The 282,240-nt window shown below is 49.4% G+C and overlaps 6 protein-coding genes and 1 long non-coding RNA gene across 16 annotated transcripts; 4 read left to right on the top strand and 3 right to left on the bottom strand.

Annotated features, from left to right (window-relative positions):
* Nucleotides 1-11,416: 11,416 nt before the first annotated feature.
* Nucleotides 11,417-57,291, top strand: PLA2G4E (phospholipase A2 group IVE). The gene is made up of 20 exons (XM_059058034.2): nucleotides 11,417-11,512; nucleotides 18,354-18,426; nucleotides 23,973-24,109; nucleotides 27,686-27,817; nucleotides 28,724-28,764; nucleotides 30,794-30,836; nucleotides 31,341-31,401; nucleotides 32,347-32,507; nucleotides 32,598-32,684; nucleotides 33,098-33,135; nucleotides 34,992-35,127; nucleotides 36,457-36,593; nucleotides 38,939-39,161; nucleotides 43,541-43,655; nucleotides 44,210-44,347; nucleotides 45,788-45,895; nucleotides 46,442-46,645; nucleotides 47,882-48,048; nucleotides 56,100-56,283; nucleotides 56,705-57,291. The coding sequence occupies exons 1-20, from the start codon at nucleotides 11,417-11,419 to the stop codon at nucleotides 56,941-56,943; spliced, it is 2,520 nt and encodes an 839-aa protein (XP_058914017.1). The 3' UTR covers nucleotides 56,944-57,291.
* Nucleotides 57,292-66,402: 9,111 nt separating this feature from the next.
* On the top strand, nucleotides 66,403-161,613 carry EHD4 (EH domain containing 4). The gene is made up of 6 exons (XM_059058055.2): nucleotides 66,403-66,778; nucleotides 99,685-99,861; nucleotides 110,561-110,658; nucleotides 140,514-140,926; nucleotides 149,898-150,062; nucleotides 157,533-161,613. Exons 1-6 carry the CDS (start codon nucleotides 66,543-66,545, stop codon nucleotides 158,067-158,069), a joined length of 1,626 nt encoding a protein of 541 aa, XP_058914038.1. The 5' UTR covers nucleotides 66,403-66,542; the 3' UTR covers nucleotides 158,070-161,613.
* Nucleotides 161,614-164,536: 2,923 nt separating this feature from the next.
* LOC131752853 (spectrin beta chain, non-erythrocytic 5) lies at nucleotides 164,537-208,706 on the top strand. The gene is given in 74 exon segments (XM_067030610.1): nucleotides 164,537-164,801; nucleotides 165,203-165,378; nucleotides 165,638-165,805; nucleotides 168,115-168,231; nucleotides 169,506-169,654; nucleotides 170,194-170,422; nucleotides 171,258-171,889; nucleotides 173,271-173,409; nucleotides 173,523-173,755; nucleotides 174,013-174,166; nucleotides 174,255-174,345; nucleotides 174,348-174,454; nucleotides 174,533-174,742; nucleotides 177,160-177,360; nucleotides 178,052-178,169; nucleotides 178,172-178,203; nucleotides 180,612-180,742; nucleotides 180,993-181,249; nucleotides 181,515-181,791; nucleotides 182,809-183,049; nucleotides 183,201-183,368; nucleotides 183,546-183,625; nucleotides 184,387-184,561; nucleotides 185,045-185,209; nucleotides 185,651-185,865; nucleotides 186,643-186,823; nucleotides 187,042-187,266; nucleotides 187,699-187,815; nucleotides 189,105-189,123; nucleotides 189,126-189,261; nucleotides 189,672-189,806; nucleotides 189,934-190,180; nucleotides 190,182-190,207; nucleotides 190,909-191,023; nucleotides 191,119-191,229; nucleotides 191,418-191,597; nucleotides 192,885-192,909; nucleotides 192,912-193,027; nucleotides 193,029-193,085; nucleotides 193,266-193,415; nucleotides 193,633-193,765; nucleotides 194,205-194,344; nucleotides 194,883-195,032; nucleotides 195,184-195,247; nucleotides 195,250-195,341; nucleotides 195,536-195,631; nucleotides 197,088-197,207; nucleotides 197,268-197,402; nucleotides 198,175-198,291; nucleotides 198,489-198,546; nucleotides 198,549-198,603; nucleotides 198,839-199,001; nucleotides 199,237-199,424; nucleotides 199,709-199,788; nucleotides 200,396-200,567; nucleotides 201,691-201,785; nucleotides 201,918-201,956; nucleotides 201,959-202,062; nucleotides 202,905-203,042; nucleotides 203,122-203,152; nucleotides 203,155-203,338; nucleotides 203,502-203,650; nucleotides 203,852-204,105; nucleotides 204,582-204,781; nucleotides 204,899-205,052; nucleotides 205,281-205,475; nucleotides 206,317-206,477; nucleotides 206,666-206,872; nucleotides 207,043-207,232; nucleotides 207,466-207,504; nucleotides 207,507-207,647; nucleotides 207,810-207,914; nucleotides 208,282-208,484; nucleotides 208,647-208,706. Coding segments are annotated over 73 exon segments (10,827 nt in total). The 3' UTR covers nucleotides 208,390-208,484; nucleotides 208,647-208,706.
* A 1,627-nt stretch (nucleotides 208,707-210,333) lies between these two features.
* On the bottom strand, nucleotides 210,334-223,499 carry PLA2G4B (phospholipase A2 group IVB). 2 transcript variants are annotated; one of them, XM_059058005.2, is made up of 21 exons: nucleotides 223,423-223,499; nucleotides 222,073-222,122; nucleotides 220,791-220,863; nucleotides 220,358-220,494; nucleotides 220,126-220,257; nucleotides 219,748-219,788; nucleotides 219,523-219,565; nucleotides 219,202-219,256; nucleotides 218,747-218,877; nucleotides 218,406-218,489; nucleotides 218,044-218,081; nucleotides 217,092-217,227; nucleotides 216,376-216,512; nucleotides 215,902-216,124; nucleotides 215,640-215,757; nucleotides 215,185-215,322; nucleotides 214,900-215,004; nucleotides 214,577-214,756; nucleotides 214,058-214,224; nucleotides 213,072-213,258; nucleotides 210,334-212,951 (listed from the first exon to the last, which is right to left on the bottom strand). In XM_059058005.2, exons 1-21 carry the CDS (start codon nucleotides 223,427-223,429, stop codon nucleotides 212,740-212,742), a joined length of 2,394 nt encoding a protein of 797 aa, XP_058913988.1. In that variant the 5' UTR covers nucleotides 223,430-223,499; the 3' UTR covers nucleotides 210,334-212,739. The 2 variants fall into 2 exon arrangements, with proteins under 2 accessions (XP_058913988.1, XP_058913987.1); XM_059058004.2 differs by having other exon boundaries at nucleotides 223,384-223,463.
* LOC136793816 (uncharacterized) lies at nucleotides 213,043-220,255 on the top strand. Its single transcript, XR_010839663.1, has 3 exons — nucleotides 213,043-213,582; nucleotides 214,324-217,623; nucleotides 218,061-220,255. It is a non-coding gene; the product is annotated as an uncharacterized lncRNA (long non-coding RNA).
* On the bottom strand, nucleotides 223,161-230,003 carry JMJD7 (jumonji domain containing 7). 8 transcript variants are annotated; one of them, XM_067029057.1, is made up of 9 exons: nucleotides 229,820-229,906; nucleotides 229,589-229,672; nucleotides 225,793-225,946; nucleotides 225,464-225,717; nucleotides 225,067-225,123; nucleotides 224,471-224,566; nucleotides 224,167-224,243; nucleotides 223,782-223,941; nucleotides 223,161-223,678 (listed from the first exon to the last, which is right to left on the bottom strand). In XM_067029057.1, the coding sequence occupies exons 1-9, from the start codon at nucleotides 229,881-229,883 to the stop codon at nucleotides 223,590-223,592; spliced, it is 1,035 nt and encodes a 344-aa protein (XP_066885158.1). In that variant the 5' UTR covers nucleotides 229,884-229,906; the 3' UTR covers nucleotides 223,161-223,589. The 8 variants fall into 8 exon arrangements, with proteins under 8 accessions (XP_066885158.1, XP_066885161.1, XP_066885157.1 ...); XM_067029060.1 differs by lacking the exon at nucleotides 229,589-229,672 and adding an exon at nucleotides 226,546-226,615 and having other exon boundaries at nucleotides 225,464-225,946; nucleotides 229,820-229,913; XM_067029056.1 differs by having other exon boundaries at nucleotides 225,464-225,946.
* A 140-nt stretch (nucleotides 230,004-230,143) lies between these two features.
* On the bottom strand, nucleotides 230,144-281,285 carry MAPKBP1 (mitogen-activated protein kinase binding protein 1). Of its 2 annotated transcripts, XM_067029055.1 has the most exons (32): nucleotides 281,156-281,285; nucleotides 280,385-280,607; nucleotides 257,766-257,857; nucleotides 246,721-246,783; nucleotides 246,439-246,496; nucleotides 245,522-245,692; nucleotides 245,001-245,138; nucleotides 244,564-244,746; nucleotides 244,307-244,324; nucleotides 243,822-243,982; nucleotides 242,842-243,031; nucleotides 242,152-242,298; nucleotides 241,763-241,938; nucleotides 240,895-240,986; nucleotides 240,504-240,629; nucleotides 240,055-240,125; nucleotides 239,762-239,883; nucleotides 239,412-239,487; nucleotides 239,190-239,301; nucleotides 238,954-239,017; nucleotides 238,559-238,693; nucleotides 238,217-238,353; nucleotides 237,957-238,012; nucleotides 236,661-236,897; nucleotides 236,022-236,188; nucleotides 235,645-235,790; nucleotides 235,326-235,523; nucleotides 235,080-235,164; nucleotides 234,502-234,785; nucleotides 233,696-234,292; nucleotides 233,171-233,256; nucleotides 230,144-232,551 (listed from the first exon to the last, which is right to left on the bottom strand). In XM_067029055.1, the coding sequence occupies exons 2-32, from the start codon at nucleotides 280,499-280,501 to the stop codon at nucleotides 232,324-232,326; spliced, it is 4,533 nt and encodes a 1,510-aa protein (XP_066885156.1). In that variant the 5' UTR covers nucleotides 280,502-280,607; nucleotides 281,156-281,285; the 3' UTR covers nucleotides 230,144-232,323. The 2 variants fall into 2 exon arrangements, with proteins under 2 accessions (XP_066885156.1, XP_058914082.1); XM_059058099.2 differs by lacking the exon at nucleotides 244,307-244,324 and having other exon boundaries at nucleotides 281,156-281,256.
* Between the last annotated feature and the right edge of the window lie 955 nt (nucleotides 281,286-282,240).

Raw genomic sequence — 282,240 nt, 5'->3', positions numbered from 1 at the left:
AAATAGAGCTGCAATGAACATTTTGGTACATGACTCTTTTTGAATTATGGTTTTCTCAGGGTATATGCCCAGTAGTGGGATTGCTAGGTCGTATGGTAGTTCTATTTTTAGTTTTTTAAGGAACCCCCATACTTTTCTCCATAGTGGCTGTATCAATTTACATTCCCACCAGCAGTGCAAGAGGGTTCCCTTTTCTCCACACCCTCTCCAGCATTTATTGTTTCTGGAGTTTTTGATGATGGCCATTCTGACTGGTGTGAGATGATATCTCATTGTAGTTTTGATTTGCATTTCTCTAATGATTAATGATGTTGAGCATTCTTTCATGTGTTTGTTGGCAATCTGTATATCTTCTTTGGAGAAATGTCTATTTAGTTCTTCTGCCCATTTTTGGATTGGGTTGTTTGTTTTTTTGTTATTGAGCTGCATGAGTTGCTTATAAATTTTGGAGATTAATCCTTTGTCAGTTGCTTCATTTGCAACTGTTTTCTCCCATTCTGAGGGTTGTCTTTTGGTCTTGTTTATGGTATCCTTTGCTGTGCAAAAGCTTTTAAGTTTCATTAGGTCCCATTTGTTTATTTTTGTTTTTATTTCCATTTCTCTAGGAGATGGGTCAAAAAGGATCTTGCTGTGATTTATGTCATAGAGTGTTCTGCCTGTGTTTTCCTCTAAGAGTTAGATAGTGTCTGGCCTTACATTTAGGTCTTTAACCCATTTTGAGTTTATTTTTGTGTGTGGTGTTAGGGAGTGTTCTAATTTCATACTTTTACATGTAGCTGTCCAGTTTTCCCAGCACCACTTATTGAAGAGGCTGTCTTTTCTCCACTGTATATCCTTCCCTCCTTTATCAAAGATAAGGTGAGCATATGTGTGTGGGTTTATCTCTGGGCTTTCTATCCTGTTCCATTGATCTATATTTCTGTTTTTGTGCCAGTACCATACTGTCTTGATTACTGTAGCCTTGTAGTATAGTTTGAAGTCAGAGAGCCTGATTCCTCCAGCTCCGTTTTTCGTTCTCAATATTGCTTTGGCTATTCGGGGTCTTTTGTGTTTCCATGCAAATGTTGAAATTTTTTGTTCTAGTTCTTTAAAAAATGCCAGTGGTAATTTGATAGGGATTGCATTGAATCTGTAGATTGCTTTGGGTAGTAGAGTCATTTTCACAACGTTGATTCTTCCAATCCAAGAACATGGTATATTTCTCCACCTATTTGTATCATCTTTAATCTCTTTCATCAGTGTCTTATAGTTTTCTGCATACAAGTCTTTTGTCTCCTTAGGTAGGTTTATTCCTAGATATTTTATTCTTTTTGTTGCAGTGGTAAATGGGAGTGATTTCTTAATTTCACTCTCAGATTTTTCATCATTAGTGTATAAGAATGCCAGAGATTTCTGTGCATTAATTTTGTATCCTGCAACTTTACCAAATTCATTGATTAGCTCTAGTAGTTTTCTGGTAGCATCCTTAGGATTCTCTATGTATAGTATCATGTCATCTGCAAACAGTGACAGCTTTACTTCTTCTTTTCCTATTTGGATTCCTTTTATTTCTTTATTTTCTCTGATTGCTGTGGCTAGAACTTCCAAAACTATGTTGAATAAGAGTGGTGAGAGTGGGCAACCTTGTCTTGTTCCTGATCTTAGTGGAAATGGTTTCAGTTTTTCACCATTGAGAATGATGCTGGCTGTGGGTTTGTCATATATGGCCTTTATTATGTTGAGGAAAGTTCCCTGTATGCCTACTTTCTGCAGGGTTTTTATCATAAATGGGTGTTGAATTTTGTCAAAAGCTTTTTCTGCATCTATTGAGATGATCATATGGTTTTTCTCCTTGTTTGTTGATATGGTGTATCACGTTGATTGATTTGCGTATATTGAAGAATCCTTGCATTCCTGGAATAAACCCCACTTGATCATGGTGTATGATCCTTTTAATGTGCTGTTGGATTCTGTTTGCTAATATTTTGTTGAGGATTTTTGCATCTAGGTTCATCAGTAATATTGGCCTGTAGTTTTCTTTCTTTGTGACGTCTTTGTCTGGTTTTGGTATCAGGGTGATGGTGGCCTCATAGAATGAGTTTGGGAGTGTTCCTCCCTCTGCTCTCTTTTGGAAGAGTTTGAGAAGGATAGGTGTGAGCTCTTCTCTAAATGTTTGATAGAATTCGCCTGTGAAGCCATCTGGTCCTGGGCTTTTGTTTGTTGGAAGATTTTCAATCACAGTTTCAATTTCAGTGCTTGTGATTGGTCTGTTCATATTTTCTATTTCTTCCTGGTTCAGTCTCGGCAGCTTGTGCATTTCTAAGAATTTGTCCATTTCTTCCAGGTTGTCCATTTTATTGCCATACAGTTGCTTGTAGTAATCTCTAATAAACTTTTGTATTTCTGCAGTGTCAGTTGTTACTTCTCCTTTTTCATTTCTAATTCTATTGATTTGCGTCTTCTCCCTTTTATTCTTGATGAGTCTGGCTAATGGTTTATCAATTTTATTTATCTTCTCAAAGAACCAGCTTTTACTTTTATTGATCTTTGCTATTGTTTCCTTCATTTCTTTTTCATTTATTTCTGATCTGATCTTTATGATTTCTTTCCTTCTGCTAAATTTGGGGTTTTTTTGTTCTTCTTTCTCTAATTGCTTTAAGTGCAAAGTTAGGTTGTTTATTCGAGATGTTTCCTGTTTCTTAAGGTATGATTGTATTGCTATAAACTTCCCTCTTAGAACTGCTTTTGCTGTATCCCATAGGTTTGGGTCGTCGTGTCTCCATTGTCATTTGTTTCTAAGTAGTTTTTGATTTCCTCTTTGATTTCTTCAGTGATCACTTCGTTATTAAGTAGTGTATTGTTTAGCCTCCATGTGTTTGTATTTTTTACAGATCTTTTCCTGTAATTGATATCTAGTCTCATAGCGTTGTGGTCGGAAAAGATACTTGATACGATTTCAGTTTTCTTAAATTTGCCGAGGCTAGATTTGTGACCCAAGATATGATCTATCCTGGAGAATGTTCCATGAGCACTTGAGAAAAATGCGTATTCTGTTGTTTTTGGATGGAATGTCCTATAAATATCAATTAAGTCCATCTTGTGTAATGTATCATTTAAAGCTTGTGTTTCCTTATTTATTTTTGTTTGGGATGATCTGTCCATTGGTGAAAGTGGGGTGTTAAAGTCCCCTACTATGATTGTGTTACTGTCGATTTCCCCCTTTAAGTCTGTTAGTATTTGCCTTATGTATTGAGGTGCTCCTATGTTGGGTGCATAAATATTTACAATTGTTATATCTTCTTCATGGATCGATCCCTTGATCATTATGTAGTGTCCTTCTTTGTCTTTTGTAATAGTTTTTATTTTAAAGTCTATTTTGTCTGATATGAGAATTGCTACTCCAGCTTTCTTCTGATTTCCATTTGCATGGAATATCTTTTTCCATCCCCTTACTTTCAGTCTGTATGTGTCCCTAGGTCTGAAGTGGGTCTCTTGTAGACAGCATATATATGGGTCTTGTTTTTGTATCCATTCAGCCAGTCTGTGTCTTTTGGTGGGAGCATTTAATCCATTTACATTTAAGGTAATTATCGATATGTATGTTCCTATTACCGTTTACTTAATTGTTTTGGGTTGTTCTTGTAGGTCTTTTCCTTCTCTTGTGTTTCTTGCCTAGAGAAGTTCCTTTAGCATTTGTTGTAGAGCTGGTTTGGTGGTGCTGAACTCTCTCAGCTTTTGCTTGTCTGTAAAGGTTTTAATTTCTCCATCAAATCTGAATGAGATCCTTGCTGGGTAGAGTAATCTTGGTTGTAGGTTTTTTTCCTTCATCACTTTAAATATGTCCTGCCACTCCCTTCTGGCTTGTAGAGTTTCTGCTGAGACATCAGCTGTTAACCTTATGGGGATTCCCTTGTGTGTTATTTGTTGTTTTTCCCTTGCTGCTTTTAATATGTTTTCTTTGTATTTAATTTTTGACAGTTTGATTATTATGTGTCTTGGTGTGTTTATCCTTGGGTTTATCCTGTATGGGACTCTCTGTGCTTCCTGGACTTGATTGACTATTTCCTTTCCTATATTAGGGAAGTTTTCAACTATAATCTCTTCAAATATTTTCTCAGTCCCTTTCTTTTTCTCTTCTTCTTCTGGGACCCCTATAATTCGAATGTTGGTGTGCTTAATGTTGTCCCAGAGGTCTCTGAGACTGTCCTCAGTTCTTTTCATTCTTTTTTCTTTCTTCTGCTCTGCAGTAGTTATTTCCACTATTTTATCTTCCAGGTCACTTATCCGTCCTTCTGCCTCAGTTATTCTGCTATTGATCCCATCTAGAGTATTTTTCATTTCATTTATTGTGTTGCTTATCGTTGCTTGCTTCCTCTTTATTTCTTCTAGGTCCTTGTTAACTGTTTCTTGCAATTTGTCTATTCTATTTCCAAGATTTTTAATCATCTTTACTATCATTATTCTGAATTCTTTTTCAGGTAGACTGCCTATTTCCTCTTCATTTGTTAGGACTGGTGTGTTTTTATTTTGCTCCTTCATCTGCTGTGTGTTTTTCTGTCTTCTCATTTTGCTTATCTTACTGTGTTTGGGGTCTCCTTTTTGCAGGCTGCAGGTTCGTAGTTCCCGTTGTTTTTGGTGGCTGTCCCCAGTGGCTAAGGTTGGTTCACTGGGTTGAGTAGGTTTCCTGGTTGGGGGGACTAGTGCCTCTGTTCTGGTGGATGAGGCTGGATCTTGTCTTTCTGTTGGGCAGGTCCACATCTGGTGGTGTGTTTGGGGATGTTGGTAGCCTTATTATGATTTTAGGCAGCCTCTCTGCTAATGGATGGGGCTGTAGACCTGTCTTGCTCTTTGTTGGGGATAGGGTGTCCAGCACTGTTCGTTGCTGGTCCTTGAGTGAAGCTGGGTCTTGGTGTTGAGATGGAGGTCTCTGGGAGATTTTCGCCGTTTGATATTGCGTGGAGCTGGGAGGTCTTTTGTGGACCAGTGTCGTGAGGTTGGTGCTCCCACCTCAGAGACACAGCTCTGATGCCTGGCTGGAGCGCCAAGAGCCTTTAATCCACATGGCTCAAAGTAAAAGAGAGAAAAAATAGAAAGGAAATAAAAGGAAAGAAGGAAGGAAGGAGGGACAGAGGGAAGGAAGGAAAGAAGAAAGGAAGGGAGGAAGGGAGAAAGGAAGGGAGGATGGAAGGAAGAAAGGAAGGAAGAAATGAAGGAAGGAAGAAAGCAAGGAAGGAAGGAGGAGAGGAAGAAAGGGAGGAAGGAAGGGAGGAAAGAAGGGAGGAAGGAAGGAAGAAAGGGAAGGAGGGAAGAAAGGAAGAAAGAAAGGGAGAAGACAAAATAAAGTAGGATAAAGTATAGTTATTAAAATAAAAATAATTATTAAGAAGAAAAATTTCTATTAAAAAAAAAAACAGAAAAATGGGTCCGTCTAACCCTAGGACAAATGGTGAAAGCAAAGCTATACAGACAAAATCTCACACAGCAGCACACACATACATACTCACAAAAAGAAAAAAGGGGAAAATAATAGTATATCTTGCTCCCAAAGTCCACCTCCTCAACTTGGGATATTTTGCTGTCTATGCAGGTTTTCCACAGATGCAGGGCGCTTCAAGTTGACTGTGGAGCTTTAATCCGCTGGTTCTGAGGCTGCTGGGAGAGACCTCCCCCTCTCCTCTTTGTTCGCACAGCTCCTGGGGTTCAGCTTTGGACTTGGCCCTGCCTCTGCGTGTAGGTCATCCGAGGGCATCTGCCCTTCGCTCAGATAGGACGGGGTTAAAGGAGCAGCTGATTCGGGGGCTCTGGCACAGGCCGGGGGGAGGGAGGGGCACGGATGCAGGGCGAGCCCACGGCGGCAGAGGCCGACGTGACGCTGCACCGGCCCAAGGCGCGCCGCGCGTTCTCCCAGGGAAGCTGTCCCTGGATCCCGGGACCCCGGCAGTGGCAGGCTGCAGGGGCGGTGTGGAGAGTGACCTGTGCTTGCACACAGGCCTCTTGGTGGCGGCAGCAGCAACCCTAGCGTCCCACACCCGTCTCTACTGTCCGTGCCGACCGCCGCGGCTCGCGCCCGTTTCTGGAGCTCCTTTACGCGGTGCTCTTAATCCCCTCTCCTCGCTTCCGAGGAAGCAAAGAGGCAAGAAAGTCTCTTGTCTCTTCAGCAGCTCCAGACTTCAACCGGACTCCCTCCCTAGCCGTGGTGCACTAACCCCTTCAGGCTGTTTTCACTCTGCCAACTCCAGACCTTTCCCTGGGATCCGACTGAAGCCCAAGCCTCAGCTCCCAGGCCCCGCCCGCCCCCGCCGGTGAGCAGACAAGCCTATCGGGCCGGTGAGTGCTGGTCGGCACCGATCCTCTGCGGAATCTCTCCGCTTTGCCCTCTGCACCCTGTCGCCGAGCTGTCCTCCGCGGCTCCGGAGCTGCCCGCTCCGCCACCCACAGTCTCCGCCCATGAAGGGGCTTCTAGTGTGTGGGAACCTTTCCTCCTTCACGGCTCCCTCCCACTGGTGCAGGTCCCGTCCCTATTCTTTGTCTCTGTTTATTCTGTTTTCTTTTGCCCTACCCAGGTACGTGGGGAGTTTCTTGCCTTTTGGGAGGTCTGAGGTCTTCTGCCAGTGTTCGGTGGGTGTTCTATAGGAGTTGTTCTACATGTAGATGTATTTCTGATGTCTCTGTGAGGAGGAAGGAGATCTCCGCGTCTTACTCTTCCGCCATCTTCGATGCTGTTTTATTTTACATTATACACTGAGCCACTCATGACCATGTCACCTCGTAAACAATCTGTTCTTTTTCTATTGATTTGTGGTGCCAATTTTCTCATATGTTAAGTTCCCTTAAATATCAGGGTCTATCTCTTCCCCCTCTACTTTGTTCCATTGGTCCTATTCTTCCATCAACACCCTGCTGCTTGTGTTAGTGTGACTTTGTAGTTTATTTTAGTATCAGGCAGGGTAAAACTCTTCTCTTTACTGTTATTTTTAAAGAGTGGTTTGTTACCCACAGATATTTATTAAGAGGAAGGAATTTGGGATACATTTTAGAGGTAGAATGGTGCTTATGGCATCTTTTGCTTTACCCCAGTTTTACATTTCTATGTTTTGTTTGTTTGTTTGTTTTGTTTTGTCCTTGGTTGTTTTGGGTCTTCGTTGCTGTGTGGGCTTTCTCTGATTGCAGCGAGCGAGGGCTACTCTTCATTGCAGTGCACGGGCTTCTCGTTGCAGTGGCTTCTCGTTGCGGAGCACAAGATCTAAGTGTGTGGGCTTCAGTAGCTGCAGCGGGCTCAGTAGTTGCAGTGCATGGGCTTTAGTAGTTGTGACTTGAGGGCTCTAAAGTGCAGGCTCAGTAGTTGTGGTGCACAGGCCTAGTTGCTCCATGGCACGTGGGATCTTCCCAGACCAGGGATTGAAGTGTGTCCCCTACATTGGCATGTGGACTCTTAACCACTGCACCACCAGGAAAGTTCCTTTCTATGTATTTAAATCTGACAACAGGGACTTCCTTGGTTGCGCAGTGGTTAAGAATCTGCCTGCCAATGCACGGGACACGTGTTCGATCCTTGGTCCAGGAAGATCCCCCATGCTGAGGAGCAGCTAGGCCCATGTGTCATAACTGCTGAGCCCATGAGCCACAGCTACTGAGGCCTATGTGCCTAGAGCCCATGCTCCACAACAAGAGAGGCTGCCATGGTGAGAGATCTGCGCACCACAGCAAGGAGTGACTCCTGCTTGCCACAACTAGAGAAAGCCTGTGTGCAGCAACAAAGAACCAACGTAGCCAAAAATAAATATTTTTTTTTTTAATTAATAAAAAATCTGGCAACATTTCCCTATTGGTTTCTAGGTTTTATACTTTGTTTAGGAAAATCCTCCTCATCCTCATCATTCTCTAATATTTTATTTTAAACCTTCTATAGTGTTATTTTAACGTTTAGATATTTAATCTGTCTGGAATTTATTTTTGTGTGGTTATGAAGTTCATTTTAACTTTATAACTAACTTTATATTATTCCAAATGGTAAGCTATAATACTTTTTCCAGTAATGAATAGTCCATCCATTCATCAATGATTTGAAATACTTCCTTCATTGTATAATGAAATTTCATGTGTACATAGGGCTGTTTCTGGGCTCTGCTTGGAAGGTATTGGAATCCAGAATTTGTTGGCAAGAATGGAAAAGCATTAGATGTGTTGAGCAGGAGAATGACAGGTTGAGGGCGTGGTTATGAAGCTCACTGGCCAGCCAGGTGTGTGGGGCAAGAATTCCGTGAGAGGCAAGAGGCTGAGAATCAGATGCTGCTGATGGGGTGGGACGGAAGGGGCAGGCACCCGAGGCACCTTGAAAGAGGAAAGGTGAAGAATTCATCCTTGCTGGTTGTCCTGGGAGTGATGTCAGCTGAGCCACTGGGAGGAATGTACTTTCCAATGCTGGGTTACCTGAGGCCAAGAGGCTGCTGGCGAAGGCAGCTCCTGGTCACCCTGATCAATGCGAGCCAGTTAACAAGACCCCCGGACACAGCCAGAGGTGGAGGCTCAGAAGAGCAGGTTGGGGGGCTCTGGGGAGATCTCAGGCTTTCTGCTCATTAGGGAGGAAAGGGCAGTGGGTAGAAAGAAACCAAGTCCCCTCCACTTTGTGTGGAGATGGCTTCAGAATTTCCACATGAAGGAGCTCTGGGGGCAGGGGCATTGATTTGGAGCATCAGTTGTGTACCAAGAACACAGTTGTAGCTTTAACTGTGTGTTCATTCAGAGACACACTGGATTAGAGGAGGGGGTTAAGCTCCCCTCACCCCATAGTTGGACGTTGCCTTATGCCTGGCACTCTTCACCTTCCCAGCCCACTCCCATTGCTCCCACCAAGGCCTCTGTCCCCTCCTGCCCTACTTAGAGTCCACACTGGACAATTTACCACTTAACTCAGCCCTCTCTGCTCCCCTCACTAGATCACAAATTCTTTGTTGTTTCCTTCCTGACTGCACCTTGTCAGCTCAGAGCCAGACAGTAAATGTTGGCAGCTGAGTCCACTCTGTTTGCTGTTGCACCAGCTCCCACCTGGGTCAGAGGCTGTGTAGAGGGTGTAGAGGAAGAAACTTCCACCCCACCTCCTGTTAGCTTCCTATTCAATTTGATTTCATTCAACTAAAGTGAGGCCCTGCTCTTGAGGAGTTTAGGCACAGTGAGGAAATACAAGGATTGGAGACCCAGATTTTTCATAGGCTGCCGAGGATGGATGGAGCAGGGTAGGGTGGGTATTTGTGGCTAGGCTCCTTCAGTGAGAGGAGGATCAAGTTCTAGTCTTTGAGGAATGCTTTGGAGTTTGGGGCTTGCCCTGGGCCCATTTGATGGTGAAGTGTGGGGGAGTGGAGGGAATGGGTACCAGGCGGACACCTCCATTGGGGGGAGGGTCCCCCTTCCCTCACCATAGCCCTCACCACATCACATTCAGGACATTGTAGTGATGTGGGCTGGGTTGTCTACAACATCAGTCAGCATTGCCTTCTGAAATTTCAGCTCTGATCATGTCACTGTCCTGCTCAAAAACCATTGATGGTTGCCCATTGCCTAGAGAAAAAGTCCAAATTTAAAGCACACCTTTTATTTTTCTTTAATTTTTAAAAATATTTATTTATTTATCTGGCTGGTCCAGGTTTTAGTTGCAGCACACGGAATCTTCCTTGCCATGTGCAGGTTATTTAGTTATGGCATGCGAGATCTAGTTCCTGGACCAGGGATCGAACCCGGGCCCCCTGCACTGGGAGCACAGCGTCTTAACCACTGGACCACCAGAGAAGTCCCTAAAGCATGCCTTTTAAAGGTCACAACTATGGGGCCCTAGTATATCTTTCCAGATTTGTTCCTTCACAGAACCTCCCTTCTCTCTGCCCAACTTCCACCACCCTCTGTGCCCCACTCTCCACCCCCCCGTACCTCCTCCCACACAACTCGCTACTCTGATACCGGCCCACTTACATACCTGAGCATAGCCTGCTTTCTGGCCTCTTTATTCCTGCTCCTACCGTTCCTTCCTCCCATGATGCCCTTCTCACCTATCGTTAGCTACTGCAATCCTGTCTATCCTCCAAGACCCAATTCAGATGCTGCCTCTTCCATGAAGCCTTCTCATGCCCACTCTTTCCCTTCCCGGCTGACACTCATTTCCCCGTTTCCGTGCTCCGTAGCCAGTTATTAGGTCTGCAAACCACAGATTTTTACAAATGTAAAGGGTTTATATTGCTCCTTCTAGGACACCCCCATTACCACGGGAGACTCAGACCTCTGAGCTTCTGAGGGGTTGGAAGCATTTGGCTCCCCAGCTGGACTGTCAGCAGCTTCAAGCCTGGAATTTCCTCTCTTAGCATGTATGCAGTAGGTGCTCACTAAGCACTGTGAACTAAATTGAATTTGGTAGAGTCCCCCGAGGGGTGTGGATGCTGTTTGTGTCCCTGGCAGTGCGCTATGGCAGCGGCAGGGAAGGGTGCAAGCTGGGAGGGGTCCAAGCTAAGGCCCCATCCCTCCTCTGGAGAGCCTGGCAAGCAGATAGGAGCAGGGTGGGGATGTCCTCCACCTGGCATACAGAGAGGCCCCACAGATACCACTGACCAGGTTCCATCCCTGCATTCAAGCCCAATCAGCCCTGCATTCGGATCTCACCCTTAGTTTCATAAAATCACTTTAATCCATGGGCCAGAAAAGCCGGTTGTGGGCCCCTGGGCAATAGCTCAGGCAGGAAATTCCCAAAGCTCCCAGCTGCACAGTTGAGCAAGCAAAGCTGCCTCACCAGACCCCTGGAGTGAGCCAGCCACCAGGACAGAGATAGGGATCAGCTGCATGGGGCGAGAGCATCTCTGAGCCCAGGCAGGGGCTGGGCTCACCCTTTCTCCACCTGCCTGGGAGGGCAGGGAGCACTAGCCCTTGACTCTCTCCTCACCGGGGATTCAGGCGATTACTTTCCTTCTTTATCCTCTAACTTTGAGTCCTGGTCATGGTCCCTGCCTCTCCTGAGGTCCCTGCCTACAGCTCCTGGGGCACTGAGCCATGGGGCTAAGTAGAGTTAGGAGGGAGGGCATATCCCCCAGAGGGGCACCTCTGAGCCATGACATTAACAAGCTGTAGAGACAGCTTTTCCAAATCATGGCTGGGCTAATCCTGAAGTCATGAGGGTCCAGCAGCCTCTTCCTGCCATTCTCTGGGGCAATGGACAGCCTGGTCATTCTTCTGGGGGCAGCAGACCACTGACCCTGCTGGTCCCTGCATTTCCAGGATCTGAAGACCTGAAGGTCCCTTGATACTAAGAGGCCTGTGCCCAGGAACCCCATCTGTCTACCCGCCTAATTAAACCCCTCCCCGGGCAATCCGAGACACTGCCAAGAGTCTTCCAGAGGGTGGAGCTCTGAGTCAGAGTATAAGTTCCCCATCTCACTGCCCAACGGCAGAGCCTCACAATATGCTGCAGAAGCAGATGCTTGTCTCAGTCTCCCACAACCCGTCACACCCAAGCCAAGAGGAAGATGGCAGACCCTCCACCACCTGCACCTTGGAGGTGAGGGGGCAGGGCTGGGTGGGTCCAGAGCTGAGAGCAGGAGATGGGTTCAGGTAGGGCTGGGGGCACTGCAGACTCCAGAGACATGGAGCACCTCGGCTAGGGCAGCCCCTGCCTGGCACCAGGGGACACAGTCTGGCCCAGTTGGGGCTGGGCTCCTGGGTGGATGGCCCAGCTGCGGGTACCCACAGGCTTGACGAGACTCTATGGACTGGCTCAGGGACGTCCTGGGCCCAGCAGCACCCAGGACAGTGCTCAGCACTGCTGGGGGTGGATCACATTTGGCCTATCCTAACAGTGAGCAGGCATTTACCATGTGGACGTCTTGAACTGCCTGTTGTGAGAGTGTGTGGTGTGGTGTGGTGTCCGGTGAGGATCGGTGCCATTGCCAACCTGTCTCCACTGGCCATGAGGCACCCCTCCTGAGTCTGTGGTCCACAATCCTGGATCCATGAAGCCCCTCACGGCCTTGCAGAGACACCCCAGGTTCATGGGTCAGGTTTCCAGGGCTCTAGACCAGCTCTGCCTTGGCTTTCCCATCGTCTCTGTCTTCCAGTTTGCTGTAGGCATGCCATGGCAAGGGCTGTCAGCAGCAACATCTTCCTCCTTACCTTCCCCCAGCCCGCACTAGATCATGGAATGAGGTGAGTGATGCCCTGAAAGTGTCTTGTCCCTTTGGGGTGGGAGGTAGAGGCCCTGCTCAGTCTCCAAGGAGCCCAGGAGGGAAGCCACATGGTGCCTGGTGTCCCGCTGCCTGGGCCAGGATAGACGTCGCCTTCTGGGCTGTGTTTCTCCACAGCCCTCAGGGGGCTGAGATAGCCTCTGGTGCACACATGCTCCTGCCTCTCCTGTCTCGTTGAGTCTCCAGGAGCTTGGGCAAGGAGAAATCTGCACAGAGAGACAGAGCCTACCTTGAAGCGGGAATGAAGAAATTGAGAGCTGTGCCCATCCCTCTCAGGTCCTGGAGGGTCCATGACTCAGAGCTGGGATTTCTTGCCCAGACCTCTCACCTAGCCTTGGTGATAAAAAGGAAAACAGCCATAGTGGCTCCTCCCAGGTGACCCCTGGTCTGGGGTGCTGCTCAGAATAGCAGGGAAATGCTCTGGGATCCCACAGAGTTCCCATCCCAATGCTCTCCTTTTAGGGAGGGCCCTTGCCTCCTAGAAGCTATCACCAGGCTATCACCAGTGCTCTGACACAGGTGTTGCAGGGAACTGATGGATACACCCACCTCTCTAGGGAGGAGGAGGTGGCATCGCCAGCCAGGCCTGCCCTGAGAAGCCCGGCGGAGGGGAGTTCCCACAGGTTCCTCGGGAGTTGTCCTCCCTCGTCAGCACCCAGACCTCATGTGCTGGTGTGGTTAGGGTATGTCTGGCCCTGACCACTTCTGAAACAGTGTTGTTAGACCCTCCTCCCAACCCTCATCCGCACCTAGGAGCCAGGCCCTGGGAGCCCATCTGCAACTAAATATTCTTCTAATTGGTGATGATAGCTAGTTTCTTGGGGTGTGAGGACAGCCCCAAAATGGGAGCTGAGGGTTTTACTCCTGCCTCTGCTATTAACTAGTCTAGTGCATGACCTGGAGCAAGCTTTTAACTGAGTTGGTTAATTCACGGTGAGAGCCAGCCTCCAGGTGGACAGAAAGGGCTCTGCCCTGCAATCAGGTGGATCTGCAGCTGAGTCCTGGCCCCGCCCCTTCTGGGCTGTGTGACCCCATGTGAGATGCAAGCTCTCTAACCTCGGTCTTCTCTGCAAAGCAGGATAATAGTACCTTCCTCAGAGTTTGGTTGGGATGGGGGACCGTAGTTGAGAACAAATGCAGCAACCCCAGGTAGAGCAGAGCCCAGCACACTAGAGGAGGGTAATGAATGTATTCCCAGCTTCCCCACCGAAGTCCTATCTCTTAAAGTGAGGGTTTGGGAAGGGGTAATATTGGATTGCACAATAGCCAGTGCTGACAGTCAAGCTCTTTTCCATATGAGCTGGCAAGATGCCCGTGTCCTGAGGAGTTTTCGGGGGAAATGGAGTCCTGGCAAGTCCAGCCCCAGGGACTGAGGCGAGGGAGGAGGCTGGAGCCAGGTGTGTCTGCAGCCTGAGCAGTGACTTCCCAGCAAACTGCCATCCAGCCACTCTCCGTGCACAGCTGTTCTGGTTATTAAAGTGTCTAAATACACTTCTCCACTGGTTGCCAAATAATCCCTGCCTTCAGTTCTAGCCCTCTGAGTACTGCCTGGTCCTTATCCCAGGACCCTCCAATACCCCCATGAACTGGAGGATTACTACCCATCCCAACTCCAGGGCCGCAGCCTGGCCATGCCTGTTGTTAAACTTTCACCCTGATACCCAGACAGGGCATCCTATTGGAGGGATGAGCTTGTCCAAGTCCCTGAAGTTCTTACCTGGATCCCGTAAGCTACCCCATACACTTGGGTTCCGTAAGCTCACTGGTTTCGGGTTCCCATAGTCACAGACGCTGTACTTTGATCTATTACATCTTTCTACTGTATTACGTCTTTCTACTCATTACCCCTGGGGCCATGAAGTTTTGCTTATGTCTAGCACCACTCCAATTGAGCTGATTATATCAGGAGCAAAATATGTACACTCGTGTTAATCCCTGAAGGTCATTTTTCACAGACCTCATTTCTGGAATCATCTGGGCCCAAGACCTGAGTCCCATGTTCCCACTGCCTTCCTCTCCGCACGGCTCCTCTGGGCTCTCTCTCAAACCCTCCAGGCTCTGGCTCCCTGCTGGCAGATGTAAGAGTGCTTTGCAGTTGGGTGTCTTCTGCAAATTCCTGGGCTAAAGGTGTAATCTGAGACTCCAGGTTGACCACAAAGGAGCCATCTGTGGCTGCTAGAAAGAGAGAACTTCTCCAAGTACGTTTACAGTTCTGATGTGCTCTGGCTGTTTAAAAAAGAGAGAGAGGAAGGGCTTCCCTGGTGGCGCAGTGGTTGAGAATCCGCCTGCAGATGCAGGGGACACGGGTTCGTGCCCCGGTCCGGGAAGATCCCACATGCCGTGGAGCGGCTGGGCCCGTGATCCATGGCCGCTGAGCCTGCGCGTCCGGAGCCTGTGCTCCGCAATGGGAGAGGCCACAACAGTGAGAGGCCCACGTACCACAAAAAAAAAAAAAAAAAGAGAGAGAGAGAGAGAGAGAGAGGTGATGAAATGTGTCAGAAGAGCACTGTAAATAGAAGGACTGCCAGAGTGTGGGGATTATTTGGGGGCTTTGGGGGAATGAAGGGTGAAAAGACGACTCTGCCAGGAAAATAGATTTTCAGAGGACAAGACCAAGCCCAAGGAGATCAGGGCAAGCAGCACCTGTCTTCGTGTTTGCCGACAGTCGCTTTCAAGTAAGGTGACAGTATAATTGTGCTTACGAACATGGGCTTAAGAATTAGAACTGGATTCAAACTCAGTTTCCTGTGATTCTAGCTGAGTGCCCGAAGTCAAAGGACTTAGGCTCAGATTCTCTATCTGTAAAGCAAAGCTAATAGTAAGATAAAACATAGAGATTATATACACAACACTTAGCATTTGGAAGACACTCAGCAGATGGTAGCTGTGTTGTTAATGGGGCTGAGGTAGAGTAGAAAGAAATGGTCAGCCTCATCGGAAGGTATCGTGTTAGATGACAGCAGAGAGCTTTTCCTGGAAGGCAGGGAGAACTCAAGTGAGGTCCTGCGGGAAGCTGTGGATGCTCATTCTCTGCGAGCGAAGACACAAGGGAGCTGGGCAGGACCAAGGGCAGTCCCTCCTGGAGGCGGGAGAAGACCTATGATGGCCAAGAGGTTCGTGACCCTGGGTTCAGAGACATAAGGAGTGACCCCTGCCTGGGCTGAGGCCTCAGGCGGCTCCCCACTTGTAGCCCTCTAGCTGCCTTCTGAGAAAGTGGGCCAGGGGGAACAGGTTGCACCAGAAGTGCTCTGCTGGACGAAAGCTGACTCCTGCCTCCTCACCAGATCAAACCAGGACACATGCTCTGCCCAGGTGGGGAGTGAGAATGATGAGCCCACGTGCCCAGAGGCTGGCCAAAGGCTGAGCCGTATTTCCAGAACCAGAAGAGAAGTAGTGTTGTGACCTTTGGCCCAGTTACAAAGCTCAAAAGGCAATCCCATTAGAGCAAGTTATTGACCATGAATATATTCAACATTTCAGAGTTAATCTCACAGAAGGAATCCTCAGGCCTGTATGTGTCTGCCAGTGTGTGGCTTTTGTTCCGATTTTGAGGCAGCTGTTGGGGAGAGAGGAGGAAGAAACCCTAAAACTGACGTATCTATCTATCTATCTCAGGGACTAAGCAACTGTCTTCCCAGCCATCGTCCTATTGTTCCTGGTCAGAATTAAGCCCCAGAAGAGGCTGGAAGGACAGCCATCAAAGTAACAGTTCTCGGGGCTTCCCTGGTGGCGCAGTGGTTGAGAATCCGCCTGCCGATGCAGGGGACACGGGTTCGTGCCCGGGTCTGGGAAGATCCCACATGCCGCGGAGCAGCTGGGCCCGTGAGCCATGGCCACCAAGCCTGCGCATCCGGAGCCTGTGCTCCGCAATGGGAGAGGCCACAACAGTGAGAGGCCCGCCTAGCACCAAAAAAAAAAAAAAAAAAAAAAAAGAAAAAAGTAACAGTTCTCATGACACGGAAAAAAAAAATTTTAACTATGTGTGATGATGGATAACGAAACTTCTTGTGGTAATCACATGGCAATACTAAATATATATATCAAATCATTATGTTGTATACCTCAACCTTATACAATGTTACATGTCAATTATTTCTTAACTTTTAAAAAGATGGCAATACCTCTATTATAAAGGTTTTATGAGGATTAGAAACTATAAGAGAAGTGTCTAGCAAATACTAATGTTACCAAATGCAGGTCCGTGTACCCGATACACAGTGAGGCCAAACAATACCGAAATGTCGGAGTTTGGAGCAGAGGAAGGTTTATTGCAGGGCCATGCAAGGAGACTGGTGGCTCATGCCTTAAAAATTCCCAAACTCCCTGAAAGCTTTCAGCAAAGCCCTTTTATAGGAAAGGTGAAGGAGGGGCATGGTTAGTTGTTGCAGACTTCTTGGTGTCCGATCCTTTGTTCTTGAGGTCAGGTCACAGTCAGGTCACGATGTTCCTGTAAATCTCCACCAAAACAAATGTTATTCTCTCATCTGACAAGGAAGGGCAAGGTCCCAAGGCTCAACTTTTGCCCTCCAAGGTCCAGGCTCTGGTAAGAGGAGGGGGGTCCCTATGTGGGCTGGTTCCCTGCCTGGGAGCGTTGGACCAGCCTCCAGTCTAGGTCCTCCCGCCAGTGCCCAGGCCCGGCTGAGGAGGCAGGTCTCAGCTGGAGGCGCCCTCAGGGCCAGATCCCCAGACCCTGCCCAGCTCTCATCACTGAGGAAGCCAGGCACCCAGGAACCAGCTGGCCCTCGGGCTCCTCAGGCCACCCAAACAGGGGTGGGTCCCGCGGACCGTGACCCATGGAGACCCCGCCGCCATTAGGTCGCGGAGGCGGGGACTGGAGAGAGGTTCGCTGCTGCTTCGAGGCCTGGGCCCAGCCAGTAGGCGGCCACGGCGAGGGCTCTGGAGCTCTGCGGGTCCCAGTCCTCAGCCTGTCCCCCAGGCACCCAGCTCACCCGCTGGCCTGAGGCTGGAGGGCCCTGGGGAGAAGGCCGCTGTCCGCCTCCACTGCACTCTCTGCCCCAGGGCCCCCATGAGGCTGACTGAGCGGGACCTCTAACCCCTGAGCTCAGGGTCTCGTGCTAAGGGTCAGTGCCTGTCCCGCCCCACCCCGCCCCTACTGCAGTAGGTGTTCAGTAGATGCTATTACAAATAGTATTATCTCTGATAACAGCCAAGGCAGATGAACTATCTGTGGACAGTCTTGAGTTGAAAATAAAAATAATTATAAATAGTGACCTTCTCGGAGTGGTGGCATTATGGGGACTTTTTTCCTTCATACTCTCATGTTTTTCCCTAAATCCCAACGTTATATTTTTTTAAAATTTTTATTTATTTATTTATTTGTCTGCGTTGGGTCTTTGTTGCTGCGTGCGGGCTTTTTCTAGTTGCGGCGAGTGGGGGCTGCTCTTCGTTGCAGTGAGCTGGCTTCTCATTGCGGTGGCTTCTCTTGCTGCGGAGCACGGGCTCTAGGTGCCCGGGCTTCAGTAGTTGCAGCACACGGGCTTCAGCAGCTGTGGCTAACAGGCTCTAGAGCACAGGCTCAGTAGTTGTGGCGCACGGGCTTAGTTGCTCCGCGGCATATGGGATCTTCCCAGACCAGGGCTCAAACCCGTGTCCTCTGCATTGGCAGGCGGATTTTAACCACTGCTCCACCAGGCAAGTCCCCCAATATTATTTTAAATAGAGAAGAATTGCATCTTCTTGGAAAGGTAGAAAGTGATTCTAGTAACATGGAGTGGATGATGTGGAGAGGAAAGGGTTCCAGTTCAGAGGCCTCTATAAATGTCGTTGGGTGGGTTGGAGGAGTCCGATGGTGTCTGCCATGGGCATGGGCTGGGAGTGGACAGTAAAAAGACTCATCTAAGCCTGAGTAAAATGCTCAGGAAAAGGGCTTCCAATTCCAAGATCCAAACAAGCAAGACAGGGACGGAACAGGCATGAAGCTGTCCCTCTTCCCAGGTGTGCTGGCTCAGAGTGGGGTGAGGACAAAGCCCCTCACGTCCACAGCCTCAGGCCCCCTGGGGACCAGAAGCATCCTTCAGAGCCCAGAAACACGGATGGACAGTGGGGAGGTGACTTGAGTCTGGGCAGTGGTGCTCTCTCCGTCAAGGCCACCTGTCACGATCGCCCGAAGAGTGAGTCCACTGTCCTCTCAATCCACAGGAGGAGCTGTCTCCATGCCACCTGCTGACAGTGAGGGTCATCCGGATGAAAAACGTCCGACAGGCTGACGTGGGTAAGTATCCCCCTCCCTCTTCACTCCTTCTCTGCGTCTGGGGCCAGGATGGAGACAGGCCCCGGGGGAGAAATGGTCAGGTGTAGCTGTGTGTGCACGTGCGTGCGTGCATGCATGCATGCGTGTGTGTGTGTGTGCTCTGTGTTCAAGATGTATTTCAGACTTTGGGGTTTGTATCATTTTCCCAGGCCCCTCCCTCTAGCTGCTCCCTTGGCACGACCGGCCCCTGCAGTCGGCCTCCTCCAATGGCTCACTTGGCTCTCTCCTCCCCACTCTCCCCTCCCTGGGATCCGTTCCAGGAGTAGCTTCTCCCACACCGGGCACTCCTTGCCTCTGCATGAGTTTAGGGGCTGTTAGGGGTGGCGGGGAAGGAAGGGCCCTTGAGTACCATGGAGCCGACTGCCAGCCAGCCCCAGTGCCCTTCTCAGGACCTGGATCTCAAACGGGTTCTACCGTGCATGCCAGGTGCCCCACAGCGCCGAGTTCCTCAGTTCAGGCCTTGGATATGGTTTGACGCACCAGGGCTCTTTGTGCAGTGTCTTCTTGCAGCTTTAATGTCCCTTTCATCCCTGCCCCTCATGCTGCATTCCCAGATCACGGGGGCCCACGGAAGTCTTTGGCTTCAGGAAGAAATGAAGACATCTGGGTGGGCAGAACAAAAGCCCCTCCCTATGCTGCCCTCATCTCCCCCCACCCCATCCAGTGAGGAAGCTTGGCCCTCAAGGAGGAGAAAGCTCTGTGTCAAGGCCCATGGCTGAGGGGGTCCCCACTCACTGGTGACCACACAGGAATCGCCCAAGGGCTCCAGTTTCCCCAAAGCTCTGTTATACTGCCCTCACCCCAGGATTCAGTTAGCCTGGGAGAGCTGTGACACACAGGGAGGTGTCTATGCCCAAAGCAATTATAGAGTAGTAATAGAGGATGGCATTCTCATCTTGTCACCACAGAATTTTGAACTGGAGGAGGACACTGAAAGCTGGGAGTAGCTGAGGAAAGCTGCTTTGAGGGGACGAGGTGTGGGCATCCAGAGGCCTGGGGAGCCCAGTCTGAGGGAGAGGAGCTGCGTCCCCCCGAGTCCCTGCTGGGGGCCACCTGGGGCCAGACATCCAAACACTATTCATCCTCCGCACAACCTGAGGGCTTGGCTGTGGGGCCCATTTCGCACATTGCGGATTAACTGCCAAAAGCAGAATCAGTGTTTGATGCCAGGTCTGGACCGCTGGGGGGTGAGGGGAGACAAGCCAGGAGGAGGAGGTCATTCAGAGGGTGGACAGGAATCTAATTAATGGGCACCTGAGCTTTTGAGGAAGGGATTGCATGACTTCCCGAGGGCTTCTGTGCAGATTGTGCAAGAGCACAGGTGGGAGAGGCTGACAGACCTTCTGGGAAGCTGTCGCTGCAACACTGCAATGTAAGGATGAGTGTGGGCGTGGAGGAAGGAGGGCCCTGGAGCCCCAGAGAGAACAAAGGGATCAGGCAGCATTCAGACTGGGCCCCTAGGAGGGTGAGTGTCCAGAGCCCATGCCAGGGGAGCAATTGCAGCCAGCATCAGTTTGGGCCTGGCTCTGTCACAAGGCCAGCCAGAGGTCACGGACTTCTTGGGCTTCTCAGGACCGCTCAGGCCACCAGTGAGTGACCTGAGGAGCCTGGAAGTGTCCTCTGGACCCAGAGCCTGGCTTCCTCTTCTGCCTTTCCTGCCGTGCCAGCGTGGGTCATCAGACACCTCACCCCATTTCCCTCAGGGACGGCCACAGCTCTCACATGCCCGCAGCTGCCTCGGCTGCCTCGGCTCCTCTGGAGGCGTGTCTGTCCCAGCCCTGTGCGTCATGAGGGCCTCACACTCTCACCGCGTGCCTACACCTGTGCGCTTGGACCCCGCCCCCCCGCCCCGTCCAGGGCCCTTCCTTTTGTCTTCTCCCTGCTACACCCGTCACCTACAAGCCCTAGAGGTGGGGTTGGGATGGGAGCAGGAACCAGAGAAACAGGCTGAGGTCTGCTCCACCACCCTCTTCTCCCCCTTCCCCACACATGCTGCCCTTTGGGGACACCCTGGACCCTTTGGAAACCCCTTTTTATGTTTTCCTCATTTCCCTAAAGAACAGGGTCTGGGAGCAGCCATGGTGTCTGGGGGTGTCAGCAGCCCAGGTCACGTGTCTGGATCCACAGTTGTCACAGGCTGGGCTCTGTTGCTGCCTCACCTGGGTTGAGTCTATCCTAACCTCTTGCAGGTCCTGGGTTACCCTCGCCCCACATTGTGCCTTCCAGCTTAGATCAAAAACAAGCTCCTCTCTGGTTCAGTCCTGTAATGGGTGCCTGAGTTTCTAAGATTTCCGGGAGACTGAAAGGGATGAGATTCAGGGGTGACTGCCCCATCAAGGATCACACCACCCAGCCCTGGGCAGGGCTGGGAGAAAATCGGCCCAGAAATCTCCCCACTGTCAAGAGTTTTTATTCCTCTTGGGAAAATAAACTCAAACCAGCACTCCCAGGGGGTGTGAGGCAGGTGTCTCTAAGGTATTAGGAGGATAATGTTATTGACATCTGTAGAGATCATTGAGTCATCTTGGCCACCCACATTCTGGGAAAAGAGACATGTCATTTCTGATGACCAAGCCCTCTGTTACTTCATGAAGAACAAGGATTAGAACCTATTTGTGCTTAGGAAATTCCCTGAAGTCCCTGAAATTCTCAGAATTGGGTCATCCTTGCTTAACCACTCTTCATTGCCAGCTCAATGGTCACTGCCTTACAGTCAGCTAATGATGCCACGCCCCAGATTGTCATCTCATCATCCCTCCCTCCCCAGGATTATCTCCTCTTGGGCTGCACTCTCCTTCCCAACCTTGTGGGGGAGGAGGTGGAACGGCTCCCTGCGAAAGGACTGGGAAATAAATTAATGCTTGACATGTGGGTGTCTGATCAATCCTGGCTCTTCCAGGAGTCTTTTTATCTTAATTAGAAATTTAAGCCTTAGGCCAAAACTCCTGAAATTTTATTTAGTGGATTTAATGGGACAATTTTAGGCATGGACCGATGATAGGAAAGGGATGTTAGAGGGAAAGGGGCCTTTGCAGAGTCCTTCAAATCATGCTAAGCAAGTGGGTGTAGGGCTGGTGGGTCCCTGCCTGCAGGCTCCTTGTGCACAGAAGGCAGACCAGCAGGAGGTGCCCCAGAGCCCAGGAAAAGCCAAGGGAGGGGTCCAGGAGGACTAAGCAGCTCCCCAGGGAGTCTCCTTCTGAGCAGAGCCATTAAACATGCCAACTTGCCTATCTATATCTGTGGTGACTCAGCCCAGAATTTCTTGGGTACTGATACAGCCCAATAGCAGGAAGTTGGGCTTTTCTATCATTCATTTATTCAACAAATATCTAGCGGTGCCAATATGGGTCTCCTGAGCTTCCCAGGGTGCAGTGGGAGGTGGAGACAGATGCACCGACCTGCCATTGCAGTGAACTGTAGCAAGTGCTCCATTGGGAGGAGAGCAGAGGGCCCTGGGCTACAAGGGGCAGCTGGCCCAGACTTGGAGGTTCAGATGAGGCTTCCAGAGGAGGTCTCTTCTGCAACCTGAAGGGGCTAACCAAGGAAGGGTGGCATGAAAGAAGAACAGAAGGGTGTTCATTGCAAGATGGCATGGCCTTTGAGACCTACAAGGGACTGGGTTTGGCTGGAGTCTGGAGTGTGAGTGGTGGCACATGTGTGTGAGTGTTTACGTGTGTGCATGTGTGCATGCACCTCTGTGTGTGTGTGTGTGTGTGTGTGTGTGTGTGTGTTTGGGGGCAGGGCAGGGGCTGGGGTGATAGGGAAGATGGAAAGATGAAGCTGAGGCTGGGAAAGTGGGAGGGGCAGCCATGCTGAATGGGTGGGACTCCTTCCTGAAGGCATATGGGAGCCACTAAAGGATCTTAAACTGCAGAGTGACATGGTCAGATGGGAAAAGAGCCCTCTGGTTTCTCTAAAGAGAAAAGATTAGAGTGGGGCAGGACAGAAGACAGGGCACCCATTGGGGCAGTCACAGCAGAGATGAAGGTGGCTTGTACCAAGGCAGTGGCCATGCAAGTAGGGAGAAGTGGACAGGCTGGAGAGCTCCAAGGAGTTAAGTCGACTCAAGTGAGAGTCAAGGGAGATATTTGATGTCTAGTCGGGACACCTGAGTTGACGGTGAGGAAGAACAGGTTGGGTGTGGAAGGAAAGACAGGGATGATGTCATCATTTTCTTTTGATTCTTTTGGGTTTGGGTCATTCTTTGTGTTTGGATTAATGATGATTATGACATCTAAAGGACAGTGTCATCTCACCTCTCTTCAATGGGAAGAAGGCCATGAATTCCAATTCATTGAATGGTGAGCCCTCACAGATTAACCAGACAGTGGGGATGAAATCAGAAACTAGGGATGCTTGTGATGCAAACCATGGTTATTAAGTCTGATAAAGTTCTCAGTATAGAGACAATATAGGACTAAGTCAGTCTGGGGAGGGGGTCACCTCTGGTTCCACTCTCACAGGACATTATTAATTATAATTAGGAGGTAGTTTGGATGAGTCTTATCAGTACAGAACTCTCATCCCTGCCCAGCTTTACTATCCAGAAGACTCTCTGACACTGGAAACTGCATTGACTGTTCCCGTTCTCTGTGAATTGGGTGGGTACCGTGGGAATGACCGAAGCAGAGTGCCAGAAGAGTGACAAGGGCAATCGTGGCACCTCTTCCTCCCTCCTCCCAGGTAGAATGGAGGGAAGGAGCTGGGCTGCCATTTTTCACCTTATGCCGTCTGCTGCTCCAAACAGAAGACCCAGGAGGTCTTCTTTCACTTTAGGAGGGCCTGTTGAGGTCACATCCTTTGTCCTCCTCCAGAGCACTTACAGCATCATCACAGTTGGGTTGTTCTTTCAAATGAAAAATAAAGTATGTGGTCTTAGATGTGAGGGATTCTTGGGTCACACACCCCATGTGGGGAGACCAGCAGAGATATGAAAAGCCTGTTGGGGTGTATCTGAGACGTGAGTCATGTGTGGATGGTAGTCCCTGCCCCTAGATCCTGCTGAATAGCTTGTTCCACTCAAGCCCTTCCCCACTGGGGCCCTCTAGGCTGACTCCCGGCCGATGGTGTCCCTTCTAATCCTTGCTACTCCTCAGCCCCGAGGAAGAGCTGGGCCCTACTGTGGTTTCCCTGGTGCCCTGGGCTAAGGCAAGAGATAAACTGGACACTTGGGGGCTAGTCCTCCAGATCTTCCCCTGGCAAAGGGAAAATTGTGCAGCTGTACCTTGTCCCAAACCAACAGGCGTTTGCTCAGAGAGCCAGGGTGCTGCTGAGAAGAGCCAGAAGCCATACGTGTCCATGAGAACAGTCAGTGGGACCTGGGTCCCCTCTGAAACCTCTAGCCTGCAGTCCGTGACCTTCTCAGGGTTCTGGGACAAAGGTCTCTGGAGAGTCAGAGCCATGAGTCAGGAGGGGACCAGAAGCTGGCTTCTGCCTCCACACTCTCTCCTCTCTGGACCTGGGTTGGCTCCTCACCCTCCCCTCCCACCCTTGTCTTCCTCGGACAGTAAGCCAGACAGACTGCTTTGTGAGCCTCTGGCTGCCCACCACCTCTAATAAGAGGCTGAGGACTAGGACCATCTCCAACTGCCGAAACCCAGAGTGGAATGAAACCTTCAAGTTCCAGATCCAGACCCAAGTGAAGGTGAGACGTGGGGGACAGCACCTGCCTGCCCTGCTTGCTATTCCCCTCCTTGCCTGCTTGTCCTTCTCTTTGATCACGTGCCCTTCTTATGACTATTTGTCTTTCTTTCTTTTTTAAATTAATTTTTATTGGAGTATAGTTGCTTTATAATGTTGTGTTAGTTTCTTGCTGTACAGCAAAGTGAATCAGTTATACATATACATATATCCCCTCTTTTTTAGATTTCCTTCCCATCTAGGTCACCACAGAGCACTGAGTAGAGTTCCCCATGCTATACAGTAGGTTCTCATTAATTATCTGTTTTATCTATAGTAGTGTATATATGTCAGTCCCAATCTCCCCTTTCATCCCACACACCTTCCCCCCTTAGTAACCATGTTTGTTCTCTACGTCTGTGACTCTATTTCTTCTTTGCAAATAAGTTCATCTCTGTTTTTCTAGATTCCACCTATAAGTGATATTATATGATATTTGTTTTTCTGACTTCACTCTGTTTGACAGTCTCTAGGTCCATCCACGTCTCTGCATATGACACTATTTCATTCCTTTTAATGGCTGAGTCATATTCCATTGTATATATGTACCACATCTTCTTTAGCCATTCCTCTGTCGATGGACATTTAGGTTGTTTCCATGTCCTGGCTATGTAAATAGTGCTGCAATGAACATTGGGGTGAATGCATCCTTTCGAATTATGGTTTTCTCTGGACATATACCTAGGAATGGGATTGCTAGGTCATATAGTAGCTCTATTTTTAGTTTTTTAAAGAACCTCCATACTGTTCTCCATAGTAGCTATAGCAATTTACATTCCCACCAACAGTGTAGGAGGGTTCCCCTTTCTCCACACCTTCTCCAGCATTTATTGTTTGTAGACTTTTTGATGATGGCTATTTTGACTGGTGTGAAATGATTCCTTATTGCAGTTTTGATTTGCATTTCTCTAATAATTAGCGATGTTGAGCACTTCTTCGTGTGCTTTTTGGCCATCTCTATGTCTTCTTTGGAGAAATGTCTATTTAGATCTTCTGCCCATTTTTTGATTGGGTTGTTTAGTTTTTTAGTTTTCTTTGGTTGTTTTCTATTTTTAATTGAGCTTCATGAGCAGTTGGTATATTTTGGAGATTAATCCCTTGTCAGTTGCTTCATTTGCAAATATATTCTCCCATTCTGAAGGTTGTCTTTTCGTTTTGTTTATGGTTTCCTTTGCTGTGCAAAAGGTTTGAAGTTTAATTAGGTCCCATTTGTTTATTTTTGGTTTTATTTTCATTACTCTAGGTGGTGGATTGAAAAAGATCTTGCTATGATTTATGTCAGAGAATGTTCTGCCTACATTTTCCTGCAAGAGTTTTATAGTATCCAGCTTTAGGTCTTTAATCCATTTTGAGTTTATTTTTGTGTACGGTGTTAGGGATTGTTCTAATTTCATTCTTTTACATGTAGCTGTCCAGTTGTCCCAGCCCTAGTTATTGAAGAGACTGTCTTTTCTCCATTGTATATTCTTGCCTCTTTTGTCATAAATTAGGTGGCCATAAGTGCATGGGTTTATCTCTGGTCTTTCTATCCTGTTCCATTGATCTATATTTCTGTTTTTGTGCCAGTACCATACTGTTTTGATTAATGTGACTTTGTAGTATAATGACTATTTGTATTTTTTTTAATAAATAAATTTATTTATTTATTATTTTGGCTGCATTTGGTCCTCGTTGCTGTGTGCAGGCTTTCTCTAGTTGCAGCAAGTGAGGGCTACTCTTCATTATGGTGTGTAGGCTTCTCATTGAGGTGGTTTCTCTTGTTGTGGAGCATGGGCTCTAGGCACGCAGACTTCAGTAGTTGTGGCACGTGGCCTCAGTAGTCATGGCTTGCGGGCTCTGGAGCACAGGCTCAGTAGTTGTGGCACAGGGGCTTAACTGCTGCATGGCATGTGGGATCTTCTCAGACCAGGGATCAAACCTGTGTCCCTTGCATAGGCAGGCATATTCTTAACCACTGTATCACCAGGGATGTCCCTATTTGTCTTTCTTCCTACCGACTTCTTGTCCTCCTATTGACCTATCTGCCTCCCCACTCACCCACTCCTTCCTTCTGCCTGTCTCACGCTTGTCCCTCTAGGCATACTTATCCTTCTACCCTCTTTCCTGTCTCTCTTGTCCTTCTACCTAATTGTCACTGGAACTGGATGTCTCCTGCCCCCAAATAGAGTGTGTTTTCAGTATCTTCCAGAACATACTCCAAGCAGGAGACTATAGAGAAGAGCCATTCTACTTATTAGGTCCGAGAACAGTCTAATTCCAGCCAGAGGGTTTTCTCTATCTTAAACCCTTTTTAGATGGCTTTATTATTTCTATTTCCTTGGGTGTGTGTTCTTCATTTGTTGAGTTGCTGTTTCATGATATTTGTCTTCTTCAGATATATGGTGACTCTAAGTTGAGCTCACATCTCCTGAGGGAGAATCCTCTCTTGAACATCCTGTGTTGTAACAGCTTCAGCAGGGTGCCCTTAAGACAACCTTGGCCTCATCATGGAGGCATCAAACCCAGTCTTGAGGCATTTGAGGCTTGACAGCCTCAAGCTTACTGCTTTCATATTTTAGGGATGCTTCTCCATTCCAAGTTAATGACATATCCTTTTTGTTTTCAAGAAGGGCTTTATATTTATTGTTTTAAAGGTATCTTTTCTATCATATATATGGTTTTTGGTGAGAAAGAGGAATTCAGTTTGGGCTCAGCCTACCATCTTGAAACCAGAATTCATGTTTCTTTTGTCTGAAGATCTGTGGGGCTGCTGGGTTGGTTCAGGGACACACCTGGTTTCTAGTCATTACAAAGTCAACAGATCTCATTCAGTTGGGAACCCCCAGAACCACCTCATGTCCACTAGATAGGGACCAAAGAGGCAAACCCAGCCCCAACCTACATCTCCCAGGATCCTTGGAAAAAGTGGCCTCAGAGGCCAATCCATGTCACCTAAAATCATTGACCTTAGAGTTCAGCCAGATGACAGGGTAGCTGCTCCGTCCTTGACATACTGCTTTGGGACCATTCATGAGACCTCTTTAGGGGCTGATGAGCCAAAGGATAGAGTTCCAATAAATCATCCCAACCCAATCAAACCCTCTATAATCTTTGCCACATCACTCCCCTGGAGTGTGAAGATGTTAGCTTCCCTTAGCTCAGTTTTCTAGAGCCAAAGGAATGGTCTTCAGCTCCTGGGTCCCAATGCTGGATACATTCTATATCTTGACAGACGTCTTCTCTGCTGTGCCCTTCCATCTCTCCCCCAGGTGAAATGAAATCCCTCACACTTCACAAGCCTCTGCCAAGCTTGCAAAAGAGCAAAATTTCCCAGTAGGAGAATCAGAGAAGAAGGGCAGGAAGGCTTCAGAGAGTTGCAAAGAAGGGAATAGACACTTTCCTCTCTTAATTCATGTCCCTACAGATATCCCTCACATCTGAGCTGTGCTGGTCCCCATCCCTCAGACCTACCTCCTCACTAGGACTGAGGTCAGGGCCCTCATCCTGGGAATAGGTTGATGCAACTTTGGTAACCAGACTTGCACCCTCCGTTCTCCCCTAGAACGTGCTAGAGCTGAGCGTCTGTGATGAAGACACGGTGACACCAGATGACCATTTCTTGACAGTTCTCTATGACCTCACCAAGCTCTGCTTCCGAGAGAAAACCCATGTGAAGTTCCCACTCAACACAGAGGTGGGTGCAGGTGCCCCAGCCCTCAGCCTCCTGCTTCACGAGGGGTAGCTGGTAATTCCTATGCTGCTGTTCTACGGGATCCTCTCTCTGGATCAGAGAGAGGTCAGGAGAAGATAGCACTGCTGTTCAAATCCCAGCGCTTTGGCTTACTATCAATAGCTCTGTGACCCTGCAGAAATTACTTAATTCCTCTGAGTTCTGTTTCCTCGTCTATACAATAGTGATAATAATACCTACCACACAGGATCACTGTGAGGCTTAAATGAGAATACATAATTAAGGCATCTAGCACTGTTCACAGTACAAAATGGAGACAGAATACATTCAACAAGTATTTGAATGACCTATGGGCCAGGCATTGTTCCATGCACTGGGGACAGCTCAGGGACAAGCATCCCTGCCCTCACCTGGCTTATACTCTGTGGGGAAATTAAGGTCCAGTGAGGGAGGTCATGACTTCCTGAAGTTACACAGCAAGAGATGCAAAGCAGTAGCTGAAGGAAGGGGCTCCTAGCCTTCAGAGTTGAGGTTGCTGGGGGCAATATCTCCCTTGCCCCAGGCCCTGAGCCCCTTGGAGAAGAAGGAGAGCAATGGAAGCTGGAGGGAGAAGATGAAAGGAAAATGTTCTGGGGCAGAGAGATTTACCTGCTGGGTCTAGGAGTCAGCTCCACACCCTGCCCCTGCCCTGGGTGGTCAGTGATGTTCCTGATGTCAAAGACTTGGAGACAGAGGGAGGCAGAGGGGACAAAAAGAGCCAGGAGCAGCTGCCCCCACTCCAAGACAGCAGGACAGCTGTGTGCGAAGGACAGGGGCAGGTCCACAGGGTCTCCTGGGATGGCACAGGATCCTGGTCTGCAGAGAGGTGTAGACACAGCTCACAACTGCAGTCTCTTCCTCCCCCTGCAGGGCATGGAGGAGCTGGAGGTGGAGTTCCTGCTGGAGGAGAGGTGAGTAGGACCCAACCCCCCAGGATTCCACCAAGGTCCTGACCCCAAAGCAGCTTCTGGGCACAGGCATTGTACAGCTGGGTCCTCCTTTCTGCAGTTCCCCACCCCCACTTCTACTCCCACCGCTGACGATCCTCACTGTGCATCAGAATCACTTGGGAACTTCTAAATCCCATAGGTTCCTGGGCCCCACCCCTTCTCATCCAGGTCTACTGATGTCAGTATTGCTTTAAAGATCTAGTACTCTGGCCAAATCACCTGCCTCAGCTCCCCAGCATTTCTGAGAGTGGCCTCTGGGAAGACTTCCTTCCACCCCATGCTGAGAAAGAGGTCAGGACCAAGGTGTCTCCTCCTGGACCCAGGACTGTTAGAACAAACTCCCCCAAACCCTGGCCTGAAGCAGAGGCCATGCCCCTCTGCAGCCAACTCTGGAACCAAGTCAAGGGGAGGTTCAGGACAGAGATGTGGGGTTATTTCTCATCATGTCCAATTAAGAAAAAGATCCAGGGTCCTGGAGGTATGACTATGCCATGGACTCAAGTGGAATTGGGTCACAGAGCTGGAGTGTGGGAAGAAGAGGACACAGAGAGAGAAAGGAAAGGAAAGGGCGGTGAGGGAGGGGAGTAGGGCCCCTGCCAGGAGGGGACAAGCCTGCCCTGGGATAGCAGTGTGCCTTGTGATTGGGCCACCAGCTTCTTAACCCTGGCAGAACTGAGTCCCCTGGACTTATGATCAGCCCAGGGACAGGGGGACAATGAGAGGCAGGAACTAGAACAAGAGGGCTTGTCAAATTCCATCCAGAGAATCCTCTGCATAGGGGGTCTTGGAACTATTTGAGGTGCCTCATTAAAATCAACTTAAATTAAAATTTAAATTAAATTTGACAAATTAAAATCAACTTTATTTGTTTCACATTAAAGAAAATATTGACTCTCTCCTTCAGTTCTTGGTTTGACAGGACTTTTAGGGGGAAAAATATTCCTTGGGTGAATTAGAAAGTGGCTTACAAAATGAAATACATCAGCATTGGTAATCAGAGTTGATCTGCAAACAGAGTCATCTTGGGCTTAATTTTGACAAGGGAGGCTGTGGACTCCCCTAGGCGAATTGTAACCTTGGAGGCTTTCTCAGCTTTGTAACACAAGGACATTTCACACTCACCAGGCCACTCTCTAGCTGGGTCAAAACTATTTGTTAAATGCACAAATTAAATAAAGCACAGAAGGGAGGATGAGTCCGTTTTGCTACCAGAACTGTTTACATCTGCTCGAGATGGTGGGCTCTGACCTTTTCTTGCAACCTGTTTATCCTCATAACTCCATGCAATTGCATCTGGTTGGACATAAAGAACAGCTATCCTTTAAGGAAGAAAAAGAAAAGAAACTCTTCTACTCTCTCTAACCTATAAATCTTTTTTTTTCCCCTGGACATTCTATTTAAAATGTATGCCAGTTTTCTCCTTGACAATCTGCAGATCTAAGGTTTCTTAAGCCAATATTTTTCACAAGGATTAAGAAGGCTCTGCTATCTCCTTATTGACCCTGCATAGGCTGTTTGTCACCTTTGTGAGAAATCAGTCAAGAATGATATGACTTATATGTATAACTGATTCACTTTGTTGTAAAGGAGAAACTAACACACTATTGTAAAACAGTTATACTCAAATAAAGATGTTAAAAAAAAACACACTAAAAAAAAAAAGAATGATATGACTTAGAGAATAGACTTGTGGTTGACAAGGGGAAGAGGGGGTAGGGGAGGGTTGGATTGGGAATTTGGAATTAGCAGGTGCAAACTATTGTATATAGGATGGATAAACAACAAGGTCCTACTGTCTAGCACAGGGAACTATATTCAATATCCTGTGATAAACCATAATGGAAAAGAATATGAAAAAGAATGTATATAACTGAGTCACTTTGCTGCACAGTAGAAATTAACACAATGTTGTAAATCAACTATACTTCAATAAAATAAATTTTTAGAAAGAACGATATGACTGACCAGGAGTTCTCATTTTGTTTTTCAGCCCCTCTCCACCTGAGAGTCTCATCACCAATGGCGTGCTGGTGGTAATTGTCCTTCCAGGCTCCTGTGGCTCCAGAGGCCACGTGTGGCTGCTGCTCTTGGGAACAGAACTGTGTGAGGGAAAACCAGGCCCAACTTGGGCCCTTGTCCCAGAGCCCGCTAGGAGTCAGACTAACTGAAGCCAGACAAAGGAGTTGCAGGCAGTGGTGGGGGCAGCAGCTAGGCTCCTGCTCCTGGGGAGGAAACACCTGGACCAGCATCCCATCTCCCAAAACGACGACCTCAGGAACCTCCCTAATAAAATCACCCACTCTCAGAATCAGTCTCATCCCATTTTCCCCAAACTCCAATCTCTCTATAAGCACAAGTTCAGAATTAAAAAGATTTTCATAATTAGGCTGTTGGTACTGCCATTTCAATTAGATGCATCTAAAGCCTCAGGATTCAAGGAAATCTCTCCCCCGAAAATCAGTCTTTGGGAGTTTGTGGCCTGGTAGAGCATCCCCGGCAGCTTGTGCTCAAAATGACCTCCCCTTCCTTTGTTTCAGTCTCGACAAGTGTCCTGCCTGGAGGCTCATGCAGAATCCAGGAGACAGACGAATGGGAAAAGTGAGCCCTTTGACTAGCTCTGCCTGCTGTGGGGTGGGGAGGGCAGTGCCAACCCTGTCAACACCAGAGTTGGCTGCTCCATGGCTGCCCTGGGCTCCATGGGGAACCAAAAGCTTGGTTGAGACTCCTTGGGATCACTTCACCCTCAGGGGTCATTAACCACCGTCCTCCCCCTGCTCTAAAAAGGGCCTGCTCTTCAGGTCCCCACAAGACCCTCAGAGCTTCCCGGGCTTGACGAACGCCCTGGACCATGGGTCAGTGACACAGCACTGCTCATCTGTCCATACCAGTCTTCACCTGCCAGATGGGGGATTCCCTGGGTCTAGAGCAGTGGCCAGCACCCATGGCAGGAGGGCCCTGACAACACCCAAGTCCCCTCTAGCTGCACCCCTTCCTCTAGTCAGACTGCAATTCATGGAGTCCTAGCATTTTATAGCTGGCAGGGACATATGCGACTCTCCTTCTCACCACTCCACCCCTTCCCCCCCATTCAAGGCTTCCAGCCCTGTCTGTAGAGAGGAGAGCGGCACAGCCCCACTGGCATGGGGGAGGGAGGGGGAAGGAAGAGGCTTTGCCCCCAAACTGGCAGCAAGGAGAGGGCCTGCTTTGAGTGCATTGGGAAGGTAGCTTCAGGGCACCTTGTGGAGGAGCAGAACCTAGGAGGACTAGTCCAGAAAACTCAGCCTCTCAGACCTCACACACACACACACACACACACACACACACACACACACACACACACACACACACACGCCTTGTAAAAATGCAGATTCCTGGGCCCCGCCTGGCCCTTCAGAATGAGACTCTCTGGGGCATTTTAACCAGTGCCCTCGGTAATTCTAAACCGCTGTCCTGGGTACCTCCCCTAGGCCTTTTACTGGGCCGAGTTGGGGTGTGAAGTGGGAGGCTTTCCAGGGGTCTCAGCCCTCTCATCCTCTCTTCCAGTGAAGGACCTCCTGGTGACAGTGACGGAGTCCTTCGAGCACACCCAGCACATCTCACACTGCCTGGATCCCTGCCACCCAAACCCTGCCTGCTTCCACTACCCCAAGTACTTCCAGCCCCAGATCCACGTGGAGGTGCCCAAAAGCCAGTGGAGCTCTTCGGTAGACGGCTGCGGCAGTAGGGGGTTAGAGGCTGGTCCAGACGGGCACTGGGAGGAGCCCCTCCCCTCACAAAACCGCCCATCCTTCCAGCTTTCCTGCTGCGGTGCGTGCAAGAACGACCCTGTGTCCCAGCCCCTGGATTGCCTGTGTGACGGCCAGGCGGTGACCCTGCCTGTGGTGAGGTCCTGGGTCTGGGAAGGGGTCCCTGAGCAGCGTAGCCTGGAGTGCCTGTGGAAGGGAGATGGGGAGAGCCTGGGGGGCCCGGGCGGGGGAGCATGGCTCGTGGCGGGTCTCTCAGGCAGGGTATAGGATTCCTGGGGGGTAGGAGACTGCTGAGCTGCAGTGTGGAGCCAAAGACAGGGTGTGGAAGCTGAGCCAGGTTGGGGGCGAGGGACGTCCAGACGAGACCCTGTGTGCGCATGCGCCGGCGGGGAGCTGCATGCGCATGTGCTAAGTCAAGCGCCCCGGGGTGGGCGAACCGGGCGGGGTGGGTGCGGTGCGCACCGTGTGGTGAGTCTCCACTTATTTGGTTGGGACCACTTGGCTCTGAACTGTCATCCCTGAAAAACTTTTCATCTTTCAATTCCCAGAACAAGAATTCTGAATTACACATGAAGTCTACACCCTGGTAAAGTGCCCTCTTTCGGTCTGTCCCTCTGACTTATTTATCTTTAGGGACTTAAAGTGGTATCTTGTGGTGTTGATTTGCATTTCCCTGATGGCCAGGGATGTTGAGCATCTTTTCACAGGCTTATGGGCCACTTGTATATCTTCTTCGGAGAAATATCTATTCAAATCCTTTACCTATTTTTAAAGTGGGTGATTTGTCTTTTATTGTTAACTTGTAAAAGTTCTTTGTATATTCTAGATACAAGCCCCTTGTCAGATATATGATTTCTAAATATTTTTCCTGTTCTGGAGACTGTCTTTCACATTCTTAATGGTGTTCTTCGAAGCACAGAAGTTTTCAATTTTGGTGAACTTCAGTGTATGTATATTTTTTTCTTTTGTCACTTGTGCTTCTGGTGACATATTTAAGAAACCATTGCCTAATCCAAGGTCATAAAGATTTACTCCCATGTTTCCTTTTAAGAGTTTTATAGTTTTAACTCTCAATTTGGGTCTATGATCAATTTTGAGTTAATTTGTATATACAGTGTGAAATAGGGGTCCAACTTCATTCTTTTGCATGTGGATATCCAGTTGTCACAGCATCATTTGGTGAAGACTGTTCTTTCCCCCTTTGAATTGTCTTGGCACCCTTGTTGACAATCAAGTGACTGTAGTTTCCATTTACAATTTGATAGCTCTTTGTCCTTGGTCAAGTTATTAATCTCAGTTTTTCTCATCTGTAAATGAGAGCAATACCAAGAGTACTGTCTATCATTGGGTTGCTTTGAGGATCCAGTGAGATAACACATGTGAAGAAATCAGTGATTTGCAAAGTGGGAAACTCAGAAAATATCAACAGATGTTATTATTATTGCTGTTCTAGTATTCATTCCTTGTTGAGGCCAAGGGAAGATTTCCTCACAGCTGTGTCTGCAGGCCTATACCAGACATGAGGGAAACATAATGGGAGAGCTCCCAGGCTCTGCCTTCAAGGAGATGTGACCTTTATAGTTACTCGGGTCACTAGGACTCAGGCTGGAGATTGTCAAGGTCCATTCTCCTGGAGTCACTGGGGAGCAGGGCCTTGGAGGATGCAAGGGAGGTTGGTGGTCAGAGGCAGGAGGCTCAGAACCCAGACTACTCCTGGGCTCTGAGAGCCCATGGACCCTTCCAGGAAGTAGCAGGAGGTGAGGTTGGACAGATCAGGTGGGGGCTTGGATGCCAGGCCAGAAGCCTGGACTTGCTCACATCAGGGATGTGATACAAAGAGGGCAAGCGTTGGGCATGCTCTTCCTGCCACACCTACCTTGCAGACCTGTGGGGGTGACAGGGTGAGATCAGGGATGTGAAGGGTTTTTGTCACACAGGGTGATTTTTACTCTGGGAGCAGGAGAAGCTCACCAAGGAATATGAGCTCCATGAGAACAGGACCTTGTTTGTCCAGCTCAGAAGAGCCCTACTGTAGAGCCTTATTCAGAGGGACTGGCCAAAAGGATCTCAGGGCCTCTTGTCACCCATGTCTGGCCTTGGGCTCTAGAAGGTGCCTGGGGGAAGCCTTTCAAGATTTTCCAGATCTCGTTGAAGAGGCAGAGGGTTCAGTGAGTCCCTAATTGTGTTAAGTGCCTGCCTACAGTGCACCAGCTAAGGCTTTGGGGCTTTACATTTGTTATCTCATTAAGTGCTGAAGACAGTGTCAGGAGTTAAGCACGATTAGCCCCATTTTACAGATGAGAAAGCAGGGGCCCAAGGTCACAAAGGTGATTCCTGGCAGAACCAGGCTTCGAGCCTAGGTCCAACTGACCCTAAAGCCATGTCTTCTCCATGGAGGTGGAGTCTACAGACCCACTCAGCCAAGGTCCCCTGTCCCCACAGCTCTGAGGCACTGGACGTGCGTCTGGGCTTCAGCCTGTGCCAGGCAGAGCTGGAGTTCCTGCAGAAGCGGAGGGTGGTGGTGGCTGAGGCGCTGAAGCAGGTGTTGCAGCTGGAGGAGGACCTGCAGACAGACGAGGTGGGTGAACAGAGGTCTGCTCAGAGCCAGGCTTGTCCTTCGAACACTGTGCCTGCCAGCTGCCCCCTGCAGTCCCTCCCTTGCCCCAGGGCAGCCTCAGCACTGCCTTTCCTGGTGGCCCTTACTGCTGAGGTTCTAGGTGCCCAGGTGAGGACTGTGCTGGATGTGATTCAGTAGTGTGTTCGCAAGGGGCAGGAAGGGCAGAGTAGAGAGAAAGGAAAGAGCCCCAGCTTCTGCTTCCCGTGCACTAACAGATCCTGAGATGATGAATGATGTCTTACCTACACGGGACAATGTGGCATCCTTTCCCCAGCCAGGAAAACACTGGAAGCTCCACCACCACCCACATTCTACACACCTCCACCCAAAAGGCCCTGGGCCTTTCATTCTTCAGTTCTCCCTTCCCATAAATGTATGAGCACGCGCACACACACACAAACACACACACACGCACGCGTGCACACACACACACACAGACACACACCCCCAGAATGAACAGCAGTGAGGGGCTGGAGAGAAGCAGCTTCCTCACGCAGGGCCAGCTTCTGTGCACAGGGTAGATGATGGTACCTTTGCCAGAGCCCTCTGTCACCTCCCTGGTAGGGGCTGAGACTCATACTCCCCTGAGCAGCAGGTCAGCCGTCGGAGAGCCTGCACTTCAGAGGCCAACCACAGGTGTAGACAGAGACCTCGTTCCTGAGGAGGGCTGTGATGGGGCTTCGGCCGACAGTAGGTCTTACAGTCCCCATTCAGATGAAAACTGAGCGAGTCTTGGCAAAGACTCCACGCCTCGCTCTCCCATCTATAGGGAAACACACTGAGGACATCTTAAACCTAAGTAAACCCAGAGGTGACAACTGTGCTCCTTCCCACATCAAAAGTCCATTTACTCCTGCTTTTACACATATGGTCTGTAGGGACCACATATCATGTGCCAGGCCTGAGCCTGACATCAAATCCCTCTACAGCAGGTGCTGATTTGCAGCCATTAGGGAATCACACACTAGCTGGGTTCTTGAGCGAGCCACCCAGCCCTCTGGCCCCAGTTCATCATCTGTTAACTGAGAGCTAGATTAATAGTGCCAAGAACTCTTCCAGCCACGGCTTTCTAATTTACCAAGCCTGACACTGACCATTGGGTTTGGAACTGAGGTCCAGTTCTAGACCTACCAGGTGGCTTGACACTCTGTGAAAGGCAGATTTCAGGTCACTCAGTCCCCACTCTCTGTAGCCAGCTCTTCCTCTGCCACTGTTCTTTCTAAGCTCCTGTCACTCCAAGTCTTCCCCTACCCAGCACTGCGCCAACAGTCTGCCTCCATGTGCCCCCAGGTCCCACTGATAGCCGTTATGGCCACTGGGGGTGGAACAAGATCCATGACTGCCATGTATGGCCACCTGCTGGGGCTACAGAAGCTGAACATCCTGAACTGTGCCAGCTACATCACTGGCCTGTCAGGGGCCACCTGGTAAGGAGCCGGGGGCCACTGTCTGGTGAAGCCCAGAGCAAGCAGCCAACAGGCTGGCCGGTGGGCGGTGGTGGGGTCTCTGGTAAAGCTCATCCGCCCCAAGTTAGAGTGACTCATGACACCTGGGCAGCTCTACCCCCTCACAGCTGTGTGACCTTGGGAATGCAGCTGAACTTCTCTGAGTCTCATTTTCTGTATCTGTAAAGTGGGGGTAGTAATAGCCCTGACCTCCTGGGGTTGTTGTGAGATGCTCTCCCAGGACTGGGTACACCAGGGACACGTGTTGGTCATGACTCCATTACTATGGCAGGGTCCCAGAAGCGTGGCAGCCAGTTATGAGTGAGCCACTGGTGCCACTGGTGAATCTCCCTAGCAGCTGACCTCTCTCAGACTGTGCCAGGTGTCCTGGGGTGGGTGGAGCTGGCCCGCTGCTCTGGCTGCCACGTCCCAGCCCATCCCCAACCCTGCACGCTCCCTGTGCCCTGCAGGCATCCTGGGGCTCCCCGTCCTCACTCTTGCTGGTGAGCAGGGCGAGTGACCCTCAGCTCCCCCGACAGGTGAGGCCAGTGCGAGGCCCGCTTCTCCACAGGAGCCACGGCACCTGGGATTCACGATGCCGGTGGTGGCCCCACGAAGATGTTGTAATTTCTTTTAGTTCTTTAAAAGAAACCTTCTAGGTTGAAGAAAGTGTTTTAATATATAGTATTATATCACTATATTTGTCTTTATACAACAGTCATAGAAGATAATTTTTAATATTTTTATGGTGGAAGGGGCCCACCGAAGTCATAATGCAGCCCTGGTCTAGGGTGACCCAGGCCTTGTGACCACCCACATCCTCTCAGCCAGGGCTGCATCTTATTCTGTGTGTAACTAGTGGGCCTCAGAGCCCTCAACGTCCCAAGCTGTGTCCCTCATCCTGGAGGGGCTCTGGGTAACTTTCATTTGAGGGGGTGGATGTGAGGAAAACCAAGGGTTCCTGGTGCACCAGAGGCTCCGAGGCTTCAGCCCAGGTGGGACAGAAGGATAGCTGACGATTACGGGCATTGCCTCTACACCGAGCACTGGGGTGACAGCTTCCAATGGACTATCTAATTTCTTCTTCACAAGAAGACTATGAGGAAGATGTTGTCATTATGCTCATTTTACAGCTGGAGAAAGAAAGGAATTTGCCCAGGGTCACTCAGCTAATGAGTGGTAGAGCTGTGATTTCATCCCAGGCTATCTGAGTCCAGGGCCCACATTCTTTTTTGGGGGGTCGGGGAGGAGCCCACATTCTTAATCTCACCGATAAACCACTGCCCATGGGAAGTAGGTTAAGGAGATAAACCTGCTTTCACCAGGGTAGAGGGGCACCTGCATCCTCCTGGCTTACCTCTGGGCCAGGCAGGAAACTGGGAGGAACTCAGACCCAGCTGGGGCGGGGATAGGGTGTCTCCTGGCCTGGGAAAGCACTGGGAAGGAGTTTTGTAAAATCAAAATCAATCATTTGTAATGTTTTTTAAAGCTTTTTAAAGGTATGAAAGTAACAGCGTGAGCCTTATGGAGAGCAGGGTACTTTTTGTTGAAGAAATCTGAAGAAAGAGGCTGCTGCTCAGACAGCTGTGCAGCTGTACAGGTCCACTGTGGGGAGGGTGATTCCTGGGTGCTGTCCTGACCTAGAGTGAGAAAAGCTGGGTCCAGGCCAAGCAGAGGCAGACAGAGGCAAAGACCCAGGGCTAGGGGGAATCTCTATCTTTGTTTTACTCCTCCCCACTGCCCACATAGAAGTTAAGAAGAAGAAGAGGAAGTAAGTCTTTAGCTGGCATCACAATTACGGGAATTAATGTGGCAGAGTGGGAAGAGTCCAGGATTTGGAATCAGCAAAGCCTGGGGTCAAATGCTGGCCCCAGCACTTACTTCGTGCTGGGTACTGTCCTGATCATTTTACATTGATTCACGGCATCTTCACAATAATGCTGTGAGGTAGGTACAGTTATCATCCTTCTCCCCAATGCACAGATGGGAAAACTGAGGTGAGGAGCAGTTAGATACCTTGCCCAGATCACATGGCTGGTGAGTGGCAGAGTCTGGTTTTGAACCCAGGAAGATCTGGGTCCAGAATCTTCACTGTTAAGCAATGTACTCCACCTGACACACGGCAGGCAGTCAAGAAATGGCAGCAGTTGTGACTTTGAGTAAGAATGTTCTCCTCTCCCCGACCAGGCCTCACCCCATTTTCTCCAGGCTCCTCTCCTGGCGGGTGAGGGTTTCCCATGACCTGCCCACCTCCTTTCCTGCCAGCGTCCAGGGTCGATCAGACCAGGGCTGGCTCAGCTCTCGCAGCCATGCCTGTCTCTCTCCAGGACCATGGCTACCTTGTACCGTGACCCTGACTGGTCCTCCAAAAACCTGGAGCTTGCCATCCTCGAGGCACGGAGGCACGTAGTCAAGGACAAGATGCCCGCTCTGTTCCCAGATCAGCTCCTCAAATTCCAGAAGGAGCTGCAGCAGCGCAAGCAGGAAGGCTACAAAGTCAGCTTCACAGACTTCTGGGGCCTGCTGGTCGAGGCCTGTCTGGGAGATGAGGTAGGTGCTCAGCTTCCCCTGGGGCCCAACCCGCCCAGGGCTGATGCCCAGCCCTCCGCCTTCACTGGGGCATCGGGAGGTACATCACAGCAGGAGGGAGTTAGGTTAGACCTGCAGGTGCACCCTTGGGCCATAAGAAGCATGAGGCATCAGAACACATGATGCAGGCAGATGGTGGGATTGTCTTCCCGAGTCCCTTTAGAGTATGACTGAGACCCTCACATCTGGGGTGGCTTAGGTACAAGCTTTTGGAGAGGCAGCGGGCCCTCTGAGAACCTGTGAGAGAAAATGGGGAGGGAGCCATCAGACTGTGATGTAAGCCTGACCCCAAGTGGAGGAGAGAGGGAAGGAAAGGCCGGGTGGAAGCATTCTAGCCCACTGTGAGATCTGAAAGGTCAGCACAGTGACCCTTGGAGAGTCCCCCAGCCAAGTTGGCCATCAGAGGAGTCTGGCACCGCCCCCTCCCCTCCACCACAGTGGGACTGCCTTAGGGTCCCTGCCATGCTCAGTCATGGGCTGGGACCAGCCCAGCGGGAAGTGTGGCCTTAGAACAAACTCAGCCATGGATTTCAGAGCATGGTAGCTGGGCCGTCAACGAATTACACTCCTGTAGTTGGAGGTCTGCTGGGCCCTTTCTCATGGCCACCACATGGAGGATGAGCCCAGTGAGGTTCCTTCCAGCTCTGATATCCAGTGATCTGAGCAGTGTGTGCCCAAGAGAAGCAGCCTGTGTTGGGGCCCAGCTGCTATGAGAGCCATGTGGGCTGTGGTAGGGCTGTGGGACCCCCATGGGATGCTGCCATCCTGGACCTCAGGGTGAGCTCAGCTAACACCTGGACCCTTCCGACTGCCCAGGCCCCAGGGAGGAACGAACTTTGGCTGTTGTTTGACCCCAGAGCAGGGCTTCCCATCTAATTTCTATGCAGGCCTATGGCTATCTGCCCCACTGCCAAAGGTGTCTGAAGAGTTCTGAATTCAAATCAGAACTTACCAGAAGGAAGAGGGACAGCAAATTATTTTCTAGTAGATCCCCTCTTGCAGAAAACACAATTTGAGCAACCAAGGATGGACCAAACCTCATCTTCAACATTCATTCATTCCCTCATTCATTCTTTCAACAAAATTAAGTAACTCCTGCATGCCAGGAACTGTGCTAGACAGTGGGGATTCAAACGTGGGCACTCACGGCTTTGATGGATCCCTGCCCCTTCTGATAACCCACTGTCTACTCTGTCCACATGATGGAGCAGGGCAGGCAGAGGCTGAGGGTGCTGACTTTCGGATTCAGGCAGGACAGGGTTTGAATTCTGGCTCTGCTCTGTGCTATTCCTTAAATGGGAATTTCATCAACTGTTAATATTTCTAACAGTAGTTAGTGCTCCATGTGGTGAGGAGGAAAGCTCCAAGGCTTTTAACATTAGAGTCTGAGCATTGCCCAGGGTTTGGTGTGGGAAGGAGCCTAGGTTCCTGGGAAAGCAAGTCTAGGATTGATGGAAGGAGGCCTCTGCTCTTCCACTCTGGCCAAGGCAGGAGCTCCTTTGCCTCAGGCCCCCTTGACAATGAGTGTGGACTGGGCTCTTCCCTGAGTCTGCAACTTCCTCTCCTTCCATGACGGTCACTTCTGTGGTGCCCATATCTCTGGGCCCAGTTCTGACAGGCATCCTGTTGGCCTTTCAAGGGAGGCCTAAGAGTTGTTTGAACCACACGTGTGTTTACCATCCCACAGTCCCAGGTTCTGTGGCCTTTACACACTCGGGCAACCATGGATGTCACCCACCAGGCAGCTGCTTGGCCTGGGGTCAGAGCCTGGTCCTCTAAAACTTCCACTGGCCTTGTCTACACTGGCTGATTCACATTGGGAGGTGGCCTGTGGTCCAGGCTGATCTGCACTACTCCCACTTTGATTACACCAGTTAGTGCTCTGGGGACTTAGAGGGAATTTGACTGCCATCTGGTGCCAAGTTTCCAGATCTTTTGTTTAAAAAGAAGCATCTTTTTTTCCCTCCCAAATGAATTTATGAGAGAGCCCAACATGCAAAGCAGATTTTTTTTTTTTTTTTTGATGAGAACAGGTTGCATTTATTCATTTCATTGATGAAAAATATTTCATTGTATGAATATTCTACAATTTATTTATCAATTTTACTATTGATGAATTTTTGGGTTGCTTCCATTTTTTGCCACTTTTGACAATGTTCATGAACTTCTTAATTATTTGCCTAGAAGATGGACTGCTTGGTTCCACCAAAAAAATTTTTTTTAACACAAAGCAAAGGTCCTTGTACATAGTAGGACCTGAGAAATGCTTAAGCAAATTAATTTCTATAATTTAACAGTTGATTTAAAGTCTTTTTTTTTTTTTTAACATCTTTATTGGAGTATAATTGTTTTACAATAGTGTGTTAGTTTTCCCTCTACAACAAACTAAATCAGTTATACATACACACATGCTCCCACATCTCCTCCCTCTTGCATCACCCTCTCTCCCACCCTCCCTATCCCACCCCCCCAGGCGGTCACAAAGCACAGAGGTGATCTCCCTGTGCTATGTAGCAGCTTCCCACCAGCTATCTAATTTACATTTGATAGTGTATATATGTCCCTGCCACTCCCCCACTTCGTCACAGCCCACCCCTCCCCCTCCCCATATCCTCAAGTCCATGCTCGAGTAAGTCTGTGTTTTATTCCCGTCCTACCACTAACCTCTTCATGACATTTTTTTTCCCCTTAGAGTCCATATATATGTGTTAGCATACGGTATTTGTTTTTCTCCTTCTGACTTACTTCACTCTGTATGACAGACTCCAGGTCCATCCACCTCATTATAAATAACTCAGTTTCATTTCTTTTTATGGCTGAGTAATATTCCATTGTATATATGTGCCACATCTTCTTTATCCATTCATCTGTTGATGGACACTTAGGTTGCTTCCATGTCCTGGCTATTGTAAATAGAGCTGCAATGAACATTTTGGTACATGAGTCTTTCTGAATTATAGTTTTCTCAGGGTATATTCCCAGTAGTGGGATTGCTGGGTCATATGGTAGTTCTATTTGTAGTTTTTTAAGGAACCTCCATACTGTTCTCCATAGCGGCTGTATCAATTTACATTCCCACCAGCAGTGCAAGAGGGTTCCCTTTTCTCCACACCCTCTCCAGCATTTATTGTTTCTCGAGTTTTTGATGATGGCCAATCTGACCGGTGTGAGATGATATCTCATTGTAGTTTTGATTTGCATTTCTCTAATGATTAATGAGGTTGAGCATTCTTTCATGTGTTTGTTAGCAATCTGTATATCTTCTTTGGAGAAATGTCTATTTAGTTCTTCTGCCCATTTTTGGATTGGGTTGTTTGTTTTTTTGTTATTGAGCTGCTTGAGTTGCTTATAAATTTTGGAAATTAATCCTTTGTCAGTTGCTTCATTTGCAAATATTTTCTCCCATTCTGAGGGTTGTCTTTTGGTCTTGTTTATGGTATCCTTTGCTGTGCAAAAGCTTTTAAGTTTCATTAGGTCCCATTTGTTTATTTGTGTTTTTATTTCCATTTCTCTAGGAGATGGGTCAAAAAGGATCTTGCTGTGATTTATGTCGTATAGTGTTCTGCCTATGTTTTCCTCTAAGAGTTTGATAGTGTCTGGCCTTACATTTAGGTCTTTAACCCATTTTGAGTTTATTTTTGTGTGTGGTGTTAGGGATTGTTCTAATTTCATACTTTTACATGTAGCTGTCCAGTTTTCCCAGCACCACTTATTGAAGAGGCTGTCTTTTCTCCACTGTATATCCTTCCCTCCTTTATCAAAGATAAGGTGACCATATGTGTGTGGGTTTATCTCTGGGCTCTCTATCCTGTTCCATTGATCTATATTTCTGTTTTTGTGCCAGTACCATATTGTCTTGATTACTGTAGCCTTGTAGTAGAGTCTGAAGTCAGGGAGCCTAATTCCTCCAGCTCCATTTCTCGTTCTCAAGATTGCTTATGCAAAGCAGATTTTTTTAAAATGGAGCTGCTCTGGTTTGAGTAGGGTGGAAGATGATGAGGATGAAGAGGGGGCAGTGGTGGCCTCCTCCACCCCTGCCTTTTCATTCTCTGGTCCCTGAGACTCGAGGAGAACCCCAGGACTCTGAAGGACAGCCCTAAACTGCAGCTCCAGTCCCACCCTGTCCATGTGTCTGGGGTGATGAACGGCCCAAGGATGAGTGAACATTTTCTGGGTACATTTTAAGAGCAGCTTTGAATGGTGTCAGGTGAGACCTCCAGGGCAACCTGGTGGGCTCAGGAGCCTGGTGGGCTGCCAGAGTTCCAGACTGTCCTCTTATTTTGCACTGCCTCCTGGTTGCTTGTCTGCTGCTTCTCCTTAACCATTATTTTTCCACACAGAGAAATGAATGCAAACTGTCAGATCAGAGTGCTGCTTTGTGCCAGGGCCAGAACCCCCTGCCCATCTACCTCACCATCAATGTCAAGAATGATGTAAGCAACCAGGATTTCAGAGGTAACACTGGTGGCTAGCAATTTACCCGGGGCGGGGTGGGTCCCTTCTCAGCAGGCAAAGGCACTCAGTACCCCAGCGCACACATCCCGGCACCATACCTTTGCCAGCCTCCACACCAAGAGTGTGCTGACAGCCGAAGAAATCCACTTGGCTACCCCCTTCTGCCCAGATGCGTGTAGCCAGTGGGCAGCAGGGGTCCTGTGGCTCCCCTGAGCAGAGACTTGATGGGACAGAGGAAATAAAGGTCGTGAAGGGAAAGAGTCCTAGACATTTCTTAAGCTGCCAGGATGGAGGGACTCTAGAGACCTGCCCTGCTTTGGGGTCTGGTTTTGGTCCGGGTTTATGAGGCGCAAACGAGCCTGTGCAGCTTGCAAAACTGAGTCTTGCCAGGCCAGCAGAAGCCGGTCACGGGCGCCCCCCTGTGCCCTGCGGGGGAACTGCGACCTCCCCATCCCTTGCTCCTCATGGCCGGGGAGACAGTGCGAGCAGGGAGAAGGATCGGCGGGGCCGTCCCGGCCTGAGACTGATACCCTGCCCTGCTGCTTCGTGTGCAGAGTGGTTCGAGTTCTCCCCCTACGAGGTGGGCCTGCCGAAGTATGGAGCTTTCATTCCCACCGAGCTCTTCGGCTCCGAGTTCTTCATGGGGCGGCTGATGAGGAGGATCCCAGAGTCGCGGATGTGCTACATGCTAGGTGACTCCTGGCTGGGGGAGGCCCCTGGGGACCCAGCCCCATGCGGAACAGACTCCGCGTTTGATTAGAGGAATGACGAGGAGACACGGTCTGTTCCCCCAGGATCATGTGCCAGGTCCTGGTGCTGGTTTGGGTTATCCCTTGGGCATGTGACCCTCCTGGCATTTGTCAGCATACCCTCATTGCAGGAGAGGCTCCTGAGCCTACCAGCCTCCCAGACTGCCCTGATCTCCCTGTAACCCTGTGGGCCCAGAAGGACCTGACAGGGGCTCCTGGGTCACTGGGGAACAAAGGGGACTCTCCCAATGTCCTGGTCTCCCGTCGTCTCCCTGGTGTCCGTTCAGAACCAGACTGGGAGTTTCAGGCTGGGATGGAAGCTTCTGGAACTTCTACCCCCTTCCCCCTGGTTCCAGGAAGCAACATGCCTGTTTCTGGGGGTTGAACCAGCCCCTGGGATCCAAGGGGCCAGAGGGGACCTCAGGGTGAAGACAGAGTCTCTGGGGAAGCCTGGCCCAGCTCCCAACACTATGTTCCCTGGTCCTCCAGAAGCCAGGCCCACTGAGCGCAGGGGCCTGACTGTGATGTCCACTTGTAGAGTTCTCCCCTTCAGAGCCCAAAGTACATCTGTCAAAAGGCAACCGCAAAAAACGGACCCATCTTTACAGCCTCAACAACAGATATGCCCTTATTTAAACTAGTTGTCTGCCTCCCCCTCCCTTCCATCTATCTCAAATCCAACCCATCCCAGAAAGTCCCACTTAAGCCCCATTTCTTCTGGGAAGTCAGCCCCGAAGCCCACAGCCCCCAGCAGCCTCTCCTTCCTCTGAATACCTATGCTGTTGAGCATGTGGCTCAGAGATCTGTAGGTGAGACACTCGGACTTGAACTCTGGTTCCTCATTTATTAACTGTGCAGAGTAGGCCAAATTACCTAACCTTCCTGAGCTTCAGTGTTCTCATCTATAAATTGGGCTTAAGAGTAAAACCAGCCTTATGGAGGATTCAGATGGGTCAATGTATGTGAAAGATTTCACATGAGTATTTTTATTACTGTGTTGCATTTTTAAAATCATAATAAGAGATGGTGTTACATGTATCGAGTGCTCACCATGTGCCAGGCACTGTCCTAAACTAGTGTGTTAACTGATGCAAGGGGTGATTTCTGGACTTGAACTTGAAGCCTGCACTTGTCAGCATTAAGTCTCTCCTGGGACTGTGCCTTATATGCCTTCATACACCCTCCCAGTTCCAAGAGGAGGGTGGAGAATAGCTGAGTCACTTATGTTGAGCTGCCCCGTGGGGAGAGGGAAATGAAAGCCTGTCCCACTCCCTGAGCAGCTTGACTTGGAGGGGGCATCAAGTCCAAGGCAGAATCAATCAGTATTTGGGTGGGCCTGGAGGCTCTTGGGCAGAGCAGCTCACTGCTGGTCCTGCTCCCTAGGTTTGTGGAGCAGCATCTTCTCCCTGAACCTGCTTGATGCCTGGAATTTGTCCCACAACTCGGAAGAGTTTTTCCACAGGTGGACAAGGGAGAGAGTGCATGATATTGGTGGGTGACCTGCCGGCTTCCCCTCCTGGTTGGGCGACGGGGGGTGTGGGGAAGGTGGATCAGCAACTGAGGACCAGTCTACCTGCCACGTATTGCAACATCATCCCTATGGCCCATGGAAATAGGAAGGCAGCTAGGGGGTCTTCCCTGCCTGGAAAGGAGGGTGATTGTAGTTGGACACATCTTTGCCAGCTCTGGCCTGGCCCGGGGGAGTGGATGCACCGTGTGGTAGGCTTGGAAGAGCTGCACGGTGCCCAGGAGAGCTGCAGAGGGTGGGGATCTATGAATGCAGTTAAAGGTCACCCTTCTGGACTCTGTTTTCTCTGGAACCCCTCCTTGCCTGTCACCCTACTCCTTCTCCTCTACCCTGCCCCTGTTCTATGTCTCTCCCCTGGGTCCTCCTGGCTCTGAGAACTAGACAAGGAAGGTGTGCACTGCACTTACAGGCTGACCCCTGGGTGCAGGGAAACCATGCGGTGCTTCACCTGGGCAATCTGGGGACTCCAGCTCTGTGACCTGTCCTCCATCCCCCCCACTCCCCTGCAGAAGACGATCCACACCTACCTGAAATCCCCAAATGTGATGCCAACATCCTGGACACCACGGTGGTGATGCCAGGGTCATGGCTGTCCAATACTTTCCGCAACATCCTCACCTACCGGGCCTTTGTGTCTGAGTTCCACAACTTCCTGCTGGGGCTGCAGCTGCACACCGACTACCACCAGAATGGCCAGTTCTCCACGTGGAAAGGTAACCTTACCTACTGCCCCTTGGGGCCTACCTCTGTTGAGAGGAAGGGGAGGTGGATGTGGAGGGAGAAAGGATGAGAAAACTCCTCTGCCCATTTTCATTGGGCCCAAGTGGCAGACTCTCCCCATAGTGCATTCTATATCTGGTGAAGCCTTGAACAGCGGGTGGAGTTGTGTTGTATTTAATTAATTGAATCTGTTCAATGACTCTACAGCATCTGTATAACAATCCCAGCAGGTAGAAGTTGGCCCCATTTTACAGTTGGGGAAATGTGGGCCCTGACTTTCTACAGTTGTATTCTGGGGGCACCTTTTTTTTTCTTCTTCATTTAAAAAAAAATGTATTTATTTTATTTTATTTATTTTTGGTTACGTTGGGTCTTCGTTGCTGTGCACGGGTTTTCTCTAGTTGTAGCAAGTGGGGGCTACTCTTTGTTGTGGTGCGCGGCCCTCTCATTGCGGTGGCTTCTCTTGCGGCAGAGCACGGGCTCTAGGCATGCGGGCTTCAGCAGTTATGGCGTGTAGGCTCAGTAGTTGTGGCGCACAGCCTTAGTTGCTCTGTGGCATGTCGGATCTTCCCGGACCAGGGCTTGAACCTGTGTCTCCTGCATTGGCAGGCGGATTCTTAACCACTGCGCCACCAGGGAAGCCCCTGGGGACACCTTTTAATGTAAGTGCTGCCCCCGGAGTTAGGCAGGGATGGCCCAGCCCAGGCTCCTCCAAATGGTGAGTGGCAGAGCTGGCTCTTAAACTGTGGTCTTGCAGCTTCAACTCAGGACTTCGTCCCCACCCTGCTGAGGCTCTAAATTTGCCTTTCCACCATCTTTGGTATTTTACTTGGCCACAGCCTGCAATGGCTGCTTGAGCCTGGGCTAATAATCTTTGTCCTCACTATCTGGGGCAGAAAAGGCAGCTGGCTCTGGGCCCACGGTTTGCACTAATTTATAGGATAGTCTTAAGCCCCTGCTACACCACAAATTCTGTGGCTGAGCCTTAGTGGGCTTTCTGTACATGTTCCATAAAAGACTTGCTAACCCCCCCAGATAATGCTGTTCTTCTTCAGCCTACCCAGGGGGACACTGGGACTTACCGGGCACCCTGGCCAAGGGGAGGGCTGGAGGCCAGGCTGAAGTGGATGAGCTCCGGGCAGGGCATCCCATCCCCACCAGGTGCCTCTGACCATCTGCTGAGATCAGGGCGCCAAGGAGTAAGGATAACCACAAGCCTTGACTTTCAGACACGGTGCTAGATGGCTTCCCAAACCAGCTGACAGGGTCCGCGAACCACTTGTGCCTGCTGGACACTGCATTCGTCATCAACTCCAGCTACCCACCCATCCTCAGGCCGGAGAGAAAAGCTGACCTCATCATCCATCTCAGTTACTGTGCTGGGTCCCAGACAAAGGCAAGTTTGGCAAAGAAAGGCTCCCGCCCCACTCCCCACAGGCTCCTTGACTTAGCATTGGAGAAGCTCAAGCCACTATCCCTGATGGAGGTGTGGACCACCAAACCTCAGGGGCGTAGCCCGCTGGCCCTCATGCAATGGGTTTACTAGATTCACTGAGCTAATTCCAATTTTATTCTTACATTTGAGCATTTCCCATATTTGGCAATTCTTTAGCTGCAAAGAAAAAAAGAGTTTAAAAAATAACCTTAGGGCTTCCCTGGTGGCACAGTGGTGAAGAATCTGCCTGCCAATTCAGGGGACACGGGTTCGAGCCCTTGTCCAGGAAGAACCCACCTGCCGCGGAGCAACTAAGCCAATGCACTACAACTACCAAGCCCGTGCTCTAGAGCCCGAGAGCCACAACTGCTGAGCCCACGAGCCACAACTACTGAAGCCTGAGTGCCTAGAGCCCGTGCTTTGCAACAAGAGAAGCCACAGCAGTGAGAAGCCCGCACACAACGAAGACCATAAATAAATAAATTTATTTTTAAAAAAATAATAATAACCTTAATAGAGCCCCGTCAATTGTAAAGTTTTGTACCACTTCAGGAGCTTGTAATGTCCTATGTTCAAAGTGATCACATGGTCTCCCCACTACCAGGAAGTATGACCCTCCATGTAATTACACCAGAGAGGACCAGAGATTTTTATTTATTTTTATTTATTTCCTTTTGAAAAGTTCTGTATTTTCAAAGGAAAAAACTGGTTTTTGGTCTACTTTATTTATTTTATTTAATTTATTTATTTATTTATTTTTTGCGGTATGTGGGACTGTCACTGCTGTGGCCTCTCCCCTTGTGGAGCACAGGCTCCAGACGCAAAGGCTCAGCGGCCATGGCTCACGGGCCCAGCCGCTCCGCGGCATGTGGGATCTTCCCAGACCGGGGCACGAACCCATGTCCCCTGCATCGGCAGGCAGACTCTCAACCACTGCGCCACCAGGGAAGCCCTATTACTATTTTTTATACAGCAGGTTCTTATTAGTCAACAATTTTTTTTTTTTTTTTTTTGGTGGTACGCAGGCCTCTCACTGTTGTGGCCTCTCCCATTATGGAGCACAGGCTCCGGATGCGCAGGCTCAGCGGCCATGGCTTAGGGGCCCAGCCGCTCTGCGACATGTGGGATCTTCCTGGACTGGGGCACGAACCCGTGTCCCCTGCATCAGCAGGCAGATTCTCAACCACTGCGCCACCAGGGAAGCCCTAGTCATCAATTTTATACACATCACTGTATACATGTCAATCCCAATTGCCCAATTCAGCACACTACCATCCCCATGCCCCTGGGGTTTTCCCCCATTGGTGTCCATATGTTTGCTCTCCACATCTGTGTCTCAACTTCTTCCCTGCAAGCCAGTTCATCTGTAGCATTATTCTAGGTTCCACATACATGTATTAATATACGATATTTGTTTTTCTCTTTCTGACTTACTTCACTCTGTATGACAGTCTCTGGGTCCATCCACGTCTCGACAAATGACTCAGTTTCATTCCTTTTTATGGATGAGTAATATTCCATTGTATATATGTACCACATCTTCTTTATCCATTCGTCTGTCTATGGGCATTTAGGTTGCTTCCATAAATTGGCTATTGTGAATAGTGCATCAATGAACATTGGGGTGCATGTATCTTTTTGAATTATGGTTTTCTCTGGGTATATGCCCAGTAGTGGGATTGCTAGATCATATGGTCATTCTATTTTTAGTTTTTTAAAGACCCTCCATACTGTTCTCCATAGTGGCTCTATCAATCTGCATTCCCACCAACAATGCAAGAGGGTTCCCTTCTCTCCACACCCTCTCAAGCATTTGTTGTTTGTAGATTTTCTGATGATGCCCATTCTAACTGGTGTGAGGTGATACCTCACTGTAGTTTTGATTTGCATTTCTCAAGTTATTAGTGATGTTGAGCAGCTTTTCACGTGCTTCTTGGCCATCTGTTTGTCTTCTTTGGAGAAATGTCTATTTAGGTCTTCTGCCCATTTTTGAATTGGGTTGTTTGTTTCTTTAATATTGAGCTGCATGAGCTGTTAATATATTTTAGAGATTAATCCTTCGTCCTTTGATTTGTTTGCAAATATTTTCTCCCATTCTGAGGGTTGTCTTTTCGTCTATTGATGGTTTCCTTTGCTGTGCAAAAGCTTTGAAGTTTCATTAGGTCCCATTTGTTTATTCTTGCTTTTATTTCTAGTACTCTAGGAGGTGGATCAAAAAAGATCTTGCTGTGATTTATGTCAAAGAGTGTTCTTCCTACGTTTTCCTCTAAGAGTTTTATAGTGTCCAGTCTTACATTTAGGTCTCGAATCCATTTTGAGTTTATTTTTGTGTATGGTGTTAGAGTGTTCTAATTTCATTTTTTACATGTAGCTGTCCAGTTTTCCCAGCACCACTTATTGAAGATACTGTCTTCTCGCCATTGTATGTCTTTGCCTCCTTTTTCATAGATTAGTTGACAACAGGTGCATGGGTTTACCTCTGGGCTTTCTATCTTGTTCCATTGATCTATGTTTCTGTTTTTGTGCCAGTACCACATTGTCTTGATTACTGTAGCTTTGTAGTATAGTCTGAAGTCAGGGAGTCTGATTCCTCCAACTCCGTTTTTTTCCTTCAAGACTGCTTTGGCTATTCGGGGTCTTTTGTGTCTCTATACAAATTTTAAGATGATTTGTTCTAGTTCCATAAAAAATACCACTGGTAATTTGATAGGGATTGCATTGAATCTGTAGATTGCTTTGGGTAGTATAGTCATTTTCACAATATTGATTCTTCCGATCCAAGAACATGGTATATCTCTCCATCTGTTGGTATCATCTTTAATTTCTTTCATCAGTGTCTTATAGTTTTCTGCATACAGGTCTTTTGTCTCCCTAGGTAGGTTTATTCCTAGGTATTTTATTCTTTTTGTTGCAATGGTAAATGGGAGTGTTTCCTTAATTTCTCTTTCAGGTTTTTCATCATTAGTGTATAGGAATGCAAGAGATTTCTGTGCATTAATTTTGTATCCTGCAACTTTACCAGATTCATTGATTAGCTCTATTAGTTTTCTGGTGGCATTTTTAGGATTCTCTATGTATAGTATCATGTCATCTGAAAACAGTGACAGTTTTATTTCTTCTTTTCCAATTTGTATTCCTTTTATTTCTTTTTCTTGTCTGATTGCCATGGCTAGGACTTCCAAGACTGTGTTGAATAATAGTGGTGAGAGTGGACATCCTTGTCTTGTTCCTGACTTTAGAGGAAATGCTTTCAGTTTTTCACCATTGACAATGATGGTTGCTGTGGGTTTGTCGTATATAGCCTTTATTATGTTGAGGTAGGTTCCCTCTATGCCCAATTTCTGGGGAGTTTTTAATCATAAATGGGTGTTGAATTTTGTCAAAAGCTTTTTCTGCATCTATTGAGAGGATCATATGGTTTTTATTCTTCAGTTTGTGTAATATGGTGTATCACATTGATTGATTTGCGTATATTGAAGAATCCTTGCGTCCCTGGGATAAATCCCACTTGATCATGGTGTATGATCCTTTTAATGTGTTGTTGGATTCTGTTTGCTGGTATTTTGTTGAAGATTTTTGCATCTATATTCATCAGTGATATTGGTCTGTAATTTTCTTTTTTTGAAGTCTCTTTGTCTGGTTTTGGTATCAGGGTGATGGTGGCCTCATAGAATGAGTTTGCGAGTGTTCCTTCCTCTGCAATTATTTGGAAGAGTTTGAGAAGGATGGGTGTTAGCTCTTCTCTAAATGTTTGATAGAATTCACCTGTGAAGGCATCTGGTCCTGGACTTTTGTTTTTTGGAAAATTTTTTTTTCTTTTTTCTTTTTTTTTTTTTTTTTTGCTGTACACACGCCTCTCTCTGCTGTGGCCTCTCCCATTGAGGAGCATTGGCTCTGGACGTGCAGGCTTAGCGGCCATGGCTCACGAGCCCAGCCACTCTGTGGCATGTGGGATCTTCCCAGACCGGGGCACGAACCCGTGTCCCCTGCATTGGCAGGTGGACTCTCAACCACTTGCGCCACCAGGGAAACCCTGTTGGTAGATTTTTAATCACAGTTTCAATTTCATTTCTTGTGATTGGTCTGTTCATATTTTCTGTATCTTCCTGGTTCAGTCTTGGAAGGTTATACCTTTCTAATAATTTGTCCATTTCTTCCAGGTTGTCCATTTTATTGGCATAGAGTTGCTTGTAGTAGTCTCTTAGGATGCTTTGTATTTCTGTGGTGTCTGTTGTAACTTTTCCTTTTTCATTTCTAATTTTATTGATTTGAGTCCTCTCCCTATTTTTCTTGATGAGTCTGGCTAATGGTTTATCAATTTTGTTTATCTTCTCAAAGAACCAGCTTTTAGTTTTATTGATCTTTGCTATTGTCTTCTTTGTTTCTATTTCATTTATTTCTGCTCTGATCTTTATGATTTCTTTCCTTCTGCTAACTTTGGGTTTTGTTTGTTCTACTTTCTCTAGTTCCTTTAGGTGTAAGGTTAGATTTTTTATTTGAGATTTTTCTTGTTTCTTGAGGTAGGCTTGTATAGCTATAAACTTCCCTCTTAGAACTGCTTTTGCTGCATCACATAGGTTTTGGATCGTCGAGTTTTCATTGTCATTTGTCTCTAGGTATTTTTTTATTTTCTCTTTGATTTCTTCAGTTATGTCTTGGTTATTTAGTAACGTATTGTTTAGCCTCCATGTGTTTGTGTTTTTAATGTTTTTTTTCCCCTGTAATTCATTTCTAATCTCATAGCATTGTGGTCAGAAAAGATGCTTGGTATGACTTCATATTTCTCAGATTTACTGAGGTTTGAGTTGTGACCCAAGATGTGATCTATCCTGGAGAATGTTCTGTGCGCACTTGAGAAGAAAGTGTAAACTGCTGTTTTGGGATGGAATGTCCTAAAAATATCAATTAAATCTATCTGGTCTATTGTGTCATTTAAAGCTTGTGTTTCCTTATTTATTTTCATTATGGATGATCTGTCCATTGGTGTAAGTGAGGTGTTAAAGTCCCCCACTATTATTGTGTTACTGTCGATTTCCTCTTTTATAGATGTTAGCAGTTGCCTTATGTACTGAGGTGCTCCTATGTTGGGTGCATATATATTTATAATTGTTATATTTTCTTCTTGGATTGATCTGTTGATCATTATGTAGTGTCCTTCCTTGTCTCTTGTAACATTCTTTATTTTAAAGTCTATTTTATCTGATATGAGTCTAGCTACTCCAGCTTTCTTTTGATTTCCATTTGCATGGCATATCTTTTTCCATCCCCTCACTTTCAGTCTGTATGTGTCCCTAGGTCTGAAGTGGGTCTCTTGTAGACAGCATATATATGGGTGTTGTTTTTGTATCCATTCAGCAAGCCTGTGTCTTTTGGTTGGGGTGTTTAATCCATTCATGTTTAAGGTAATTATTGATATGTATGTTCCTATGACCATTTTCTTAATTGTTTTGTGTTTGTTTTTGTAGGTCCTTTTCTTCTCTTGTGTTTCCCACTTAGAGAAGTTCCTTTAGCATTTGTTATAGAGCTGGTTTGGTGGTGCTGAAATCTCTTAGCTTTTGCTTGTCTGTAAAGCTTTTGATTTCTCCATCAAATCTGAATGAGATCCTTGCTGAGTAGAGTAGTCTTGGTTGTAGGTTCTTCCCTTTCATCACTTTAAATATATCATGCCACTCCCTTCTGGCTTGTAGAGTTTCTGCTGAGACATCAGCTGTTAACCTTATGGGAGTTCCCTTGTATGTTATTTGTTGTTTTTCCCTTGCTGCTTTCAATAATTTTTCTTTGTCTTTAATTTTTGCCAATTTGGTTACTATATGTCTTGGCATGTTTCTCCTTGGGTTTATCCTGTATGGGACTCGCTGCGCTTCCTGGACTTAGGTGGCTATTTCCTTTCCCATGTTAGGGAAGTTTTCGACTATAATCTCTTCAAATATTTTCCCTGGTCCTTTCTCTCTCTTCTCCTTCTGGGACCCCTATAATGCGAATGTTGTTGCATTTAATGTTGTCCCAGAGGTCTCTTAGGCTGTCTTCATTTCTTTTCATTTTTTGTTTTTTATTCTGTTCCACAGCAGTGAATTCCACCATTCTTTCTTCCAGGTCGCTTTTCCGTTCTTCTATCTCAGTTATTCTGCTATTGGTTCCTTCTAGTGTAGTTTTCATTTCAGTTATTGTGTTGTTCATCTCTGTTTGTTTGTTCTTTAATTCTTCCAGGTCTTTGTTAAACATTTCTTGCATCTTCTTGATCTTTGCCTCCATTCTTTTTCCGAGGTCCTGGATCATCTTCACCATCATTATTCTGAATTCTTTTTCTGGAAGGTTGCCTATCTCCACTTCATTTAGTTGTTTTTCTGGGTTTTTATCTTGTTCCTTCATCTGGTACATAGCCCTCTGCCTTTTCATCTTGTGTATCTTTCTGTGAATGTGGTTTTTGTTCCACAGGCTGCAGGATTGTAGTTCTTCTTGCTTCTTCTGTCTGCCCTCTGGTGGATGAGGCTATCTAAGGGACTTGTGTAAGTTTCCTGATGGGAGGGACTGGTGGTGCGTAGAGCTGAGTGTTGCTTTGGTGGGCACAGCTCAGTAACCCTTTAATCTGCTTGACTGTTGATGGGTGTGGCTGGGTTCTCTCCCTGTTGGTTGTTTGGCCTGAGGTAACCCAACACTGGAGCCTACATGGGCTCTTTGGTGGGGCTAATTACAGACTCTGGGAGGGCTCATGCCAAGGATTACTTCCCAGAACTTCTGCTGCCAGTGTCCTTGTCCCCACGGTGAGACACAGCCACCCCCCCACCCTGCCTCTGCAGGAGACCCTCCAACACTAGCAGGTAGGTCTGGTTCAGTCTCCCCTGGGGTCACTGCTCCTTCCCCTGGGTCCTGATGCACACACTACTTTGTGTGTGTCCTCCAAGAGTGGAGTCTCTGATTCCCCCAGTCCTGTCGAAGTCCTGCAATCAATTCCCACTAGGCTTCAAAGTCTGATTCTCTAGGAATTCCTCCTCCCATTGCCAGATCCCCAGGTTGGGAAACCTGATGTGGGGCTCAGAACCTTCACTCCAGTGGGTGGACTTCTGTGGTATAAGTGTTCGCCAGTCTGTGAGTCACCCACCTAGCAGTTAAGGGATTTGATTTTACTGTGATTGCACCCTTCCTACAGTCTCACTGTGGCTTCTCCTTTATCTTTGGATGTGGGGTATCTTTTTTGGTGAGTTCCAGTGTCTTCCTGTCGATGACTGTCCAGCAGCTAGTTGTGATTCTGGTGTTCTCTCAAGAGGGAGTGAGAGCACATCCTTCTACTCCTCCATCTTGGTTCCTCTCCCTGGTCTACTTTAATACAGTCCTATCCTGAGGCCAGGGAAAGGGGAGTATAGACAGATGACAAGGATGACACCAATGCTAATGACCTAAGTTTGTAAACAAGGGACAACATACTTTCCTACACATGATCTTACTTGATCCTTAGACCAGCTCTTTGAGGTAGATGGCACAACTGCTATTATTCCTATGTTATAGGTGAGGAAGGTGAGGCACAGAGAGGGTAAATGGCTTGCTTAAGATCGCACAGCTAGTGAGCTTAGAACGGGGAAGAACTAAGGGGATTCTGATACTCCAAGTCTGCTGCTTTTTCTGTTACATCCTGTTTATAAAGAAGCCCTTTCAGAGTCCTTTCTGGCCCTGTCACGTTCCAAAGCCCATGCGTGTCCCACAGGAGCCTGGCCAGCCATGGCTGTCACCCTCTTAGGGAGCCAGCCACATCTCCAGGTCTGTGGGTGAAGCATCATTGGAAGGGCTTCTGTCCAGTTTACTTGGGGAAGGAGCTTGCAGTTGGACACACACTAACCTACTGCCTCAGGCTCTTCATCCTGATCCAGGTTTGTCCTAAAAATAGCACAAATAGGCAAAGCAGTTGGAGATCTGAGTTGTTAGCTGGGGAAATCAGAAAGCTGGACCTAAGAATTCTGTATTTCTTGCCTACCCTCACCCCTCCTGATACTCAAACATGTCCTCCTGTGATGTTCCAGCCCATGAAACAAACCTGCAAGTACTGCACCGAGCAGAACATCCCCTTCCCCAAATATGAGGTGCAGGAGGAGGATGATAACCTCAAGGAGTGCTACCTGCTGGAGAACTCCCAGGAACCCAATGCCCCCATTGTGATTTTCTTCCCACTCATCAACGACACCTTCCAAAAGTACAAGGCCCCAGGTAAGCTGCCGTGAGCTCGGGTCCCACCCCAACTGGCCTTGGACAGAGAGCTCCTGTTCTTAGACGTGTGCAGTCTTCCGACAGCACTAACGGGGAAGCCTGGCATAGCTCCTGTCTGAGCCTGACTTGGCTTCGGCGAGAAAAAACAGCCCCCCTTGCCCCCGTGCACTGGCGACGTCAAGCTCTACTCTTTCAGTCCTTCACAGCCTGGCGCTGTGCCGTGCCACGGAGGTCCTGAGATGGGCAAGCTATGTCCCCGCCCTGGGGGGCTAGGGGGTGTGCGTGCACATCTGCGTGTGTGTGTGCACATGGGCACGTTTTCTTGTGGGTGTGCAGGGGTGGGCCTCGGGGAGAGGGACAGAAACAAACCATTACAACCTCACATGATAAGGGGCTACAGCAAGTCCTTCTCCTCCTCCAGGTGTGGAGCGAAGCCCCGAGGAGCTGGAGCAGGGCCAGGTTGACATCTATGGTCCCAAATCTCCCTACACCACCAAGGAGCTGACATACACGGAGGCTGCCTTCGACAAGCTGGTGAAGCTCTCCGAATATAACATCCTGAATAACAAGGACAAGCTCCTTCAGGCCTTGCGAGTGGCAGTAGAGAAGAAGAAACGCCTGAAGAGCCAGTGTCCCCCTAAAGTCCCAGGACACCCCTAAAGGGTCCCCCCTAAAGTCCCAGGACAATCCTGTGTCTGCTTCTAGCATCACAGGTGCAGAACCCAGGGCTGACCGGCCCTCAGAGCCAGCTCCACTCTCTAGCAAGGGCTGCAGGCAGGCTGGCTTGGGCTTTCTATCAAAAAATTAAAATTAAAAGAAAAAGTTGAGAGAGAAAGAGAAAGAAACAAAGGAAAATAACAAGGGGATGTACTGGGGCTTTATACCCACTGGAATTTTTTTAAACATCTTTATTGGAGTATAATTGCTTTACGCTGTTGTGTTAGTTGCTGCTCTATAACAAACTGAATCAGCTATACATATACATATATCCCCATATCCCCTCCCTCTTGCGTCTGCCTCCCACCCTCCCTATCCCACCCCTCTAGGTGGTCACAAAGCACCGAGCTGATCTCCCTGTGCTATGCGGCTGCTTCCCACTAGCTATCTGTTTTACATGGTAGTGTATTTATGTCCATGCCACTCTCTCACTTCATCCCAGCTTACCCTTCCCCCTCCCCGTGTCCTCAAGTCCATTCTCTATGTCTGCGTCTTTATTCCTGTCCTGCCCCTAGGTTCTTCCTAACCATTTTTTTTTTAGATTCCATATATATGTGTTAGCATACAGTGTTTTTCTCTTTCTGACTTACTTCAAATGCTTTTTAAAATTTAATGCAGTTGTATTCTTGTGATTTTTATAAGCAATTGTATTTTGTGATTTTTTTTTTTATGAATCAGCTTATTAATAGGAAGCATAATGCTTGAAGATCTAGATGGAGCACTAGAGACATCCTGGTCTCTTCAACAACAAACACAAACAGGTGATGGGGTTTCAGCAGCCACTCTGCAACCAAAGGCCCAGGACAAGTGATCCGTTTGATCCCCACTGGGCAGCCTCGACTGAGCATCCAGCTCTGGCAAAATGCCAGACAAAGCCCAAGTCTGCAGCTCCGGTTCACCAAACAAGGATCTCGGATGCAGCTCTGGGATGTCTGGGCAGGTACATGAGGCATCAGGTGAGTGATGCTGCCTGGTGTCGCCACTCCATGGGGCCACCGCTCGCTGACCAACCTGCTCCTGAGGCACTTCTCCATCCTCTTACCACCTCCTCTCTGGTTTCCAGATGGTATTACTTATTTCTAAGCGGCATTTCTCTTATTTATTATGTAAACACTGTGCCCAGAACATCCCAACTCTTGAAGAGTCACCCTGAGATAACAAAACTGGAAAGGATCAGCCCAGAAAGGACTAGGTTAACCCTGAGGAAAATGCTCATCTTTGGAGATGGTTTCCAGATGAACCTCTGGGAAAGCCCTGGGACACAGAACCTCAAAGCATCCACATTTCCCATCAGGCTGGGAACTTAACTAAAGAAATGTGTAGGACTTCCCTGGTGGCGCAGTGGTTAAGAATCCACCTGCCAGTGCAGGGGACACAGGTTCGAACCCTGGTCCGGGAAGATCCCACATGCTGCGGAGCAATTAAGCCCGTGCGCCAGAACTGCTGAGCCTGCGTGCCGCAGCTACTGAAGCCCACGCGCCTAGAGCCCGTGCTCCACAACAAGAGAAGCCACCACAATGAGAAGCCCACGATCCGTAACAAGAGTAGCCCCCAGCTCTCCACAACTAGACAAAGCCCTTGCACAGCAGCGAAGACCCAATGCAGCCAAAAATAAATAAATAAATATATATATTTTTTAAAAATAGCGAAATGTGTAACCTGAGCCATTGAGATGCCTGTGCTGATGGAAGGCGTGACCAGAAAGGCATGTGGTCTACATGAAGCCCAGCAAACCTGGAAGACATGGCCCTCTCTCTGGGCCACCATGCTCCCTAAGCAGTCCTTTGGATGTTAGGAGATGTGCGGTGACAGGTGTCAAAAGTTTACCAAAATTGTCCTCTGATTTACATCCTTGCTACCCAAAGTGTGGTGGGGAACTGGTTAGAAATGCAGAATCTAAGGCCCCACCCCAGCCATACTGAATTCAGAATCTGCATTTTAAGGAGATTTTCACCTCCTCTCCACTGCCTTCAGGTGACGCTTATGCATATTAAAGTCTGAGAGGAGAGGGTTTATGCCATGCTCACTCATAAGCTGGAAAGCATGAATCCATCACTTCCCCTGAGCCACTGATAAACTGGGCTCCTGGACCTGCAAAGCTGGTCCCCACCCAGAGAATGCTGACTTGGGACCCCACCCTGCTCCAACACCAGAGCAGCCAGCTGCCTCCACTTTGCCATCTTTTCTTTCCATCTGCAAGAAACAGGTTCTCCTTAAAATGATCAGAGTGAGCCACTGGGTAAGACCTGGGTGTTTATTGTAAGGTGAAGGCAGCCCTGCCTTGGATTCATCAAAGTATATAAAACAAGGTTTATAAAATCATTGTATTATTTGAGCACAGAATAAACTGGCCATGTGGGTAAATGCTGCCGACTCATCAGCTTTCATCATCTGGTGCTGCAAAACCTGCGTAACTCCTGCCCTCATCCCTGCCTGGGCTTCCCACATGCACTACCAGAGGTGTGAGAAGGCTGTTTTCATCCCAGCCCTCCTCTCCTCCTGCAGGGGTTCCCCCTTTCTTGTGTGGTGGGGTGCCCCTGTTTTTGTGAAGCTGTGTCAGCGACTAGTGGAGCACCAGCCCTTGCTGACTTATGCTGTTTGAAGCTCAGTTGGTTTTCACGAAGCACTGATTGACAGAGAGGAAAGAAGGGCGGCCAGCATCAGCCTAGCACCTACCTGATATACAGCAGTCTGTGAACAGCCTCTGCTTTCCAGGAACTTAGATTTGGGCTGGGGGGTAAAACATGAAAAGATTTGTATACAGACTCGAGAAGTTACATAGTGACTTAGCTTCTAAAACAATGCTGGCAATGTCACAGAGCAGGGGATGAGCAAGGGCCACACAAGGGATAAAGACAAAGTGTCATCAGCTCCAAGAGGTGCAAGAGCATAGGGTCCTGGGGAGGACAGGGAGGCTCCCTCCTCGGGTTCCCTGCTCTCCACCTATAACATGATATAGTAGAAAAATTAAATAAAACTCCTTTCTCCCCCAATGTCCCTCCCTCCCTGTCTCCCCTTTCCTTCCTGAGAGCAGGCAGCACACCACACTGCCATGCAGCCCAGTGACCCTGCCCCACAGTGGATGTTTTCTGCCCTTATGTCTCCATGAAAACACTTCTCCCCGAGGTCACCAATGCCCTCCTAGTTGCCAATACACTGAGCCAAATGGCACCAGCCCTTTACAGGCCTTATCTTACTCAATTGTTCACCGCATTTGGCCCTGCAGACCACTCCCTCCTTCCTGAAACCCTCCCTTCCCATGACTTCCTTGCCAACAGCAAGCAGTTCAGTTCCGCTTGCCAATATTTATTGCCTTCCCACTACGTGCCAGTCACTGCTGTAGGCACTGGGACAACAACAAAAAAAGGTTGAACAATTGACCCCACACTTCAAGGAGCTTCCTTCTGGTCCCACGCAGGAGACCTCCATGGAAACAGAGGCTTGCAATACGAAGAGGAAGTTCCATATTAGCTGTGTACACAGGGGCACACATTAGGGGCTGCCAACCCAGCCCTAGAGGGAAGGGGTCACATGTGCTTGGACATTTTCAAGCCTCTTCCCTGGCCTCATTTCCCCTCTCTCCTTTAACTGCTAGTATCCCTTGAGGCTCCTTCCTTAGCTCTCCCCGCTTCTCACTCTATACTCTCCTTAAACAATCTCATCTACACCCAGGTCTTCTACTACTGCTTCTATTTTGAAAACTCACAACCCTTTAGTTCTAGCCAAGGTAATGTCCTAAGTTCTTGATTCATGTATTCAAATTCTATATCAGTTAACATTGCTTTTGCTACATAACCAAAAAGGATCTAAAGAGGCTTAAACAAGACAGAAGAAGTTTATTTTTCTATTTCTTATCGGAGACCCAGGCTCCTTTCAGCTCTTGCTTCTGGCACCCTCAAGTTTTCCTTCTGGTCCAATATGGCTGTTGAAGCTCCACCCATCATGCCCACATTCCAGGCAGCAGGAAGGATAAAGGGGTCTCAGCATAGTTCATGTAGCATAATGTTTTCAAGGTTCATTCAGATTGTGACATAAGACAGAATTTCCTTCCTTTTTAAGGCTGAATAATATTTCATTGTATGTAGATACACATACTTTGTGTATCCATTCATCCATCAATCGACACTTAGGTTGCTTCCACCTCTTGACTATTGTGAGTGGAGCTGCTATGAACATGAGTATGCAAATATGTCTTAGAGACCCTACCTTCAATTCTTTTGGCTATATACCCAGAAATGGGATTGCTGGATAATATGGTACTTCTGTCTTTAATTGAGGAACTGCCATACTGTTTGCCATAGCAATTACATGGATTCACTTCTGTAATCTGCTTTTTTCCACTTAAAAATATATTCTGAGCATTTTCTCAGGTCATTAATACTCTTCTTATATAACAATTTTCAGAGACTGCATAGGAATCCATCATCGGCTTAGCTAGTCCTTCATGGGGGGGGACAACTAGTCACAGCTTTTCACTATTATAAATGATATGCTGATAGACATTCCTTTGATAAATCTTTACATTCATTATTCATCTTTACATACATTATTCATTATTCATTATTACATTCATTATTCCCTCAGGATAAAATTCCTGAGAAGTGTGAGCATTTCTAACAACTAGTAAAGTATAATTGACTTACAATAAACTGCACACATTTGAAGTACACAATTTGTTGAGTTTCAACAGATATATCCAACTGTCAACCATAACCACAATCAAGGTAATGAGTAAATCCTTCAGGCCAACCAAAGTCTTCTTCTTCTCATGCCCTTTGTAATCCTTCCCTCTGCTCCTCCGCTGCTGGGTCACGTGGTAGATGTATGTTTCACTTTTTAAGACACTGCCAAACTGTTTTCCAAAGTGGTTGTAACATTTTACCTTCTACTGGCAAATGAATGAGAGTTCCCATTGTTCCACATCCTCACCAACAACTGGTATGATCAGACTTAATTTCAGACATTCTAATAGGTATATAACAGTATCTTGGTGTGTTTTTTTCTTCCCCCTGTGCCGCCTGGCTTGCGGAATCTTAGTTCCCTGACCAGGGGTTGAACCCGGGCCACGGCAGTGAAAGCGCCGAGTCCTAACAACTGGACTGCCAGGGAACTCCCTGTCTTCTTGATATTGAGATTTAAGAGGTCTTTATATATTCTGGATACAAGTCCTTTATCAGATATGTAATTTTCAAATGTATTCTCCTAGTCTGTGATTTGTCTTTTCATTCTCTTTACAGTATCTTTCAAAGGCCAGGAGTTCTTAATTTTGATCAAGTCCAATTTATCAATTTTTTTCTCTTATGGATCATGCTTTTAGTATCATCTAAGAAACCTTTCCCTACATAAGGTCACAAAGGTTTTCTGCTATGTTTTTGTCTAGAAGTTTTATAACTTTAAGTCTTACATTTATGTTTATAATCATTTTGAGATAATTTCTACATATAGTGCAAGGTAGAGATCAAAGTTCATTTTTTCACATATGAATGTCCAACTGTTCTAGCACTATTGGTTGAAAAGACTTTCCTTTATCCATTGAATTGCCTTTGCACTTTGTCAAAAATCAATTGACCAAGTATGTGTGGGTCTATTTCTAGACTTTTATTTTGTTCTTTTGATATATTAGTCTATCTCTATACCAATACCATGCTGTCTTGATTTCTGTAGCTTTACAATGAGTTTTGAAATTAGGTAGTATGTTTTCCAACTTTGTTATTTTTCAAAGTTGTTCTGGCTATTTTAGGTCCTCTGCATTTACATGTGAATTTAGAATCAACATGTCAAGTAACAAAAAAGCCTTCTGGGATTGCACTAAATCTATATATCAGTTTGGAGAAAATTGACATCTTAACAATATTGAGTCTTGTGAGCCACAAGCATGGCATATATCTCCATTTATTTAGAACTTCTTTATTTCTCCCAGAAATGCTTTGTAGTTCTCAGTGTATAGACCTTGTACATTTTTAAAATTAGGTTTATCCCTAAGTATTTAATATTTTCAATGCTAGCAAATGATATTGATTTTTTTTTACTTCATTGTCCAGTTACTCATTTCTAGTATATAAAAATACAGCAGGTTCTTGTCTTATACCCAGCAACGTTGCTAGGCTCACTTAGTTCTGCTAGCTTTTTTTGTAGATTCCATAGAATTTTCTACATAAATGATCATATTTTCTGCAAATAGAGTTTTACTTCTTCCTATCCAATCTAGATACCTTTTCTTTTACTTGCCTTATTGTAGTGACTAGAACCTCTAGTAGGATATTAACTAGAAGTGGTAAAATCAGACATCTTTACCCTGTTCCTGATTGTAGAGGGAAAGCTTTCAGTCATTTCACCTTAAGTATGATGTTGAGAAGCAGAAGTCTTGAATGTGCATTTTCAAGATTTTTGATAAGTATGGACTCCAGAGAAGTTCCAATTTACACCATCTCCAGCAATGTATGAAAAGGTACCTTTTCCTACACACTTGTCAACATTAGGCATCATCTTAGAAAAATAAAAGTCTGCCATTCTTAATGTTATCTGTTCATTTAAAATTTGTTTCTTTGATTATTAATGGAGATCAGCATCATTTAATGTTTACTAGCCAGTTGTATTAGTTTTTTTAGTTATCTATGTCCTTTGCTCATTTTTCTAATGCAGTGTTCAGTTTATTCATTTCTTTCTTAATAACTTCATAGTAGCTTTTTAAAGTTCTAATGTCCTTAATTAAATATGTATATCACATATGTCTGTAATATTTTACCCAATTTGTCTTTTGCCCTTTACTTTTGTTTATGGATTTGTTTGGGTTTTTTTGTTTTTGTTTTTTTTAAATTTATTTTTAAACATCTTTATTGGAGTATAACTGTTTTACAATAGTGTGTTAGTTTTTCCTTTACTGGTTTTTTATATATACTATTTTTAATAGAATTTTTTAGAGCAGTCTTAAATTCACAGCAAAATTGAGTATAAAGTACAGAGAGTTCCCATGTATCCCTTATTCTTGCAACACAGCCTTCCCACTATCAACATCCCACACTATCAACATCCTACACCAGTGTTACATATGTCACAATCAATGAACCTAACCTACACTGACACATGATTATCACCCCAATTCCACAGTTTACGTTAGGGTTCCCTCTTGGTGTTATATATTCTATGGATTTGGACAAATGTATAATGATATGTATCCACAATTACATTATCGCACAGAATAGTTTCACTGCCCTACAAACCTTCTGTGCTCTTCCTACTCATCCTTCCCTCCTCTCTAACCCCTGGCAACCACTGATCTTTTTATAGTCTCCATAGTTTTGCCTTTTCCAGAATGTCATACAGTTGCAATAATATGTAGGCTTTTTAGACTGGCTTCTTTCACTTAGTAATATAGTTTTAAGTTTCCTCCATGTCTTTTCCTGGCTTGATAACTCATTTCTTTTTAGCTGAATAATATTTCATTGTCTAAACGTACCACAGTTTACTTACCCATTCACCTCGTTAAGCACATCTTAGTTGCTTCCAAGTTTTGGCAATTATCAATAAAGCTGCTATAAACACTTGTGTGTAGCTCTCCTGTGGACATAAGTTTTCAACTCATTTGGGTAAATACCAAGGAGAGCAAATTCTGGGTCACATTGGCAAGAGTATGTTTATATGGGTTTGTTTGTATGTATTAAAAAAAATTGAAGCCTTTACTTTTTTGTTGACAAATCTATCAATTTTTTTTCATAATTTCTACCTTTGATTTTAATTAGAAAAGCTTTTCCCTACTAAATGTTACAAATCTTCGGTAGCTTCTGAAGTAGTAGTTCTTCTTTTAGTAGGTCTATGGTTTCATTTTATTTTTACATTTCAATCTTTTTTTTTTTTTTTTTTTTGCAGTACGCGGGCCTCTCACTGTTGTGGCCTCTCCCGTTAAGGAGCCACAGGCTCCGGACGCGCAGGCTCAGCGGCCATGGCTCACGGGCCCAGCTGCTCCACGGCATGTCGGATCTTCCCGGACTGGGGCACGAACCCGTGTCCCCTGCATCGGCAGGCGGACTCTCAACCGCTGCGCCACCAGGGAAGCCCTCAATCTTTATTTTGACATGAGACAGATATCTAACTACATTTTCCCTTGGTTTTCTTTTCACTTCCTTAGTCACACATAGCTCCCTCTAAATACTTTATCCACACAACTCCAAAGGAATTCCCAATTTACAAACAAGAAAACTGAGGCAGAGAGACAAATCATTGCATTCAAGATCACATAGCCATTAATTTATATAGTCAGAATTCAAACCCAGGTCTTTTGATGCCAAATCCTGTTCTCTCCACCACAGCCTTGGTACTCAAATTATGATCCATGAACAAGCAGATCCATCTCCTGGGGGCTTGTTAGAAATGCAGTCTTGGGTCCCTCCCATACCCACTGAATCAGACTGCATTGCTATCAAACGTGAGAAGTCTGTTGTGATCCTATTACCTCACATTTAGGATACATCAGAATCACCTGGGGGTAGTTGAGCTCCATCCCTCTTCAATATTTTGATTCAGTAGGTCTTGGGTGATGACCAGAAATCTGCATTTTTAACAAGTATCCCAGGTTATTCTTATGCAGGTGCCCACTCCACCACACTTGAGAAATGCTCTGAAACAACTGAGACATTTTAAAACTGTAACCTAGGACACCAAAAGTGATGGCTGATTATTTCTCTCAAACTCAATTTAGATGTATCCTTTTCACCTGAAAAAGAGACAGCTAGGCGGTAACAGTCTTTTTGTTACTATGTGGCAATGAGGTTGTAATAATGAGGATAACTAAATCTTCAAATTTACAGAAAATCAGATAAAGAAAACTAAGGGCAAAAGGTCTTCAATCGACCCAGAATTTAGTGGAGGCAGTGTGGAGAAACATATACCCAAGCAGATTGAAGTTTACTTCCCCTACTTCAAATATTGTCAATTGTGTCCGTGAGTCAGGGTCTCCTCAACAATAAAATGAGTGTAATAACCTGCCGGTAGGTAGAAAGAACCTGCCTGTCAACTTTCTGAACATTTGTCCCCAGCATCGACGTCCATAGGGCTGGAATGAGTAAACGTTCCCAGAGACTAAGCAGCCTCCAGAGGCTCTTTTACTACCAACTCAGATTTGCCCGGAAGCCGACGCCACCTGGCCAGAGGTGCTGCCGGGTAGACCAAACGGGGCTCCTCTGTTGGCAGGTCTGCGCTGGTGGTTTCGAGAAACACCCTCTTCCTCTCCCAGTCCTCCAGAAGGGCTCCGTCATCAATAATTCATTAAGAACCTCCTGTCCATTGGTTGGCGCCTCCACCCGCGCTGGTAGCAGCCCAATGAGGAAGGACTTGAGAGAGCTCTTCTGAATAGTGAACGAGCTCCCGTGACGTCGCGACTGGGGATTGGCTGAGACGGCGCGAGGCGGGGCCAGCTCGGGCGGTGGCTAGGGCGGCCTGGGCAGCTCAGTGAGAGCTGGGGAGGGTCGAGCCCGGAGTGGGGACGGGTAGCTGGACCTGCACTGAGAGAGCGAGCGCAGGGTGCGGAAGGGCGGACCGGCGGCAGGATGTTTAGCTGGTTGGGGCGGCAGGCGGGCGGGCGCGAACGAGCGGGCGGCGCGGACGCCGTGCAGACGGTGACGGGCGGCCTGCGCTCGCTCTACCTGCGCAAGGTGCTGCCGCTGGAGGAGGCGTACCGCTTCCACGAGTTCCACTCGCCCGCGCTGGAGGACGCCGACTTTGAGAACAAGCCCATGATCCTGCTGGTGGGCCAGTACAGCACGGGCAAGACCACGTTCATCAGGTAACCCTCCCCGCCCGCTCCTCACCCCTGCCTGCGCACCTGTCCCCACCACCTAGGTGGAGGCGGTCCTCCCCACGTGTGTGCGTGTTGTCACCCGCCTCCCGCCTCCCTCGGGCTTCCTGCAGCGCCCACTTCCCCCTGGAGGAACCCCGTCTCCGTTGCTTCCTCCTCCAGTATCGGAGTGACCTCAGGTTCCCCGTCCGAGCGCGGTGCCCGGGTGTCTGAAGCCCCACACGGGACGCGGCCGACAAAGTAGGGGCTGGCTCTCCCTACGCGGCCAGGAGGGTCCTCGAAACCGCCTCCCGCCCCTGTCTGCGTACTCCGAGCCCTCCTTTCTTGCTTTTGGAAAGGCACTCCTCTGGCTGGCATTATCTTGTCACCCTAGCCTGGGAACCCGGGGAAGGGAGGGAAAGCGAGGTTATAATAAGCACCTTCTTTATGAGCTAGTGAGGGCTACGGCTGGAAATGGAGACAGTGGTGTGGGGTATCAGAATGTGTTATTGAGTCAAAGTTGGAAAGTTAAGCCCCTAGCACAGTGCCCCGCGAATAACTATTTGTTGGATGAAAGAAAGAAAGAATGAATGAATGAATGAATGAATGAATGAATGACAACAGTAGAGGGTATTGCCCACTCCCCCTTCCCTTGCGGTCCTTGCACGCCGCCTCCACCACAGTGTTCGGGGTGACAGCGTAGAGAGGCCGCCTTCATTCAGCTCTTGCACAGCCTCCTTTTACCGTGCGTTAGGAAGTTAGCTGTGTGTAGCCGCCGCACCAGCGGATGCCCAGTGGAACTAAGGGGGAGTGTCATATTACTATTCGTTAGTTTCCATTTCTTAGGTGGGTCAGTCCCTCCTCCCTCACCTTTGACATCTGAAAATATTGTCATGCTCGCTGTGTCTCCAAAAGCAAACAGTTACTGTGCATGCCTTGGCATTCAAATCGTATAGCTCCTTCCTAGTGATTTTTGATGGGAAATCATTTACATTGTAACAGATAGCTTTTTGAAGAGGCTATTTTACTTTTAAAGCAGCTGGCGTATTAAGACTCACTTTCTTTGGTTAGGAGACTTGTTTTCCTGGGTTAAACTGTGTCAGTTGAAACAAAGTAATCATTTAAGGGTTTGATCCAGGGTTTTGGAAATTGTAACAGTCTCTTCATCACTGATGTTCAACAGGTGTTCAGAAAACTGCATCGGTATTTGGATACATGCCATTTCTATTAAGTAGTGACCTCTTTTTCTCCCTTCCAGTGACCTAAATAGTTCCCACAAATAGAGTAGTTGTCACTACAGAAAATATAGGCCTGCAGATACACTATGAATGAATTCAGCAAAACAAATATACTGTATTGAAATATAGTTTTAGGCAGTAAATTGAATGTGAAGGAAGATGGAAGAAAATAATTTTAAATTGCTCTATTTGGTGCTTATTAGTAAGCTGAAAACAGTATTAAATGTCACCTAAGACACTGAAAATGAACCATAGAAATATTACAGTAACTGATACCTTGAAAGATGAGGCACAATACATTTAAGGTCTCAGTAATACTAACCAGTTTTTAAGTATATGGGACAATGAAGTATTATGACCAAGTGGTACAAGAGTGGTAGGTGAACTTTTTTTTTTAATATAAAAATAAAGGATAAGAAGGTAAGCATTTTTATAATAGTCTCAGACATTAGCGGTGGCATGTTCACAGCACCCTGGGTAGTTCCTCCCTTCTGTCCTTGCCATGAGAGCTTTATTGTGTGATTAGGAAGCCACGGTTGATACTATGGCAACCTGGATGTGATGTGGCCCTCTCTCTGCTTCCGCAGCCTGGATAGTAAGCAAGCCAAAGGCAGGAGAACAAACCCACAGGAACATGAATCGATCTTTTTTTCAGTTAACTGTTTTTCTGTTTCATCATTTGGGGGGAGCTTTGTGGAATAGCTAAGCATAGTTTAAAGATGGATTTTGAGGTCTGGCAACTCCATCCAAATGAACTACTTCTCAGGAGGCACTAGAGCTCCATGTGCAACACCAGGGTGAAGAAGGAGTCACCTTATCAGGAAGTCACTTGCTCTTGAGAACTTCCATAATGACAAAGTGACTTTGTCGATAGGCAGCAGGCACAAAAGTGGACCTGTGAGGTCGACAGGGTAGAAGAAAATCCGGGTAGGCAGGAAAGTCGGTGAGCACCAGAGACCTGAGTTTGGTTTCAGAGTGGAGCTAGAAGGAAAAGATGTAGCTTCTGGGAGGAAAGCCCCAAACAAAAGGGCAGCTGCCCTCTAGAGTCCTGCACTGGAACTGGGGGCCAGAGGTGTTAGCCCATGGTGCTGACATTCCTGGAACATGCCTGCATCCATGGCTGTCTTTTCTCAGTGCCTGGGTGGTTTGCTTCTAGCCAGTGAGCACTGGAAGCTCATACTTGGCTATGGGGTGCACCTATCTGCATAGTCAGAGATTCTTATCTACCTGGCTTCCTGCATATCCCAAGAGGTCACTGGTAACACAGAACCTGCACTGATATGGAGGGAGATTTCTCTCCTTGTAAAGCCACTCAGCAAGAGCTGTGGTGTACATTCCACATCTTTGATGAAACCTTACTCTTTCTTCCTTTTGTCCCATAACTGGGAAGAACTAAGAGCCCCACTGAAACATGATGAGCCAGGACATTCACCAAGAGTGAAGAAATTAAGTGTGTGCCATGTTCTAATGAAGAAGTCTCCTAAATGGGGTGGATGGAGAACCTGAGTGTCAAGAAGTTGTGCTCACTCCTGCATGGAAGATCACCATGAAGGACTCAAGTGTGAAGAGGAGGACAGATAGAAGGAGAGTCGTGGTGGACTCTCCTCACATGGGTGACAAAGCTGGCCCAGAACTTCAGGAGATATTTGTCAAGGTCTTTTGGAGGTAGAAACAAACAGCCTATTGTCTCGTTGACAGTTTTATTTCTCAGAAGACAGAGGATGCAATGGGAGGAACTGTTGGTGCTCTGCCTCTGACCAGCAAGAAAGAACTGACCAGAGAAGGAGAAGAGATGGGCACGGGGGAAGTGGCCATGTCATGGTAGACTCTTTAACAGCCAAGGAAGGCTGGATATTGGGTTCAGCCAGGCTTATGTCCAAAACCTGAGGAAAACAGATTTCAGAGACTCCCCCAGAAAGTCCCTGGGCCCAGGTGCTATGAAGGAAGACATTTTCACTGAGAGGATGTGAGGGTCGCCAAAAATCCATTCAAACCACACAACTGCAACTTCTGATTTTTAAGAGCTCCACTTTCTCTCTTCCTCCCACACCCTGTCCTGTTCTCTCAAAAAATTTATTCTAATGAGGAAAAAAAAAAAGGGAGTCACTCAAGAAGCTTATAGGCTTTAAAAGGGTAGAGACCAAGGAAATTAGTCAAGAAAAAGAAACAGAAGGCATGTAGATTGGAAAGGAAGAAGTAAAACCATCTCTATTCACAGAGGACATGATCCTGTATATAGAAAAATCCTAAGGATTTAGGAAAAGCCTTAAAAAAACTCTTAAAACTAACAAGTTCAGCAAGATGTCAGGATATAAGATTAATATACAAAATCAGTTATACTTCTATACACTAGCAATGAACAATCTGAAAATGAAATTAAGAAAATTCCATTTATAATAGCACCTTAAAAAATAAAATACTTAGGAATAAATTTAACAAAAGTAATGTAGGGCTTCCCTGGTGGCACAGTGGTTGAGAGTCCGCCTGCCGATGCAGGGGACAAGGGTTCGTGCCCCCGTCCGGGAAGATCCCATATGCCGCGGAGCGGCTGGGCCCGTGAACCATGGCCGCTGAGCCTGCGTGTCCAGAGCCTGTGCTCCACAACAGGAGAGACCCCAACAGTGAGAGGCCCGTGTACCGCAAAAAAAAAAAAAAGTAATGTAAAACTTATGCACTGAAAACTATAAAACTTTGTTGAAAGAAATTAAAGTCTTAAAAAATAAAAGGAAAGACATTCCATGTTCATGGATTGGAAAACTTAATATTTTTAGAATGACAGTAGTACTCAAAGAGACCTGCAGATTCATGGCAATCCCAGTTGCCTTCTTTACAGAAATTGACAAGCTGGTCCTAAAATTCACATGGAAATGTAAGGGATCCAGAATAGCCAAAACAATCTTGAAAAAACAAATTACATTTCTCATACTTCTGATTTCAAAACTTACCACAAAGCTACAGCAAACAAGACAGTGTGATACTAGCTAGAGATAAACATATAGATCAACTGAATAGAATTGAGAGTCCAGAAATAAACCCGTACATCTATGATAAATTTGTTTTTTCAAGGGTTCTAAGACAATTCAATGGGGGAAAATATTCTTTTTAATAAATGGTGGTGGGACAACTGGATATCCACACTGCAAAAAAGAATAGGAAGTGACTTCTAATGGGTACAGCGTTTCTTTTTGGGTGATAAAAATGTTCGGAAATTAGATAGTGGTATTAGTTGCACAACTTTGTGAGTATACTAAAAACCACAGAATTGTGCCTTTTAAAAGTATGAATTTTATGGTATATGAATTATATCGATAAAAAATATAAAACAATTCAGTCTTTCACTATTAAGCATCCTGTGATTAATTTACTTTCTATAAATTCTGCAGTTAGTGCTAGTCAAGTAATTTCTGCATTTGTGAACAATAATTTAAAATAAAAATGGATGCCAGAAAGAAAACAAATGAAAAAAAAAGTGGAAGTAAGCTGAAAGAACACAAGGACAGAAAACTGAGGAGTAGACCCGAGAAAAAAGGAGTACAAATAGCCATCACACAGTCCCTACGTTTTTTTCCCTTGTATGGTCTAGTCAGTGTATAAACGTGCATTCTTCATAACACTCAAGTTAGTAAAATCAAGGTATGATATTTTCCTATAAAATGCTTGAAAAAGTAATTATGTTTTAAAACTTTAAATATTAAATATAGCATTAATAGGGGAAAAGGGAGCAGGGGTTCCACACACAAGGGTGAAAACAAGGTTTATGGACAGTACAAAGCACTAAGAAGCTGGAGTGAGTGGGCTGAGAGGGCAAAAATGCCTCAGACAATTTTAAAAAGCCTTTTTAGGTATGATGAGATCAAGAAAAGAATCAGGAAGTGATAGGCTCACAGCTTGGAACTCTTGCTGTAACATTAACAGAAAGCAGAACTACTCAGCTATTATTTTGCTTCCTCCTTTTCTCTCAGAAAATGCTCCAGGGATGGTAAAGGTAGCCCAGCCATGTTTGAGAGGGACTCAAACCCAGACCGTGAGGAGCTCTCCAGGGCCTGGCACAGGCAAGACCGAGTAAATACCCAGGTGGATAGATAGATGGGAGGCCCTTATAGGACAAACTTGCAGTTGTGCTCAAAGAACTGTGTTTGGTGATTTGTAAGAAATTATGAAGAATATGCAAAGTACCAGAAAATTGGAAGCAGACAAATGTCCCAGTTTTCAAAAATGGGGGGAAATAGATTTTGTTTAAGGACAAAGCTCTGCTCCATTCCTTTGATAGGCTCTAGACTCAGTTATTAAAGAGAAGTGAAGGCACTCACTAGGAGGCAGTCTGGTTGGTGGTCCAATGGTTAAGACTTCACCATCCAATGCAGGGGGTGCGGGTTCGATCCCTGGTCAGGGAGCTAAGATCCCACATGCCTTGGGGCCAAAAAAACCCAAAACATAAAACAGAAGCAATATTGTAACAAATTCAATAAAGACTTCAAAACTAAATGGTCCACATCAAAAATAATCTTAAAAAAAAAGTTCCTTTAGGGAAACACTGTGGGTCCAGTTGAGTGTTTCTCACCCCCATTCAAGTGCTGGACCCCTGAAAATATAGTCTTGTGTGTCAAGTACCATGCCTTTTACAGATCTCACCAAAATACTGAAATATTTAATTTTCACCAAAGAATAGACTTTATTTACAATATACAATATAAGATCATACCTACACAGCCTAGTGTTTCTTTACTCAAATTATATCGATTTCAGGAATGGGCCCAGCTATCACAGACTATGGAGAAGAATCAAGCCATGAGGGCTCTGGGTGACAAGAGCTGTGACACTAAAGCACAGTGTGGTATGGGAGCATAGGAGGGACCCTTCCTGCAGGTTTGGACATTGGAAAAGACCTCCCTGAGGTCCCTAAAAGCTGAACCCTATGGAATGAGCCAGAATTCGCTGCCCCAAGGAGACGGGGAAGGGAAAGTGAGAAAGTGTCGATGATGAGGCCCAGGTTTGGGTAACCGGGTGGGTGTTTGAGCTATCCGCTGAGATGGGGACACAAGAGGAGGAAGAGTAGGGGCATACTTACGAGTTTAGATTTAAGCCTGTGCGTAAGTGGACACCCAGGTGTAGAGTCTGTGAGGGGTCAGACGTATGGGTCTGGAATGAGAGGAAGAGGAGCTTGTGGAGACACTGGGGAAAATGTCACCAGTTAGGTGGAGAAATGCCAGGGGAGGATGATGGTTCAGAGCCATCTTAGGGCTCTTTTGGTTGCAAGTGACAGCATTTCAACTAAAAAAATCTTAAGGAAAAAGGTATACCTTAGCCCATAGAATGTACATCACCAAGAGTGAAACCTAATGTAAATTGTGGACTCTCGGTGATAATGCTGTGTCAGGGTGGGCTGATCAGTTGTAATAAGCGCACCACTCTATTGGGGGATGTTGATAATGGGGGAGGTGATGCATATGTCAAGGCAGGGGGTGTATGGGAAACCTCTGTATTTTCCACTCAATTTTGCTATGAATGTAAAACTGCTCTAAAAAATAAAATCTTTTTTTTTTTTTTTTTTTTTTAAAAAGGGTATACCTTTTCTCACAAAACTGTTTGAATCAGGGTGTGCTGGCTTCAGGCCTGGCCTAGGACCCCACGTGGTGCCATCAGGACTCACTCGCTCAGCTCTGCTGCCTTCCTCACGCTGGCTTCCTTCTCAGGCAGCTGCTCGTGGGGTGGGCAGACCCTCTCTAATTCCAGACTCACATTCTGCCAGCTCAGCAACCCCAGCAGGAAAAAAGAGAACCCCTTTCCCCATAGTTTCACGGAAAAATCTCAGGTTTGAGTTTCATTGGCTCACCTTTGGCCGTCTGCCCATCCTTGCACCAGTCTCTCGAGCCAGGGGAATGAAGTACCCGTGCCAGGAGTGGGGTGGTCAGCCCCCAAACCTCATGGACTAAGGGTGGGGAGAGGCATCTCCTCAGGGCACGGCTATCAAATAGGGGAAATGGACGCTAGACAGGTGAAACAGCAGACGACCCCCCACAAAAGCCAGGGAAAGAGGGCGGGGTGGTTAGCATCAGCTGCCTCGGGGAAACGGAACCAGTGGATTAGACACCAGGAGCCAGGGTGACCTTGGTAAGAGTCAGTAAGTGATGGTGATGGAAGCCAGGTGGCAGAGGGTTGAGGAATGAGTGGGAGGTGAAGCGTCAAATATAGAAAACTCTCAGCAGCTGGGCACTAAAGGCGAGGACTCGTGCCCTGGTCACAGGCATTCTGGAAGTTTGGTTGATGAGCATGACCTCAGCAGAGTTAGAAGTTGATGGAAGGGGCCCGTGGAGGGGGAGCAGCTGGCATTTCAGAAGCCCAAGAGGAGGCAGGACTTGGAGCAAGGATTCTGAGGGGTGGCGGGGTGGTACCGGCCAGGTTGAGTGTGGCATTGGCGGCATCAGTCAGCTCGGCGAGATGCCATAGGTTGGCCTCTAATCCACTCATTACATCGTCTACCTGACAAAGGGCAGCGGTACCCGAGGATTAGGAGAAGTGACATCTAGAAGCTTACTTCTAAAAGGCATTCAATATACTTTTCAAAACCTTGGAAAATTGTGAACTAGAAAGCTGTGGTTCCTGGATCTGGCTGTGGGTCAGGATCACCAGGACACCTTCTGAAACAGATTCCAGGGCTTCATCCCAGACCTTATGAATTGGAATCTCTGTGGATGAGACTGAGAAATCTGTTTTTGTTTTTATAAACTACGTCTCAAGGTGATTCTTAGGCAGCCTCCCCCAGGAAACATTTGAGAGCTGTTGCTACATGAAGATTCAGTTGATGGAATCATGACACTAGAACCATCAAGCCTGAAGAGAGAGGCTCACTGTGGTGGACCTTCCATGGCATATGGTCCAAGCTCCATCTGTTCACATTTTTAGCAGATGACGTAGAAGAAGACATAGAAGTCATGATTACAAAACTGGGGATTATGCAATAAATGCAATTTAATAAACAGCCTTTTTCACTTAATACGATATGATGAATTTTTTCACGTGTCATTAAGTAATCTTCAAAAATAACTGATGTTTGCATCATATTCTATCGTAAAGCTTGGAACATTGTTTTTAATATTTTTCCCATTTTTAATTGAAATATAGTTGATTTACAATGTGTTATTTTTTTTTTATTTTGATATGTTTTTATTTCAATCCCAATATTCAAGTTGGAAAATCCAGTTAGTTTTTTTTTTCTTTTAATATTTATTTATTTATGGCTGTGTTGGGTCTTTTTTTTTCAATTCAAACAGAAAGTCACAAAAATTATAATCATCCTCATCAGTTCATTCAGCCCCATGTAATTAATTTTTTTATCTTGATCTTTTGTTAGCGCTTTTATGAATTCATCAGTTTTCCATTAGAGTTCTGAAATGCTTATTCATTCAGTTCAGCAGTATAGTCAGTTACCAGAAACCTGTACTTGTCAGTCTTTTCCATGAATTCCTTGAAGATGAAACCTTTTTACAGGAACATATTTGCAAAAGCATCAGAGTACACCCAGAAATGTCTGTAAATAACAAAAGACTTAAAAATGACCACAGTTTAAGATTTGATGAAAGTTCATAATAATGTAATTGACAAGGAAATTTAGTTATTTCTGAGATATACCTTTTAAAGTAATAAGTAGAATTATGATGTAACATTATACCAGAACATATAAGATTTTTAGAAATTTCATGTAATGTCTGAAACAGTTATATTAACATATTTCCATACAAATAACCCAAAGAAAGTTTAGTATTAGTTGTTTTTTTGGTTTGTTTGGTTTTTTATACTGCAGGTTCATATTAGTCATCAATTTTATACACATCAGTGTATACATGTCAATCCCAATCGCCCAATTCAGCACACCACCATCCCCACCCCACCGCGGTTTTCCCCCCTTGGTGTCCATATATTTGTTCTCTGCATCTGTGTCTCAACTTCTACCCTGCAAACTGGTTCATCTGTAGCATTTTTCTAGATTCCACATACATGCGTTAATATACTATATTTGTTTTTTTTGTTCTGACTTACTTCACTCTGTATGACAGTCTCTAGATCCATCCATGTCTCAACAAATGACTCAATTTCATTCCTTTTTATGGCTGAGTAATATTCCATTGTATATGTGTACCACATCTTCTTTATCCATTCGTCTGTCGATGGGCATTTAGGTTGCTTCCATGACCTGGCTATTGTAAATAGTGGTGCAGTGAACACTGGGGTGCATGTGTCTTTTTGAATTATGGTTTTCTCTGGGTATATGCCCAGTAGTGGGATTGCTGGGTCATATGGTAATTCTATTTTAAGTTTTTTAAGGAACCTCCATACTGTTCTCCATAGTGGCTGTATCAATTTACATTCCCACCAACAGTGCAAGAGGGTTCCCTTTTCTCCACACCCTCTCCAGCATTTGTTGTTTGTAGATTTTCTGATGATGCCCATTCTAACTGGTGTGAGGTGATACCTCATTGTAGTTTTGATTTGCATTTCTCTAATAATTAGTGATGTTGAGCAGCTTTTCATGTGCTTCTTGGCCATCTGTATGTCTTCTTTGGAGAAATGTCTATTTAGGTCTTCTGCCCATTTTTGAATTGGGTTGTTTCTTTAATATTGAGCTACATGAGCTGTTTATATATTTTGGAGTTTAATCCTTTGTCTTTTGATTCGTTTGCAAATATTTTCTCCCATTCTGAGAGTTGTCTTTTCGTCTTCTTGATGGTTTCCTTTGCTGTGCAAAAGCTTTGAAATTTCATTAGGTCCCATTTGTTTATTCTTGTTTTTATTTCTAGTACTCTAGGAGGTGGATCAAAAAAGATCTTGCTGTGATTTATGTCAAAGAGTGTTCTTCCTATGTTTTCCTCTTAGAGTTTTATAGTGTCTGGTCTTACATTTAGGTCTCGAATCCATTTTGAGTTTATTTTTGTGTATGGTGTTATGGAGCATTCTAATTTCATTCTTTTAAATGTAGCTGTCCAGTTTTCCCAGCACCATTTATGGAAGAGACTGTCTTTTCTCCATTGTATATCTTTACCTCCTTTGTCATAGATTAGTTGATCATAGGTGCGTGGGTTTATCTCTGGGCTTTCTATCTTGTTCCATTGATCTATGTTTCTGTTTTTGTGCCAGTACCATATTGTCTTGATTACTGTAGCTTTGTAGTATAGTCTGAAGTCAGGGAGTCTGATTCCTCCAGCTCCATTTTTTTCCTTCAAGACTGCTTCGTCTATTCGGGATCTTTTGTTTCTCTATACAAATTTTAAGATGATTTGTTCTAGTTCCGTAAAAAATACCATTGGTAATTTGATCGGGATTGCATTGAATCTGTAGATTGCTTTGAGTAGTATAGTAATTTTCACAATATTGATTCTTCGAATCCAAGAACATGGCATATCTCTCCATCTGTTGGTATCATCTTTAATTTCTTTCATCAGTGTCTTACAGTTTTCTGCATACAGGTCTTTTGTCTCCCTAGGTAGGTTTATTCCTAGGTATTTTATTCTTTTTGTTGCAATGGTAAATGGGAGTGTTTCCTTAATTTCTCTTTCAGGTTTTTCATCATTAGTGTATAGGAATGCAAGAGATTTCTGTGCATTAATTTTGTATCCTGCAACTTTACCAAATTCATTGATTAGCTCTATTAGTTTTCTGGTGGCATTTTTAGGATTCTCTATGTATAGTATCATGTCATCTGAAAACAGTGACAGTTTTACTTCTTCTTTTCCAATTTGTATTCCTTTTATTTCTTTTTCTTGTCTGATTGCCTTGGCTAGGACTTCCAATGCCATCTTGAATAATAGTGGTGAGAGTGGACATCCTTGTCTCGTTCCTGACTTTAGAGGAAATGCTTTCAGTTTTTCACCATTGACAATGATGGTTGCTGTGGGTTTGTCGTATATAGCCTTTATTATGTTGAAGTAGGTTCCCTCTGTGCCCACTTTCTGGAGAGTTTTTATCATAAATGGGTGTTGAATTTTGTCAAAAGCTTTTTCTGCATCTATTGAGAGGATCATATGGTTTTTATTCTTCAGTTTGTGTAATATGGTGTATCACATTGATTGATTTGCGTATATTGAAGAATCCTTGCGTCCCTGGGATAAATCTCACTTGATCATGGTGTATGATCCTTTTAATGTGTTGTTGGATTCTATTTGCTGGTATTTTGTTGAAGATTTTTGCATCTATATTCATCAGTGATATTGGTCTGTAATTTTCTTTTTTTGAAGTCTCTTTGTCTGGTTTTGGTATCAAGGTGATGGTGGCCTCATAGAATGAGTTTGGGAGTGTTCCTTCCTCTGCAATTATTTGGAAGAGTTTGAGAAGGATGGGTGTTAGCTCTTCTCTAAATGTTTGATAGAATTCACCTGTGAAGCCATCTGGTCCTGGACTTTCGTTTGTTGGAAGATTTTTAATCACAGTTTCAATTTCATTACTTGTGAATGGTCTGTTCATATTTTCTGTTTCTTCCTGGTTCAGTGTTGGAAGGTCATACCTTTCTAAGAGTTTGTCCATTTCTTCCAGGTTGTCCATTTTATTGGCATAGAGTTGCTTGTAGTAGTCTCTTAGGATGCTTTGTATTTCTGTGGTGTCTGTTGTAACTTCTTCTTTTTCATTTCTAATTTTATTGATTTGAGTCCTCTCCCTCTTTTTCTTGATGAGTCTGGCTAATGGTTTATCAATTTTGTTTATCTTCTCAAAGAGCCAGCTTTTAGTTTTGTTGATTTTTGCTATTGTCTTCTTTGTTTCTATTTCATTTATTTCTGCTCTGATCTTTATGATTTCTTTCCTTCTAACTTTGGGTTTCATTTGTTCTTCTTTCTCTGGTTCCTTTAGGTGTAAGTTTAGATTGTTTACTTGAGATTTTTCTTGTTTCTTGAGGTAGGCTTGTATTGCTATAAACTTCCCTCTTAGAACTGCTTTTGCTGCATCCCATAGGTTTTGGATCTTCGTGTTTTCATTGTCATTTGTCTCTAAGTATTTTTTGATTTCCTTTTGATTTCTTCAGTGATGTCTTGGTTATTTAGTAACATATTTTTAGCCTTCATTTGTCTGTGTTTTTTACGTTTTTTTCCTTGTAATTCATTTCTAATCTCATAGCGTTGTGGTCAGAAAAGATGCTCGATATGATTTCAATTTTCTTAAATTTACTGAGGCTTGATTTGTGACCCAAGATGTGACCTATCTTGGAGAATGTTCTGTGCGCCCTTGAGAAGAAAGTGTAATCTGTTTTGGGATGGAATGTCCTAAAAATATCAATTAAATCTATCTGGTCTATTGTGTCATTTAATTCTGTTTCCTTATTTATTTTCATTATGGATGATCTGTCCATTGGTGTAAGTGAGGTGTTAAAGTCCCCCACTATTATTGTGTTACTGTCGATTTCCTCTTTTATAGATGTTAGCAGTTGCCTTATGTACTGAGGTGCTCCTATGTTGGGTGCATATACATTTATAATTGTTATATTTTCTTCTTGGATTGATCTGTTGATCATTATGTAGTGTCCTTCCTTGTCTCTTGTAACATTCTTTATTTTAAAGTCTATTTTATCTGATATGAGTCTAGCTACTCCAGCTTTCTTTTGATTTCCATTTGCATGGCATATCTTTTTCCATCCCCTCACTTTCAGTCTGTATGTGTCCCTAGGTCTGAAGTGGGTCTCTTGTAGACAGCATATATATGGGTGTTGTTTTTGTATCCATTCAGCAAGCCTGTGTCTTTTGGTTGGGGTGTTTAATCCATTCACGTTTAAGGTAATTATTGATATGTATGTTCCTATGACCATTTTCTTAATTGTTTTGTGTTTGTTTTTGTAGGTCCTTTTCTTCTCTTGTGTTTCCCACTTAGAGAAGTTCCTTTAGCATTTGTGATAGAGCTAGTTTGGTGGTGCTGAATTCTTTTAGCTTTTGCTTGTCTCTAAAGCTTTTGATTTCTCCATCGAATCTGAATGAGATTCTTGCTGGGTAGAGTAGTGTTGGTTGTAGGTTCTTCCCTTTCATCACTTTAAATATATCATGCCACTCCCTTCTGGCTTATAGAGTTTCTGCTGAGACATCAGCTGTTAACCTTATGGGAGTTCCCTTCTATGTTATTTGTTGTTTTTCCCTTGCTGCTTTCAATAATTTTTCTTTGTCTTTAATTTTTGCCAATTTGATTACTATATGTCTTGGCATGTTTCTCCTTGGGTTTATCCTGTATGGGACTCGCTGCGCTTCCTGGACTTAGGTGGCTATTTCCTTTCCCATGTTAGGGAAGTTTTTGACTATAATCTCTTCAAATATATTCTCTGGTCCTTTGTCTCTCTTCTCCTTCTGGGACCCCTATAATGCGAATGTTGTTGCATTTACTGTTGTCCCAGAGGTCTCTTAGGCTGTCTTCATTTCTTTTCATTCTTTGTTTTTTATTCTGTTCCACAGCAGTGAATTCCACCATTCTATCTTCCAGGTCACTTATCCATTCTTCTGCCTCAGTTATTCTGCTATTGATTCCTTCTAGTGTAGTTTTCATTTCAGTTACAATGTGTTAATTTCTGCTGTACAGCAAAGTGATTCAGTTATACATATATATATTATTTTTTATATTCTTTTCCATTATGGTTTATCATAGGATACTGAATATAGTTCTCTGTGCTTTACAGTAGGACCTTGTTGTTTATCCATTCCATATATAATACCTTACATATGCTAACTGCAACCTCCCACTCCATCCCTCCCCTAACTCCCTCCCCCTTGGCAACCATAAGTCTGTTCTCTATGTCTGTGAGTCTCTTTCTGTTTCGAAGATAGGTTCATTTGTGTCATATTTTAGATTCCACGTATAAATGATATCATATGGTATCTGCTTTTCTCTGACTTCACTTAGTATGATAATCTTTAGCTGCATCCATGTTGCTGCAAGTAACATTATTTCATTTTGGCTGAGTAGTATTCTGTTGTATACATGTACCACATCTTCTTTATCCATTCATCTGTCGATGGACATTTAGGTTGTTTCATGTCTCAGCTATTGTGAATAGTGGTGCTGTGAACATGGGAGTGCGTGTATCTTTTTGGATTAAAGTCTTGTCTGGGAATATGCCCAGGAGAGGGATTGCTGGATCATATGGTAATTCTATTCTTAGTTTTCGGAGGAACCACCATACTGTTTTCCACAGTGGCTGTACCAACTTACATTCCCACCAACAGTGTAGAAGTGTTCCCTTTTCTCAGCATTCTGTCCAGCATTTGTTATTTGTAGAGTTTTTAAAGATGGCCATTCTGACTGGTGTGAGGTGGTACCTCATGTAGTTTTGATTTGCATTTCTCTAATAATCAGTGATGTTGAGAATCTTTTCATGTGCCTACTGGCCATTTGTATTTCTTCTTTGGAGAAATGTCTATTTAGTGTTCTGTCCATTTTTCAATTGAGTTGTTTGTTTTTTGTTGTTGATTTGTATGAGATGTTTGTATATTTTGGAAATTAAGCCTTTGTCAGTTGCATCATTTGGAAATATTTTCTCCCATTCCGTAGGTTGTCTTTTTGTTTTTTTATGGTTACCTTTGTTGTGCAAAAGCTTATAAATTTGATTAGGTCCCATTTGTATATTTTTGTTTTTATTTCTATGGCCTTGGGAGACTGACCTAAGAAAACACTGGTACAATATATATCAGAGAATTTTTGCCTGTGCTCTTCTAGGAGTTTTATGGTGTCATGTCTTATGTTTAAGTCTTTAAGTCATTTTGAGTTTATTTTTGTGTTTGGTGAGAGGGTATGTTCTAACTTTGATTTACATGCGGCTGTCCAACTTTACCAACAGCACTTGCTGAAGAGACTGTCTTTTTCCCATTATATATTCTTGCCTCCTTTGTCAAAGATTAATTGACTGTAGGTGTTTGGGTTTATTTCTGGGCTCTTTATTCTGTTCCATTGACCCCTAACTCTGTTTTTGTTCTAGTACCACACTGTTTTGATTACTGTAGCTTTCTAGTATTGTCTGAAGTCTAGAAGGGTTATGACTCCTGCTTTGTTCTTTTTCTTCAAGATTGCTTTTGGCAATTCAAGATTGCTTTGGCAATTCTGGGTCTTTTATGGTTCCATATAAATTTTAGGATTTGTTCTAGTTCTGTGAAAAATGTCATGGGTAATTTGATAGGGATCATATTAAATCTGCACAGGTAGTATGTCCATTTTAACAATATTTGTTCTTCCAATCCAAGAGCATTGTATATCTTTCCACTTCTTTGAATCATCTTCAGTTTCCTTTTTTAATGTTTTATAGTTCTCAGCAGATGTCTTTCACCTCCTTGGTCTGGTTTATTCCTAAGTATTTTATTTTGGGGGGAATGATTTTGAAAGGTTTTTTTTTTTTTTTTAACATCTTTTTTGGAGTACAGTTGCTCCACAATGGTGTGTCAGTTTCCACTCTACAACAAAGTGAATCAGCCATACACGTACACATGCTCCCACATCTCCTCCCTCCCACGCCTCGCTCTCTCCCACCCTCCCCATCCCACCCCTCTAGGTGGTCACAAAGCACCGAGCCAATCCCTCCATGCCACATGGCTGCCTCCCACCAGCTATCCACGCCACACCTGGTAGTCTATACATGTCCATGCCATCCCCCAACCCCGTCAAAGCCCACCCTTCCCCTTCCCACATCCTCAAGTCCATTCTCTAGTAGGTCTGCGTCTCCATTCCCGTCTTACCCCTAGTTTCTTCATGACCTTTTTTTTTCTTAGATTCCATATATTTGTGTTAGCATACAGTATTTTTTTTCTCTTTCTAACTTACCTTGCTCTGTATGACAGACTCCAGGTCCATCCACCTCACTACAAATAACTCAGTTTCATTTCTTTTTATGGCTGAGTAATATTCCATTGTGTATATGTGCCACATCTTCTTTATCCATTCATCCGATGATGGACACTTAGGTTGCTTCCATGTCCTGGCTATTGTAAATAGAGCTGCAATGATCATTTTGGTACATAACTCTTTTTGAATTATGGTTTTCTCAGGGTATATGCCCAGTAGTGGGATTGCGGGGTCGTATGGTAGTTCTATTTGTAGTTTCTTAAGGAACCTCCATACTGTTCTCCATAGTGGCTGTATCAATTTACATTCCCACCAGCAGTGCAAGAGTGTTCCCTTTTCTCCACACCCTCTCCAGCATTTATTGTGATTTATGGTGATGGCCATTCTGACCTGTGTGAGATGATATCTCATTGTAGTTTTGATTTGCATTTCTCTAATGATTAATGCTGTTGAGCATTCTTTCATGTGTTTGTTGGCAATCTGTATATCTTCTTTGGAGAAATGTCTATTTAGGTCTTCTGCCCATTTTTGGATTGGGTTGTTTGGTTTTTTGATATTGAGCTGCATGAGCTGCTTGTAAATTTTGGAGTTTAATCCTTTGTCAGTTGCTTCATTTGCAACTATTTTCTCCCATTCTGAGGGTTGTCTTTTGGTCTTGATTATGGTATCCTTTGCTGTGCAAAAACTTTTAAGTTTCATTAGGTCCCATTTGTTTATTTTTGTTTTTATTTCCATTTCTCTAGGAGGTGGGTCAAAAAGGATCTTGCTGTGATGTATGTCATAGAGTGTTCTGCCTATGTTTTCCTCTAAGAGTTTGATAGTGTCTGGCCTTACATTTAGGTCTTTAACCCATTTTGAGTTTATTTTTGTGTATGGTGTTAGGGAGTATTCTAATTTCATACTTTTACATGTAGCTGTCCAGTTTTCCCAGCACCACTTACTGAAGAGGCTGTCTTTTCTCCACTGTATATTCTTGCCTCCTTTATCAAAGATAAGGTGACCATATGTGTGTGGGTTTATCTCTGGGCTTTCTATCCTGTTCCATTGACCTATATTTCTGTTTTGGTGCCAGTACCATGAAAGTTATTTTATTTTACATTCCCTTTCTGATATTTCATTGCTATTGTAAAGAAATACAAATACAGTTGTAAAGAAATACAACTGATTTCTATAGGAACATTGTTTTTAATTTTATGCTGTTATGCCTAATATTGCAATGAATATTCTTGGCTATAAATCTTAGTATATTTAGCTTTTTTCTTAGATTAGCTGTCTGAGCATGAATTACTGCATCAAAAGTTATGAATATTTTTCAAGTTTCTATATACTCTTTTTTAATATAAATTTATTTATTTATTTTTGGCTGTGTTGGGTCTTGGTTGAGGCACACAGGCTTTCTCTAGTTGTTGCAAGCAGAGGCTACTTTTCGTTGCAGTGCAAGGGCTTCTTATCGTGGTGGCTTCTCTTGTTGTGGAGCATGGGCTCTAGGCACTCAGGCTTCAGTAGTCGTGCGCAAGCTCAGTAGTTGTGGCTCGTGGGCTCTAGAGTGCAGGCTCAGTTGTTGTGGCACATGGGCTTAGGTGCTCTGTGGCATGTGGGATCTTCCCAGACCAGGGCTTGAACCTGTGACCCCTGCATTGGCAGGTGGATTCTTAACCACTGCGCAACCCGGGAAGTCCCTATAGTCCCTATATATACTCTTGACAAATGTATGTGTGTGTGTGTGTGTGTGTGTGTGTGTGTATATATATATAATATATATGCTGTATATATATTATATATATATACACACACACAAAGGAGTGTATGTGTGTGTATATATATTCCTATTCAGAAAAGTTATTTCAAATTAGACTCCCATTAAGGAGTCTAATATAAGGATTATTATTTCATTAAACCATTGATTAAACTAAGTATTACTATTAAAAACAAATAAATATGATAGGAAAAAGTTTCTTTTTTTTTTTTAACTAGTGAAGCTGAACTCATAAAATATATAGCCAACATCTGTATTTCTTTGTGAATTGTATATGAACTTGGACCAATTTTTATTTGGAGTATTAGTCTTTATCTTGCAGATATTTAAATATTTTACTCAATAATGGTTGTCAGTCCTTTGTCATAGTTATTATAAGTTTTTTTTTCCAGTTTGAGGTTTGCCTTTTTAATTTTTATGATAATTTTTGATGTGCAGAAATATGTAACATTTGTGGTCAAATCTAGCATAGTTTTCCTCCATAAAAGATGTCTTTTATCTCTCTTATGCCTAGAAAATCCTTGTTTATCCTAAGATTTAGAAAATATTCACCTGTATTTTCTTTTTTTAAATAGATTTTTAAAAATATTTAACTCTTTAATCCACTTCGAAGTAAAATCTGTTTTGAAAGTATTCTTTTTTTGGTTTTTAATTTTTTAACCCTATTTATGGAATAATCCTATACATTATTTTCTATTTTGGTTTATCCCAGGAGATTGGTTATAGTTCCCTGTGTTATACAGTAGGACATTGTTGTTTATCCATTCTAAATGTAATAGTTTGCATCTACCAATCCCAAACTCCCAGTCCATCTCTATCCCTCCCCCACACCGCCCCCTTGGCAACCACAAGTCTGATCTCTATGTCTGTAGGTCTATTTCTGTTTTGTAGATAAGTTCATTTGTGCCATATTTTAGATTCCACATATAAGTGATATCATATGGTATTTGTCTTTCTCTTTTTGACATACTTCACTTAGTATAATAATGTCTAGTTGCATCCATGTTGCTGAAAATGGCATTATTTCATTCTTTTTATGGCTGAGTGGTATTCCATTATATATATGTACCATATCTTCTTTATCCATTCATCTGTCAGTGGACATTTAGGTTGTTTCCATGTTTTGGCTATTGTGAATAGTGGTGCTATTAACATAGGGGTGCATGTATCTTTTTGAATTATAATTTTGTCCAGGAATATGCCCAGGAGTAGGATTGCTGGATCATATGGTAATTCTACTTTTAGTTTTTTGAGTAGCCGCCATACTGTTTTCCATAGTGGCTGTACCAACTTACGCTCCTACCAATAGTATAGGAGGGTTCCCTTTTCTCCATACCCTCTCCAGCGTTTTTTATTTGTAGACCTTTTTTTTTGCGGTACGTGGGCCTCTCACTGTTGTGGCCTCTCCCGTTGCGGAGCACAGGCTCTGGACATGCAGGCTCAGCGGCCATGGCTCACGGGCCCAGCCGCTCCACGGCATGTGGGATCTTCCTGGACCAGAGCTTGAACCCATGTCCCATGTATTGGCAGGCAGATCCTTAACCACTGTGCCACCAGGGAGGTCCCTGGTCTTGGACTTTTGTTTATAGGGAGTTTTTTTTTTAATTACAGATTCGATTTTACTTTTAGTGATCAGTCTATTCAAATCATCTATTTCTTCTTGATTCACTTTTGATGGGCTGTATATTTCTAGAAAGTTGTCCATTTCTTCTAGGTTGTCAAATTTGTTGGTATATAATTGTGCATGGTATTCTCTTATGGTGTTTTGTATTTCTCCAGTATCAGCTGAGATTTCTCCTTTTTCATTTCTTATTTTGTTTATTTGAGTTCTCTCTCTTTTCTTGGTGAGCCTGGCCAGAGGTTTATCAATTTTGTTTACCCTTTCAAAGAACCAGCTCTTGGTTTATTGGCTTTTTCTATTGTTTTTTAAATATCAATTTTTTTATTTCTTCCCTGATTTTTATTATTTCCTTCCTTCTGCTGACTTTAGGTTTTGTTTGTTCTTCTTCTTCTAATTCTTTTAGGTGATAGTTTAGGTTGTTTATTTGAGATTTTTCTTTTTTTTTGAGGAAGGCCTGTATCACTATGAACTTCCCTCTAAGAACTGCTTTTGCAGTATCCCATAGATTTTGTATGGCTGTGTTTTCATTGTCATTTGTCTCAAGGTATTTTTAAAATTTCCTTTTTGATTTCTTCATTGACCCATTGTTTTTTTTAGTAACATGTTGTTCTGTCTCCATGTAGTCATTTTTTTCTCATTTCTTTTCCCATGGTTGATTCCTAGTTTCATGTCATTGTGGTCAGAGAAGATGCTTGAAATAATTTCTGTACTCTTAAATTCGTTGAGGTTAGTTTTGTGCCTTAGTATGTGGTCAGTCCTAGAGAATGTTCCATGTGCACTTGAAAAGAATGTGTATTCTGTTTTGGGGGGACGTAATGTGCTGAAAATATCAGTTAAGTCTAACTGTTCTACTGTATCATTTAGGATCTCTGTTGCCTTATTGATTTTCTTCTAGACGATCTGTCCATTGATGTGAGTGAGGTGTTAAAGTTTCCTACTATTACTGTATTCCCATCAATTTATGTCTGTTAATATTTGTTTTATGTATTTGGGTGCTCCTATATTATGTGCATATATGTTGACGAGTATAAAATCCTCTTCTTGTGTTGATCTTTTTATCATTACTTAGTGCCCTTTTTTATCTTTCTTTATAGTCTTTGTTTTCTGATATAAGTATTGCAGTTCCTGTTTTCTTGTCATTTCTGTTTGCATGAAATATCTTTTTCCATCCCCTCACTTTCAATCTATGTGTGCCCTTTGCCCTGGGGTGGGTCTCTGACAGGCAGCATATTGTAGGCTTTTTTTTTTTTAATCCAGTCTGCCATTTTATGTCTTTTGATTGGAACATTCAGTCCATTGACATTTAAGGTAATTATTGATACATACATACTTATTGCCATTTTAAACCTTGTTTTCCAGTTGATTGCTTCTTCTTTGTTCCTTTCTTTTTGTTTTTCTTTTTGTGGTTTGATTATTTCCTTTTATTTTATGGTTGTGTTCTTTTCTTTTTGGTTTTTGTGAATCTATTGTGTGTTTTTGATTTGTAGTTGCCCTGTTTTTCAAGTATGTTAACCCCTTCCTATATCTGCTTGCTTTAGACTGATAGTCATATGGGCTCAAACACATTCTTAAAAAAAAAAAAAAATCTGCATTTTCTTACTCTCCTTCCCCACATTTTATGATTTTGATGTCCTCTTAAATCTTCATGTTTATCCTTTTGATGTTCCTTGTGTTTATCATTGCTTTCACAAATAGGTTTTTTTTTTCTTTTGATCTGTATACTGCCTGATTTAAGTGATTTACTTTCAGTTGTGATTTCCTCCTTCCTATATCTTCCTGCTCCTTTTCTATTTAGAGAAGACCTTTCAATATTTCTTTTCGGATAGCTTTAGTATTGCTGTATTCTTTTAGTTTTTGCCTGTCTGAGAAATTCTTTATTTCTCCTCCTATTTTAAATGATAATCTTGCTGGGTAGAGTATTCTAGGTCACATATTTTTCCCTTTCAAGACTTTGAATATATTTTGCCACTCCCTTCTGGCCTGCAGTGTTTCTGTAGAGAAATCAGCTGATAGCCATATGGGTGTTCCCTTGTAATTAACTCTTTGTTTTTCTCTTGCTGCCTTTAAAATCCTCTCTTTATCTTTAATTTTTGCCATTTTTATTATAATATGTCTTAGTGTAGGTCTGTTTGGGTTCATCTTGTTTGGGACCCTCTGTGCTTCCTGTATCTGGATATCTGCTTCCTTCTTTAGATTTGGGAAGTTTTCGGCCATAATTTCTTCAAATACATTTTCAATCCCCTTTTCTCTTTCTTCTCCTTCTGGAATCCCTATTATGCATAGACTGACCCACTTTATATTAGCCCATATGTCTCTTGTATTGCTTTCATTTTTTTAAATTTGGCTTTTTGTCTGCTGTTTTGATTGGGTAGTTTCCATTATTCTCTCTTCCAGATCACTTATCCTTTCTTCTGCATTATTCATTCAGCTATTCAGTGCCTTTAGCTCAGCTTTCATCTCAGCAAATTAATTTTCTAATTTTTCTTGGCTCCTCCTTTTAGTTTCTAGTTCCTTTTTGCAGTAATCTGCATTTTTGTCGATAGCCTTTCTTAATTCCTTCAGTATTTTCATTGCTTCCTTTTTGAACTCAGTGTCTATTAGACTGAAGAGGTCTGTTTCATTGTTTGCTCCTTCAGGGGAATTCTCTTGGTCTTTTCACTGGGAGTGGTTCCTCTGCTTCTTCATTTTGCTTTTATTTCTCTTACTCTGTGAGTTTAGGAGAAAGAATTATCTACTGTAGTCTTGGAGGACTATCTATATGAGGGAGCATCCCTGAATAGCTTGTGGGGGTTTAATATATTTTTGCACGAGGGCTGTTTTTGGTTTGGATGCTTGCTGTCTCTTTCCTCAGCATGTGCTGGCCATTTCCCCTTGATAGCAGGTGTGCAGGTGTGGGGCCTGCCCACGGAAGTATGCTGCTTTTGATTCCTGTAAACTTCCTCTCCCTTTGTTCTCCTTTCCTTCCTTTCCCTTTCTTCCACCCTCCTTCCAGAGCAGCGTGGAAGGTGGAGAGGAGCAGCTCCAGATGATGACATAGGTTAGACAGCACTGTGCCTTCAGCATATCCCAGCCTGATGTAGTTTAAATTCCACTCATAGCTGGAAAAATAGATATATGAAAGGCTTTACCCAGCAAATTCCAAATACTTGGTCCAACAGGCCATTCCAGTTTTTCTTGGTCCACTCCCTTAGTACATACAGCAGTTACAAGGATGATGTCATCTGAACAAACAGTCCTGGTGATAATATGTCAATGATTTAACTAAGGGAAAACAAAAATGAAAAGTTAGATTTCATATACTTAAGGAAGACATAGAGTTTTAAAATGGAAGTGGAGCTTTGCCTGACTTAGTTTTTCAATAACTCAAAGAAGATTAAATATTTAAAGTAATCTTATAATAACTTTCAATGGAATATAATATGTAAAAATACTAGATCAGTATGCTGCACACCTGAAACTAATATGTTTTAAATCAACTATAATTCAATAAAAATAAATAAATAAGCTAAAAACTTTTAAAGTAGATGTTTGCTCAGAGATATTTATCTCAGCATTATTTATTTATTTAAAGTATAGTTGATGTACAATGTTGTGTTAGTTTCTAGTGTACATCAAAGTTATTCAGATATATATATATATATATATATATATATATATATATATAAATTCTTTTCCAGATTCTTTTCCATTATGGGTTAATACAAGATATCGACTATAGTTCCCTGTGCTGTACTGTAGGCCCTTGTTTATCTATTTTATATATAGTAGTGTGTATCTGTTAATCCCAGGCTCCCAATTTACCCTCCCCTCTGCCCTTTCCCCTTTGGTAACCATAAGTTTGTTTTCTATCAGCATTATTGTTAACAGCAAGAAACAGGAAGCTATTTCAATGCCCAACAGTAAGGAAATGGCAAGCTAAATTGATACATACTCACCTCAGAATAGTATGCAGCCATTAAAAGTTGTGTTTTCTAATTTTTAATGGTGTGAGGAAAAACTAATGGTGAAAAGTCTAGATGCAAAATTGTTTAAATGCTTTGATCCCAATTTTATAAAGAAAAAATTATGCCTGCAGAAAATGACTGGATGGAAGTATATCAAAGTGTTCAAATTAGTCATTGTCCTGTATTAATGTGGTCCTGTGCAAGCTGCTTAACTTGTCATAAGCACAGTTTTCTCTTCTATAAGCTAGGGATAAAAATACCTGCTCCAGCAATAGGGAGGGTGAAAGGATAAAGCCTATGTGTGAACTGCCTTATAAACTGTTGTTTGTAAGATTATTTTCATTATTAGTAGTATTTCATCATAATCTGTTGTTTGGTAGTATCTACAAGCAGTGGTGGTAGTGGTGGTGGTACTCATTGCTAGGAAATAATTATATATTCTGGACCATTTTTATAAGACTTTTGTGATAATAAATGTTTGATTCTTCTGGCACTTCCATTTCTTGGTATTAAACATGAGGATAAACAAAAGAAACTGCTTTAAAAACATCATTTCCAGATTTAGGACAAATCAGAGTTGAAAGACTAACACTTTCTTTTCAGTTCCTTTCCTAGTGAAATGGTGGGTCAGGTATTATCAATCAAAAATAAATTATGGGGCTTCCCTGGTGGCGCAGTGGTTGAGAGTCCGCCTGCCGATGCAGGGGACATGGGTTCGTGCCCCAGTCCGGGAAGATCCCACATGCCGCGGAGCGGCTGGGCCCGTGAGCCATGGCCGCTGAGCCTGCGCGTCCGGATGAGAGGCCACAACAGTGACAGGCCCGTGTACCGCAAAAAAAAAAAAAAAAAAAAAAACATTATGTAAAACCTTCCAACACATTATAAATTGAAATGTATTTAAATTCATAGCCCTGGGTTTAAAAATCAGGAAATAAAACTGTTTCTCTTGCTGAACTCAAAAGTTGTACTTCAGATATTTTTTTCACATCTCTATGGTTTAAAACCTTAGTAATGCTCAAAGGAACAAAATGACCGTTGGAGTTAAATGCTCTTTTAAAAAATGTCCCAGACCATAGCAATGAATTAAACCTCTAAACTCTCTGCACAGATGCCAGTGTATGCACAAATATTTTAAAATCTCATTTAGCATTACACAAGCCATTTTTCTTTCTCATTTCTGGCTTGAGAATTTAAAAAATAATGCTCATAAAACACCCCAGATAGATGTGCCATATTGCTTTTTAGAGTGCTTACTTAATGATTGAATACCAACTAAAAAGTCTTAGATTTGTATATTTGTTATGATTCACAAAACCCATTCCTGTAAACACGCCTGTTGGAGGTTGATAGCCTCTTAAGCTCTGATTTAGGGCAGGTAGTGCTCTCACAGGACTAATAGAAATCCTAGGTTCTAATAAATGATTTAATCTATTTGAACCTTTGTTTTCCCATCTGTAAAATGGGGGGTAAAAATAGTACCTACCCCATAAGGAACTTAGGATGAAATAAGTTTACTCATATAAAGACTTTAGTACACAACAAGTTCTCAAATGTTAGGTGTATTACTAAAATAATTAATGCCTTTTCCACTATTCCAAGCACAAGTGTGACAGACAAAACCCAGACAGAATGCATGGGTGAATACCAAGGGGAGACAAGGTTTGCAGCTGGAATTTTGGATGTCTATCATTGAGTAATACGCCTCTTCTAGTTTGTTTGTTTGCTTGTTTTTTTAGTTATTCTTAAGCTTATCTTTGAGAGGATGGTGCTTGGGTATGTTGAGGGACTTTTCATTGTCTTGAAGATTTTTATTCTTCCCCTGTCACAAATGACAATTTTTTTTAGCATCTTTATTGGAGTATAATTGCTTTACAATGGTGTGTTAGTTTCTGCTGTATAACAAAGTGAATCAGCTATACATATACATATATCCCCATATCTCCTCCCTCTTGTGTCTCCCTCCCATCCTCCCTATCCCACCCCTCTAGGTGGTCACAAAGCACCAAGCTGATCTCCCTGTGCTATGCGGCTGCTTCCCACTAGCTATCTCTTTTACATTTGGTAGTGTATATATGTCCATGCCACTCTCTCACTTCATCCCAGATTACCCTTCCCCCTCCCCATGTCCTCAAGTCCATTCTCTACATCTACGTCTTTATTCCTGTCCTGCCCCTAGGTTCTTCAGAACCTTTTTTTTTTTAGATTCCATATATATGTGTTAGCATATGGTATTTGTTTTTCTCTTTCTGACTTCCTTCACTCTGTATGACAGATTCTAGGTCCATCCACCTCACTACAAATAACTCAATTTCATTTCTTTTTATGGCTGAGTAATATTCCATTGTATGTATGTGCCACATCTTTTTTATCCATTCATCTGTCGATGGACACTCAGGTTGCTTCCATGTCCTGGCTATTGTAAATAGAGCTGCAATGAACACTGTGGTATATGTCTCTTTCTGAATTATGGTTTTCTCAGGGTATATGCCCAGTAGTGGGATTGCTGTGTCATATGGTAGTTCTATTTTTAGTTTTTTAAGGAACCTCCATACAGTTCTCCAAAGTGGCTGTATCATTTTACATTCCCACCAAGAGTGCAAGACGGTTCCCTTTTCTCCACACCCTCTCCAGCATTTATTGTCTGTAGATTTTTTGATGATGGCCATTCTGACTGGTGTGAGGTGATACCTCATTGTGGTGTTTTTTTTTTTTAAACATCTTTATTGGAGTATAATTGCTTTACAATGGTGTGTTAGTTTCTGCTTTACAACAAAGTGAATCAGTTATACATATACATATGTTCCCATATCTCTTCCCTCTTGCATCTCCCTCCCTCCCACCCTCTCTATCCCACCCCTCTAGGTGGTCACAAAGTACCTAGCTGATCTCCCTGTGCTATGCGGCTGCTTCCCACTAGCTATCCACCCTACCTTTGGTAGTGTATATATGTCCATGCCACTCTCTCACTTCATCACAGCTTACCCTTCCCCCTCCCCATATCCTCAAGTCCATGCTCTAGTAGGTCTGTGTTTTATTCCCATCCTACCCCTAGTCTCTTCATGACATTTTTTTTTCTTAGATTCCATATACATGTGTTAGCATACGGTATTTGTTTTTCTCCTTCTGACTTACTTCACTCTGTATGACAGACTCCAGGTCCATCCACCTCACTACAAATAACTCAGTTTCATTTCTTTTTATGGCTGAGTAATATTCCATTGTATATATGTGCCACATCTTCTTTATCCGTTCATCTGATGATGGACACTTAGGTTGATTCCATGTCCTGGCTATTGTAAATAGAGCTGCAGTGAACATTTTGGTACATGACTCTTTTTGAATTATGGTTTTCTCAGGGTATATGCCCAGTAGTGGGATTGCGGGGTCGTATGGTAGTTCTATTTGTAGTTTCTTAAGGAACCTCCATACTGTTCTCCATAGTGGCTGTATCAATTTACATTCCCACCAGCAGTGCAAGAGTGTTCCCTTTTCTCCACACCCTCTCCAGCATTTATTGTGATTTATGGTGATGGCCATTCTGACCTGTGTGAGATGATATCTCATTGTAGTTTTGATTTGCATTTCTCTAATGATTAATGCTGTTGAGCATTCTTTCATGTGTTTGTTGGCAATCTGTATATCTTCTTTGGAGAAATGTCTATTTAGGTCTTCTGCCCATTTTTGGATTGGGTTGTTTGGTTTTTTGATATTGAGCTGCATGAGCTGCTTGTAAATTTTGGAGTTTAATCCTTTGTCAGTTGCTTCATTTGCAACTATTTTCTCCCATTCTGAGGGTTGTCTTTTGGTCTTGATTATGGTATCCTTTGCTGTGCAAAAACTTTTAAGTTTCATTAGGTCCCATTTGTTTATTTTTGTTTTTATTTCCATTTCTCTAGGAGGTGGGTCAAAAAGGATCTTGCTGTGATGTATGTCATAGAGTGTTCTGCCTATGTTTTCCTCTAAGAGTTTGATAGTGTCTGGCCTTACATTTAGGTCTTTAACCCATTTTGAGTTTATTTTTGTGTATGGTGTTAGGGAGTATTCTAATTTCATACTTTTACATGTAGCTGTCCAGTTTTCCCAGCACCACTTACTGAAGAGGCTGTCTTTTCTCCACTGTATATTCTTGCCTCCTTTATCAAAGATAAGGTGACCATATGTGTGTGGGTTTATCTCTGGGCTTTCTATCCTGTTCCATTGACCTATATTTCTGTTTTTGTGCCAGTACCATACTGTCTTGATTACTGTAGCTTTGTAGTATAGTCTGAAGTCAGGGAACCTGATTCCTCCAGCTCCATCTTTCGTTCTCAAGATTGCTTTGGCTATACGGGGTCTTTTGTGTTTCCATACAAATTGTGAAATTTTTTGTTCTAGTTCTGTAAAAAATGCCAGTTGTAGTTTGATAGGGATTGCTTTGAATCTGTAGATTGCTTTGGGTAATAGAGTCATTTTCACAATGTTGAGTCTTCCAATCCAAGAACATGGTATATCTCTCCATCTATTTGTGTCATCTTTAATTTCTTTCATCAGTGTCTTATAATTTTCTGCATACAGGTCTTTAGTCTCCTTAGGTAGGTTTATTCCTAGATATTTTATTCTTTTTGTTGCAATGGTAAATGGGAGTGTTTTCTTAATTTCACTCTCAGATTTTTCATCATTAGTGTATAAGAATGCCAGAGATTTCTGTGCATTAATTTTGTATCCTGCTGCTTTACCAAATTCATTGATTAGCTCTAGTAGTTTTCTGGTAGCATCTCATTGTGGTTTTGATTTGCATTTCTCTAATGATTAGTGATGTTGAGCATCCTTTCATGTGTTTATGGCCAATCTGTGTATGTTCTTTGGAGAAATGTCTAGGTCTTCTGCCTATTTTTGGATTGGGTTGTTTGTGTTTTTTTATATTGAGCTGCATGAGCTGCTTGTATATTTTGGAGATTAATCCTTTGTCAGTTGCTTCGTTTGCAAATGTTTTATCCCATTCTGAAGGTTGTCTTTTCATCTTTTTTATGGTTTCCTTTGCTGTGCAAAAGCTTTTAAGCTTCATTAGGTCCCATCGCAAATGACAATTTTTTCTATGAAGTCAAAAAGAAATTTTCTAACCTAAGCAATGGGGGAAGAAAGACGCTGTCTACATATAGTCTTGCATGAAAGCAGCTCCTTGACCTGGGCTGAGCACAGCAGCCATGGTGCCAGGAGCCACTTGGATGCAACCAAACTGTGGCCCTCAGCAGACAGGTACAAAGCAATGTCAGGTCCCACCACCCCCTCTATCCAGCTGCTTAGAGTCCCAATGTCTGTCCCTTTTTTCATTGATGACTTGGCTGGAGGCTCTTGGGAGCAGTCGCTACTGGAGTTAGCAGCCCTCTCTGAGAACACAGGAAGAGGAGAGTGAGGTGGAGCCAGGGACAAAACCCAGCCCAACGCACAGGATGCTCATGCAGTGGGCTCGCCGACTCTGAACTGCAGGGGAGTCTTTTCTGCAGTCTTCCTATGGCCTCTTGTTCCTTTGAATTCTTGTTATTGCAGATAACACCACAAGGTCTCTGGGACTTGTAGCTTTGGGAAACCCTCTGAGGTGTCCAAAAAAAAAAAATAGTATCACAGTTGATCAGTCTCATGCATGTGGCTGAGTGGGTAACTCGTTTCGGTGCATCACACCTCAGGATCCACTCAGACTCTTCCTTTCAAGGTTGCTGGGTTTGAACCTCATCTCTTCATTCTCACTTTGTTCACATCAGATACTTTGTGTCCTGGCTGTTCTTAGTTCCCTCACCGCATGTGACACATGCCTGCCTGCCCAAGGGTGTGACTGAAGTATATCTGGGTTTCACAATCCCCCAACATAGCAATGTATTTGTTTTTCGTTTTGGGGGTTCTTTTTGGCTGCTCCATGCAGCTTGTGGGATCTTAGTTCCCCAAACAGGGGCTGAACCTGGGCGCTGGCAGTGAAAGCGCTGAGTCCTAACCACTGGTCCGCCAGGCAAGTTCCTTAATCCCCCAATGTAAAGACACTTCTGGGCAATCAGCTGAGAATGTCATGTATTAACTCATGTATCTGACAGGTCCTACTTGGGGTCCCAGAAGCTGGGTGCTGTGTGGGACCCCAAGGCTATGGGGCTGAGCCTGGTATAAAAGCAAAAGCCTCAGGCCAGGAGGGAGGAGCTCCAGGCTCCCAGTCTTGCATGGCCACTCATGAGTTTGACCAGCAACAAGCCCCTTTTTTGGCTATCTTGGCAAGCCAGCCATTTCTGTTAACATTGACTCTATGAGAAAGTGCCTGTCAGGTTTCAAACCAACACTTGGACCTAACCTTTTTGTGAGTCATGCGCTGCAGGAAGCCTGGTGACATTGGCTCCTGACATCGGCACCTCTCTCCAGTCGTCCCCCTTCCTCCGTGTCTCCCACAGGCCTCCTGGCACTGCCTCATCCAGGCAACGGGGTGTGGAAATCTAACTGCACATGGGATGGGTGTGATCTGGACTTGACTTCTAGCTTTGCTGTTGAATGGTTTCAGACTTAAGATCTTAGAGTGGCTGTAAAACTTAAATTCCTAAATTCATATGTGTATGTGAAATCCACACATTCTGCACACGCTCTCTAAGTGCTGGAGTTTCACAAAATGTGCGATGCTCTCACTGTAGCTTTTATCAGTATTTCTAAGATTTGTGTGGAATTTCATAAGAGATTATAAACATGAACCTTTCTGCTCCTAAGAATATTTACTAGTCTACTAGGTGACTGAAAAAGTTTTGAGATTTTTAAAAAATTAAGTTTGAATATGTTTTGAAAAATAGCATCTTCTCTCCCCAGCTTTTCTCCAGGGAGAATGGGGAGAGCTGGCCCCTTGTTGTTAGGGCAGCCCAGGGACCATACAGGAGGATGGTTTGGAGAGCTTTTTTCCCTCACTTTGGAGCAAACAATTGGGCCATAGTGCCTTATGGAGGCACCCTGAAACTCCCCTTGTGCTCCTCATCTCTGAACAAACTACCAACTGAAGCCCAGGTTTAAACATATCTGGAGACAGCACAAGACCTGTCTGACTGCCTGAATTCCGTCTCCACTGAAACACTTACTGTGTGATCTTGGGCACGTTGATTAGCCTCATTGGTGCCTCAGTTTTCCCACCTGTAAAATGGGGGTAATGTTAGTATACACCAGGTAGATAGTGTATACTACACCAGAGTATTGTACTACACCAGGTAAATAGTGAGAACAGTTGACCCTTGAACAACACATGTTAGGAGTGCCAATCCTCTGAGGAGTCAAAAATCCACATATAGCATATGCTTAGCCCTCCATACCCACGTTTCCTCTGTATCCTCAGTACTTTCACATCCACAGATTCAACCAACTGTGGACCATGTAGTACTGTAGTATTTACTACCAAAAAAACTCCGCATATAAGTGGACCTGTGCAGTTCAAACCCGTGTTGTTCAAGGGTCGACTGTACTTGGTGAATGGTGGGTGCTATTATCTGATTTTTTTCACATTTACTCTAAATTTAAGGGACATATTTAAATGCTGTATCTATTCTGGTGCTCCACAAGTTCATAGAAATGTAGAAACTTTAGATGTTTAAAAAAAAAATCCAGGGGCTTCCCTGGTAGCGCAGTGGTTGAGAGTCTGCCTGCCGATGCAGGGGGACGAGGGTTCGTGCCCCGGTCCGGGAAGATCCCATATGCCGCGGAGCGGCTGGGCCCGTGAGCCATGGCCACTGAGCCTGCGCGTCCGGAGCCTGTGCTCTGCAACGGGAGAGGCCCGCGTACCGCAAAAAAAAAAATCCAACGTTTGGAGTACAGCCTGCTAAGAGTGCTAAACAATTTCAGTTTTATTTATGGAGGAAAAAAATGAGTCTAAAGGGTGGCTTAACTTCTTATTCTTAGAAAAATGGCAAAATGGTGTTGGATGGTTGGTAGTTCGTTCTTTCTCTCTAACCCTGGAAATAAAATCGTAGGTTCTGGGCTTCAATTTGATCAGTCAAGACATTTTAGAAACCAAAGAAATGGTTTAGGACCAAACAGACTGTAAGCTGCAGGAATGGGGAGTTGGAGAAAGTTGTTTATGTTTCTGCTCTGAGCCTCCTCCCAGGGCAAAGGATCATCTCCCTGGCAGGGCTGGGACAAGGCTCTGTCACCTCAAACAGGCATTCTCCTCCACCGACCCCTCCCCCACTTGCCGTTCACTGTCCCTGCCAAGTGTTCTCTGAAGGTGTTGCGTTTCCACCTGTTGCTTGGTGATTAGTGAAAAGTATTCCAAAATACTTCCTCCTTATGTTCCCCTTGGTTGCAAAGGAAGGAGGGAGTTGTCTTTGCATCCCCCATCCCATTCCATCCATATAGGCGTACATATACCTAAGTGTGTCCCTACATCCTGGAAAGGAAATCTTGGTGGGGAGGAAGGGAGTGGCTCTGAGTGGCTTCAGCTGAATGATGTGCTGGTGGAGGTAGGGGGGAGCTATGTTAGGACACAGCCATTTCCCACAGAGAGCAGACTTTCCCCATAGCTCTACCTCTGGCTCCCTTGCCCCACGCCAGCCATGCCATGAGCCAGTCCTATGCCCTGTACCACATCAGCTGGTCTCCTCAGCCCCGTGGATGAACGTCCTCAGTGACATCTGCTAGGGCCACTGTATACAGGTTAAACTGCGTGAGGGCACCTGGGCAACGGGGCACATGGGGGTGAAACCCAGCGAGAGTCCTGCTCACTAAGCTGTGAGCCCTGGCACAGGGCTGGGTCTGCCTAGAGGAAGGGGCATCTTTTTCCAATTTGCACAGAAAGCTAGGGATGGCCCTGGTGATATCTAATCTGAGCCCTCCCCTTAGCAGTCTCCGTTGCTGCTCAATTCTTTGGCAATCATCTTCCATGGCCACGACTTCCAGGATCCCAAGGGAGCTGTAAAATGCTCAAGGGAGGATTTGGGGGCCACACTGACTGCCAGTGATCAGAAAGGAGGTGGTTCATCATTTCATTCACTACACTGGGTGCCCTCTGTGGGCAGACATGGTGCTGGGTCCTGGGAATATACATCTGGCCATAGACATGGGCCTGCCTTCAAGGCCCACAAACAGAGAAGTGCAGTCCCCACGGTGAACACCACGATGGCCACAGGCGCAGGGTGCCTGGGGCCCACAGAGCAGGTGTCCCCAACATGCTAGAGGGACGGGAACGCTTCCCTAAAGGAGGAGGGCCTGAGCAGGGTCTTCCAGGATGCATAGGAGCTGGCTGAGTACTCTTCTCTGGGGTAGTATCTATTGTGCCAATGGAACCGTGACCGGGGAATGCCTGTGCTGAGCTAAGGTCCACTTTGAGAAGGCCCAGCAGGTCCGCAAGATGTCTGCCTCTCTCCCTAGGCTCCTTACACTGGGGGGAAAAAATAGGTCTGTAGATTCTAAGCTTTGAAAATTTGTTATTAGCAAAAGAGTACAATGCCAATCATTCTCTTTTTCTTGGGGGTTATATTCTAGGTTTGCAAACGATTATGTTTCAAATTGGTAGCCCCAGGAAGCTTTCTGACCTCTTGCTTTGTGACCACATGCTAAGTTTCTTTTCTTTTCCCCTCTCCCAGATACTTACTGGAGCAAGATTTCCCAGGCATGAGGATTGGTCCAGAGCCCACCACCGACTCCTTCATCGCCGTGATGTATGGGGAGACTGAGGGCAGCACCCCAGGGAACGCTTTAGTCGTGGACCCCAAAAAGCCATTTCGAAAGCTTAGTCGCTTTGGAAATGCTTTCCTCAATCGGTAAGGACCAGCAAACTGCCATCTTTGGTCAGGTTGTTTAAACCTGTTCTTGGAATTCTTGCCCATTACATGTAAAGGTCCAAAACCAGAAGAACAGAGCATGTGTGTTCTGAAAGAGAGAAGTTATGAGAAAATTTGCTATCATATTCAAATACTAGAAAAATTCTCTTAGGAAGTAATCATTTATGCTTACTCTGGGTGACTTCAGAGGGCAAAGCTAAGGCCCACGTTTGGACATTATAAGGCCACACAGTATAAGGAACAAATTTCTAATAATTTGAGCCTCACAGAAATAGATCAAATTGCCATGTGAGGTAGTGAGCTCCCTGTGGCTGGCAATGTTACATGGTAGCTGGATGACCGCATCTCAGGCATCGTGTGCTGGGGCCTCCTGCACAGAGAGCTGAGCCCAGAGGACCACTGAAGTTCTTCTGACACCCAGACTTAGTCTTGGTTTTTCCAGGACTGCTCACCCCACCTCCCTGGCTGTTCCTTTTGCTTCTCAATCCCATGCTTTGAGCTGCTTCCTCGTTCATTAGCGTAAGGCAGGGGAGATAGAGTCAGAATACACAAAACGTTAATTTTGTTGCTTAGTCATTATTTCACAGATGTGAAGTTGTAGGATAGCTGAGGTTCGGTCTTGATTGGAGATGTGTTTTATTTGTACTACCTTTCACCAGAGTTCCCAATGACACAGTGGGGTACAGGACAGAGGACAAGCTAGCAGGTTGTCCTGGATGCAGCTCTGCACTTTCAGGCACCACCTGCTCTTACCTTATCTTCCCTCTTCTTCTTTGACACCCCTAGCCTATTTTTTTTTAATTAACTAATTAATTTATTTGTTTATTTTTGGCTGCGTTGGGTCTTCGTTGCTGCGTGCGGGCTTTCTCTAGTCGTGGTGAGCGGGGGCTACTCTTTGTGGCGGTGTGTGTGCTTCTCATTGTGGTGGCTTCTCGTTGCGGAGCACAGGCTCTAGGCGTGTGGACTTCAGTAGTTGTGGCATGCAGCCTCAGTAGTTGTGGCTCGTGGGCCCTAGAGCACAGGCTCAGTAGTTGTGGCACATAGGCTTAGTTGCTCCACGGCATGTGGGATCTTCCCAGACCAGGGCTCGAACCTGTGTCCCCTGCGTGGGCTGGCGGATTCTTAACCACTGCACCACCAGGGAAGCCCCTAGCCTATTTTTTAAAACGCTTTTCTCTTTCTTCTTTCTTGTGTTCCCCTCACCCCTCCCTTCCCCTCTTGTAGGAGTCTACCGCTTTAGACTGGTTGGTTGCGGGGAGTAGGCTATGGGAGTGCAGAGCCAGGGAGGGGTCCTCCAAACCCCTTTAGGGAGGCATGGAACTAGAGCTGACGGATAAGAGACTTGAACTGCACTTCTACTTTTTAGATTAAAAAAAAGAAAAAAAAAAGGAACTGATCCTCCCCACTGACTGCTGTCCTCCCAGAGGCTGAGGTGCCTGATCGCACAACTCCAGGGTGCGCCATTCACAAGGACTGTGGGATGAATGACGTGCCCAGGTGCTGTGCAGTGGCTCTTGCCAAGAGTGGCCCAGGCGACCTCCACAGGAGCCTCTCTAGGGATCTGTACTCTCCTCTAAGAGCTTATTTACGTTCCCAGAGCAAATCAAAGAAGGCATCCAAGGGGCACCAAAGGAACTTGGCCACAGGATAAATAGAAATGTACAGATGATGTAGATGGAGTCGCAGAGCAATTCCATCTTGTTGCTGATGGTGATTGGCAGAATACTGTCCAGATGACTTTTTCCACCTGCAGAGTCTCTCCTCTAGCAGAAGTGTCCTCCTCAACTCCGGGCCAGCCTTGGTTGGCACCAGCGTGCCTCCTTGTAGGAGAAGTAAGGGTTGAGCCCAGGAGGGAGAACACCAGAGGGTCTCTCAGGACAAGTGGACCGCAGCTGAGGGGAAGTGGAACAAGAAGCTCCCCCCAGCAGGGCCTCCCAGGAGCCGTGGTCCTGAGGCAGGCAGCAGCCAGGCTTCCTGTCCCAAGACTGGCCCTGGAAGGTTCCGGAGGCCCTGGAAAGTGCAGGGCACAGGATCCTTCTCCATGAAAGGCTGCCTGGAGTCCCTCGATTTCATTACCACTGTCCTTAGTCTTATTTTCTTTTTGCCTGACAAAGGCTTAAAAAAGAAATAGGCCGCCACCATTTTTGAATTCCCATGTTATAAAGTCTGTGTTCACAAAGGAAAAACTAGAGAGAGTGGCTATTGGCTTCTTTTATTTTGGCAGATGATTTACTTCCCTAACAAATTTATTTTTTCTCAAATCCCAAGCATACAGCAGATGAGAGTGGAAAAGAAGCATTCAGGAAAGACTTTGTTTTGGGGGGTTTTTTTGATGTGGACCATTTTTAAAGTCTTTATTGAATTTGTTACAATACTGCTTCTGTTTTATGTTTTGGTTTTTTGGTCACAAGGCTTGTAGGATCTTAACTCCCAGGCCAGGGATTGAACCCGCATCCCCTGCATTGGAAGGCAAAGTCTTAACCACTGGACTGCCAGGGAAGTCCCTCAGGAAAGATTTTGAATGGCAAGGTTCTTTATCTCAGAATTTAAAACTTGCTGAAAATAACCCATGCTTTATATAATCGTGTTAATTGAATTCAGAATACATAGAACAGTAATAGCAAATATTTATATGGCATTTACAGTGTGTCTAAACTTTACCTGTAAATTAGCTCTAAATTCTCACAAAAACCCTGTGACATAGGTGCTACTATTATCCCCAATGTAGAGAGGAGGAATTGATGCAGAGAGAGGTTCATTTAACTTCCACAGGGCCCCTCGGCTGATAAATGGTAGTGCTGGGATGGGAACCCAGGCCATCTGGCTAGAGTCCTGCTAGTGACTGCTGTACTGAGCTGCCCAATGGGAGGACGTTTGGACTGAGAGTCACTGCCTACTGCCCTCTATCTAACATTTAAGGCTGTCCTCAATCTAGCCCGCCAACAATGATGATGAAGATGATAATGATTATGTCATAAATTATAGATTAATAATTTCACATACACCCTCTTTTCAGGGCTAATAAGACAGATGATACTAGGGCCATTTTACAGATGAGAAAACTGAGAGCAACGAAGTAAAATGACTTGCCCAAGAAGATGCAGAGACAGGACTAGAATTCAGCCTCCCTCTTCTCTTTTACCTATTGCCCTGCACCTCACGAAGCACCAGCAAAGAAGAGTTCCTATCCTTCTAGCCACCTGGTGGCCACGTATACCTGAAGCTCACATGTCAGTGATGTACCACCTGGAAATTGATAGCATACTTAAGAGTAAACAGCCTGCTGAAGTTGTATCTACACGGCAGTGCTGCTGTTTCACCCAGCACTGACACAAGGAAGAGGGTCAGTTAGCGTGGGATGCTCAAATGTGTGTATGTAATTATAGCATCCCTGTGGGAACCGCAGCAGACTTAGCTCTAAAGGCAGGCGAACTTCTTTCTACATAGCATACTTTCTGGGAATTAGGTCAAGATACAATACTTAGTAGGGAGGAGAACTGGTTGTCCCCTGTGGAGAACTTCCACCCCCCACCCTACTGAGCAACCACCTGTCCCCCTCTACCCGTACGGGATAGGTCTCATTATTCTGGCCCTCCCGTTACAGGGTGTGGGCTTGGGCATCTGCCCCCACCCCTGGGGAGTCTTTAAAAGAGTTTAGTACTTCACAAGATGGTACCAGCCTCGAAGCATTAAACAAACCAGTGGAGCTTAAGCCTCAATCTCTAAGGCTGGTTTCTAAGAAGGTAACGGGAGGTTTACAGTGCACTTCTGAGGAAGGAAGACAAATTCCCAAAAAGACACCTTTGAATGATAGAAATTCCATACCTGAACCATAGAAAAAGAAAAGGGGTTGAGTCTGGAACAAAGAGTTCTATGGAAAATACCTTAATGCGACATTCTGAGACTCCACCGTGCTGCTCTACTTTCTAGAGGAATTCCACAGGCAAGCCTGTCTTGCAGTTGCTCCATGGGAATGTGGTTATTGAGGTTCCAAATTCTGTTGTCAGGAGGCAGTTCCACCTCCCAAAGGGGAGGGACAACCCAGCAGCACACTGAGGGCACAAGCCCTGGGGGACACCAGCATGTCTTGGTCAGTTCAAGAAATGTCAGGAGTTGACCTCTGACACTTCCCCCTGCAGCCTGCATTTGGATCGCAAGTTAAATTTTTCCCTCAATCTACTTTTCTGAAAATGGTAATCTTTTTTTTTTTTAAGCCAGATAGCTATAGACATCATTTTCAGTTTAGGATCTACAATTTAGGATTAAATTGTAGACTTCCACAGAAGAAATTATTAATCTCATTTACTTCTCTGTTTCTCTTTGAAATATAACTTTAATTGCTGGCCCAAGGGCTTGAAATTTTGAAACTTCCTTTTGAGCTGAAGGGAATCTAAACAGTACTTCCAATGCTCCTGTCATTTTAGCCAGGCCTGATGGTGGTGATGGTGTGATAAAAACAAACCAATAAAACAACACAAAAAAACTCCACTGTCTTAAATTTGCATAATGATTTAGCAATAATAGAATATATATATATGTATTTTTTGATTTATACTCTATTCGTTACCTTTGTGTTTGTAACTGAATGAGGCTTCATTCAATAGACTTTTTTAGACTGTGAATATTACAAACACTTAGTGCCATTGGGATTTTTTTTTTTAACGTCTTTATTGGAGTATAACTGTTTTACAATAGTGTGTTAGTTTTTCCTTTACAACAAAGTGAATCAGTTATACATATACATATGTTCCCATATCTCTTCCCTCTTGTGTCACCCTCTCTCCCACCCTCCCTATCCCACCCCTCTAGGTGGTCACAAAGCACCGAGCTGATCTCCCTGTGCCATGCGGCTGCTTCCCACTATCTATTTTATGTTTGGTAGTGTATATATGTCCATGCCACTCTCTCACTTCTTCACAGCTTACCCTTTCCCCTCCCCATGTCCTCAAGTCCATGCTCTAGTAGGTCTGTGGTTTTTTTAAAGAACTGATTTAATGCAAGTAAACAGCATCAGTCCACACACATGCTGGCTCCACCAGACAATTTAGCCGCAGAAATTAAGGAAAATAGGCTCTTGCCAAGAATCACTCTTGATTCACTAGCAAAACTAATTTTTTTTTTTAAACATGAGAGATTAACTGGTTAGGGGTGGAGGGTGTTTTGTTTTGGGTTTTGTGGTGTGCTTATCCGTAATAAACTCCCTGAAGCCCTTCCCATTAATCTTTAATCTCAGGATTTGTGGTGGCTCCTGGATATTCAAGCCATTGTTCTTTGTTGGCAGCTGCCTGTACAGCCCTGGTCCTGTCATCCCAGAAAACCAGCTTTTTCCCCTGTGGTGGTTGGGAGAGGGAGGTTTGATTTAGAAAAGTCTATGTTTAGGTCAAACTGCATGGAATTGCCAACATTCAACCATCTTTTTACTTGTAAAAGTGGTAGTTCCGTAAGACTCAGTCTAAGGGGTAACCATGGGCTTTTCATAGTCTGGATGTGAAATTAAATTCCTCTTGGGCAGTAGAAGTTTAGGTCAGGTCTTTGTGGTAGGACCATGTAATAATAATTGGTTATTACAGGTTAGCTGTCAAAGTCTTTTTGCATATTGGGTGCTATTCACTCTGCCAATTTAGGAAGTCGTGTAATCTCTCTGATCTTACTCTTATCAGTAAAGTGAACTGGGGCAAAAACAGCTTCATACTCTCTTCCATTGTAAGCTTAGGTTTATTTGAACCTAAAGACAACCTGGGAGTCCTCAGGCTGGTAGAATTGCTCAGAGACCTGACCAAGGCCAAGAGGTGAGTGAGAAGCAAGTGGCCAGAACCAGATCATCTGCTTCCTGGTCACTGCTCCGCCCTCCACCAATGGATTGAGAGCAGGTCACACAAAAGGGCCTCTTTGGTGGGGAATTCCAGGGCTATGGCATGTCACTCCTTTACTTTAGGATGTTGCCTTCTGTTGATAAAGATGAACAGTGGTGATTGAAATGCATGAAATGGCAGTAGCAGCCTAACAGTTAAGAGCCGGACCGGGGTCAGAACTGCCAGGTTCGCGTCCCAGCTCCATCACCTACCAGCTGTGTGACTTGGCAAGTTATGGTATGTGACCCTTCTGTGCCCTTGTTGGGGAGGAAGAGATTTTCCTCTACCCTTCTAGGTTCTTCTGGCTGGTCCAAGAGTTAAGTTGACATGAGACAGATTACCAGGAGAAAATCAAACAAAAATTTAATTACGTGTATACATGGGAGAGATCCAGGAAAACCCAGTAACTAACTCCCCCAGATGGCTGAAGCCCTCACCTTAAATACCATCTTCAGTTAAAGACAAAAGAGATGTTGGGGGTAGTGGTTTGGAACCTGTAAGGGGAAGAATGCAATTGACATGGAGCTGGAAAATAATGCTCGGTAAACAAATGTTCGCTGGGCAATGAAGAGACAATGGGACACAGAGAGGAGTTTTAACAAACAGACTTTGCCAGGTTCCCCCCATATACGCAACTAGTTCATACTGTGTTTATCTCTGGTGACAGCTCCCTTCCTGGAATAGGTCCTCTGTCTACATTCCTTAGGCAGTGAAAGGGGAGGTCAAAGATTCTTCCTGAGTCTTTCTGGGCCTTAAAAATAATCAGCCTAAATTAATCCTAATGCCAATGAGACCCATTTTCGGGGTGGCCAGATTTGCTCCCCTCCACCCCAGTCTCATCTTTTGTAGAATGGAGGCACACAGCCCCACTGCTGAAGGTTGTGGCCGTGATTGAGTGCATTAATGGAAAGTGCTTAGGACAGTGCCTGGCACACAGTAAGTGGTCAGTGGATGCTTGTGCCATTTGATTATTGCTGCAACTACTGGGTATCACTGCACTGGAAATCACATCACTATTAAGCTACTGCCTGGCTTTTTAAAAATGTTGATCATTGAATTGGAATGTTAGTGTTTGGAGGTGATTTTAGGAACTGAACTCCCCTTACATCCTTGTCTTACTGTGCCGCAGGACTTCTAGCCACCGGCCTGAGACCTTATAGCCCAGACCATTCCTTTACTCACCCCCTCTCTGCTACCCCTAAGCCTTCCTTGGTTGTGGGGTGATGGGGAATTTGGGTTCCCCATCACCCACAGAGGAGGGTTCGATCCCCTCCTCCTCTCCTTTTATCAAAAATAAAATACATCGGGCTTCCCTGGTGGCGCAGTGGTTGAGAGTCCGCCTGCCGATGCAGGGGACGCAGGTTCGTGCCCCGGTCCGGGAAGATCCCACATGCCGCGGAGCGGCTGGGCCCGTGAGCCATGGCCGCTGAGCCTGCATGTCCGGAGCCTGTGCTCCGCAATGGGAGAGGCCACAGCAGTGAGAGGCCCGCGTACCGCAAAAAAAAAAAAAAAAAAACAAAAACATCAAGCCAGCCCTGGGTGAGGGACATGTTTCATGTTTCATAAAGCTTCCGTGAGGCTCCTGAGCTTATAACTGGCACGTGTGTGTATTTCACATGAAATGTAGAAGGCAAGGCATGGGTACACTTTGTGCTTGTTAGTCCCTCTGAAAGAAGTAGGAAATCCATCTTGGGACAGCAAATCTGTGCTTGGAAACACTGCAGCAGACATATCAGTGGGAAAGGCCTGACCCAAGGCTGACTGTGTTATATCCGATAAATAACCCACTTTTCACCTTCCTTGCATGGAACATCAAAGGAAGACAAGATTGCTCTAACAGCATCGCATTAGGGTTTTTTCTGATTATAGTACAACCATTCAAGAAAACGCGTGTGTGGTTCTAACCCCTAGAGTATGGGCCATGCCCCCACACAGGGGTCTGAAAGCTGACTGTGCCCTGTGCTCCTTTGCCCACCTCCCCACCTCCCCCACACACATGCTGGGCAGGCTGTACAAAGTCCAGCTCTGCACACACAACACCTGTCACCCTCTCTCGGGGTGCCCCTGGAGAGCCCCCTCCTCCTCCTGCCCCTCCTCCTCCCCCTCTCCTCCTCCCCTCCTCCTACTCCCTCTCCTCCTCCCCCTCTCCCCTCCCCTCCCCTCCCCTCCCCTCCCCCACTCCTCTCCCTCCCCGTCCTCCTTCCCCTCCCTCTTCTTTTCTCCCCCTTCCCCCTTCCCCTCCCCCCTTTCGTCTGCAGTCATCCCTCCTGGCCCTGGGCCTGCTCCCTGTATTTTCTGTGGTGATGTCACCACATCAGACCATCTTATTTTGTGGCTTACACATTTTGTCTCTGCTGTCACGTCAGGAGGCATGGGAGTTGTTGAAACCTTGTCTCTGTACGGAGGGAGTGGATGGTTTCTAACTTTTGAATCCCTCTGTTAACTTCATATTAGAATCCAGGGGTTTTGTGTTTTGGAAAAATTGGTATCAAGTGTGAGCTTGTGGTTCTGGAAAAAGGTCTGCCTCTCACAGGAATACTTTATGTGAAAAGTTCCACATATGTGCAGTTTTCTCAGCATTGCCAGATGGCTTGAGCCGTCTGATAAAAAGGATGGAACTGTGATAAGAGACCGAATTACCACAAGAAATGCAGTCCACCACAGATGTGCTCAGAACTCTGTTCCTACCCCAGTTCTAGAGACTTGAATATGGCATTTTTTTCTCTGTGAACTTACAGAGAATGTGTAGTGGTCCCGGTGCACTTTATTCTCACAGATCTGCTGTCTGAGTGTTGGGCAATAGGGTTTATAAAGGTGGAGGGGCAGGAGAAAATCAGAAATGAGGGGCTTCTCATAAATTAACTTGACCCCGTTTTTTTTTTTTTTAAGAAGATGTTGGGTGTAGGAGTTTTATTAATTAATTTATTTAGTTTTTCTGTGTTGGGTCTTCATTTCTGTGCGAGGGCTTTCTCCAACTGTGGCAAGCGGAGGCCACTCTTCATCGCGGTGCGTGGGCCTCTCACTATCGCGGCCTCTCTTGTTGCGGAGCACAGGCTCCAGACGCGCAGGCTCAGTAGTTGCGGCTCACGGGCCCAGTTGCTCCGCGGCATGTGGGATCCTCCCAGACCAGGGCTCGAACCCGTGTCTCCTGCATTAGCAGGCAGATTCTCAACCACTGCGCCACCAGGGAAGCCGGACCTCTTATTTTTAATGTTATGAGGTTTTTAACTTTACGGGTTGAGTTCTACTGACCTGACATCAGAAATATCAGGCTGCAGTCCCCAGCCAGACACGCATTAGCGGCATGGCCTCGCATGTCGTAACTGCTCTGTGCTTCAACTTTTCCAGCTGCAAAATGATCATAGTTATTATTCCTACATCTTCCTGGGCTGACTTGAAAATGTGGGAAACAATGTCTGAGAAACTTGTCCCAAGCACCTTCAGTGAAAGTTCATTTGCAATGTCAGTAATTGCATGTTTCTCTCAGGGCTGCCCACTCCTTCCCGGGGTCTGTGCTGTCCATGTGTGCGCTGTGAGGGCCGGGCAGGCCTCCCTCTCCTGCATTCCCAGCATATTTACTTTCTGAGTAATCCCACCTTTTCCACTGAATGGAAGAACTGAGCTTTCCCCAAGGATTTTCAAGCCTTCTGCCCACACACATACCAAAGTTAGTCATTTACAATATAGGAGAAGGAGAGACACTCTAGTTTCTGCCTTAAAACATACACACTGCCTAACAGAGATCCCCGCAGGTTGCCTGGGGTGGAAGTAACAAAGCATTTCCCTCCGGTCCTCTCGAGTTACACTGTGTTAAAGCTAAAAGAACCTCTCCAGCCCCTGGTCCAAGTGTCTCCATTGACACATGAGAAAACTGAGGCCCAGAATGTGGAAGCCCTTGCCCAGGGTCCCAGGCAAGTTATTAGCAAAGGATGAGCTGAACCTGAACCTGAACCCAGGTCTGCTGACGCACAGGCTGCAATTTTCCTGCCACTTCACTCTGCTTCCAAGGCCAACACCAGGGCAGCCGGCTGGAACCACAGCAGAGGGATGGGGACGAGAAGGAGGAGGTGGTATCGGGAAGGTGATGGACAAGGAAGGAGTCTGGGAGGTGCTTGGCCAGGGCCCTGCCCACCCCTGCCCCTTCGTCCACTCTTAGGGCACCGAAGCACCTGGAGGATTTGGGGTGTTGCCCACAGGTGCTTGCCCAACCCTGAACCTAGAGCCATAGCATGTCCCTGGGACATCGGACAGTGAAAACAGGCCCTAGTACCTCCACTGTCACATTAGGGAGTGAGCAGCGGCTAGACAGAGCTTGGGATACTCCAGCCCAGTGGGGCAGTGACCCTGAAGGAAGCAAGGGATTCCCGGGGAGGAAAAGCCTGGGACCTTTGTCTAAGGAGCAGGATAGAGGAGGGGTGGGTGGGGCTGGTGGCCTTTGGAGTCACACCGACCTGGGTTTAAAGCTTAGCTCTGAGTGACCCTGAGCAAGTTACATAACCTCCCGGAGGTAAATGGTAATGTCTTCCTCATGAGATTAATATGAGGAACAAATGAGATGATGTTTGTAAAATACCTGTGTTCAATAAACGTTAGCTAAAATAAAATTAACAGTAAGGGATCTGGTGGTAGGGAGCAGCCGGTGCCAGGCCACCCTCCGATAGCTGCCCTGTGGACCAGCATCTAGTCTCCAGTGGAGGTGCCATCAGTCTCCTCCAAGCCCCCACTTTTCAGCAGATGCCAGTTGCCAGGAGAGACCAAGGAGCTCTGAGGTTAGAGCACTCTGCAACGTGCAGGTTCTGATCCCACCTTTGATCCCTTTCTTCCAGATTCATGTGCTCCCAGCTGCCCAATCAGGTCCTGAAGAGCATCAGCATCATCGACAGCCCCGGCATCCTGTCTGGGGAGAAGCAGCGCATCAGCCGAGGTCAGTGCCCACCCTGCCCTTCTGTGCCCACCACTCCTCACCCGGGGCTGGCTGAGTCTTTCTCTGATGTTGGCAGAGGATTTCTGCCCCTGTTGTATTCTATCCATCCTCCTGGGCACCCCCAGCATCCCTGGGCAGCCCCAGGGTCCAGAGCTGAAGAGGTCCCAGGAAATAACCAGGAAGTCATATGGTCAAAGGTTCTGCTCTTTCAACTGAGAAACTTTCTGGAGCCTTAGCCATAACCTCTTAATTCCTTTAAACACTGTCATGTGATACTAGTACCCACCTCACATAAATCTTCAGACTTTAAGAGGGGACCACTTGCTGACCACTCACTTGGACACATGACAAAAAATAAAGAAGGCCAGCTAGTGACAGCAAAGGAGAGAGCCCTCCCAGCTGGTCTTCCTCCCTCCCCCATTGCCGTGTATTCCACCCCAGTCACCTCTGCAGCAGCCTTCTATTGAGTGAGCCTTTATTGCTATCTGCTTGGTGCCCAACGCTGTACTGCGCACTGGGGATGCAGAAAGAACAGGTGCAGTTTCTGCCCTGGAGGAGCTTGTGTTCTAACGAGGAAGACAGACATTAGTTTCATTATCACAGAAATAAATAGAGAACGAGAGCTGGGATACTCACTCTGCGATGGGGACTGTCTGTCAGAGTGTAAGGAGGATATCTGGCCTTGGCATGTTGGGAAAGGCTCTCCAGAGGAAGAGACATTGGAGCTGGAATCTGCAGGATGAATAGGAATTACCTAAGGGAAGCTCTGGGGTGGGAAAGGAGAGACAATAAGGCGTTCAGAGGAGATTTGTGGAGAATAGAAAACGCTTGTGAAAAACAGTGACGTCAGGGCTTCCTCAGCCTTCACAACACGAGGCTGAGGCAGTACTGTTTCCAGACCTGTGCACTGTGGTTAAATAGATGGGCCTGCGGTCTCCCCCACCTTCCCGGTAAGGGAGCTGTCGGGAGTAGACCAGAGGACTGTTTACTTACAGAGAGGAAATTCCTGACAGGGAGGGCACCAGGATGGATTCCTGTGGTCCCAGAGGCAGGTCAAGTTCCCTCGCCCTGGCCCTTGAAACAGAGGACAGTTCCTGGAGGCTTTGCTGGGAGGGAGAGGCTGGAGTGGATGCATTGCTGCTGTCACTTCTCACTGGTAACTCTTTACAGCCCCTGAACAGGAGTAGTGGGGTTATGGCCAGCCAGTGAACTGCCCCACTCCTGAAGCCAAAGAACGTTACACAGGCCCTGGGACCCACCTGGGAGCTAGAAAGCAAAGGTCCCGTGACAGGGTTAAAGAAAGGGCTCCCCATGTCTATAAGCCCTCTTTTCTCCTGCTGTTTGAGAAATGCTGATTTTGCAGCCTCCGACTGCCTTGACCCATTTGTTCAGGGACTCAGTGGGCCATTAGGCCTCCCTGAGGCCTCCAAGAACATTGCACTTGTAGAAAAAGCCACGAATAACAGTTGTTCATGATTTTCTCCAGCTCCTTAGTGACTTTTTCTTCTGCATATACAAACATACCTTTTTTAACAGAAATGTGATTGCCATGCACATTTGCTACAACTTGATTTTTTGCCATAACAGCTATCGCGGATCATTCTATGCCAGTATATTTAAATTACTTTTTCCTTTTTACAGCTGCTTAGGTTCTATCAGAGGGACATAGCGTCTTTTATTTAACTGATTTGTGGATGTTGTGTGGTTAATAATTTTTCCCTCTTGCAGATAGCACTCCGGAGAGACATCTTTTTTGTATCTTTACACCTCGGTGCCAATAGATTTTTTTAAAAACCAACTTAGGACCATTAATTTGGCCCCATTAAACATTGCTCTGAAAATACCATGTTTTGTTTTAAAAGGAAAATAAAGCAAACACATGTCCCACAGCTTTTTCAAGCTGCCTGTGTTTCCACTGCTTCTGAGTGTCTGACGGAAGTATGCCAGAGATATATGTGGTCCTGGAAATTTTCTTTTTGCCTCTAAATTTTAGGACCTCTGGATTTGAGCTTCAGCCTTATCCATTCCTTTTCATTGGCAGGACTTTGACCAATGCTAATCATCCATGTTCTTCAGGGTTTCTCCTGGGCTTAGTGATTCTAAGTGTCTTTCAACCTATAGCTCCTTCAGAGTAGTTAGCGTGGTGTAATGCTCTCAGGATGCTTTGAAGACAGTTTTTTTTTAACACTTTATAATAACTGACTCATATCCTGACTTACTGTGGCATGTCCTTCTTCATATCCTATGCCCAGAAATAGCACATATGGTTCCAACCAGTCAGCTGGTCCCTGCCGCCCTGACAGACAGCAGCTGATGGGGAAGGACCCAGAGCGGCAAACGATGGCAGCCCCGGGCACTGTGGCCAGGGTCCCCAGGCTTCCCAGGCTTAGGTGCCATACCGTGTTCGGGTACCTTGGCTAGTTGGAGTCACTTAGCTGACAGTTTCAACCCCAAAGAATGTGTACTGTTTCAAAGCTGCTTCAGCTTAAACTATTGCAAACAGCACTTCATTCTCACACACGCTCCTGTCTGCTTCCATCCCTCCATCTCCTAAATCACAGCGCCACCTTTGCCAGTCATCTTTGTCAACACTGGATGAGGCACGGGGACAAACTGTGACCCCACAGAACATTTGAAACATCCGCCATTGACCTTATTGGTGGGGCTTTGCCTCCCTGACGGATGTTTCGTCTGTGAAAGAGGAATGGGGCAGCTGCTGCCCCCTCCTCCTTGTCCCTTAGTGCAGTTGATGGATTAACCCTCAGCAGGCAGAGTCTCATCAAGCAGGTCCCTCTTAACACATGTAGCGTCTCCTTGAAGTGTGTATTCACAATAGCAGTATGAGAACAGCCATCAGGTATTGAGCCCTTGCTGTGTGTCTACGATGTGCTCTTCATTTAGGACTTGCTAAGTTAAACCCGCACACAGTCCTGCACAGACAGGAGCCCAGCCCTGACTAGGGAACCCCTCGCCCTCTCTCCTCTGGGAAAGCGGAGCCTAACAGTGATTGTAAGAATTATTTCCCCAGCTGCTGGGCAGATGGGCAACCAGGCTTGACATCCTGGGAGTGGACAGAGTAAAAGCTGTTAACAAGGTGCTGCTTTTGGAGAACAAGCTGAGGGGATGTGTGCTTCAGGCAGTGGCTGCAGGCTGACGCTGCTGTGTGGACCTAGTCCACCCTCTAGCCTGCAGGGCTGTGCAGCCCTGGCTAAGCACATGCTGGGCAGACAGTGCAGCTGCAGGAGGAGTTGATGAGCATGGGGTGACTGCAGAGCACCCCCCAAGAAGACCTGCTGACCGCATCACACGCAGAGTTCTCCCCATCCGCATGGGATGAGGCAGACGGCAGGTGGGGCAGTGGAGCGTCATGCTACTTTGCCGGTGGTCGAACAGGGAAGGAGGGACCTAAGCTGGGGAGCTGGCCTCATCATCACTGGCAGCCCTTGGGCACCCCCAGGGAACTGCCCAGGTACCCCAAACTCTGGGAACCAGATGGCCTAGTGAGGGTGTATCTCCAGGAAGGAGTGCTGAACCCAGGTTCAGTCACATGCCTCCCTTTACCTGTGGCTCCCTTCTTCCTTGTTCATTCTTCTCTCTCGTGACATCATAAGCCTGCTTCATTTTTACTCTTTGCTGAGTAGAGGGGGCAAGTGTGATTACACGGAGAACATTGCTCTTCTCTTGGCCGAAGTCATAGGTGACCAGAAGAAACAGTTGACATTTCTACATGATGATTTGTATTTTGGGGTGTTCAGTTTGAGGCAAAACATGGCAAACCCACTCTTATGTTAGAAGTGACCTTTACCAAGTAGAATGTGTCTTAGCACAGCCTTCTCATCAGCAGGTCCTTAACATGGACCCTAGAAGTCAGGTCCCTGCTCTGTGCTCCAGAGTGAAACAAGAATGCATAGTCAGCACTGGAGGGGAGTAAATGTTGTCTAAATCTCCTCTTTGGGAGTTCTATAAATAAAACCCGCTAGAGTAATTGATTTTGAAGCAACTTTTAGTATACTACTCCATATGGAAACCCATTACCCTTCTGATGTTTCTTGGTTTAATTATAGTTAACAGAAAATTTTTAGGAACAGAAGGGTGAGCTTAGATACTAGCTTGTAGTTTTCTTGCCTGACATAGAGAATTCCCATCAAGCAGGAATTAAAATATTCTGATATATTTTTAATAATAACTTTATTCTACTTAAGTAAGAGCTACCTAAAATTCCTACAAACTTTTCTTGATTCTTTTCTTGTAGCCAATAAAGAAATGTTTGAGTTCTTAAGGTTTTCTAAGTTATTTTCTTGAAGTGGGTGGGTGAAATCTGACCAGGTTCAGTCTTGAGAACATCCTTTGCCCTGATGATGGCATCCAGATTTTTGACTCTGTGTGATAAGAGCACATTTATCTGCACATCCTTATTTTCATTCCCAATCTCTTATTATTCCGGCTCCTGAACTGTTTGCTTCCTAAAATACTGTTTATGTCGTGCTGAACCTAAACATCATCTAGGATTTATTTCTGGACTTGGCATGGACCCAAGTGTGTTCCCAACTGCTTGGTACAAACCTCTGGGTTCTGGCTGCAATTATAACGTCCCTGTCTGACAAGGAGAAGACTGAAAAATCCTAATGTGGCAGCTGGTGTACTTGTCCATCTACTTAGCACATAAGCATTTGGAAGGTGCTATTTTAGCAGCCAGTAATTATTCCTGTGGTTTCCTGAGAGCATGAGGTTTTGTGTAGCCTTCAACAGACTTGACTTTGATAACAAAAATAGTACAATTTTTCCCTTTTAAAAATTTAAATAACTCTAGAAGAAAAAACTCTTGATCTGAATTTTCCAACAGATCTACCAGCAGGTCAGACCTAAGACCTAGGACCGGCAACTTGTCAAATGAAAGTCTAAGGGCGTGTTCTTCTGATGTTTAAACCCTTCTCTCTATAAGCCTTTCTCATTATAAATCAGTGAATAGAACTGAGAAGACAGTGAAAAATAGAAGGGCAGAAAATGTCCTGCTAGTAAAAGCAATCAATGATGATCATGAAAGAGAAGAGATCTAACTGTGCTTCAGATAACGTAACGGGCCGTAACATTAGCTTCAAATCATTGATTAGGGCTTCCCTGGTGGCGCAGTGGTTGAGAGTCCGCCTGCTGATGCGGGGCACACGGGTTTGTGCCCGGGTCCGGGAAGATCCCACATGCCGCGGAGCGGCTGGGCCCGTGAGCCATGGCCGCTGAGCCTGCGCGTCCAGAGCCTGTGCTCTGTGGCGGGAGAGGCTACAGTGGTGAGAGGCCCACGTACCGCAAAAAAAAAAAAAAAAAAAAAAAAAAAAATCATTGATTAATGTCTTAACATTTACATATAGACATCCTTATGTCCTCCTGATTTTGGCAGCATTCAGGAAAGCACTCAAGAATAAAAAAGACATCTGAATACTGACAGGTACAAGTGAGCAAGTCATTTCAAGGATATGCCAGCACAGTGGAGGTGCCCAAACGTAACATCACAAAAGAATTGACAGAACAGGAAACAGGGAATGGAAATCCAACTGGTAGTCATTAAAAATGCTAAAAAAAAATAGCGATGATGAAAACTGTAATCAGGGAAGTCCAAACACACCTACTTGACACATTTTTTGAGCTTGAAAGACAAAAGACCGGATTTTGAAGGCTGTGCAAGACAGGAGAGAGAACATTTAGAAATGTCAAGATAAGAATGACTTCCCCTCTTGTACTTTGGGAACAGGGAGGACTAGAGCTGAAAACACACACAAACACAGAGGAATGAGTCTTTTTCCCTAGAAGAGCGAGAAGGTTTGGAGCGAGATGTTAGCCATGTTCAACAGCAGCAGAGGCTCTTCTGAGAAGCACGTGGAGAGCTGAGAGCTGGAGGCTGAAGAGGCCAGCGGCTCCCAGGGCCAGGCGGTTACGGCAGGTGCTTCCTGTCCTTCAGGTGGAGCACACAGCCCAAGGCTGGACTTCACAGAGAGTTTCTTTTTTTTAACATCTTTATTGGAGTATAACTGTTTTACAATGGTGTGCTAGTTTCTGCTTTACAACAAAGTGAATCAGTTATACATATACATATGTTCCCATATCTCTTCCCTCTTGCGTCTCCCTCCCTATCCCACCCCCCCCATCCCACCTCTCTAGGTGGTCACAAAGCACAGAGCTGATCTCCCTGTGCTATGCGGCTGCTTCCTACTAGCTACCTGTTTTACATTTGGTAGTGTATATATGTCCCTGCCACTCTCTCACTTCATCACAGCTTACCCTTCCCCCTCCCCATATCCTCAAATCCATGCTCTAGTAGGTCTGTGTTTTATTCCCGTCCTACCCCTAGTCTCTTCATGACTTTTTTTTTCTTAGATTCCATATATATGTGTTAGCATACAGTATTTGTTTTTCTCCTTCTGACCTACTTCACTCTGTATGACAGACTCCAGGTCTATCCACCTCATTACAGATAACTCAGTTTCATTTCTTTTTATGGCTGAGTAATATTCCATTGTATGTATGTGCCACATCTTCTTTATCCGTTCATTTGTTGATGGACACTTAGGTTGCTTCCATGTCCTGGCTATCGTAAATAGAGCTGCAATGAACATTGTGGTACATGACTCTTTTTGAATTACGGTTTTCTCAGGGTATATGCCCAGTTGTGGGATTGCGGGGTCGTATGGTAGTTCTATTTGTAGTTTCTTAAGGAACCTCCATACTGTTCTCCATAGTGGCTGTATCAATTTACATTCCCACCAGCAGTGCAAGAGGGTTCCCTTTTCTCACAGAGAGTTTCTGAAGGGGGCCTGCCATGCCTGCTCAGTACCCCAGGAGAAGAAGTTCAGGCCTTACTTGGGTACTATTATAAATAAGAGTAGAAATAATCATTAAATAAAGGGGGAGTCGAGGCAGCACTATCCCCTCCTTCATTCTGTTCACCACCACCCAATACAGACACGGCTCAGGTCCATCCCAGCATCTCAGACTGCGGTCACCTGAGCTCACTGGACATGTGACCCTCATTACAGGTGCTACTCCTGTCCCTGCCTTCCCATCCTGTGGTTGGTACAGGGTGGATTTTTTTTTTCCAGTTTTATTGAGATAGAATTGACATATGGCACTGTATAAGCTTAAGGGGTACCACATAAGGATTTGACCTACATACATCATGAAATGGTTACACAATAGGTTTAATGAACATCCATCATCTTACACAGATACAACATTAAAGAATTAGAAAAAATTCTTTTCCTTGTGATGAGAACTCAACTTTCATTTATAACATACAGCAGTGTTAATTATCTCTATCATGTTGTACTTTATATCACTAGTAGTTATTTATCTTATAACTGGAATTTTTTACCTTTTGACTACCTTCATCTAATTCTCCCTCCACCCACCCTGGTACAGGGTTTCTTAATTTTTTGTTTTGTTTCTGGGGTTTTGGGTTTACGACTGTTCAGGCTCTCTTAGCTCCTCTCCCTGTCCACTTCAGTTCCTCCCAGCTTTAAGGCATCCCCAGGCTTCATCAGCATGCCCTTCTACCTTTGCCCTTGGATCCAGAAGTTGAGCAGACGGGACCCAAGGTGGAGCCTTGAGGTACTCCAATAGAGACTGCCCTCCACGTTGACAGCAGTTCATTAAAGAACGAGTTCAGTCGAGATGCAATGAGCTCCTGTGTGCCAGGTACTAAGCTAGGAACTGGGAGCATAAAGATGAACAAGGTACCACCCCTGTCTTGGAGTTGCTACAGCCTAGTGTGGTCATCCAGCCAGTCACTGATGCACCAAATTGTTCTGAAAGAAAGCTGTCACCTACAAAGAGAATTATTATTCATTCAACAAACACTAAGCAAAAAAGATGGACATGGTCACTGCCCTTATGGAATTCACATTCTGATGGGAGAGTCAGACAAGAAAAGCAGGTAAACAAATGAATAAAATCATTGTAAATAGTGAGGAGTGCCAGGAAGGAAATAGATAAGGCATTGAGCTCAATGAGAAGGGGTGAGGTGGGAGGACCACAGTCTTGGAAGGTGGCGGAGGCCTGTGGCTGAAAGTTCAGAAGGCGGTGGCCTTGCAGAGGTGGGCAAGTCAAGGTTTTGCAGGTTTGGGCTGACCATGTTGTCTATTCAGATATTTTCCACCTGATATATAAAGAATATGTAAAAGAATAGACTTTCAAGTATCAGATATTCACCCATGGATTTCAATTCCTACATATTCATGGTTTTTTCTGAGGCCTTTTTTGGAACCTACACTATTCAGTCTATAAACCCAGAGTCAAACATGTTGCTTTCCTAGGTCCAGTCAAGGGACTGAAGTCCCTGTGGGCTGTCCTATGTCATATAGCGGGAAACACATGGGCAGGAGAATTGGACTTCCTGGGTTCCAGTTTAGCTCAGCCATCTACCAGCCATGCAGCCTTGGGAAAGTTGTGAATCTCTATGGGAAATGAGGGTAATAATAGTACCTACCACATAATGCTGTTGTAGCTGAGTTACTACCTAGAAAGCAGAAAATAATACCCAGACTAGCACATAGTAAGTGCTCAATAAATGTTAGCTGTTATTATTACTCTCACCATCTCAATGTGGTGGTGGTGGTATAGGCCAGAGTTTTCAAAGGCTGAATTTAATACTGGTTAGTACTGGTTTCTTGCCTCTTAAAGTCTTCTGTCTCAGAGTAGGGGAAATTTTTGTCAAGTTATTTGAAATGTGGAATTTGTTGTTCAGGGACTGAATATGCTGTGTTTGGCTAAGCGTTTTTACCTTTTTCCCCCATACCTCGGTCATTTTATTGATAATTAGCTTTTAAATTTTGAAATCACATCTCTCTCTGGAAGTGGAAAAGGGACAACACTAATTGATCATCCAGTTTAAAAAATATTTGGTGGAAAAAGAATTTTAAAATAATGGACAGATATTGTGTGTGTCATCTTTTTGACACTCCTTTATCTTAGAAGTGATGGTATAAAAAGCAATGGGTAATAGTAGGGGCGTGCTAGAGACTATTCATTTAACACACATTTATATTGATTGCCTGCTGGGTGCCAAGCACTGTTCTGGATTCAGAAGGAATGAGGCACAGCCCCTGGCCCTGGTGCACACACTTGACTGGGGTTGATGGACCTGCAAACAATCCACTCTGACCCTGTGCATTACAGGAGTTCTGAACAAGAAGTGGGGTATGGGAAGTAGGCTGTCAGCAAAGCTGCTAAGGGAAGGGACTCTTCTTCCCCTTTTTAAAAAAATCTGCATTTTCTCTCTCTCTCTGAACAATTCAGTGGTTTCGTTTTTGTTTCTGTTTTTTGTATATTTACAGAGTTGTGCAACCATCACCACAATGAATTGTAGAAAATTTTCATCACCCCCAAAAGAAAAGTTTTCCTCATTAGCAATCGCTACCCGTTCTCCTCCCCCCAGACCCTGGCAACCACTAATCTACCTTCTGTCTCTGGATTTACCTACTCTGGACATTTCATATAAATGGAATCATACAGCATGTGGCCCTTGTGTCTGGCTCCTTTCACTTAGCATAATGTTTTCAAGGTTCATCTGAGTCAAACAGTGCTTCATTCCTTTTTATGGTTGAATAAAAATTCCATTGTACAGCTGTACCACGTTTTATTCATTCATAAGTTGGTGAACATTCGGGTTTGCACTTTTTTGGCTATTTTGAAAAATGCTGCTATGATCATTCATGTATGAGTTTTTGTGAAAATGTGCATTCTTGGGACTTCCCTGGCAGTCCAGTGGTTAAGACTCTGCATTTCTACTGCAGGGGGCATGGGTGGGTTTGATCCCTGGTCGGGGAACTAAGATACCACATGGTGCAGGACACAGGCAAAAAAAAAAAGAGAGAGTGAAAAACGTATGTTCTTGATTCTCTTGGGTATAAATCTAGGAGCAGAATTGCTGAATCATATGGTAACTCAGTATTTAATGTTTTGAGAAACTGCCAGACTGTTTTCCAAAGTGACTGCATCATTTTATATTTTCATACACCAGTAGTGTATGAGGGTTCCAGTTTCTCCACATTCTCATCAACACTGTCATTTTGATTAGAGCCATCCTCATAGGTATGAAGGGATATTTCACTGTGGTTTCAATTTACATTTCTCTAATGGTTAATGATGTTGAGCATCTTTTCATGTGCGTTGTGGCCACTTCTATATTTTCTTTGAAGAAATGTATATATAGAGGCTTTGCCCATTTTTAATTGGATTATTTGTCTTTTAAATGTTGAGTTTTAACATTCTTTATTTTTTTAATTAATTTATTCATTTTCATTTTTGGCTACATTGGGTCTTCGTTGCTGTGTGCGGGCTTTCTCTAGTTGTGGCGAGCAGGGGCTACTCTTTGTTGCAGTGTGCGGGCTTCTCATTGCGGCGGCTTCTCTTGTTGCGGAACACGGGCTCTAGGCATGTGGGCTTCAGTAGTTGTGGCTCGTGGGCTCTAGAGCGCAGGCTCTCTTGTAGCACACGGGCTTATTTGCTCCGTGGCATGTGAGATCTTCCCGGACCAGGGCTCGAACCCATGTCCCCTGTGTTGGCAGGCGGATTCTTAACCGCTGAGCCACCCGGGAAGCCCGAGTTTTAACATTCTTTATATGTCCCATGTACTAGTCAAATATATGACTTGCAAATATTTTGTCTCATTTTCTGGGTTGTCTTTTCACTTTCTTTATGGTCTAGCCTGAAGCATTAAAAGTTCTTAATTTTAATGAAGTCTAATTTATCTGTTTAAATTTTTGCCACTTGTGCTTTCGTCCTAACCCAAGCTCATGAAAATTTACTCCTGTATTTTTCTAAGAGGTTTATAGTTTTAGCACTTACATTTAGGTCATTGATCCATTTTAAGTTGATTTCTGTATATGGTGTAACTTTAGGGCCCACCTTCATTCTTTCACATGTGTGTATCTAGTTGTCCCGGCACCATTTGTTGAAAAGACAGTACTTTCCCCACTGAAATGTCTTGGCACCCTTATTGAAAATCAGTTGGCTATAAATGTGGAGGTTTATTTCTGGACTTTCAATTCTATTTCATTGATCTGTATGTCTGACCTATGATGCAGCTGTTCTTGATCAGAGATTCCAGGTAAATGCATGAGTTCATCAACCCGCAAGGTCAGGGCCTTACAGGATGAGGTGAGGATAAAGTGAGTTGATGTGACATCTTGTCACGGTACCTGTCTGGTGCACAGTCAAGGGAAAGATAACCTGGCTGCTCTAACTATTGCTATCCTCCTCGAAACAATGGAAAGAGGTTGCAAGAATGGGAAGATGTGGGAGCTCAGAGCCCTTTGGAGGAATGTGAGTCATGCCTGTGGCTGGAGTGTGTGTATGTGGTGGGTGGACGCACATGTCAGGAGACTGGTTTTATCCTGGAGGCTGCGTGGAATACTGAGGGGTATGAGGTAGAGGATGACATGGTAGAGAATTCTGTAGGAATTCTGTAGAGTAGAACTTATGTCCACAGGCTCGGATCATGAAGCCATTTTTATATTTAGAGCTTGAGCTCAGTGACTTGTCTCTGAGCTTTGTTTGAATTTGGCAACAACAGAAAAGGGTGCATCCCCAGTGCCTGGGGCTTGACTGCTGATGAATTTGTTGGCAGACCCTGTTTTCTGGCCAGAGCTAAGGCCAGTCTGAGGTTGGGTTGTGAGGTCCTGGACATCACTCGCTTCTTGGGCCTCCAACAGGAAATCCTGGTTTCTTTTTGTTTCGGGGAAGTTTGCTGACAAACACATTCAGTCTCCTTTTCCGCCAGTGCCACAGGAAATTCCACACCATGCGTGTGGCTTTTTCTGCCCCCACTGTGAGTGCGTCATGACCATGACTCAGAATAGCATTTGCCAAGCCCTGGAAGATACCTTTAGTTTTTGTTAATATCTTAAGTGCATACTCGATCGTGAGAAATGACTGCTTCTACCCAAACTTTAAAACTACCTAGACTTTTAAATGAAAAACGATTTTTCTTTTAATTGGAGAAAGGGTACTTCTCATAGAGAGCAGCTCGTGATCACAAAACATTTCAGAGACATTGGGATACAGAGATTAATCAGAGAAAAGTTTTGCTCCTTACTCTTTTGAGTGCTAATAATATAGCTGACACTTGCACGGTGCATTGTTAAGTGTTTTCCATATATTATTAACTCATTTGCTCCTTACAAAAGCTGTATGAGTGGGCTTCCCTAGTGGCGCAGTGGTTGAGAGTCCACCTGCCGATGCAGGGGACACAGGTTCGTGCCCCAATCCGGGAAGATCCCACATGCCGCGGAGCGGCTGGGCCCGTGAGCCGTGGCCGCTGAGCCCGCGCGTCCGGAGCCTGTGCTCCGCAACGGGAGAGGCCGCAACAGTGAGAGGCCCGCATACCGCAAAAAAAAAAAAAATCAGTATGAGGTAGGAACTGTGCTCCCATTCTATAGGAGAGAAGACTGAGACACAAAGAAGTTAAGTCCACAGTCCTATAGCTAGCCTGGTAGCCAGTCTCCAAAGATGCCTCTTGCTCCCACCACTGCCAACCATGAACCATGCCTTCCAGTATTCATTATTCATGCCCTTGAATCTGAGGTGGCCTCTGGCTCACTTTCTTTTCTTTCTTTTTTTTTTTTTTTTTTTTTGCGGTACGCGGGCCTCTCACTGCTGTCGCCTCTCCCGCCACGGAGCACAGGCTCCGGACGCACAGGCCCAGCGGCCATGGCTCACGGGCCCAGCCACTCCGCGGCATGTGGGATCTTCCCAGACCAGGGCACGAACCCGTGTCTCCATCGGCAGGCGGATTCTCAACCACTGCGCCACCAGGGAAGCCCTGGCTCACTTTTTGATCAGTAGAATTCAGCAGAAGTGATGCTGTATGACTTCCCACGTCTAAGTCGTAAGAAGCTCTGAAGGTTCCACCTGGAGCTCTTGGCATGTTTATTCTCGGGAAGCCCACCACTGTTTTAAAAGTCCAGCTGCGCTGAGACCACCATACTGTGAGGGAAGCCCAAGCTAGTCACATGGGGCAGCCGAGAGGCTCAGGCAGCCTCCAACTGGCCCAGCTGAGATAGGAGCAAAGCCGTGGAGGACCAGCTCAATTGAGCCTTAAGATGATTCCAGCCCCAAATGCCACCTGACTTTCACCTCATGTCAGACCCCAATTGAGACCCACCCAGCTGAGCCCAGTCAACCCTCAGACGGGATGTTAACCACAAGAGGCAATGACATAAACCCCTGCCCTTTTGTCTGTCTGTCTGTCTGTCTTTCTCTCTCTCTCTCTCTCTCTCTCTCTCTCTCTCTCTCTCTCTCTCTCTCTCTCTCTCTCTCTCTCTCGCACACATACACACACAGAGAGAAAACAGCACTGGGGAAAGGTACCACGTGGGGCACATTTCCACATAACTGACACTTCTCCCCTACACACACCAAACCTCCTGGGTTTTTTTCCTTTAGTAGTTTTTGGTAGTAGTCTTTGGGAAAGATAGCACACGCTGCCCTGCATTCTCATTCCAAGGGTAGTGGGGGACTTCCCTGGTGGCACAGTGGTTAAACATCCTCCTGTTGGGCTCCCCTGGTGGTGCAGTGGTTGAGAGTCCTCCTGCCAATGCAGGGGACACGGGTTCGTGCCCCAGTCCAGGAAGATCCCACATGCTGCAGAGCGGCTAGGCCCGTGAGCCATGGCTGCTGAGCCTGCCCGTCCGGAGCCTGTGCTCCGCAACGGGAGAGGCCACAACAGTGAGAGGCCCACGTACCCCCCAAAAAAAAAAAAAAAAAAGAATCCGCCTGCCGATGCAGGGGACAGAGGTTCGAGCCCTGGTTCGGGAAGATCCAACATGCCGCGGAGCAACTAAGCCCGTGCGCCACAACTACTGAGCCTGCGCTCTAGAGTCCGCGAGCCACAACTACTGAGCCCGTGTGCCACAGCTACTAAAGCCCATGCACCTAGAGCTTGTGCTCTGCAAGAAGAGAAGCCACCACAATGAGAAGCACACGCACCGCAATGAAAGAGTAACCCCTGCTCGCTGAAACTAGATAAAGCCCGTGTGCAGCAACAAAGACCCAACACAGCCAAATAAATAAATAAAATTCTTTTTTTAAAAAAAAAGGGTAGTGGAAGAGGAAGAAGCTTACTTACGTTGAATGTCCACCCTGCACCATGCTCTGCTAGGTCCTCTTGGTCCATTGCTCATGTACATACCATGTGTCAGTTATCAGGCGCTTTAGTGTTAACAGCACCAAGATAGACCCTGTTGCTGCTTTCTGAAACGTACGGGGGTGGAGGGAGGGTTGAGGTAGATGGATGAGCTAAAATGCAGAACAAATGAACTTGACACGAAAACTTGAAGGAAACAATTGCAGAGTCCCACTGCAAGCGTAGTCCTTCTTTTTGGGGGGGGCAGGGATCCTAGTTCCCCGACCAGGGATCGACCCCGTGCACCCTCTGCAGTGAAAGCACTGCGTAGTCTTAACCACTGGACCGCCAGGGACGTCCTGGGTGGTCCTACTTTAGATGGGTAGTGAGAGGAGGGCTCTCCGAGGAGGTGGCATCTAAGCTCAGACCTGCAGAATGGAGGGAATAGCCTGGCAGAGAGTTGGGGGAACAGCATTGCAGGCAAAGGCCAGAGGGAGCGGGCAGGTCAGGAAAGGCTGGAGGCTGGGGAGTGGCCGGGAGGTGGTGAGCAGTGAGGTCAGGAGGGGCTGCTGGTGGGAGTTGTTGGCCTTAAGGAAGCACGTAGATTTTATTCTGAGAGGAACAGAAGGATTATCTTTTTTACCCTTCTCTTGATTGCCCAGAATTATCTCTGTGGACAGCCAGGTGTTCTCCTTCTGGGCAGTCACAGATGCAGCCCGGCTCTGCCACTCAGTTTCTGTGTGTCCGTTTGGTTGGTGGATGGTTGGCTTTCTCTTCCCTTGACGCCAGGTTGTCGCTGTCATTTCTTCTTCTGTCGTACCTGTTCTCAGGTACCCTCTCCCCTCTGTTCCCCTTCTACCCTGTGAATGATGCACTGAAGCCCTAGTGCAGTGATTCTCAGGCTCCCGGGAACATGTTAATATGCTATTTCCTGGCCTCAAGCACAATTTGGGGGGATCTGGAGTGAGACGCAGAAAACCGCGTGTCCAGGGGTCCTGGTGCAGGAGGTCCCCACTTTGAGGAATCTGGGGTAGTGCTGAGCCAGCCCCCTCCTACTCTTATGCTCTCTGCCACCTCCAAACCAGGTGAAAGAAGATCACAAACTTGGAAAACCTACCCAAATGGACTTGAGCTGTGTCCCATGTCCCTTTCACCAGTGTGAAAGGATAGGGCGGAGGATATAAGTGGTTGGGGGTGGTCTTTGGGTGGGGTGAGAGGCAGCGCAGTGCCGGGCCGGGGTCTGTGACTAACCAACATCCTCCCAGGTGAGGGCTTTGACGGGGAGCAGGGGTAACTTTACCCCACAGTGGTCACCAGGTAATCAGGTGACTCTAGCCTTGTGAGCATCTGACAGGGACTGCTGGCCTGACACTGCGGTCCTCTGCCTGTGCCTTCACTCCATATAGGAGCACCCCCAAACCATTCTAGACTTCTTTGGAAGTTAGGGGTTTTAGAACCTCTAGAGAAAAGTAAAGAGATTTTTTTTTTAAAGATCCTCGTTTATATTTTCAAATGTTTAATAACTTCACTGCTATAATGGGGACATTCTTGTTATATAACCTCCATACCTAATGTTATGTATGGCAAAAGCTCTCTGCCCCACCATCACTGTGCACCCATGGGGGCACCCCCAGACCGGAGGGTGGGAGTGATCGATTGTAAATGCAGAGTTCTAGGCGGGAGAAGAGCAGTATCATCTGAGAAACATGGGCCTAGGACATTTTTCCATTTTCCTGGCTCTTCCACTGACCAGCTGGGTGACCTGGGTGAGTTATTCCACCTTTGTGACCCTTAGTTTCCTCCTCTGTAAAATGGGAGGAAAAATGCTTTTCCCTCACAGAGTTAGATCTGAATAATCGTGTCAATATCTAAGTGGTCCATAGGCATTAGGTCTGAAACATGCTCAGAGTGAGAGGACCCAGAGTGGACAGAGGGCAGGTTCAGGTGCCCGTGCTGGTGGGGAGGCATCTCCAGCTAGTAGAAACATGCTGAAAATAGTAGCAGCGCTTCCAGGGCATCTTTGTTTTCCATCATTGTGGGCCCTGGAGGAGGCTGACCTGAGCTCAAATCTCAACACCCCTACCTTACTGTGGGACCCTCTGAGTCTCAGTTTACACTTTTATGAAGTGAGGAAACTCCCCACCCCAGTTCTTGGAAGATAAAGTGACATAACATGTACCAGCCATTCGGCATACAGTTGTATTGAAGAACTGTTGGTGATGGTAGTCTTGTTCACTTCCTGGAACTGGGGTGGTCCCCGAAAGACCCACCAGGGTCGCAGGGTCAGCTTGGCCAAGTGCCCCAGAATTACCCTGGAGAGTAGATCTCACCCCCCACCACTTATATCCTCCGCCCTATCCTTTCACACTGGTGAAAGGGACGTGGGACACAGCTCAAGTCCATTTTGGTAGGTTTTCCAAGTTTGTGATCATCTCTTCCTTCACTTGATTTGGAGGTGGCAGAGAGCACAGTAGACTTGACAGTAGATCTGTAGAAAGGGTGCTGAGAGAATGCAGCCACGGAATGCCGTTGGGAAACCTGCTTCAGAGAATGACCCAGAGGAGGTATCCTCTCGTGGCGAGGGCCCTGGCTCTTGTCACGTTTCCAGTTCTTTTTGCCATAATCCTCTTTCTGGTATCTGGGGGTATTTCTCACATGTGCCGTGACACTTTCCTCTAGAAACCTCCAGTTCACCTGGATTCTTTTCATCTCTTTCTCAAAACCATCCCCTGTTCGAATCCAAATCATGATGCAAAGCACAAGTCAGACCATTTATTCAGCGTTTCGCCTGTCTCAAGTACTCTTCGGAAGTACCCCCATTTTGTGTGGATGTGTGTACATGTTGAGATGAAAAATTCAAGTGACAGAAAGTTAAATGGTGAAGAACATTTGTCCCATCCACATTTCCAGTTCCTCTCCTAGAGTGAAACCCAGCAGCAGCCTCTTGGGCTTCCTCTGAGTAAGAAGGTCCTCTGCTCACTGCTCTGCACCAAGATTTTTCCACTTAGTAAATCTTGGAGCACAGCCAGGTCGGGACTTTAGAGCTGCCTCCTCCATATTCCACCATATAGCTGTGCCAGAATTAATAGCTGGTGTCCTTTGGATGGATGACATTCAGGCAGCTTCTAATCTTTTACTGTTACAGACAGTGCCACAGAATACAGTTTTGCACATACAGTGCAAGTATATACAGTTTGCACAGTCGTGTAATTGTCAGATACACTCCTAGCAGTGGCATTGCTGGATCAAAAGGAACTGTGGTCTTTTTTACTGTGTTAACTGATGCCAGAATGCCCTCTCTAGAAGATCTGCCTGTTTACATTCCCACCAACAATACAGAAGTGCCTCTTTCCACACATCCTCCCCAATTTAGGGCATTACCGATTTTGTTTTCATCTTCGCTTTATCTTTGCATTGTCTGATAGGTGAATGGCATCTCATTATAATTCTAATTTCACTTCTCACTGTTCTTGTGGTTGAGCATCTTTTCATATTTACAAATCTTCTCAAAGCAGTTCCTTTCCGGAGATATTTGACCATTTTGAAATACTGTTGGTAACTACATGGACTTTTGTTTAATTAAATAAGTGAGTCTTTTTTTTTAAATAAAGACCCCAGTGTGGGCTTACATGGTCCCCCCTGACTTGATCTGTCTTTCTATCTGTGACATAAACTCAGAAATAACTATCTCTGAGTAATGGTTTGGCTTTCGGAGTGGGTTAGCTTATAACTTAGTTGCTGGAGACGGTCTTCATGACTGGCTGTTGTCCAAATGCTCACAGAACACTCACTCAACGCTGGGAATGTTTAAAAGGAGGAACAGGGCAGGGCAGGGGGTCGGGGTCAGAGGTCGCTTGCAAGTCATTTGTTGATCCAAAGTTGTCACCCTCTGGGTTTAACATTTCTCTGCAGAAAATTATGACTTGAAGAAACATTGTCTCTTTGCCCTTCTGAACCACAAAATGACAAGATGCATTGTCAAAGTTGAAGCCTTGTTTGTAAATATTTGGCCTCATTGCACTTGGGTGGAGTCTATATACCATTGGCATTTTGCCTCAAGAAAATCCAATACAAGCACAAACTGCCTTTGCCTGATTTATAGACATATTGTATGAGACCTTCTTACCTGAGGTACACAAAGCCCACTTGAAAATGAGGAAGAGGCAATTTCCATGTGCGTGACACTTGATTTCCTGGATTCTATTAATTATAGTATTAGAAGGTTGAATCTGATGACTTCTTCAGCATCCCTGAAAGTCTCAAATTCTGTGACTTTTCCTCTGGTCATTTCTTTCAGCATAGAGGAGTTTGGAATGAAATGACAAGGAAATTAATCTTGCAGGGCAACTAACTGCCGCTATGGAAACATGCAAGGACCTTCAGATCAGCCCAACATGCCATAGCACATGAGTTCAGTGGAACGAATATAATAAAATGAAATGTGTTCCTTGCTAATCTTATCCCCTAGAGTTAGTCACTGAATATTCCTGTAACCATCCAGATGGTTTTACATTCTTATGCTGGTAATGGAACTTGATGGTATCTACTGTACAGGCACTAAATGGATTTTCCTGAGAATTTGACATTTTGTTTCAGAAAAGCTTGATATTCAGAACCACCATATATATCTTTAAGATTTGAAGGAATCCATATTGATCATCTGACCCATCTGATAGATGTAGAAACTGAGGCCATGTAAAGTGAAGTGGCTGAACCAGGCTCCAGGACATGTAGGTTTTTCCTAGTAGATTTTCACCAACTTCTGTCTCCAGCAAGGAGCCTCAAATGCCGTGTACTGTTGCTGTCTTTTTCTAGGGCTCAGACCTGCTTCTTAACCTAATTTTTAACCTGAAATGGAAAATGAAATATGAAACCCAATTTTCCCTTTGGATTGGTCACATGACCAGAAGCAGCCACGTTCACTGTGCTGAATGTTCAGGTAGAGCCTTTCTCAGTTCCCCATCTGTCCATGGTATGCTGTGATTTCGTGATGTGCGGGCTCTTCGGGGTCACGTGGCACCGTCTGCCCCATCGTTATCTTCACAACATCCCCCAGAGGAAGGAGAGACAGGCTGTGGGGCTAGCTTGTTTATTTTAGGAGGAAACAGGCACAGAAAAGTTAATTCACAAGGTCTTGGATTAAATTCCAAAGGGAGAGGAGTGGGAAGAGGAGCTAGAGGATAAACAACACCAAGCCCATCCCAGGACAGGCGCGGTCCTTGGTTTAATTTAAAATGTGGTGTGGGGCTCCCCTGGTGGCGCAATGGTTGAGAGTCCGCCTGCCGATGCAGGGGACGAGGGTTCGTGCCCCGGTCCGGAAAGATCCCACGTGCTGCGGAGCGGCTGGGCTCGTGAGCCGTGGCCGCTGAGCCTGCGCGTCCGGAGCCTGTGCTCCGCAACAGGAGAGGCCACAGCAGTGAAAGGCCCGCGCACTGCAAAAAAAAAAAAAAAGTGGTGTGTTCAGTGGCCAGACCACCTTCAGGCCAGGCACAGAGAGGCAGGGAACTCTATAACTGCGGGGATATTCTTGTAGCCAGTTACATTCTCCAAGCGGTGACCATCACCATGTGAAAACTACGAGGGGAACACACATGGAACCTCCACAAAAAGAGGTGACTGCTGTGCAGATGTGGAGGCTGCGGTGTCCATCCTCTCTGAGAGTCTTGTTGGATCTGGGAAGGGGCTTAGTATCAGCTCACTCCCACACCACCCACCCCAACTGTGTGGCTGGTCAGCTGCGAGAAGGAGAAAGCCGGCTGCAGAAGAGAGGGGAGGTGGGGAGGGAGGCAGGAGCAGTGTCTATACTCACTGCACACCTGCATGTTCCCGCTGCTCTTTGGGCACAGCTGAAGGGGGGCTGCCTCTGTCCCCAGCGGGGTGTGTAGCAAAGACACCACTTCACCCGCAGGGTTTCTTGAGATGGAAGTAAGCTGGAAAGCACTAGAAATCCAGACCCTAGTTGTAAACACCAATACAGAAGGAAGGGAATTCCACCTCAAGAATATTGCTGGGCTTCCCTGGTGGCGCAGTGGTTGAGAATCCACCTGCCGATGCAGGAGACACGGGTTCGTGCCCCGGTCCGGGAGGATCCCGCATGCCACGGAGCGGCTGGGCCCGTGAGCCATGGCTGCTGAGCCTGCGCGTCCGGAGCCTGTGCTCCGCAATGCGAGAGGCCACAACAGTGAGAGGCCCGTGTACCGCAAAAAAAAAAAAAAAAAAAAAAAAAAAAAAAAAAGAATATTGCTAGCCCAGTGCTATATGGGCCATGATTTTTTCCATGTTTATTTTTTTTATTACAAAAATAATATATGTTCATCGTAAAACACTTAAAAACTACTTTTTTAAAGACCAAAAAAGAGAAAATAAAAATCACCTCTAATCCCACCATCGTGGTGTACACACAGTGAGTGCAGTACAGTGGATAAAGTTGTAGGCTCTGGGATCAGCGTCCCTGGGTTTGAATCCTGGCTCCCCTGGGAAATAGCTGTGTGGCCTTGGGTTAAGTTTATCTTTTTTTTAAGGAATAACTCAAATTTATTGAGCACCTACTATGTTCAGTGGTAGATCCTGGGTGTAAGGTGGTAAACGGAATGAGGGGTGGTGTTTGCCCTCAGAATTTCTGTCGTATAATCACCAAATAAATATATCATTATAGAGAATAAGTGTTATGAAAGAAACATCACTGATGCTGGAAGAATATGTCACAGGGAAGCTGACTTAGTGTACACTGTTCTGCGTTAGGCTTTTGGGTTCTAGACATGATGACAGTCTCATCTAGAGGATGGGCTGTGGCAGAGAACAGACCCTCTCAGGAGGTGGGGAGGTGCAGCTCCACTCGGATCGGAAGGGCTCCTGGGGGGAAGTGCCCCGGAGGGATGGGTAACTGGAGACGGGAAAGAGGGAAGGCATCCCAGGCAGAAGGGAAAGTCAGAGGCAGGGAACTGCAGAATGCTTTGGATGAGCGGCAAAGAGCCCAGTGTGGTTTCTGGGGTGGGGAGGGTAGTTTAGTATGAGAACTGTGAGAAAAGGCTGGGGAGGTAAGCTGGGGCTAGTCGCCAAGACTCTGAAGACATTTATTCTAGAAGCAATCAAAGACTCACAGTTGGGGAGATTATCTGAACTCTGAGAAGGGGCGGGGATCAGTTGAGCGCTGGTTGGCAGAGGACGGAACCCGGGGACAGGAAGGGCAGTTAAGGGCACTGCCAGCACTCTCAATGCCTGTCTGGACAGTCAGTGCTGGACAACTGACTAGGTGCTGGAGGGACACAAAGATGGACATGACACCTCAGGGAACTCTGGGAGAGGGGCCGGCCCGTGTTACACAAACCAACACCACAGGTGCTGGGGAACGGATATGAATGCCCTGCATGCAACGGAGCTGTTAGCTCTGGGAGGGGCAGGCCAGGGCCCCAACAAAGAGGAGGAGAGGTCTGAGCAGAGTCCTGGTCTGTGGCCGGCTGGGCGAGTGGCCTTGCCCACCCCAAGAAGGGGACTAGGGGCAAGGGCAGGGAGAACCTGGCCTTGGTCTGACTGTCCTCCATTATCTTGCATCCTTTTATTGACACACATTTTATTTAAAACTCACGTAATAGGAAACTTGGCTTTGGAAAGAAACTGAAGCATTTTGTTGTTGTTGTTCTATTAAAAATAGCCTGCCAAATTCGCTTCCTCAGGGTCCCCTCCCTGTGTTTACCTGAGTCAGGCGGCCACTGCTGAAACCTCGGATGCCATTTCCTGGTGGGTCTTTTCAGCAGGGATGGTGACCACGGTCTCCACAGGGCTGTGACGGAAGCTCCTGATTGGGTGGAAAAGGCCCCTTCCTTCCTGCCTCCCCCCCTTGTTCCCAGAACGTGGAGCCAGGAATGCCAAGCTGGGATCTTCCACAGGACAAAGTCTCTTTCCCAGCTCACAGAGCTATATAGATTTGGGGTCCTTTTGCAAAGATAGAAAGTGTATTTTTAAACAACTGGACTGATTACATCTCTGTTTTGTTCCAGACTGTTAAAAGTTCCATTGGAAAGTCTTATAGAATTGAAATGTCTATAATTGAATGATGAATTTTTAACATATATCGAGCATCATGGGGACAGTTCTATTATTGTGTCGACTCCTGTGCCCTCCATGGACACTCTTACCTGCACACATACGTACACAATACCCACGTGCAAGCTCACCTGCACGTGTGCACACACACACACACACACACACACACACGCCCAGATCTGTGTGCACCCTGGGCCTTGTTGCATTCTGCCCAGCAGGAACTGATTCTCATAAACTCAGAACATTCTCTTCCCTGATCTGTCAGCATGAAAGGCTCTTTAATCACCTTGGCCATGAGGCAGGGCAATGTGAAATTACACGACTCTCAAAGTTTCAGTGGACAAGCCAAATTTTACATTAACCTCTGTGGTTAGGACCATTTTGACTGTTGCTAAATCCAGCTCCATACATGGCCAGATTTGTGACATAGTTCCCTGATGAACAGATATCAACTTCCTGATCTACTCAGCAATTTGTGGAGATGTATATCTCCAAACAAGTTTAGCAGCCTTGGATTTTTTCCTTCTCCCTTTCTTTCTCCTTTCCTTTCTTCTTTCCAGCCTTCTGTCCATCCTTTCTTCCTTTCTTCTCTTTTCCTTTCTTTCTTATTTATTTGTTTTTACTTTTTAAGTCAGTTTTATTGAAGTATAGTACATTATAATGCACTCACTTTAATTGTACAGCTTGTTGATTTTTGACAGATTTGCAAATTTACTCATGTACTCATGTTTCTCGTGTAACCACCACCATCTTCAATAGAAACTTTCTGTCACCCTGAGAAGTTCCTTCTTCATTTGTGCCACTTTGCAGTCAGTCCCAGCCCCATCCTCAGCCACAGGCAACTCCTGATCTGCTCTCTGTCACTGTAGCTTAGCTTTGCCTGTCCTACAATTTAATATAAATGGAATCGTACAGTATGTGCTCTTTAGGGCCTGGCTTCTCCCACTTGGCATGTTTCTGAGATTCATCCGTGTGGCTGCATGTGTCAGTAGCTCATTCCGTTTATCACTGAATAGTAATCCACTGCATAGAGGCACCACAGTTTATCCATTCACCTGCCAAAGGACATTTGGATTATTTCCAGTTTGGGGCTATTCTGGGTAAAGCTAGCAGCCTCATTTTTATGGCAGTATGTCCCTCAGCAACAGTTCCAAACACGTCCTCGGCACTTGATAATTATTAATTAATCCATTAAAAAAAATTTTTGTATTTGAAATGCCTTGTTAAATTCCAAGATGTTTAGTGTCTTTTCCATTTCCAGAGAGACATGTTCAAAAAGATTGTTTCGAGCAGGGAAATTTAGGGGAATTCCTTTGTGGTCCAGTGGTTAGGACTCTGCGCTTTCACTTCTGAGGGCCTGGATTCGATCCCTGGTCAGGGAACTAAGATCCTGTAAGCCGCGAGGTGCGGCCCCCAAAAAAGGGGGGGATTTTGAACATTTTCCCACAGAAAACATTGAGTCAGTGTAGGAAGCAGGGTAGGAAGCCCCCCCCCTTCCCAGGCATTCCCAGCCCAGTTGGGAGGCAACTGTGAACTAACGGAGTTCAGTTCTCTGGGGGGCTAGGGGCACACTGCGGGAGCCCAGGAGGACTGGAGGTCACAGTTGGGTCTCTAAGGCTGAGTCAGAGCTGCAGTGTTTCCGCTCAGAAGTAGGCACCAGGTGGACAGTGCTGTCCAGACCAAAAGACAGTCAGCTCAAAATGTAAGGACACTATGTAGGCCAGAAAAACAGCAGCCAAGGGCACGTTCAGTCTGAGGGCCACTGGTTTGCAATGTTGTTTTAAGTGGTAGCTTCATCACAGACCTACTTAGCATAGTGTAGCTGACTGTAGCGATGACAGGACTCTGACGGCCCTCTGTAACAGAATCTCTGGGGTACTTCATTGCTCTCTGCCCGTTGAGTACGAATGTTTGCCCTGAGCTGTCCCAGCCAGCACAGGTGTGCACAGGCCTTTCCTAGGCCAGAGGGGAATCCTGTGGTTGGAATCATCGCTCTGTTTCAGGAATAACCCAGGGTCTTTAAGACCAACTGGTAGAACTCCGTCTGTTTCACAAGCAAGGAAAGAAAGGCCACTGCTAGCTCTGTTCGTAAGATATGAATGGTTTGTGCTTGGTAGGTATATTCTATTAGCTATTTTCTGAGCACTGATTCTCTCATTTGGCTCAAGCATCATTGCATTGTCACCTTTACCCTAATTAATTTTGTTTTCTCTATGACTGCAGACTATACCTCACCCCAGCCAGGCATCCTTCAACAAATATTTATTGTGTCCCCGCCATGCATTGGGGACTAGATAACGAGGATTTTTTAAATAACCAGTAGATAACATCTTGGAGAGCTTTCCAGGTGCCAAGATGATTCTAAATGCTTCACATACATTAACTCCACAGCCCCATGAAGTATATGGATACTATTATTAGCCCCATTTTATAGATGAGGAAATGAGGCACAGAGAGGTTAAGTAACATGCCCAAGGTCACAGAATTAGTAAGTGATGGAGATAGATCAGATCCCAGGCAGCCTGAGTCCAAAGCCCACACTGATAATCACTCTCTTTTGTCACCATGAGGAAGATGTGGTCCCTACGGTTAAAGAATTTATGATCTAATGAGAGAGTCCTGTATATCCATTGGATTATAATCCCCTGTGTAAAGTTGTTTAGTAGGAGCATAAACAAAGGGCTCTGGGAGCTCAGAAGAGGGAGTAACTGAGTCCACCTTTGTGAGGGAGGGGGGCAGAATTAATAATGAAAGTTTATATTTATTGAAAGTTTACTAAGTCTCAGCACTGTGCTGAGCATGTTAAAAGCATTTTCTTATGCAGTCATTCAACAACCTGGTTTTACAGATGAGAAAATTGGAGCTTATAGAAGTTAAGTAACATGTCACTTAAGTTTTCCCCAGGTGTTTTGAAGAATGATGAGGTTTGGGGCTAGATTTCTAGGTCCTAAGCCAGGGGAGAAGGGCTTGCCAGGGCCAGGCCCAGCATGAGCAAAGATGGAGGAGCTTTCATGAATTTTAAAATCCATCTTCAAATAAGCAGATTTAAATCCTGTGTTTCCTCTGTTCTGTGCTGTACCATCTAACCATGTATTGGTAACTTTTTAGAATAAAAAGAAACTACTTTAAATGTGTCTTGTTTTACTGACCAGCAATAACACAGACACATCTTTACCATCCCATGCATTGGTCTTCATTCTAAGGCAGTGATCCTCAAACTTTACTGGGCATTACAATTGTCTGAGGAGCTTATAAAATGCCGGTCACCCTTCTCTACTTTGAAATGAAAGTGTCAGATGACAAGAAAGCAAACTCTTAAGTTTACTGAAGAACTGCATGCATAAATATTTCTACTATTATATTTTGAAGTTACTACATAGTTCATTCCCCTTGTGCCTAAAATATAATCTTTTTTATTCAGAATGATGACCAGTCCTCAGTCGAAACCTTAAATCATTGCAGGCTTCAGTTTCATTCACCATCCTATGCTTACTAAAGCCAGAATAATGTATAAATATGTTGTAGAGGCTTTGTAAACAGCTCTCATTTAGCCAAAAATAAAATTAAATCTGAATACTCTAAAAAGGAGTAATAAAGTAAAATAAAATGCAAGTCACCAAGCCCAGCCCCAGGGATTCTGATTCCACGGTTCTAGAGAGAGGCTAGGAGTCTAAATTTTAACAAATCCCATACTTGATTCTGATGCAAGACCAGGCTTTGAGAATCAGTGGTCTCTAGGTCCTTCTGAATAATTTTCCTTCAGCAGGCAAACTAAATAACATATCATTAAACTAGATCCTTCCTTTAAAATCAGCTGATACAGGTTTCCCTGGGGCCGCAGTGGATAAGAATCCTCCTGCCAATGCAGGAGACACAGGTTCATTCCCTGGTTCAGGAAGATCCCACATGCCACGGAGCAGCTAAGCCCATGTGCCACAGCTACTGAGCCTGTGCTCTAGAGCCCGTGAGCCACAACTGTTGAAGCCCGCGCACCTAGAGGCCATGCTCCACAACAAGAGAAGCCACCACAGTGAGAAGCCCACGTACCACAACCATGAGTAGCCCCCACTCGCCGCAACTAGAGAAACACCGCGCACAGCATCGAAGACCCAACACAGCCAAAAATAAATAAATAGATAAATAATTTTAAAATTTAAAAATCAGCTGGAACTTTTTGGTAGACAGATATTTGGTGCCTTTCTTATATCATGAAGGTATAAGAATTGAGAAGACCTATTCAGCCTTAAAATGGAAGGAAATTCTGATACATGCTGTAACATGGATGAACCTTGAGGACATTATGTTAAGTGAAATCAACCAGTCACAAAAAGACAAGTACTGTATGATTCCACTTATGTGACGTATTTAGGACAGTCAAATTCATAAAGGCATAAAATAGAATAGAGGTTGCCAGGGGCTGGGGGAGGAGGGGATGGACACATTGTTTGGTGGGTACAGTTTCAGTTTGGGAAGACGAAAAGCATTCTGGAGATGGATGATGGTGATGGTTCCACAACAGTATGAATGCACTTAATACCACTAAACTGTACACTTAAAAATGATAAAATAATAACAACAACTGTATGTGGGGAAAAAATTGAGCAGACCGACCTCTCCTGGCTTTGATAATTCTTTGCTTTCTTCTGAGACACTTGATGATTTTTTTCACCTTTGATTGTGTTGCCTAATGTGTAACAAGCAATCTTTTACACCTGCTTAATGACAAACAAAACAGTTCTACTTCCCTATACTACTTAATCTCATTACACTTTCAACATTACTTTAAAAGAGAAGAGTATGGACGTGCAGCCATTCCTCCTGAGATGAGTACTGGCTTCACTTATAGTAAACTTACATCTGGCAGTTCTGTTTCCAGTAACTTTTTATTTCCCTGAAGCATTAGAATGAAGTCTTTTTTAAAGTAACTATTAGGAACCCAAATTTAAGTTAAAGTTTAAGCACATGAGGTACTATTGAGGCCAACTGCTGAACCTCGGTGGCCCTTGGAGGAGGAGAGACGTGTCTGCATGGCTGGATTTGCACGGTGCATGCACATGGGGGAGGTGACAGCTATTGGAGTGGCAAGTTTCTTTTGGCACTGATTGTAAGAGCATGTAGAGTTTGGAAATATTCAAATGTGGGGATAGATTATTTACCAGCCATGGTCCTTGGTAGCAAACCAAAGAAGCTGATTCTGGCTAACTTAAGCAGAAAAGGGATTTTTCAGAAAATCAGGCTGTTCACAGAACTGATGGGAAAGTTGGAGAGCTGGGCTCAAAAACTAGGTTAGGAAGCTACCATCACTCTCTAAACTCAGCTACCTCTGCCAGAAATAAATCCTCATGTTCCCTGTGTCTTTGCATCATTCCCTCAAGATTCAACACCATCCTCTGGTAGGAGATGACTGTCTGATTCTAGATCACCTACCTGTACCCCAGCCTGCTAACGAGTGGGGCAAGAGTCTGTCTGCCATGCCTTCAGCGTCTGTGGCCCCTGAGGGACCCTCCCGCAACCCCCACGGGACAGGAAGGGTGTTCAGCAAAATACAACTCGTGTCCTCTCCAGTGTGCCCTCTGGACACAGCCTTTTCTTTCATCTGTTTGGGAACCTTCATTTACCAAGGGAGAGAGGCTTTGGGTCAGAGAGATAAGTCGATCATCCCTATTGGAAAAGTAAATCCATAAGCAGGGCCCTCGGTGGGTGGTTCCAAAATGCCCTCCTGGTCCCCAGGGAACAGCACCATCTTTCATCTGCTGAGGATCTGCTACCCGGAATCTGGGCTCTTTGGCACACAAGTCAGCTTCGAATGACAGAACTTGTGTTACCTTAGAAGGAGGTTTGTTCTGGCCTCAGAGGGACAGAACTCGAGTGGAATCTTGACTCTGAATATTCACATACTACTCTGTGACCCGTTCAATAGGTCTTTGATTTTCCTCTGATCTAAACTGGCTGCTGACAGCCATGAAAATAAACTCTGGCCCACGTTCTGGGAACTACCTTTGTCCTCCTTGTCCCTGGTGGAGTCAGGGAGTGATGCAGAAGGAAAGAGAAGTGAAAAGCCTGAGCTGGCAGCATATGCACATGTGTGATGACCTAAAGTCCCGCATCTGGGGGCTGTGGTTTCCTCTGGAGAGGAGGTTGAGGCTAGGGCTTGGGGAGCGGTGCACAGAGGGCTTCAGCATTTCTGAATGTTTTCTTTATTTAAATGTGTCTGAATCCAGTTTGTTTGTCCACCTACTCCCCTTACACCCGTTCTTCGATTCATGGAAACTTTAGTCCACGGACCCCCCTTATTTCTGCCTAATAGCTCATTCTCCTTTAGACACTTTCTCATCCACCTTAGACGCCTCACTCCCTCCATCCCCAGAATCAACCAGAATCCCAAAACTGGTGTAACTTATTTTTTTCTGTGCTGTAGTATATATCCATAGGCTGTTGAGTGGTGCTTTGTTTTTTACATTGTAAGTGAATGTTATCAAACTATACATGTCCTTTTGAAACTGATTTTTTACTCACCAATTTGTGAGAGATTTGCTGTGTTGACAAGTGAAGATCTAGTTCATTCTCACTGCTATGTGGTATTTTGTTATATAAATAAACTAGACTTCAATTTTTTTAAGGATGTGAAGCAAACAAGACCAAGTGTCAAAATTTCTTAAAGGTACAAGGTGGGCATATCAGCATTCATCACATTATTCTCTAGACTTTTCTATGTGTTTGGAAGTTTTCAAAATCTAAAAAAGAGGCAAGAGCACTAAAGTAGGGTCAGGAAGAATCCCATCTGTGTTCTGACTGGGCTGCACTGAGGCTCTGATTCCAGAGCTAATCAGACTGAGAATAAAAATAAACCTGTAGAACTGGCCCCTCTTGTTTGCTTCTCATGGGACTTGCCTCCCTGGAGAAATGCCTGAAAATCTTGACCACAGGCGCAGAGGAGTGTTGATTTAGCTGCACGATTTGTGTATTGGTACGTGGCCAAAGTGAACTAAACAGAATTGTCATGGGCCTAGTCATTTTTAGAAAGAAACTGGCGAGAGACCATTTCTCGGAATGGCTGTGAGACACAATTTTTAAAATATTTACAACATATTTAGGATATAAATAGTCCAAATGATAAATATAGGTCACAGTTTTGGCCAGGCCAAACTTTGATCTCCTTAACATTCTTAAAAACTTAAAGAGAAGGCGATTTCTCTTTTGTGGTACTTCCTGGACACCCCATGGGACTCCAAGTGGCTTCTAGTTTTTCTTCCTTCTCCAGCTCTGGAACTTTCAGAAAGGTGAGGCTTTGACAGAAATTACGAGCTTTTGACCCATGGCCTGCCTTTTTACAGAGCCATTGATCAATTTTGCCATTGAGCCAAAAGACTGTACTAGGTGAAAAAAGAGACTCCTGGGGGACTAAATGAAATTACATATATGGAAGTAAGCATTGCCCACTCAAAGTGACCACGAGCCCCTCTATATCCCCTATTTCGTCCCATGGAAGGGCTCCCAGGGTCCCCAGCATTTAACTCGATGCATCCAGCCCAGGGGGCCCCATTTGAAATGATTTTCAGATCGAGAGGCCTCCCCCGCCTCCAGCTTGGAGACAGGGCTCTCTCCTCGGCAGCTGCTGGAGACCCAGGTGGTTCCGAGCCCTCCCGGCAAGCGTGTCCCCTGCAGCAGCCGCCTGCACTAATGTGCCCTTCCCTCCCCACAGGGTATGACTTCTGCCAGGTCCTGCAGTGGTTTGCTGAGCGGGTGGACAGGATCATCCTGCTCTTCGATGCACACAAACTGGACATCTCAGACGAGTTCTCGGAGGCCATCAAGGCCTTCCGGGGCCAGGACGACAAGATCCGCGTGGTGCTGAACAAGGCTGACCAAGTGGACACGCAGCAGCTGATGCGTGTCTATGGGGCCCTCATGTGGTCCCTGGGCAAGGTCATCAACACTCCCGAGGTGCTGCGCGTCTACATCGGCTCCTTCTGGGCACAGCCCCTGCAAAACACTGACAACCGCCGGCTCTTCGAGGCCGAGGCCCAGGACCTGTTCAGAGACATCCAGAGCCTTCCTCAGAAGGCGGCCGTGCGCAAACTCAATGACCTCATCAAGCGAGCGAGGCTGGCCAAGGTAAGCCGGAGACACCACCACCAGCACCACCCCCCCGCGGCAGCCTCTGCAGGGGACCCTCCCCGCACTCTCCTCTCTAAGGGAAAGTTTGAGGGAGGCTCCACTCCAGGAGCCTCGGGGGACAGGACGTGGAATGGGTTAGGAAGAGAGCCCCACAATCAGTATCCTGTCTCCTAGCTCTGTGATCTTGGGCAAATGACTCAACCTTTCCAACCCTGTTTTCTAATCTGTAAAATGGATCTAATAAGAGCACATCCCAGGGTGCTTGGGAGTGTTTAGTGAGACCTGGTTTGCAGAGTGCTCAGTGTGGTACCTGGCACACAGGGAGGAATCCATGCCCTCACCACCTGGATGCTGCTGTTATGTTAGGATGGTGGGAACGTAACCGCTGAACCAGAGAGAGGTGGCATCGATGGGACCAGTGGGGTGCCAAGATGCCACCACCTGTCACCCTGTGCCTGAGGCATAGAGCCCCGTGTCACACGTAAACTCAGAGGGGCCCCAGGAGGAAGGTTGGCTCAGCCCAGTCCACCAAGTATGCCGGTTTGGGGGCGGGGGGCGCACCACATCCCCATTCCAGGCTGTGACTTCCGCTCCCTCACCTCGTGGCTGAGCCTTTCAGCAGCCCCCGGAGTCTGTGCCCAACGGGGGTGGGCAGTAATCTGCTGACCACCCTCAACTAGTCAATTTTGTCATGTCTCTGAAGAGAGAGGAGGATGTGACTCCTCTAAGGAAAAGTAAAGAAAAAAATGGTTCTTTGAAAACTATTTGTACATTTCATAAAATCATATTCCTCTAACGCTACAAGTGCCTCCAGAGTTTACCTAGTCCTGGTGATGACCAGAAGCACCCAGGAGCTTTAAGCAAAAATTCCCCAGTCCCTGCCCCAGAGCCTCTGATTCATTTGCGTGTGTGTGTGTGTGTGTGTGTCTGTCTGTGTGTGTGTGTGTGTGTGTGTGTGTGTGTGTATGTGTAAAGCTCCCCACGTGATTCTGATGATCGGCCAAGTTTGGGAACCAGAGGTCTATTCCTGACTCCTTAATTTTACAAGCACAAGGTAGGTTAAGTGATTTCTCCGGGGTTACCTAATCCATTAGTGACAAAGTTAGGACTAAAAGACAGCCCTCCTGGCTCTCAGTCTAGCCTTCTGCTTTGGCCTGTCCCTTCTGCTAGAACTGGTCCCCGGGCCTGCCTTTCCAAATCCACTGCTACCCTGGTCAGGAAGTGAGGTGGGCTCACCTCTCCTTCATCTGCTGGTGGCAGAGAACCCACGTCTCCTCCCACTTCCTCTTGCCGCACCAAGAGTGGCTCCTGCTGTGGCCTGGGGGCCCACAGGCCAGCCTTCTGGAGTCCACCGTCACTTTGCCTCATTCAGTCAGTAGCCGCTCAGCATCCCTGGGCCAGGGCTGGGCAGCCTGGTCTGGGGGAGGAGGGGGCGCAGGACCCCCCCTTACGGAATGGGGAGCTGCGTGTGACTGGGGTGTGGACACTGTGCTCTGAGGAGGGGGCCTCGCCGGGGCAGAATGGGGAGCGGGGAGGGCTCCACGGAGGGTGACTTCCGGGCGGGTGACCAGCCGTCCAACCCCTCCTTCATGGGTCGTCACCGCCGCCCTTACGCCAGCATGCTCACAGGGCAGCATCCCTCCTATGTTGAAAGAGACGCCTCCCTGGCTGCCCAGGCCCAGCCATAGTCCCTGGATCTGCTCTTTTCCTCTCTACTCAGCTCCCCACCCAGTGCGTGCTCACGCCCTCCTCCCAGGTGGCCCAGCTAACCTGCAGCCACTTGTGCTCTGTGAGTCACTGCTGTTTTAACTTTTCTTCTCAGTACCATCTGCTTCCTTCCCACTTTTGTTCCAGTTCTGCAAGGCTTGTAAATCCACTGATTTGCAGCTCTCCTGAAATGATTTCCCTCCCCTGCTCATCCGGGGCCTGATGCTTGGTGGCAGGAAGTCCGTTTCTGCCCATTTAGTGACCGCCCCCACCCCCCACTCCAGCGTGTGGCCTTTCTCTCCTCCAGCTGATACAGCTGAACTTTACCTTCAGTGTACGTAGTACCCAACGTGATTTGATAACCAAGGCTGGTAAATGACATCATAGCCTTTGCAGATTTCAAGATCTTTTAAATGCCCATGGACGTTTTTAATTTACCAGTCGTTGCTAAGAGCCTAGTGACTGAAGACACAGCTGTCGTTAGTCATATAAATAAATAAAGAGCAGAGAGCTCACTGCGGGTGCTAAGCACGTGGGACTTCGCTGCCATCCTTGAGTGTTGGGCCCTGTGAAGGGGCCAGCGTGGCCTGGGTTTAGAGAGGCACAGAATGCTGCTGTGTACTGACGCCGGGAATAATGAAAGCCCTTGTGTAGAGGCAGGGGGCAGGGGCAGGGGGCGGTCAACTTGCTGAGCTTACTTCTAGGAAAAAAGCTTGTCTTTTTTTCCCTAAGAATAGTATCTGGCTTGTTCCTTTTCATAAAGGAAAATGTTTGAAGTACGGATGTTTCCAGCCTGAGCTTCTCAGTGTCAGTGTGTTCCTGGGGCAGCACCACACTGCAAAGGGGGGCAGGAAACAGTCTTGGGCAGAGAAGAAGCCGAACTCAGCACAGTGGCCTTGGCCACTAATCCACTTTATACACCATCTGCAGTTTTATGTTCCGTTTGTGAACTTGTTGCTGAAATGGACGAGGAGTCACCTGAGTTTTTCTCTTTGCAGTGTTTCTATTTCATAAAAATCCTCTTTGGTTTTGATATATTAATCTTCATCTCTCTTGATCCAGTTTTCCTTTGGTAAGCCAGCCCTTCCTGAGGGTCTGATCCTGTCAATAAGTGCACAAAGTTGGGCATTCTCTTCATTTCTCACAAAAGGGAACTGAAGCTCAAAAAGGTGACATAACTTACCCAAGGCTCCCCAGCCTGAAGTTACAAAATATAGATTCAAACTCCAGTGGGCCTGACTCCCTGGTCTGGAAGGCATTCACCTGAAATCCAGAGTGGACAACATCTGGTTGCTCCTTATTACGCCCTTGCATTCTGCATTAATCTGTCATTCTGTTTATTCTATAAAATTATTCATCCTCATAAACCCTACAAAGTTTAGAGGTTTGTCGAGCTGTCATTTTGAAAGCATGCAAAGGATAAGTTTTCAGATGTCACCTGAGAGGTGACAGATCTGAGTTGGGGTATGGAGTGTGTCTATTTATAGACCACCATAATTAGGTAGAATTTGTGACCCATCCAGAAATAAAGCCAGAAATGCATTGTTAATGTCCTGCCGGGTTCTGCAGTAGTCAAACTTGAGGTATCATAAAGATGACTTTTTTAAAAATTAATTTATTTAGTTTTGGCTGCGTTGGGTCTTCGTTGCTGTGTGTGGGCTTTCTCTAGTTGCAGCTAGTGGGGGCTACTCATGGTTGCGGTGCACAGGCTTTTTATTACAGTGGCTTCTCTTGTTGCAGAGCATGGGCTCTAGGCACGCAGGCTTCAGTAGTTGTGGCACGAGGGCTCAGTAGTTGTGGCTCGTGGGCTCTAGAGCTCAGTCTCAGTAGTTGTGGCGCACAGGCTTAATTGCTCCACGGCATGTGGGATCTTCGTGGACCAGGGCTCGAACCCGTGTCCCCTGCATTGGCAGGCAGACTCCCAACCACTGTGCCACCAAGGAAGCCCAAGATGGCACTCTTACTAAAGATCTCTTGAAACTTAATGATTTCCCTGCTTTTTCTATTTATATTTTTTTCCCAACTCAATATTTCAAGGAACAGGAAACCTTTAGAGTAGGTTTTTTGGTTAGCCTCAAAGATTATATCTTATGATATCAGTAGACATCCTTCTTTGAAGGATGTCACAATCTAAGATGCCAGTGAAGTTTCATTTCATGATTTTTTAGAGTAAACTATTTGGGGAAAGCCCAAAATAAGTTTACAAAATAAGAATTTAGTTTTATTCAACTATAATTAAAATAGCCAAGTTAAAGAAATAAAGTTCAAACTCCAAATCATAGTAGTTTATGGGATAAATGCACAAAGGTAAATAGCAAGGCAAGTTTACTGTAGGACCCCACCCTTTATAAGCACGCTGCCCGAGGATAGGAAAGGTTCCCACCCACTTGGAAACCTTCATTCAGTAAAAAATGAGTCAACATTTGAGGAAGGAACAACTAAATATGAGAAAGAAAAAGAGAGGTCAGTGATTTGGGGGATTTATTATAGTTCTGTGCAATTTAGTTTCATCTTCAAAGTGTGTTCTCCTCTTAGTCATGTGTAGCATGCAGGGGCAGCTTTCTGGTCTGTCTGCCCCGCCTATTCCTTCTGGGGAGAAGTTAGACATTTTGAAATTCACCACATGGACCCAGGCTAAGTTATGTAAAAATCATTCCACAATGGCTGATGACTATCCCTTTGATGCTTAGTCCTCCAGGGGGCATTTAAAAATAGCTCAGTTGGCAGCCCCAAGCTACTGGGGGTGTGTCAGTACTTGTGTCCACCCAGGGGAGTCTGTCTCTTTGAAGACCAACATCAGATGACTGGGTAGGGCCCCTCACATGCCCTTTAAGGCTCTTCAGAATCATATGTGCTGTTGGTGCCAGCTTTGATTTCAACAGAATAACAAACCTCCAAGTGGGAGCCAGTCAGCTGCATCTTGAAGCCTCACACTCTTACCACCCCATGGGTTCATCTTTTGGGTCTTTAGCTTAGGAACGGAAACTTTTATATCATAATAAACCCAATTTTAAAATGTGCTGACCCTCAGAGACTTCTCTGGTGGCACAGTGGTTAAGAATCCACCTGCCAATGCAGGGGACACAGGTTCAATCCCTGGTCCGGGAAGATGCCACATGCCACGGAACAACTAAGCCCGTGCGCCACAACTACTGAGCCTGCGTGCCACAACTAATGAAGCCTGCGCGCCTAGAACCTGTGCTCCGCAGCAAGAGATGCCCCCCCTCACCACAACTAGAGAAAGCCTGTGCGCAGCAACGAACACCCAATGCAGCCATAGATAAATATGTGTGTGTGTGTGTGTGTGTGTGTGTGTGTGTGTGTGTGTGTGTGTATACATATAAAATGTGCTGATCCCCAGAGGTTAAACGTTCTATGCAGGTTTCCAGCTGGGCCTGCAAAGATGCAGATCTCCATCAGGTCATATTAAACCTGGGCAACTCTAAGGTTGCCCAGTGCAGAACAATGTATCCCAGCCTGACTTCCCCCACACAGCTCCCCAGTATCCAAATTCCATGGGCGTTTCCATTCCTATTGTCCATGAGCACCTCAAGCTTCCAGCACTTGCTGCTGGGGGTTGCCCTCCAAGCCCACAGTGGAAATACCCAGTATTACTCTGTGTACATGCTTCTCAGCCTTGGATATACAAACACTTGTCATGGACACAGTTAATGAGATTGTGGCAGAGTGTAGATGTGAACTATATATCCCTGTTCGTTTAAAGGGGAGTACATCTTTTTGTGCTCATTGAGTTACTGGCCCAGAAAAAAATTGACATTTTGAGCCATTTGACTTACCCTTGGTCATCACCATTTGATGAGTTGGGGCTTTTCTAGTTTTATATAAGGGAAAGAGTGAATTGAACAAGACAATGTTCAAACATTCCCCAGGGTTCAGTGTCATTCACTTGTGAATGAAGAACTTGGAACCCAAATTCATCATGTTCTATTTAAATATATAGAGTTTATTCATTATTCAGTAAGGACTAAATAGCCACAAGCTTCCTCTGGTGTTACTACCCCTCCAGCTATAGGTCTTTGTCCATTAGTCAATAACAACATTTCTAGTCCCCTTTCTAGAGGACAAAGTGCATTCAAATACATGCTCTCTCTCGATTCTCATAACCACAGCCCTGTGAGGTGATGGCTGTAATTCCCAGGTTGTGGGTGAGCAAGCCAAGGCCGGGGAGGAGACAGCTTGCCCAGGGCTGCTCAGAGACCCTGTGGGCAACGGTGGCAGCGCCTGACCCGGCCTTCAAACACGCAGTCCCATCCTGCCCACCTCCTCTTTCTCCCCATCTTCTCCTTCCTATTCCTCTTCCTCTCAATTAATTTTCTCATATTATAAAGAACAAAAGATCAGACTGTTTCTACCTCCTTTCCTGGACCATCCCCGGATCTGGCCCCAGGTTCTGCGTTTGTTTGGAGACACATCTTTGACACATAAGGGCAGACACGAGCTTTTCAAGTTGACTGGGGATTTCAGCCACCCAGGCCGCCCCTTGTTTACCAAGAGTCCTTAGAAAATCACAAGGCACCGTCCCGCTAGAAGATTGCAGTCTTTACCCACATTCTGTGTGGTGTTCGCCGTGTGTGTGCCATAACGTATCCATTTTTTATGTATGGGGAGGGAAGAGTACATGACCTTTCCAAAGCTTCCCTGTGAGTTAGGAAGGATCAGAAGTCAAACCTCAAAGTTGTTCCATAGGACATAGTTCACTTTGAATTCCAGATTTCAGCAGCTTCAGTACAATTTTTAATTCATACCCACAAAAAGCAGTTAATTCTATAAGATAGGGAATGAGGCAGTAAGATAGTTAAATGCTACTGCCAGCTTGGCATCTCCTAACTAGTTGCGTGACCTTGAGTAAGTCATATGAATTTCCTGGAACCAGGAATTCAATCAGATATAGGGAGCCCCTTCCAGATTTAATACTCTGTGATTCTAAGGATTATAATTTACCTTGTAACTTGATAAGCTTCTTAAAGGCAGGGCCCATGCATAGAATCTGACCCTGGATTATTAGGATGCCCAGGGAAGGGTAGGAAGGGGAGGCCATGCAGAGGCAGAGTACAACAGGGGACTTCCACGAAACAGGCCAGTAGTTGAAGCCGAGAGCAGCCTGCGGCATGAGCAGGTCACCTGAGGGTCAAGACTCAGGTAGAGGCAGGCAGGTGGGAGGAGGAGGCCTGGCACAGGAACTGCCCCAGTTAGGTCAGGGCCCTGGAGGCCTGGCATCCCAGGTTGGCCCATTATCCAGCAGCCTCAGTCATCAGCGCTAAGCACCATGAGGGCAGAGGGATGAGGGAGCAGGTGCCAGGGGATGGGTGGAGGGCTGTGGCAGGGGCACATCACCTGCAGCCCAGCCCAGGGAAAGCAGGCCCCTGGGGACCAGGCAGTGTTCAAGAGCAGGGTGCCATTCCCAGGGGAACTAGGGGCTGGGTGGGGAGTCAGCCTTACCTGCGCAGGGGCCTGGTAGTTCCACCACGCTGATAGGTGGGGAGAGGGCTTGGGGAGCTCTGCAGGGGCCTGACAGCTGCCCCAGGCCTGGGCTCTGGAAAGGGGTCTTGGAAAGATGCCCTCGTGGATGGGAAGCTGAGCAGGTAGTGGGACTTCCTGCTTCAGCTGGGGTGGGCAGGCCAGAGCAGGGCAGGCCAGGGCATGGAAGAGAGAGGGGTCCACAGGCCCAGTCCAGAGGATCCAGGAGGGCCGAGGCCAAGGAAATGATGCAAGGACAGCTGGTGACAGCTGGTTCTCCCCGATGGAATATGGCGGCCCCACCAAGGCCTTCGGACCTACACAGGGCCGTCCCCAGCCCCATCCAAACCAAGCCAGGCATTCACTAATCAAGGCAAGGACATTACCAGTCTTACGAGTTTTACCACTTATTCATCATATCCTCAGGAATGCAGTTAAAGCCCATCGTTCTAAATAAAAGGATTCCCAAACCTTGGATTTCTCTGGTTATCTTAAAGAATCGTGTAAATATTTTAAGCTGTTTTAATTTGAAAAGTAAATAAGTTTACTATTCACTTTGTTATAAAGCAGAAACTAACACACCATTGTAAAGCAATTATACTCCAATAAAGATGTTTAAAAATAAATAAATCAATAAGTTTACTAGTGACAGGAAGGTTTAGAAGCATCTCTCCCAATCTATACTTGTAGCAATAGTCGGGCAGCTCAGTGTGTGCTTATGTTAAAATGACCTTTATGTAGATGGAGAAGTTAGCGTTGTCTGGTCCGAGCCTGTCAGCATTTGCATTATTCAGTTATTTTAGAGTTCAAATCTTAGCAAAATGTTTTTGGCTGTGCCCAGGGTATGTCCATACACAGAGGCCCTCAGCTGAGCCATGGGGTGTTTCTGCTTACCCCCTTTATTCAATTTCCATTCTTCCACAAGATTATAGTAGATATCTGCTTTCTTTAATAGGATTTTCCATAGCTACACAGTCATTTTCTTTTTGTAATCACTGCCCTGTTTTTCATCTTTTCTTATTTTAGTTATTTTCTTGACTTCTAAATTACTCTGTAGAATTCTAGATATACAAAGAGAACTTTTTTTTTAAACATCTTTATTGGAGTATAATTGCTTTACAATGTTTTGTTAGTTTCTGCTATACAAAGAGAACTTTTGTAATGAGTGTTTCTTAACATCCTAAAGTTGGAAATCAGTAGAAGGGTGGAAATGTTAGGGAAGGAAGTGACGCAAGCCAAGTAGAGCTCTCCCAGCAGGATTCACCACCCTTCAGGTAACAGTGCCAGGCCTGCTACCCCTGGGTGACCAAGGTTTCTGGGGCTCCCCCCTCATGTACCAGGAGTCCCTCTCTCAGACGGAGCTTCTGCTGTCTGGCCCGGCCCTAGGCAGCTGGTCTTGGGCAGAAATGACTTCAGTGATCTCGGGGCCTAAACTGTCCACGGGGAGGTTATGGATGTTCTCATCTCACTGTTCACCGGGCACAGATTTCCATGCAGATCAGCCATTTCCATCAGCCTCCAGCTTCATTTGCTGGTGCTTCCGTGCACTGGCCCTGGTGAAACTTTCTCTTAGGTCTTCTGAGGTTCATCACCAGAACCAAGGTCTTTCCCACTCAGGTGTCCCCATACCTTTCCCCCAGGTCCTTGCCCTCCTCCTGTCCTGAGCACCATGACTTTGCGGGGATGCCTGTTAAGTGCTATGATGCATGTAAGATGCCATCTTGTTTGTCTTTCTCCGGTGCACTTCTAAATGGCCCGTCCTCACTGACATATACCCCTTCAGGTACATGCCTACATCATCAGCCACCTGAAGAAGGAGATGCCAAGTGTATTTGGAAAAGAAAACAAGAAGAGAGAGCTTATCAGCAGGTTGCCAGAAATCTACACTCAGCTGCAGCGAGAATACCAGATTTCTGCAGGGGACTTCCCCGAGGTCAAGGCAATGCAGGTACAGAGGCCCATCACAATGTCACCAGTGGGGATGGAGGGGCACTGCCACCTTGTCCGGCTAGTTGCTGGGTACACATTTGGGTTTCATGGTTTAGAATGGAGGGGGAACACGGTAAATTCGTTGTCCTAGTAATACATGATAATAGGCTCCTGTGAATAAAGCAGAAATTGCTTGCTTCCTGAAACATTTAAACAAAAAGGGAGACATTTCAAGAAGTAAATTAAGCTCATCTGAAAAAAATCCTAGGAACAGCTCCTTTAGGCTGTGTTCAAGGTTGTTTTGACACAGAAGTGACACCTGTGTTTTAGAATCCCAGAACCTTAAGGGAATTAGAGCTGAGAGTGACCTTGGAGGTCACTTCCAGGGGCCTCCTGAAGCCGGCCCTTCCCCGCGCTGCCCTGCGCTGTGGGATTACGCGCTCAGGCAGCGTCGCTGCTGCGGGCTCAGTCAGAGGCCGTGGTGAGCTGTGGCCACGGTGGGAGTTCATCAGACACCAGGCTGTGCTCACTGAAGAGTTTGCTTAAAGGTCAGCTTCAGGCAGCCTTTGGCCTAATTTCAGAGTCTCCCTGACATGTGTCTGGGCAGCCCCAGGTGACCCCGAGTGGGTGCTGCCACCCTGGCCTGACCCGTGTGTCCACCTCCTCGCCGTGGTGTTAGGTGACCTTGATTTTGACACTGACCATGCCCTCCCGAGCGAGGCCACCTCACCTGGCTCCTCAGAGAGCCTGACCGACCATCTCCTTGTCCGGTGCGAGGACCTGTCTGCCCTGGAGGCCACAGCCCTCTCTGGAAAGCAGGCAACACAACTCAGATGCCTGCAGCCACCAGCCAGAAGTAACTCAAATAAGTCAGGCAGGCGGGCCACGCCAAAGGAAACTGGGGTGCCCCCTCCGAGCACCTCTTGTTTTCTCACATTTGGTAGAGATGTGGGTCCTGAGAAACATGTCTCTACCGGGAGGAAAACAATTCTGCAAGTGCAGTGAGTGAGGACTTGCGGGGCGCACGGTGGGGGCAGATTGGCGAGCATGTGCCCTTCCCCCCTCGGTGGGGACGCCCCATCCTGCCCAGTGGTTGCTGCCCCGTGGGAATGCAGGCCTGGATATTTCAAGAGAAGCTGGAGATCTGGATTTGTATGTAAAGTCCCCTGGTTTTCAAATTTTGGCTCAGAATTTCAAAGAATCTACATGGGCCAAAGAGAGTGTACAGCATACTGGCTGCACCCTGGAGACTCTGGGCCTGTGAGCTGCCAGCCTGCCTGGGGTGGGAATGGGGGTGGGTTTGAGGGGGGGGGGGTCAGGGAGGAGGAAGCACAAGCGCAGAGGCACGATCAGGCCGCTGGAGGGGAAGCATCAATCCTAAGGGGTTTGTTAATGTAAACTCTCTGTATTTAAAGTACACACTGAAATAGGAGTGGGTTACACTTACTGCTGTGATGCCTGGGATCAGGGTGAATGCATCTGGTATATAGGATCTAGTCAAATATGATTTAGTTGGCTTAAAAAAATACATAGAAACACTTTTTTTTTTTAGAAGTAAAGTTGATATTCCTGTACTCAGAGGATGAATTGGATTTTTTTCTGGTCACAAAATGGCTAATTTGAGGGCTCCTGGGGCCTCTTCCTGAGCAGGTTCTGCTTTCACACCCTTGAGTTATGCCCTGCACCCTGTGACCAAACTGAAGGACAACTGTTTCCTGGCATCCTTCAGATACTTTGGAAGGGAAATTGGTTTCCTGACTGAAATGAAAGCTGTGAGTAAATACACAGTGCTCACGATGGCCTGACGGGACGTCTGTGGCTCATTGGCCTCCCGAGGCTCCCTTGATGCCCGACCCACAAGGTGCGGCTCCCGAGACCCGAATTCTCCCTGACAGGCCTCCCCTGCCCGTCGTCTCCAGGGAGCTCCTGAACAGAGGGAGCAAACTCTGTGACCAGAGCTACTCCTGACCATGCTAGCCTGGGCCTGGCCAGTCAGAGGGCATCCAGGCCTCTCAGAGCTGGTCACAGGGGCAGTCCCTCACCTCAGGTCTCGGGAGCAGCCTTGGCCCATGTAGCCAGGCAATACAGGAAGGGCCTGACCCTTCACTGGGAACCCTGTGGTTAGGTGCCGCACCAGGCACCTCGGCCCCTTCATTGGACTCCTGGGTGCCCTGGGACTGGGAGCCGGAGGCCTACCTGACGGGCGCCTACCATCAACACAGTCCTGCCGTCATCTGTGTTCATTCAAGCATTCACCTAAGAATAGTAATTAAATCTATATCGCCAGGCACTGTTCTAGGCCCCTGGAATAAATCATTGAACAAACAGCAAAAATAAAAATCCTTGCCCCTACAGAGGTCCATTCTGGGTTACAGTCTTTGCTGCTATGACTGTAACTGGCAGTGATGTTTTGACAGCAAAGCCCCTTGTTGGGACATGTGCTCCTTGTTACAACATAAGTGTCTGTGTGCTTTGGTGTAATTAATTTACTCAGTGTCTTATTTAGTGGCTCCCATAGAAGGCTGTAATTCCATGAAGCCAGTGACCCATGTCCTGTTCTCGGCCATATCCCCAGCCCCTGGGGTGTAGCAGGCACTCAGTGAATACGTGTTGAGTAGGTTAATTAATAAGTTAGTGTATGTTTATATCGTAGCAGGCTCTAGGGTAATGAGTTTCTCAGACCCTGACCTAGGCTTGACTCCCACGGGGCTTATAGACCAGTGGTTTATGGAGCAAACCCCTGGAAGCTGGCTGAGGATTCTTCCCTGGGAAGCCGGCCAGGCCCTGATCATATCACCCCAGTCCTTTCAGGGAATCCTCAGGGAGCAAGGCAGGCCTGGAGCCCAGAGGGTGTGCTTACTACTTCAAGCTAGTTTGCTGTCACCCAGGAAGCTCTGGGGGTTCCTGGTGTGGGTCAAGGCCTCCATCATCCCTGAGTCTGTTGAGCATCTGACATCTTCCCCAACACAGGCATTCAGCCTTACTGTGTCTGGGACAGCGGCAGGGGCAGAAGCTTGGAGATGACTTGATTATGATCTTTGCACATCCCAGGATCTCACGGAGAGCTCACCAGGGCTGGCTTTAAGTCTCTGTTCTCCAAGCTGGTCAGGGTGACTCTTCACCGTAGCAAAGAGCCAACTGTATTTTGCAGGCTTTTGCCTGGTGCTGGGGGAGGCCCATGACCTGGTGTTGCATCTGCCTGTGTCAGCCCTACACCCATTGGGAAGGGAATCTGCTTTGCTGTGCTGACGTGTCCATGCTGCAGAATGAGGGAACACTAGCAAGGCCACCTTGATTGCTGACGCAGTTGTTCTCCTTGGAGAACTGGGGCACAGACCTACTAGAGAACGGACTTGAGGATATGGGGAGACAGAAGGTTAAGCTGTGATAAAGTGAGAGAGTGGCATGGACATATATACACTACCAAACGTAAAATAGATAGCTAGTGGGAAGCAGCCGCATAGCACAGGGAGATCAGCTTGGTGTTTTGTGGCCACCTAGAGGGGTGGGATAGGGAGGTGGGGAGGGAGACGCAAGAGGGAAGAGATATAGGAACATATGTATATGTATAACTGACTCACTTTGCTATAAAGCAGAAACTAACACACCATTGTAAAACAATTATATTCCAATAAAGATGTTAAAAAAAAATAAAATAATAAAATAAATTCTTAAAATTAAAAAAAAAAAACCATTTCAACAGCAGAGGGCGGCAGAGCCATCCCCATCTGCTCAGACCCTCCCAGTGGATTCAAAAACAGCTTCTGGTACAGGCTGGGAGTGGGTAGGCAAGGGAGAGCCCAGAAGAGGCTAGGCTGGGATTGACCTTTGTCTCTTGGCAGGGAATTCCAGGATCCGGGGCTTGGTGGCTTTGATGCATACAGTTGTTGATTGGTAGCTCTTTAAATTCTCCAGTGTGTTCATCCCAATAAAAAGTTTTGGAGCCACCCTGGTGGAGGGCAGGGATGGTGTGGTTTAACTAGGACCCCACCCCCCTGGCCAGGGCTGGGCAGGCGGGTACCACACGGGTGAGAGCGTAGGGCTTACTTCCTATGTGCCCTCTGGGGAGGGAACGGCTGCTGTCGCTGCTTCCTGTCCACCCCTGCAAATATGTGGCCTTTTCCCCTGGCCAGTTTTCCAGAGGTTTGCAGTCTGAATCCATATCCCCTGCAGGCAGGTGGAAAGTTTGGGTGGGCACCGCCCTCATTTATCCACTTGGCCGGACACAGAGTCTCTGTGTGTGCCCAGAGCTCAGGCTCATTCATGAGGTAATAGGGTAGGTGTTCATACACCCAGGGGAATCCAGACTTGCTTACTCCAGCAGCACTGGGATTTTTGTGTAGGCTGCCTGCTCTCCTCCTCCTGGGCTTTCTCTTCTCAGTTCCCTTGGCTGACCAAGGTGCCGGCAGCAGGATCCCAAAGTGTTAGCAGCATTGTTTGGTGCTGATGTTGGGATGACGTGCAGGTGACTGTGGTCTGTTAGTGAGGATGAAGGACATGAAAACTGGAACGTACCTTAGCAACCAGGCCTCTGCTACCCCACCACTGTAAGCTGAGCTCAGGCTGAGTGCTAGGTGGCAGCCCAGGCCAGCCTGCTTTGACAGCCACAGAGTTGGCTACTGAGAAGAGTGTTGAGGGCACCTCTCCAAGATATGTCAGGCTGTTTTGCTTTCCTCTCTGTCCTCTCCACCATCTAAAGCTCAGGGCTCCACTTCAGAATAACAGCCTAGAATGTCTGCCCTGCCAGCACACCCTAGAGACCACAATTTTGATTCTCCATTGGAAACGACCTAAATTTCCAATTACATGGACAGGGTAAATGAGGAAAGGCCCAGCTATACAGTTCAATATCATGTAGCTATTGAGAATAAGTTTATCTATTTTATATATATTAATGTGTATCTGTTAACCCCATTCTCCTAATTTATCCCTCTCCCTTCTTCCCCTTTGGTAATCATAAGTTTGTTTTTTGTATCTTGAGTCTGTTTCTGTTTTGCAAATAAGCTCATTTGTATTATTTTTTAGGTTCCACATATAAGTGATATCATACGGTATTTGTCTTTCTCTGTCTGACTTACTTCATTTAGTATAATAATCTCGAGGTCCATCCATGTTGCTGCGAATAGCAATATTTCATTCCTTTCTATGGCTGAGTAACAGGTTTTTACTGTATAGCACAGGGAGCTATATCATATCTTGTAATAAACTATAATGGAAAAGAAACTGGAAAAGTATATGGGGCTTCCCTGGTGGTGCAGTGGTTGGGCGTCCGCCTGCTGATGCAGGGGACATGGTTTCGTGCCCCGGTCCGGGAGGATCCCACATGCCGCAGAGTGGCTGGGCCCATGAGCCATGGCCGCTGAGCCTGCGTGTCCGGAGCCTGTGCTCCGCAACGGGAGAGGCCGAGGCAGTGAGAGGCCTGCATACTGCAAAAAATAATAATAATAAAATAAAATTTAAAAGTATATGTATATATACACCATTGTAAAGCAATTATACTCCAATAAAGATGTTAAAAAACAGTATATATATATATAAAACCAAATCACTTTATATTTATATAAAACTGAATCAATGTGCTGTATACCTGAAACTAACACAATATTGTAAATCAACCATACTTCAATTTAAAAATTAAATCAAATTTTAAAAAAATTTTAAAGGTTGTATAAAAATCGATATCATGGAAAGCTGTGATACATTATTTCTTTAAAATGGAGGTTGTTAAATAGTGTGGTCTTATTTCAGTTAAAGAGTGTGTGTGTGTGCACATGTGTGTGTGTGTTTGTAAAAATGGCTATAAGCATATGCCCAAAAATGTTAGCAAAAGTCATTGCTGGGTGATATTGTAAGTGATTTAAGATTCTTATTTTTGTTTACTAGTTTTTTCCCCCATTTTTTACAATGAAAGTGTAATATTTATGGTAGCACAAAGTTTTGTTGTTTCTTAACTCCCTGTCCCATTACTTCTGTCCAGAACAGTCAGGTCTGAGGGGAATATGAAAGCTCTTTCCCTTGAGAGCCTCCCTGTCTCATCTCCAGAAAACTGCACACCTGGCTGGCCCCTCTCTGGCCCTCCAGGATTGTCCAAACAGAAATACTTCATGTAGAGTCCATATAAAAACTGCCATACCTGGAATTCTCTGCGTTTGTTTGGCAAAACTGCTATTGAAGACATTTTCACTAGATCTTTGAGGCCCCTTATAAAATTGCCTAAGTGACTTCCACAGTTCAGGGCCAGAGAAGGTTTGTCTTTCTTGTGATGAACAGGTGGTTTCTCCCCTCCAACAACGAGGTGTGACCCCCACCCCCCGGCTCCCCAGCCAGGGCAGCTGGGAAGTGTAGCTTTTCTCAGCCTTCATTATCTGATGTGATGATTCCCCTCCTCTTCCTTTCAATTACTTGGCTTTTTCCCTTTGTTCATGACTTTCTTCTATTTCATGTTATCATTGTTTCACTGTAAACTAAGTCGAGCCCTTTTTGAAATATAAGCTCCCTGAAGGCAGAGACTGTGGCTTTTCATATTTATATCCCAGAACAGGGCCTGGCACATAACAAATGTTCAGTAAATGTTGGATGGATGGATGGATGGATGGAAGGAAGGGTAACCAAGGCAGGAAGGACTATTTCTACAGAGCCATCCACAGAACCTCTGCGGCATCTGCAGTTGGCTCCCATCCTGGCCAGACAATTGCCGCGTCCCCTAGGGCCGTCTGCAAACCCTGTGCTCTATCTGCTCCTCCCAGCTCTCCTGGGAGATGCAGCCGAGACCTGCCCTGACCATGCTAGTACTACTCAGCTCTATTGGTTGCATTTATACTTGCCCTTCCCATCCTTACTCCTCTCTCTCTTTCCACTTTCAACTTGTACCTATTTGTACCCTAAACTATATTTTTTTAACTGATCAACATCGTCTTTAAAGAATCATTTTACCTAAATAAGTTCTACTGACAGCTCTGTCGCAGCTTCATGTTACAGCACAAAGAGGCTAGTCGAGCGGCAGGAGGCACGGGCTATTGTCTTGACTCCGCCAGGACACCCCTTGTGCTCTCTGTAAAATGGGATTATTAATACCTGGCCTTCCTGACTCCCAGCATTGTTGTGAAAATCAACTGAAGTATGTAAGGTATGTAAAATACTTTAAAAGATAAAATAGTAGATCTCTAGAGTGCTTTTGTAAAAAAAAAAGACAGGGTGTAGGAGTTTTGTCTCAAAGCCCTAGGGGATCACCGTCCCTCAGCCACTGCCAGCCCAGATTAGCTACCATAGGAAAATGTTACATCCCATGCATCTTGTCTCTTGTTCCAAAAGCCACTCCTATGTCTGGTGGGTTTGGATGTGGGGACCCCACCAAAGAGAGAGAGCTCTGGACAGCCCAGAGCATGGGCTGCCTGCTTTAAGGGAGCATTCATCCCCTCCAGCCATCCCTCTCCTCATTTGCTTCCTGCAGGGAGGCCGTTAACCAAATCTGTGGTTCCTCCTTTTCCAGGAACAGCTTGAGAACTATGACTTCACCAAATTCCACTCGCTGAAGCCCAAGCTGATCGAGGCCGTGGACAACATGCTGAGCAACAAGATCTCATCCCTGATGAGCCTCATCAGCCAGGAGGAGACGAGCATGCCCACGCAGCTGGTGCAGGGCGGTGCCTTCGACGGCACTGCCGAGGGCCCCTTCAACCAGGGCTACGGGGAGGGCGCCAAGGAGGGCGCCGATGAGGAGGAGTGGGTTGTGGCCAAAGACAAGCCTGTCTACGATGAGCTCTTCTACACCCTGTCGCCCATCAACGGCAAGATATCAGGCGTCAACGCCAAGAAGGAGATGGTGACCTCCAAGCTGCCCAACAGCGTCCTGGGCAAGATCTGGAAGCTGGCCGACTGTGACTGCGACGGCATGCTGGACGAGGAGGAGTTCGCACTGGCCAAGCACCTCATCAAGATCAAGCTCGATGGCTACGAGCTGCCCAACAGCCTGCCCCCGCACCTCGTGCCGCCCTCCCACAGGAAATCCTTGCCGAAGGCCGACTGAGGGGCAGGCCGCACACAGGGAGGGCGGTGTGGGGCTAGAATCAGGGGGCCTGGGCCGGAGGCCCACGCTGCCGCTGACTCACTGAGCAACCCTGGGCGAGACACTGCCCTCTCTGTGCCTCGGTTTCCCCATCTGGGGAAAGGGGAGGGCAGACACTGGACACTAGATGAGATCTTTTCACCTTAGAATTCCCAGAGTTTCTATTAAAATGTTGGGGGGACGGGGTGGATACGGGGATGGAAGCATTGAGAAGAAAAGGAAATCGTCCAAGGAGTCCTCCAAAGCCTGGAGAAGGCCAGATGTGGAATCCCAGGAGCCACGGGGTGTCAGCTGCGGGCTCTGCTGGGCTTCACTGGACTGTCCATCATTTTGAACCTGGCTGTCCCTCAGAGGGCACCGAGAAGCAGCAAAGACGAGCTCATTTATTTTGTCTCTTGCTCTATTTAGAGTGAAAAAAAAAAAAAAACAGCTGAGAAGGTTTCTGTTCTCTCCAAACTGTCTACCAAAGAGAAGACTGCTGCCCCAGCTTTGAGAAGAGGACCCACCATTTCTGCATGTCCCCATCCCTTCTGTAGGCCCACGGAGCCCACGGCTAGGCCGCAGGGAGCATCCACCCCAGCACCTGCTGGCTGGCCCTCCCAGGGCTCCCCCAACCTTGGGGCCTTCCCAGCAAAGTTGTATTTGGTTAGAAATTTGGAACTCACAACCTTTATTAACCCCTGGCAAGCATTCTAGTATTCATTTCAAGTCACGTTGAAATCTGAAGATTAGCTTTACTTGTCTGGGAATAGGTTGTAGCAAAGTTTATCATACTTAAACTAGAGTAAGAAAAGAGGTAGTTCTCCCCAGTCGTCAGTTAACGTGGTTACACATCCCCAAGGCTCCTTGGTCAATGGCAGGATTTAAATCCAGAAAAAACATGGCTTGGTGCAGGCACTGTCCTGGCCCTGTGGCCACAGAGGGGATGGGGGGCCAGCCCAAGCTGGCTGTCAAATAGAAGAAGTCAGTCTACTAGCGTTAGAGATTATTTTTATAAAAAATAGGCATTTTTATTATGACTAGTTTTTTAAATATAGTTTCTATATAAAGGATAAAGGCCTTTATACAGAAACAAGATGCAATCTTTCATATAAAGCCTTTTCTTCAAAAGACCGTGTGGTTCATACCTTGAACGCCTCACGAGGTAGGATATGGGCCCTTACCTGTACATCAGCTCCTGAGGTTCCCTCCTTGGGTGCCCTGTGTGAACCTCTCTGGACGACTTGCCCAAATGCCTGTGTCCAGTGGAGGTCATCCTCCCAACTATGTGGGCTCCAGCTGGCGGATGCAGGTGCCTTTCACCATTATTTATGCAATAAGAGAGACATGATATTTCATCACTATTGTGATGGCTACATAACCTGGGACCCTGCCGACACCAAAAATGAATGAAATCCAAACAGTCACACCTAAGTCTTCCAAAAAACTCGTTTTTGTTTTTTTTTTTCTGGTGTCACTTGTGACATCAGGGGCAGAACAGCAGACTTAAGAAAATGTTTACTTTAGAGAAGCATTTATCCAGATGCCAACCCTCACACTCCCTAGCTTACTTTCTACATAATTTAGTTTTAAGAGAAGTAAATACATAACATGGTTTTAGTCTTAATGAGTACTTTTAAATTAACTAGACACATAGAAAAGAGATATTTGTAATTCCAGTACTGTAATCTGAGCAGATAGTTCTGTGAACGCAGGAGGACCACACAAGCATGTAAACACAGTGGATCCAGCAGAGGGCAAGATTGAGAGAGGAGGAGAGAGAGTTCATTTGTCCAAAGGTATAGAGATGCCAAGGTTAGATGATTTCCATTCACAATCATCTTGCTTCTTTAACTCAGCTCAGTTGTCATATATAAAAATAAATATATACACGTATGTCACAAGAGTATGTATTTTGGCCACTTGTTAATGTGTATATATGTACATATGGGCAAGTTTTGTCTATATATGGATGTAGAGGAATACTGTTTCAGAGGAGGTTTCTGGTTCTATGTGGATGGAAGCACCTCACGGGTGATCCTCACCCCACCCCCATGACCTCTGGTGGGAGAACATCTGGCAGCTGAATGCTGGGAAAAAAGGAAGAAAAAGGAAGTCACATGTCCATTTTTCTCAATATCTTCTCTTAAAACCTGAAGTCACCCATCACAAATAGTTGATTGGAAAGAACACTAGAAGACGTTAGGGATGGCGGCCAAGCGAGGACCCATATCGTCCCAGGACCCGCACAGAGTTCCTTGAGTCCGTGTCCAGAACGCCCGTTATCCCCTGACCCCGTGCAGCAGGGCCAGGAACACGGAGCCCTTGGGATCTGGGCACCTTGACCGACCGTATTGTCCTCCCTGCACCACCCCACTGTCCAAGTACCCCCTCTGCAGAGTGCTCACTGACGGGGTGGGAGGCGTGGAAGTAGGTAAACTCCAGAACTCTGAAACTATCTTCATGCTCTCCGTGATTTCACAGAAGAAAACCTAAGAATCTTGAGTCTATTTTCTGTACAGCACACGGTATTACACAACACAAACCTCTGCAGTCTTGAGTTTAGGGGGAAAAAATGAAAACTTCTGCCTACTCCTCCCGAAGTCGACTTCCAAACTGTGAGCCTGCTGGTGAGGCCCTCCTGAACCCGTCTGTATAGAAGCGTTGCACTGAGACCTGCCGAGACCCCCCCAGCTCTGCGGCCACACGCTGATGTCCAACCCGCTTGGCGTCCTACATAGATTCTTCCCTCGTCACACACACTTGGATCACCCGGGTTGCGGCTGCTCATCTGTGGGGAGGGCCAAGCATTCAGTTGGCTTTCACTTCTCCAGGGCTGGAGTGGCTTCTCCAGAATGCTGGTCATCATGCAGCAGTAATGCCTGGATTGGGGGCTGTGACTCCTCCCACAGAGCTGTGGGCCTTAAGGAGTTGGATTCTTATTCCATCTCATGGGACTGGTGTCCAGGTGGGTCAGAGAGCATGTGAGGAGAAGCCAAATGCCTCGTGCTCTCCCTCAACCGCTGCCCGCCTTACAAGCCCGCAGGAGAGGCTTCAGCAGAGCCCTGGCCCCACTGCCCCAACCATGGTCCTTTGCTATGTCTTCTGGGTCTCGGCGGGCCGCCCCTGCACCATACTGGGAATGTCTTGTACTGGAGCCTGCCGCCTAGGATGGGGTTTAACCACCAGAGTCATGGCCTGACAGCCACCACCAGAACCTTTCCGCTTTATGGCTACACTCCTTCTTGATGTCCAGGACAATACCCCGGACATTTTGCCTTGGAGATAAGGAAAGCATTTAAGGAGGCACTGTTTATTTCCTCCATGGAATGTGGCAAATAACTTTCTTAGGACAGATAAACACTGAGTTTTTCCAGGTAAACATGGCAGAATCTAAGAGTATACCAGGCGACGTGTCAATTAGCCAATGCAATTAATACACAGTGCTTCTGTTTTTTTGTAATCTTGTTTAGAAATGTCAAAAAAAGACCCAGTCTGCTGATCAATAAACTTCTGAAAAAACTCACTACTTTTTTCCCATTGGCTCTGGTTTTTCAGTTGACTGTGCGCCAGCTGTCTCAGGAATAAAGCAGGGATCCCTTGGAACCATTCTGAAATGAGGCAGAGGAGTTAAGGGGAGGGTGTGCCCCTTTGCACACCATCCCTGTGACCCCTGACTCTTCCTGCATCTTCCCTGGGTGGTAGACTCGGGCTTCTTCAGCAGGAAAGGAGCTCCATCTACTGTGGGCAGAGACCAGGTCTGGGAGCAGGCCCTAAGGGAGGCTCACATCCTAACTGAGAGTGACTGGAAACCAAGACTGGAGGGGACCATGGAGGAGATCCTTCCGAGGCCGAGGGCAGGGCATCACTGAGCACTCACAGGAGATGGCCTCTGTCTGGTAGTGAGGCAGGCCCGAGCACCTGAGGGTGCAGTAGTGCTAAGGTGCAGCCCCTGGCTGGCTGGCACTGCTCCTGCCTCTTGGTGTGCCTCACAGGTCTGGACCACCCATAGTAAACATCTGGAGTTTTCACACTTGCACCCATCTACCCTTTTGGTGATGCAGACCTGGAAATTCCTTTGCAGACCACTCTCCACTTCTCCACCCTCAATCTGAGGCATTAGGTTTGGGGAGATAGACCCCACCGCTTCTTTCCAGGGTGGGTCCTGATTGTCTTGAGCCAATTAGAGTATTTCATCTGCCTGGTCACAGAAATTGTTCAGGAATGGACATGTGTCTATGAGAGCCAGGCCCCTCAGACTTCTGTTCCAACTCTTGGGAGAGATGTTCTCTCTTTTCTGAACCATGCGGTGCAAAGAAGTGAGCCTATTGATGCAACAATATAAATAGCATTGAGAGAAGTGCCCAGAGGTGCTGGAAGCAGAGGAGTGAGGTTAGGCTGACAGCAACCACTCTGTGGAGTGTGAAGATGAAGAAGGCATTGAGAGAGACTAAGGGAATCCACACCTGTGGTGGTATCATTTGAGCTGCTGGATCAAACTTTACCTGAAGTCCTCCTCCTGCCAGACTCTTCAGTTATGTGGACCAGTACATTCCCTTTATATCATTTAAACCCATTTGACTTGAAATTTCAGTTACTTGCAACACAAATATTCCAGAACTGTAATGACCAGCAGGGATTCTTATTTCAACAGGGGCTGCTATCAGTCACAGCACAAGAGGAGCTGATCCTGCAAGCATGTGCAGTGTCTTTACTGCAGTTGAACTAGGGAGAAAGAAGAGCAGTTCCGTAGCCCTGCTCAACAACCTCAAATACAACCACCTCTGTTGAGATCTGTGTACAAAGTGTCATGCAGCTCCATCCTGTCCTCTGGCGGTCACATCACATGGGATGCTCTGGGCCAAGGCTCTTAACAGGAGGTGAAACAAGCTTACAGAGGTGGGAGAAGGGCGGACTTCCTAGAAGGAGCAGGATTTTAACTGGGGCTGATATGATTGGAGAATGGGGACGGTGGGGGGTAGAGAGGCACTCTCATTCTAAGCTGAGAGAACCACTGATGTTCAGATTTGGGCAGGAAACCTCTGGTCCTGACCAGGCAATGGGGAGTCTTGCTCTGGGAAGGCACATTGGGCCGGGCTTCGGCTGACGTGCAGGCAGGGTGACAAGCTGGGGACAGTGACGAGGACCTGCAGGGTCAGTGGGAGTAATCAGGTGGGGGGTGCACTGTGGAGCGCTCGCTGAGGGGCACAGCAGCAACAGCCATTGGTACCTGACTGGACCTGAGGCTGGGGCGAGGAAGCAGCTCAGGTTCATCCTGAGTGCCAGGAAGCAGTCAGTGGCAGGAGGGACCTCACAGGGAGAGGACAGCAGAGGTGGAGGCTCCTCTCGAATACAGGGGAGACACCCCCACTCAAGAGCAGCATGCTCCTCACTCCCAGCCACAGGCCGGGGTTCAGGTGTGATGGGTCCTGCCCAGCTCTCAAGGGCAGGCTGTGGCCACTGCTCCTCTCACCGGCCTGGGCTGTCAGGGACGCCTCCCTGAAGTGTTGCCGGGGCTGCTGGGTGGATGAACTGAGACACACAGCCCAGCCCAGCCTGGTGTCTGTAACCAGACTGTTCTGTGAAGCCACCTGAATTAGAACTCGCTCTCCTTCTGGCATGCAGTCCAAGGTTGCAGGGAGGGAGGGGAGGGGGAGGGAGAGGGAGGGAGGGGAGGGGAAGGGAGGGGGGAGGGAGAGGGATGGGAGGGGAGGGGAAGGGAGGGGGAGGGAGAAGGATGGGAGGGGAGGGGGAGGGAGAGGGATGGGAGAGGGATGGGAGGGGAGGGGGAGGGAGAGGGATGGGAGAGGGATGGGAGGGGAGGGGGAGGGAGAGGGATGGGAGGAGAGGGAGGGAGAGGGAGGGAGGGGAGGGAGAGGGAGGGAAGGGTCTCTCCCACAGCCTCCGCCTGACCGAGGGAGCACAGGTGCTAGTGTCTCACTGGGGCCCCAAAGAGTGAACACCGTGTCTCCAACTCTGGAGTAGGCTCTGTCGTTCCCAGGGACTTTGCGGGTTACCCCTTCCCAGGGGGATCCCCCTTCAGAAAGTGGCCCCAGGCCTGAGGGAGTACCGCCCTGCAGCCCTGGGCTGGGTTGGGTGCATTTCCATCAGGGCCTGGAAAGCCCAGCCTTGGTCGGAGTCTGTGGTGTGTCTGTGATGCATCCCCCAGGAGAGGAATTGAGGGCCATGGCCCAGCGGGCTCGCTCCCATCCCCACCCCTGTGGGTGCTCACGGAGAGGCTCTGCAGGGGTGCAGAAGGGCAGCCCCAGCCTGCTGGAAGTTGGTGCAGAAGCTCTGACCTGAGGCTCTGCCCTGTGGCACCTTGTACCTGGACCGCAGCGCCCCCATGGTGCTCCCATCTGGAGCCGACTGGAGACCATTCCATGGGCCTCTGCATCTTGGGAGCCAGGACCCCCACCTGATGCTGAAGGCATTTGCAACGGGGGACGATGAAGGAGGAGACCCTGGAGCAATTGATCTGGAGCATTCTTGAGCCGGCCCCTCCTGGTCTGGGCCACGCCCTGCGGCAGGTGGGAGAACAATGCCGGCTGTGTGCTGTCACCCCTGCCCTGCTGGCCCAAGAGGAGGGCCATGGCGCGGCCCCAGCTCCAGCCTCGGCCTCTCCAGATGTCCCTCCCTCCCCGCCCAGCCCCTCCTATCTGCCATCTCCGACCATCCAGCCAGGTCTCCTCCCAGGGCCTGCACATCACCAAGGTAAGTAGTTTCCCGTTTTCCTTCCACCAGCCCTTTTCGTCCCAAGGAGCAGCAGCCAAACGCTGTGGCCCAGGATAACCCTCTGGCAGCAGGAGTTCTAGAAGAAGAATTTAGAAAATGGGATGGGACAAAAGTGGCCCTGGGCCATTCAAGCTCAGGACACTAGCCAGAAGGACCAGACCTTACCTGGCTAGGTTCCAAGCTGCAACCACCCACCAAATGTGGGACTGTCTGGCACGGAGGGGCCTCCACTCCCAGGGAATCATCAGTATCCACAGTCCTCCCCCAACCTCCATGCCCCCCAACATCCCCAGCTTAGGGAAATGTCCAGTGACCCCTCATCCCCAGAGAGCTCCAGGCCTGATGGCTGGTCAGCCCCACAAGCCCCAGCATTTCCTTAGGGCTACAGCTACACGAAGCAAGAGGCCAGGGGCAGAGCCCTGGACCGCTCTCCCAGTCCAGTTCCACCATGGACTCTGCGTAGGAGATGGGCCACATTTGCAAGCTGCAGGCACAGCACATGCAGATGCAGAAGACTTTCACCAAGTGGATCAACGATATCTTCCAGCACGGCCAGGTGAGTATAGCTGGATGTGCCCCACAGCCCATCTCTGCTGTCCCCCCAGCTCCCTGGCCAGTGGACCCTGGGGGACCGACTATGAGGTCATCTGGCTGAGGCCACTTCTTTCGACCCTGAAGCACAGCTGAGGCCAATGCTCCTTCCTCAAGGCAGGTGCTCTGGGCTGCATAGCCCAGGTCCAGGAATGGGGCAGACAGGTGAGGTTAGGCTGACCCTGTACCTGCTCCATCTCCTCCCATGCCAGCTCCATGCCCAGGTGGGCATCAAGATCCAGAGCCTATACACAGAGCTGGCTGATGGCACCCACCTGCTGCGGCTGCTGGAGCTCATGTCGGGGGAGGTCCTGCCACCCCCCAGCCGTGGCCACATGCACATACACTTCCTAGAGAACAGCAGCCGAGCTCTGGCCTTCCTCAGGGCCAAAGTGGACACTGGGGAGAGGGCTTCTGGGCGTGGTGCTGGGGTGGGCAGCAGGGACAGGCTGGATGACTAGATCATCTTTCCTGGGCTGGCCACAGGGCAGAGCAGAGGATCTGGAGCCGGGATCCAGGAGGAGCAGCTGTGATACAGAGGTCCAGGAAGCAAAGCCCTTCCTTGCACAGTTCTCCCAGTTTAGAGAACACCCACTGGCTGAAGTGGAACAGCCATCGTCCCCAGTGGGTGGAAATGGAATATGCCATTGACTGTAATGAGAGGTTGTGGAGTCTAAGCTGAAAGATTCAGTGCACTCTTAACCCTCTCTTTTCATAAATAAGGAAATTATTTACCAGGCAGACCCACAGTCAACTGGCCAGCAGATCCTGGATAGGGGGCCCTAGGGGTAAGGGAAGGTCAGACACAGGGGAAGAGCCTCGGACACTGAGCCAGGCAGTGGAGGGAGGAGATGCAGGGCTACCTTGGAGAAGCTGGACCAGACAGCAGGGAGGGACCTAAGCAAACAGAGAGAAAGGGACAGGCCAAAGATATAGTCTCTAAAAGGAGACAGGAGCTCCAGGGACACAGAGGGATCCTCACGGCCAGTGTCAGGGAGCTGTGCAGGGGTCATTTATATTGAGAAGCAGGAATTGGGAGGCCCCAGGGCTCCTGGCCTCAGGTACTAAAGCACGAGGCGGCTGCCCCTGGAGGCTAAGAAGTCACAGGTGGGACTGGCTGGGCTGAGCCTAAGTCGTGGCATGGAGGTCACAGCCAGCCCCCCTGAGAGCCTGGCCTGCTGAAGGGAAGCCAGGAAGGTGAGAAGCCAAAGCAACAGACAGGAGCACTGCGGTCCCTGGGTGCACAGAAGAGAAGAAAGCTGCCGGCCTCACAATGCCAGGCCCTACTTGATCCCTGGGACAATGGCCTGTGAGCCAGCCACCTCCTCTTGGGAACCTGGGGAGGGTGCAAGCCCCACAGCCCTTGTCAGAGGCTATGCAGCTCCCCTCAAGCTTAGAGACACAGCATGTCACTGATACGTAATCTATGAAGGTGACAGCCTTGTCTCCACCATATATATGAGGCAGCTATGGTCAAACTTTGGCCCCCAGCACACAGTTAATAAGTAGCAGAATGTGGGGTGCACTCATTTCTGGAGGCCTTGCCCTGTGCTGGGTACTGCATGTCACAAAGCCCAGACCTGAGCATAGGGGCCCTACAGTTTCAGGGGAGACAGTTTATTTGAACCCAGATCAGCAATATGCTGGTAAATGTTTAACAATCAGCTATCTGGGCTGGGAGTTGAGGGGAAGGGGGCAGATAAAATCCCTGGTTTGTAGCATTTGCTGATTTCCGAGGCCTTCATACCCCTACCATGACTTCACTAAACACAAAATCGGGAAGATTTTTTAAAAGGTGGCCAGGGTAGGCCTCATTGAGAGAGTAGCATTTGAGTAAAGACTTAAAGGAAGAGAAAGAAATAGCCATGGGACCCTCTGGGGGAATAATATTTTCAGACAGCAGGGATAGCCAGTACAAAAGCCCCAAGGCCTGAGCTTAGAATCTCAGGGAACTGCAAGAATCCCATGGGTCTTAGAGCCATGGGGTCCGGAAGAAGAGGATGGAGCCAGAGGGTGAAGGGGCCCAAGCCACATGCGACTTTCATGTCTATTCTGTTCCTTTCACTCCTTGATTCAACCCTTCCTGTCCAAGTGGCAAAATCTAGGTCAGCAGGTTCTCAACTTTAGTGCACATAAGAACCACGGAGGTGTTTGTCCAAATACAAATTCCTGGGCCCTGGTCCAAAAGAGTCTGATGGCGTGGAGCTTGGGAATCTGAATGTTTATAACAGGAGATGGAACACTGATGAAGAAGGCTGAGATTCAAATGTGAGCCAGGGACCCAAGCACTCACTGGAGATCCCCAGATGCCCTGGGAGGTGGAGGCAGACAGTCGATGCTGTCTATTGAGCTCATACATTGACTTTTACAACTCTTCATTTCAACTTCCATAGCTGAACCACTGATCCTGGCCCGGGTTTACCTGTAGCCCATGCATGGGGAGTCCTCCTGCTCCTGTGGTTCAGCCCAGTTCACCACGTTGGGACTTTACCTAAGGGGGCTTGGGACCAAAGCCCCAACCACTTAGAAAGGCTTTACTTGCCTGGCCTTGTGCCTGCCTGCTTCTCCCCTGGGGATCTCCTAGGGCAGGACAGACTCCAGAACCCCCCCATCCAGCAGCCAGCCCCCTGGACATTTGGTTACTATGAGTCTTCTCTGGTATATGGGCTTTGCAGCTGAGCCCAGTCAACTTTGCCCACAGGTGCCAGTACCCCTCATTGAGCCAGAGAACATCGTGGATGGAGACCAGATGCTCATCCTGGGACTCATCTGGGTCATCATTCTGTGTTTCCAGATTTCCCACATCTCCCTGGACAGGGTATGTCTCAGCCCCCAGTGCCCAGCCCTGGCCTCACCTCAGGGCCCTGGGGACAGAGCAGTTGCACCCAACTGTTAGGATCCCCACAACGGATCCTTGGCATCCACACAACTACTATTCACTCTTCAACCACGGGCAAAGAAGTCAGAATGTCAGAGAGACTGTAATACGCTGAAGTGAGAACTCGATTCACAGGCTTCAAGCCTGATCTGGGATGAGTCATTCACTAGTGAGGGGGTCAAGGTACCTGCCCACCACCCATCTTTCACCCCCAATTTGTTACAGGGCATTGAAATCCTGTAACTTTCAGTACCCCTAAATGTATTGTTGGGGGAAATTAAACATATAGAGGGAGCCCCAGCCCGGGAGGTTTCCAAATCCCCAGGATCCTGAAAACCAAAGAGAAGGCCCCCCCATCTTCCTCCATTCTACCTCTCGTTTTCCCACAACTGAATCAGAAAGAGTAAACACATAAAGTCCTTATATTTATCAATTTTCATAGTGTCATGGTTCCTAAAACCCCATCTAAAACTTGATTCTAGTAGGTTAGGAAAGCAAACCTGGAGAATGAAATTCTAATGAAAAAAAGCCAGAGATTTGGCTCAAATCCAGGAGGATCGTTTATACACTCATGAGGGGACTGTGAACCCCAGGAGAGCAGGGGCCTTGCCTGGCTACATCCCCAGAGCCTAGCATGTATGTGGCGAATGGATGGATGAATTTCTAACTGACCTCAAGCCCTTCCAGGAAGCCACACTCCCCTCCCCCGCCCCCAAGGCCAGTTCCAGGTGCCCCTGCCACCCTTTCCCTTGGGAGCAGCAAGTCCACATCATCCCCTGACCGGACACCAACCAGCCAACTGCTCTCTTGTCCGCCGCCAGCTCAGGCTCTGCTCCCTGCAAAACTCAGACATGTCTGGCACCAGGCTGACCTCACACCCGCACATGCTCACCCCAGAACCTCTCCTGGTTCATGTCTGCTAGCCTAGCCCAGCCACTCAGGATATCTGGACCTGGCCCGGCTGTGGCAGAGCCCAACTCCAGGCCCTGAAGCCCTTTCCCCCTCCCCTCCCCTGCGCTGCTGCTCACTTGTCCTTCCTACCCAAGCTCCGGGGCCCAAAGGGCAGGGAAGGAAATGCAGCCTGCTGTGCTTTAACATTTTGAGTTGATAAACAGGAATTGGTAGAGGGGAGAAAAGGAGAGGAAGAGTCAAGGGAAAAGGAGATGGGGACTCTGGGGTGTGAGGGGCGAGGGAGGGAGTGGATGGAAGGGGAGGGCAGGACAGGGACCAGGAATGGAAGTCAGGGAAAGAAGTGGTGCCAGCGGAAGACGGCCGGTTACACCAACGCCAATGCCAACATCACTGACTTCTCCGGCAGCTGGAGTGATGGGCTCGGCTTCAGTGCCCTCATCCACGCCCAGAAGTGTACATGAGGGAGGGGCCCCAGTGCCTCGGACCCTGGCCTGGCCTGAGGTAGCCCTTGGCTTCCTTCTGGGAGGCCTCTACCCGCTGAGCCAACTGCTCCAGGACTTGGGTCCTCAACCCACCCTTTCTCCCATGTCCCTCTGGCCCCTGTGCTGGGCACAGAGATAAAGACAGCTAACAGCTGAGGCCCCAGTCTGTGATACCCCTACCCCCTTCCATGGAATTGGCCAGGTTTGCCTTTGACCCTGCCTTCCTCCACTCTCTGTGCCCCTGATTCTCTTTGCTGTCCTCTCCCTGGCAAGCACCTGACCTTTTGGAGCTTCCTCCCCTACCCAGGAGCCTGACCCCTGAGCAAAATTAATCCTCCCCTCTCCCAGCCCTATTCCTTCAGCTGGGGTCTCAGATAATCATCAGGGGAAAACTAATGCACTGCAAGGTGTGAATGACCAATAGGAGCTGGTTTGCCTTTTTAACAAGTCCACTTAAAGCCAAGCAGTCACTGACTCTGGTAAAGAGCCCTGCCTGCTCTTTGCCCAGGCCAGACCTGCTTCACTACGGCTCCCTGCGTCCCGACCGCCCACTGCACCACCTCCACTGTGCTTTCCATGTGGCTGAGCAGGAGCTGGGCATCGCTCAGCTGCTGGACCCCGAGGACGTGGTGGCCCTACAGCCCGATGAGCGCTCCATCATGACTCACATCTCCTTCTACTACCACCACTTCTCCCACCTGCACCAGGGGCAGACTGTCAAGAGGAGACTCGCGAAGGTTGGTAACAAAGGGAAGGTAGCATCAAGGAGAGGTGGGGTGAACATGGGCTCCGGAGTCAGACACACCCGAGTTTGAAGGCTGTCTGTGCCCCTTCCTCGCTGTGTGGCCTTGGCTGTGTCACCTAACTTTACTGCACTCCATCTGTAAAATGGAGATGATGATTCCTGGGCAATAGATAATTAATTCTGGGTAATAGAAGGCTGCTATGAGTGTGCAAGGGAGCATAATCACAGTGCCTGGCACACAGGAAAGCCAGGTGGGTGATGCCCCTTCCCCTCCCCCTCCCCCTCTGCTCTAAGGTTGTTAAGCTCCTAATGGGATTAAGAGGCTCAGAGAGCTGGACTCTGCAAGGACAAGCGCAGCGCAGCTCTGCTGGGCTGAGTCCATGTTTCTGGGGGCTCTCTTACCCTCTGGGCATGATGGCAGAGGCTGAGGCTTGGGAGGCCTGTTCTCAGGGTTGGTGTCTCAGCTGGGCATTGGGGAGATGATCCAGGCCAAGGGCTCTGAGCTGCTTTAGGGGTGTGGTGGCCTCAGGGAAGGGAAAGAAGGCTCAGAAAAAGAACAGCCCCCCCCAGAGTTGAGGCCAAATGGAGTAAAATAAGGTAGAGGAAGGCAGGACGGGGTCCCACACTCCCAGGTCTGAGTGTAGAATGGTGGCAGACCCGCTTCTCTGGGGGCTGGGAGGAACCCCACTTTAGTGTGTCCTTAGCTGAGGGCCCACCTGGGCAAGCCTGGCTGGCACTCAGCACCCAAAAGGGGAGGGCCTCCAGAGCCTGGATTCCAGGGCCTGCCCCCAGGTGCCACCCTGACCCTTTCTCATGCCCTCTGCCAGATCCTGCTTCAGCTCCAGGAGACAGAGGCACTGCAGACCCAGCGTGAGCAGCTGGTGGCCGACCTCCTGTGGTGGATTGCAGAGAAGCCGGTGCAGCTGGAGGCCCAGGATTTCCCAGACACCCAGCCAGGCATGCGCCAGCTGCTGGTGGCCTTTGCCTCCTTCCGCACCCAGGAGAGGCCACCGAGGCAGCAGCAGCGACAGGCCACGGAGGCCCTGCTCTTCCGGCTGCAGACGGCACTCCGAGCCCAGAATCGCAGGCACTTCCTGCCACACGAGGGCCCGGGCCCTGCAGAGCTGTCCCAGAGCTGGGCAGACCTGGAGCAGGCAGAGGCCTCGTGGAGCCAGGCTCTACAGCAGAGGTTCCTGCAACTAGAGAGGTTGGAAACCCTGGTCCGGCGCTTCCAGCGTAAGGCAGCCCTCCAGGAGAGCTTTCTGACAGACACAGAGCAGGTGCTGGACCTGGCCGCAGCCCTGCCGGCCAGCCCGGCCACAGTGGAAGCAGCCACCCAGAGGCTGCGCATGCTGGAGGCCGGCATCCTGGCCCAGGAGGGGCGCTTCCAGACCCTGGCCGAGATTGCGGACATCCTCCAGCGGGCACACTACCACAGCTGGGCAGAGGTGGCCTGCAGGTGAGCCCCAGGCACGTGAACGGTCTTCAAAATAGGCTAGGGCCTTCCTACCGTGCCCCTGTCTTTACACAGCCCATTCCTGGACACAGAGGCAGGGATGATTTATGGGTTTGGGGCTCCCTTTAAAAAGATCTAACTCCTGGGAATTCCCTGGCAATCCAGTCGTTAGGAGTCAGAACTTTCACTGCCAGGGCCTAGGTTCGATCCCTGGTCAGGGAACTGAGATCCCATCAGCCGCAAGGTGCAGCCTAAATAAATAAATAAATAAAAATAAAAATATCTAGCTCCCACTGATGTCTGAAATTCCACCATCCGTAATTGATCCCTTTTGGTAAAGCACTGTTCTTTCTAGATAGCCTCTTATTAATTCATTCACTAAACATTTATTGAGTATCTACTGTGTCCCAAGTACTATTCTAGGTGTTAGAGATTTAGCAGTGAAGAGGACAAACAAAAATCCCTCCCTTCATAGAGCTTACATACTCCTAAGGAAAACAGAAAAAATATATAGTACGTGAGATAGTGATTTTAAAAAATAATAAAGCAGAATAGGGGAATATGAGGTGCCAAGGTGGGGTGAGGGAATTATACTGGGTGGTCAGAGGAGGTTTACTTTTGAGCAAAGACCAGAAAGAAGTGAGAAGCCATACAGATATGAGGACAGACTCTACTAGTGCAGTGTCCCAAGGTGGGCACACGCCTGGCATATTTGAAAAACAGCACAGAAGCCAGTGTTGGCCAAGTGAACAAGTTGTAGTTGAGATCAGGGAGGTATGGAGGCAAGAGGTGGTGGCAGAGATCCTGCTGGGCCCTGCAGGACACAGTAAAGACTTGGTTTGTACTCAGCAAAAGATAAGCACTCATGACAGGGCTTGAGCAGAGGAGTGACACAATCTAACTTTTGCTTTACAGTGATAACTCTGGATGCCATGTGAGGAATAGACTGAAAAGGCAAAGTCAGAAGGAGATAATAATAATCCAGACTAGAGAAGCAGTGAAGGTGATGAGAAATTGGTGGGATCCTGCATATATTTTGAATCCAACAGGATCTGCACACAGATCAGATGTGGGGTGTGAGAAAGTGAGTTATCAAGGTTTTGGCCCGGGCACCTGGAAGGATGGAGTTGCTATCACCTGAGATGAGGACTGGAAAGAAGGCTTGGGGGTCCGTGAAGGCCTGAACCTCCCAAGCCCTCCTTCCAGCTTCTCTGCCTGTGTCTAAAAGGCGGGGATACTGCCCCAACTGGATGGATGCTCACAGCTCCAGCCACGGTACTCAGGCTCCTCCAGGACAGCCAATCCCCACCCCACAACTGTGAACCCCAAGGTAGCTTCCCTACCCCAGCCCAGTGGGTACCACCCTTATTCTCACATCCCCCAGGCAGTTGGAGATCACTCAGTGCTGGGAGCAGCTCCTTCCGTGGCTGCAAGGGCAGAGGAAGCAGATGGCAGGCATGCAGGCTGTGCTGAGCCTGCTCTGCAGGAAGTAGACTGCCTCCAAGCAGCTCAACCAGATGCAGGTGGGCACTGGACCAGCAGATCCCTGGGAAACACAGCAGGATACACCAGCCCTGGTGTTCACGGGGACCCAGCACTCTGGGACTTTAATGACCACTCGTCTGTCCCTGGCCAGGTGCTGGGCAGCTCCACGGCCTGTGGGCAGCAGCTGGCAGAGGTAGCGGAGCTGCTTCAGGGGCATGACCTGCTGGAGGCCCAGATCTTGGCCCATGGCGCCCACGTGAGCCATCCTGCCCACCAGACAAGAGAGCTGGATTCTTCCCTGGGCACTAGTGTGGAAGTGCTGCAGGCCAAGGCCAGGGTGCTGGCCCAGCTCCACAAGAGCCTGGTGTCTCTTGCCAGGTCCCGGTAAGAGCTCACCCGAACTCCCCTACCCTCTCCAGAACTTTTCTGTAACCCAAATTATCCCCTGCCCAGCTTAAAACAGTGCTGTCTGGCAACTTCCTCTGCACTGACCCTCATCCCCAAGGCCTCTGTCTCCTCTGTTGAGTCATCCAGGAAAAGGAAAACTCCTGTCTAAGAGGGAGTGTCTGGACCTGCTGGGGAAGCCCCTCCCCAAGCCCTGTCACTCCCCGAGCCCCTCTGTGGCCCTTGCTGTCCCTCAGGTGGGCCTTGCTGGAGCAGACCCTGCAGCATGCAGAGCTCCTGCACAACTGTGAGGAGGAGGAAGCCTGGTTGAGGGAGCGGGGACAGCTGGTGGAGGATGCAGCCCTGGGCCCGGATCTCAGCCAGATCGCTATGGCCCTGCAGCAACACAAGGTGCCCACTACCCTACGCCCTGCCGGTTCCCCTCTCCCTGCCTTCCCGCCCTTCCCCTCACCCAGCTCCCTTCTCTGCCGTCTGCCAGGCCCTAGAAAACTAGCTCCGCCGCCACCAGGCCATGTGCACTGATCTGGTGCGGAGGGGACGCGACCTGGGCGCACGCGGGCCCCGATCACGGCGGATCCCCAGGAACGGGCCGCGGCGGTGCAGGGCGCGTGGCAGAGGCTCTGGGCCCGGGCGGCGGGGCGGGGCGCGCGGCTGCAGGCAGCCCTGCTCGTCCAGCAGGTAGCTGGGCGGCGGGTTGGCAACGGGCGGCCAGGCGGGGAATGCGGGGTCGGCCCGTGCCCAGCCTGCCCTCCTCAGTACTTCGCCGACGTGGCGGAAGCAGCCTTGTGGCTCCGAGAGCGGCGGTCAGCGCCGGAGAGAACGTCCTTTGGGCAGGACCAGGCGACCGCTGAGGCCCTGCTGTGGCTCCACCTGCGGCTGGAGCGCGCAGTGCTCGCCTTTGGGGCCGAGCTGCAGCGATTGGAGAAGCCCGCGCCGGCGGCTGCAGCCCGGGCGTCATCGCTCCTGGTGGGGGGACTGACCGGGCAGGGACCCAGACCCACGGGCCTCAAACACCAAATGCGCGTGCTGTGCCCGCTCTCCCATGGTCACACAGGGCGTGGAAATGGGAGGGCATTTGTGGCCCCTGACTTGGCCTTCCCCTGGGCTTGGAGGTGCCCACCCCTCCTCAGATCATCTCCCCTGCCGACCAGCCCACAGTTAGTGGAGTCCTGTCTGCTCACGGTTGGAGGCCATCGAAGTGTAGTTTGGCGTTGCTCACTTCGCCCACCAGTTCCCAGGCACTGATCAGTTTCCTCCAGGAGTGTCCCTTTACTTTCACCACCAGGCCTAAGGTGACCCTTCAGCCTTCAGCCCTATTTGGCTCTCTCTCCTGACTTGGCCTTTTTAGGTTTGGGGTGGCCGAATCACTACACCAGACTGCTTTCTGAACCCCCTCCCTCAGTTCATTGGGCCTCCAGTTTTAAAAGAAACACATACCTACCTGGTGGGCAGTTCTGTCCACCCTATGAGGGCTTGCAATTGTCTTTCAAGAAGCCATACACGTAGCTCAAGATGCGTAAATCACAGCCCTCAGACCCTGCACACATTTGGTCACTCTACCCTCATCCCAAGGAAGCTCCATTTCCCAGACGCCCTCTCTCTGCCCAGCCATGTCCCATGCACCTGCAGAACTGCAGCTCAGGTCCTCGTATCTGGGGAGGGGGCCTGGTGGAATAGTCGGTAGCTGAGTGGGGTTCTGGTCCTGACCACCAGGACCAGACTAACCAGGTCTGAAAAGTCTATGGTTCTAACTTAGCTGAGGTCGAGCTATCTCTCTTCCTTTGCACTTATTCCCTGGACCACATAATTAACAATTTTTGAAAATAGATCCACAGTGTGTTAGCAGTTGTCTGGTTACCTCTACAGATGGGGTAACCAATGTTCACAGAGGCCAAATTACTGCCCTCACAACTGCTGGAGAGGCCTCCCAACTCCTGGTCCAGGGCTGTTTCTACCCCATCCTTCCCTGTGTGGCTATGATGTTTAACTCCAGCACTTAGTTATATTAACACACACTGCTTTGGGTATTGCCTTCCTGCTGTTCTGTGTGGCCTCCAGTCTGAGCTAATTGTTTAAATGAATGAATGCGAGGTGCCTTATCCTTCTTTTGTGTCCTCTACTGCCCAGCCAGCCCTGACATTGATAGATAGGTTAGTCCTAGTCTCTGGCATTTCCAGACCCTTGCTTTGCCCAATGGAGGTGGTTGATACAGAAATGCCCCCTCTCCTGGGGGTGGGGAACCACTTTGGAAGCTAAGCAGAGCCTTCCCTCCTCCATACAGAGGGAGCCCCCTGAAGGCTGGAGCAGAGTTGATGGAGATGCAACTGGGAGACCTCAGGATGGGACCCAAATTTTAGCACTGCCGGGCAGCCAGTACCCCTGTCCTCTGGTCCAGATGAGCTTCATCTACAGCGGTATAAGACCAAGACCCCATGTAGGAACCTTAACAGAGCATCATAATTTTATTCTGTGTGGCTCTCGGGGGCATCTGAAGACCAAAGGGAGGAAGTTAAGAAGAGGCCATTTGGGGCTCAGCAGAAAGAAAGATGTGAAGCTGCTCAAAATTCTGAGTCTTCCTTTGTTTTCTTCCCCTTTCCAGTTTTTCCCTGTGCCTATTCCTTTTCTTCAGCCTGGCTGCCACTGCTGTGTCTTCCCCTTGCCCAGGGCCAGAGGCACAGAGGAACAGAGACCAGATGCTCATCCACCCCCATCGGGAGGGCCAACCTGTGCTTTCCCCACCCCTCTCTGCCCCATCTCCTACCACCAGAGCCACTCTGCCTCCCCCTCTGCAAATCCTACTCCCCCAGCCAGGCCCACTGAGGCCCACCTTGTCCATGAAATCTTTCCCAACAGCCCCAGACTGTTCTGGCCATTTTTCCCCACTGGACACCCATAGTATTTATTTCACACAATGCACATTCTGCTTATTTGTGCACAGTCCTGGGAGGTGTCCCATCAGCTCTAGGTCTGTGGGATTGCAAGCCTGAGAAGATCGTAAGGCCCTGAACAGGAAGCTCTGACCCTCGTCCTCTTCTCGCCCACAGGGCTCCCGGCACAGGGCTGAGTAATAAATAATCCCCCGCCCATCCCCACTGGCCAGCTCCTGGGTCACAAAGAGGAGCAGGACCAGCATAGCCCTCAAAACCTGTGCTCCCACAGACACGCACTTCACCCAGCTCCCGGGAGAGACCCTGCAGCCCCTGCACCAGACGAGCCCCGACACCTGGGAGCTGAAGGACTGGGGGTGCTGCCCGGCCAGGTGCCCGGCAGCCACATCATGGAACAAGAATCCCAGGTACAACCGCTGGCCCCACCCAGCCTAGCCTTCTGCTGCTTGCGGGAAGCCCCCTCCGGACATGCTGCCCTCTGTCCTGTCTGCACAGGTGGTGTCTGCCCTGAGCTCTCTGAAAGAAGGCCCAAGAAACCCAGGGGCCCCGCGTGAAGTTTCCTGCTACTCTGGCCCCCAGGGCACCCAGAAGATGGCCCTCCCAGATGAGCCTGACCCTGACTTTGACCCCAACGCCATCCTCCAGGCACAGGACCTCTTGAGCCAAGACCATGAGGGCCTGCGGACCCTGGCAGAGGTAACGCTTCTTGTTCAAGAAATGTTCACGGAGCACCCACTCGGGGCTAGACCCTGAGCCATGAGCCCAGGGACAGAGCAGTGACTGGACTTGCTCCCTGACCTTAGGGAGCTTACGTCATGGCAGAGAAGATGTGAAACCAGTCATTAGACAGACGTGGGTGTGATGGGAGCGTGAGAGGGGAGCCCAGGTCGGGACAGGGAGTCAGGGAAGGCGTCGCTGAGGGAAGGACATTTAGGCAGAGACTTGAACAATGAGAAGCTGAGAGCAGGTGAGCCAGGGGGAGGGCAGGGAGGAGTGTTCTAGGCAGGACCTGTGCAAAGGCAGGAAAGAGGCCCAATGGAGGAATGAGGGCCAGGGTGCCTGGAGCACAGCGGTGAGGCTCAGGAGCAGCTAGAGGAGAGCCCGGAGAGGAGGGGGCCCGGGAGCGGGGTCAGGTCCCATGGGAGAAGCGTGGATTGTACCTAACAGCCAAAGGACATGAATAGGACAAGAGCAAAAGCACACATTCTGCCAGGCCCCTCTACCCTGTGCCACCTCTGACAGAGGGCACAGAGCCCTCTGTGGGACAGGGACCGTTTCTGGCCCTGGCCCTGGGCTCTGCTGGTTGGGAGGTGATGGGGGACCTGCTCTGAGCGCCCCGTGGCAGGCACTGACCCTCACCCCAGCCTCTGGGCCGGCCTCTCCTCAGCACCACAGGGCCCGGCTGGAGGAGGTGGTGGCCCTGTTTGGCTTCTATGGCTCCTGTGGGGAGCTGCAGTCCTGGCTGGCAAACCAGACAGTGCTGTTCTGAACGCTGCAGCCCCAGGCCACAACTTGGAGGTCATGCAGCTCAAGTATGAGGTACAGTCCCCTTGGAGCCGGTGGGGGGGTCTTAAATGCTTGGTCCTACTGCCCCCCTTTATTCCTTCCCTGCTCCCTCCTCACCTTGCTTCTGCGTCCCCCTTATCCACTCTCAGTGCTCCATGTCAGCTATGGTGCTGTCTGGGAGGAGGGAGGGAGGGAGCTGGCCTTGAATGTTTTTAAATTGAGGTATAATTGGCATACAACACTATATTATTTCAGGTGTACAACGTAATAATTAGATGTTTGTATATTATTGCAAAATGCCCACAACAATAAATCTAGGTAACAATTATCACCATACGTACATAGTTACAGAATTATTTTTCTAGTGATGAGAACTTTTAAGACTTATTCTCTTAGCAACTTTCAAATATGCAATATAGTATTATTAACTATAGTTGCCATGCTGTACATTACATCCCCCTGACTTTTATTTTATAACTGGAAGTTTGTACCTTTCAACTCCCTTCACCCATTTCACCTGTTCGTTACTCCTCCCCTTTGGCAACCACCAATGTGTTCTCTGAATCTCTGAGCCTGTTGTTTTTTTTTACATCCCACATATAAGTAAGATCATATGGTATTTGTCTTTCTCCATCTGACTTATTTCACTTAGCATAATGCTGTCAAGGTCCATCCATATTGTCCTGAATGGCAAGATTTCATCCTTGTTTATGGCTTAATAGTATTCCAGTGCAAACGCACATGCATGTGCGCACACACACGTGTGTGTATCACATTTTCTTTGTTCGTTCATCCACTGATGGACACTTAGATTGTTTCCATAATCTTGGCTATTATAAATAATGCTGCAATGAAGATAGGGGTGCATATATATTTTTGAGTTAGTATTTTTATTTCCTTCAGATAAATACCCAGAAGTGGAATTGCTGGCTCATATGGTAGTTCTATTTGTAATTTTTGGAGGAACCTCCATACTATTTTTCATAGTGGTAGCACCAATTTACATTCACACCAACAATGCACAAGGGTTCCCTTTTCTCCACATCCTCGCCAACACTTGTTATTTCTTGTCTTTTTGATAATAGCTATTCTAACAGGTATGAGGTGATATCTCATTGTGGTTTTAATTTGCATTTCCCTTATGATGGTGATATTAAGGATCTTTTCATGTAGCTCTTGGCCATCTGTATGTCGTCTTTGGAAAAATGTCTATTCAGAGCCTCTGCCTAGTATTAAATTTTATTATTATTATTATTTTTTGCAGTTGAGTTGTGTGAGTTCTTTTTATATTTTGGATATTAACCCCTTATCCGATATATGATTCGCAAATACTTTCTCCCATTCCATAGGTTGCCTTTTCATTTTGTTGATGGTTCCCTTTGCTAGGCAGAAGCTTTTTAGTTTGATGTGGTACCACTTGTTTATTTTGCTTTTGTTGCTTTGCTTTTGGTGTCAAATCCAAAAAATCATCATCTGACTGATGTAATGGAACTTACCCCACTATGTTTTCTTCTAGGAGTTTTATGATTTCAGGTCTTACATTCAAGACTTTAATCCATTTTGTGTTAATTTTTGTGTGTACTGTAAGATAATGTTCCAGTTTCATTCTTTTGAAGGTGGCTGTCCAATTTTCCCGACACCATTTATGAAGAGACTGTCCTTTTGCCATTGTATAGTCTTGGCTCCTTTGTCATAAATTAATTGACCATGTATGCATGGGTTTATTTCTGGGCTCTCTATCTGCCCCATTGAGCTATGTGTCTGTTTTTATGCCAGTACCATACTGTTTTGATTACTATGCCTTTGTAATATAGTTTGAAATCAAGGTATGTGATACCTCCAGCTTTGTTCTTTCTCAAGATTGCTTTGGCTATTTCAGATCTTTTGTTGTTCCATACAAATTTTAGTCTTCCAATCTATGAACACAAAATATCTTTCCATTTATTTGTGTCTTCTTCAATTTTTTTCATCGGTGTCTTATAGCTTTCAGTGTACAAATCTTTTGCCTCCTTGGTTAAATTTATTCCTAGGTATTTTATTCTTTTTGTTGTAATTGTAAATGGGACTGTTTTAATTTCTCTTTCTGATAGTTCGTTATCAGTGTATAGAAAGTCAACAAATTACTGTATATTGATTTTGTATACTACTTTACTGAATTCATTTATTCTAAGAGTTTTTTGGTGGAGTCTTTAGCATTTTCTATATATAAAATCATGTCATCTGCAAATAGTGACAGTTTTACTTCTTCCTGTCCAATTTGGATGCCTGGTCTTGAATTTTTAAAGGGCCCTCCCAGCCCTTTAAGGACACAGATCCCTGTCCTTCCAGAGGGATGCAGCTCAAACATCTCTGTAGCAGCCCCTATCTGAGGTCGTTCCTAGTCTTAAGGGAAGTGTGGGAAGAGAAAAGTCCCCTCAAGGCCTGGAGTCTCTTTCCCCCAGAAATTCCTCACTGCCCTGGCTGTGGGAAGAGGCCTCTGGGCTGAGGTTAGCAGCTCCGCTGAGCAGCTGAAGCAGAGATGTCCTGGAGATTTCCCCCAAATCCAGCAACAGCAGGAGGAACTGAGCTGGAGGTGAGCATGAGGAGGGAGTGCAAGGTGAGGGGGCAGCCTGGATGCAGTGCCCGGGCCTGAGTGCCTGCTCACCTGACCCCCAAGATGCCAGGAAGAAAGACTGGACATGTCAGAGGCAGAGAGGAGAGGGCATGGGGATGGCCAGCCTGGAAGCTTCTGTCATGCGAGCCTCCAGCCAAGACCCCAGGAATGACGGGGTGGTGTCCCTGTGACGTGACATCCCTGAGACAGCCCCTCTCCCTCTGCCCAGGTGGGAGCAGCTGGAGGCCCGGAAGAAAGAGAAGGAAACACAGCTGGCATGCACCACACATGTGTGCAGTTTTCTGCAGGAGTGTGGAACCACATGGGTCCAGCTTCAAGACATGATACTCCAGCTAGAAACCCTGGAGCCGGGTCACTTAGAGGACAGCCACCACGTCCTGCAAGTGAGCCAGCAGAAGATGCTGGCGCGGGAGAGAGGCAATAGCGAGTACGGCCTGGGTTCGGCACCGTGAAGGCCTGAGCAGGGTTCTGGAATGGGGAAGGGGACAGAAATTGAGGTGGGGAGGATGGGTAGGATGTGCTGTCCGAAGGGCAGGGCACAGGTCGGGGAACAGTATGAGAACGTGCTCATGGTGAAAGGGAGAGCCACACGTGCTTGCTGCCCCAAGGTGGAGGGGTGAGGGGCCAGTGTAGAGCCGCCACCACTTGCCCTGGGGAGCACAGGCCCAGGCACTGGGCCCAGGGCGGGGCCCGGACTAGGCGGTGGGCCCTGTCTCACAGGGTCGATGAGCTGGGCCCACAGAGAGCCAGTCCCTGCAGGGACAGGTGGAGACGCTGCAGAGGCTGCTGGAGGGAGTGCAGGAGCAAGTGACCCGACGGGCCCAGGCCCAGGCTGAGGCGCAGGCCCGCCAGGACTTCCTGCAGAGGAGCCGGTGGCTGCTGTGGGCAGGCAGTGTCCAGACTCAGCTGCACAGCGAGGAAGAGGAGGTGGTGGATGTGGCCTCAGCCTAGCAGCTTCTGGAGGAGCACCAAGACCTGCTGGAGGAGATTCACCTGCAGCAGGAGAGGTCAGGACAGGGGGGCGGGTGGGGCGCCCTTCAGGCTGGCCACGGCCGGTGGGGATGGGGTACCGGAAAGGGAGAGGCAGGAAGTGGCCAGTCACGTAGGGGAGTGATGCTTCAGGCAGGTTTACAAAGAGGGGGTGTAACCAAGGACTGGTCAGCCATCTTGCATACTTTGGGGAGGGACCTAGGGCAGAGTCTGAGCTTCCTGGAACGTTCTATCCAGTCCCGGCCTGGACATACCCCATGCAGGCGAGCCTGGTAGATTGCTCTGTCAGGGTGGTCAAGCCTCCCCACCTATTCTGGGTAACGCAGACCCCACGGACCCCTGGAGTGAAATGGCTCAGCCCCCCGCCTGCCGGGAATAAGACACCCACCTCCTTAGTATGGTGATGCTTCCTCTCTTCCTACAGGGGTGGGTACAGTCTGCAGGCTATGCCCCACATGAAGGAGCCTGATAGGTGGCCAAGTGGGCACTGAAATCCAGCCCATCCCCTGCTCACTAGACTCTACCACCCGCTTCTGGGCTGCATCAGCTCTGAGAAGTGGAGCCTTTTCCTAATTCACACAAAGGGGTCACCTGTTCCCAAGCTGTGAGCCTGGGGGTGAACCTGGCGGAGAGGGGTGGGTGCCTTTCCTAATAGCTCCAGGCTCCACCCAGTGGCCCCAGTCAGGCATGTAGGCAGTCTGAGTGATTTTTCTGGGTGTGCTGCCCCAGCACATCCCCTTGCCTGGGTGTCGTCATCAGCGTGGCCAGCTGGAGCAAAGGTGTGACCTGCAGGGAGCACGGGAACTAGTGAGTCCCAAGTACTGGGCGGGGCTTGTTACATTCAGTGTCTCACTAGTGGCCCAGGGCACAGCTGTCCCACAGGACAAGCGGACCCCTGGGCTCACCAGCCTCAGACCCCTTCTGGTTACCCTTACATCAGAGCTCCAAGATGAATGATCCGTGGAGGTGAGAGGGGAGGAAGGTTGCCAAGGGGAGCAGACGGGCTCTCACCCTCTGCCTGTCGTCCTGGACAGGCTGCAGCAGCTGGAGGCTCAAGGCCAGCCCATGGCAGCCTTAGACTCCCTGGACTCCCGAGGGGCGGCCAGTACCCTGAGGCTCCTGGGCCAGCAAGGCAGGGAGTTGAAGGCCACCTGGGAGCAAAGACAGCAGCGGCTGCAGGAGGGGTTGAAGTTGCAGAGGTTTGGTCGAGAAGTGGATGTTTTCACTGCCACCTGTGCCAAACGTGAGACCTTCCTACAGCCGGACAGCCTCACGGTATGGAGCTCGGGGCATGCAGCTGGGATGCTCCTACCCCAGGAAGTAGGAGCTTAGAAGCCAGGCTGGGTGGGAGGCCACTGGGTCGGCGGTGGGTGAGATGGTGCTGACCCCCATCCTCCCGGCATGACCCCAGTCTCTACATCTCCAGGAGGACGTGGGGGAGGCCCAGAGCCTGCTGCAGCAGCACCAGGAGTTTGAGCGGCTCCTGGATTCCCTGGGCCCTTGAGCAGAGGATCTGCGGGCACGTGGCAAGAAGCTGGCTCAGAACCAACCCAAGTGAGTCTGGGCCTGACTGGGCAGCACCTGTAGAGTCCAGGTTTCTTTCTCAGCCTGCACAGACCATTGCCTGAGGCTTGGAGAGTGCACGGGGAGTGGGGGGACAGTGGGGTGCCCCCTGGGCTGCGGTGTATCCGACCTTCGGGGTGAGCCTCAGGCAGAGTGGAGCCTCCCCATATCCTCCCCGACTCTGCCTGCCCTCTCGGGTCCAGAGCAGCTGCTGCGCATCCAGGCACAGTGGACCAGGCTCCAGGAGAGCGCCGCCTGGGTTCAGCAGCTGCTGGCTTCCCTCCAGCTCTAGGGGAGTGGCCGGCCCAGGTGCATGAGGCCTCCCTGGGAGGGATGCTTAGGAGTCCATTGCTGCACTAACAGCTGTGTGCTATTTGGAGCACTCTAGTTTACAAAGCACTTTCCCACATGTTATGTCATTGACCTCCAAACATCCTTTGTGAGATAGGCATTATGGCTCCGATTTTTCCAGATGAGGAAAACTGAGGCTCAGGCCACACTGCTCAAAGGCAGGGCTGGGCCCAAAGCCTTGGCCTCTTGAATAACCCGCTCGCCCTCCCTCAGCCGGCTGCTCCCTGTCCTCATGGCCTCTGGCCACACTCCAGGCTCTTGCACGGGCCATGGGCTCCAGCTGCAGATCTTGACTGTCAGATATTTGTTCTGCCCACGATGCGGGCTCAGAGCTGGGCTAGTTCGCAGACCTCCCGGAGCTTTAGCCTGTTTGGAGACAGAGGACCGTCCATGATCTGATGCGGCTGGAGCAGTGGGGACCTGGCCAGATGCTTCTATCTGGGCACAGGGCACCATGAAGCCAGACCCTGATTCTCCAGGCCTCTTTCTGCTGTCTTGCCTGAGACATCTTTCTCTCCATCTTGGTTTCCCTGTCCATTCTTGGGAGCGGTAACCCCAGGTCCCACCTCTCCTGCACCCCGGGATTGGCTCTGCATCCTACTCTCCCCCCTCGGGGTGCCCTAAGACCCCTTTCCCTAGAGGTCCTCATACCAGCCCTCACCCCCACTCTGTGATACCCACTCTCCCCTGGTTCCTGGGCAGGAATGGAAGTAGGACGTGGCAGAGGTGATGCTGTGGATGGAGGAGAAGTGATGGATGCTGGCGGACGAGCCATCCCAAGAGCCTGGCAACATCCTGCAGAAACTCAGGTGGCACAAAAAAGCTGAGCATGAGCTGGTTGCCACCCAGGGGCACGTGGAGGGCCTGCAGCAGGTGCGGGACACTGGACAGAAGGTGAGGGGCCTGCTCAGCTTCTCGTTTCCACTGCACAGCACGTTTGCATGGAGCACAGTCTCTGAAGGAAGAATCAACCTCAGTCTCCGTGGAATTAGGATCCCCCAGTTTCCCCCTTCACTCAGCAGGCACCCCCTGGTCTTGGCACCCAAACTAGCCCAGAACGCTTCTGTCACCCCTTCCCCTCAGGTCTAAGAGGCAGCCTGCCACCTCTGCCTGAATGCAGCCCTCCCACCAGCCATCTGGTGCCTGCTCATCCCACACTGTTCGCAGGCGTCAGAGGAAAGCCCTCCCACCTCTGCCCACAGATTTAGGGCTACGCAAACAGCTCGAGCCCTTGTGCGTGTGGCATGCAGCTTACAGCCAGCCACCACCACTGCTGCCCCCTGGGCCCAGCCCTCCACGGCCCCTCCTGGTACCAGCAGCTCAACAAGACGCCCCGGGCCTTTGTGTCCACTGCAGGTTGGGAGAGAGCTGTTGAGCAGCAGGCCCCGTGCCCAGGAGGACATGCAGGCCGGACTTCAGGGCCTGAACAGCAAGTGGGAAGAGTTGAACTGCCAAATAGCAGAGCATGGGAGACAGCTCCGGCGGGCTCGGCAGCAGGACCAGCTCCTGGGGCTGCTGCAGGTTGGCTGAAGAGAGGGGCAGGACACAGGAGGGAGACCGAAGCTGGGCTGGGCTGGGAACAGCCAGGACGGGAAGGAGAGGGGAGGAGTCGGGGTGTTCTGCTGACTCTGGAGCGGCCCTGGGAAGTCCTGAAGCCTTTGGAGGCCTCTGGCCTATGGCCCGTTGACCCTGGCTTTACCCACCACTGGCCAATCCAGGACTGCCTCCTGTGTACCCATGCGTGCTCAGCACAACTTAAGTCCCCCGGAGAGGAAGAAGTGTGAGGGGATGGGGCTGTTCATGAGGCTCTGGGAGAAGGTGCAGGTTAGGAGTGGGAGAGGTCCCCAAAAGGCCGTTGGTGAATTTGGTGTGCTACTAGCACTGCAGCCTCAGAGCCCAAGAAGGGCCACTTGCCAGCCTGTATGTGGAGAGCCTAATGCAGCGCCTGGCGTCCCTTCCCAGGAAGCCAAGGAGAAGATGGAGCAGCTAGAGGGGGCCCTGCAGAGTGCAGAAACGGGGCAGGACCTGGGCTCAAGCCGGGGGCTGCAGAGACAGCACCGTCAGCTGGAGGCTGAGAGCCAGGCACTGGCCGGCAAGATGGCTGCCCTCGTTCCCCAGGCCCACCAGGTGGTCAATACCCAGACCATCGTGGAGGAGACCCAACAGTACCTCCAGAGGTACTCGCCTGCTCGTTCCGTCTCCACTCCATTGTGTGTAATTGCCACCATGTGAACCTGAGCGTGGTTTCACCCAGGGAGCCCAGCAGGGTGGCACATACAGGCCCTGAGGTTGTCCAAGCCTCCTTCCCTTATGAGTAGAGTCACTCCTGTCAACAGAAATTGACTAGAGGCCAAATGAGAAACTCAGGCAAGGCTTTATTGGGGCCCCTGCTGCAGCAGGCGGGGGCGAGAACAAACAACAAGTTCCCTTGTTTGCCTGCTCACTCGGTAGAGAGGAGCTTGTTCCTTATATGGGGTGAGGGTAGGGGTATGTCCAGGCGTCAGGCTGGAGGGGTGGCTTAGGTGTTTTGACCACTCCTCTGGTGGTGGTAAGTGCAAAGGGCATGAGTAGTACCCTACTTCTGTCCTGACACTCTGTTTTTGCTCTTGTTTTGGCTATTCAGAAGTGGCAGTTGGGCTTTTCTGGTCTTTTTATATCTTCTGTCCAGAATTTGCCCCAACTGCAAATGTACAGTTATTTTTAGTCCCTTATAGTTTCTTGGTATTCCGTTGCACAAGGAGACGTTTGTCCAGGTGCCAGCACTGCAGCAAAGGGTCCCAGGTCCCAGCATGTCTCAGCTGGGGTCTGGGCCCTCTCCATCTGCCTCCCCATCATCAGATGAGGCTTCCCCAACCCCCATCTCTTCCTTCATGGGTCCCTGACTGGGCCAAGAAAAGGACTGAGCGTTACCCCTCACCTGTCCCCAGCATCCCCTATCTGCTCCCTCCACCCAGGTTCAAGTCCCTTCAGGGATGTCTGGCCACCCGGCAACTGCAGCTGCAGGCCTCCGTTGAGCTGTACCAGTTCCACCACCTGTGCGACATGGAGCTCACTTGGGTGGCAGAGCATATGCCTGCACCCAGCGCGGGCTCTAAATACTTGGATGGTGCCCACAGTCTTCTCCACAAGCACGAGGTAATGGTCCTCATTTTCTCCCAGGATCCCTGATGTCCCATTCCCAGACACTAGACGACCTCCACCGCTACTCAGCGGTTCCTGATTGCCCCCAGCCCTTCTCTGCCAGCAAGTTTTGCCATGACTGAGCCCTGGAGCCACATCCACGGCTCTGTTCCAGGCACCCCATGGCTAAGGGAAGCCCAGATTCGACAGCCCCTCATGCTGTTCTGTGGCAGGAGCTCCGCGCAGAGGTGAAAGCCCACCAGGGACAGGTGCGACAGGTGCTGGGTTCCGGCCGCAGCCTTGCAGCCTCAGGGCGCCCCCAGGCCCAGCACATCGTGGAACAGTGCCAGGAGCTGGAAGGCCGCTGGGCAGAGCTGGAGCAGGCCTATGAGGAGTGGTAGGATGCAGAGGGCATGGGGTCAGGGGAAGTAGCCAGTCGGGCAGACTCTGTGAGTGAGGTCTGCGGGACCTGGAACTCTCAGGGAGCTGGGTCAGTGGTGAGAACTCTGGGCCCGGAGCTGCTGGGTCCCCATGGGCAAAGAGCCTCTTTTTGCTTCCTGCTGGAGAGCAGTGGCGTGATGTCCCCAAGGTCCCGTCTGAGATCGTCAACCATCTGAGATCGTCAAGGTGAGTTGGCACCATTCTTTTTTTTTTTTTTTTTTTTTTTTTTTTTTTTTGCGGTACGCGGGCCTCTCACTGTTGTGGCCTCTCCTGTTGCGGAGCACAAGCTCCGGACACGCAGGCCCAGCGGCCATGGCTCACAGGCCCAGCCGCTCCGCAACATGTGGGATCTTCCCAGACCGGGGCACGAACCCGTGTCCCCTGCATCGGCAGGCAGACTCTCAACCACTGCGCCACCAGGGAAGCCCAGTTGGCACCATTCTTGATAGTATTTCCTGGACGTATCAGAGCTGGAGGACTGGGTGGGGGAGAAGTGGCCTCTGGTGAGTAGTCAGGACTGTGGTGGGGACGAGACAGCCACGGTCAAGCTCATCAAGAAGTACCAGGTAGGGCTTCCCTGGTGGCGCAGTGGTTGAGAGTCCGCCTGCCGATGCAGGGGACACAGGTTTGTGCCCCGGTCCGGGAGGATCCCACATGCCACGTAGCAGCTGGGCCCGTGAGCCATGGCCGCTGAGCCTGCGCGTCCGGAGCCTGGGCTTCACGACGGGAGAGGCCACAACAGTGAGAGGCCCCTGTACCTCAAAAAATAAAATAAAATAAAATAAGAAGTACCAAGTAATGTGTCCTGAGCATCCCCTCCATGGTCTGGACTGGGGTGATGATGGGCCATGAGGAAGGGGTCTGTCACACGCCCAAAGGGCACATCCTGCTTCTCAGAGGCAGAGAGCCCTGCTCTTTCTTCCTGAAGACTGTCCAGCCCCTTCCCCACCCGCACCCAAACCCTGCAGGGCCCCCTGCTCACCCCCAGTTCCCCACCCCTTCTTCAGACCCCAGCCCTACAAAGAGCCCATCCCCCTTCTTTCATCTCTGTAGTGGTCCACACTCCTGTGGCCTCAGGATTTCTCTGCCTTCTCTTCTTGCTTCTTCTCCTCCCCCTGGCACTTTTCTCCTCTCTTGGGGGGTAGGTCACCTGTTCCAGCCCTCCCCACATCTTCCACAGCCTTCTTCCTCCCACACGTTGAATACCATGCTTTGAGTTAACCAAACACTGTGCGTGAAACCTACCTCATAAGCATCCCTGATTAAAGCGAGGGAGGCCTGGAGCCCCCTCCCCCTTCCTGCAATCTGTCTCTCAGAACCACAAGCCCTGAGCCCCACAGCAATCCTGGTTTCTCTTGTCACTGAAGTGTCCTGCTGTCTGGGCGTTTTGTCTACATAGCCCTAATGGTCAGTGTTTCAGGGTCCTGACTGAGGACTTTCAGGGAGCCATCCCTAAGGGGCATGCCTGTAGCCATGGCCTCATGGAGCTTCAGCATCCCAGGCAATCTGGGCAGCTTGCTTAACTCCATCCATTTTTTATACTGCGATGCTGGGGCCAGTACCATGCCCCCTGTGGCCTCTCTTCCTTGGCCCAGATGACCCATCATTCACCCTTCCCTGCTAAATAGTGAGACCTCTGTGGGCACAGACTGTGTCTTTACTTTCATGGAACAGTAAGGAACCCCATCACTGTTGGGTAGGTGGATGATGGGTGCGTGAGTGAGCGGATGGGTTGGGGTGGGTGGATGAGTATAAGGGGAGAAGGATGGGTGTGCGATCAGTGGGCGAATGGACAGGAGGGTGGGTAGATGAATAGATGAATGGGTCACCCAGTCTGAGCCTTGTGTGCCGGCAGCCCCTGCAACAGGAACTGGCTCTTATTGGAGCTCCATGGAGGAGCTTGACCAGAGAGCCCAAACCCTCACTGGCCCCGAGGCTCCTATGCAGCTGGGCATGATGCAGGAGAGGCTCCGGGAGGCTCTGCAAGCACTGCAGGAGTTGGCAGCCACACGGTGAGGGGCGCTGTACCCCTCCCCAGGTTTAGGGGGCCTAGCCACGGTTGGCTGTTTCCATACCATAACCCCGAGTTGGAAGGAGCCCGTGACCCCAGGCCCACAGAGATGGCAGATGGTTCCTTGCTGTGTGTTGCTCCCCTCTTTCTGTCAATTCCTCAGTGAGGGCCCACTGGGCAGGAACTTGGACCCCCAGCTCCTAGCTCCCCATCTCTTCCCCACATCCACACCCTCTACTGCCCTATTCTGGCCTTCTTATGTTTACTTCTCCCCGAATCCAGAGCCTCAAGCTTGGGCAGAGACCATGAATAACCTCCTCCTTCAGGTCACCTGTTTTGGCTGGGCCAGCTGTCCCCGGGGGGGGGGGGGGGGGCAGCTAACTTCTGGGGAACCACGGGCTATCCCCACAGGTGCCGGGAGCTGGAGGGGACCCTGAAGATGCACGAGTTCATGAGAGAGGCCAAGGACCTGCAGGGCTGGCTGGCCAGCCAGAAGCAGGCAGTCAGAGGAGGAGAGAGCCTTGGGGAGGACACGAGGGCATCCTGGTGAGAAGAGGCCGGGGGTAAGGAGGAAGCCCCGAGGCAGGACGCTGGGGGCAGGGGGCTGGCTGGGCTGTGTGGAGAAGGGGGCCCTGGGTCACGAGCCCTGGCTGAGGACAGGCCCTCTGGGTAGCGTGGGCAGGCCCTGCAGCCATCCAACCCCCCATGGTCCAGATGTCACTGAGGTGCCTCACTCCCCAGGCTGCTTGCTGTCTCGCCAGCTAGGGGCCACTCTGTCACCTACTCCCCTCTCCCCTCAGCGCTTCTGCACCAAGTTTGCAAAGTTTCAGCACCAAGTAGAGATGGGGGGCAAATGGGTGGCAACCCGCCAGCAGCTGGCAGAGAGCCCGCTAGAATGTGGGCACAGCGCTGCCCCTCAAGGCCCCTCAGATGCAGCAGGATCTGCAGTGAGTGCCCAGCGGACCCAGGGCATGGGTTTGGGGGAGGGTGCTGGGCAGGCAGGTCCTGGATTGTTAGAGGGCACGTGCTCCTGGGGCCACACTGACTCTGTCTGCACCTGAGGTGTCGGGAAAGGGGGGTGCTTCCAGGGGAGCCGAGCCTGCCACGGGTGCAGGTCAAAGAGTCCTGCCCGGACCCCCAGGGACACTTTTCCAAACCTCTGGCTCCCAGGACTTGGAGGAGGGGCTGTGGGAACACTGCCTAGCTGCCCACTGGCTGGTTTGGATCCTCCCCCAACCTGTGAGCTTTGAGGCAAGGTCATCCTCGTTCATAACCCCTAGCGCGGAGCCTGACTCAGCCTTAGGAGCTCAGGGAGAGTTTACTGAGTAAATGAGGAATGGAGAGGAACGATTATAATCTGATTGACTTATTGAGACTCGAAGGCACAAGATGTAAGGAGTATCAAAGAGCACAGGAATCAGTTAAGTGCTGAGCGTGACAACAGCAGAGGACTGAATTCAAAGCAGAGCTAGAAAGAGAGGCTCCAGGGCCAGGGCCAGACAGGAGAGGGGGTTAAGCAGGGGAGATTTGGGCCAGTCCTGGATGCAGCCCAGAGAGCAGGAGGGCTGACCAGCCTAGCAAAGGGGGTGGAATGAGGTGCTAGGTGAATAGCTGATCTGCTGCCCATCTCCCGCACGCCTGCGCACAGGGCTGCCTGGTTGGAGCTATGGGCGCCGACCCAGGCCCGCGGCCGCCTGCTCCGAGATGCTGCGATTACCCTCAAAGTTCACAGAGGTCTGTTGGAAGCCCTCGCCCAGGTCCAGGTGTGAGCCCAGGAGGAGGAAGGGGGTTCTTTCTAGAAGTGGATCAGCGCCCCACCCTCCAGTCCTGATCCCCTTTGGCGATCTCCTTTCCTCAGGAGAAAGCCACAAGGCTCCCCTGTGGTGTGGCCCGGGACCTGTGTGGCCTGGGGGCCCAGCTGAGGAGACACGAGGGGCTGGAGCGTGAACTCGTGGGCACTGAGCGGCAGGTGAGCCCAGGTCTGGCTGCCTCTCCCCCGCAGGCATCTTCTCTCTAGCTTTTCCCCGCTCTCCGGGCCACCAGTCAGGCCCACTGTGCATGGAGGGCAGGACCCCAGGAGGGAGCCGTGGGGTAGGCAGGCCCTTCAGCCTCTAGGAGGACACGACCCTTCCCTCCCTATCACTACCCTGCCCCCAGCTGCAGGAGCTGCTGGAGACTGGAGGAACAGTGCAGAAGCTGGGGCCCGGGCCTCGGGCCCAAGCAGTGCAGCAGACGCAGCGGGCCCTGGTGCAGGCTTGGGAGGCCCTGAAGCTGCACGTGGAGCAGCGCCGGGCCCATCTGGAGCAGGCATGGCTCCTGGACTGCTTCCATGCAGCGGTGAGGGCTCTTCCCTCCCCGGGCTGTGTGTGTGTGTGTGTGTGTGTGTGTGTGTGTGTGTGTGTTGCATGCACTAATGAGTGTGTGTGTGTTGCATGCACTAATGAGACCCTCCAACCCTGGAGGGAAGACGAGTGGGGACACGAGGAGGAAGAGCACTGGGCATGTGCGGGAGTCCATCTGGCCAGGCAGAGGGCTGAGCGCGGGGGACGCAGTGGTGACTCCTTAGGTTTGGGTCCACACCAGCCCAGGTGAGTGACAGTGCAGTTAGGCAGGGGTCCCAGCCAGAGCTCAGGAGGAGAAACAGCCCAGTAAAGCCCAGAACTGGAGATCTGAATGTCCTAGACAGTGACCTCTGGATCAGCCGGCATCTTTTTAACATCTGTGTTTAGCTCTCTGCTAGGAGCTGTGAGTGGGGAGAGAAGGTGATATAGAGCCTGTGAAAGATGGAATCACTGCCATCAGGGAGCCTATCTAGCTGAGGGGGATGAGCCTAATACCCCAGAGAGTCAGATTGGGACAGTGGGCCCTGGCTATGGGTGTCCTAGGAGTCCCCTTCTCCCGGTGCCTGATAGACAGGGAGACCCAAACTATGACACAGCAAAAAGGCTTGAGTTTAGAGACCCAACTCTGCCACTTTCTAGCAGCGTGGGCTCGAGCAAGGCCCTTACCCCTAGCTTGTTACCCCCTGTGTGTGAGCGTCTGGAGGTTACAAAACTCCCTCACACACAATGTGCAATTTACCCTTCTTCATCTGTGCAGTGAGGTGTTGGGACAAGGATACAAGGCCGCTCCAGCTCTAACATGTGTTTGTACACAAATCAACAGAAGAGTGTTTGTAAGTATTAAAATGGAGATTCAGAGGACAAGGCACGCAGTGAGATATCAGGGGGTCGGGGGGCAGGGAAGGCTTCACAAGGCAAAGAAGGCCTTGGCCCTTGATGAACACGTGAGCTTGGAAGGGATGGAAGGAAGGAGAAGAACTTCTAAGCAAGAGGGGCAAGGGAAAGCCTAGGGTGGAGAGAAGTTATGGGCAGGGCAAGGAGGAGGCTGGTCTGGCACCCGTGGAAGTTTAGTAGACCTGGGGGGATTGGGTTGGACAGCAGCGGAGCAACGAGGTGACCACAGGCCTCATGAACCTCACCTGGGCTGTGAGCTGGGACAGCTCGGGGACGCTTCAGTGTGTGAGTGGATCCAGACAGGCTGCGGTTGTGCCTCAGAGGCTGGTTCTCTGCCGCCCAGCCCAGCCCACACCCAACTCCCTCCCTCTGTCTCCTTGGGATCCAGGTGCGGGACCACACCTCCTGGGCACCTGTGCATGACAGGAGCTGCAGGTGGAGATCTCCCAGGAGCCCGGCAGTGGCCTGCTGAAGCTCGGCTCCCACCAATGGCTTCGGGCAGTGCCGGAGGCCCATGGGGAGCTGCACCAAGCAGGCTGCCCAGGTGGGCCAGCAGGCACTTTTGGCTGCAGGGACGTCCCTCAAGGAGGTGGATCCCCCTTTCCTGGTGCCCCCCCCAACAGCCTACCCCGACTGAGCCTGTGCCCGATCACTGTGCCCCTACCCCACTGCGCCACGCCGCCTCCCCTCGGAGGCTTCCCTCGGGACCCGCTTCCATCCCGCCCACACGGCCCTCCCGAGTGCAGGCTCTCCACATGCTCACGCCCAGGTCCAGGAAGCGCTGCAAGTCCTACGGGACAAGCGGGAGCAGGTGTCCCAGGCCTGGGAGCAGAAACAGGAGAGGCTGCAGGCCATGCACTGGGAGCAGCTCTTCCTCAGAAAGTGTGGCCGCCTGCACGAGACCCTCACGGCCCAGGAGGCAGGTGCCCTCACCCCATAGCCTCCTAGTGCACCCTCGTCTCCCCTCTGCCCTCTCCGCACTCGCTCTCTTGCTTCCTGGGGCTCTGGCCCTTTCCCTGATGTGGAGCCCATGTGCTGTGCACTGCCTCGACCCAGACGGCTGCAAATGGGGGTGGGGGACTGGCTGTCTGGACAGTCCCCGATGGCCTCTTTGACTTTTCCATGGGCTGAGCCAGGTCTTTCGGAGAACCAGTGCCCTGGGGAGCTCCGTGGAACAGGTGGAGCAGTTGATTCGCAAGCATGAGACATTCCAGAAGGTGCTGACTGCCCAGGACGAGAAGGTAACGAGTTTGGGGGATCCTGGGCGTGGTCAAGGGGGGTGGTCGGAGTCTGGGAACTTGGAGAGTTCTCAATGGGGGACGTGGGTGCTCGGTGTGTACCCACAGGTAATGCTGATGTTCGGGGGTGGCCTGGGGGTCTAGGCGCTCCTGGCTGGGGCTGACTGAGCAGAGTAGGACGTGTGGCTCAGGAGGGCCTGGGATGGGGTGGGCCACACTGCAGGGACACAGGGGCCACATGGCTCCAGATCACGTAATCACGGGGGAGCAGAACGGGGGCAGTGGGGGGAGAGCTGGGGGCTGGTTCTGGCTTGCTGGGAGGACCGGCCAGCCTTGGGCCATGCAGGGCTGAAGGCAGGGCTCCCCTGTGGGCCAGCCCTGTTCCAGCCTCCCCGAATGAGGAATCAAGAGCTGAGTTCCCCCCAGCCCCACCCCACCCACCGGAGGTGGCTCTGTGTGAGCAGGTGAAGATGCTCGGGGCCCCAGGGCGCAGGACCTGCTCCACACCGTGCTAGAGAGCCGGGCTCGGGTGAAGGAGCTGGCGGAGAGCCGGGGACACACCCTGCACGCCTCCCTGCTGATGACTGCCTTCATCAGGGCCGCCATCCAGGTCAGAGGGCCTCTCCAGCCCAGTACCTTCCACTTGGGCCACATTTTCCAGTTTACAGATGACGTCCATCTTCACGGGCTCGTTCAGGCCTCGCCACAGCCCTGTGATGAGGACACTAAAGTTTGGAGAGTTAAATGGCTTTCCCAGAGGCCACGCTGGAGCCCAGACATTTGATTTGAAGACCCTGTATGTGGAGACGCCGCTGCTTCCTAAGCTCTCACAGAGCCAGGGCAAAGAGAGCCATTAGGAGGGAGCAGAGAAGTCCAGGGCCCCGGGGCAGGTGAGCCTCACCTCCAAAATGAGGTCCCCTCCAAGCTCCCTGGCCAGCCCCTTTGTGTGGCTGAGGGGCCATCTGGGCCTGGGGATGTCTTCCTGGGCTTAGACCATTGGATCTTATTTCCCAGGCACTGCCCAGCCCCACCCTTGGGCCAGCAGCCAGCTACATGGGCACAGCGGAGGGCAGGCGTGTGGGACGTCTCTGCGGATCGAGGCAGCATCAGCATCATGAGATTCATGCCCTCCCCCCCCGCACCACCAGGCTGAGGACTGGATCCAGGAGTGACTCCAGCAGCTGAAAGAACCAGTCCCTCCTGGGGACCTGAAAGATAAGTTGAGACACGTGCAGAAACACCAGGCCTTCGAGGCTGAGGTCCAGGCCCATGAGGAGATCATAACCTCTGTGGCCAAGGTAACAGCCAGGCCCTCAGCCCCCACCCTGCCCAAAGTGAGGACGCCAGGATGGCCAAGGGGAAAGGTCTGAGGCAGGGGGAGTCGGTGATGGAGAAAAAACAGGAGAGAGAGCGACGGGCACCATCTCCTGGTGTCCCCTCTCTCCCCAGGATGGCGAGGCTCTCCTAGCACAGAGCCACCCTCTGGTGGGAGAGGTCTCCCAGAGGCTGCAGGGGTGGCTCTCCGGGGCCAGGACCTGGAGGACAAGCGGAACTTCCTGGAGTTCCTGCAGAGAGTGGACGTTACAGAGGCCTGGATCCAGGACACGGTGAGACGCAGCTGGGCAGGGACAGAGCTGGGGTTGGGACTGCGGGACTGACAGATGCGGGAGAGAGCCCTGGCAGGAAGTTCCCGAAGTCACCGCCTGCCCCGACACTGCCCCAGCAGCTGGGTGCCTGGGGGCTGGGTGCACCCAGGGCTGGGAGCTCAGAGGGCAGCCTTCTTGACCCGTGGCCTCCACAGGAGGTGATGGTGAACATCGGCGACCTGGGCCGGGACCTTGAGCACTGCCTGCAGCTCCACAGGCGGCTCCGCGAGCTCCGAGGAGTCTGGGCCGGGGTAAGGGGGCCCTGCCAGTGCATCCCACATTGGGAAGCAGTGACCACTCATGAGCTCTGGAGCCAGATGTGGGCCCTCATGTCACCTGTGCGCTTAAGACCTGAACTCGCTTAGGCAGGCTCCCTCACCTCACCAAGCCTTAGTTTCTTCATCTTTAAAATGGGGATACCGCTTACCTCATAGGTAAGAGAGCATGTATGTATGGTGGTGGTTACAGGAATCTACACATGTGATAAAACTGCCTAGAGCTATACCTTCCCCCCCACACACAGGTACATGCATGTAAAAGCTGCTGAACTCTGAATAAAGTCTGCAGTCTAGTTAACAGTTATACCAAAGTCAATGTCCTGGTTTTCACATTGCACTATAGATATGTAAGATGTTACCATCAGGGGAAGCTGGGGGAAGGGTACATGGGCCTTCATTATACACTTGTGCAATTTCCTGTGCATCTATGATTATTTCACAATTAAAAAAAGAAGGATGCATGTATGCCTGGGTGTAGTAGATAATAAACTGCAGTTGCTCAGAACTCTAATTCAGTATCTCCTCCCCACCCCCTACTCATACACACACCAAAATCAATTTCTCTTATGCGGGATAGAGGAAAGAAATTGGCCAAGTGCATTCACAATCATGTATTAAGAGCCCAGACATGCTAACCTCACCCCCTGAAGTAAGTATATGACTTTTTTAAAAGGCTGCAGTGCTCCAATCTAAGATGGCCTTTACTAATGGTGGAATTTCACAGCCACTGTGCCAGATGCTGTAGGAGAAAGAGCGTTAGATAGACTTGAGGAGTTGGGTTTGAATCCTGGCTCTGCCATAAATTCACCAGGTTAGTCTCTGAGCTCTGCTCCAGCTTCTATAAAAGAGAGAAACCCCCTTCCCTGATCACCTATGAGACACCAATTGGGAAGCACTTTGGAAATGTAGACCAGTGCAAGGCGCTTTTACTGGGGTGGGACACCTGCAGTCCATCCACTGTCAGGGACCCCAACCCCGTGTAGCCGTGAACCCCACCCAGTGTCTAAGCAGTGGCAGCCTCAGCCCAGTGACTCCCAGGGACAGGGACACCCAAACCTAAGGAGGCTGGCACTCACCATTTCATTCGATCCCTTACTTTGCTTTTCTTATCCTGAGAAGCTGCATTTTAACTTTAAAAGCTTCTGTTCATCAGTGCATGCCTGCCCTCCCGCTCCTGCCTGGTCCCGACCTGGGGAGCAGATTTCCTAGCCTTAGAGATGACCCTGGGCTACAGACCCCAGGTGCACCTTGCTCAGCGCACCTGGCATGGGATGGGATGGCCACGGCAGAGGAAGCAGCTGCCTCCACTCCCCAAACGTGCAGTTCCTCGAGCTCTCTCAGGCCCGAGCACACTCTCCAAGTGCTGGTGCAGTGCAAAGAAGGGGCTCAGAGCAGGTGCCACAGGTGCCCTCCCCCTGCACCTCCACAGGACACGGTGGGTGGTGCCCACATCAGGAGCATCAGTGACTTGTCCCTGCAGTTCAAGAACCAGGACCCTGAGCAACTCAAGACCACCTGCCAGCAGTGACAGCAGCTCAACAACAGACCAGTCCCAGAGCCGGAAGCAGTGGGGCTGGGAGAGGGAGCTGGAGGGTCACCTCAGACTCAGCCTTACACCCTCTCCATCAGGTGGAACAGTTTCCATGGCAACCTGCTCTGCTACCAGCGGTAGCTTGAAGGGGCCCCGGAGATACACACGTTGTCCCAAAAGCTGGATGACCTCGCTCAGCAGATCGGGGAGGAGGTAAGCAGTGGAACTGCTGATGCAGCCAGGAAGCCAGTGCGTCCCACCCCTCACCCGCCTCTCCTCTTCAGCTGGGTACCTGGAGGCAGGTCCCATCAGGGGGCCATCCGGGGGTCTGCCAGCAGTTCTCCGGGTCAACTCCAGACCTGGAAGCCCCCATTTGCTTCTAGCAGTCTAGCCCACCTCCTGCCTTTCTCTCCTAGAAGCACTGTGAGTCCAGAGGCCAGAGCATCCTGCTCCCCACCGTTTCCTCTGTTGTCCCCGAGCAAGGCCAGAAGCCGCAGGAGGTTTACCCGGGGATTGTGTCAGAAGCCACAGAGAAACCTGCCCTAAACACTGGCAGAGGTGGGAGTGGGGAAGTTCTTCGCGGCCTGAGAAGCCCTCTGGAAGCACGTGGCTCCCTGTTCTGAGCATGCAGAGGGCTCTGTTCTTACTGCCCCTCTGGTTCCTGCCTCCCCCAGGCCAGCCCATCTCAGTTCCCTGAAAAGGAACGAGGGTCAAGTGAGAACATGCATGTGGAAGCAGCATACCCGTGGAGGTTCCTACTGCCAGTGAAACTCCAGCCCCAAGTCTCTCCTGGGAACCTTCCTCCCTCACAGAAGGAAGGGACCTGTGGTCAAGGCCAGCGGCCTGCTCCACCCCGCGGAGGGCCCTGGGAAGGGAATCAGGCTGGGTGCTTGCTTCCCACACAGAAGACCTGTGGCCAGCGACCCCTCTGCAGTGAGGGAGGAGCTGGAGAAAAGGCTGATAATAACGCCCCCTTCCTCCCCAGGCCACCCTGGTCCAGGCCCTGGACTGTGGGAAAGATCTGGAGAGCATGCAGAGGCTGAGGCGGAAACACGAGGAGTTGGAGCCCTCGGAAATAGGCCTCATCCAGGCCCAGGTGGAGGTGTGCAGCTGGGTGTGGAGGCGGCCCCAGGCCCAGGGCACCTCCTCCGCGGGACCCTGGGCAGGCATGCGGTGGGGTGGGGGCGTGCTCGGGACCATGCGCCAGCCAGGTCCACTCAGCTGTACAACCACAGGCTGGGCTCCCCTGAGCACCACCTGCCTCCCTGCCCCAGCCGCTGACCCTGGCTTCCCGCACAGCCTGTAGAGCATGAGGTAGGCTGCTTCTGCCAGAGAAGCCCTGAGGCTGCCCACACCCTTGCCGCAAGCAGCAGGGGATGAGCTGGTGGCAGCTCCGGAGTGGGGCCCAGAAGCGGTACAAACCCCCAGGCCTCTTCCCCGCACTGCTCTCTGCTGACCCCTGCAGCGTCTCAATCCCCGCCCTTCCCTAAGAGTCTTTCTCCATCCTTCTAATAAATCTCTGTATCGCCACCCTATTAATTCCCAGCCCATGGGCCCTTCTAGAAGGCTGAGGGGATTCAGGGACAGAAGGCACTGGCAGGGGAAAGGGGCTCAGAGGCCCTAGGACTAGCTGGTGAACCCTATGGCAGGAGGAAGTCGCTGGATGCCTTGCACCAAGCTCAGGAGCGGCAGGCAACGCTGCAGGAATTGCTGATCTGGGCCCAGAGGCTGCGAGCTGAGATGGACGCCCAGAGCACCTCCAGCAGCCTTGCGGATGTCCAGAGCATGTTGGAGGAACACCAGGAGCGCAAGGTGAGTGGCCCAGACCCTGAGGCCTTTCCTGGGATCTCGCCTCCTCTCTGGCCTCCCCCTAACTGTGATCCCACTTTTCTCTTGGGTTCTTTCTGCATCGGCTGCCTCTACCTTTCTCCTCTTCCCTCTATAACCCCCTCAGTTGTCTTCCCCACCTCTCCTCCTTCCCACTGGGCCTCTTCCCTCCCACTCAGGAAGCCTCAGCCTCTGGGATCTGAGCCCAGTCCTCTTACAGGCCGAGCTGGATGCCCGACCAGACAGCATCAGCCCGGTCCGAAGCACTGGGCAACGACTGCTTGCCACCAGGCACCCAACCACCCCCGACATCTTCCAGGCCCCGGCTGGTTTAGACCAGGAGCTGAACAGCCTGGAAGGGGCCTCACAGGAGCACCAGCTCCAACTGCATCAGGCCTTGGAGCTACAGGTAGCAACCTCCATCCCGCCCCCACCCCTGGGGCCTGTACTAAACCCACTGCCCCTCATCAAAGCCAAAGCCAGAGAGGCTGCCGTTCCAGGGGCCTTTCCTGCCACTCACCGCCCACCGCCTACCGCTCAGCTCACCCACGGCAAATCTTGCCTGCTGTGGACTCCTTCTGTTGAGCCAGGCCCCGGGGTTCCTGGTTTCCCACTGGGCCACCAACAGGGTCACTCCACCTGCAGTGACTGGACCCTCTGCTCACTTCCTCTTGCCTTTTCCTTTCTCAACGGCTGGTTCTGAGCTCTGTGGAGCAGGTGGAAAGTTGGCTCTGCAGCCTGGAAGCCTGCCCAGCCAGTGAGGGTCTGGGGGGTAGGTGCCCAGCAGGAGTGAGGGAGTGTTTGCCAGGGCAGCATTAGAGATCAAACCAGCCAGTGCTGCCAGAGCTCCCCAGGCCAAGGGCCTCTCCCGACCCTCAAGCACGTCGGTCACTGAGTGGTGGCTTACCCGTCCATCGCTGGCTGTTCTTATGCATCTGGGGCTGGGCCCTCTGTGGGAGCTCAGAGGATGAGCCTGTGGCCCTTGACACATTCTTGCCTCCTTCCCAGCACCCTTCTCTCCTCTGCCCTCCTCACTTCCTTACACCCAGAGGTTTGCTTTTCCCACAACTGTCCCAACCCCTGTGTCAGGCAAGCCTGACTCATGGGGGTCCTCAGAGAATGATCAGGGGCCGTTTCCTGCGCTGACGTAGCCTTACTGGGAGTGCAGAGGAGAGGGTGTCCCTGTTATGTGGAGGAGCTACACCTGCCCTGGAAATTCTAACACTTGACCCTTACCTCCCATGCCTTTCCTGGTTGAGAATTGCTGCCCTAAAGCCAGATGCGGCCTTGAGGGATTGGGGGAATGTGTTTGGTAGGAAAGTAGATAGCTTGGGACTGGGAGGGAGGGAGCATCCCTGTAGACAGTATCGCTTCCCAAGATTCCTTGCTTGATGTGGAAACACTGCTGTGGAAGCAGAAGATGCATGAGCGAGACCTGGAGGTACAGGTGGAGAAGATCAGCGCGCTGGAAGCCTCCACCCACAGACTGCACCAGGGTGGACAGCCCGAGGCCCAGGGTGCCCTGGGCCGGTGCCAGGCCATGCTCCTGAGGTATCTCTGGCTCTGGCTGTGGGAGCTGTGGGTGGGCTGGCACAGGCATCAGGCTCTTCCCTTGCCCTTCTATCCCTTAGCCTGGGCTCACCAGGCTTTTCCAAGGACTGAGTTCAGATGCCAGGGCCCCAGCGCTCCTGACCCTGCAGTGTGTCCACCTGTTATGGAGTCAAACAGCACATGGTCACTCAGCTGAGATAAAGGGGACTTTTAAAAAGAAGCACATGCTTAAGAAACTAAAAGAGAGACGACCTCATGAAATGGCAATACCAGAGCACAGCAGTTGGCCAGACAGCGCTGAGTTTCTGCGCTGCCCTCTCACAGCGGGACTTGGGGCAGATTCCTCACAGAGTCTCATGTCTACAGTGAGGGGATAAAAATACCTGCCTCTTAGGGTTGTGGTCAGGATGAGCAAGGAATCCTTGATGTCCCAGTGCAGTGCCTGGCACTCAGGGGGGTTGGCATATTTCTTATGCTCATTTAACTGAAGCCAGCAGAGCTACGAGACTCCAGTCTCTGCCTTTTTTCCTCATAAAAGCCCATCTGGTTCAGCTGCCTCATCCAGCCCCTCAGACGTTTAGATCAAGGCAGATTTGGCCAAAAGCTGGATCCCAGATTGGTGGGGGTCTCTGTCCTTCCCAGAGAGCCCACCAGGGCCCACTGTGTTTGTGGCTCCTGGGCTGGTGCCCTGGCGGCAGTCCCCTCCTCTTCCCTGCAGGTGGACCCCACCTGGGTACCCGAGGTCTTTGATTGACAGATGGAAACTGTTGGTTTGCTGGTCTCTGTCAACACTCCCTGCCCCACCCAGTCCCCTTAGGTGGTTCCTGGCAGGCCCGGCTGTCCCCCAGGACAGTGCCGTCTTGACTCCCTCCCTCTCAGGCTTCTGGCATCCTTTAGGGGGCTGTTTTCATTCCATCAAGACTCTGCATCTCCTCTGCCCTCCACACCCTTTGGCAGCCCCAGCAGGAGACAGACTCAGGGTATATTGATACACAAGAAAGGCCGTCCTGGGCTGGAAGGGCACACCTATGACAGTGTGTGTGTGTGTGCACACACACACACCCGTAGCAGCTCCAGGTCCCAGTGAGCAGACCTGAGGCCCCTGACACCCTCCTTCCGGCAGGAAAAAGGCACTCCTGGAGCAAGCCAGGACCCGTCACCGCCAGCTGGAGGAGCTTGGGCAGCTGCAGCCTTTCCTGCAGGTTTCCTACGAGGTTGGCCGGCATGGGGAGTGGTTGTGGTGAGAGAAGGGGCTGCCCCTGGGACTAGCCACTCTTCCTCGGGACAGCCCAGAGGTTAGGGGGAAGGAGAGCCCTAGGCAGCAGAGCCTGTTCCTCCCGGTGTGCCCAGTGGCCGCATGGCTGAGGGAGAAGAAACTGGTGGTCCTGGAAAGGGCTGGCAGGACCCAGCCGGGCTGCAGGCACAGTTGCGGCAGCCACAGAATCTCCAGGCCGAGCAGGACACAAGTGTACACCACCAGCAAAGGCTGCAGACGGTGAGGTCTTGGGGACCAGGGATGGGCTTACAGGCCAGAGCAGGGGGTGACCCCACAGAGCCCTGGCAGCTGGCTCTGAATCACAGCCGTGGATGGCTGACCTTCGAGTACTTTCTGCATACAGACACCGTGCTAAGAACCAAAGGGCCATGAGACGCAGTGACTTCCCTGGGCACCCTCTCCAAAAATAGTGCCTTTTCAAGAATTTTAAAGATGGTGTTTTGGCGTGATGGTTTTTTGTTTTTTTTGTTTTTTGTGGTACGTGGACCTCTCACTGCTGTGGCCTCTCCCATTGTGGAGCACAGGTTCCAGACGCACAGGCTCAAGGGCCATGTCTCACGGACCCAGCCACCCCGCGGCATGTGGGATCTTCCTGGACCGGGGCTCGAACCCGTGTCCCTGCATCGGCAGGCAGACTCTCAACCACTGCGCCACCAGGGAAGCTCAGCGTGATGGTTTTAACAGCTCTCTTGTAAAGACATCAGAGGACAGAGTCAGGGTATGTAGCCAGCAGTCCTGTGCTTGTAGGAGTCAAAGTATAGCACCTTTTAAATTTACCCTCTTCCACCTGCAAAGGGCAGGCCCTGACCCCAGGCTGCCTCTCTCATATAAAGTACCCTGCTAAGTATTTGAAATGTTTGATCTCATTTAAACAAAATACCAATTATTATCTCCATTACATGGATAAGAAAAATGAGCTCAGAGACGTTAAGAAACTTGCCCAAGATCACACAGCTAGCACACAGACTCTGCAGCTGTGGGGCTGGTGGTTGGAGCCAACACGAGTGCCGTGACACCAGCAGTCCTGAGTCCACGAGGTTTGTGCCATGTTGTGGCTTTAGGAGGGGTAGAGGCTGCTGCGGGATGGCCTCACATCCTCAGAGACCATCCAGGAGCTGCTGCAGGAGCTGAGAAAACTCTGGGAGGAGCTACAGGCCAACTGCCAGAGGAAGGCAGCCAAGCTACAGGAGGCCCGTGAGGTGAGGCTGTGCAGCCCTGGAGCGGGCTGGGTGCAGCTCTAGACTCTCCCCCTCGTGCCCACCTCACATTCTACCCCAGGCCCTGCATCTCCGGCAGAGTGTGGAGGAACTGGGCTGCAGCCCTTGGAGCTCAAACTGAGAGCCCCCATCAGGGCCCCAGAGCAGCCTGTATTGGACGAGCTCCTGGGGGCTCAGGGAGAGCTGGACAGGCAGGCCGGGCACGCACAGGCCTTTGTCCGGGAAGGCCACTGCCTGGCCCAAGACGTGGAAGAGCAGGCCCAGCGGCTGCTTCAGCGGTAAAGCCGTCCCTCCCCTCTGGCCCTCAGCTCGGCTCCTTGGGGCCCTCCCTGCCCACGGTGAGGGGCACAGAGCGGGCGAGCTGGTGTGCGGGTCACAGTGTGGCCCTGATCCTGATGACCAGCGTGCCCCCTGCCCCAGGCCTGCCCTCCACTGCTGCAGGGTCGAGAGCCAGCGGGTGCCCCTGCGGGAGCGCAGAACAGCCCTGGAGGCCCGGAGCCTCCTCCTGCAGTCCTTCAGGGACACCGATGAGGAGATGCCCTGGGTGCGGGAGAAGCTGCCCCTGACGGCCGCCCGGGACTGTGGCCAGAGCCCCAGAGCCCTAGCACCCTGCGTCGCCTGCAGGAGAAGTGCCAGGTGTGGGCCCAGCGGGAGGGGCGGGGCTGTCATCAGTTGCCTCGGGCTGGAAGCTTCTCCATGGATTCTTTGTTGGTCACAGGGGCAGGGTTCTCTCTGGGGGCAGATGTGGGATCCCACCAGGCTTGAGACGCAACTCTGGGTCCCCCGAGGAGCACCCAGGAGCATCCCACGTCTTCCTCCGACTCTGCAGAACCTGGAGACGGAGATGAGCAGCCTCGCCGAGGCTCTGACCCGGGCGGCAGTGGGCACAGGGCGCGAGCTGGTTCAGGCTGGGCACTTTGCTGCTCGTGAGGTGGCTGCCCAGGTGCAGCAGCTGGAGGATACCGTGGGCCGCCTGCAGGCAGAGGCTGCACAGAGGCGACAGCGGCTGCAGCAGGCTCAGGAGGCCCAGCAGTTCCTGATGGAGGTGAGGGGGTGTGATGGGGCACGAAAGGGCGGGGGTTGGTCATGAGGACACCCAAAGGGTAGGCAGGGCTGGAAGGTAACCCCCAGGTGGGGCTCCGGGCTCTCTGTACATCTTCTGTCACCTCCACTAAGTTGTCTCCTGCCCCCAAGATCTTCCTTCAGCATGTTTCCCAGGAAACAGCCCACTGGGTTTGGTTTGGTTTGGTTTTGCTGTTTTTTCTAAACCAATGATTCTCAATCAGTGCTTCACATCAGTATCACCTGGAACTTTTAAGAAGTGCTGACACTCAGCTCTATTCCAGACCAAATCAGTCTTAAGGGGTGAGAGCCAGGCGTAGCGAGTTGTTAAAACTCTCAGGTGATCCCCATCAGCCAAGTTGAGAACCACTCACTGCTCTAAATCTCCAGGCCATGAACTCAAAGTTGGGAGCCCTGGAGGGCATCGCCCAGGGAAACCTGTCCTCTATGTCACCCCAGATCCCAGAGGCAGAATCCTGGCTGGAAGAAAGGGGCTGTGTTCAAGAACGGGACATTGAGGATATGGGCCAGAGTGCCGAGGCCACGCAGGCCTTTCTGCGGTGGCTGGAGGCCACCAGGAGGGACCTGGAGGGGTTTAGCACGCACATCAAGAGGCTGCAGCAAGCAGCCCTCCTCAAGAGCGGGCAGAACCCAGAAACGTGCGTTGGAGCCAGGCCCAAATAGGGAGGAGCAGGGAGGGGCTCTCCCTACAGAGGCACGAGGCTGGTCCAGCCTGGAGAGGAAGGGCTCCCGGCGGTTTGTCCTTCCTGCCGCAGCCCCAAGTTGCTCACCCTGATGCTCGCGGTGAGGGACACCCACCTGGGGCTGTTGCAGAGAGCGGAGGGCAGGGGGCAAGGCCTTCGGGCACAGCTGCAGCTCCACCAACTGGAGTGGGAAGCCCTGCTGCGGGACGCCTGGCTGGCCAGCAAGGTGAGTCACTCCTGAGCAAACCTGTAGGAGAGTAGATTGAGTGGCCCACAAGGGCAGAGAAGGGGGAGGGGGCCACACAGGAAGTGGGGGGCTCTGGGAGGATCCCCGTGGTCCTAGAGGCAGAGCCAAGGGACGTCAGAAGTGGCAGATACTGCCGAGCCCTTCATTAGCTTTGAGAGCTGCTGGACACCACCTCCAGAGTGACCTCCCTGGGCCTACACCCTGCAGGTGCTGGAAGAGAAGTTCAGTGCTTTCAGAAAGGAAGTCCAGAGCCTGGGACAGGCCAAGGTGCAGGCCCTGCGGAAGCAGGCAGGCTCCTTGGAACGGGCAGCACCCAGGTACTCTCCCCAGATTCAAAGGCAGAGGAGTCACATTGAGGCCGCTTGGGAGAGACTGGACCGGGCAGTGAAAGCCCGCACACAGGTAGGTGCCCCCAGTCTCAGCCAGGGGCAGCCAAGGGGCTGGGACAGCTGTGTAATCAATCTGCCTGGGCCAGGGACAGGCAGCCCCGCCGTGTGTGTGTGTCTGTGTGTGTGTCTGTGTGTCTGTGTGTGGAGCAAGGTGGCTGCCTCCAACTCCCAGTGCAGCTCACACCTCCAAGGAGAAACAGGAAGCATGTCTGGCCAGCTCCTGACCCCCCACAAAGCCCCCTCCAAACATAGGCTTCAGGTTTATTAAGACACAGGCCCCGTTGGTCTCTTCTCTTTCACCGCACCCACTAAGTGGGCAAGATCGCTCCAGCCCTTCACTCTTCTCATCTAAATGCTCTGAGTGGATCTGTGTGCTGAGGACATCCTCAGTGTCTCTCCACGACCTTCGCTCTCAGCCATAGCTGGCAGTTTCTAGAAAAGCAGTCCAGGTCCCCGAGCCCCTGACAGAGCCTACAGCCCAGAGATGCCGCCTCTGAGCGTCCTGGCCAGGCAGCCTCCTGAGGCGACCCTCTTCATCTCAGCCAGATGCCCCCAAAACAACCTCCTCCCTCCGGTGGACTCACTCCCACCTGCTTCCAAGCCCCCACCTCTGCCCCTTTCATGAGTTGGGCACTGAAGTCCCTCTCCTCACAGAATCCCCCAGGGCCCTATCCGTCATCAGTAACATCACACATTCACAGCAGCTGCCACATCTGGGACATTTCCTGTACCCGGTGGTCATGAACGAGTCACCAAGCCCCATGGACCTCCTTGTTTAAAAGGAAGTGGCCCAGGAGGCTACATCTCCAGGGAGAGAGGACCCTGGCCAGAGCAGGCCCTCCCTCCTCTCTCAGAACCTGGCCATGGTCCGTGAGGTCTGCGGCGTTGAGCAGGCGGCGGCCGAGCTCCAGGGCTGGATGCAGGAGAAGGCGGCCCTGGGGCCAAGAGATGCCCGTGGCCGCAGTCCGGCGCCAGTGCAGACCCTGCAGCAACAGCACAGATGCCTGGAGTTAAGGTTCCACGCCCCGTGGCCTGCCCGTCTGACCTCCTCCCCTGGGTAAGGGGACCCCAGAGGTGGGAAGGGCGGGCCTGCACGCCCCGGCTGTGGAGGTGGACTTCTCAGAGAGGATGGGTGCTCCCTGAAGAGCAGCAGGCATCGGGTTGCCAGGGGGTAAGGCCTGATCCTGTGTTCTGGTGGCAGAGGGAACTGGCAGCAACGGAAAAGGAGGTGACCCAGGTGCAGATGGAGGCCTGCCAGCTACACCTTGTGGCTCAGGAGGGCCTGGTCAAGCAACTGGCTGAGAGGCAGGAGACCTGGGCCACCCTGAATGTGAAGGTCCGGGAGCGGGGTCGGCAGCTGGAGGAGGCTGCCCAGGGCCACGCCTTCCTCGGACGCTGTCGGGAACTGCTGTAGGTGGCATCCTGCCCCGGCTGTTGGCTCAGCTCTGCCCCGCAGGGCGGGGGTCACCCCAGCTCTTTGGGGGGCTATAGTCCCCATCTCCCTATACAGCTCATGCCCTGCCCCCTACCCCAGTCTGCCCTCCTGGCCCTGACAGCAGCTTCCCCTCCCTGCCCCGCAGAGCATGGGCTCAGGAGAAGCAGGGGCTGGTGTCCTCAGAGGAGCTGGCTGGGGATGTGTCTGGGACCGAGCAGCTCCTGGAGCTGCTGGAGGAGCTGGGGCAACAAATCAAGGGGCACTGCCGTCAAGCCCAGAATGTACAGCGGGAAGGGCAGCAGCTGGTGGACAATGGCCGCTTCATGTCCCTGGAGGTATGAGCACAGAGATGGGTCTGGCGCTGAGCTGGGCACACAGACCAGTTACCCAAGGCCTCGGAACCCTTAGCAGGAGGAGAAGGCCAGGCAGGGCCTGGAGAGAGGGGGGCAGAGACAGGGAGGGTCCAGGCCTCATGGTCTTCCCTCGACCCCCTTGCTGGGCACTCCAGTCCCGCCCCCACCCCGTGGCTCTGCCTGAGCATCTCACCCACAGCGCCCCCTCCCCCCAGATGACAGAGTGCCGGCAGGAGCTGGACGGTCGGGTCGGCCGCAGGCATTCAGGGAGGCCTGGGCCCTGCGCCGGGAGCGCTGTGAGGGGATCTGACGTCTGCAGAAGCTGCAGCAGGGCCTGGAGCAGGCCGAGGCCTGGCTGGCCTGCCGGGAGGACCTGATGCTGGACCCCAACTGCAGGGTGAACCGAGGCCCTGCCCCTTAGCCGGCTGCACCATCTGGCAGCTACAGCCAAGGGCAGATCCTGGTGCTCACCTGGGCCCCGGGCCAGGTTGCAGAGGGTGAGGGAATGGCTCTCTGCACCCCCGAGGGCTGGGCTGCACCCTGGCTTGCTTCTCCCCAGTGCTCGGTGTCAGATGTGGAGTGGCTGCTCCGCAGACACCAGGACCTAGAAAAGCTGCTGGCTGCCCAGGAGGAGAAGTTTGCCCAACTGCAGAGCAAAGCAGGGGTGAGTGGAGGTTGAAATGAGGGTGCACTGGGAGATAGGGGCCTGGGGGTCCATGGTGGGGTGGTCCTGGTCTCAGCCTGAGAGTCAGGCTCTCTCCAGGCACTGAGCCCACATCTGACCCTTCAGGAAAGCCCTATTCTTTCCCTTGCTGGCTGTCACGTCCTGTCACACACATCTCCAGGTAGGCTAGGGAGCAGTGTGGACTGGGATGAGAGGGAAGTCTCCTGAGCTGGAGCAGGAAGAGATGAAGAACAATGAGGAGACAGAGGCTCTCTGGGTGGGAGGAACGTGGGGAGGAGAGGCTGGGGCATGGAGCCCCCAGAGCCCTGGCCTGGCTCAGCTGGCTCCGCTTGCTCCCCTCTCGAAGGTGGAACAGAAGCCGCAGGTGAAGGGGCTGAAAGCCGGGAGAGGTGGCAGCGGGCTGACCTCCCTCCAGCAGAGCCCTTGGGAAGCTGGTGGCCCGGAGCACAGCTGACCGAGACAGGGGCCCTGCAGCCACGTGTCACTGTCGGGCCTCGCATACCCTTCACCACCACTGTCTCCCTGGAGAGCGCGGCAGTGACCGTTGGGGTAGGAAGCCCACACCCCGAGCCAGTGCTGCAGTACCAGGGACCAGGGGGTCACCAGGGACGAGGAGGTTGGGGAGGGTTAGATGCCTCGCCCACCTTCCAGAGGGGGCCCCGGCCTCTAAGCTGGTCATGATGTTTCCCGGGCCCCATCTTGCATTTTCAGGACGCAGAGGGTGCCCCTGCCATGGGGACTTTTGGAGCTTACGCAGGAGCTCCTGCCAGGGAGGAGCCAGGGAAGTGCCTGGAAACTGCTTCCGCAGCAGCTCCCCTCCACAGAGCCACTCGAGGGCTCAGAGGGCGGCGGGACCTGGCGTGCTCGAGTTGTGGTGCCCACCGCGGCAACTGGACAGTCTGGCTCCCCGGGGCCACTTCACAGCTTCTGTCCTCGCCCAGGTTGGGGTGGGCCCCTCATCCTCCTCTTCCTGGGTTCCCTGGAAGTTTACCCCCTGGCTCCCTCTTCCCCATGGGCACCTTGGTCCAGCCCAGTCCTTTCCCTGGGGGCCTCTGGAGACACAGTCAGGCTTTGGCGAGGCTGGTGCGGCCTCACACCGTCTCTCCACAGCCCGGCATGAGCCCCGGGGACGGCTGCCCTGGGACCTCGGGGGGCAGCTGCCCGAGGCTGCTCCAGGACGAGCGGATGGCAGCCGAGGTACCGGACAGCAGGTGGGCGGGCAGAGGACAAAGGAGGACCCACAGGGAAGAGCAGAGAGCCGTGGTAACCTCTACCGCTCATTTCTCCTCAGAACGCGGCTTCCACAGCCACCCTTGACCTCGCGGAAGCCCAGCGTGAGAGGCCAAGGGATCACCAGGATGGAAAACACACTTTCTCCTTAAGGTGAGGGCCATGTGGGAGGAGAGACACGCTGACTCGACAGGCACAGCCCCTCAAGGGCAGCTGAGGGGGCTGGAGGCAGCAGTACCCCACACTGGAGGCAGCTGGGCTCATGACTGGGCCAGCAGGCTGTCTGCAGTAGAGACCGTTTGCAGCACCATCTAAAGGGCAGGCTGAGAGCTGGTATGGAGGCCCGAGCAGCGCGGCGGGCAGGCTCCAGGGAAAGCCTGGGGAACAGGGCGGGTGTGAGGGGCATTGGTTCCCTGGGCCTCAAGCTGCTGTCATTTGATGCGTCCTTGGAAGTTTCACATCTACCATCTCTATGCCTGAGAGGTAAGTGGGAGTTCTTTTTTTCTCAATTTAAGGCCCAGAGAGGGTAAGCAACTTGCCAGAGATCACACAGCTAATTAGTAGAAGCGGAGCCAGGCTTGGTGCCGACAGCCTCCCGTTTCTGTTCCACCCACTTTGGAGTCTGACTCCCCTGAGCCCTTCCCTCAAGGATCTTCATGGGCTTCCCCATGCTCTGCTCTGCTAATGAGGCCTTTTCTAAACTTGTAGTCTTCAAACAGCTCTGAACGCACCTCCCTTGGGGTGTCTTATAGACAGTGGCCAAGTCCAGCTCTACTACTAGGAGGAATACACAGAAAGCACCCCTTAGACCAGAAATCTTTCATCATTGTGGTCTAACAGGCTCCATGTGGAAAGAGCATTTAGGGGCCCCACCTGGGAGTCCCTCTGGGTTCCTGGCTCTGTTCCTTACACTGTGTCTGTTCCCTGGGATCTCCCTGAGGCTGTCCTTCCAGAATCCCAGAGGGACCTGAGTTTCTCCAGGCTAGGCCTCTCTGAGCCCATCGGCATTCAGTCTTCCAGGAGGCCGGATGCACTGGGGAAACCTGTCCGCGAGCGCTGGGCCTGGGCTGCCTCTCAGCATGGGTAAGGCTTGGTGTGTGCGGAGCCGTCAGAAGCAGAAGCATCTTAGACCGTTTGGGCCGCTATAACAAAGACGCCACAGACTGGGTAGGTTGTGAACAACAGACATTTATTTCTCACAGTTCTGGAGGCTAAGAAGTCACCTCAAGGCCCCTCCTCTTAATACCATCAGCTTGTGGGTAGGATTTCAGGCCATGGCAAGGAGGAAGGAGCAGGCATGGAGTCTGCTGCAGATGGCCAACCCCCGGGCCAGGTTGACTGCTCTTCTTCGTTGGCTCTGCAGCCCCCAGTCTGAGTCCAGAGTTCCGAGCCAGACCCTTGGGCTGCCTGGCTGAGCGCTCTGCTGAGAGGGTGCCCGGCCCAGCCCAGCCGCTCCCCTCAGGTAGGGCACCTGGGTGTGTGGGCAGGAGTCCCAAGCCCCCATGACTGGCACAGATGCTGCCCACTTAAGCCCGAGGAAGGTCCTGGGACTCAAACGACACTGCTCAGGTGTGGGGCCACCCCCGCCCTGTCACGGTCTCAGCAGTGATGACAGAGTCCAGACCTGAGGCTCCCTTTTCCCCCAGGTTCCCCGGCTGCCCCCGCACGCTCGGCTCGCCAAGGGAGACACGACTGCGCCGACAGCCACCCTCGGCCCGTGGGCTCCCACCAGCTGTCTTGCTCAGGCCAGACCCAAGGTGAGTGCACCTGGCTTCCCTTTGCACACGCCAGGATGCCTCCCGGACGTCCACACACACAACCCCTCCTTGCTCTCCTCCTGTCCTTCCTCTCCAAGGTACAGTACTGCTTGCAAGGCGGCCAGACCCCTGCTGCACCCTTGCTCCTGTCCCCGCTGTCTCCATCCTCCCAGCTTTTCCCCAGTCCAAGGACTAGGTCCCTGCTCCAGGGGGGAAGGGGAGGAGCCTTACTATCCCAGAGAGCCCGGAAGTCAGGATGTCACCCAGACCCACACCCATAGACCCCAAGACCCACACAAAGGTTCACACACAGAACAGACCTACGCACAATGACACAGTACACAGACTACACACACAGCCTTGTGCCTGAGGACTCACATCACAGCAGGGGTGGCAGCCAGCTGTGGTGTCTGGTATAATTATCCACTCCTACAGGGCCTACAGCTTCCACTTTATGATTCAGATGATGTGCTGCTGAGTCAGCAGGCCTTATCCAGGACATGGTGGCTTCTAAGGTCATCAGAGCAGCCATTTCTTCTGCTCTGTGCCTCCAACCACATGCCCAGGGCAGACAGAGGTAGTGAGTTGGATCATGGGAACCAGTCATCTCCCATCCCCCCCGCACATCATGGTCCCTCCCGCAGCTGCCTCCCAGAAGCCACATCCCACATCAACGTTAGGAGGAGGTGCAGAGCCCTGGGGCACCAGTGCCTGGAGAAGATTCGGGGGAAGGTAGGCCCTAAATTCACTCCACCTCCCTGTTCTCCCAACAGGTCTGGGCCCTGAAGCGAACCTGCACGTGGCACCAAACCTCAGGGCTACAAGCGAGGACACCCTCAAGGGGACCAGGAGACCCAGCTATCAGACCCCTGGGACCAATATCTGGAATAGACGATTAGGAGACAGGCCCTACCAAGGTCACAGCTTGCTGAAGTCACGCCGTTAGCACTGGTCTCTCTTTGGCTCATCTGATCCCAGGTCTGGCCTACCCCTATCAATCATGGGACAGGAGACAGCCCTTTGCCTGAGTCCCTGGGTAAGGAAGACAGGGGTGCTGGCTGTCACTGCCTGCGAGTCACCTGGGCAGGGGCAGGGCTGCAGCAGCAAGACCCGCCCCCCCCACTCCCCACCAGGCTAAACTGGCCACTCTCTGCTTGGAGAGAGTGGGCCGGAGTGGAGTAGACACTGCCATGAGCTCACAGCCTGCTCTTCCCAAGCTGACTTGCCAGCTCTATAAGGTGCCTGGGGAGAGGTTTTGTTTCCTAAACCAGTCCTTGCCATGGGTAACCAAGAGGCGGGATGACCTGGCCCTTCTTGGAAGCAATGACAGTAATCTCCATAATGCCTCACGTTTGTGTGGGCCTCTGTAATACATAAAATGCTCTATTTATTTCACTCGGTACAGCTATTCAAGGTAGCAAGGAAGGGAAAGGACACTTAGGTCATGGGGTTTTGTGTGTGTACACAAATCTAGCCCAGACTGCCCCACTTACCCCCGCTGCCACAGAACCTCTGAATCTTCTCCAGCCACATCATGGAGACGAGGCCCCAGCCCCTGTTTAAAACCCTCAACCTACCCCAGGGTGTCTGTAGCAGGGGTGCTGATGGCTTCAGTGCCAGGTCTGGGTGGTGCTGGGCACCTTTGCGAGCCCTTCAGAGGGCTGGCGACCACAACCGGGCCGTCCAAACCGCCAGAGGCTCTGAACTTGGTGATGACAGTCTCCACCCCAACTCAACCGGAGCAGCAAGGCGGCCAAGAAGGGAGCCTGAAAAAGAGTCAGAGGCCGTGGGGCTGGGGCGTGGCATCCTCCCGCCCATCACTCGGCCCGGCGCTGCTTGCGGCGCCGCACGGCCTCACGCAGGGCCTCCAGCAGCTGCTCCTGGTTGTTGCAGATGTTGTAGTGCGTCAGGTGGAGCAGCTTGTCCACGTCCTCCTGGCTGTAAGTCACCTTCAGGTAGTGGTAGGGGGAGTTGGAAGAAGACAGGTTCACCTCCCCGGCCTCCTGTGCCTCGGCCGTCCGCCGGACCCCTGTGGAGAGAGTGCAGGCCGGCCATGGGAGGCAACCTCGCTGGGGATGGAGGGCGGGTTTGGGGTCACCTGGGTGGAGGCCTAGAGGATAGAGGAGGGCTCCAGAGGATGGTGGCTCACCTGGGGCTGAGTGCTCCCGGAAAGAGGCATTGACCAGCGGGAAGTGCAGCACGGCAGGGGCGTCAGGGCGGGCAGGGTCTGAGAAGAGGTGGCACTCCCGGGGCTGGCGCTGCTCCTCGGGGCTGGGTGAGATGGACGGGAATGGGATGCCCTGCTCCTGGCAGAACCGATCCAGGAGCTGCAGCTGCTGCAGAGTGGGCAGAAGAGGCATCAGCGGGATGGGCCCATGGGCTCCCAGTGTCCTCCACGCTGGGCTGACTGAACACAGAGGTCTGCTAAAACGCGGGACTGACTGCCCAGATGCCAAGCCAGACGCTAGTGGACCCAACAGGACAAGCTGGGGTCAATGTTCTAAACCTGGCAGCCCTTCTACGGCAGCCCCTTTGGTGTCAACGGAGCCAGGCTGCTAACAACTCCCAGGTTCTGCAACTGGGAGACAAAATCCTTCACGGAACCAACACAGAAACTCAAAGCAAGGAGTCCCAGGGGTTCAGGACCAAACAGGGTGCAGGTACGTTTAAAATAAAATACATTTTAGGGCTTCCCTGGTGGCGCAGTGGTTGAGCGTCTGCCTGCCGACGCAGGGGACACGGGTTCGTGCCCCGGTCTGGGAGGATCCCACATGCCGCGGAGCGGCTGGGCCCGTGAGCCATGGCCGCTGAGCCTGCGCGTCCGGAGCCTGTGCTCCGCAATGGGAGAGGCCACAACAGTGAGAGGCCCGCGTACCGCAACAAAAAAATAAATCAATAAAATACATTTTAAAACACTGCCAGCTTCCCATCACACCAATTTCCTGAGCAGAGTAAGTTCCCCTGGGGGAACAATTCATAGAATCCACAGCCTTTCATTCACAGCGTCGCTGTCACAGCCCCTAAGGGAAGCTGTCCCAGAAACCAGACTCCAAAGCGATCTCTCCAGAGTCAGGATGTCGGGCCAGGCCTGGCGTTGTCCCCGCCTCCCAAGCCTGCCCGCTTCCCAATGCCCACCTGAAAGGCTCCATTGAGGTTGTAATCCAGCGACAGGATGAGGTCCACGTCCCGTGTGGGCCGCAGGAGGGGTGGGCAGCTGGTGTTAACAAGGTAGCCAACATCCAACAGGCAAAGGAAGGGCTCTGCAGGTGTCAGCTGGTTGGGGAGACCATCCAGTTTGGTGGCTGGAAAGGTGGGTGGGGGGGAATCGGGTGGAGAGCAGCTGTCACTGGTGCTAAAGGCACCAGCCCCTCCAGACTAATGCCAGTTCCTTGCTGTTTTAGAAGGAGGATCTGCCATCCGGCTCCTGCCCTCTCCTGCCAAAGCAGCACCTCAACTCCCGAGGCTCCACAGATGGGCCCTGACCCCAATGTAAGGAGGGCAAAAGGGGCTCCTGCTCCAAGCCACCCAGAGAACTGAACTCAAACGAATTGGGGCCAAGGGATTGGACAGTACAGATGTCTGGACCAGGGACCCAAGGCTCAGGTGGCCATGGGAAGAGTTTGGGGAGCTGGGAGCGGGGTAGAAAAGCAATACCTTTCCAGGCAGAGAAGTGAGGATGCTGGAAATAGTCCTTGTGGAAAGAGAGGCCACGGAGGAAATTGTGGGTGGCCTGGGCAAGTGGACGCCATGTCAGAAGGTCAGTGAAGAATTCAGCTATCCTGCTGGACACTGCGGGAGGCTCTTCTATATTCAGAAGGGGGACCTGCTCCTTGTCTGCAGTCAAGGACAGGGGAAACGAGGACCCTTTATTCCAGCCTCTGTGGACTCAAAAAGGAGGAAAGAGCCACCCCACGCTCCCCAAATAAAGCCCCACTAGCTGCCTCTCCCATCCTGCGGGGAAGAGCCTGGGTGCCTACCCAGGGTGGCCTGAGCCTGTGCCCAGCGGTCCCAGAACTGGTTGGGCTCGGAGGACCAATACAAGCTGTCCTGGAGGCTGGCTGCGTACAGGTTGCTCCAGATGCCTAAGGAGGAGATCCGAGTGGGAGAGAGTCCCCCAGCTCACCACACCCAGACCCTTCCCCACAGCCCATATGGGACCAGGAAACGTCCCAGTGACGAAGCTGGGACAGTCGAGCCCGCCACCTCGCCCAGGCCCCTTCTCCCCACAACCCTAGCTTCTCCCACCTCCCAGACCCACTCACCTTCGAGGAAGCAGATGCGGGACTCAGGAAGCCGCTTTGTCAGGCGCCCCATGAAGAACTCGGAGCCAAAGAGTTCAGAGGGAATGAAGGCACCGTACTTGGGAAAGCCGACCTCATAGGGGGAGAACTCACACCACTCTGTGAAGAGCCATACAGCCTCACCATGGGGCCCACGGCCTGAGGCCCCTCGGGCATCAAAGCACCCACCACGGGCCCCGCGTCGGGCAGCCTCGTGATCAGGAGGCTCAGCCTTGTTGCTGGCACCCTGAGCGTGGGACCCACGGCCCTTGCCCCCATCCCAAAGCCTGAGTGACTCGGATAGGATGACAGGGTCTGGAAAGCACGGGACCTGGCCCAGAAGAGGGGTGTGTTAACACCCACCTTCACACACAGGCCTAGCTATCTCTCACCCCGACAACTGTGAGAGCACAGGTCACCGTTCTGGAGCTACTCACCCCCAAATTCAAAGGTAGTCAGGTTCCGTTCTTTGGTGTTGAGAGCACAGTAGATGGGCAGAGGGTTCTGGCCACGGCTCAGGGCCTCCCGCTGGTCTGAGAGTTTGTGGTCGTGAGGCTGAGGGAAGGTAGTGTGAGCCTAAAGCCAGGGCTTCCTGGGGCCTTTCCCAGCCCCCGCGGCCCAGGGCCCCTCCTCCCCATCTCTGGACCTCGCCCTGGCTTTGGCTGCCCCCATCCCCCCACACCAGCCCCCTCCTCACACCTCATCATGCAACAGCGCCTCGTTGATGAGGGCCCACAGGGTGGTGAAGCAGGTCGGGTAACCCAGGGACGCACGCTCAGCCAGCTCCTGCCGGTACCGCCACAGCTGGCTGGGGGCCAGCATGCCCAGCTTGCTCTTGGTCACCTGCATTTTCAGTGACTCAATGGGCCCTGCCAGGTCCTTCTGAGACCACTCTGGGTCCTCGTAGAGGTTGGCCAAAGCCCTGGGAAAAGCCAAAGCCAGGGATATTGTCACTAAAGGACCCCCATCACATGCCTTGGGCTCACTGTCTGCTAGGACAACGGCCCAAAAGACACCTTCCAGGGTCCCCTTGAGCACCTTTCTCTCTGGCACGGGCATTCTCCCACCCCTTCCAGTTTGGTCAGAGAGGCTGGTGGAGTCTGAGAGCCTTAAGACCACACCCTCCTAACACAACCCAACTAGCCACCCCCAGGCTCCTACCCTCAAGCTCACCAGGTGGAGCCCGAGGCCCCTGTGATAAAGGAGATGCAATCCAAGAGGCCCAGCTCTTTCAGGCCAGCCAGCTGCCCATACAGGGAAGTCATGGCCCGGATCCCACCACCAGTGGCCATAACAGCTACCACTGGGATCTGGAAGAGAGAACAGCCAGGCTTGGAGAGGCCTCAGGGAAGGGGAAGGCCAAGCCACAGGAAGAAGAGGTAGCAAGCCAAGTGCCCACTCACCTCACCCACAGCTAAGGCTGGTCAAGATCTCATCAGGGCTCTTGGGACCAGTTCTACTCAGGTCTGCTAAGGAAGGTCTAGTCTGAAGTAACCTTGCAAGGGTCAGGCTTGTCTGGTATTAAGAACTCCAAGAGAAATGGACAAGTTCCAGGCCTCATCTCCTCACCTCTAGCCCCTAAGGAGTCTGGTGATTGCTTTCTTGAAGCCCCAGGGCCACCTCAAAAGTCTCCCACGTGGCCACCTCTCTCCCTCTTTCTAGGAGAGGTCAAATCCCTAGGAGATGCCCCAGGCTGATCTGATACCCCAGGCCTCATGCACCGCTCTGCATTTGATGTGATCAAGCTCCTGACAACAACAAGGGAGAGGGAAGCAGAGCAGGGTCCAAAGCTGGCTTGGCACCAGTTCTGGTCTGGTTAGGGCACAACCAGTCCCAGCATCCAGCACTGAACCCAAGGACACCCACCCAATCCAGCCCAGTCCCCAGACCTCATCCTCCTGCAGGTCTCCATCCAGCTGCAGGGCCTGCTTCAGGGCCTTGGCCACCACCTGCTTCCTCCTGCTCAGGAAGGCCCGCTCCTCGGCACAGGGCCCGCAGTCCAGCCGCACCGCCACCTCCCTCGGTCTGGTGGGAAGGAAGGGACCATGAGGCAGCTCCCGGCCTCATCGGAGAAAGAGAAGCTGGCCGGCCTGCCTGCCCCAGAAAGCCAGCCGCCATCCTTCTCTCCTCTCCTCTCCTCTCTCCAACCCTCGCCCCTGCTCCTGTGTCCTCATTGATGTGTGATGTGTGGATGTGAGGGGGAGAAGGTGAACCCAGACCCTGGCAGGGACACTCTTGGGGAAGCAGCACAGCGGATTCACAGGACCAGGAAAGCGGTGACTGAAGAGGCTCCAGGGCGGGACCCAACGCCATCGATCCACTTCCTCCTCTCAGCCTCTCTCCCTCACCCACCCAAAAATGACTCTAAAGGGGACAGGAATGGTGCTCCCACCTCTTCATGGTGGGGAGTTAGCCCCCCAGGTATGTGCAGGGCCAGTGTAGGCGGCTCCTCCCATCTCCTGAGGGTTAACTGGGCCCCGAAGGGGCGCGACTGCACTCCTCTTGGTTTCCTTGCCCCCTCTGCCTCTAACCACTGTTCCACCTTCCATCTGCTTTTCCAGCCAAACATTTATCAAGTGCCTCCCAAGTGCCAGGCACTGGGCTAGACACACACCCCTCTGACTGAACCAGGAATGCATGTAAAAAGTTAACAGGAAGAGGCTTCATCTGCCAAGCCTCCAGCACCTCAGGCCCCACCCTGGGAGCAAAACCCTGAGCATCTCAGAGAGGATTCACGGTGGCCAAGCCTGCTAGGGGCCGCCCCGTGCCTGCTCATTCCTCCAGGCTAAGTGCCCACTGCTGTCCCCCGTGACCTTTCCCGGTGCCCAGCCGGCCTCTCACCCTTCTTCTTTTTTCAGCTCCACCTTCATCAGGGGCTCCTGAAAACCATGAAGCCTCCAGTCACAAAGATGGGACACCCCGTCTCCTTCAACCCAGCCCAAGCCACGTCCCATGATAGTCCCATGCTCCCTTGGGCCCCAGCCATCTCCACAGGGGCCAGGCCTAAGGCCTGAAGACAGGGATGCTCAGAGGACCCCTCTCCCCAGAGCCTGGCCTGGCATTTGTCCAGGGCCTGGCCCAAGGACAGAAGCCGCTAGAGAAGCAGGCCAGCCCTTCAAGGCCTGGGGCCTGGGGCCTGGGGCCTGGGGCCTGGGCCCAGCCCCGCCCGTGCATCTGGCTTTCTTCCTCTGGGTGACCAGTACCTGGGATGTAAGGAAGACAAGTCTCACCACTTGGTCAGAGGGCAGTGCCCTCAGAGGCACCTTCAGCTGCTCTTGGGGCGCATCCTGCAGGAAGGATGAAGAGAACCTAAGAATGTCCACCGTTCCATTCCAGCAAAGCCTCACCAACTGCCCCGGGAGTGACAGAGAAGTAGCCGGAAGGGGGACAGGAGGCTGAGGTCAACCCCACACTTCCCAAAATGCCTGAGCAGGGAGTGATGGGGAGGGGGCTTGGGGTGAGCAGAGGAACAGGCTGGCAGGAGGTGCCGAGGGAAGCAGGGTGGAGGGCTCTGCAGGCCTCAGCGCCCAGGGCATCCCACTACCTTCAGGTGAATACTCAGCTCCTGCTCCCAGCAGGCCGGCCAATGGAAGCAGAAGGAACCGGCACCCACGGAGGCCTCCTGTGGACCCTCACAGGACCCGGGAACCACGAGCTGAACTCCGCCCTCCAACCCTGGAAACAAGAACCAGAGCAGAGAGGCTGGGAATGGGATCTCAGACCACAGAGGCCCCTGTCTTGCCTAATGGGCCCGGGGGACGGGGCACTGCCCCCCCCCACTGATATGGAGGTCTGGCTCAGACCTAGGCTGGGAGATGGGGTCCCACCACAGCCCCTCTGAGGACTAAAGGGAAAAGGCCCAGCATGGATTCGTCCCTTCACTCCTGCTGCTGGCTGAGAGCTGGGGGCAGCTAGCACAAGGTTCCCTCCAGGGTCCCCTTAGAAAGGGGAAGACAAGGGCTGAGAGACGGCAGCTATCCCAGTGGTTCGGGGACTCACCCTGCTGGTCCCCGGCCTTCTCCAGTCGAACATGCAAGCAGGAGAGCTCCCGGGCCTGGGTCATGAAGAGAGCCCCTCAGACTCGAGCCCCTCCTCTGCTGCAGATGCCACCCTCCCAACACCCTGGTTCTTGCTCCTCAGCACCTTTTCACCTTGGCCCTGAGTCACCAACCATTTGCTTGGGGTTGTAGCCTCTGGAACTAAAATCCCAGCCGCCTCCGCCGCCCCCAGCAACAGCGCTACCCAAACCCCATGGTGGGCGCAAGCTTCAGGCCCGGGGAGGGCTGAGCAGAGGGCACGAGGGAAGGGCTCCAGACTCACCACCAGGATGCCATTACTGACGAGGCGCTCAGTACAGCCAGTCCTGGAAAGAGCCCCCGGTGACCCTTAGTGAGAATCCAGGTTCCCATCCCCCAAGGAGGTCTGGGCTTTCCTCCTCCACCCCTGATGCCTCCCAGGGAAGGGTGTCAGCTCTGGGTGCGCGGGGCTCTGTTCTTCCCAGAATGAATCACTCCCACCTGGGAACCGCCCCACGGCCCGACTTACAGGTTCTGCAGCCGAAATTCAACTTCCAGCTGCTCCTTGCCCTGTAGAGAGAAAGAAGCAAGTTAGAAGCGGTAAGGAGTACGTGTGTGTGTAGGTCCCAACCCAGACACCTGGGCTGCTGCGGTCCCAGTGGTGAGGAGAGCCACTGTCCACCTTCCCTGGATTGCTCCAAGAAAGCTACCCTTGGCTTAGGGGACAAGACAGAGGGTCGGGAACAGGACTGCTGTTTGGTGGACAGTAGCTCCTCGTTCACAGAGGCCTCTGGGATGCCAGGGAAGCCTGGACCACTCACTGGAGAAGAAAGCCATGTACCTGGCTACCCTCCAAAGCATCCCCTCCCCAGGGCTGAAGCCCTCCGCTGCCTGCATATAGCCTTGCCTGAGGGTTCAGTGAGAAGCTCTCACGCCGGGACTCCCCAGCCCGCAAAGTCCCCACGTCAAACAGCACCGACAACAGAGGGTCATCCTTGGTCAGAAGGTCCTGGTCAAAGACTTTGAGTTGCACGATGTTCTGAAAGGGGAACAGAGTGAGGGGGCTGCAGGAAGAAGGGGTGGGACAGGGGTGGGACAGGGGTGGGACAGGGAGCAGGGCCAGGCTGATGCCTGCCCACCTTGAGCTGGCTGTGGATTCGGAAATGAAAGCTCTGATTCCAGATGGGGTTTCTGCTGTTCTTGACCACGCGCGTCTGGACCTGGTGGCTGGAGGCCGAGGGCAGCCACAGAGTCACGTAGCAGTCAGAGGGGGTCACTGTGGGAAGGAAGAAGGAGCACCTGGTGCTGGCCAAGAGCCCTTCCCAGCCCAGCCACCCAGAGCCCACGTCCTTCCATCACAGGCAGCTCCAGGAGACCTAGAGACCCAGGGAATGGAGCTGGGTCGGGAGGCAGGAGGTAAAGGCCTGACCTCGACATTCCATCCACTACCTCCCCTCAGCACCCTCTCTGGGACCCGCCACATGCCCAGCCCTACTCGCGTCTCTTTCCACTGTCCTGTCCCACTGTGAAGCCACCTGCAGAACCACTGCCCTCTCTGGGCCCAGCACTCACGTAGGTCCTTGAAGGGCAGGCCACGGGCCTGCAGGACACGAACGGTGAGCAAGCAGGTCCCAGGCACCTTTGCCTGCAGAGGAGAGAGAGAGAAACAGGCTTACTACAGGCTGATAGGCCCAAAGGGGAGGCTGGGGTGACACCTTGAGGCCTAATCCTGAATCAAAGGACCAGCCCTGCCCAGCCACAGGCCTGTCCTCTACCCACCAGAGTCCTGAGCCAAAAGGCAGCTGTGGTATCTCCTGATGACACCTGCCTACACTTACACAACATGCTGCACCGGCTCTGGTCCAAGGGCTTCATGTAGATTAACTTGATTTAATCATACAACCACCCTATGCACAAGGACTACTTATTATGACCAACCCCACAAGGAAACAGAGGCACAGAAAGGCTAAGTAGTTGCTTGCCCGAGAGCCAGGACCAGAACTGGAGCAGGCTAGCTCAACCTGTGCTCTCAACTCCCACACCTACCTGCTTCCAGTTCCTAGTACAGTATCCTTATTCTTGCCACCCCACGACCCTGGCTCCCCTTTACTAAGCAGCCTTGAGGCTGGTCTTAGGTGGCGGGGGGACCCCAGGGCAGCAAAGGGGATGTGGATATAAGGCCAAAGAGGGAAGGGAAGAGGTATGTCAGGGCCCCAGTTGTCCTTGGTCCCCCTGGTTGAGCTGCTTCCCGTACTCTGCATCCCTGGCCAGAAGACAATTCTGGAAATGGGCTCTCCATGAGGCTAGGCACAGCCATTATCAGCTCAGACCACCCATAGGTTGTCCAGTCTTCCAGGTCCTGCAAGGTCTGGCTAAAGATGGTCCCCAGGTGGCCCCATCCAAACCCACGATCCTGGGTATGGGGATGTAGACCCTGTGCTAATCAATTCTTCCTTTTGGCCATCAGCCCTGCTTCAGAAGGGCCCTGATGGAACAGAGTCCAGGTGCTGAGCTGGAAAAGCTCATCTGTCACCGTCAGCCCTGGGGTCCCCACGCCCCAAGCAACTGAGTCAGAAAGAACACAGGAGCAGCCATTTCCTCTGGGGCCCCAGGACAGCAGCTGGGAGCCTGAGTTCTCAGGGCCCAAATCCATGGTGCCAGGGAGCTCTGCCTGGAGCCCATTTCTAGGCCAGGAAAAACACAGAATGATCCTCCTTCCCAAGACCCTGCCTCTTCCCTGGCTTCTGCTCCCTGGCCCTGTCCAAGGCTGGCAAACACCAGGAGAAGCCCATAGCTCCCTCAAGAAACAGCATTAACCCGGCCCCGTAGGGACCAGTGCCCTAGCAGTTCTTACCAGAGCCATGAGGCAAAGAATCCTCAGGAGGAAGGAATGACGGGCAGCACCTGCAGGACTAAGGACTGTCAGCTTTCTCACCCAGAGCCAGGGATGTCCCAGCAGGCCCCGAGCTCCTCCCTGGTTCCTGCCCACTGCTTCCGCTCCACCCAAGCCCCACACCCACTCCCGGACCAGCCGCCCGTCCAGGAGGCGAGACACCTTAAGCCCACACAGAGCCACCGACACCCTCGCGATGGGGGCTCAGCACCCCGAGACCCATCCTCTCCAGCCACCGCCCGCTGAGCCCCACAGCCCTGCTCTCCCTGCCTGGGCCTCAAGGAGGGGCCCCCAGGAGAGCTCGCCATCAGCAGCTGAGCAAGAGGCCACGGGGGTCTGGCTGGGGTCACGGCTGAAGGGACTGTTGAGGTCTGGAAGGCAGGGAGCGCAACCCAGAGCGGCAGCAAACCCACAGCCTCCTGGTGCCAATGTGACAGAACCGCCCGGTCTTCGCTGAAGCACTTGGCCAACCTGAGGGGAGTGCCCCGGGCCCCAGTGTGAGCCGGCAGGGCTGTGGTTTGTTCTGTGAAACAGCCCTTCAAAGCCGCGTGCCAGGCTGCCTCCACCTTGGAGCTGGGTGCTGGGTGGCGGCCGGGGAAGGGGGCTCTTCCATCCCCAGGACCAGGTTGGGGCAACGGGGCAGGGTGGGGAGTGTAGAGACCCACGAGGGACAGGGGTTTCTGTCCCACCCTATCTGTGCCTGCTGTGAGGGAAATAAGGGCGACCCTTAGGGAACAAGACCCCACCAGCTGCCGTGGAGCTGGAGGAGGAGAGCAAACAAGGCCAGAGCAAAGCTAGGGAGAGCTTTACAGGACCTGAGTCAATGAGTTCCGTGCCACAGAGTGACAGCAAGGCTGAGGTCGCCCTGCTTGCTCCAGAGAGGCTGTGACGGCGGTCGGGGACAGAGAGGTCTGGGCCACAGAGAGCTCCTCAGGCCCCGGCCTGGACCCAGCCCTCACCCCCAAGCAGGGTCACCCTGAAATGTTTACCTGAACCTTCCAGCCCTCACCAGACCACAGAAGGCAACCGCGAGGGAGCGTTAGCACACGTGAATCATAGCTGCCTTTTATTGAACGCTTCCTCCATGCCAGGCCGGTGCCATCCTTACAGATACCATCCCCAACACGCCATGAGGTAGGAACCATCATTATCTCTGTTTTACAGACAGCACACTGAGGCTGTGAGGCAGTAACTTTCCCACGGTCATGGCGCGGTGAGAGGCGGTGCCGCACCTGAACCCCACTCCTCTTCCAGAACAGGCTGCTGCCTCACCTGTGCACCAGCTTCCTGGGAGCCCACACCCAGACCTGCCTGGCATCTCCTGGTCCTCCCGATCCTCTGAAGCTGACCCTAAGCCCAGCTGGGCCAGCGGCCAGCAGCCAGCACCTCTGACTTCAGGTTGCCTCTCGAGGTGACTGGCTCAGGAGGGGCACGGCCTTTTCCATGAGTTGTCCTTGGTGATGTTCACCAGGGCTCGGTCAGTTAAGGCCTGAGGCCTTAGTGAGGGAGTCGAGCAGCTGGAAGTAACTGTACTTGAGGTCATACTCCATGTCGTACCAGAAATTCACTGTGGAGAGAATGGAGACCGGAGCATGAGGGTCCCCCTTCTAACCTAAGCTTCCCCACCCATCCCGCAGTGAGCTGGGCTCACCGGCCATGCAGCCCCTCACCGGCCATGCAGCCATGGGACTGCTGGACGTGGTGGAACCACAGGGCAGGCAGGTAGAGCATCTCGCCAGTCTGCACTGTGCAGTGAAGGGCCTGGGCCTGACTGTAACTGGGGTACTGGGCCAGATCTGGAGCCAAGGGGTCCAGTGGGATCCAAGGCACCTGGAAACACAGCAGATTCCAGGGAGTAGGCCCAAAGCCCCCAGGCCCTCCAGCTCTGTCCCTGGAGGTAAACACTATGGGCCCTGCCCTGCTTGGCACTGGGAGGCCCAGACGTAGGGATTCTTCAGAGCAAAGCACCACCTCCCCATCTCTTTTGTGCCTGTTCCTCAGAGCCTAGGTTCCTTGCCTCCCCCCCGTCCCAGGGCCCAGGAACAAGGCAGACACCTTCTCCATGGTCTCTTCATCCACCATCTTGAATGAGCCCTCTTCGGTTAGCTGGTAGGATGCCGGTGTGTACAGCTCTGAAGCCAGAGGGAGAAAGTTGTGGGCACCCTCAAAGGGCCTGGAGCTTGCCCACCACTCCCAACTTGTTCCCTGGGTGCAGGGGCAAGAGGGCCAGGAGTCCTGGTGCAGTGGAGATGCTGTGTCCACACCTCAGGCCTGGGGCCCAGCCCACCCAGGGCTACCCACTGCCCTCCCTCTACTTTGGGCCACCTGCTCCCCAGCCCCTCCAGGCTGCATCCCCTACCATAGGGGATGAAGGGCCGGTCGCTGGGTGGATGCAGCAGGAAGTGTTTCTCTCCCGAGATCACACAGTAGAGGTTCTCATAGTGGTCCTTATGCACTGCCGACACAGAGGGCCCAGTGGGCAGGGTTAGGAGGGGCAGGGCACAGGAGGGGGCAGACACTCGCACTTGGGGCCCTGCACCCCAAGACAGCTTACGGTGTGACAGAAGGGCATGCAAAGTCAGAGGAGGCTCAGGGGGATGCCAAGGAGAGGAGTCTGGCAGGCATTCCGGCATCACAGATCTCTGCCTGCCAGGGACTTGACACTCGCCAGGAGGGGAACTCGCACAAACAGAGTTCTTCTGAGTCTACCCCCTGACTTAGCTGGCCTTCAGTACTTTCTAGGGACCTACAAGAAACAGTGCTCCCCGCGTCCAATGCCGTGGGCACCTTCGCCCACCTGAGCCGCTGGGGGAGGCCCTCTGTTATGCCTGAGCCCCAGAATCCCAGGAGATTAGAGATCAATCAGTCCGACTTCCCTGCAGGCCAGCCTCCTACTCTCCACCTCGCCTTCCCTCCCCACAACCTCCTCCCCACCTTTGTATTCCCGACACCTACACGATGTAACTGCAGCTGCCTCCCCCAGCCAGAAGTTCACAGCATCAGGCATCTTTCCTGTGGGTCAGAGGAAAGAGGGCGAGTTAGGAGAGGCCAGGCTGGGAACTACCACCACACAGTGATGCTGGGCCAGAACCTGGGCGGGGAGCAGAGGGGCCCCAGGGAAACAGCAGGGAGAAGGGGCAGAGGTGGGTGAGCATAGCAAGGGGCCTCTGTCCCCTGGAGCAGAAGGAAAGGCAACCATCTTCAGTAGTTCATCGAAATGAAGTCAAGGCCGAGGGAGCTGACCCCATGGGGCCAGGAGTGTGGACGGTCATCAGCAAGGGGAGAGAAGCCACAAGCGGGGCTGGCTCCCACCTTCCCACTTCTTCCCTGCCGGGGTCCCACCTCCACTCACCCAGCGCCTCAGAGGCCCAGGGCACGTGGGGCTCCAGATCAGGCAACAGCTGGGGCAGCTCAGTGAGCAGGTTGGAGCACTGCTTCTGCACGTAGAGGACCCCGGGGTGTTGGGCTCGGCCCTCCAGCACATCCAGCACACAGCTCAGAGGCAGGCGGCGCTCGGCAGGCATCACAAAGCGGTCCCCTCGCACGGCATCCGCATAACCATCTGGGGTCACCGCCACACTCACCTCTGCGGAGCCTGCTGTGGCTCTAGAGGAATGGACGTTCAGTCCAAGCCCAGATGCCCCAGAGCACCGCCCACACTCCACCCAGGGCAGCCCCCACCTGAGGTAGGGGAGGGACCACTTCTGGAGGGCCGGCCAGTGCTGCAGGGCATTTCGGATGATGCAGGGCCTGCTGGGGCAGACCCAGTCACGGTAGAAGTGGAGTGGACCCGGGGGCTTGTCCAGGTAGGGCACGGCAAGAGGCACGCTGAGCTCTGAGAGAAAGAGGCAGGGGAAGGGGGTTAAGCCAACAGTACCCAGTTGCTGCCCCAAGGCCTGCATAAGAGATGCCCTCTCTGGGCAGTTCACTGTGTCAGCAGTCAATGCCTATAGGTGACCAAGGGACCCTGGACAACCAGGAATAGAAGAATGAGGAGGGAAATTAAAAGAAGAAAGTGTGAAACACTCATAAACACACCAGGATGGGCCCTAAGAGTCCACAGGGCCACGGGCTGCTGCTCAGCACACAACCCAAACCCTCCAGGTGGCCACGTCCAGCCCTGTACAGTTAACCCCTGGCTTTCCTACTCTGGAGTGGCCAACCTCCTGGCATCCATTAGGAAAGGCAGCCATGGAGGCAGTGTCGGGAGCTCCAGAATGAGCAGAGCTGAGGCCCCGAGGACAATGCTTGTATGGGTGGGCCAAGGTTCTGGAGAGCACCTAAAATGTGCTGAGGACTTAGCTGGGCCATCGTGGAGGTATTAAGGGATGATCCGAGCATCATCTCAAGAAGCTTACAACCTAACTGGAGAGACAGGCTGCCACACAAAACCACTGGAAGAAAAGTAAGGGCTGAACTGTCTTTTGGTCTTACCGAACAGCATCACCATCCTCAGACACCCAGGGCTGCCATGTGCGTTTGGGCAGATTGTGTGGTGCGCCACCTGTGCAGAGGTCAATAGTGGCCCTGTGTCACCCTTAACAAAAATCTCTTCTTATTTATTTATTCATTTATTTTTGGTTGCATTGGGTCTTCCTTGCTGCGCACAGGCCTTCTCTAGTTGCAGCGAGTGCGAACTACCCTTTGTTGCGGTGCGCAGGCTTCTCATCGCAGTGGCTTCTCTTGTTGCAGGACACGGGCTCTAGGCGCGTGGGCTTCAGTTATGGCGCGGGGGCTCCAGTAGTTGTGGCTTGCGGGCTCTAGAGTGCAGGCTCAGTAGCTGTGGCGCACGGGCTTAGCTGCTCTGAGGCATGTGGGATCTTCCTGGACCAGGGCTCGAACCCATGTCCCCTGCATTGGCAGGCAGATTCTTAACCACTGTGCCACCAGGGAAGCCCCCAAAATCTCTTCTTTTTGACTCTTTCTTCTCCCTCATTCCTGGTATCCTACTGATTACCTCTAAGTCCTGTTGATTCTACCGCCTATGCCTCTCAAGCCACACACACCCTCTGCTGGTAACCACATTCAAAGTTAGCTCATTTGGGTCCTCAAATGTCACTCTGATGAGGCTTCCCTCTCTGGCCACCCTTTTAAAAATTGTAACCTATCCCCAACAATCTTTATACCCCTTCCCTTCTTATTTTTATCATTTCTCACTACCTAAGACACTATATATTTTACTTATTCCATTTGTTTATCGATCTCTCTTGCGAGAACATATGCTCCACGAGGGCAGGGATGCTTGTCTTATCCACTGATGTACCCCCCCACCCCCAGAACCTAGCACACAGTAGATGCTCAGTAAATATTTGCTTAATGGTTGAATATAAGTCTCCAAAATCTCCTAGCTGGATGATTGCTGCAGTGAACTAACTGGTTTCCTTGGCTTAATTCCACTCCTTCTCAAAGCATCCCCCACCCTGGCCCCAGTCACCTTCCTAAAATACAATCTCATCTTGTCACACCTCTAGTAAAAAGTCCTTTGACGGCTTACCACTGATCCTTACAAAATACAGTCAGCCTTGGCACACACATTCAAGACACTCCGTGATGAGGCCCAACCTACTGTTCCAGTCTGGTTTCCTCCCGTCTGGTGCCTGCCCGTCAGCACACACTCTACTCAGGGGGTGCCAAACGTTGTTCCTGCTGCTCACTCGCACTGGAATGCCTTCCTCCTGGCTTTTATACGGGGCATAGGCTTTGCTGTGTTATTTTCATCCTTGCGGTCTAGCCTGAATGCCTTGGCCCCCAGTGGGTGGTTACTACATCCTATCCCAACAGCCACTTCCTCATTTTCACCTCTGAGGTCACGCTCTCTCTCATGACCGCGTCTCCACACCGGTCATCTGAGCCTTGCAATCAGGTGGAAAGTGAAATGTCTTTGGATTAAAAATTGAAACTGAGTGGGAAGACCCTGGTGGACCCCGGAAAACTGAAAAGGAAGTATGCTTCCTTCACTGGCTCGAGAGGCGAGATGGAACGTGCCAGGTAGATAAGGGAGCAAGGGCAAGGAATCTGGCAAAGGGCCTTCCCAGTCATGCCAGCCCATCTAAGCAGTCACCTGGTGGGGCTCAATAAATCTCCCTGTTATTCTTACTAGGAGTCTTAAAATAAGTGGACACTGCCTTTTTTTTTTTAAAACCCTTTGTACTTTCTGTAATTATTTCAGTTTTACTTTTTCACCGTTTAATAGATTTCCTTTAGAGAATGGCCCCTATTCCCTCCTGGGGCTTCCAAGTGAGAATTTTTAAAAGGATCCAAACAATTCCTCTGGTCCAACAATTCTTCTGCTAGGAATTTAACCAACAAAACCACACATGTGCACAAAGACTCTGCTCCAGGCACACCAGCCTCCTCACTGATCCCTGAACACTACTGGCACACTCCCACCATAGGGCATCTGACCCGCGTGCCCTCTCCTGGAATGCTCATGTCTCTCAGAGGTCTGCTCGGCTCCCCTGCTCCCCTCCTTCTTCAAGCCAGTGCTCAAATGTCACCTTATCGAAAAGGCCTACCCTGACCTTCTCATTTCAACTTGTAACCTGCCCTCCACCTCACATCCTGAGCCTCCTCATTCTGCTTTACTTTTTTACCCCAAAGCACTTATCATCTGACCCATGTTTTTCTACTATATAATTTACTCATTTAGTGTGCCTATGGTTAACTGTCTCCTCACTTAGAATGTAAGCTCTACGAGGGTAGAGATTTGTTTTGTTCGCTGATGTATCCTAAACATACTGAATGGAGCCTGGCACACTGAAGAGCTTACCAAGTATTGTTAAACGAATACTCAAAATATTGGCTGCAGTATTGAAAACAATAGATTGAAAATGGCCTAAATGCCTACCAATACTGGGCTGATTAAGTAAATTACAGCATTAGTACACAGGAGGGGTGGAAAAGACTGAAAAAGACTGAAGTAGAGTGATATGGAACGATTTTCAAGATACGCAGTACAGAAGAGAGTGCTTAACAAGCTACCGTTTGTATAAAAAGGGAGATATAACAGTCATAGGTTTGTTTGTAGATATTAACAAAGTATTTCTGGAAGAATGCATACTGGAGCCTGGAATGGGAGGAAAGCTTACTTTACATTGTAAATCTGCTGTTTTTTAAACCATGAGCCCATGTCACTAAGAAAGAAAAATAAAAACCAAACAGGGGAAGAGCCAAGGATCTCCAGTACAGCTGCCTCCATTTCTCCCAAAGCTCTGCAGTGCTCGCAGCTTGGAGGAGTCTTTTCCTGAAGGAAGCGATCCAGCAGGGGTTCAGAGAGGGAGAAACCTTAAAGATTTCACAACAGGGAAGGGTGGGAAGGGCAACAACAGCATGCCCCGAGTATTCGGTGCCGGCTGACGGTGGGAAACACAGAACGCCACCAGAGTAAAGACTGGGCCGGGTCTTGGGATCAATGTGAAGTCACCCCAAGAAGCCACGAAAGTGCGGGAATACGGAAGGAGGGGAGCTGAGGACGCACCCAGGGGGCTGGGGAACGGGGCTGCGACACACGCGCGATCAGAGAGGGGCCGGCCACCAGTCACGTGCACGAGGTTCCGCGCCCCTTGAGGAAAAGAAACACGGTGCACCTTGGGGCCAGTGGCCCAGGAAGAACCAGGGCGCACCCGGATCCGGGGCCCGATTCTCGGCAAGCCCAAGGCCCCTCCCGCATCTTGTAGTTGCTCTGCGGTCGACGAGCCACCCCACTCACCCCTAGCCGCAGCCGGGAACTCCCGTAACTCCCTTCGCACGGCGTCCAAAGCCGCGTCCGCCATGATGATGCCGCCGCCGCCGCCTCTCTTTCCCTCCCTTCTTAAGACCCCACCCCGGGCCCGAGGCCCCGCCCTTCCCTGCGGCCTCAAGCCCTGGCTCCCAGCCCTCCCCCACACCTCGTCCTCCCTGACACTGCCGCTGAAGTCCGCAGCTTCCAACTGCCCACCCCCATACACCCCCAGGCAACCACAGATTTTGTATCCACGCGGCAAGCGAGAAGCCGCGCCTCCTCTCGCCAGCCCCACTCGTTGGCAACCCAGGGTTAGCAAATGATTGTGTTTATTGACGAGTTCATACATCAGTACAAACGGACATGTTAAAAACAGCCTCTGCCCTGTGAGACCTGGGGAGGAGGGAAGCGCCATGGCCTGGACAAAGTATAAAAGTTATAAATAAGGGGCTTTCAAAACTGGGTCAGGGCAGATCTGAACGGGGGCGGCAGTCGCCGGTGGCCTCAGACATGCAGAAAGAAGGGGGCGGGCGCCGGCCACGAGACCCCCGCCCCCCACGCTGGGCTGGGGGTTGGGGAAGGGCAGCCACCTTCTCACAAACCTTGGCAGCAGTGTAGCTCCTTCCTCGTGAGGGACAGACTGGCTGAGGATGGCCAAAAACCCAGCCCAGAGGGCCAGGCCTGAACCCCATTTGAGGTGGACTGCGGCTGGTGTGCGGGTTAGGGGTACGGTGGGAGTGGATTTCTAACTCTGACAAGGGCAGCTGCAGCCCCTCCCAGGGTCCACTCAGCTGTGAGAGTTCTTGGGCCAGGATTTCTTTGCACGTTGGCCAAGCAGGTGGTGGTAGTAGAGAAGAGTGAGGGTGAAATAGGTTTCACCTGTTCAGGTGACTGATGCAAACAGAGCTGCGCACCCTTCAGAATCTAATTTCTTGCTAAGCCTCCGCCTACAGAGCCAGCAGAGCCCATACAGAAATGGACTTCTGTGGCCTGGAAATGTGGTAGAGCTGCCCTGACTTACCCGAGGCAGAGGAAGCACTAGGGCCTAGAGACACATGTTCTTCACCCCAACTCTTCAACAAGTGCTTCACTACTTGATCCTACTCGCCCACTATGCCCTACTTCCTTCCCCTCACCCCTAAAACTGCCCGTCTAATTCTAATCTATCCCCTGACCTCTGCCACTTACCTGTCCCACCTATCACCTTTCCAGTGTGTCTCTTGGCCCCTGCTGCAGTCCCATGTGCCTCCCTCTCTTCAACCTCCAGTACCCAGTACCCCTAGATGCCCAGCACCCCTGGGTGCCCAGCACTGCCTTTGAGGCCATCTCACATCAGCTAGGCTATGGACACTAAGAATCCAGATTTCAGGCTTAGTGTGTTCCTTCCCTTTTCATGTTCTGTGATAAGAGCCAGGTTGGTGAAGCTAGGGTGGGACGTGAGAGGAAACCAGGTACATATCAGCCAGCCAAGTGCTCTAGCAGTGAACACTCAACTTGTGGGTGTGTGTGTGTGTTTAGATTTCATCTGCGGCCAAGGTTCTTAGAAGGTGGGCCAGCGCCCTGTAAACTATGAGGGAAGTTCCAACACAGGCTTCTGACTGAGCATCACTCAGGATGCAGGGAGAAGGTGGCCTCAGCTCCAGGAGCCTACTGGGGACCAGGGCTGGAAGACAGGGAAGGCCAAGGGGCTGAGGGAAGGAGGCCAGGGCTTCATGTTTTCCCAGCAGAGGGCTTTACTGTCCTGCAGCAATGTCCCACAGCTGGCTCCACAGTTCCGGCCAGGAGAGAGGGGGCACAGGAAGAGACAATGCTAGGGCCCTCTTGGAGGGGGAACGGGAGTGGAATGTGGCGGCTTGGGCCTTGATATCAACTCAAGCCTCCTGATGGCTGGGAGTGCTCCAGAGGGCCAGACGGCTCTGCCTTTCTGAACTGCCAGCAAGTGGGGAAAACAACCCCTGCTCTGGCAGCCAGGGGAGTGCAGCTGGTATGGGGCGGGGGTGGGGGTGGGGGTGGGGAGGCGTGAGTGGAGGTAGAGGTGAAGCTCCGTTGTTGGCTAAAGGGCATGGATACCAGATCACCTCTCACCTCTACCCCACTGAATACCCTGTGTGTGCTCCACCCCAGGGAGCTGATCCCTGCAGTAATTTCAAATGGCTTCTCAGAAGGGAGGGCCAGCCTTTCCCGATTTCCCCCAGATGAGGCAGGCTGCCCTCCTACTCCTCACAGCACCAAGATGACAAAGGCCCAAGACCTACCCCTGCGTGAGCCACTGGAGGGGCTGTGGAGGCAGGAGTTCCAAGAAAGTGAGGGAACAGTCAGGGAAATAAATTAATAAATACAGGGACCCCATGAGGAACAGCTGGGAAAGCTGCTTCCCCTCTGAGCACTGATCCCTGCTATCCACTCCAAGCAACCCCACAGGTTTTGGTGAGTGGAGGAGGGGCTGCAGTTTGAAATCGAGGAAGCATTCACTTGGGACAGGCTTCTGGAACTCAGAGTCTGCGTTCCATGCGCCGCTCCACGGCTCGAAGCAGCAGCTCTGAGTATTGCTCCAGCAGGGCCTGTGTCTGCTCGGCGCCCGCGGCCCCAGGGCTCCCACCTGGGCTGGACAACACGGCCCCGGCCAGGGCCTCTAGCTCCTGCCGCACAGAGGAGAAGGTGTTTCTGAGGAGCTGGGTGATGCGACTTTGCTCTGCTGAGGGTGTCTTGCAGCTGGCCACCTGCAACAGGAACCCAGAAGTGAGGTGGAGGAACAGTGGAGGGGACTGTCAATGGATGTAGAAAAGGGAGGGGCCCTGCCAGCGTCCAGCCTGCCCCAAAGAAGGGACTGCATGCCCTGCTAGGTGTGGCTGGGAATTCCACACTCCAAGACCAGCAAGTATGACCAGAGGCTAGGGGACAGAGGCAGACCCTGGGGGTGACTGTCAGATCTGGCACCATCTACATCTTGTTAGCAACTCCTCTTTCAAATCTTGGCCCCTGCTGGACTGTCCCCTATGATTAAGGTGGCCAAGTCAGTTTTGAACATGAAAAGGGATACTATTAACAATTACACTTGGACAACAGGCATAAGCTGCATGGTCCTAAGCAAACTAGGACATGTGGGCTCTCTACACCCCACCCTCCTGTCTGAGGATGTCTCCAGCTGTTAGCCAGAAATGACCCATACGTGCTCAGTTCAAGAGGCCTGGCCTGGCTTCTAGCCCACTCATCTACTCAGAATGTTCTTAATTGCTCCACCCACCCGTCGGTGGAAGAGCCTTATCATGATGTTCCAGATACTCAGCTAGCACTCCCGACCTGCTCTGTCTTCCCGCAGGGGGGGTACCCAACACGTACCAAGTGGTAGAGCTGCACGGCCTGGCGCACACTGCCCTGGAGCTCTGCCACAAGCTGTTCGCACTGCTCCAGGCTCACGGCTGGTTCTGGGAGGGACAGACAGCTCAGTAAGGCCCAGCAAAGCTGCCCCTTCAGGCCTCCCCACCCAGGGGTCACTCAGAGGAAGAGAGGCCTACCCCCACCCCACCCAGCATCGCACGCCCTCAGTCCCTTCCTCTTGCCTCCTTCCTTCCCGACACCCTCCCAACACCACCCAGGAAACAAGGTCCAGAGGAAAGGGCCAACTTCAGCCCCAGTCCCAGGGGCTGGAAGGCACTGAAGGGGCAAGTGGGTCATAGGGAGATCATGAAGGTCGGCAGGAGTGTCTCACCATCAGGGGTGTGACTTAATGGACCGAAACAGGAGCAGACAGGACGAAATACGCCAGAGGCTGGACGCACAGAAATGGGATGGAGCCAGAGACTGGCCAACAGACACGGGAGAGAGAGGACGGGGCAGGAGATGAGAGCTGGGAGCTGTGCACACCTGAGTCCCAGCTCCGGGCCACCCCCAGCCTGGTGCGTTCCACAGGGCTGGGAGTCTTCTCAGGGGGTGGGGACTGCAGGTTCTCAGGGCCTTGAAGGAGGCTGCTGACCGGCAGCTGCTGGGCACGGGGACTGCTGGGCCCAGGCTGAGCCTGGCCCTCGGTCCTAGGCTTGGGAGTGGCACCCTCCCCCAAACAGGCCCGCCTCTCAGATGTACTGTGAGCCTTTGCTAGGCCCGCTGGGGGGCCAGGCTGTTCTGCCTCACCAGGGGCCCGGCCCTTGGTAGCAGGTGAGAATGTGGCCAGGGTAGGACGATCAGGCAGTGGCTTTGGGATATCCAGGACCAGGTGAGCCCGGCTGGGCAGGGCCAGCTTGGTGAGTGGCGAGACTCGGATGGGGGCAGGAGCTTGATGTTCGGCAGCCAGGCCCAGGTTCTCCCCAACAGAGATGCTGCGGGATATCTTGGCCATGGAACTGGTGGTGGGGTTCTGGTAGGAGTGGGGCTGAGACAGACGGCTGTCAGCTTGGGGCAGGGAGCACAGGCGCCCCTGGGCCTCTATCTCCTGTGAGAGCAACGGACCTGGTGGAGGGGCCTCGTCTGCAGGGGAGACAGAGATATACACAGGTCAGGTGGTCAGATGCTAAGGCTCAACTCCCCAGGAGCTGCTGTGCCCTGCACATACTCACTAAGGGGCTCCCACTGGCAAGCACGGTGACACATCAGGTCCACGTGAGGCCACCTTCCTCTAGCACGCCCATGGGCTCCACGCTCCCCACACCTAGAGCTGAGCCCCCCAGGCTCCTCACCCTGTGGCACCAGACTCTGCACCGACTGGGCTTTCTGGAGTCCACCTGAGGCGCTGGCTGTGGCCACTCTCTTGGGGGCCCAGCTACTGTCCGGGTTGAGACGGCGTCGTGGCAACAGCACAGGGGCTGCCTGCTGGGGGCCAGGGTTCCCAAGGGAAGGCCCTGACTCCGGGGGTGCTCCTGGAGGATTGGCACCATTGCCTCTCAGCTGCTCGCCAGAAACCTGCGGCACCTGGGCTGGTCTCGATGTCATTGCCAGGCTTGAGGAAGACGGGGATGGTTCCCTAGGGAGGAAGTGTGGAAGAAGGCCCAGAGAAGGCTCAGGGCTCCTCCCTGCCAAGATGGGGAGAAGCTCTCACAGCACTAGAGAGGCACTAGGAGAGAAGGGAAGGCACAAAGCCAGCCAGGACAGCTGTCCCAAAACTTGGAGTGCACAATGCTGCTGGGCATGGAAGACAGAGCCTTGGAGAGAAGAGCGCTGCAGGCTGCCCCAGGTGCAGGGCTGACCCTATTGGGAGCACTGCGAGGTTAGGAGCTGGAGCTCCTTGTAGGAAAGTGAGCTGCTGTGGGGACAGTACCTGAGTGTGGGGCTCTGCACTTGCAACAGGAATCGTGAGGAGATGCTCCGAGACTCTCTCCGCTCTGGTACCCGGACTGGGCCCCCTGCCAGGGTGACAGAAATCAGGGACTGAAGCAAGCTCTTGCCCAGACTCTGCCTCCCCTAGAAGGCAGCCCCTGGGCATGGCCTGCCCTTGGACCCTCCCTCTCAGCAGGGCAAGGAGGAAAGAAGGGTAGATTGCGGTGACCAATGAATGTGACCACACCTGGAGCAGCCCCATTGGCCAGAGTCTCAAAGTGCTGTTTTAGAAACTGCTCCTGGTCTGGGGTATGGGGGCTGCCTTCCTGCACCCCGTAGGGGCCAGTGCCTCCCTCCTCTTCCTCCTCTTCCTCATCACCCTCGGCTGGCTCTTCAAGGTCTGAGGAAATGCCATCCACACTCAGGGGCTCCGTGCTCTCGGAGTCTGGATATGGGGGAGGGGGAGAGAAGCATCACGCTGCACCCCTCTGTCGCCAGAGCCTCCACTCCCACCTCAGTCCACTGACTTGCGTGGTCCCAGCCCTCCCTCAGGGCTGCAGCCTCACCTTCATTGGGATGCTCAGGGCTGGAAAGGCGACTGCTGCTGAAGTCCACGGAGCAGGCACTGTCAGGGCTGTGCTTCTCTGAGCCCCTGCTGCCGGCGTACACTCTTCCCAGGGTCCCTCGGGCTGGTGCCTGTACCTGGAACTCACTGCCAGAAAGGCCAAGAGGGGAAACAGGAGGCAGTGAGCAATGGTGAGCAGCAGCCCCACTGGACTCCTGCCTTCCTTCTGCCCCACCCGTGAGCAGGACTGGGGATGAGGCAGTGGTAGACAAGCCCTGAGTGCCTGGGGCCAGCCCCCCACCCAAATACAGAACCCTCGGAGGGAAGGGAAGAAGAGGCGGGTGGTGCATGGCCCCCAGAAGTCTGCAAGACCCTTGCCTGGTATCCAGGGTGGGGCTGTCACTTGGCTCCGGGTAGACAATACCATCTTCGATGGGTGCAGGCTCCAGTTCTTGGGCAAAGACCCCTTCATCTTGGGACAACAATCGGATAATGTGGGGGCAGGAACAGGGTTGGGAAGCCTGAGGCCGGGGGTGCTTTTCATTCTGGAAACACACAAAGGGAAACACATATTCTGGAAACATCACTGGGATTACTGACGTGAGTGAGGGTCTGGGAGAGGAGGTGGAGGTGGGCAAGGATCCAGTGGGCACCAATTCTGGGGGAAGCTCTGACTCTGAGGACAGACACCGAAAAGCCAGGCTGGGTTCCAACTAGTATTCTTGAGCTTCTGGAAGAACTACATTAGCACTCTGGGCTGCCAACCTCCAGCCACCACTTCATGTCATGAGCCCTCCAAGGAACCCAGCCCAGGACAAAGGCTACCCTTTGCTTCTGCACCCCAAGCACCGTACCGCATGGCCTAGCCAGCCCCACCTGACTTTGCAGCTCAGGTTACCCATGTCCCACAGAGGCAGAGCAAGCACAGCTGGACCAATGCTCAGGCCCCAGCCGTTGGCACAAGGCTGGCTAAAGCTGCTTGGAGATCTCTAGTTCGCTGGGAGAAAGCGGGCTCACCTGGCTAGCATGTGAGGTCTCAGGGGCCTGCTGACCATGCTTCCCAGGACCTGAAGGGCTCACCGCCAGAGAGTCCTGGCTAGGGCCCCGAGGACTTGGGGCCAGTGCCTCCAGCTGCCGCAGGTCCAGCATGGAGCGAACACTCAGCTCCACGCCTGGCTGAGCCCAGCGCCCCCTTCTTCTGGGTCCTTGGTTTGCTGCAGGAGCTGGATCCAGGAACTCCTCTGTCTCCTGTGCCTGGTGTGGGGAGGGGGTGGGAGAGGAGTAACAGTAACAATCACACAACAGTCTTAGCAAACACTCACACGTCACCGACTGTGTGCCAGGCACTTTACACGTATTAGTTCATTTAATCCTCACAACCACCTTATGAAGGAGATACTACCATTCGCCTCACATGTACAGATGGGAAAACTGAAGCACAGAAGCCTTAAGTAACTTGTCCGATTCCCACAGACGGTCTGCCTGCAGGTTACAGCTCAGGTAGTCTGGCTCCAGAGTTCAGGCTCTCAGCTTCACTCTGTGTCCTGTCCTAGAGGACCTTCTGGTCTTCGTCTTCACCGGTGTCATGGACACCTCAGAGCTGGGAGTCTCTAAGAGGCCCCCACTCTGAGGACAGCCCCAAGTCCATTCACAGCACCAAGGACAAACCAATGGCCCCGGCCTGAGACACATGGCCTGGTCAGAAGGCACCAGATACCACACCACCATCATCCCATAAAACTGCTGCTGACAGTGAAAGGTGCTGGAGCTTGAAACCCTGACGTGGGACAAGGGAAGGCTGGGCAGCCTCTGCAAGCCTTCATCCTCCTCCCGGCCACCCTGAAGCTGCCACTCAGCTGCTGGTCCTCTTAAGGCCTTTTCCCTCTAACTCTTCTGGAAGTTCTGAGCTTATCTCTTCACCTGGGTATTTAGAACTACAGTTTCTCCAGATTTCAGTTCTTTGGCCCTTTGACTTTCTTGAAATTTCCTTGTAACCATTCAGCTTAGACCCCTTTTCTACTCCCCACCTCAATATGTTCTTTGTTTACTCCCAGGCCCCCAGGAGGCTGAACAAGCGGAGTACTTCCCCTAGTGGTGACTAATCCTTGCAGGCCACAGGGAGGAAACACCTGGACTTTGTCACCCCTCACCTGGAACCAGCCCAGGGGCTCGAGCTCCCCTTCCTCGGACACAAGGGGTGGAGCACGTGGGCAGACCCCATGCCCAAATGCTTCCCCAGGTGCAGAGAGCCCTGCTTTCACCGTCCTTCACTTCTTGTAACCTTGGAAGGACATTTTAATGATGGTGACTCACCCGACTCATCTCCCAGTGGGACAGGCTTCGGGGCAGGGCCGCGCTGGGCACCGAGGCTAGACAGAGACCGGCAGTCAGAGAGAGTTTCACGCCCACCCACCGTGCAGCGCTGGTCCCACAGCAGCCCACACCCTACGAGGCTACGACAATGCTCCAGTTTCCTCAACTCACACTGCTCTCACCCCCGCAGCCCCCGAAAGGGCACATCTAGCCACTGCACCAACTGGTGCCTGTCTGGCCCACATCACACTTCCACAGACCTGGCTCTTTCTTGGTACCCTTGGCAAGGATGGGCAGAGCTGGAAGTTCTTCTTCTTCAGTGCCCTCGTCTTCTCCCTCCTTGTCACTGTCTGACGAGAGAGCTAGTCCAGGAGATAGCATCGATGGGGCCTCGTGCCTGAGTCCAAGACAAGGAAGGTCAGGGGGAGGGGAGACTCAATAGGGGAAGAGGCCAACGTCTTGGGCCTTCGTGTGAGAAACAGGTATTGGGAGATACAGAGTTTCTGAATGACAGGTCCACAGCAAGGAGGAGGAGCCATGCCATCACAGAGAGCAGTCTGGATGCCCACCCACCGCTTGTCCATACCCCACACTCTTCTCACCGGTTGGGTCCAGCAGCCCTTTGGGGAGAGGATGGTCCTTGCTGCTTGCCCCCTCGCTGATGCTGGCGCAGCTCGGCCAGACGCTGCCTCATGCTGATGGTCATCTCAGAGCTCAGGCGCCACACAAATATGCAGCTGGGGTAGAGCCACAGAGTTGGGTGAGGGAGGAGTAAGTAGGTAGGTCTCTGTGGGTGGCAACACCTCTAGTACCCCTTTCTCCACAGGCTGTCAAGGAGACCAGAGCCACTTTCCAGTGCCAGGTCAGGCTCAGACAAGAAATATCCCCGTTCAGCCCTACTTCCCAAGACATCACTGAGTTGAAGAGAGGGGAGGGACAGAGTGTGTTTGTGGCACAGAGGAAGAATCTGTGTCTCAGGGAAGCTGGCTCTGCTCACCTGTCCCCTGACACGGAGATGAGATGTTTGCAGTCGTTACTAAATTTCATGCCAGTGACAATCTCTGTGAAGAACAAAGAATATGGCCTATAAGCCCCCCTGAAGTCCCAGCCAAGTGTCTGTCCCAACACACAGGGGGTTAGCTAGAGGGGAGGGACAGACAGTTCTGCTGGGACCAGTAAACTAAAGGAAGAAAGAAGTAAGTTCCATGGGGAGAGTATCAGGGCTACACTCACCTGAGTGGCCAAACATGGTAGCCACACACTCGCCTGAGGAGAAGTCAAAAATGGAAAGGTTCTTGTCGGAACAGCTGGTAGCAATGTAGATCCCTGAGGGGTCTGTCTGCACCTGAGGAGTGGGACATACAGCTGGACGAGGACAGGAAGCACCAGTCCCTCTCCGCCCAGCACCCCCTTCTCCTGTTCTCTAGCCCAATGCCCATCCTACTGGGCCCTTACCTTAATCAGAGTGCCATCCTCACCCTGCGACCCTTTAAACAGCTTCTTCTGCTTCCCGCTGCTGATGTTAAAGATCCTGTGAAGAAACACACTCATTCACATGAGGAGGGGGTCACGGTCACTTGGGTGGCAGCAAAGCCAGCATTCACCCGCAGCTCTGTTCTCTCTGGAAGCCACTCCCCAACACCAAAGGGGCTACCACCTCTTGGGTGAGGCAAAGTGCTCATTCTGTAGGCTCAAGGGGGCACAAAGTCCTGGACAAAAAGATAGACGCAGGGCTGAGCTGCCTAGAGCTGACCCCCTTGGGCATGAAGGAATGTGGTCAGATGGTCTGAGAAAGGGATGCCCACCGAATATTTCGATCCTGGCAGCCGATGGCTGTGTACTTCCAGCTGGGCTCCACATCCATGTCATAGAGGGTCGTCTTCCGTACCACGTGGTGTGTCCGTGTAAACTGTACTCCATCTCCAGACTGCAGGGGTGGAGCATGAGGGCAGACCCCACGCCCAAATGCCTCACCAGACCCAGAGAGACTTGCTGTTGCCGCCCTTCACCTCTCGTAACCTCAGGTAGGGGAATCGTAGCTACCCCACGCCCCAGCCACAAACCCACTGCCCCATTCAGGGACACCCAGTAACCTCACCTTCTGTGCAGTGCGGAAGTAGATGCTCTTGTCTGCCCCACAGCTTATCATGCGGACTTGCCCATCGCTGGCTATGGAGGAAGGGGGCCTAGCTGTTCCCACTGCTCTCACCACAAGCAGGCCAGCCTTCCCTCTGCTTCCCTCCCCATATTCCCTCTATGGAGCTACTCTACAAGGCTGAGACAACCAATAAAATCAGGATGCTTCCCTCCAAACCTAGGCCTTCCTTTCTCCCCATTCTCAGCCAACCTGGTTGCTCAGGGTCCCCTGGACTAAGAGTCTATATTCCACCTGTCTTCCCATCCAGCCCCGGGCCGGCCAGCTGCGGTCCCACATGCCACTGTGGCAGGCATACCCTTCCCATGGAGGCAGGACACAGGTGGCAGTGGGGGGGCAGGGGAGATGTCGGTAGTAGGGGGCAGAATGTATCTCAATTGCCCTGCCCCTACCTGCAAACTTGACAGCTGTGATGGAGGATGAGTGCTCATCCAACGTCTGCTGTAGGCTGTACTCCCGTCCAGCATCCAACACATGGATCAGCCGGTCCCGGCTCGCTGATGCTAGAAGCTTCAGACCTGGGATTGGAAGAAATCCATCAGCCCACGAGTGCCCAGAGCAGGCCCCTATCTGGGTCCAGCAAAAAGGAACTGAGCCCCATATCCCTAAGCCAAGAGAACCACCGAGAAGGGATTGAGCTGTCCTCCTCTAAACCTGCAATGACACCAAATGAGTCAAAGGATTTTCAGTCCCACATCCAACAGCCAGGAGATGTTAAGTGGCACTAGCAGGATTGGAGGAGCCCTGTCCCATTCTGGGCTGGGTACCAGGCATCCTCTTTACCTGTGTCCGGCTTAGAGTACTCCAGGCATAGAATTTCTGAGTCATGGGCCTCCACCTTCAGCATCTCATTTAGGGACTGTAGTTCGTGCACCCTGCAAAGATGAGGAGAGGAGGGAGGGGGTCACTGCCAGGCTGCAGGAGGAGAGACTCACTCTGCTTCCTCTGCTACATCCTCTCCCCTGAACTTTTTAAAAGGTTATTTTTTATTTTTGAACTTTCAGGTTAGAGAAAAGTTACAATGAGTACAGAGGGTTTCCATATTTCCCTTACCCAGCTTTCCCTCATGTTAACGCCTTACATAACAACAGTCCAGTTGCCAGAACCAGGAAATTTACGCTGGTACAATACTATGAACTAAAGGCTTTATTTGAATTTCACCAGTTTTGCCACATCCTTTTTCTGGATCCAGGATCCTACCCAGAGCCCAAACTGCACTGAGTTGTTATTTCTCTTCAGTCTCCTGTCTGTAACAGTTCTTCAGTCTTTGTTTACCTTTCATAACCTTGACACTTTGGAAGAGTACTGATGCTCTGTCATATGTACCTCAATTTGAGTTGGTCTGTCGTTTTCTCATGACAGGACTGAGTTTTCTGCATTTTTGGCAAGAATACCGCAGAAAAAATGCTATGTCCTTCTTAGTGCACCATTATGGGCTTCGTGATGTTGATATGAGGAGATGTTAAGCCTGATTACTTGATTAGGATGGTTTCTGCTGGGCTTCTTCACTATAATTCTCCTTCCCTAGTATATGAATATCTTTTCCCCAATCTTTTAGAGCCAACCTTTTCAAAAGCTCTATCCCTGGGGACTAACTCCCCCAGCCCAGACCATGAGAGGCAGGCAGTACCCATTCCAGACCTGGCATTACCTGAGTGTGCCCACACGGTCCCCTGAAGCGAGATGCTGTCCATTGGGGCTGATACACACAGAGCGAATGCCCACTCGGGGATCCATCAGGGACCCATCAGCTTTGTCTCCCCCGGGCAGCTCAGTGTCCAGCAGGGCCTGAGTGTTCCCATCCACATAGATGATCTTAATGAGGTCCTAGTGGAGCAGGTCAGGAGAAGTGGATAAGGCAGGCCTGACCCAGTACAGAAGCAAGGGGAGAGGAATGCTGGACAAGGCAAAGCCTTGGCTCGCAGGGGCCAGCCAAATAAGAGCTGGAAGATCAAGGTCTGGGGACCCAGTTCCTGAGAAGGCGGTGTGAAGGTGAAGGAACGTGGGTGCTAGGCATGGAGTGGGGGCCCCATGGCTCACATTGCTGAGGATGTTTCGGTGCAGGGTGGAGCCATGCACCCCAGAGCTCTCTGTGTTCCACAGGCGGATAGTGTTGTCAGAGGAACAGGTGATAAAGGAGCTGGGGGGCAGGCAGGCCTGGTTACTGTCCTTCACTTCGGGGTAGACCTGAAGAGGCAGAGGGAACAAAGTCAGAGCTCCAGTTTAGGGAGCAGAGTCCCGCGCCTGATGCTGGCCAAGGCTTAGCCCACCGTCTGTCACATGGTAAGCAAGCCGAAACTATGAGATACTCTTCAAATCACTGCGGGAAAGCACTTTAACCAAGCATCTACCATGTACCAGGCACTCATCTATGTTTCCCACTCACATTATCTCACTTAATTCTTACAACAATTAGATGAATCAGGTACATCATTTCACCACTGAGGAAATGAGGCTCGGTCAAGTTCAGTAACTCGTCCAAGATCACCCAGCCCAGGACAAGGCAAAGCTAAGGATGGACGGAGACACATTGGAAGAAGCCTGAGACATATAAGCACTCAAATTCAAGCTCAAACCTCAGGACCCATCTGAAGGTATGTGGACACACAGGGATGTTGCTGGAGAAATGAGGAGGCGGCGGGAACATAACATTCTACCTGGGGATCCCCACTTTCTGTCCTCACACTGGTGTCCCGGCAAACCAGCTCAGTCTCGAGTCAGCCCACCTACCTCCACACTCCAGACGCAGGAGGAATGATACAGAGCCGAGTACACCTTGCCCACTTTCTTGGGGTCCCTCACGTCCCAAACATAAATGCTGTGGTCGTTGTATACACAAGACAGCCACTGATTAGTAGGATCAAAGGTCAAGGCAATTGTGTCTGGATACCTGGCATTCGCCACTCCAGAGAAGAGGCGACTGTGGGGAAGAGGACAGAGCAAACTGGTGAGTGAGGAGCTGATGAAATGAAGGATTGAGGGGAATGAAAACAGAAGTCCACCCACAAAGGAAGGAGCAGAGCACGGGAGCCCCCTCCAGACCCGGAGGTTTGGAAGCAGCTGCTTGAGAGGAAATAGCTGCCGCTGACAGCTCTCAGCTAGGAGCTGACCCAGCACTAGCTGCTGGGCCATGGTGCTCTCCTGATGAACACAAACGAGGTCACAGAACACCAGCATGAGACGAGGTAACTCTGTGGTCATGACAGAGTGAAACAAAAACAAGACCACTCTGTAGTGGTGTCTGAGACAGATAAAAACAATATCACTGTACAAACCACAAAAATGACCAAATATCACCGTTTTCCATCTTTCAGGACTGACTGCAACTTCTTTACCACTTACAGCTTTAGCTCCATACCTTTCCTTCCACCTTTCAAATAAAATTAAATGTCCAGTTGTAGAGCTGCCCCCACTTCCTCACCAGCACCCAACCAGAGCAAAACTTCAGTCCCTGGAACCAACCCTAAAATCATCTAACACAAGCCCAAATCCGACACTAAGCCCTTCCTAACGCCTACATACTGAGACACTCCATGGTCCCCCACAGTGCGCCGTGTACCAATAAAGCCACATTTGTGTGTGTGCAGAGATGTTCCTATAATCTTTGGGGGTATCGATACACCCTTCATCTTATTCTCTGAAGCACAGGCAAGGAAGGCTGGGTGCGGAGTAAGGCTCTGAAACGGAGGCAGGGGGCCCACACAGCTCACCTGGCCTCTGTGACACTGGCAATGTCTGTCCCCAGGGCATGGGGCCGGGGCAGGGTGCTGAGGAAGTGCAGGTTAGAGGGGTTGAAGAGGCGCACGGTGCCATCAGCACAGCCACAGAAGATGTAGTCCTGGCTCACAGAGATGCAGTGGGCCACGGTGGTCTGCAGGCAGAGGGGCTCAAGTCAGCATGGCCACCCGCTCCACCCCTCCTCAACAGTCACCTGCCAAGAGGAGACACCAGCCAAGGCAGGGGGCGAGGGGAAAGCAGCCCAGCTGCTCTGGCCCGAGCCCCTCAGCTGTTATCTAGAGACGCCCCGCCCTCCAGCAGCAGGCGGCAGAGGGCTCACAGCCACGTGCAGATGGGGGATGGGAGTCCAGGAGCCTTCTAAGGCACTAGAGGTTTTGGCAAAGAGAACAAAATAGGAAAAGCCCAGCAAAGAGAAAGGAACAGCATGAGAAAGAGAGGAGAGTCTAGCACCACTTACTGTGAAGCTGTCTGTGTTCTGAGCAGAAGAGGAAAGCAGGGAAAGAACGACAGAAAGAGCAGGGAGGAGGCAGTTACACAGATCTGCTCGGGCTGGAACTGGGCCAAGCTCTGGCTCCCTCAAGCCTCTTCCTCCTGGGGTCTCCTCTCGCATGCAGGGGGCCCAGCCCTTGTACGGAGCCACGGGCGTCAGTCCTCCCCTGAGCTGAGGCGCGGGCAGCCCCCACCCACCCCATCCACCGGGAAAGAGGTACTTACTCTCAGTTCCACCCACTTATCCAAGAGCCTCCGATCACTGAACTCGCACAGCAGCCCTGAGGACGTGATGCAGAAGGTGCTGTCTGCCTTCCTGCCTCGGCCACAGGCCACGTCGGTGAACAGGTTGTTCCGCAGCTCCCCCAGCAGCCCAGAGCGGCCCAGCAGGGGCACGGTGGCATTCACCTGTGAGATGCAGCACTGTCGCCCACTCATATCCCCGGGGCAGCCCTGGAAACCAGGCCCTGGGGAGAGGGAGGGAGGAGGCGCAGCAAGGGAGCCTTGCCCTCTGAGACTACCCCTCGGCCCAGACAGCATCTGGCTCATCCAGAACTTCTGGATGGCTGTTGGGAAAGCAGAGGGGCCCAAGGGGAGCAGTCTCCTGGGGTGGGCTGAGTAGACCCTGGCCCTGGGGGCTATTTCCAGCCTGAGCACCTCACCTTTGAGGTCTTACTGTCATCAAGGTACCAGAATTTGATGTGCCGGTTGCCAGCAGTGACAAAGTAGCTACAATCTTCAGAGAAGGACACCGCAGTGACCCGACTGGACACCTTATTGGAGGCCACCACAATGTTTTTCTGGAAGGAAAAAGCCAAAGGAGGAATCGAAGTTCTGCCTCTTGGAGCTAAGATGAAAGAGGCTCAGAGGATGAAGAAGGGTTAGATAAGATTTGTACTTTAAAAAAATGTTTCTTTCCAGGATTTACTGGTCAGAAAAAGAGGGGAGGAAGGAGAATCCTTTTCCAGAGGAGTTGAAGAGATTCATTGCCTCTGGAGGTCCTCAGAGGCACAAAGCTAGCCTCTTTCTACCAACACGCTTGGCTACACAGTTGCTCTTTTCTGCTTCAGGTCATTTTCTAGAATAAAACTGAGATCAGCAGGGTGGAATGAAGGGGTTCAGTTCCCCAACTGGCCCTTGGACCCCCATGAGGCTGCGAGGCCAGCCCACCCGGCCCACTCACCTTCCAGGCCCAGACGTTGACGATCATGTCATGTTGGTAGCCCACAGAGACAATGTACTTGGCACTAGGGGAGAAGGCCACACAAGCCACGCCATACTTATGCTCCTGCAGCTCTGCCACCTGGCTATGTTCGGCCACGTCCCAAACCCGCACGGCAGGCATGTGCCCACTCTGCAGGGAGGCAAGAACTGGAAGTGAGGGCCACAGGCACACAGCCTCCCCTAGCCTTTCAGGGTGGGGCCTACCTCTCCAGCTACTGAGCACAGTCTCTCTAATGAGCCCCTGGCCCAAAGCAGAGTGCTACACAGGGCAAAGGTGTAGAGGAAACATGATAAATATCTCAGGACAACAACGATTATCAGAGAGAAAACACCCCCAGATTTGGTTCAGTATCTCCGGGTGAGAGTCTGCGCCTCTGTGTTTGTTCAAAGCTCCTAGAGGGATCCTGATGGGCAGCCAGGATTGAGAACCACCACCACCCACGCCTATGCCTCCCTGTAAGAGACTGAGAAGGGAGAGGTGGCCCTCATGCGCCCAGCAGGGGGCACCCAGGCACAAGGAATATCTTAGGCAGTGGTTTTTTTTTTTTTTCAGTGTGCTTCCCAAACCAGCAGAATCAGCATGATCTGGGAACTTGCTAGAAATGCAAATTTGGGGGTCCTCCCCTCCTAAACCTATAGAACCAGAAACTCTGGGAGCAGGCCCAGCAATGTGCACTTTAACAAGCCTTCCAGCTGATTCTGATGCCCAGTAAGGCTTCAGAACCACTGTTTTAAGGTACAGCCAAAACCAGGATTTGGCATCCGTTCAGGAAGCCAGAGCGGCAGCAGCCCCAACCAGGCCCAGGACTGTAGCTCTCTGCTGAGGCCAGGCCACCCACCCTCTTCAGCGTACTGAGGCTCCCTTTCCACACTCACCTCTCCAGTGACCAAGTACTTGCCATCAGGGGAGAAGGCAAGGGCAGTGATGGTCTTCCTGCAAGAAATGAGGCAGGCTCAAAGGGGCACTGGCAGCCCGGCCTAAGCCCGGCTCCCTCACAGTCCCCTCAAAAGGCAAGACCAGCAGACACCAATGGCACGTGTGGCATTTCCCTAGCTGGCCCTGGGGCCCAGTCCCAGTCCCCAGAGCCACAGAGACCTCAGACAGTGCCCTTCTCACAGACCCCAGGAGATGCCCCCTGAGGGCCCAGACCCACTTACCTGGAACTGTTGAGGATGTGGTGCTGTTTGTGTTTCCGGGGATTGAACAGCACGACCACACACCTGGGGAGATGAGTGAGACAAGTGACTTCAGCACCAAACCACAGCTCCCCCAGGAGCTCCAGGCCCCCAGGCCAGGGAGCTGGGGCGAGCCAGCTCAAGGGGGCTCCACTTGTCACTGAGGGCAACTGACCGCTTTCTTCTGGCAATTTGCTCTACCTACTTCCTTTCCCACCCATAAGGGCCCATCTCTGCAGCCTCATGAGGGTGAAAGGGCTCTCTGCAAGCCTAGCCCCACCAGGTCCCTAAGCACCAGCGCCATCTCTGCCACAAAGGGCAGCAGGGACTCAGGCCTTCCCACAATCCTTGCACAGCCCAGGAAGGGGGGCAGGAAGGAAGAACTCACGTGATTTGGGCAAAGCAGGCCACAGGTATACACACAGCCAGTGCGACGTGGAGCCACATGTGTGTCAAGTATCTGAGCTCCAAGGAGTGAGGCCTCTCACATGTGTGCCCACCTGTGTACTTGGCAGGAGCCAACCCCTCCAGCCCCCCCACACACCGTCTATGCATCAGGTGATGGAGCGGGCGGGAGGCAGGGGACCAGAACCGCTAGGAGGCTCAGTACGACTAGCGGGAGGGGCAGAGAGAGCCTGAGAGGGCCTGGGGAAGCGTAGCCCCGAGAATCCCTGGCCCCGAGGAACCTGAGACGGACCCTCCAGACTGCCAGAAGGCAATGGGAGAAGGCTGGGAGCACCCTGTGCAGCCAGAAGGTGAGGTTGGATGGGATCAGGCTCAGAATGACTTTCCAGAGGCAGCTCCAGAGGGGAGGCCACGTGGTAGGACTTGGGAGCAAGAAGCGGAAGCTGTGGACAGCAGTGTTCTCCCTCAGGCTCCCCGGCTATCAGCATGCCCAGGGGCCCACAGCCCTTCTGCCTCATCGTTTCATCAGAACTGTAACTAGCTGACAGGAACAAATGTGGAGCCTGCCACACCAGGTAAGGGGATGGGGAGAGAAGGATGAGAGGGCTACGTCCTCCAGACTCAGCCTGGTTTAGTGGGAAAGCACTGCAGACCCCACATCTGAAACCCACCGCTTGCCAGAAACTTGAAACGAAGGCAGGTACAAGCCGCTAGTGAGGGCTCAGCATCTCGGGCTCAGTACACCACTTCCATATGCAAACGCCACAGGTAATCACTGGGGACACTGGGATCTCAGAGGGACACCAGCTCTGCCCAGAACTGCCAGGCTGACGGACAGCCTTGGAATTCCTGAGTCACATCATCTTTTCCTCTAATCCCCTCCCCCAAATCCCTCCTCACTGTTTTCTTTCTTCTTCTCTCTCCATTTCCTAATCTTTGTTTCCTTTTCCTCATTCCTTCCTCCTCTCTCTTTATACCAACTTCCAGTCTCCCACTTCCCTTCTAGAATGCCATGTCAGGAGGGTTTTTAAAAATATGACCCAAATCAGATGGCTTTGGAAACTCTGTGCCCCATCACTCTCCCTCCCCCATCCCCAAACACACACACACAAGCACACTTGTCCAGCTTCTGTGAGGGGCAGTCTGGGATACAGGGGGCCTACTTCCTCCAAAACAGGTAAGATTCATAAAACCTTAGAGTCGGAAGGAAGGATGGAAGGAATTAAATGCACTGTGCCAGGTGACTTTAAAGATCACCTGGTCCAACCCTCCAAAATGTTGAGGTGAGAAAACCTAGGCTCCTGTAAAGAGCAGAGCCAGACTTCATAGCTCTTCCAGCGTCCAGGCCTCTTTACATCAAGCACGCGCAACTCTGATCTGTGTCACCCCTTGTTGAACATCCCTGGGGAGCTTCTAAGACGCAACCCCTTAAGTACCATGAAGGACCTGGGTGGTGTGGCCCCTGCCCACGCTCCAGCCTCACCCTGCACCATGCTCCAACCACATCCTTTCACTCCCTTTAACTTGCCATGCTCCTCCAACTCCAGGCGTTTGCTAGAGCACCTTCCCTTGTCTAGAGCATTCTTCTCTCCCTCTTCCAACTAGTTAACACATAGTCCTCTTTCAGATCTCAGGTCAGATGGCCTCAGTATATGCTCTCACAACACAGTTGTATCAATCTTTTGTGACATTTATCACAACTGCAATTTTACAATTTTTTAATTTTAAAATGTATTTTATTGAAGTGTACTTGATTTACAGTGTTGTGTCTAATTTCTGCTGTACAGTAAAATGACTCATTATACATATATATACATTCTCTTTCATATTCTTTTCCATTATGGTTTATCACAGGATGTTGAATATAGTTCCCTGTGCTAGACAGTAGGATATTTATTGTTGATTGCCTCCCCCACCAGACTGTGTCTTCCATGAGGGTAGGAACTGTGCCTGGTTTTGCTCACTGTTTTGTCTCCTCTGCCTAGCAGAGTCTGGCCCATCACAGTTGTTCAAGAACCATTTATTGAATGGATGAATGCCTCCCTTGGTCCACTAGCTTGGTCTACTGGGGTATCTGTAGGCCCAGCTCTCCTCCCTACTGCATGCCCCACCTGTCTTCTATGGAAGGCGGCACTGAGGATCTCCAAATCCTCAGAGGCACTGTGGGACAGTGGGGACACTGTGAGCTTTGGAGTCAGAGACCAGGGTTTGAGTCCTTGTTCTGCCATGTACAGCTTTGTGACCCTGGGTAAGTCACAAGCCTATTTCATTATCTGTTAAAAAGGAGCCACTAGGATCAAGCTCTCAGGACTTCTGTGAAGATCAAATAATTTTTTTTGGACACACAGTGGGAGCCAAACAAACGGCAAATCTTACTATTACTCCCCCTGGAGCATGGACAGGAAGCCAAAAGGGACTCCTGGCAATAAGGAACAAGGTGCTCAGGGACTGTGTCAGGTTTTTCCTTCAGAAAAACAGAGGTGAGTCCTGTTAGGATCTGAGTAATGGTAAAAACTCTAAAGGAGGCTTCCTTTAAAGTTCTGGGAAGGCAGCCAAGGAAGGAGAGCTGGGTTAAGCCCGGGAAAAGAAAATATCTACATCTTCATCCACTTAGGAGATAATAAGCTTGGAAGGTAGCAAGGAAGGGATGGGGGAAATGCTGAGGGAGAAACTACCTCAAGTGACTAGGACAGCAGCACAGAAGCACAGAAAGAGAATGGAAGTGACACCTCCTGGCTAAGTTAAAAAGCTCCACGCGAGAGTTTCAATGAACTCTAAGCACCAAGGCCTGCACTTCCTTTCATAACCGGTCTACTGCTCTTCACACAGTGGGCCCAATAATAAGAGTTACCATTTATCCAGCACTTTCCGTGTAGCAGGCGCTCTGCTAAGCACCTTAGAGGTCTGGTCTTAGCTAATCCTTATGACAAGTTTGTGATGGTGGTACAATCAGCCCCACTTCAATGTGGAGAAACGAGTCAGAGGTCTTACTCAAGGCCTCTCAGCTAAAGCAAAACAGAGTCAGGATTCCAGAAGCTGTGCTCTCAGAAAAGCAGAGTGGAGTGAGTGGGAGAAAGGAGAGAAAACTGAAGCTGAAAAGGAGAGACAAACTGACCTAACGCACAGAGCACCAGGGCAGGAGCCTCTGAGAAGAGGCAAAGAAGACTGGGGCACTTGGAGGGAAAAAGGATTCTGGCTACAGAATCTTTGGAAATCATAACAGAGCACATGAAAATTATAGCAGTTATAGTTCAAAGTTCATAGATCTAGATATTTAGATTTTAATATTTTATTCAGTGTATGAAAAATGATAACCCCCAGGCCTGCCACCATCACGCAAAGCCCACCAAGTTTTCGGGAGAGCTGACGTTTTCTTGCTATCTGTGCCGACTGCCTAAGGCGGTTCTCTGCAGGCTCATCCTCTCTGGTGATGGCCTCCAGTCTGAATGGTGCTGGGTTACCTAGCTTTCAGATCAGCTCCAGATAAACCACAGCAGATGGGTTCAGCTCAGAGCTGATCTGACTTGAAATGAACTGATGCAGATTCCGACAGCCACATTCCAAATCCAGAAAAAGTAGGTGATGAGGGTTCCTTTAAACCCGAAGTAGCATGGTGGCCTTTCAAGGGCGGCTGAGAACACTCCCCAAGTCACCACACATAAATTCCGAGTCTTGCTGGGCCATAGCATCCTCTGTTTCCTGTATCCCCTAGGTTGGACTCCATGGTGGAAGAAGGAGGGAGAGCAGCATGTGTGTGTAAAAAGACAATGCAGACAGAGGATGACTAGCTATGAGGCAACCTCTCCCTTCTCTAACACCTCCCAACCCCCACCCCCAGTGTAGCCTGGAAATTCTCATGTGTGGCATGGGAGAGTTAAGCAGAGGAGGGAAACACACACAGGTAGGCCAAGCTGAAATTTTTACTTCTTATTATTCAAATCTGGAAACCTTCCAACACAGAGAAAGAGGAAAAAAGAGACCAACCCTCGGTCACAGCTCCACTTGTGAGGACAATAATGCAGATGGTGAAGGCAGAACTTGGCAAAGACTTCCAAGGTCCCCCTGTGCCCAGCTTGCTGAGGTCCTCCCAAGAGAAGAGACCTCAAAAACACTGATGTGAGAGCCTCCTCCGTCTTCTCTGACCTTTGAGCAAGTTTCTAAGTCCGCTAGGGAGGGAAGGGTGGGGTGCAGTTTGTACCAATCTTTGGCCCTTGGTCTCCACATCCCTTGACCGTGGCCAGCACAGCAGCTAGTCACTGGCACGTGCCCTTGCATCAGTACTGACTGCAATCCTCCATATGACAGGCCTGGGCTGGCCCAACCGGCTGGGTCCCGTAATTCAGAACCCCAGGGTACAGACACAGGGAGTCTGCTCACTCTCATAGGGAGTGAGGCCTCAGTCCCTCGGGGCCTCAGCCCAGGAGTCATGTGGTGGAGCACCTGTACCAGGTGCTGGGCCCACTGTCCAGGAACTTCTCTGAACCAGGAAGGGCCAAGGGGCCAAGCCCGTGACAGCCCCCGGCCCTGCTGCCATCACTAAGAGCCCAGCATTCCCACAGGATCCACCTCTTATGATCCTTCCTCCAGAAGGCAGAAACAAATGAACCCTGGGATGAGCAAAGAATGCAGAAACACACACAGGGAGCAGGACACAGAAGGTCTGAGCAGGGACCCTGCACCTCAGAATTTCCTCTTTCAGACCAAGAAAAATCTGAAGGTGACTCACAGAGGCACACCAAAGGTCCTTCAAGCCTTGCTCACACATCACCCTGTACCCCTACTTAACATTATAACCCCACACCCCCACATTCCCTATCCCCTTTCACTGCTTCTTGCTTATACTTTTTCCAAAGCACACATCAATTTAGAATATTCCATATAATTTACTTTTGGGGAGGGGAGACGATCTATATTCATCACTAAGACTGCCAGCTCTGTGACAGTAGTGTTTATTTTGTTTACTGTTACATCCCAAAGGCCTAGAAAATTGGCACTCAATAAATATTTGTGAATAAATCTTTAAGTCATTATCTACCAGATCTCAAAGCCCTAACTCCCAAGGAACCTCCTGAGTAGCAGGCCCCATGGTAGGTCTACAGTTCTGTCCAACCTTAGACTTCTTGGATTCACTGATGCTCGAGGGCACTGTGATGATAGAAAGAATAAGAAAACTGGGGTTAGGCAGACCTGTCTGCTAACATACTGTGTGATCTTGGGAATATTCCTTAACTTCTCTGAACCTCAGTTTCCTCATCTATAAAGCAGGAATAATAGTATCTATGTCTCAGAATTGTTGTGAGAACTGAAAAAAATAATATGCAAAGTAACCAGCAGGGTGCTCCTAGCCATCTTCTTGAAGGGTTCTCTGGGGCACCAATAACAAGGAAAGGGTTATCCAGGGGTTCAGCAGTTGCAACAGGAACCCCAACTACGGTATCCCATATAGGACTTGCAGGATACTAGTGACTCATTAGGGTCCTCCTCCAGGTGTGGAATTACAAACTGTCCCTCCAGATTCACTCCCAAAGGGGAAATCTTATAGTTTTAATTATTCTAAGAGATAATGAGTCTAGGACGTTTCCTAGGGCATCCTTGGTTGTGGTCCTCTTCAGGACCCACATGGAACCCAATGCCTTCCAAATAATTAACCCTCTTAGGCCAGCCCATGAGACCCACTGGCATCTCTGTTTCTGGGATGCTCTATGAGACACACACACCCCTCTCCCCGGTCAAAGGCATGAGAAAAGACTTGGCAGTAATAACCCAGTGAATAATGTGGTCATTGGTGTAGAGCTACCAGTACACCTCTCTCTGTCCAGAGGACTCTAAACATATTCCCTTCTGGGACAAGAGGTGGATGTCTGTGAGCTGCAAGACGCACAAGCCAGGTCTAAAAGCAGTGTCTGAGCCCCCTTCCTCTCACTCACTATGGTCTAGCCACCATGGCTGCTGTTTAGCTACTCAAACAAGTGAATTGATTCCTCCTTCCTTTGGGACCTTTGTAGTTGAGGTCTCCTCCACCTGGAAGTGCAGATCTTCACACATAGATGCCTCTTTGTCACTCAGACACCAGCTCAAATATTACCTCCCACTGAGCCCTGACCAGCCAGTCTCAAAGTAGCAGCACCCCACCCCGCTCCCAGGTATTCACTTACTCTCCTTTTCCATCACCCCAGTTTATTTCTTCAGAACACTTACCACTCTCTGCTATTACCTTGCTCATTTATTTGTTCACATGCTTACTATCTGCTTGGCCCTCCTAACACCTCACAGAGGCAGTGACACTGTCTTATTCACTGCTGGATATATATATTCCATGGCTGGAACAGTGCCTGGTCCGAAGTATATATATATATATATATTTTGGTGGTATGCAGGCCTCTCACTGCTGTGGCCTCTCCCATTGCGGAGCACAGGCTCCAGATACGCAGACTCAACGGCCATGGCTCATGGCTAGCCACTCTGCGGGGCATGTGGGATCTTCCCAGACCGGGGCACAAACCCATGTCCCCTGCATCGGCAGGTGGACTTTCAACCACTACGCCACCAGGGAAGCCCCAAAGTATATTTCCAACAAGTATCTGTCGAACAAATGAATGACTACATCGATGAACAAGCTGTTTTGGGAAGAACTACAGGGCCCCAGTTTTAGGTGTGAGATCTGTAGGGAAACCAGGAGAAAAGGCACTGAGGGGACTGGTGCCTGTGAGTGCCCTTGCATGTGATTCACAGCCATCAGGGCACCAAGTCCAAGCATCCTCTTCCCTTAGGTCCACCCGGTCTCTCCACCACTCCACATACTCCCTGGCAACCCCACACACAGTGTTTACCACAGAGAGGAAGAAGAGAGCTGTATGCTCCTTCAGCTCAGATGTCACTAGAACACAGTCCAGGAGGAGACTGTGCTTTCACGTGCAGTGCAAAGCTTTGGAGCTGGATCTCAGCATAAATTCCAACATGCGCTGAGTAAATGGAGGGCCTTCTCAGGAGAGCTGGGTTTCCCCTCCTCCTCCCTGCTTAAACCACCAAGAGGTCTCCTCTTGGCTGCTGCGTAGGGCACCTCTCACGCCAGTAGCTGCTCTGCACAGAGGCTCTGCACGCAGGCCAGCCCTGCACCCTGGCATTAGGGGTCAAGAGAAACCCATTCTCCAAACTCACTGACTCCACAGTGGCAACAGGGGCTGTGCTGGGCTCTAAAGGCCCTGAACCCTCTACCGAGCCAGCCAGGGAAGGGGCCCAAGTCAATTATGGGTGTTCAACAAAACTGAGTGCCTCAAAGCTATCTGGGGACTAGCTTGGCCTCCTAGGGCAGGGGGCTTAAAATGTGACAGGTGAGGGTGGGCTTCCTGAGGGAAAACAACAGCAAAGGGAGAGCTCTGGAGAAGAAATGCAGGAGGTGCTAAAACCCAGGGGTCTCTACCCAGAGTGTTCAACCCAACTCTGCCTGACACACATCCTCCTCCACCCCACCCTCCCTGAGCTGTTTCATTTCCTTTCAGAAAACTGTTTTGGTTTGATATTTGCCTCTAGGCCTCTGGGAGAATTTTCTAAGCTTTGTTTCTCTTCTTGTTTCTAGGATACCTGAACTGCTCCTAGAGCAACATGCGAAGTAGGAACTAGGGAGTGGGGGAGGGGCAGTGGGGTTGGGATCACCAGATCGGAAGAGAAGGAAGACAGAGGGGAGGGGAAGAGCCTGCTTTGCTCACACAGACTTTGGTGGCCCCCAGATACCGCAGAAGCACATCAGGGAGCTCTAGCACAGAGCAAAACTAAAACACCCAGAAAAGGGCCATTTGCAAAGAGAGAACTCCAAGTTCTAGGAAATTAAAAGGTCAGGAAGTGGATCAGGGCACTGCCCAGGGCTGGCCCAAGCCAAACACACTCAGGAAACCTACTAGAGGTGACAGCAGGGAAGCTTCCTCACACCACCTGGAAGGATAATGACCTCCAAGGCACAAACCCCAGGCTGGGACCTGCCCATAAACAGAAGCACACACCCTTAAAGGCACCAGGCCTGGGGTCTGGGTCCGATGGGGAAGAGAGGGACCAGGGCTCCACACGCCCCAGAGCAGGGACACAGGACTCAGCACGCACAGAGCAGCAGCCCAGGCCTTTCCGGCCCATCCCACATCCAGCCCCAGTCCCACCTCCAACAAGAAGGAACCTGGCTTTCCCGGGCCGAGGCAGGCATGAGTGGAATTCCCCGGAGGCAGACTGCACAGGGTATCCAGCAACAGAGATCATTCATCAGCTTGCTTCTGGAGGGGGAGAAGGAGGCCAGCTCAGCCTCTTCAGGGTAAAGTCAGTGCAGCTCCCACAGTCCCCTACCACAGACGTCAAATGCCAAAGGGCCACTCAGAAGAGACAGACCTCAGAACCTAGGGGCAGAAGGGTCCCTGGCATAGACTGAGCTGCCCATAAATTGGCTCTTCTCATTCGAAGAGCAGATAAACAGCTTAGGGGAAAAGCAGCTTTTAAAAATAAGCAGCAAGTCTGGTCTCCCTCCACCTCATGCCATTTTAGAGTAAGAGCTCTGCAGTCAGACTTCTTGGGTTGGAGTCCCAATACAGACACGTGCTACCTGTGTGACCTAGAGCAAACTGCTTACCCTCTTTGAATCTTAGTTTTCCTCCTCTAAAATATGGGATGAAAACAGTTCCAACCTCACAGGGTTGTTCTGATTACTAAATAAAATAATTCCTGTAAAGTGCTTAACAAAGTGCCTGACACAGAAAAGGTTCTTAATAAAGGTAAGGATGATAAAACTTAAAAAAAGAACATATATCTGATACAAAAACTACAGTAGTTGCTGTGAAAATCAACTAGGGAACTCGGCATTCCCAAGTTGATGGTGGGGAAAGAGGCAGGGCAGTGGCCTTCCCATTTTCACGTTCCTGTGCCCAGCAGCAAGAAACAGGGAACCAGAGAGAACAGACAGAGAAAGAGAACCAGAAGCAGGAAAAGCCCCAAGCCTCCAAAAGAAACACTTCTGCAGAAGCTTCAAGCCACTATGGTTGGGGGTTTCTCATCAGTAGGAGCAGAGGAGTGAAAAGGCTGCAAGGGAAAGAAGAACACCAGCTCTGGAACTCTTCCTCTCTTCCATGGCACTGACATCTCTCAACGTGACAAGAGTAGTCAAATGTTCTGAGAAGCATTACCCATAACAGCCAAAAAGTAGAAACAACCCGAATGCCCATCAACTGATTAACAGAGAAAATGAGGTATATCCATACAATGGAATGTTACTCGGCCATAAAAAGGAATGAAGTACTGATACCCAATACGACATGTATGAACCTTGAAAACACTATGCTAAGTGAAAAAAGCCACTCACAAAAAATGATTCCATTTATATAAAATGTTCAGAACAGGCAAATATATAGAGACAGAAAATAGATTGATGGCTGCCTAAAAGCTGGGAGCCTTGGGGGGAAATAGAGAGTGACTATTAATGGGTGTGGGGTTTCCTTTTGGGGTGATGAAAATGTTCTAAAATTGATTGTAGTGATGGCTGCACAACTCTGTGGATACACTAAAAACCACTGAATTGTACATATTACAATATTGCTTCTTTTTTTTTTTTTATGTTTTGGTTTTTTGGCCATGAGGCACATGGGATCTTAGCTCCCCGACCAGGGATCAAACCCATACCCACTGCATTGGTAGGCGAAGTCTTAACCACTGGACCGCCAGGGAAGTTACTGAATTGTACATATGAATGAGTGAATTGCATGGTATGTGACTTACATCTCAATAAAGCTGTTTTTAAAAACAACTAAAAGATAGATGTTAAAGATATTGAAGATGGTGTTGGGAGCTGTGTGCATATATACAATGGAATATTACATAGCCATTAAAAAGAATGAAATAATGCCATTTGCAGCAACATGGATGGACCTAGAGATTATTATACTAAGTGAAGTAAGTCAGACAGAGAAAGACAAATATATGACATGACTTATACGTGGAATCTAAAAAACGATACAAATGAACTTGTTTATAAAGCAGAAACAGACTCACAGACTTAGAAAACCAACTTATGGTTACCAAAGGGGAAAAGTGGGGGAGGGATAGATTAGGATGTTGGGATTAACATACACACACTACTATATATAAAATAGATAATCAACAAGGACCTACTGTATAGCACAGGGAATTCTACTCGATACACTGTAATAACTTATATGGGGAAAGAATCTGAGAAAGAATAGATATATGTATAACTAAATCACTTTGCTGTACACCTGAAACTAACACAATATTGTAAATCGACTATATTCCAGTGTAAAATTTTTTTTTATTTTAAAAAATAAAATAAAAATAAAAATGACTAAAAAGTGGATATTAAATATATTGAAGATGGTGTTGGGAGCTGTGTGAATACAAAGTGTGAATCTGTATGCGTGGGTGGGTGTGGGTGGTCAAAAAGCAGGACAGGATGGCAACACAGGCAACAGTCAACAAAGAGCCTTTATGTGGCCCCGTACCTCATTTATAAAAATGGCACCAAAACATTAACCTGGATGTATCTCCCAGAAGATACCAGAAAACCCCTGCCCACTCCAACTGGTTTAGCATAGCTATAAACTTCCATGCAATAAGACCACTTCCAAGACACTTACCCAGCTGGGTAGGCAACTAAACCCGATCGGGGGTCACAGGCAAGTCCTCTGCCTCCAGACACTGTTATTCCAAGCACCTTCTCCAAGGTCACCTGTTGGAGCAAGACAGAGAAGTGTTACGTTATGGATGGAGTGGGGTTGGGAAGGAGGAGTTGAAGGTAGCCGGGACCTTCTTCGATGCTGACTGTTTCCTGAAGGCCCTGCTTTCTGACTTATCCAGGTCCTGATCTGGCCATAGGCCCCCTGATCTCATGGGAAAAAGCCAGTGTACATCGCCAGCTTTTAACAGTGATCAAACTGCTAGGCCCATGGAAAAGAAAATGAAGTGGTTAAAACTCAGCTCATGTACACAGAGGGACAGGAACTCTCCCAATCCAGGAAGGCTCCATTTACAAGATAAAGTCTTGGGTCCCCAGACTGGCCTCTTGGGTCTATGAGACTCAGGAGAGGTCACTGATCTTTGTACCTTGGCAGGAATGAAACAAAGGCCACTCTGATCTCCAAGGGCCAGAAGAATGTTAGGTATCAATTAGGTGACTCATAATATCCCTGATCTATGCATTCCATCACACTCTTCCCCTCCATCAGATGTCTGCCAGTTCAAACAGACTCCAAGTCTAGGAGGCAGAGACGTGGCTTAATGCTGTGTTTTGCAAAGCACAGACGCTCAGAGTACTCTAATTATTATTATTAAGCCACAACTCCCACAGAGATGAAAGGGAAACATACGTAAAGTGCTCAGAGATTCTGAGAGGACATGGCCATGGGAGACATTCACCATCACTCTCTTCATCACTATTGTTACCCCACACTGTCTGCAGGCCCTGGGACACACTGGACTAACCTCAAATTAGTTCCCTATCTTTCTGCTAGATGATCCCATGTAAGATTCAGACTGCCCTGTAACCTCGTCACTCCCTCACCCACTGCTAAAAAATGTCTTGCATGTCACTCCAGGTCCAGTCTCCTCTAGCACCGTCTGGACTCCCTGCACTGGTCCTCCTCAGGGGATGTCCTCGGTCTTCGTTGGCTCAGACAGAGGGGCTTCTGAATGCAGAATGGCCATGTAAACAGGCTAGAGTGTACTCTGCTAAGAGAGTCTTGGGGGCCTTAAGAGGGCGATGTGAACCAGAAACACTTCAGGGGTGTTCATATCAGTGGCATTGTGGTCTGCTCCTAGTCCAGGCCAGTATCTAGAGAGGGGAAGCCCATAGGCAATTATGGTAGTTTTAGGATCTCTCCTTCTCTCTTACTCTCTCAACTGGAGAATGCCAAGTGCTTCTAGAGGTCCTGTTTAAATTCTTATCTCCAAGGACCATTTTAGTTTGAATTAGGTTGGAGAGAAATGCCCTGAGGTGGCCAGAGACCAAAATAAGTCCCCTGGGATGTTGTAGTTAAAGCTATTACCCTGGAAGGTCCCCAAGAGTCTTCTGTGCTTCTTGGGGATGTGGACCAGGAATTCCAACATGTGTCTACTCACTGACAGAGGTAGTTTAGTTCCAGGGCACCACACCTACCCACAACCACCTGGCAAGCACCAAATCTGTCAGCTACCCCTGGGCCTTTCTGAGGCACTAAACCTAGTGGGGTATAAACTAACTTTAGCCTACTCTATACATTCCTGATATTCTGCCCTAACTTACGCCTCTTTCCGCAGTTTTTCTCAGCTTAATGACCCCCTCCCCCTTCTCCGGCACCCAGTCACCTTTCTGAAAAGGGCTGAGCACTGCACACTAACTGGAGAGCACAAAATAACCCTGGGGAAGTCCGGGAGATACTCAGTTCAGGGCACCACACCCTACCCTGGCACTGTGCCTCTGGCTATCCCCGAGGGAGGGGTACTCAGGAACATTCCTGCTGCACCAACTGCCTACTGTAGAGAAGAGAGAAAGAGGAGCCTGAGGCCAGCATTACCCACATAGATGAGAAAGGTCACCAAAGCAAGCACTGAGCTAAAAGGCCAACTCAACTCCTATTCTCTTCAAGCTAATCTGATTTCAGGCAAATCCTTTGGATTCATATTTGCATCAATCCCTCCCTTATGATTCAGCTTTGGTCCCAAAGAATCAGACCAGTCTGTGGGTTCTCAGCTTGCCTCCTCTCTGACAGGAATTTGGGTAGGTGTTTTGTGGGTAGATGATCCAGTTCCACAGAGAATTAATTCTGGAACTAGCTTGGAGTTTTCAACAGCAATCTAAAGCAGCAAGGAGATGTGAGTTACTCAGGCCCGAAAGACCAGTGTTTATCAAACGTTTTTGACCACAACCCATCGTAGGAGACACATTTTACATCTTGATCCAGTATAAACATACATGCTCATAAAACTGAAATAAAAGTTTCACAGAAAAATACTCTCATTGCATGTGATAAACTCCAATTTCTATTATATTCTATTTCATTGAAAAAAATAATTCTGGTCATGGCCCACTTTACTGATTTCATGACCTACAAGTGGACTGGAAGCTGTAGTTTGAGGAACTCTGCTAAGGACCATCTCTCCCCACTGGGCATGGGATTCATCTCTGGTCCCTGGCATCTTTGTGTTCTGTCACTTTCCTCTTAGGACTCTCCACAGTGGAGCAGACATCCGGGCTAGGAAACCCCACGGACAGGAGTTTGCCTGGGCCCAAAACTTGGATGATTTTCAAAGGATTTACGGTTTTTGGCTTCCTCTGGATTTCTGAGCAGCTATCCAAAGGAAAAAAAAAAGGCAGGAAAAAAAAAGGCAGTTTCCTTTGACTCTGTGGAGGGGGAAGAGCAGGGGAAAAACATTCAGGGGCATCAGCTGGGTTTTATTTTATGTTCTAACTCAAACCAGCTTCCTGCTTGCAGGGAGGTTTGGGGCTGAGCTCCACTTTCAAAGGATCTAAGAGTCCAGAGCTCTTGCAAGCCTCCAATGTCTAGGCTTGTCCTGCAAGGCTCTTGCACGATGGACTTTATAAACTGACTCTCTCCCTTTCATAACCCTCTCCATATTCATTCTTCCCAAAAAGGCAGTACAGCTTCCATCTACCCTAAGAAATGGAGACAAACCTGGACACCCCCTTGCAAACCCACCCCGGGCTAAAAGTGCACAAGTTCAAGTAGCGGTGTGCTGCAGCTGGCTCACGCTGGCTCAGGAGAGCTGACTGTGCACCTCTTTCCCCAGCTCCACATTCAATGAGAGCACATTGGTAGCCTGAAATCACCATGGCAGGAGCACCTACACCATGAAATCAGACAACGCTACAAATCAGGGCCCTTCGTCCCCCTCAGAGAGCATGTAAACATTTACCAATGCACCGCTAAGCTCAAGCATGTTTTCTGTCTCCCTCGGACTATGGCTGTAACTCCCATGTGTTCCCTCTGCTTCAGGCCTTACTTCCTATAGTCTTTTCTTTTTCTCAACATGGCAGGCCACAGTGATTCTTTCAAGAAATATAGGAGATCATGTCATTATGCTGTTCAAAAATCTCCAATGGCTCCCCATCCAGATTCTTCACCCCAGTTTAGAAGGCCCTAAGTCACCTGGCCTCCGGCTGCTTCTCTGACCTCATTTCCTACACTTCTCCCTCACTTACTCCACCTCAACCACCCTGGCGCCTGAAGCACCTCAAGTGGATTCTAGCCTCAGGTCCCCTGCATAGGCTTTTTATTCCTCCCACTAGAACTCCCTTGCCTCAACTACTCACACAGCTAATTCACTCAGGTCTTTGCTCAAAAGTCTTCTCCACAGGGAAGGCTTTCCAGACTGGCTTTACTGCTATCACTCTATACCCAACTTATCCTGCTTTATTTTTCTTCATTGTACTTAGGAGTCAGATAGTGACCCAACATTGATTATATCTTTGTCCACATACTCACTGTCCGTCTCCTCTACCAGAATATGAGCTCCTTGAGGACAAGGCCTAAGTTGTTACCCCTCACTGATGCATCCCTAGCACTTTAAACAGTGCCTGGCACAAAATGGGCACTTGATAAATATTTGATGAATAAATGAATGCATGGCAGAGGCTTCAGGAACAGTGAAAGGACAGAGATGCGAAGCACAAGAAAACTGGGGTATTTCAGGCCAGTAAAGTTTCTCTCCACAAAGTATCTAAAACTGGTTGTGTGGGAATTCCCTGGCGGCTCAGTGGTTAGGACTCTTAGGTCCAGAGGTTAGGCGTTTTCACTGCCATGGCCCAGGTTCAATCCCTAGTCAGGGAACTAAGATCCCTCAAGCCATGTGGCCAAAAATAATAATAATAAAATGAAATAAAACTGGTTGTGACAGAAAGACCATGTCCAGATGAGGACAAGCATAAAGGGAGGTTAACGGTACAGGTAACATTTTGTTTCTTAAGCTGACGGTGGGCACACAATGGGTCCCTCTATTATTCCACATGTCTTTACTGTATGTCTTAAATATTGCACAGTAAATGTTTAAAAGAGAGAAAAAATATGGTCCAGGATGTGGTGTGGGGCTCAGCACCTCATGAGCAACATCCTTCTATAGTTCATATCCCTGACTTCTCTTTATCCTCAAGCCACTTCGTTGACACTCGTTGACCCAGCAATGTGAGGGGAAGGGGTATAGAGAGCTCAAGAATCTGTGTTTTTATTTGATTTAGGTTTCTCACTTAAGAGCTTATAAGGCTGCACATGTTTATGATGCTCTGACACGCTGCTTCCAGCAGAAGTTTTCAAGGACCACTTCACACATCCCTTCTCCTGACTGCTAAGTGTGGCAGCAGGTGATGAGATAGGGCTCCCTCAGCCTGGGTCCCTGAGTAACTCTGATGAACAGAGCACCCGCGTTGACCCACACTGCAACAAAAGTATGAGCAAGAAAACTACCTGTTGAGTCATGGAGTTGTTGAAGTGATTTGTTACCACAGCATGACCTAGCCCAGCAATTTTCACACTTTTTGGTATCTTACACTCTTTGGTTTCTTAATACTCTCAGAATTTATCAAGGACCTCAAAGAGCTTCCATTTATACAAGTTATATCTATCAATATTTACTATATTAGAAATTACAATGGAAATACTTAAATAAATTTAATTCATTCAAAACTAATAATAGACCCATTACATGTTAACACTTTTATTAAAAGTAACTCTAGTTTCCAAAACAAAACCAAAAAATTTAGTGAGAAGAGTGGTACTGTTTAACATTTTCGCAAATCTCTTTAATGTCTGGCTTAACAGAAAACGGCTGGATTCTCATAACTGCATCTGCATTCAATCTATTGTGATATGTTATTCTAGGTGAAGATTTAAAAAAAGTTGGCCTCATTTGGATATGTAATTGGGAAAGAGGGGATCACAGAGATTACCTAAAAGGGTTTTGGGGACCCCAGGGATTTTGTGAGTACACCTTGGCAACCAATAACCTAGCCCCTCCTGTATACTACAGCATCTCTCTTCATAAGGAAGCAAGCCCACTAGTATGAGAGTTCTGGCCTCAAGCATCATTTGAGGAAAATGAGACAGGGAAGAGGCCCTATGAGAAAATAGCTGTCCTCAAAGTCAGGGATGGGGCTCCAAGTTCTGACAGGAACTTCAGTTCCAAATCCTCATGGCCCAAATGCCAATGAAATATAGCCCAAAAGACACACCAGTCCAGGTAAATGATTCTGGCTGGTGAGTTGGGATACAACTGTTACAGGTAGCTGGCAGCCTGATACATCCACAGTTCTAGGAACATCATGCACAATGAAAACTCAGAATTAAGAAGAGGGTACCCACTTTGTACTCTGCAGTGATCTCCTCCACATCTGCAACACAGCCTAGAAGTAGGGAGAATACTCGAGTTGTGACCCAGCCTTTCCTTGGACAGGTGGAGAGTGTTGAGATGGGGGAAAGCCTACACCAACCTGAAAGAGAGTGTCATCTTTCCCCAGAAGCAAGGCTGCAGGAGGGCAGAATTACTACAGATACACTGCAAAGGAAGGCTTGAATACCCACCCCTCCCAACATGCACTAGGCAGGGCAGTACTGTATCCTAAGAAAAAGAAGGAAAGCAAAATCATCCCTCACTGTAATGAGATAAAGGGATAACTTCATAATAGCCTATTCCCAAGAGAGCAGGAAAGAATAAAGCCAACTGTTGAAGAGCTCTTCTGGCTCTCATTAAAGTAGATGGAAAAAACAGGTGGCTCAGAGGCGACAGACGGGACTACTCATTCATACTAGATAGAACAGTATTTTCCAACACGCAGATTGCAGCCTATTAATGGGATCTGAAATTGATTTAATAGGTTATGAATAACTAAAATAGAACAAAAAATAGATCTCATGGCATGCAGTAATGGTAAGTACTGAACGTGAAACTTTATTTCAGGGGTGTGTGTGTGTGTGTGTGTGTGTGTGTGCGTGCCCTGGGTCACAATGTAAAGTGTATTCCTTAATGTGAGTTGTTCATGTTTGAAAGTCACTGGAAATCCATTAGGGAAGATAAATGACATACTACAAAGTAATCCAGTATGTGATGAGAGTCATAAGAAAGATATAAAGTGCTAAAAAGGGAGGAAGAGAGATGATTTCTGAACAGGATCAGGAAAGGGAAACAATGAAGCTTTCCTGGAAGACTAGATGGAATGTGGCCTGGTCCTTGCAGTGAGGATAGGATTTTGACAGATGGAAATACAGAGAAAGGAATTCTCAGTAGAAGAAGTTGCATGAATGAGTTTGACAGAAGGAAATGACAGAGTAGGTGAGCAACAGTGAAAGCAAGGATCTTTTGTAGGAGACTTAGGTCAGGAGAGATAGACTATAACCAGACCGGGAAGGGCCTTGATTGCCAAACTAAGTGGGGTCATCTGGAGGCTCTGGGAAGCCACTGAAGGGTTTCGAACCAGGGACACAATCAATCAAAGCTATGTTTGGTGATGATGTATATAGGACACATAGCACAGGCAGGGAGCCCAATTAGGAGGCTATTACAACAGTTCAGATGAGAGGTAATAAGGATCTAGACCAGCATGAAGATAGTGAGAGTAGAAAAGAAATAATGACAAAGAAAAAAGTGACAAAGCCAATAGAACTGGCATGATGGGGCACTGTACAACTCTGGAGGAAAAAGACAGAAGACTCAAATTTTGAACTTCAGAGATAGGGAACAAGGTGGTGCTATGAAAAGAAATGCTGCCATGATCAGAAAGAGGACCTGGGTCTGGATAAAGTGGGGAAGGATGGGAACCGATGATGTCAGTTTTAGACATGTTGAATCTAAGGCGCTTCAGGAATATTTAGTAGGAACCACAGAACATTCAACTTAGCAACATACACATGGAATTGATGCTTGGGAGAGAAGTGAGGGCTTGAAATAGATATTTAAGAATTATTCACAGGGGCTTCCCTGGTGGCACAGGGGTTAAGAATCCGCCTGCCAATGCAGGGGACACGGGCTTGAGCCCTGGTCCGGGAAGATCCCACATGCCACGGAGCAACTGAGCCAGGGTGCCACCACTACTGAGCCTGCGCTCTAGAGCCCATGAGCCACAACTACTGAGCCCACGTGCCACGACTACTGAAGCCTGAGCGCCTAGAGCCCATGCTCTGCAACAAGAGAAGCCGCAGCAATGAGAAGCCTGCGCACCACAATGAAGAGCAGCCCTCCCCCACTCTCTGCAACTAGAGAAAAGCCCGAGTGCAGCAAATGAATACCCAGCACAGCCAAAAATAAAATAAATAATAAAATAAATAAATTTTTAAAAATCTATGGAAAGAAAAAGAATTATTCACAGAACTTCCTTGGTGGTCCAATGGTTAAGAGTCCGCCTTCCAATGCAGGGGACATGGGTTCAATCCCTGGTTGGGGAACTAAGACCCCACATGCCATGGGGCAACTAAGCCTGCGCGCCGCAGCTACTAAGCCTGCGCACCACAACCTGAGAGCCTGCATGCTGCAACTAGGGAGCCTGCATGCCACAACTACTGAGCCCGCACACTCTGAAGCCTGCGCGCCACAACCAGAGAGAAGCCTGCGTGCCACAATGAAAGATTCTGCGTGCCGCAACAAGACCCGATGCAGCCAAAACAATAATAATAATAAAAATAAATAAAATATTTTTTTAAAAAAAGAATTATTCACATGGAGGTGAAAACCACCACTGAAAGTACAATGAGGCAGGAGAAGACAGAGGGAAGAGAGAGTGAGGCTGAGGACAGAAATGGGGCTGTAGCTATTTTTAGAGTATGGAGAAGATGAGGGCTCAGGCAGTTAGAAAGGGAGAAGGAGAACCAGGAAGCCAGTGAAGGGGAGAGCTCGCAGAAGATGGGGTAGTCAATGTAAGTGCTAAAAAGAAGTGAAGAAGCAAGAAATGGACTCTCCAGAGTCCAAAGCCATCTGCAACATAGCACAGGGTCCCCAGCAGTCCCAACCCCCTAAACACATGATCTCAGGAACTCTAAGCAAGGCCTTCTAAACTCTTCTGGTATGTCTCTCTCCAGTCCCTAGATCTGACCAGCCCACAAGCTAGAGGAGAGGCACCAGCCAATGAGAGAGCCAGTGTGTGGAGCCAAGACAACAGCACTGCTAGAGAAGGGTTTCTTGTTGAGCCCACAGCATACACGATTCGAATCTGTTCTTGCTTTCTTAGTGAGAGGGACTACTACAGGGAGTCTGCAGTGGCAAGAAAGCAGCTGCTCCCTCGAGAGAGAAAACTAAGGGGCCAGAGCCACAAAAGGCCAGGGTCAAATAGGATTTAGCCGACCTCAAACTGGTAAAGAAACCCCAGCAACTGGGAGGAAGCCGATCTCTGTTTTGGTTGCCATGTTTTGTTGCCACCAATTTCTTTCTTCCCCCTTCTCCCCTTCTCTACTTCTTAATCCCACTCAATACAAGTTATAAATACCTGAGTTATAAGTCATTCCAGCCAAACTATGGGCTTGCTATTTCTATAAACAAGCATGTCACAGACCTGTCCGAGGCAGAGCCCTCTCTGCCTTTCCCTCCCTTCCTGCAGGTTAAGAATAACTATGCCTGTCTCTTGCCCACACACTACACTCTAATCTCACAAAGCAGATTCTCCACCAGATTCTGAGAATTGCCACTTACGCAAAAGCCACAGAGGAAGCCAAGGCCAGGAGTCTTTGTGCAGAGACTTAGCCAGCTGGGCAGAGACCCAGTGACCAGCCCTGGGAGGGGGGAGGGGGAAGCAGGTATCATGCCCAAGCTCACTCACTCCTGCTCCTTCAGAGACCAAAGTGCCATCTGGTCAGAGGCAGGAAGAGACACAATGGCCACTCCAAAACTGTAGAACAGACCTTGCCTTTCTACTCTGCTCCTGGTTCCTGTGGCTGATTTATGGTTCTACTTTCTATACCATGAAGTCTCTCAGAAACAAATAACTTCCAGTATGACAGAAAAACCAAGTTCCCTCACTAGAGATCAAGATTTGTTGGAGTTGAGCCAACTCTGCTGTGCTGAGATTAAAATAGCCTTAGCTTCTAAGGAAGGTGAGTCTGCCACTGCCTGGGAAGAGGTGACTTTAGAGATCCTTTAGCATAAGCCCCTGGAGACTAGAGAACATAGGTTCCCAATTCCGGCTGATCAAAAGAATTACTCAGAGGGCTTAACAAGTTTCTTTTTTCAGACAGCAGTCCCTACCCTATACCCATCCCCTGCCTCTGCAAGATTCTTGATCAACAGCTATGAAGTGGGCTTCAAGAATCTGCATATTAAAGCTCTCCAGGTGGTTCTAGTGATTAATCAGGTAGGGAACTATTCAAGTAAAGCATTTTGCTGCCTTTTTATTTCCAAATTTCAACCCCTTCTGGGACTACGGAGAAAACAATGCTCTCAGTATTCTTACAAGAATACCCACACCCATGGGCTGCAAAAGGTCTTGGGCAGAGAGAGGATCTACAGCTATAATAGATACCATTTATTGAATGTGTACTCTGCGCCAAGAACTGTGCTAAAAGCTTTGTAAGACCATCTCATTGAATACTCTTGACAACTTTATGAAGGACTAGTATTATTTCCATTTTAGTTATGAAGGAGTGAAGTAAGTAGTGAGTGGAAGAACCAGGATTCAAACCTAAGTCTGTCTGGTTCCAGAAACCATGGTGACCAAGGAGGGAGTTCAGGTTCTCCAAAACCACCAGAATGTTGCAGTTTCTGAAAGAGCACAGAGGGAAGTCACCATGCCATCATGGAGGCATCAGGGACAGGTCTGAGAACCACGGTAGAAGGCAAAGGGCACAGGATGAAGTAGAGGGGCAACAGGATCCTCTCCTCCTAGCGTTAATGTTTTTTAAAAAGTAGCAGGTCTTATCAGTAGCTTAAATGGGTCTAAAAATGTGTTCTGACCTCTCCTCACAGAGATGGTTGCAGAGAAGGGGTAACAGAGGGTCTTCCAATGTCAGAGTACCCCGCCTGGTCAGAGCACACTCACATCCAGCTGGCATTAGAACCTACAGTCAACACAGACAGCTGACACCCATTTCCAAGGCAACTAAAACTACAGTGTTAGAAGCAGAGGATTATGATTTCATGTGCAGATTGAGGAAAAGGTAAGGATGGCATCAGACCTCAAACCAGAAGGGAGCGAATGAGAGGCCTCTAGCCAAAGGACTTAATTATAATACAGCCAACAGCGGGCACCCAAGTCCAAACAGCAGCTTGAATAACACAGTGCCTGGTATAGAGCAGGTACTCCTACCTTCCCTTTCTCTTCCAGTGATCAGAAAGGCAAGGATAGGAGACATCTCAATTTAAGCAACCAGAATACAGGAAAAAAAAATTTTTTTCCTCTCTAGGGTCAGTCCTTGCTATACCAAGACCAGAACCACAAACAAAGCTTTATGACCTAAAAATCTGATCAAGAAAGGTCTAATTCTTCCTCATTCACCACCTCTACATGCCTGAGTTTTCTTAATCTCTTGGTTTCCAAACTTTGTAACCAGGGAGAATACTAACTGTTCCTTATCTGGACTAAGTGTGCAAAGTGAATGTGTGTTCTGGTACAAGGGGAGTGGAGAGGACCCTAAGTGTCCCTGCAATCATGCCAACTTGTTCCATGAGACTCTCCTAGAAGAAGGAAGGTCTCTTCAATGTGTTATTCTCTATAAAATTCTCATTTCCTTTCCATTCCTAACGCCAACACCCTGGTTGAGGCCTTTGGCACCATATTCCTGGATACAGCAATGGCTTTCTAATCAAGCTCCTTACTGTAGACCCTGCCCTCCCCTCCCAAACCCATTAGAATAATCTTTCCATAGTACAGCTATGATCATGTCCCTCACCTGCTCAAAAACTTTCAATGGCTCCTTAATGCCCACTAAATAAATTATAAATGTCTTAGCCTAGCATCCATCTGTCAATGGGCCCTATCATTCTTCTAATTCTATTTCCTTCTACTCATCATATGAATGATGTGCTTTTGTCAATCTGGATTATTCATTATTCTGCAAAGTAGCTCTGGGGCTTTTGTTTATATTCTTCTGCCTGGAATGCCCTTCCCTTCCACCATCCCATACTGAAACCCTACCCTTCCTTCAAGAACCAGCTCAAATATCACGTCCCCTATGATTCTTTCTGTGATCAACCTGGCCAAAAGTGACTCCTCCCTCCTTGGTATTCTTACAGCAGCACTTAATTTTCATCATTCACACGGCATGTGTTACTTAGTACCTTGTACGGAAGTTCTTTAAGGATCTGTCTTGTCTCTCTTGCTACTCTATAATCTCCTGTAAGGCAGAGGCTGTATCTCATACAACTCTATGCTTATAGCACAGCACACAATGTTTAACATAGTAAATTTGCTGAATCCATTTTTAATATTTTAAAAATATTTGTGAATATTCTTTGGTGCATCTTACTTAGTAAATTCTTTAACCTCCTAGAGAATTCTCCATCTATCCTAGCCAAACCTAGAAGCTGGAGCAGGAAGCAGGATTCTGATGCCTTTCCAGAAAGATTGGGGAAGGTCTGAATGGAATAATCCATGTGCCTTGCATGATTACAAACCAGTTTTACCCCTGACTTTAGTAAATACATGCATGGCATGGCTCTTCATAAATCTGACTTAAATTATAATTAACGAGTAAGTCCAAAAAGATTGAGATCATTTTTGTTTAATAAAAGTAACAATACTATTATTTAAAAAGAGCTTTACCTGTCCTTTTTAATCAGAAATGAATGGAGCTATAAGTAGTTATTCTGGATGTTAGAATTATGAATGACCTGTTTTCTTCTTTATGTTTCTCTACATGGTGTAAAAAAATCTTTTCAGAAAGCACATGTACTTCAGAAAGTATAAAAAGACATTTTATTTACCAAAGCTAACCAAGGAAATATTTTTGAGTATCAGAAATGAATTATCTCGGGACTTCCTTGGTAGTCCAGTGGCTAAGATTCCACGCTCCCAATGCAGGGGACCCAGGTTTGATCCCTGGTCGGGGAACTAGAATCCCACATGCATGCCACAACTAAAGATTCCTCATGCCACAACTAAAGAGCCCGCACGCAGCAATGAAGATCTCACGTGCTGCAACTAAGACCTGGCACAGCCTAAATAAATAAATATCTTTTTTAAAAAAGAAATGAATTATTTCAAATTCAAGAAGTTAATGATGAATTTGTGAGAAAATATTATGTCCTGTTATTACTAAAAAAACAAAGTTTATTATACCAGATATACTTCCAACATTTGTACATAACTTCTTTAATAAAATGAGTATACAGATTTTTAAATTTAAACATTTTAGATTTAAATATGAAATACACATGTTTAAATTAGAGAGACTTTTATCTTTACTGTTTTTTTCTACTTACAAAAATAACACACACTCATTGTAAAAAATTCCAACATTACAGAAATATAGAAATGTAGATAGTGAATGTCCACCATAATCTACTATCCCTCCCTGAGGTAACCAATTTTAACAACAGTTTGGTATTTATAGCCTCACAATTTTTTCTATGCATATACTAACATACATGTTTTAACAAAATATAAATAATCATTAACATAAAAACTGTTATACAGTTTGATTTTTGTCACTTAATAGATCTTGTATACCCTCTCTTATCGGTATATATAGATTGAACTCATTCTTTTCAACAAGTACAAGGTATTTCATTTATGGATGTACACCAATCTCCTATTGATGGTTACTAGGATTACTTCAAAGATTTCACTACTATGAATAACGCTCCCCAACAACAGAAAAATTCAGTTATATACACTTTTGTGTGGTGTAAGTGTTTGCATAGAATAAAATCCCAGAAATATAACTGTTAAATCAAAAGATATGAATATGCAACTTTTTCTTCTAATGGCTATTACCAAGTTGTCCTCTAAAAAAGGTTAGATGAACGTCTGCTTTCACCAACAGCAGAAGGGTATGAGTGCACTTGTTTCCCCACATCTTCATATATTTTCTTTAAGCAAAAATTATTTAAATAGAATATTTCACTCTCGTCCCAACATTAGAAACGTAAAACAATGGGTCATAAAATTAATGCATTTTCACTCTGCCTTTAAATTCTTAGTCTGAAAGGAAGCTCTAAGACTAATTCACTTCCCAAATTATTTCCCAGTATAAATGAATTAGCCCCAAAAGAAGAAAAAAGTTATATTTATTTCTACAGAACCTACTGCTGTTAAAAAGCATGCTTACTACTCCATGATTTCCAATCAGACACAGTAAATTAGGACTCCCCCCACTCCTGGTTCACTAGCTTGCCTTTTTTAATTCCCCAAAATCATATCCACAGCCCTGAAATAAATTACACAGCAGTTAGTATCAAAAAGAATATTTGCGAAACCTTTCTTTTGGTCAGTAGTTAAAGTATAGTTGATACAAGTTAATACTGGCAAGAAAAAGGGGCTGAAGATAGGTCACAATAAAAAGCTGCACAGGGAGGATGATTCAGTGTTGGAACAGAAGAGGCTGAACCTGCAAAAAAGGACTTCTCACAAATGGAAACTTGAAGGAATAAAATCTTGCCAGCAAATTAGAAGAAAATTCCTGGATATTCTAGAAATCTGTGGACCCTGATAATATTAGCAATCCCTTAATAGCTGTAAACTTATTTAGATCTTACAATGTGCTTTCACATTCATTAAATCTCATTGAATCCTCACAACAGCCCTGGGAGAAAGCCATCAGTATTCCAATTTTACAAATGAGAGAGAATCCAGTTCCCTCAGCACACACCCAGCCTGCCTACTTAAAGTATGGTCCAAGGAAGAGCAGCATGGGCATCACTTGGGAGCCTGGTAGTAATGCAGAGTCTCGGGGTGGGTCTGAATCTCAATCTGCACTTTAACAGGACCACTGGCCTCTTGCCCCCACCCACTAATCTGTCTACACCTCAACTCAGAGAAGCCCTGTTCACCAGCCAACTATGAAGGAAAGTCTCTACCACAGCTGCTGTGGAGGCCTCAAATGGGAGACCAAAGCAGCCTGGGGAAGGAAGGACAGCATAAGGAGAAAGGGCATGTTCAGAAAAGTCAGCAGCAGATTATTATATCATACGAAAACCATCATGGTGTGCAAAGATACTGTGCTTTGCCAAATAGAAGCTGACCAATAGTGTCAGGGTACCAGAGGCAAGCCTGCAGCCTGCCCCTTGCATGTTTAGTCCTGACAAGCAGCTGCTTGCTTTTCTCTAGGAAGTAGCTGAGTGATGGCAAGAGTCAAGATTTCTGAGCATGCTCCGAGCTCCTCCCCCATGATCACAAACTAGCTTGGGGCTTCCTCTCCTCAGGACTAACTGGGGCAAGTGCAGGAAAGCATGCATTAAGATCCCATGCTTTTGTACCCATAATGTTATCACTGTTGCCTATTTGAGGAAATAAATCAAAATAATACAAGTTTGAGATCAGGTGAGGCAAGGCACTTGCTCAAGGAACTTAGCAACCCCAGAGCCCACCTAGCCAAACAGAGTAAGGTGGGCAAATGGCCTCATTTTCATGTTCACTGAGCCCCAACTGTCATCATCCAGGTCAGCCCTGGCACAGGATATTTTAGATCCAGCTTTTTTCACAGAAAACAGACATTTCAACTCAGCGACTCTCCACAGCTTCAAAGATAAGGTCAGTTGTGCGTAGGGACAGCCACAGAGGTAACAAAGAGGTGGAGAATGGGAATGAAAAAGGAGAGATTTGGGGTAGGTGGCACTAACAAGCAGTCAGGAGTGTGAGCTACACAATCAACCGCCAACTAAGAGCAGAAGAGTTTAAAGCCTCATGATACCCACACACAAAAACGACGGAGGCATCTGTTGGTCTCCACTTCACTCCCCCACCTCACTCCAACCCCAAGAGAGAAGCAGCAACTGCTTGTGGCTTATGGTCATCTGGAACCACACAGCTGTGCCCTGACAACTTGACATTCACGTACCCACAGAACCACGAGTTGTACAGTTCCTAACGGTACCATAGAATGAGAAGTTGGGATACAGTTCACGAAATCTGGAGTTGGGAGTGGGAAGAGGAGCAAGGATGCAAGGGACAAGGGTTACTGAATGATGGTTCTAAAATAACATTCTAAGAAGTTCATTAAGTTAACTTTTATGGGGAATGTTGGGGGAAAAGTATATTTTTTAAGGTACTGCCCTTTTCCAAGCTGATCGCAGATGTGACTCCTGGCTATAGCAACACTGGGCATACTTCTGTGCTCAGTGTCATGTTTTGCACATGAAGACTCCCTGGGAGGAGTACAGGATAAAGATTAAGAGCAGGCTTTGGAGTTAAGACAGCCAAGATTTGAATCCCAGCTCAGTCATCTACTGGCTATATAACCACCTCTCTGAGCATCAGTTTCCTCATTTACGAAATGGGGATAGTAATAGTACTTATAAGGGTGGTGTGAAACTTAAATGAGATAATATATGTACATGCTTAAGCACAGTACACAGCAAAAAACTCAATAAATGTTAGCCATTATTACCACTACAAATATTATTATTTCTAGTATTATTATTGTAAGATAAAGACAGGAAGCACTGACAACAAAGGCTGGAAAGGGGTGGTTCCAATAAGCATACTACCTGGAAATGTTGAATAGCACAAATCTATAATGGATAGAGAAGAAGAAACTTGAAAAGAACAAATAGTCAAGATCAAGTCCTTGAGTATTTTAATTTTTAACAATAAAATCATCTTAATTACATAAGACAAAAATCTCATCTCACCTTAATGACACCATTAGCATCACATCCTTCAGAAACTCAGCAGTGTTCTATTTCTTGACTTGGGTGGTGGTTACGTGAGCAATCATTTTATAATTATTCATAATACAAGGTTATATTATTATATTTCATAAACTTTTCAAAGTCTGTTATATTTCACAATTTTTTTAAGTTTCATTTTTAAGTGCAAGCACCTTTAATGGGTCAGCTGAACTCACGGGGAAATGATCAGAAGCACCACTAAAGGTACAAAGAAAGCAAAGACAGAGGAGAGGTATGACGGGAAGTCAGAAACTTAGTGAGCTCAGCACAAGTGAGAAGCAATGTTCAAACCCAGAAGAACCTGAGGAATTCCTTCTCAGGATTCCTCCAAAAGAGAATGTGAGAAAGTGGGGGAAAAAAACCAAAATAAAACGCCATGTGGTCTCACAAAGTATTGTTCCAAGATTTTCCACTACATTTAAATCTCAACTATGAATGAAGGGGCAGGGAAGGGAAAGTATCTTTAGCTCCATTCCAGGTTTAGGGGGGAGATAAAGTGTATAAATTTAAAAATCTAACCTAAAAAGAGACTGTTTTATAGACTAGGGAAGCAACACACAGAGCATTACAAACCTTCTCTGTGATAAAATGAGAGAGGGTGGAATTCACTCCCTAGAAGTCTAGGAGGAGATATCCATAATATGAACTCATTCTTCCGTAAGCGTCCTTCAAAACCAGAGGAAAATGCTGTGGCCAATTAAGAAGCACTCTGAACTTGCTGATACAACATTTAGCAGGAAGGAAACCAAGATTTGGAAAATCTGAAAAACCAAAAATACCAACCCTAAAGATCTACACTGCCCAATCTGTCTGCCACTTTATTTCTTGCCCTCCCGCTACCCCCCATTTTTTTAAAAGAGGTAACAGAAGTTAAAGTAAAATCCACAATGTGGATTTGATTCAGTAAACTTCCAAACAGGTAGGCAGCTCTCACTCCACACCTCTACTAAGAACTGATGTGAAAGAAAGCTGACAGAAACCTGGCTCTGTCCTGCATTAAACAACAGAGCCCAGAGGAGAGGCTTAGCTTGTAGCAGTGGGAATGTGATTCATAATATAACAAATCCTACTGAAAACACTGTAGCTTTTTTCCCTACCAACAGAGCAGTCTGGACGTGAAGTAAAAACCAACAGATACTGTGAGAACAACAGTGGGACAGACCATGTTCCCAGAGAAGCTCAGTTTGAATAAACATAGTCCCAAATTTCAAGCCCTAGACTGTTTTCCAAACAAAGAGGCAGTGATGACAGCCACAAGTCCAACTTGAGATTCAGAGGGTTGACAGAGAGGTTACAGAGGTCAGGCTGAAGCCTCATTTCTATGAATGTTTTTTCATTAGTCAAGAAATGAAAACACACAGATAACAAACGGGAGAGAGAAGTGAAGTCAGAGAAATACCAATGGCCCCAAAGACAGTCAAAATACTAGCAAGAAAGAAGACAGTGACTCAAACAGATCTAACAGGGGAAACTTGCCCTAAATTACAAGCTGACAGAGGAAAAAGAAACTTGGAAAGCAGCAGTATTGTTAGACTCCGAAATAAGTGAGGCCAAATAGATGAGGGGAGGCTTTGCAAGACAACTTAAAGCCTGAAGAGGCTGGGCTATTTTAGACAGCAAAGCAAGAGGTGTTGGGCTGCAGAGAGAAGAATCCTCTCTCTCCAGTGAGACTTACTTTGAAGGTTGAGGGCAGCTGCAGGCACCAGAAGGAAAAGGAAATGGAGATCAAAGGAACAAAACCAGAACACCTCACACTTTTCCCTGTACACCACCTGTTCTGAGGAGCTCAAGCCACTTCACAAGCCTTAACTGAAGACTATATCATAGACAGAAAACTCAACAAGAACTTGCCCAAGTTCACTCACAAAGACAGGTGAGGGGCAGGGCTGCTGGCCACAGAGGCCTCTACTCTCAGTCATCTATTCTAGGTGGGGAGCCCAGAGAGTATGTATTAAACACTAAAAACTCTTGGTTGCTATGAGTCCCAAGGGCAGTGGGTAGTGGAATGGTGACAAAAAAACTGGCTAGGACTCAGGGATATTATCATAAAGTTTTCCTATTTCTGCCCCCAAGGGAAATTCCTGCTGATCTAAGTAAGGCAATGACCAGCTCCTTACATCTTACCCTACAACAGGGCACTTCTCTCAGATCTATCCCTAATACAGCAGTTTAACAGAGCAATCAGTCCAGAAGATACAATGGAGATTAAAAAAACTACTCAAGGAGAAGAGTATACTTACTGGGCTAGCTTTATATATTCTCAAGAAGCCTAAATGAGGACTTGGGTATGAAGCCAACAGATTTCAGGGTGGGCTGAAACCAGCAGTGGGCTTCTGGTGTAACTTAATATATACACAACTAACAAACTCTACCCCCAGAGGTTCTGATTCCATATAGATAGGATGGGGCCCAGGAATGCATATTTTTTTAAAAGTTGCACAGGTATTCTGATGTTTTACTGCCCTCCTGACCTCTCCCCCAAGTTTAGCGCCATCACGCTAGAGCCAGCCAGTGATCCATAAATGCTTTGAAAAAAGGATTTCCCTGGTGGCACAGTGGTTAAGAATCTGCCAATGCAGGGGACACAGGTTCGAGCCCTGGTCCAGGAAGATCCCACATGCAGCGGAGCAAATAAGCCCATGCGCCACGACTACTGAGCCTGTGCTCTAGAGCCCATGAGTCACAGCTACTGAAGCCTGCACGCCTAGAGCCCGTGCTCTGCAACACGAGAAGCCACCACGATGAGAAGCCCATGGACCAAAGAGTAGCCCCGGCTCGCCACAGCTAGAGAAAGCCCGTGTGCAGCAACGAAGACCCAACGCAGCCAAAAATAAATAAGTAAATAAATAAATTTATATTAAAAAAATGAATATGACTCCTCACTGCCAAATAGGAATAAAGAGTCTCAATACTAATACCTGGGCTCAAACACTAATCCAAAGCTGAAATTAGATTACTGCCAGTTTTTTCTTCTCTATGAAACTCACCTACACAAATTCTTCTTATAGCCACATACTAAAAGGCTCAAAGCTCTACCATACAATCAGGCCGGAGAAACACTGGGAGAAGAAATGGTGGGGGGAGGATATGAATTAGACTTATATTCATAAAAACTGAGAACTAGAAGAAAGTTGCAGTCACCTTGCCCATTGTTTCCAAAGGGATAATATATAACTCAGATTGTATTAATGGCTATTAATAAGGAAGAAGATTTCAAAACCTCCCTCACTTTTTCAAAACCTAACAACCCTACAGCACAGGCAATCCTTTTGTATCCCTAATTTAAATCTTGCCTGCTTGGCTTCAGTCCATTTCTGTCCTTTGTTAAAATGAAAAACAACCCAGCTCCTTCCACATAAAAATCTTTCAGAAACTTTAAGAAAAGAGGGGGAGGGTTAGCCACGAAGAGCACACACATTTGCTTATTAAGGAAAACACAGTTCAACTGACATGAGAGAAAGAACTGACAATTGCACAGTATTTGAAGTTGAAGAGTGTTTACAACTGATAACTTTGAGTTACACTTCATCAAGACTCAGCAGATCTGGCATAAAACCTCAAATTACTCTTTTCCAATTCTATTACACTGCAGAGACTTCCTTCCCTCCCTTAGGGAAAGTTTAATACAAATCTCAGCTCTCATCTACTCTCTCTCATAACTTAAATCCCCATCTCTACTGGCTCTCACTTTGGCTTTTAACCATATTTTAACCATATTTTTAACTAGGTTTCTCCTGAATTAAAAAGCCTTTAATGAGCACTACTTTCCATTCTCTCTAATGCCCTTCACACCTAAACAGGCTACATCTCTATTTCTTTTTTTTCACATTTTATTCTTCCTAATTTTGATTTCTCTTCTAAAGAGGTCACAAACTCCTCCTGATCATTTTTGCTACTCTTCTGGAATTTCAAGTTTATCCCCACTATATTTGACATCTTTAAACTGTTCTCACTCATTTATTCATTTAGTATTTAGTGCATTCCTTACACTGTACTACACAGTGTAATGTAAAGGAAATAAAGAACATGGCCCTGACCTTAGGAAATGAAGACATACATAAAAGAACAATTAGAGATTGGTTCCAAGGTAGTAGGGCTAGTCAGAGAAGGCCCTGTGGCTCCAGTAAGTATAGAGTTGGATCTAAAAATAAGTGGAGAATTTGGTGAAAAGCCTACTTTAGACAGCAGGAACAGTTATGATTCAAAGCAGCAGGCCATATGAGGTAAGAGCTGCAGAAAGGCCCTCTGTCGCTTCCTTCTTTGTCCCCACCCCACACAAAAGGCATATGTCTTTTGGTCTTCAAATTTTGTTTTAGAGTTATTTATCCATGAAGCACAAGCTCTCTGACTGTTACCACAGCTAACACATATTAGAGCAGCTCACAAAGCCTTGTACACCAGGTCTTAATGTTGGTTACCACAAGGCAGGCTTTTAGAATCATCTCAGGTAGAGTCTTCAGTAAGGCGTGTGGGGAGTCAGGCATCTGCAAGGTCCGAGGCACACAAAGGCAGCTACTACTTTGGGTGCTAAAGATATGCACCAGCACTCTTGCTCTGTCAGACTGTTCAAGAGTCATTCAACTTCAGCTAAGTATTTCCTTCATTCACAGCTCTAGGACAAACAAAACCATTTAAAGCAGTCTGAAGCACTGAATTCCTATTTGAAGCAGGGATGTTTAATGGTGATGCCAAGGATTCCCTTTTTCACTGTTTTCCTTGAGAGCTTCTCCTCTTCTCTTGCCTCAGGACTCACAGTTCAAGCATCCCTTCCTCTGTGAAGTTTTTTTCTAACCCCCCTAAGCTGATTTTGGTTCCCTTCCCTGTGCTGCCATTAACACCTTTATACATACTTCTAGGACAGCACTTACCACACCATGTTGTAATTATTTGTTTACATGTCTGACGAGCCACAAGCTCTTTGATGGCAAGGATATAATGTTTTATTCATTGCTGATTCTACACATGATAGGCACACAATAAATGTTTGTAGAATGCATTAATGATGAATGACATGGTAAATTTTAAAGAATGGTAACCGTATCATCCAGATTCCAGACCAAAATTACAATAAGTATTAATACTGAAGACTAAACTCCCATCATACATTTCTATTACCTATACCATTCTTGGTCAGAAAAAGAGGCCAAAGATACAAGAAGATGGCTCTAATAGTGCTGGTCATTGCCAAGTTACCAGCCAAGAATACGAGAGCTTACAGTACTAAGAATGATCCAACACAACAAATGAGTGAATGGAGCCAAATCTAAGACGGTGTCTATGTTTCAGGCTCATTCTCCTGCTTCTGGAGACTATAAACAATGATTAATATGAGCCCTTGGAAAAGACACTATCTCCACAGCCATGGAACCTTGTGCCCAATTTTGATTCCTGTTGAATGAAATATACAGCAAAGGTGTTCACCTTCTGACCAAATCCAAGTAAGGTCTTGCTAAGAGACAGGGATCTGAGTTAAGCCCTCCCAGAACTCTGCCATGCTGTACATTAGCATTCTAAATCATTCCTCATTGGGTTTACTCATCTCTTAAGAGATACAGGCAAGGCAACAAAATGCTGCTGTCTCAAATGCCTCTCCCTGTAGCAATCCTGCACTACACAAGGCTACTGTGTTTACAGGCTGCTTATAAGACACAAAAGCTTATCTGATCCTGTGGGAACAAGGCCCCAGGTTCCCTAAGGGATTAAATAAATTAGTCTACTTTTGTATTCGCAAACTTGTGGGGCTCTACAAAGTTGAAGAAAGCATAAACACCTACACCCAGACATGGGAGGGGATGGAAAGGGACTTGGTCTCTGAGGAACTTCTGAAGCAGGGTGGGATACAGTGAATGAGATAAGCAATGTTCAAGGGCAAACCAGAATTGCTTGGCTGGCAGATATTTGGCCCCTTGCATGTTACCATTCCTAAAAAGCCAAGAAACTCCAGTTAAATTAATTCAGGTCTCTTGAATAGATAAGTAACAGGGAAGAGATTTGACACCAGGGAAGAGCATTTACCTAGCCAATTCCTCCAACTAGGTGTTTTAGCATATTTCTTTCTGCTACCACTGTCTTACATAACCCCAGCTGTGACACTAACACTTGCGGGCTACATTAGTGGCAGCTTAGCCCTTCACAGGATATGAGGTCCCACTACCCTCTTCCAAGAAGGAAAACTGAGTCACAGCATATCAACTGGCTTCCCCAAGCACAGACTTAATTTGTAGTGAGGGCACAACTGAACCCGGGTTGCCTTCCTCATGTTCTTCCCTTTTCATAGATGAATCTCAGCATGCTCATCCCTGCTTGCTCATTGCTTTCTTGAGGGTCAGAGATGGGCACACTTGGTTCTTTAGAGCCAAAGTGAGCTTCCAGTTCTCCTCTTTCCCAAGAGGAATGTAAAAGACGGACATGGAGCAGAGGAGGGTAGGGGAGGAAAGGGGTGGCTCCCAATACTAGGACTCACCTTGGAGCTGAGGTCCTCTCGCCGGTTTCCTGCCTTACTCCTGCGTAATTTGATGGATGGGGATCGCAGAAGGTTCTTGATCCGGCTGGTAATGGTTGACCCTTCCACAGCCATCATAATGAGGAGCCCCCCAGGACACTTCCTGGCGCAATCTTAGGACTTGTCTCAACAGCGGCACTGCTTTCCCACTCCACAGGGCCTTCCAGTATGCCCTCTCACTGACCTGAGATGGCAGAAGGCACCTTACCTTCCGCCTAGCCGTGTCTGCAGCTCTAATCTCTAGGGACTGCCCTCTCCCTCCGCCTCATCCCCACCTTCAAGCCCAGTGCAGTTTCTTACAACGCCTGAAGGACAGACTCATGTAAAGGGGGGCTAAAATGCCTGAGCTGCGAAGAAACGCCAGGGCCACACCTGCCAGAGGCGTTCAACTGAAAGGATGGGATGGGCCCTAGAAGGGCTAGTGGCCGGTCTGATTCCCGTTAATTCCCAACTGTTCTCATGGCATCTGCAGTGTCCAAACAAGGAGGCCGCCGAGGCCACCGAGGAGTCCCACGGGGTCCTTGAGCACCTGCGCTGACGGCCGCAGGGACACTCAGCGTGGCGGAGCTCGCTGTGGCCCTGCAACCCGTTCTGCCACGGGAGCCTCCCTCCCCCACCCACGACCCTCCTGAGCTCGCTCTCTGCCAGCCGCAGGAGCCCTAAACCTTTCACTTTCCGCTCCCTCAGAAGCCCCTGCTACTCGCCAGCGCCCCCACTCGGACCCAGCCTCACCAGCCCCGGGCCGCGTGGGCCGCCCGGCTCGCAGCGCCCTCAGGCATCGCGCTCAGCGATTTCAGCTCCGCGGCGGCGGCGGCAGCGGCAGCAACAGCTATGGTGGCACGAGCGGCTCAAAACGCGAACTACCGCCTGGGCTCAGCTACGAGCTGGGTAGGAGGAGCGGAGGAGAGGGGGAGCGGTCTCTACGCAGGAGGGCGTTCCCAGAGTGGACAAGTACTGCTTACAGGGGCGGAGCCAATGAAAGGGTCTAGGAAGTAGAGGACAGAACCAAGGATTCCGCACAATGCAGTCGCGAGTATGGTTCCTAGAGGAAGGTCGGCAGAACACAGCTTCAGAACTGAGAAAATCAAGCCTTTTATGGTATTATCAGGCCCGGTCCCCCAGATAAGTGCACTTCCCAGAGCCCCAACAAAACGGTAACCACGCCCCCAGGGTGCTACGGTTGGCATTTGATAGACCCGAGGGACCAGAGCTGAAACTAACCCTTAGCTCAGAATTACAAGACTGGGGTACAGCCATAAGGTCTGTTCCCAAGCGCTGGGATTGAAAACGGATATAATAGTTTCTGCTCGCCGCCTGTCCGGCGCGTTGACCTACGTGGAAATGACTCCTGAGTAACTCCTTCGAGCGCTGAGAAGTGTATTGAACTAGGCAACCTAATTGGCTGTGATGGAAGAAAGAGGAGGGAGCTTAGGCGGGAAGGGAGGCGGGGTGTCAGGTCAATATGCCTATGGATCTGTTTCATGGACTCCTTAGCCTCCAATGTTCCATTGTGTTCTCATCCAGAGTTAACCAGGACTTTGTTGCTCCAGATATTTTCCATGTTCCTTTCAAAATTTACTCGTGAAAACTTTTCCCTAGTACAGTTACTTCGGCGAGATCACTGCCAAGCTTGCTGTCACTAGATTCCGTGGTATAGTTTTTCTAGCTCATGGGTGGGGTAAGCGTGCACAGAAATACCTTTACATATTACTTCATACGTGTTTCAGCCTAAGATTATTTTCTAGGAGCCTTTCTGCCTCATTGCTATTTAGAGAAATTACCTTACAAAAAGGTTAACCTATGCCAAAACACTTGGG

This window comes from Kogia breviceps, chromosome 3 (assembly GCF_026419965.1).
Source record: "Kogia breviceps isolate mKogBre1 chromosome 3, mKogBre1 haplotype 1, whole genome shotgun sequence".
In the NCBI taxonomy this organism is placed as follows: domain Eukaryota; kingdom Metazoa; phylum Chordata; class Mammalia; order Artiodactyla; family Physeteridae; genus Kogia; species Kogia breviceps.
Note: the sequence above shows the minus strand (reverse complement) of the source record. Positions and strands in the feature narration are given on the sequence as shown.

Coding starts and splice junctions, on each gene's coding strand:
- PLA2G4E (XM_059058034.2), top strand. CDS start 11,417: ATGCTGCAGAAGCAGATGCTTGTCTCAGTCTCCCACAACCCGTCACAC. Junction 27,818..28,723: donor AGTTCCCACTCAACACAGAG/GTGGGTGCAGGT, acceptor CTCCCCCTGCAG/GGCATGGAGGAGCTGGAGGT. Junction 36,594..38,938: donor GGCCTGTCAGGGGCCACCTG/GTAAGGAGCCGG, acceptor GTCTCTCTCCAG/GACCATGGCTACCTTGTACC.
- EHD4 (XM_059058055.2), top strand. CDS start 66,543: ATGTTTAGCTGGTTGGGGCGGCAGGCGGGCGGGCGCGAACGAGCGGGC. Junction 66,779..99,684: donor GGCAAGACCACGTTCATCAG/GTAACCCTCCCC, acceptor CCCCTCTCCCAG/ATACTTACTGGAGCAAGATT. Junction 99,862..110,560: donor GGAAATGCTTTCCTCAATCG/GTAAGGACCAGC, acceptor CCTTTCTTCCAG/ATTCATGTGCTCCCAGCTGC.
- PLA2G4B (XM_059058004.2), bottom strand. CDS start 223,429: ATGCCAGGCAGGTCTGGGTGTGGGCTCCCAGGAAGCTGGTGCACAG. Junction 220,258..220,357: donor GAATCCACAGCCAGCTCAAG/GTGGGCAGGCAT, acceptor TTCCCCTTTCAG/AACATCGTGCAACTCAAAGT. Junction 219,257..219,522: donor TCAGTAATGGCATCCTGGTG/GTGAGTCTGGAG, acceptor TTCATGACCCAG/GCCCGGGAGCTCTCCTGCTT.
- JMJD7 (XM_067029056.1), bottom strand. CDS start 229,883: ATGGCGGACGCGGCTTTGGACGCCGTGCGAAGGGAGTTACGGGAGTTC. Junction 225,124..225,463: donor CTGGGCCTCTGAGGCGCTGG/GTGAGTGGAGGT, acceptor TCTGACCCACAG/GAAAGATGCCTGATGCTGTG. Junction 223,679..223,781: donor GTCCCATGGCTGCATGGCCG/GTGAGGGGCTGC, acceptor TTCTCTCCACAG/TGAATTTCTGGTACGACATG.
- MAPKBP1 (XM_067029055.1), bottom strand. CDS start 280,501: ATGATGGCTGTGGAAGGGTCAACCATTACCAGCCGGATCAAGAACCTT. Junction 246,784..257,765: donor TTAGTTGCCTACCCAGCTGG/GTAAGTGTCTTG, acceptor TCATCTCCCCAG/GTGTGTGGTCGTGCTGTTCA. Junction 235,791..236,021: donor AGCCCCACCCTGGATACCAG/GCAAGGGTCTTG, acceptor CCTTTCTGGCAG/TGAGTTCCAGGTACAGGCAC.